Here is a 288,358-nt window from a genome sequence, read left to right as displayed (position 1 = left end):
AGCCTCTTCTGTATCCTAGCACATTTATGTGGCCCTGGCGTGATGCCACCATGTCCTTTTGTCTTCATTACCTCTACAGAAATCCAGCAGATTTCAGATTTCCATACTCTAGCAGGCAGGATCTAGTGTATGGGTAAAAGTGTAGTACTTCAGCTACCTTTTGGCTATGTCCCTACCCCTACACCAAAGTGCTCTACACAGTCCAGCACAGCACCATGCAGGAAATAATAACTTCAATTTGCCAGGCAGACTTAATTCTGAAATTTCCTAACTTTAAAATATTTCACGACCAGAGTGTTCATTTATCTTTTTGGTAAATTCTCAACGTAGCAAGAAATGTTCTAGCCACATATACAATGGCACATGAAAAACTGTAGTACTGAAAAATATTCTGCTCTGCTTTGCAGTATACACTCTACTGGGAGAAAGCAGTAGGTGCTCATTAGCAAGTTCTTATTTATACTTTATACTTTATATATACTTTATATATATATTTATATATACGATATACATTATACTTTATACTATTTGTAATAGTATGTTAAATATGAGAAAAAAAAAACCCCAAACGACAAAATAACTATCTGCCATAAGATTAAAAATGACCTGTTCATGAAAAATAATTAAGGCACTCTCCTACTCTTTGTTTCTGTGAAGTCATCTGATAAAAATGAAAGGAGGTATCACGTATAACAATTTACAAGAGATTCTGTTACACTTGCCATAGAGGCACTCCCCAGACAGTCTGGCACCTTCATAAAATGGTGACAAAAACATCTGATGGCAGCTTTAACATAAAAGGACTATACCACATGAACTGGGGCACAGTGAACAGACACAAGCACACACATAGACCTGTGATCAGATAAAATTCTATCTGGAAAATGCTTTGAGAGTCTCAGTGAAGTCAGTCCAACAATTTGGCCACTCATTGTGCCCAATTTCTGGAACTGGAACTACCTTTTTGCTGTTCCTTTTGAAGCCTTTGTTCCACAGTCCAAATACCTAAGGATTAAAGAGGTCAGGTAAATGGGTAATTTCTCTGCAAATGATAGATGTTTTTCTGACATTTAGGTCTGAGATACACTACCTTTTTCTTTTTCACCAATAATGGCAAATGAAAATGCCATATTCCTTAAAAATTTCGTTGTCACCTTTTTGGCATATATTCATTTTTTCTTTTAAATGACTACTTAAATATTTTTAAAAGTTAATCTTAGTTTCTAGGGGTATATGAAACTATTGGAAGCATTGCAGTAAGTAAGTAGAATTTTCAGATGCTTGCAAGGTATCCTGCATCAAATTTTGATGGCACCAGGTACACAGCAGTCTGATACTTTCCAAGAAATGGGAAATGGGAAAAAAAAATGCTTCTTAAAATTAAGTCAGTTTGGGTTTGCTTTTTTTTTTTTTTTTTTTGGAGGGGGTCTTGGTTATGTTTCCATGATGTAGAGAAAAGGAGAAGACAGCACTGAGTGGGGAAATGTATATATCCTTTAGAGTCTTATAAGGGCTTCTTTCTTACTGTGGATGATGAATGTGGAAGATTTGTAAATATTGTGAATTTTTTTTTTTTTTTCCTCTCCCTTTCTGTAGGATAGCTAAATCTTTAATATATTGAAAGTATCTGCACTTTCCCACATGGAAAGAAGCATTAGGCATTAAGTACAATTACAGCCAAAGAATTCAAAAGCGATGACACAGAGGAACAATTATCATGTTAATGATAATGGCATAGAAAGTTTATCATGTGTCTGTGAGTGGTGGAATTTTAGGACTGACAAACACCAAGTCATCTACATGAGACTAGTCTCTAAGCCAAATAAATTCCTTTGTATGACTTTACTAATATTACTGGAGTTATATCAACAGTGAATGTGATCCCCTTTATTTAGGTGCCTCAGGGTCAAGAGAAGTATCCTTATCACGCAGCAGACAAACATATCATACTTCACTTGCTTTTGAAATTTGCAGTTCACTTTTGTTTGTATTTTAATTCCCTTGCAGTCTTTGGATACAGATTCTCATATCTGAGATCTAGCTTTCCCAGGAACTATACTACATTTTCTCAACCTAATTCATATGGAGCAGTCGAAGTTCAGGCTGAAACGTAGTAGAACAAGCAAGGGAAAATCCAGTAAATATAGTTTTGCAATTACTAGTAAAAGGCCACAGGCTTTTACTAACATTTCAGAGTGTCAGGACATGTTGGGCCTATCTGGGCTTCAACTCTTTTTAGCTTGTTCTAGCTGTGGCAACAACTGTGTAGCGGTAAGATGACTAATGCCTGCACTTGGTTTAGCTTTGGGCAGTTATGTGGTGTAACACCTTGTTAATTACTGGATAAGAATTGTTAGTAGGTAGTCAGCATGGAGCAAGCTGTCTATGAACCTAGAACAAAAACACAGTGCAGGAAAGCAAAGATGCTGGATCATACCAGGGGCCCCAAACTGTAAGCACAAAGCACAGTGGTCATTTACTGATCACTAAAGGAGTACAGCCTTGTAAGCCAGTAGCTGACCACGGACCCAAGTGTAAGGGAGAATAAATATTTCCCTCAACAAAGGGCTTAGGATGTTCATAACTTGCCATAACTCCCATCCTACCCCTTCTTATTGAAGCTGTTGTCTTTGAGACCTACAGAGATATTTAAAGGGCAAATTTACACTGGAGGAAAAGATTAGAAACTAGAAAGCTTGTGCATAGAAATCTTCAGTGCATTATTAGCTGTTAGAGTTAGTAACATTGTAATTGTGCTAATAATAACTGGGAGGCAATTTGGTTAGACTGTTCAGACCTTATTAGACTAGCAATAAATTCTTGGATAAGAAGTGTTCCCTTTTTCCTAACACAAGATTAGTAACAACTTCCAAAATCTAATATACAATAACTATCATAAAAGAACGGTGAATCATATCAAAGGACACAGAGGAAGGCAGAGATAATTCAGTGCACCAATGGTCTTTATTTTGTAGAGCAAAGATGACAGCAAGAATTACAATTTAGGTATTCTTTCACACTATTTCCATCTGGTCCTTTTTCTCCTTTCTCAATTATTGTAGTGCTTTTTCTTTAAGGGTTATTCACCCATTTCCCTAGTTTCAGTTTTAGTCTAAAGAAAATTTCATCAGCTGTTCTCTGGATTATTTTACGTAATGACAGAAGCAACCACAGTGCTGAAGATTATTATGTTTCTACTTTCTCTGCTGAAAACGCATGCTTCTTCACCCGCGTGACTATCTTTAACAATTCTGGCTTGAGAGAAAGCACAGAAACTTAAAAATCTATAGAGACAGTCACACATTTTTATATTTATACTCCCCTTGAGACAAAAGGGGATTGGAGAAGTCAGAGGGATCCATATCAAACTCGGAACTCCTTAAATTCTGTTCCCAATGGCCTTACCAAGACAGCAAGGCACACAGAGCTATCAAGGTGGCATGAGAATGCAAAGAGTTTTAATAAAGGGTTTTATTTTAAGAAGCAATGCTGACAGCAAAAATGTCTGCCAGAGTTTGCCAGTGGTGATGGTTATTGCTGTTGCCTGTTATAGCTACAAGTTGGCTGCTTCTCTGCCCGATCTCACACAGTGAAAATAACAACACTTATTTTTATGCAGTGTGCACTGCAACTACAAAGGGAATATGGACATAAACACTTGTTTGTTAAAACTCTTTGTGGCTACGATGCTCACAGAAAAGTTAGATGATGGTTATTTTAATAATTTGCAAGTATTGTTGTTATCAGGTTGATCAGTATTCATGTAGTACTTTCTTGTGCTCCAGCAATCCGTATTTTATCCATCCATTGTCAGTCATTTTTGGCCAAAAGCTTTTAGAGGAGGGACTGTCTTTTGGTCATTTATTTTCATCTGATCTTGCACAATGAAGGTACTATTATCAATTCAAATAAATGATAACGCATCCACCACCACTGAAATAGCTGTTACCCATCCAAATGGACTGCAAACTCTTAATGTACCTCAACTACATATTAATCTACAATTTGGCAGCCTGAAGAATTCTTAGGGTTTTTCTGCTTACTGAAATAATACATAATTTACTTAACTTCCACTTGGTATTACATGCGAGAAGAAACACATGCTGAAGTTGTTTCTTACGCTTCTTAGCTTAAAGAGACTCCTTTACAGAGCTGCTACATTCTGCTATGCCCACAAATATTAATAAACAGTTATGCCAGTTTTCCTCTTCCCTCATCTCATAGGCTGCACCCCATGGTTCGCAACCACTGTGTCATTGGTGGTTGCTGTCACTGAGGCTGAGACTAGTCATCTCTTGTTGTCCTCTTGCAGAAGCCTTTGCTGATAACATCAGTGGAAATTTCCACTGAATCCAAAAGGACTTCTTATGTGAATAGGGGGCTGAAATAATCATCTAATCTAAGTTTTCCTTAGCTTTACTTTGTATAGTGTATTTTTGTCCTTCCATACAGATGTCACTCACTCAAATAATTTTCTCTTTAGCTGTCAAAATTCAAATGTGTTATATGTTTTAAAGAAAATAACCACAGCACCTTCTTTAATTTCCCTAACTGTGTCACAAGGCTAAAATAACTTCCCAAAGTGTTCTTTTATTTTGGTCAAAATTAGATTTGTCACTGGTCCCAGTAGTTTCCTAATCCAAGCATCATCAAAAGTCAGTCAAGATTTGACCAGTAGAGTTTACATGCTGACACATAAAAATAAAACTAATAAGCACTATAGGTGAAGACTTTTACCAAGGTATTTAAACAGCAGTGAGCTCTGAAAGTGAGAAGCTAACCCCTAAACCAAACTTTTACATGTCTGATTTTCTTCTTTATTTTTTTAATTGTAATACAGATAAATTGCTAATTCCCTGACATCTTTTATGTCATATCCATAACTACAAAATATTCTATTCTAAGTAGATTTTTCAAATGAAAGTGAATGATGGGAACACTTTCATTTTCTTTAAGAGCACTTAAATTTGAATTTAAAGAATCCGTGGAGAGGAAGGGACTGTTTCCTCAAAATGCATCTTCCCAGGCTCTATGCACAAAAACATTTTGTCAGTCACAATTCTGCTCTTTTCAGTATCTACTCTTTAATTGTGGTGAAAACCCCATTACCAATGATAGTTTATTTTGCAATAGCCATGTTACCCCACATCTATTATTGTATTATACTGTCAAATAAGTACATCATGTCACAAACCCACTTTCAAATTGCAGACAAATTGCTATCTTTTGGACAGCATCACAAGCTCTGTGGCCTGCAGAGATTGCAACTGTGGGAGCAGCAGAATATATGGCTGCATTACAGTCTGTTCTGCTTTTTTATTTTTGATTCCATGAGCGCTGATGACATTGCGGCTGAAGTCAAGCAAGCTGTGGATGCCAGCATTGAAGTTTAACCAGTGCTTTGATTCTCTGCCTATTATACATGGCATATAAAACAAACATACAATATTAGCTCTTTCAAGCTTTTCAAAGGATTACAGAAAGCCAAAAAATGATTGCTGAACAGATTCCAAATATACACAACAAAAGTAAATGAAAATAGAGCTGGGATGAGAATGTCTAACAATTTATTCCATTGAGAAAAATGTTAAAATAATGTTAAGAATAAAAAACAAGCATTGCTAAAATAAAGTTTGATATGCCTGTCTGAACTGCTACAAGGTTAGAAATAATAAAAAGAATGCAGTGTAGCCCAGTGTTCTCTGATTTTTTATATTCTTGGTTAAGAACAGAATATTAGGCACCCAATGAGATGCTTTCGAAAGTCTCAATACCGGAGAAGACTTCCTTCTCAATAAGAGGTTCACAGCATCTTGCAGTTGTCCTTCATTTTCTAAATAGATTCAGGTCCATTAGCAGCTCTTGTTTTATACAGCTACACTACCACCACCCCAGCTGCAGTATAGAAATACACTAGCTAAGATTCTTCTAGATAGTTTGGACACAGTATGCAAGCAGATATCACAACAAAGAGATGAGTTCATAGTACTTTAACATAAATATTTGCAATTTTGAGTCAAGAGTCTGTTTTTCACTTCTCTAGGCAGTGTCAGTGCTGAGAGGAGTAATTGATGCCATGATTTGACCCCAGCTGGCAACTAAGGACCACAAAGCTGCTCTCTCACTCCTCCCCACAGCAGGACAGGGCTGGGGAAGAGAATTGGAAGGGTTAAAGTGAGAAAACTCATGGGTTGAGATTTAACAAGTTTAATAATTGACATAAAATAATAATAACAGTAACAACAACAACAACAACAACAACAACAACAATAATAATAAATTACAATAATAGGAAAAAACCAGACAGAAATAAAACCCAAGAAAGAAAAGGGATGCAAACAAAAATAATTGCTCACCACCAACTGACCAATGCCCAGCCAGTCCCCAGACAGCGGCCCTCTGGCCAACCTTCTGCCTAGTTTTATATGCTGAGCATGAGGTCATACGGTATGGGACATCCCTTTGGTCAGTTGGGGTCCCCTCCCAGCTCCTTGTGCACCCCCAGCCTACTCACTGTTGGGGTGGGGTGAGAAGCAGAAAAGGCCTTGGCTCTATGTAAGAACTGCTCAGCAGTAACAAAAACACCCCTGTGTTATCAACACTGTTTCCAGCACAAATCCAAAATGCAGCCCCATACTAGCTACTCTGAACAAAAATAACTCTACCCCAACCAAAACCAGCACAATTGGATACTGCAGTAGTACAAAACAGGAGTTCCATATTTAGCTTTTCCTCTTGTGAGGGCATTAATAACATTTTATTTGGTCTCCTTTAACCTGCCTTTTTATAATTCTGAAACTTAAAGAAACTCAGCATGCTTGAGACTGTCAATTTGCTGTGAAATTTGGTTAAAGTTAGCAACTAGATTTTAAAATCATGAAATGCAATGAACAGAAAGGAAAACACATGAGAAAGTAAAGAACACATCTCTTAGACTTGGCTAGAGCTCCTCAGAATCTGAGGAAGACAGCTAGTTAAAACCAGCAAAGGGAGAAATATGCTGTGATAGCAGATCCTTCAAGCGAAAGCACTTGATCTGTTGAGCTGAACACATTAATTAATAAGATGTCAGACAAAGAGCATTAGTAGGAACAGGACATGTAATTTAACCTACCCTCATGTGTTCTGTGATTTTTAGGAATTTGTCTTTCCGGTGTATCAGCAATGATACATGCTTGTATTTGCATTGTAGAAAAAGATAATGGGGGTTTGGTAAGAATTCTGGATTTCTGAATGACAACCACTCATCTAAAAAGGCTTCTCAAATGCACTGCTTTTGAAATACTTAATTATTTAGACTTAACTTTAATATCCACAAAGGGTTTTGAACATGGATGCTACTTGGCAAGTGAAGCTCTTTATATATGTGATAGAGATGTGGCAAAAAATAGCAATTCCATTTCACACAGGACTTCAGCATTCCAGAAAGCGAGCTTCATGCCAAATCTGAACAAAACCTCTCCAAGGTTCCAGAAAAGAATGCCTATTCAGATTTATTTAAACCTTACTTTAGGAAAACCAAAGCAAACAAAAAAACACCCCCTTCTCCTTCACCACCACTCCCCGCCCCACCCCCCAGCCCCATTTTGACCGTAACTTCATAATCTAGCATAATAGGGGGTGAAAAAGCTGCAAAAAAATAATTTCCATAACAACCCCCTAAACTCTTTCATTCTAAATATGTCAAAAATATATACTTATCTATGTTTGGGTTTTTTTTCAAATCTGGCATACTTTACAAAACTTTTTAACTTTGATGAAATGTTCCATCAACATAGTCACAACCAGTTCTAACAGCATGGAAATTTCCTAAAAAACTACAAGAGAATTTACCCTTCCAAACAAAGAGAGATAACCAAACTTAACCACTTTAATTCAGAATTTTCTTCCTAGGTTTAGGACATTTTCCAAAACAATTCAGATCCTAGAATTTTACTGTTTCTGTCACTGGGGACAGTTGAAGATACTATCGCATGATAACATGAACCTCAGATTATTCTTTTGTTCACCTCAGCAGGTGTACTGATACATTTCTGGTAGACAATCATGACCTGAAAGAAGTAGCACTAAGCTCACTTTCTCTCTTAAACACGTCAACAAGACTACAGCTGAAATGGAAAGAAGATTGAAGGGGTTTTCTTGTTAAGGTAACATGTCTTGGAGTGCATGTAGGAAACAAGGCATGATTCATAAGATGACTTTTTTGTTGCAATGTCTGAGAACAAAACTGTATGTTTAGAATGGAAATACAAGTCTATCTGCAAAGAGGCATATCATCCATATCATCATTTTACATGCTGGTATGGTCTCTGTAGGCTTGTACTGAAATCCTTGGAGTGTCATCGTATCACTTTGGAACCAGTAATGGAACCATCATACTGTCTCTATGGATTTGCTGTGAAAGTATTTCGCTATTTCAGCTTCATATTGTAATGGCTTCATAATGGACTCCCCTTAGAGTGATACTGAAATCATCTTGCCATCATTAGCTCACATCGTAAATGGCACCATAATAGGGTCTCCATTAAAGACTTGCATTAAAATCTTATTAAAATTGTTACTGTGTTATTGTCCCACCAAACTGACTGGGGATGTAGCTTGGAAAAGTACTGGTAATGTTCACTAGTTACTTTTCAAAATGACCTTTAGTATTTTAATACAACATCTTTTGCTTAGGCTTTTTATTGTTTCTGTTATCACTTTAATTTGTATTATTCTCTAGTGTACTTTAAATGCTTTTCCTTGTGTTAAAATAGTAGCGGCTGTTTTTTTTTAAAAAAATATGTGTACTTTTAAAGTCTTCTAACTGGAAGATATTTCTTTTAAGAAGCATCAGTAACAGTATTTAAGATGTATGAAGGAGTTTTTAAGAGTATTGTCATAAAAGCAAAGCTCTATAATTCTTTTTTCTCACTCATGTGACTGAAAAATGTGACAGTTCAAATTCAGTACTGCTGAAAGAGAAGAAAAAAACCGAAATGTTTCAACGAAGACAATTTCCTGAATCCCAAAATACTGAGTTGTTTGGTTTTATATTATGGTAGTTGCAGTCCTACTGTTATGTTCAAGAGACACCAATCTCTCTGAACTTTAGAATATTTGAAGCATCTTCTGAAAAGGGCATCGCAGCCTTGTTTCATTTAATGGTGTAAACAGCTGAGTAGTGGAGGAGAGCAAGAAAGAACTGCCATTATAGATATAGCTAGCTAAAATACAGCTATGGAGAGAGAGAACTTCTGTTACACTACCTACGCTACCGCTACTTAAATATAGATTTACTAAAGGTTGAAGTGAGATGTTTATCCATGTGCTTTGCATACAATGTATGGATAGATGTGCTAGCACTTTCAGGCCTGGGAACAAAGGGTGCAAGATCGGGATCACAGGGGGTTTTTGTAGTCCATGTTCAAGGACATTCAGAACCATGCTGCTGCCAGGCTGGATGGACCGGGGTCAGGGCATTCCCTGAGCTGTGTCATAGGGCTTCACGTGTTTGACAAACCTGGTGTAGCTCCAGCAGTTCTGGTTTTCAGCATTGAAAAGGCCTAATAGCAGTACCCCACTAGTATATTTTTCAAGATGTGCATTCACGGTTAATATTAATCAGAAATGAGGAATGTCCCAGAGGATCCAGCATTAGACCTGCTTGTGAGGATTAGTTGTGGCAAATTACTCAAGGGATAAATAATACATTTAAATTACTTTAGGTCTGACTGGTAGTAGGGAAATCTTAGTTCTGTGTATTAGTGTCTGGAAATACGTAGAATAATCTTCTGACTACTAGAGGTGAAAGGAGGAAGACACTGGAAAAAATCAGAGATGTTAGTAAGAAAGGCAATAAGCACTACATTATTCAAGTTTCAGTAACTATTGTAGGTGGAAATTAATTAATCTAAATTATGACAGAGCTCCTAAGGGATTACATTCATCATAATTAATAATATTACTGTAAATACCAGAAAAAGGGAGAGATATTTGTTGCCTGTTACACAAGCATCACACACAGAAGTGTGTATATATACATATATATACACATGCACATGTATATACGTAGATATTTATGTGTATGCATAAATATATACATGTATGTATATGAAGGAGGAGTCTTACTTTTATTTATATTTAGTTTTCACATTTTTCTAAATGACAACTGTATCTCCAAAAGGAACACGTCTTGTTATACACACACTTCCTCATCCTATCAACCAGTCCAAAAGTGATTCTAGCAAAAGCAAGTGTTACTAACACTTTTAGTTCTGTGTTAGGAAAGGGCATACTGGTAGTGTGAAATGACTGATCTTGAATATGACAGCGTGAGAGAGTTTCTGAAACTTTTTGTCACACAGCCAGACCTGGAGATTTGGGAAGATGGAGAAGAAAAATCTTGCAGCTTGGAAAGAAATGCCTGGAATCTGCACCTCAACAACCTGGAGATTTGAAGGAAGAAAACAGAATTCACATTTGGATGTGTACAGCTATAAACTCTTTGCCATCCCCATCTATCTAGGAACATGAGTTTTACTTCTGCTTGTAACAATGTCTTGAGAGCTGCTGTTAAAACGATTAAAAACTGACAATGTGTTCACCTTAATGACTAAAACTACATATTTAATCTGGTATTTTCTTAGAGCTACTTTCTGAAATGTATTTTTGTAGACAGATTTTTCAACTGCCTTTAAAAAAATTCAGAAAGTCACAATTTTAAATCCTAACAACCACCTCTTTGTAATGTTTTCCTCCCTTCTCCCCACTTTATTCAAGTACTGTATAGCCTAGGCTTTGCGGAACCCCCTCAGCCAGTTCCCATTTTTCCATTTCCTATCTTTTTCTTTTCTTTTCTTTCTTTTTTTTTTTACTGCTTCATGATAACAAGGCTGGTCTGAAGCAAATTGGGTGATTTAAATAATGGTTATTAAACTTATTCCAACAGCGAAAAGTGAATTGCAAGAATTTATCAGATTTGTAATGTGAAATGAAGTATTTCACCTGATCCTTAAACTGAATTAAAACACAAATTATATAATTTTGGCATGCTTATCAGGCAGAATATTAATTCTGGTTTTGGCTTCTGTATTCAGTTTTCATTTGTGTTCTTTACGGAGGACTGGGCTTAACAGATACTTTTCAAGAGAGAGACCCAGTTGTGTGATACTTGGGCACAATGCAAGGAGTCAAAATGATGAGGGTACAAGCTGAGGTTCTCTTGAGGTACTTAGCTCATCAGCTAATAAAGACGTAAAGGAGATTAAAAACTCACTTGTTACTTTTGTAGGCTAATTAACATTTACAAAAAAATTATTCCCAAGGCAGATACAGCAATGATTAATTATCATATTTTGATTAAGTCAATGATATGATGTATTTTCTCATTATCTGTAGTAATATTCAGCCAGGCTTCAACAGTTAGCCCCAGGCTAAGGTCAGAGACCAGTTACTGCAACACGGATAATACTCGTAACCTGTGTTCATTCTCACACATCCAGATTACCATCCTCCAGTTTTGGCTTAAGATATTTTTTTCCACAAGAACTGGTTAATGTTTGTCTTTAGATTTTTATTTTAAGTACTCTGTGCTTCCCTTGCAGTGTACATGGGTTTTTCATTGAGCACTAAGGTTATAACAAGATTATGATTTTTTGTTTTGTTCTTTTTTGTTGTTGATGTTGTTTGTTGTGTTTTTGGTTTTTTTAATGAAAGGAGACATGTAATTTTTGCAATGTCTGTGATCATTTGGACACTCTCTTTGCTATCAGAGATGAAAATTGCGCTGTTACAAAAGATCCTTGGCCTTTCAATTCTTCTTGCTTTAGAGCTCCAGGCTGATCACAACTGCCATTATCTCATCAACCATGAGATTATTTTCAATATTTTAGCTGGTAGGACTAGCAGTGGATTTTCTCAGCCTGTAGAAAGATTTTAATTCAGCTGAATATAGTGGCAGCTGCTACTACTGCCTCCAGCTACAATTGCTTTAGCCCTAAGAAAGTCTTTTTTGCATGTTAAATATGCAACATAAGTGCCAAGCTATCTTCAGCCTTTAACAAGGTTTTGGTTTTTTCCCTGTTTATTTTAGTGCAATATAACTCTCCATACAAAGGAATTTAAGCAAAGCAGAGCTATGAATGGTATCTAGCCAAAATCATGAACTTCCATCATGCAAATGAGAATACCTAATTGAGAGCCAATGGTCAAAATTTCCATAATGATGTAGCCAGATGAAATGTGTTGCAGGTTCCCGCAGGAATCTGAATAGTTTGTCTTGCATTAATGTCTGTTACAGAAAAGCACCTTGCATGAATAAATTTCTTTATAACACTAGGGCTAGAAAGACTTCTTTCTGTATTCTTGGATTTTACTAAGTAAAATCTTTAAAAGTTAGTTGACTTCTCTCCTTGAGATCTACAGCAATCTTGAAATTAATGAAATGTCAACATCATTATACAATAGGAATGACTAAATGGGTTCATCAAAGCTGTTTATGCATTATGTAACATTTTTAAATTGTGTAATTTGGCAATGGGAACAGGGTATTTGTATGACTCTTTAAATTACAGATTATTCCTCAGAGTGAACTATTTTGGATATTGTATCCAACAAAGGTTATCAAAGCGAACTCTAAAAGAGGCGGCTTTAAATTAATATGTTAAAATTGAAAGATTTGTGCTAGTGAGATAACATAATGATTTAGTGAACAGAATAAATGATTATGACCATATCCAATATGAAATCTTTTCCAGATCTACCACCCTTCATTAATTGTAATGAACTGAATCATTTGAAGCTCTGATGTAGACCATTAAGTGATTTTATGGAGCTCCTCCAGGTCAGTGTAGCAGTGAACATTTTATATTATCCCACACTTAAAAGCATGTGCCTGGAATCACACACATAAAAAAAATTTTGAATATCTATCAGATTTCTGTGTTGCAGTAGTTCATTTATATGAACACAAATTTTATACAACACCACCCACCTACCTACTCGTTCAACCACCGCCCAAAGTTATAGAATCGTAGAGTCATAGAAGTGTTTGAGTTGGAAGGGACCTTTAAAGATCATCGAGTTCTAACCTCCCTGCCACAGGCAGGGATATCTTCAACTATATCAGGTTGCTCAGAGCCCTCTCCAACCTGACCCTGAACATCTGCAGTGATAGAGTCTCCACAACTTCTCTGGGCACCCCATTCCAGTGTCTCACCATCCTTATCATAAAAAAAATTTCTTCCTTATGTCCAATCTAAATCTACATTGTTTCAGAATAAAACCATTGTCTTTTTTCCTGTCACTACAGGCCTTGGTAAAAAAAAATATATCTCCATCTTTCTTATAAGCCTCCTTTATATATTGAAAGGCCTCAATAAGTTGTCTCCCGGAGTCTTCTCTTCTGCAGGCTCAGTAACACCAACTGCCTCACTCTTGCTTTATAGGAGAGGTGTTCCGTCCTTCTGATAATTATTGTGGCCCTCCTCTGGACCACAACTACATGTCCATGTCCTTCCTGTACTGAGGGGTCCACAGCTGGACACAGCACTCCAGGTGGGGTCGCACCAGAGTGGAGTAGAGGGGCAGAATCACCTCCCTTGACCTGCTGCCCACGTTGATTTGATGCAGCCCAGCATACAGTTGGCCTTCTGGGCTGCAAGTGCACATTGTTGGCTCATGTCCAATTATTTGTCTACCAGTACCAACCAAGTCCTGCACAGGGCTGACCTCAGTCCCTTCAACCTCCAGTCTATATTGATACTGGTGAGTGTTCTGACCCAGGTTCAGGACCTTGCATCTGGAGTTGCTGAACTTCATGAAGCTGGCATGACAAATATTTCAGTTTCTTTTCTTTCAGAATATCTAATGAGGGTGTTTGCATGAAGGATCACTGAATTCCATTCATGTGCTATCCTCAGCCTATTAAGTTAAAGTTTGGAAATACAGGAAGTAAATTAATATGATTTTCAAAGACGTCTCTTCCACAGCATAGAATACAGATCTTGCTTCCAAAGCCTAGAAATGTTCTATTTATTTTCCCCATGACCACAGTCCAGAGGAGCACGTGTATAACACCACATGATTCCACATGATGGGTTGTTTAGTCTGGAGAAGAGGAGGCTGAGGAGAGATCTTATCCCTCCCTACAACTACCTGAAAGGAGGTTGTAGTGACGTGGGTGTTGGTCTATTCTCCCAAGTTATTAGTGATAGGATGAGAGGAAATGGCTTCAAGCTGCATCAGGGGAGGTTTAGGCTGGCTGTTAGGAAAAATTCCTTTACTGATAGAGTGGTCAGACATTGGAACAGGCTGCCCAGGAGGTGTTCAAAAACCATGTAGATGTGGCACTTCAGGGCATGGTTTATGAGACAGGGTAGTATCAGTTTGATGGTTGCACTTGATAACCTTTTCCAACCTTAATGATTCAATGATTCAATAAACTTATATTTGCAAATAATTTATCCTCTATTCTAGTAACTAGAGAAATAAAGGATTGATAAGAAGTATCAGTCACATTATTTGGAATCATAGAGTTTTCATAATTACAGAAGACAGCAGAACTTTCCCTCTCTAAAATGTATATCAATTTCTCATTACATATTAACAATATTGTATTGAATGTTGTTTATAGACCCATGGTGACTGACCATGGCATCTCTAAGCCAGAAAACACAAAACAAACCAGGAAAAAACTGTCAGAAAGAACTTATAATCAGTAAGTATTTGTGGAGCTAATACAACTATGTGGATAACATAGCCCAGCTGATCCCAATTTACCCTCAGTCAGGTTGCTTCAAGAACTTAAGATGGCTGTGCTTTGCAGGTAAATTTGAAATATGAACAAGAGACAATGTGATACAGAAATAAACAATACCACAATGCCAATACCCTGCCAAAACCATCAAGTATGCTGAATTTTGTTTGGGGCATCTCTGCAAAAGTGTCCCACAGGGGAATTGAAGGAGAACAATGAAGTAGCTTTGCTGATGTTTATGTTGGTGATATTCAGAGAAAATATGTATAGATATGTATTTGATAACCCTGCTGGACTGAAACTGGCAGAATGGGCTAAAGACTGGTCTCTTGTCATTTGTATGAGATGAGTAAACAAGGTAATACTAGGTCATAAAAGACTTTGAAAATGAAGATAAGGAGTTATATTTTACACTGAAAATATTTACGTAGCTTCACTGGCACTAAGACTCTCTAGAGAGGAAAAAATAATTTGTCTCTTCAGCACATTAAGCATGGAAAATTCAGACATCAGAACAGTTAAAAACGTACTCACAGTGGAACATTAGAGGAACTATATAAATGTTCCAGAATTCTCTTTCCCTCCTAAACATGTGGTTAAAAACAAGGGAAAGAAAACCTAATGATAAATACAGAAGGGGTGTTCTATATACCAGGAAAGCAGAAGAATGTTAACTCTGGGAAAAACAAACAAACAAACAAACAACCCCAAAAAAAACCCCACTGGTGTACCTAGTAGGCAACATACATTTCCGTTTAGATGGATAACAATAACGCAAAAGTTGCTTATTTTTGGCTGATGTCTCTTTTGATTATTGCATGGTATTACAATGATTGACCAATAAAGTTTTGTCCATATATGTTGCACTTGAAGTAGATGTTTTTAACATACACAGGCATGGGGAAGAAATATATTTCTATGTATTTATGCTGAAACTGTAGATCTCTAACAATATACTACTTAATATTACCACAGTGATTGCCAAGGTTTTCTCTGTCATTGGCTGCATCACTAATATAGTGTTTACTAATAGCTCTATAGAGGAACAGTATTTCCATAGCAACAAATGAACGATACTAGAGATATTAATCGTTTCTACATTATCTGTGTACAGTTTGCTGTAAAGCAACATTTTCTAGTTTGATAATTGCTAGACTGGAGTGATTGTACATTAGGAGATGATTAGCATAAACACTTAAGAAGATGAAGAATGCCTGTTGTAAAGGAGAGAAAACTGACGAAAAAGTAGTACTATATTGCAAATATTACCATAAGAACCAGCAGGAAGAACTAACTTTAACATCAGTCACTTTGTCTGGTATTAGCCATCTGCTACGGATTCATCCGTGGAAGAAGATCTTTCCTAATGTTAGCAACACGGAGAGATGCATCTCATTCAGCCACCCAGTTTCTCACTGAAAATATCTCTTTCAGTGGAAAAAATTCAGTCTGTCTTGACCACAGAGTCACCAATCATACAATATATAAGTGTAATCCAGGGCTTTAATCAGAGACATTCCAACATAATTGTAAGCAATCTTAATTTTTTGTAAGCAATCCATAATGCTGAAACTAGCAGTGTTGTTAATACATGAAGAGACATTCTTCTAAGGCTATAGTTTGTTTCTCAAGTTATTTCATCAGGAACACGGCACCAAGTATGTTTGTTATCATGCTTTGCTAAATATGGTGGATTTTACTGTAGCGTGATAATGGTAGAAAAATCTAAGTAAAGTTTCAATGCTTTTTTATTATATTTTTACATGTCTGGAAACTAACTATAGTTGTCTACTGTAGAGATTAAATACAAACTACTACAAGTTTGAAAAGAACGACTGCAGCCATTAGTACATAATGCTGCAGAAAGAAGGTAATTTTAAACAATCATGTCATCATTGTTTTAATGTGGAATATGTTAATAATGCAGAAACTTGCTGGCTGTATTTTCTGAAGGTGTGGAACAATGAAGAACTGTAGGGGGAAGGGAAGGGAAGGGAAGGGAAGGGAAGGGAAGGGAAGGGAAGGGAAGGGAAGGGAAGGGAAGGGAAGGGAAGGGAAGGGAAGGGAAGGGAAGGGAAGGGAAGGGAAGGGAAGGGAAGGGAAGGGAAGGGAAGGGAAGGGAAGGGAAGGGAAGGGAAGGGAGGAAACAGCTCCATAAATATTCAGTGTTTACAAATTTTGCAAAATGACATGAGCAATATTAACAAAGGCCCTCTGGGTGCACAGAGTCTCTAGGAGCAGATGCTGCAAATTTGTAAGACAGCTCTCATCTCCTTTATAACGGTGTAAAACCATAGCTACTCTGCCATGATCAAGAATATGCCCTGATTCAAAAGGAAGCAGAATCTGGACCATGTATTTTATTTTTATTCTAAACAGCATTGTGTATTAAAAATAGTATATCAGGGTATAATACAGAAGAACAGAATATTGTTCAAGTGCAGCTGTTAAGTAATCAGAGCCTCATTGTCTGAACTGCGCTTGAAGATTTTGTATGTATGTAGACAAGTGTGACATGTTCAACGTTTAACAGTTTTGCAATAAATATACTGCCTGGGTTTTTAAGTTCATTAAAACCCAGCTCAGGATTAATCTAATTATGTGAATTTAATAATGAGACCGGTTTAAGTCTATAGGAACTTCAATGATTATAATGAGCCCTGCCAGTGACCAGAATAAACCTCATACAGCAAAGTTAGAGCAGTTTTCCAGGTGCAGGTTAACCCTACTAAACCTTTCTGCTCAATAAACCACCCATTTCTTTTACCATTTTTATCTATTGCTTTCTAGCACAGCTTTTATAAGAAAAATGTACAAAATCAACTGCTTTCTTTTAAAATTAATCTACATATTTTTTTATTTATTGTCTTCTGTTTTTGTTTTTCTGGGTTGTTTCTATTCTCCCTTTGCTCTCACTGTGATGTGGTTAAAAGTGCTGCAACTATTCTTATACCTGATACATTCCTCCCATCCACAATTTGCTCCCCATGAGTAACAATTTTCTGGGAGAAATGCATCAGTAGAAGCTCTCTCCTATGTTACCAACATCTTGAGAATCTACAATTTCTAAAGTCCCTGAAACTTTTCCTGCACATTAAGCAGAAAAGGGATAGATCAGGGTTAATACCCTACTAGTATTGATTGCTTTGGTGACAAGATATAAAACAAATTCAGATTCTGTTTATTTTCAATAGATACAGAAAGTTATGCTATAGGTTTTGAAAGGGTCAACTCCGTTAAGTCAATTTCAGGACTAACATACAAAAAGGAAAAAATAGAGGTTAAACATCTGACCAACAATATTTAACATCTCTACCTGATACTACTACCATTTAAGAAAGTTGGTAACTGAGGCTTTGAAAGGTTAAGAAAAGGTCATGAGAATCATACAGTGTTATTTCATTAACTTTTGTTCAAATGGAGATATTGTTCAATGAAAGAAATGTTATGAAGATGTAAGTTTTGTGATTAATCCATTGTTCCTTGCATCTAGTCCTTTGCAGACAGTATTTATATGAAAGATTTGTAGAGTTGTTTTTCTGAACTTTGACATCTGCTTACCATGTGACCCTTTTTCAGGAGCTCATGTGGCCAGAAGTCTGGTATTACCACATACTGCAAACACCTTTATCAAACCAGGTAAAAAGATGTTCCACAGGGAGCTAGTCAATTAAGGACACTCTGTACATTGACTACATTTCTACAGGATTTCTGGTGTTACCGTCAGCCTTACATTTGTCATGATTTAGCCAGCAACTCAGCCCCACACAGTCGCTCGCTCACTCACCCGTGGGATGGGGGGGGAGAATCAGAAAAAACAACAAAAATACAATGGAAAGGAAAACTAGAGGTGCGAAACCCGGGGGGGAGGAAAGGGAAATGAACTGCCGAAACAAACCCCACGCGACGCAGCTGCCCGCCAACCGGACGCCGCACCTCCCCGAGCCACCAACTGCCCCTCCTTAATATACTGGTCATGGTGTCACATGGTATGGAATGAACGTGCCATCGGCCAGTCGGGGTCAGCTGCCCCCACCATGGCCCTGCCCCTTCCAGCCCCCCACCACATGGCAGGGCGCGGACAGCTGGAAAGGTAGCCGACCCCCACAGTGAAAAGAATTAACCCCTTCTCAGCCAAAACAGCACACATTACGAAGTCACATTAAAGTGTTATAGATTTTCCGAGAATAGTCTGATCACTGCTGTAGCTAGCTGAGTGTATTTATGCTTGCTGCATTTTTAGTTGAGTTCCCCTGTCTTTCACAGAACTGCTAAGCTTAGCATTTTCTTGAGCTGTGTCATCTGCTTCTTTCAGGTATGTCTTCAGTTTTCAGTACAAAAGCTGGACACCATTTTAAGAGATACTATAGCAGGTATTAGAAATTATCAGCTCTGTTCAACCTGTAATTAAACCCTTTCAATTACTTACTAGTAACATGCAATTTACTGTAAGAATATATAGGGATACGTGACAATCAAGTAATTTCATTAACTTTTCTTCAAATGACACAAAATGTAACTGTCAATGTGTACATATACTGATTCAAAGCTGCTGTAACAGATAACCATAAATTCATTTATCTTCTTTTCAGAAGGTCCACATCTCATCTTTAGTACATATTTGTGAGGTCATTTCTCCATTTTGTCTTGGTGCAATGTTGCCAATATCAAAACAAGGTGAAACTGTTTTGCAATATTATCCCCTTAATTGATGTCAGTTTCTTCTTATAAGTGTTTCTCCAATTCCCCAATGTTTTAGAAATTCCCAAAGTTATATTACATAATGCTTCTCTTACCTTCATACCTGATGTCATTACAAGATATCATTGACTTTTAGCCTTGCATCAAATCACTTCTTTCCTTTTTTTCTTCTTTTAATCTACTTGTCTTTTAATCTGCTTTAAGGATCCAAGCTTTCTAGTAACAGAGTTATGCAAAGATTTCATTAAAAAATTTGATAACATTTCACAGCAAATGATGCACTAAGGCATTGATTTGCTTTTCTCACTGCTGTATGCTAAATGAAAGGATAACTAGCTGGGACTGTGTTTTCTTTTAACTGTTGTTGGCAGCAGCTGGAGCTGTTCCTATGGTGTTCAGAATCTAACCCCTTCTTCTTCATGGAATTTGGGACTCCCCAGAGGCACCTCATCAAAGGCTTGCTCTTCTATCTTTGTAAATTTTCTTTAAAGCTACTTCTCTGCATTAACACAATTTTAAACTAAATCTTCTAGTATTTAATATAAAACCCAATATCATTAGGAGAAACAGTGTTGCACTTTTGGGGTTTAATGCACATTTGTCAATGTTTAACTTCGCAAGAAAATAAAAAATATTAAAGCAGAAAAAAATCATAATTTAGAAAAATCTGTCTTGTAGTTGCTCATACCAGGTGCCCATGCTCCTTATTTCTTCCCTTTTCACCTTCTTACTACATATCCAAATCAATTTGTCACCAAATTAAGGCATAGGCTGTTGTCCTAATTTGAACTTTCCATCACCCTACACAAAGACTCCAGTCCTAAACTCTAACCCACATACAGTTTATCCCTCTGCTAACTCAAAAAAAGTTATCCTCAGGACTCAAATCAAGACCTTATCCCAAAAGACCTCTGTAACTAGCATGTAATATGGAAGGCAGTTGATCCATACTTTTACAGTGTATTAAGAACAACAAAATTACAACTACTGTAAACAAATTCTGCATTGCCAGAATGGTAGTTCCAATTCAGCAAAATGATGAGTTTTCCATCAAAGGAGGTGGCTTTCATAAAACTCTTATCTTAAAAAATGTACTGGAAGACATCTTTCAAATTGACAGATATATCCTCATTCAAAACTTTCATATGAACTAGTTCCAGCTCAGAAATATGCATCACTTCAAAATCTGATTATATTTCAATTTTTAAAAATATAAACCCCTGGAAATATAAATTTTAAAAAGTTAAAACTACTGAAATGTTCATTTTGAAAAGGCTTCAAAAAGCTTTTTCTCTCATGTTGCTTCTGCACTAAGCATTGAGGGTTTTTTTAATTTTTTTTTGTTATTTGGAACTGAAAAGCTTTCTGAACCATCCATAGCTGTCATTATTACATTTTTCTAAGTACTTACTGTCTATCTGTGCAGAAAACTTCAGAAATCTTTAATTCTTTCTCTGTCACTTTAGAAAAACAATATTTAAATTAATATGAACAGGCATCAAACAGCTGTAGACACACCTGAAGCCTGTATTTCATATGCATTTCCATGGCTTTCCAAAGAAAGTTTTATTTTACTTTACTCAGTGATAGGGTTATAGACCTGTGCCATAAAAACTCAAAATCAGTGGAAGCATTTTGAACTAATTTGGAAAAGTAGGCACAATAACTGACAAGAAGGACTTAACTTTGATAACACTGCCTCTGTAGCTGAGTCATTTAGCAATTGTTTACTGTCTATTGGCAGAAATACATGTTATTACAAGCCTACAGGAGTTTCATTCTATCTACAAATATTGCACAAAACATTATACCATCTTGATCTCCAAGATAAATGAAAAATAGCAGTATCTCTAGTCCATTCCTTTTTCCCCCGCTGTGTCTTTTCTACCCACAGCTCCTTGTTTCCATAGTTGTCCACGGAAAAAGTACTTACATGTTCATCTACAACCTTCACAGATACATTTTCATCTTACAGTATATCAACACCGTGTAGCTCCTTATTTCCACACTGTTATAAAGATTCACATTGCTATAAACATTCACAGCAGAATAAGTGCCATTGCTGACTAAGTCTATTTTGCATTTTACTCGTGCATCTCTGTGAAAACACAAGTAAGTTCTATAATCACTCATTGCTTTGTTAGTGCACAGGATAATCTAAATTCTCTTCTATTCAAGGTCTATTAGAAGTCCTGTTGAGATGACAGTGTTGCATGATGTGTTTTTTCTGCTCCTGAATCTAAATATTTTTATTAGTCTTTAGAGAAATTGCTGCTGGGTTTTATTGCTGTTGTTGTTTCTGTTTTATAGTGACACTGAATCTAAAATGAAAATAGATTTCATTATTTATTCATAGGATTTGATTCACCCTGATTGTTACATTATTTTCAATGTTGACAGTTGTTGGCGAATAGTGTGGAAAGCTAGAGGGCATTTATTTGACCATGAAATGCCATAAATTATAAACTGATGTCTTGTCTTCAGTTTGGGCTTTTCCATCTTCAAAACAAAAAATTAAAGTAAAAAGAATTAAATTAATCTTTCAGTTTTACAACCTCCATGTGAACTTCATGTCTTGCTATGCTACCTGTAGTGTACCAACATTAAATTTTACTAGAATTTGGATAATCCCTGTCAAGATACAAAAATAACAAAAAGAAACTTGATATCAAGACTTACCACTTGATTACAAAAAAAAAAATGTTGCTTCTGTCTGTTTTTTTAATGGTGCAGGGACAGGAAGCTTGGGCAGTAAATGCAGAGAATTAATAAATATATGCAATAAAAATAAAAAAACTTAAAAGTCAGGAAAATAACTGTGTATTAAACTTTACTGCTTAAGCAAAAGGAAGAGTTGATTCCTGTCAGAATCCATTATAAATAAAATGTGTCTTTAAACTACATTTCTATGATTTAAATGGGTAGGAAAACATTATATGTAAGCTTCAGAATATAACTCTTGCACTTTGGTCAAGGAATAAGTTCTTCAGCAATACAACCACACAGTAATATAGTTAAATAGAAGAGCTGCATCAATGATTGGTGGTTTTAAGGATGAATGAAACTGCAGGAAATTTTGAATTGTGTCTCAAAGCCGCTGCCTAGATTCGAACTATCCAGTTTATATCTGTCATGGGGAAAAACTGCTCACATAATTTAAACCAAAGCAGTTTTTTGAATTATTAATAGGACTTACTTAACAGGCAATCAGTAAACTGTACATTCAGGATCCATGTAATATAGCAGAAAAACCACAATGCTAGACAGCTACAAACCATTAATAAACACTTATGAATTTCTAAACACCCTTCTTTAGCTGATCCCATGAGGTGCTGGTCACACACGCATGCACCCATGCATACGTACATGCACAAACCCACACATACACTCTGACATGCAGCCTGTGCCACAAGCAGCCCTCCTTATCAGGAGGTGTGGGTTCCCCGACTTGCAGACCCACAAAAGGCCGTAGCCAGGACCCCAGCATCATATCCTGCACTGCCCCTCTGCCAGCTGGGTACATGTCCTGTCCTGGCAACCACCCTGCAAAGGATGGCAGCATCAAACCACGTCCAGGCTGGGGCTTCTCTGGCTGCTACAGTTGGTCATTTTTAACATGGGCAGTTTTGGCCAAACACCCTCTCACAGGGTTTTGCGTGTTTGTTGCAGACATGCTGTTTATGCTTCTATTTGCAACTTAACAGTGTGATTTTTGCCAGGGTTATGTCATAAAAGCACCTCTGCAATATCTTTCGTGTTTTAGGGGGGTTGTATTCTGAAAATGGCATCCTTTTGTGTTGTAATACAAACCATGTGCCCACCATCAGTGAGCTTCAATATTATGAAATTGCATTGGTAATAAATCATGAAACAGGGGTCTTTCATGTTTCGTTTTACCAGTTAAATGTTCTAGTAAAGCTGTTAGGAAATGCCTTAACTCCCAAATTCTTCATTTGGATGATACACTCAGGCACATCTGAGGCACAAATAACTCCTGGAGGAAAAATTCCCAATACTGATATCATCCTGTGTGGAGGCATGTTTGCGCTAGTTCTGTGTGGGAGTCTCATTAGCGGAGGGCACATATCAAAATATTTCACGCTGTGGTTTGACCCTGTCTTGTCACAGTGTGACTCTGGCTTCAGATGAAGTTGCATAACTCACGGCCAGCTTCCAAAGTGAATGGTGGATTTAACATGCCTGGTAGCCTTCATCTCGCTGAAAGGTAAGTTTAGAAATGCAGATGCCCACAGGTAGGGTCCACCTACAGCTGTTCAAAACCATTTCAGCAGAACACTGTTCGACTCCAAAAATGCAGTTTTGTTGAAATTGGGTTATTCTACAGGAACATTTCAATTTTGAAGAAATTTTCCAGAGGAAAGTGTCAAAATGAATCATTTCATCTTTCTTGTTTCATTCTGATAATGCCAAAACATTTCATTTCAAAAGTATCACCCTGTTTCATTTTGTTTGACACTTAGATTATATGCTAATATTAATTTTAAGACAGTGTGTTTATACAGTACTATATGTATACACATATTGCATACTTTTAAATATGACTGTATCTGAATTGTTGATATTATATCATTTCTATGTTATCAAAACAAAACATTGGGATGTTGTCAACTGGAATTTGTGTGCTGGAGACTAAAAGATTAAAAAAAATAATGAGCGTTAGTTCTGATTTGAAGTGGAAGAATTTCCTAAAAACTGTAAATTGATATTTCCGACCATTGGCACTGAGAAGGCCCTTTTTTCATGCAGTGGATGCTGGCAAAACCCTTGCAGAAAGGTAAACAACAAGGCAGTTATGTCTTATGCACAAAGTTATAACACTTTGGGTCAGTCTGTTTAAAACAATCTGCCCAGTTATCAGTCACTTTTAAGTCATGGGGACAAAGCCCAACGTTTCATCAAATCTCAGAGCTTTGTAGATCCAGAGAAAGGATGAATTCATGGACATCATGTCTGTTTACCTTTCTCATTAGCTTAGCTAATTAGACTCAGATGTTAATATACATTAAATCATCCTTTTTCTTTTGAATGCCTGTGAAGAACACTCAAGAGACAGGATTAGAGTATGAAAGCCTTTATGCACAGAATGTCTGTGGTCACAGCCACAGCAATTCAAGCTCACATATATCAACCATCCAGGGAATCTCACAGTTGCCTGACAGGGATCAGGCAAGAGGATATATTAGGTAATAAAATCTCAGAGGCATATTCAGTCTTTGGCTCCTCTCCATCTGCCAGCAAGAGTGGAAACGACTACCACTTCTACTGTGATATACATCTGCCCACTGGTTTCATAATCAGGCCGGTGAAGAGCCACAACATCTGGAGGATTTCACCAACTATCTGCTTGGAGCCTGTTAGTCCCTCGATACACACCACAGCCGTCAAGATCATAATTAGGCTTTTTGTAGTGTCATGGTTTAACCCCAGCTGGCAATGAAGCACCACACAATTTGGAAACCACCTGATTGATTGTTTAGGTAGTTGCCAGAGTGCTCTGATGTCTCAGACACACAAACCCGATGAAAGTGCTGAGGAAAGTTCACACCACCCTGGGTGTTACTTTCCTCAGTCTGGCTATAGTCACAGAAGAGTGACTTGCACACAGATGTAAGCTGCCACCAATCCCTACCCACTCCTGATAAGCTAAACTCTAGCTAATAATTTCAGAGGCCATAACAAAACACTTCCCCCTTTTTTCCATGGCTTCTAAGCTATTGACTTCAGGTACTGTGGCAACATTCAGCCACTTGTATTTCTTAAGCACTGTATTCTAGTTGGGGATACAAATCAAACACATTCATTGTAAAGTTTGGGCAATCAACTTCGCTTATGTAATAACTAAAAATGTGTCTCCAAATAGCCAAGAGGCAAACTCATGGAGCAGGTTAACCTCAGCATCAATTCACGTCTAATTTCTTTCACTTCCACTCCTAACATTGTTATGAAAGCTATTAAATTAACAGATTCCTGTGACAGTGTTTCATTTCTTATTATAACGAAAAGGCAAGCAGCTAACGTTGCAGAATTTTCATCAGCTAATGCCTTGTAGTAAATCCATTAGAAAGCCATTGGTATCTAATTGTCTAATCAGAGCGAAGACCTGGGACTGACATGGCTGTAACGGGATTAAAGTAGATTGTAGTGCACTGCCTACATACTCTGATCCAGTCTGAAGATAGCAACGACCTTGCAGGTCATTTCAGTTAATTTAACCAGACTCGGAAGAAAAGAAGAAAAAACTGCTTTGATTAAATAGGTAAAAGAGCAGACACTGGTTTGTTTACACCCAAAAGAGATAAAGTGGACAGTACAGCTGGAAAAATGTGCCATTAACTTGAAAGTAATCTAACGTATAAGTGAAGAGCTGTTGGCAGGATCGAAGTTAGTTGCATATGAGGAATAGTAGCATGTGGTGAGATGAAGGAGGCAAAATTCTAGGTGTGCAGAAGGCGCTGACTTATCAAGCATGCACTTCATCAGTCCAGAGTAATATCACTTCGTGGTCTGCAGCTCTGAGGCAAGAAGCAACCTTCTGCCTAATGAATGTCATCCTCTAAATCTATGCAAGGCGACAACTTAAGGGAATGGGCTTGCAAAAGTTGCTTCAGTGACTCTGTGAGGTATTAGATTTCCTTACAGTGGATGCTGTGGAATAATGGGAGCCACTGCTTTGCTGAGAGCATTTCAGGCACCTTGGAACACTGCCTTGAAATCTGTTGTGACAAACATGGAAGGATGCTCTAGCCTTCATTTTAAAAAGATAAATGATTTCTACAGACTTGCTGAAGATTCCCAGGAAATCAATTTGTCTCTTTCCATCAGCAGTCCCTTTTGGAATTTCTCTGTAGCTACTGACATAAGGTAATTGTCAAGGTCACCAAAAAGGGGGAGGGAACGTGTGAGCAAGGGATAAGAGTATGGCAGAAAAATCACAACTAATTTGTATATATTTAATTGTTGTAACTACAGACTCTTGGTTCATCTTCCGAGTGTGGACATATCCAAAGTGATCTGTCAAAGAGGCATTATTATCTTAAGAACTGGGAACAGGCCCAATTTTAAAATAAAGCACTGTGGTATCACATGGTGATTATTCAAAATATTTCAATTTATCTAAGTGAGGCTGCAGTGTTTAAGATAATTACTGAAATGTATTATAGTACTTTCAGAAAAGGAACAGACTACAAATCTGGCTTGCAGTCTGAGCAACATTATCTAGAATTTGCTTTTTTTTTTTTTTGCACGCCAATGGCAGCTGTGCCTTGATCAGCGCTAGTTTGAGAGCCTGCAAAACAATATTTGTAAAAATACTATTTTTCAGAATAGGAAAAAAAAATTAAACACTGGCCTTCACCTACATAGGCCATGTTCAGAACTTTTAGGGAAATGTCACCATTGTTTCCAGCACATATCATACTAACACCCAAACTGAATGTTTCACTGAGTATATTTTTCCCTTTTTCATTTTATACTCATCTTGGAAATTCAGGAAATAAAAAAAAAATAGTTCAATCAGGCCACTTCAATTTGATGGAACACATATCAAAATTTAAAAAGGTTTTAAAACTTGAAAAATCAATATTTTCTGAATTTTTGGCAGGCCATTTTACTTGGATCTATCAGATAGTGCGTTTAACTATTAAGTTAAAGATTCAGTGCAAGACTTATGATTCTTCACTAAAGGGCATGAGTAAAAAGTACTTTTTTAAGAAAATCAAACACTGAATGTAATTATCAGCAATGCTAGCCTATGATGAAAGGAGTAGAGATACATAGTGGTTTAGAAACAAGGAATTGAAGGCAAACAGTGGGACAGAGAGTGAGATATAGACAGAATATTGGCTTTGACTGGCTGTCCCAAACTGGGCGTCACTCCTAGAGCTACTGGGACCTTGTGAGAGTATGTCTGCAGCAGTAATTCCCTCTCTTAAAGGCTGTGGGACCTGTTGGACCTATTCTGATTCCACTTTAGTGTAAGTGACCTCAAGGATTTACTCCTCATACAACTGATAGTCAAAACAAAATTAAATCTAAATGAATATAAACTTGGCCAGGTTGCACCTGCTGGAAATCTGCTTCTGTAGTTTTAAATTTCTTCTTTGTTTACTTCAGCAACTTGATAATCTAAAACAGGCACTCTGGAAAGAAACATGAAAGCTTTAACTGTACATTTATATGTTCATCTCCAGCCTTCAAAAGCTTGAAACTGGAAATCTGTGTGCAAGATTCAGTGCACTTCTTCAGAGTAATTGGTTGTACTAGATCTAAAGAGTCCAGGTGTCACACAGTGTAATTTGTGTCTATGGGTGATATTATTGACTATGCTTATGCTCTACATACAAACTGAAGTGCTCTCTACTGCTTTTAGCATGACATCTCTCTTCATAAGTGGCCTCATTATTTCATTTCTGTGTTAAATATACAGAAGCAATATCCTTAAACGTACTTGTCCAGTAATAGAGATGATTCCCATTCTACTGAAAGCAAAGACTTTTCCACAAATTCTATTATTTTATTTAATAAATAATAAGGAAAAATTTGCTGGGAGTTCAGTAATTTTTAGATTGTAGCATATATTAAGCTGATAAACAACATTGATAAAGCCATCTTTATAACTTTTCAACCCTTCAGAATCAAAAATTTCAAACACCTGTAAACTTTCCTCCCTATAATAACAATTTGACAGTCTAGCAGTGCCTCTGTATTGTTAGAGATATAGCTCTGTACACTGGCAAAGATGCACCTCAAAGTTAATCTGAGTAGGCATCAAAATATATTATGAGTTCTTTATACCTCAGAGGCACCAATAAACTAAAAGCAATCCTCTGGCCCTACAGCTCACTAGCAAAGACCTCCTCACCAAGAAGAGAGTAGTGCTATCCAATGTAGAAAAGCATAAAACAGGACAGCTGGGCTTAGCTTTTATCCCAGTAACAGAAGAACACAGAAAAAGCATTAGCAATTTTTTGCCTCAAAGTCATTTGGGTCACAATAAAAATCCTATTGGCACAAAAGTAATCGGACTGATTTCAGCCTTGAGAAAGAGATCTCTGGAGATGCTGCTTCTAAACGCTGGAGTTAGCAGAGGAAAATACAGGCTGGTAGCACAGCTGAAAATAAATATATGCATTTTATTCAAAGGAGAGGAGAGGAGAGGAGAGGAGAGGAGAGGAGAGGAGAGGAGAGGAGAGGAGAGGAGAGGAGAGGAGAGGAGAGGAGAGGAGAGGAGAGGAGAGGAGAGGGATCTAGTCATTACCTATGCCCATGCTTTCCCAAGCAGATTGACTCTGAAACATTATGACTGCGGGATGAATGCACTGAAAACTTTATCATTATGAAGAAAGATATTTAATCGTTTGTGAGCCATTTAATAATTAAGCAGTTCCTTAGCAAGGATTGTACGATGAAAATAGATATCTTTGATGCAATTACGTTTATTTACAAAAGATATTCTACTACTTCTGGATATGGAAGCAATCTCACAAACAGGCACACCACCCCCCCTCTGTGAAATGCAAAGCATTTTCGTCCTGAAACACCAAGTCCTTTTTCTTGATCTCAGCACAGCAACTTCTGATTGCCTGTGCCAAACCTGGTTCTCTCTTTCAGTTTCTGTGTGCTCCTTACAGCTTTAGAAACTGAACGGAGCAAAAGCACTCCATCCACGCTGTTCAAATTTCAGAGACGGTTCACAAATGCCCTTGTTTTTGTTGGTGAGATGTGCTTGAATTTTCACAGAACCATAGAATCATGGAATAGTTTGGGTTGGAAGGGACCTTTAAAGATCATCTTGTCCAGCCCCCCCTTGCAATGAGCAGGGGCATCTTCAAATAGATCAGGTTGCTCCCATGCAACCTGACACTGAACACTTCCAAAGACGGGGCATCACAGCTTCTCTGGGCAACCTGTTCCAGTGTTTCACCACACTGATTGTAAAAAATTTCTTCCTTATGTCCAATCTAAATCTACCCTTTTTTAGTTTAAAACCGCTACCCCTTCTTCTATTGCAACAGGCCCTACTAAAAAGTTTGTTTCCATCTTTCTTATAATCCCCATTTATATATTGAAAGGCCACAATAATGTTTCCCTGGAGCATTCTGTCTCCACACTGAATAACCCCAACTCTCTCAGCCTTCCTTCATAAGGCAGGTGTACCATCCTTCTGATCATTTTTGTGGCCCTCCTCCGGACCCAATCCAAGAAGCCCATGTCTTTCCTGTGCTGAGGGATCCAGAGCTGGATGCAGTACCTCAAGTGGAGTCTTATGAGAGCAGAGTAGAGGGATAGAATTGCTTCCCTTGACCTGCTGGCCACACTTCTTTTGATGCAGCCCAGGATATGGTTGGATTTCTAGGCCACAAGGGCACATTGCTGGCTCGTGTCCAATTTTTTGTCTACCAGTACCCCCAAGTCCTTCTCTGCAGGACTATCTCAACCTCTTCATCCCCTAGCCTGTGTTGATACATGGGGTTGTCCTCACCCAGGTTCAGAACCTTGCACTTGGCCTTGTTGAACCTCATGAGGTTCACACAGGCTCACTTCTCCAATTTGTCTTGGTCCCTCTGGATGGCATCCTGTCCCTCAGGTGTGTCAACCACACCACTCAGCTTGGTGTCACCTGCAAAATTGCTGAGGGTACAATCAATCCCACTATGTCTTTGCTTAAGATATTAAACCATCCTGGTCCCAGTACAGACCCCTGTGGGACACCACTTGTCATTGATCCCTATCTGGACATTGAGCCATTGATCACTACTCTCTGGATGTGACCATCCAACCAATTCCTCATCCACTGAATAGTACACCCATCAATACCATATGTCTCCAGTTTAGAGAGAAGGATGTTGTGAAGGACCATGTCAAAGGCCTTACAGAAGTCCAGACAGACGTCATCCGTAGCTCTTCCCTTGCCCACTGATGTAGTCACTCCGTCATAGAAGGCCACTAGGTTGGTCAGGCAGGACTTACCCTTGGTGAACCCATGCTGGCTGCCTCATATCACCTCTCTGTCCTCCATGTGCCTTAGAATAGCTTCTAGGTGGATCTGTTCCATGATCTCCCCAGGCACAGAGGTCAGGCTGACAGGCTGGTAGTTCTCAGGCTCCTCATTTCTACCCTTTTTAAACATAGGCACAATGTTTCCCTTTTTCCCGTCACCAGGGACTTCACCTGACTGCCGTGACTTTTTGAATATCAAGGAGACTGGCTTGGCAAATACATCAGCCAATTCCCCCAGGACTCTGGGATGCACCTCATCAGGTCCCATAGACTTGTGTATGTTCAGGTTCCTCAGGTGGTCACGAATCTGAACTTCTCTTACAGTGGGAGGGACTTTGCTCCCCCAGTTCCTGTCCTGAAGTCCATCCACTCAAGAGGTGTGGGAAGAGAGGTTGCCAGTGAAGAATGAGGCAAAGAAGTTGTTGAGTACCTCAGCCTTCTCCTCATCTGTTGTTACCAGTTTGCCAGTCATGTTCATCAGGAGGGGTAAGCTTTCTTTGACCTTCCTTTTCTGGCTGACATACCTATAGAAACTCTTCTTATTATTCTTTGTGTCCCTTACCAATTTCACCTCCAGCCATGCCTTGGCCTTCCTGACCCCTACACAAACAGGGTGCGACCCTATACTCTTCCCAGGACACCTGTCCCTGCTTCCACTGCCTGTGCAGCTCCCTCTTGCTCTTTAGTTTGACCAGCAGGTCTCGACTCAGCCATGCTGGTTTCTTGCTTTCCTTTCCTGGTTTCTTACATCTGGGTATTGAGATCTCTTGCACTCTGTGGAAAGCATCCTTAAAGATCTGCCATCTCTGTTTTGCTCCCCTTGTCCCTGAGGGCAGTTTCCCTGGGCATCCTATTGACTAACTCCTTGAACAGCTGGAATTTTGCATTCCTGAAATTCAGGGTCCTGACTTTGCTCTTTGTGTGACTCATATCCCCCAGGAATGTGAACTCAGGACTGATAACTGCAGCCCAAGCTTCCTCCAATCTTGATGTCACCACTTAGCTCACTTGCGCTGGTGACCATCAGATCCAGTAACACATCCCCTCTGGCAGAGCTGTCTATTACCTGGCTATGTTTTGCACCTACATTTAACATCAGCAGTGGCTGTGACTGTATCCATCAATGTGTTGCGACCTCCACAAAAGCACTCCTTCCCTTCTACCCACTTTTTTCAAAATCCTGACTGAAAAGACATGCTTTGCAGCATGCTGAGGAGGTCAGTATCCGAACAGCTAGACAGCAGTTAAAATACTCTACAGAATAGAATTCATGATTTCACTTGTGGTCACACTTCATATTAACCAGCTGTAAAAACAGAGTCTATAACTGGCTGAGAATAATAGATAATTCAGTAAACAGCTTATAAAATAACAAATTTTATAAGTTGTTTATAATTACTATGAGTTCTTTGATATTCTTAAAGAAACTTGGAAAACTACTATTCATGCCTGGAAGATAACATTGGTTTATTGACTTTGGAACCTTAACAGAACTGGTGATCTTTCTTGCTAAATGTAAATAACAAGACTTTAAAATTAGTTTAGAATTAGCAAAGTATAGTCATTATGAAGTAAACTACAATTAAATATCTCCAAGACAAGCTTGTCAATGGTCTTTGTTATGAAATGAGGGGAAAAATGTAAATATATTCTTAAAAGCCTAATCTTCCAGCAATTTTTCCCCATCAGAAGACTCAGAAGCAAAACAATTCCTCCCACTCACCCCCCAAACCCCTGCTTCTCAAAAAAAATCATATGAAAAACAACTCTTTTTATATCTCATAAAAGAGAAAAAGATCTAAAAAAAACATTAATAGCTGAGAAGATACTTGGAAATTATTCAAGTTAGGATTTTTAAGTAAACAATTATTATTTTCTAACTGAATAGATTCATTTGCATCTTGTGGGGGGGGGAAAAAAAGGACACAAAAAATACTAAAATTCCTATTCCCAATTCCAGCAGGTTTCACAGTAATGCCCTTTGGTCTTGAGAGTTTCTCTCTGTTTTAAGATTATTATTTTTTTTCATGCTTCTTGAAACCATATCACCCTCCTCATCTCATTTTAACAGGATGAGCTAATATACCACACTGAAACAGTGCAGTTTATCATGCTGAGAATAGGGATGTAATTTCTATTTCTTTGGTGTGTTTTCAAATAAAAAACAGTAAGGACAGATTTGCCCAAAGAAAGTTTTTACTCAGTTATACATTCAGAGGTCTGGAAGAACATAAAATTGATAGAGAAGACTCAGTGAGAAGATATTTAATAATAATAAAAAAGAGGTATATTGAATTTTTATAGGGTTTATTTAACTGAAAAAAGGACAGTACATTTATCTGAATAAAAGACCAAGAATTAAGGTCTGTGGGAAACCTGGAAAGTACCATGTGAAACTCTTTCATAAATGTACATGCCAGTGAAACTTGCTTAAGCAGGGGGTTGGACAGGATGATCTCCAGAGGTCCCTTCCAACCCCTATCATTCTGGGATTCTGGGATTCCAGGATTCTCTGTAACCCTGGGACTATTTCAGGATCATTTGTAAACAAATAGGTACCTATCAATAGATACTCCAAATGAAACACCATGTTTTAGTCCTAGATGGAGGGACCATTTGATTAATTTTCCGTCCCACATTTTTAGTGAGTAGCAATCAACAATTGCTGATGGAAGAGCAGGCCGAGACTTTTCCGCTCTAACAAAGCACTTCCAATTCCCTCTGGGAAACAAATAGTGCTAGAAAAGGTGTTATGGTTCAGCCCCAGTTGGCAACTAAACACCATACAGCTGCTCGTTCATTCCCCCACCCCTGTGGGATGGGGGAGAGAATCGGAAGAGCAAAAGAAGAACAAAACTTGTGGGTTGAGACAAGAACAGTTTAATAATTAAAATAAAATAATAATTATGATATTGATTATTATCATAATAAGAAAAATGATGATATAATAAAAAGGAAAAGGGAAAAAAGGTAAAAAACAAAACCACAAATACTACAACCGCTCACTACCTGCTGACCGACGCTGCCTGTCCCTGAGCCGCAATTGCTGCCTCCCTCCCCTGGCCAGCTCCTCCCAGTTAACCTACTGGGCATGACGTTACGTGAGATGGAATATCCCTTTGGCCAGTTTGAATCTGCTCTCTTGGCTGTGCCCCCTCCCCTCCCGGCTTCTTGTGCCCCCGGCAGAGCATGGGAAGCTGGAAAAGTCCTTGACTAGTACAAGCGCTACCCAGCAACAGCCCAAACATCAGTGTGTTATCAACATTGTTTTCATACTAAGTCCAAAGCACAGCACTATGCCAGCTGCAGTGAAGAAAATTAACTCTATCCCAGCTAAAACCATGACAAAAGGAAAAGAAGCAGAAAACTGCCAAATGTTGGAGCAATTTTGTTTCATTTCTGCATTCTGCAAACAAAATAGTAGCATAGCACTTCTTTCCTGCTCTTCTTCCTATTCTCCAGTTTCTTCTCCTGTTCTTGTGCCAGGGATATTGAAGAAGAAACACCTGCAGTATTAGTTTCAAGAGGCCTGGTGGAAAGATCTGTGGAAGCTTTGAGGAAGCAGATTTGAGGATGTTTGGAATAGGGTGATGGGGTTTGATGTGCTCACTGGGATCCAGAACTGATGTGCATAATGCTGAGGCTGGAACTGCAATAATTTTTTCAGGTATGAACCTAGCCCAGGCTTGTTCTTTACAAAGCAATGACTGATCCCATGTAAGACGATTATTTTGGAACTCATTAAAGTACTGGAGCCATAGTTTTAGTGGAAAGACTGTATCTCTGTTAAGAATGACCTTATATTGCTAGATCTTGAGAAGATTTATCATAATCCAGACATTCCTAAAAACATTATGACACTTGCATGATACTTTTGAATTTAGTAGTCGTTTTTCTTGCTTTTTCATGTTACACCTCTGTCTCCAAGAACACCCCTTGTTGCATTTGTCTCCAAATATTCTCAGTTTAATTAATTTTTTGAAATTAACTAATTGTGGAAACATTGTAGGAATTACCACATTTCTGCTGACCAGTTGGAATTAAGAAAGTATTCACTTTTTTCTTCAGGACTAAAAAATTCTTGTATTAGACCTCACAAGAGTCCCCTGTGAGGAAGAGTTCAGAAATGTAATGTTTGACTCTACACTGCATTACTGAAATATCGTAATGATTCCTTTTACCTTTGGTACTTATTCCATGGGAAAATTTACCAGATGAACAGCGCCTCAGAGGTCATGATGTCTACAGCTGAATATTAGCTGTTTCTGGGATTTCTCTCTACAATAACACACTTTTTAACTGAAAACTGTTGGTAGTAGACACATCAAGTATGAATGCGGTCCAGGGAAATCTGCTTATACAGTGAACTCTGCTAGTGATGTTATCGCTTTTCAGTGCCACTGTTGCACTGCAGCTTGAGCTGCATGCTTGAGCTGTGTGCTCAAGGGACTTGAGCAGGATCACAAAGCCAAAAAGACCAAAAAAGCCTTTCTTTTAACAGAGCATTTGTGTGCTAATATACAGAAGGAAATTGCCAAAGCATGAAATATAACCTCTGCACAAGTAGCTACTCCTCACATCTAGCATCTAGTGAGTTCACAGGCTTTATCCTGCTCTCATTGTTTGGCTCAATCATTTATTTTTTCCTTTGCATTCCGTTTGCCTATTTTATTATTTTTCTTAAGCTTTTGTCTTCAAGTCTAGTGTCACTACATGAAGTCAGAGAACAGCAATTCTCAAACTCAACAGTAATCCTTTCTCTCCTGAGGATTCAAAATTTCTACTAATGGAAGTAGAATCATTTCTGGGGGAATATTTTGAACTGTTTAACAAGAGCAAAGAATGAGCTGATATTCATTAACTTCCAGATTTTTCATTTGAAAGCAAAGAATACAAATCACTTAAAGAAGACAGATGTGAGAAAAGTACGACACAAGAAGGTTCTTAAACTCGGAAAATTATTTCTAAAAGACTATGCAAATTATTATTTCCAAAAGAAAAAGAAGAGCCACCTCTTTCGCAGCTTGCTCAAAAGGAATATACTGGATAATACATGTTAAATAAAGTATTATTTATTTGCCTTGATATAGGTTAGATCAGTCAAATGCAGATATTATAAAGTATATAGAATGTAATATTCAGCAAAATAGACAATTCAATACCTCTTTGACCATCCAGGAATGCAAATGCTCAAATAAATGCACAAAAGACAAAAGTTCTTTTGTCTTTTGATTCCATCACCTAGAAAATTTGATGAAGGTACAAGATGTATATTGGAGTGGTTGATTATTTACACAGAATAAGAGAAAACTGGAGAAAGGGAAAACAAGAATTCAGATGGAGTGTTTCTTATAAATCACAGAACTCTTTAAATAAAAGTTTGGAAGACAAGCAAGATTTTAATGTTTTGGTTCAGCAATTTCAGTTAATACATTTAAGACAGCTAGATGCATTTTTGACGGTGTCTTTGATCATACCAGTTTGTTTAAACAGCATTCGTTTATGAGATTTGTTCATTTGTTCATGAAAAACGGCCATTTTACAAGGATCTGTTGGTACAAACGACTCATCAGCCTGCACTCACTATCTGCAGACGACAGAAGCACTCTGCCCCACTATATAAGTTTTTGCTCTGTCACACAATAAAATTGCCTGCTTCTTCTGATTGATTTTTAAATTTAAAATACGAAGAATTTTTGTAAAAGGGCATCACAGACTCACACATGTCAAAAAGGCTGTTTTGAAAAAGCTGGGTAGGAAATGTGTCAAAAGTGAATGAGGTGCAGAAGCCTATGTGGATCCGAAAAAAGATAACGATCTTTGGAGACTTTCACCTTTTTATCCAACAGATCTGAATTCAGCGTAGTTCAATGAAGCACCAAAAATGAATGGTTCTTTACTGGGCTACATAATACAGGTCTATGTGCTTCATCAATGTTGTGTGATATTTTTGTTACCTAATCCACCAACTTAATTTGCAGAGTTGTTGTTGGTTGTCTTAACAATGTCATGTCCATTTCATACTGTGAGGTTCACTTGGAGATGTTCAACAGTTCTCAGCTATTGTCTCCTCACAGCAGAAGTGCTACTTTAATCCTCCTGGAAGGAATTTTGCCCTAAAAGTACAAGCTAAGTAATAGTTGTCCTATCTCTTGTCCTTTCCACCCACCTCGTTCTTCTCTAGTGCTTATCAGAGTTTGTATTACTCCACAGATATAGCTCTTACTCAGTCCTTTTGATAGCAATTCTTATTTCCAGTTCAAATGGTGATGCTTGAACATGAACTGCAATAGCTCATCTCAAGTCTATAAAAAATTTATCAATTGTTCATCAAATTGCAGCCTATATGGAGGCAGCTTTTACCAGCAGCACACAGAAAGCAATATGGCTTCTCTCTCTGTACAAACATTTTTTCTTTCTTCTCCTGAATACTGAAAATGAAACAAAAATTCTCTAGATCATTTTGACACCTCATGAACTGCAATGCAAGATAAGTTGCTTATGAGATTGCCTCTATGTTTGCGTAACAGGAAAAGTATTGAACATGCTTTTTAAATTATGTCAGTAGCAAAATTATCAGTGATGCCTTTCTTGAGACATCATTGCATGAATGCGGTACACCAAATTAAATAGAAAACAGATCACTACTTCGATTTCTGACACTTCTGGTGTTGGACCAGCATGTGCCTTTTCATACTATACCTTAGCTATATGCTCAGATCTCAAAAGACCCAAAGACTAATTATTCCTTTAAGGTCATAAAAATATGGCTACTCCTGACTTTCCACATATTTGAGAATATCCATTTGTCTTGTTGCTCCTCTTCCTGTGACAATTGAGTTGCCAAGCTACAATTAAGTTGCAAACAAGTCTAACAAATGTTCTGAGGTCATGTTGCTCCATTTATCCTTCCGAAGTTCATTCCCAATTGACTGAGACAGCATAGAAAAATTCAGCAGTTTGTTTCTCTTCTTTTACTTTTTCTAGTGCTGAGTTGTTTTATGGGCACTGAAAATTTAGAGAGATGCAGAAGGACAAGAAGCATCAGCCAACCTAAATGTCAGTCAGAGTAAGCATTCAGGGGCTTAAAGCCCCCTGAAAACAAAATCCCAACTTTTGGAGTGTGTTTAGAGTAATAACTATAAAACACTAAACCAACATATTGGCAGCTTCTCTGACCACTATTGTGCACCCATAAAACAATGTTTAACTAATAAAGTTTAAAATTTCTTGAAAGTTCTAAAAAAAAAAAGTTATTGAACACAAAATCATGCAATCACATCCATTCAACTGTTCTGAAGAGAAAAGTTGTTCAGACTTTTATTAGTTTTAATGGGTAAACAGCTTTTTTTTTTTTCCTCCCATGAAATCTGTTCTCACACTAATAAAAGCAAAAACAATGTTTTTCAGTAAACATGGATACGGCTTTTTAAAAATTGCATCTCAATGACTGATAGACAACTCATTCTGCTACTCTGTAGCCGTTACGAACCTTTATAAACACCTCCGAACACACAAACTGAGTATTCTACTGCACATTGATTCTGCAACACAAATTTTTACTTTTTAATGGAAAGCTTTTTATATATTTACTTGGACTAATTCAGTACTTACATTGAGTTAATACAGTAAAGCTTCTTCTGACTACATATTTAGTGGGAACACATTGCCACACACAGCATGAATCCTGAGAGAAATGTACTTATAGAATAAAAGCCTCCTCTACCCCATTTGCTGTACAAAATACATCTACGCACATACAAAATCCTTAAAAAGCAGAGATGTGTGAACACTTATATTTGAAAGAGTTTTTCCATTATAGTAGCTCTATTTGCCCATGAACTTAACCTTTATGGTTCAAAAATTACTCACGTGTTATGATCCGGACAGTTCTAAAAGCTTGCAGAGCTTTGATGTTAGACTTACTTATATTTTTATTTAATTTCTAATAATCTACACAAATTCACATTACAAATAAATAGCATCTTACACCTTTAATTGGGAAAGTCAGGAATTCAGAGTAATGTGTGCCTCCCAGTCCACCAACTGAAATCAACAGCCATGCTCTAGTTTCCAGAAGAAAAAAATTCTTTAGCCGTTGCTAAGTTACGCTGAATACCCATTGAATTACACATGAAACCTATGTTAATTCCAAATACAGTCATTATGAGTGGCAGTATTACAAAGAATACTGAATAGATTCAAAATAATAGAAAACCAAATTAAAGAACTGCCGTCACCTTTTGCTACATTTTCCTCAGCATTGCTGGATTTTTTAAAAGATAGCTTAGCTGTCAGGTGAAAAAAAATATTAAGTAGTCTCATTCGTTCTTTTACAGTACAAACCAATCCTCTGCCTCTTTGGTACAGGGAGCAACTAAAATTTCAAAGTACAAATCAGAGAAAGAAGACAAGGAAGAACAGCTGGGCTATGCTGATATATATACATTAAATTCAGCCACAAAACAGCTATATTTTTCTGTGTTTTTAAAACGTGTTCTAACTTGTCACTGTTTCTTCTGCCACTGTTAGAATTACAGCTTGGACTGAGCCCAAGGAAGTTTTAAAGTAGGGCACCTCTTACCAAGCAGGTGATGGTAATCACTCTTCACTGACATAGTCCTGACACTCCTGTCCGTGGCTCTGTGATTTGGAGCAGCACTGACACTTCTGTGGCAGGCCAGAGCTGCACTCACTACCAGTGCTTTCCTGTGCAGGAGAAATACTGTATTTCAAGAACACAAGGGAAAAAAATCTAAACTACATCCACAATGAAACTATATAAATGTCAGTGAGATTACATGCCGTAGTTGCTCCAGTAGCAGGGGCTGAACTTAATGACCAAGATGATCATATCCAGGCCTTTGCCTTATGCTTTGGTGGCCTGCCTAGCTATACCTGCTTGAACTGCCCATGAGGCCAAGGAAATGACATAGCACATTTATAAATTCCCAAATAGATATTCATAGAAACTTAGCTTAGGACACTCCCACTGGGAGCCAGAAGTGGAAGGTCTTCCTGTGCTTCTCATAAAGGAATGATGGAGGTTGTTATCCACCTCTGTATAGGGCACACCCTCCATAAGTACAAGAGCTTTGGAGATTACATTACTTAAGCTCTAGTTAATAACTGCATCAGTACATATCATGGTCTGTCTTCCTCTTCAGCTAAAATCCTGATGTAGATGAAATGAATATTGCTACTTGCCCTTGTAGGTGATGCCTCGACAATTGTGGTAATTCTACTTGTGCTGCTGGCAGCAAAGCTGTAGTCTTTACAGGGTCTGCCTTCTCTTTGCATAATATTTCAGTAGACCACAGATTCTACTTCCACGGACTACACATAGCTGCATAAGTAAGAGTGCTGTCCAGAGTGTTAACAAGTGTTAGAAAAGACCATTGTCTAATAGTTTCCATAAGATCTGTTGTACTCTACCAGTACAATTACAGCACAAGGTTACCACTGATCACTCATGCTTTAGAACAGGATAGACTAGTTCAGTAGGAAGGGACCTACAATGATCATCCAGTCCAACTGCCTGACAAATCTGGGGCTGACCAAGTTAAAGCATGTTATTAAGGGCATTGTCCAAACACCTTTTAAACACTGACAGTCTTGGGGCATTGACCAGCACTCTAGGAAGCCTCTTCCAGTGTTTGACCACCCTCTCAGTAAAGAAATGCTTCCTGATGTCCAGTCTACACCTTCCCTGGTGCAGCTTGGAACCATTCCCACATGTCCTATCACTGGATTCCAGGGAGAAGAGATCAGCACCTCCCTCTCCACTTCCCCTCCTCAGGGAGCTGTAGAGCTCAATGAGGTCACCCCCCAGCCTCCTTTTCTCCAAACTAGACAAACCCAAAGTCCTCAGCTGCCCCTTGTAGCACATTCCTTCCAGCCCTTTGCTAAAAGTGTTACAGCAGCCCCTCTTCTGAGAAGTGTGAGCCTGATCTTTCTTTCTTATTCTATCAATCACCCAGCTCTGATGTACTATGTCATGATTTACAGTTCTTGGTCCTTAAAAGACTTGCAAAAGAAAATCACTGATTAGACCCCTCTCACTCACAGCAGTGAAGATAAGTCTCTGATTGTGCTTAAGGAGTTTAGAAAACAAAGGTTAAGGCTTAACTATCTGAATATAATATTCAGCTAGACCATTGATAGTACAGCTGATGATAGCACACACTGCAGATGGCAGATGTGCAAATCCAGTCACCCCCAAATTTTTCAAAGCATGCTGTAGTCCATGATCCAAAATGCAAATATCATGTCTGGAAATTGTCATAATTTGACTCACTGCAGCGCTGACAAACATACTGCTTTGTTCAGGTATTTAAAAGCATGACTGTAACAAGCTATCAGCAAATAGCAGTTTCCTCTGTGCTCAAGTAGAGCAGCTGCCAGTTTTTGTCAGAACTCACTGAAGTGCAGCACTGACTGCCACAGGTTCTCCACAATCCTGCCTTGGCTAGTTTGCACAAATGCAACATTTCCACTTGCATGTCCATATTAAGTTAATAAAATATTTCATGACTGATTTTAGCATTATACCATGTATTCACAGATACTTTTCAGACTAATTCCACTGAAAATGTTGCTAAAAGTCAGATACAGTCATGCTCTTTAGGCAAATCTGTTTTCTCATTCTGAAAATCTCTCAAGACCTTGTCTTGGGGCAAGGTATCCTGACCTTATTTTTGCCTTTGAAAGGCAGAACTTTGTTGCTTTGACACTCCTTTTTCTCTTAACCTGTGTCCTGACATATTGGCAGACACTGATAAACAGTATAGCATTTTATACATATTTGCTCCACCTCTTTTGTATCATCTCCTCCTGCAAAAGTGTGCAAGTGAAGATCTGCAATTAAGGTTTATATTTCGCTCCTGCCATTTAGTTTGGAGTTACACTTCTGAGGTTTTAAGACGAAAATCTGAGGGCTTTGTGTTCCAAATGCTGAGGTTTTGTTAAGAAAACTTTAACCTTTTCTGCTGTTCATATGCAGCTAGACCTATAAAAATGCTTCCTACTACTTACTACTTACAACGCTTACTAGTTCTAGCAAAATGTGTCTCTCTATGCTGCTACATTGGCATCTCTTGAACTCTTCCTGCAGTAATGCTTCTCTTATAGATGCATAGGAAGTCTCTATCAGTACTTTGGTTATTATTATATTGTTTTCACTGAATTGCATAATGGGATTTTATTTCGGAAGCAATGGTGTCCTTCAGACTTGGTGCAGATCATTACACTGAAAAATTTATTTCTTGCTTTCCCTTCACTCTTTCAGTACCTGCCTTTCCATTTCTCAGAGAAGTTCTTTGAACTTCATTAACCTCAGCGTGGATTTTAACTGGCCATCATCTCAAATAAACTTCTAGCTCTTTTGGGTGGTGTAAGAACTAGTAAATGTTTTATTGTTTTCACTATTTTGGATAAGATCTAATGCTCCCTTTTTCTAAGGAATGATCAAAGTAATTCATATGCGCTACTCTGATTTGCATTTTGTTGTGATTCAGGTTTGGGTGACATTTCCTGCATTTGTAAACACTGTGATTAAGTTTTTGTTGTGCACTTTTCTTGTGCTGCAATGTACTAAAATGTCATAAAAGTTACTTTGACTTCCATCAGAGCTTCTAGCACATCATTCTTCTAGAATATCTTTGTGCAGTTGAGTACTGTATGCTGAATAGTCTTTTGAAATGCCATCTTTAGAGTGGTGAAAATGGTTACCTCGCTACTTTCTTCTTCCTGACTTATATTTATGCTTTGGGTCTGATGAACTTGTTCATTTGGCAGGAATGTTGCAATGTAACAAAGGAGGGCTGTCAAGTTTTCTTCTTATTATTTTGTTTCAAAGGTCTGTCCTGTCTAATACTTACTTATCTTCTGCAGTCACCAAGATTACGTGGTCAGATGTTCTCCTATTTTCCTAGTAATAAATACCTATTTAGTGCCAGAATTCCTTGTCCTTTTTGGCCCTAACTATTTCTGAAAATTTATATATTACAGGCAACACAGGCACTAGAGGTATATGTAATCTTTCTGGTAGATATCCCATACAACCTAATGCCTTGCCAAAGCATTATTTTATTTATTTTCATTTACTTATTTTTAAAGATACCTTGCATAAAGTCCATGAACAGGTATGGTTTTAGTTTACTGATTTCGTTTCAGGGTTGTTTTTGCTAGATACTTATTATACAGGTATCTATTTATTGACATCTTCCTTGAACATATTATTAATGCTTTATGTGGACTGAATATTCAATGAATGTGCTCAATCATATGCATACAATTACTAGCGGTGGTGTGTTATGGTATGTCTTTTTTGTTAATTCAGTTTCAGGGATTCAATTACTTTGATGTTTTGAAAATTCTGAGTTTTTCCTTTAGACCCATTTTAATCTGGTAACACATAACTTAATCGTTCTGTGTTTCTTAATCTGCCAAGAAGGGCATAACATGAATGCTGCTGAGTTCCTCATCTACAAAGGATCCTACAGTTGATGCCACTCTACACCTTGTACTATTCTGCCGATATGTGCAACACATTCATGCCAGGAGGTTTGTGCTGTGACATATCAAGACCCTCTTCCCTACTTTTGTACTTGGGCAGTAAGATGAACTGATATTCATAACAAGCCTGTCATGTCACTGCCTTTTCTATATTTTTCCTTGGAATAATATGCATAGCATATTACTCTGAACCTTTTGGTCACTTCTATCTTCTGTGCTTGCTTGCTCATACCACTACATGCCCGTCATTATTGCAAGAAATCTCACCTGTTCTTCAGAAGACTTACGTACACTTCTTTTTCAGAAAAAAATTTTGTCCACAGTATTTTTTCTGTAACACCTTTTGAGTTTGATGTCATTAAGATTGCCTCCTTCATTACTTCACACTAATCTGTGAAATCTATACAGCCAGATATCCCCTTATTAAGTGTCATAGCAGGCCCTGGTTCTCTGCACAGAAAACTTTTCTTACTGAGGACTGTATTTCTGCTTCAGTGAGCGTAACTTTAGACATTCATTTCTGCAGAAATTGCTGTCTGTTTGTCCACAAGGAACTAAGCTTAAAATGCTAACTCAATTACTTTCTTCCGCTTTGATTTTTTGCTCTTTAGGGGCTTCTGATTTCCAGTTTCATAAGGGCCATCTTTTGTGGTTTTTCACATTCATTACAAGTTTGGTTGGTTTGCTTTTTCCTGAATCTTCTTCTTTTCTTTTTTCCAGCTTTCTTACAGAAGTATTGACTTCTACAGGATGAGGGAAACTATATATGTTTTTTTCTTAAAATCATTCAAATAAAGTTCCTTGTTAACATCACAGAGGTGCTTCACTCTAGAAGATTTTGTGTTAGAAACATTACATTACATTACATTTTGCGATGCAGTTTGATTTGTTTTGGGACTACCTATATGTCTACACCAAACAGTTTTTTCCAAATGAAGACTATGTTTATGCAAAGCAAAGAGAAATTAGGACACCGATTGATGTGAAATTTTCCAGGTGATTTTCAAAATGAGAGAACATAATAAGGAGATGTGGGAGGAAAGTAGAAGTAAAGGAAAGCAATAATAAAAAAAAAAAAAGAAAAGAAAAGAAGGAATATACTACCATTAAAGAATAAAGCTGTTCATATGTTCTAGGTACTCCTGGTATAACAAAATAAAAGTCCCATAGAGAAGCAATATAATTTGGTGTAATTTACAAGCTGAACCAGGCTACTTTAAAAGCCTAGATTCCTCTGTAACAATTTCCTGCCATTACATTTCCAATCTCCTTTTAAAATGTGACCTTATTCCACTTTTAAAGGCCTAACAAAAAATGACCAATTTAGTGTTACATTTAGCATTTGATGTTTTGTTACCAGATTATTTTACATACATAACAAGGTGGGCTGAGAGCATTAAGACCTGCACTTTACTTATCTCCCAAATTGTGCAGACAAATAGGAGGGAAAAATAAACTAGACATACTAGATTTTTTTACTAAGTCAAGTCCAAAGAAATTGGGCCTTCTCTGTACAACTCTGGGAACTTTTATCCAGTAGAGGTTATAACTTCCATTATGACAAATTATTATTTTTGAAGTCCCACAGAAAATAGCTCATAAATCATAGCATGGGAAAGATTTTACAGCTACAATCTGCCGATGAAGTCTGAGAGCAGTTAGGGGACCCTTCCATTTTCACCATTATTTTCAGAACAATATAAATAAGGCTTCAGGCAGATACAATAACACATGATAGTTCAACATACTTCATATTTAATCTGGGGTTATCGCATTAAAATATTTTATAATATCAGTCCTGCTGTGCAATATAATTTCTTTCAGCAGATGAGGTCCTTGAAGGGAAGTTTGCTTGCTTACCTAGGCCAAATAATTATCTGTCCTCTGTCTTGAATGCCATGTCAGATCACGATCTTTGCTTATTCCTCATATTTTACCAGTGTGATTAATTTTTAATCCACCATGGTCTGAACAAGACTAAAGACCAATACTTTTTCCACTTCATAAGTGACAGAAAGCTATAAGTGCTTCAGACTAGTGCATTTATTGAGTCCATTTGCTTTCTATCATCCTGTAAGAAATACCTTTCTTGTTCACACAGCTGGGCATTTCAGAAACTACTGTATCAATAAATAAGTGGTCACACTTCCCACCCCCCACCCCCAACCAGTCCCTCTGGGCTTGAAGAATTGCATATAACCTCCCTGTAATAACTGAATTTCAAAACATTGCTATTATAAACCATGTTTACTTTTTCTCCTTAGGACACTGACACATGCAATTTCCCCTTCTTGATTGTAGTCATTGTGTTGGGGTGAGAGGCAGAGCACAAGCAAGAGACTGCCCAGTAAAATATCATCCTTCCTCTATCATTCTCACTGTCAAGAATATCTGGGATGAGTGCCTTGGCTTTGTCTTGCAGAATAAATAACAACTTGATTCTTTTTTTTGAGGGCATATTTTCAATTACTTTTCCCAGGTGTTATTAGAGAGAGATTTCCAGCTCTTCTGAGCAAGGCAGAGCCAGAAGAAAGAGAAAACCCCTAGAATTATGAACATGAAACTGTAAGTTATTGAGCAAACAAACACAAGGCATTGCAGCATTATTGCATGAGAGTCAGCCGGAGAATGAAGCTTTCACAGGAATGATTTGTGGAAATGCCAAGTAGTAACACTCTCTACATTCATGACCTTATCCAAATTTTATCACTGGCAGCCACTTCTGTAAATGATTCAAACACCAACTCAGATTCATCAAGTTTTAAATCAGTGTATCAGTGTGAACAAATCAGCATCCCTCTTCTATCACCAGTCTTTGCAGGGTCCTTGCTTAATTTTCTTGATTGTTGCACAGGATTAAAACTATTTTTGTGTCAAGATCAAGGTTTAATAACTGTACATTGACCATCCTTTGAATACCATCAAAAAAGGTGCCTTTTTTTCCAAGGCCAATTGAATGTCTTACTATCCTACTGTACCATGTCCAATTACTCACACAGCAGAGAGCTCTACATGACTCCATCTAGGATTAAAACGTATTAAACAATGTCTAACCATTTCTGCCATTACTTTCCAGTTTGCCAGGTGCAACATAAAAATGCAGACATTGATATAGTGTAAGAAGTGGTGGCCAAACTATGACTTCGCAGCATTGTTCGATGTTTTCTCAGATATTTGTGTTAAACATGACTGTACTGCTGGTTGTCATAAAGGACCTGGGGATGACAGATGTCTCTTTTCTGAAGTGAATTTCCATTCTCTTTTGGTTTTTGTGCCTCTGGCATCAGTTCAGTGCATGATGAACAGTAAGCTGAAAAACAAACATGGGCAAGAAGAGGAACACAAGAAAAATGAGAGAATGAAAATGTGGTAGAACCTAGAAGGGGAAAAAATGGGAAGATAAGAGTGTAATTGAAAGAAAATAATTCAGTGAAATATCAGGAACTAAAAGAAAGGAAAGGGAAAATTGGAAGACTGTGAAGAGCATTTTCTGAGGAAACTGTAAATTGGCTTGCCCTGAATGAATTTTCCAGTGTGCTGAGATGTCTTCACTGGATTCTGCAAGAACTGAAGGCATATCACAGGGATGCTATCACAGCCAAAAGCTCTTCTTTATTTAGACTTCAAGTGTCATGTCCCCATTGGCAGAGACAGCCTAATTTTTTCTAATAATAATAATTTTCTAATAATTGTCATTTTTTTCTGTTGGTGCTGGGTTGCAGAAGTTCTTTGCATCTGTGTCTACATGCCACGTCCTTTATTGAGGTCACTCATTAATTTTAAGTAAAATTAATGAAAAGCCCATGCCTTGAAAGAAAAAATATGAAAGTACTATAAAAGATACAGATACATGTTTTCATGTCTGTATGTACATGTCTGTACTCAAGGATGGCAAAGGTAACTGTTTTCCTCATTCCTTCTTTCATTAGCTGCCTGTAGGTCACTTTCTTTTTGCAAATGTTTCCTTCTCTTCCTTGTCTTCTTCCAAATTCTGGTCATTCTGCCTCTTTAAAATACCTCTTTCAGGTACCTTTACCTCTTTGGATAACATTGAAAATACTTTTGAGTAATATATTTTTTTGCACCAAACAGAGAAAATCTCAAAGTCATGGTACAGTATCAACATGGGCACGCTCCAGCCTGTCTCCTTACAGCCTGGAATTTTGTATTCCAGAACTTTTGAGTTCTACAGCCTCATACTTACTTAACTTATTAATTCTAACCTCATATTTAGGTTCTAAAGAAAGAAAAAAAGGACAAGGTACAAGCATGAAGACACAGTGGAACTGTGACCAGCTAATGAGGTGGCTGGTCTACACAAGAATGGGCTGAAACGTCATTTACATTTCCCTGAGGGTATGAGAATATACATTTATTAGGGAGGGTAAGCTGCCCATTCTGTCTGCAATGAGCAATTTATGCATCTGTAACTAATAGAGAAGTATGAAAAACTCCATACATTTGCATCGCTAAGGTAAAATTCTGTCATCTCAGTGGAACAACTTTTATTCTTTCCATGTGGTAAACAATGAAGTTTCTTGGCCCTTAAGAAAAGGACGTCTTACACCAGAGTCTGCTTCTCAATTAGAATCTTACTTAGAGAAAAACTTTTCAGCAGAATGTATTACAAGAAAAAAAAAAAAAAGCCTAAATGCATATGGTGTTTCTTTCTTTTCCAAGAAATTAGTATCTCAGTGATCAATGCCACTAAACTCGAATTTTGATTGACATTACACACAACATTGCAGATGTAAGTCTACGGACTGAATGCAGACTTTGTTTGGGTTGCATTCAAGTAATCTGATAACATGCTGCTATTTTGTGATTTATCGAAAGTTATGCACAAAATCGTTTACTCCATTAATTCAATATTTATCACAATAAGGTAATTATGAACTTATTAGACATCATTTATTCATGGAAACAGATTTACACAGAATTTTGTTTTCTTTGATGAAGAGCCTACTCAGATATTTATTTTTATTATTATTCATATTCTTCTCTGGAGGTAAATTGTGCTCTGCATTATAATTTAATACTGCATCTGTGAGAATCACATTAAGAGGATCTACACTTTAGACTGAGATAGATTATTACAGGAAAAGCAATGAACCACTTCCTGTAGCAATTCCTTTTATATACAACTCATCAATTTTTTAAGAAAAGTATTGACCTTAAAATTGAGTTATCATCATCATAATTTATCTAGTGTGTTTCATTCTTAAACCATTTTAAACAGCTAGCAAGTTATATATGAATGATAACAAATTATCTGTGGCAGAATGTGTTTAAGTTGCTCAGCATGACCTTCAGTGGAACCACCAATAAAAAAAAAACAACCCAAAGAATTTCAGAAGTGACATTTGCCAGTATTACTTCATAAAATGGACTTTGTTTAGATGAGAATACCTAATTCTAAATCAAATCCTGAGCATAACCAAATAATATTAGTATAATGTATAATTATTCTCTTCATCACGAAAGGAAATATTCTTGACTAGGATAATCTTATTGGGAAAATCAGTTTAACTTCTAAATGAAATAACATGAAGTCTTTGCCTGTGTCTTGGCTATTTCAATAAAAGAAAGAGAAAGGAATATATAAGTGTAATTTCTGGTGAAGGGAACGAAAAAAAGAAAAAGTAAGCCAGTTTTCTAGAAAGGCTGATTTGGAAAGACTTGTGCTTCATTGTTCATCATTATAATTTGGTGAGTTGGTGATTTTTGAGACTAATACAAAGAATATTTCATAGTATATGTGCCATCTTGATGTATTCTTGACTATATGCATCTGCTTCCTTACTACCTGTAAGGGAGGAGCTGCATGAATTAGTGAGCAATATGGAGTTCCCTAATATTGTCCAGAAAGCCTGAGGCAGGTGTGGGGTTTGTTTATTCAGCTAATTTCATTACTTATGAAGCGCTTATTCTGCAGGTTTTCTTCAGGAAACAGAAAGAACTCTCACCCCATGTTGTGTTTCCTGTGCATGTTCAGTGTTTAGGTCTAAAACCCTGAGATAAAGACCAATACAAACAGATACCCTGACAATAATAGATTATTTGAGGGCCAGGAAGAAATCGTTTGTTCGCACTTTGCAGAGGCTAGTGATGTTTCTCTCCTGAAATCAATCTGTGTTCTGTAAATAAATTGTTAATAAACACGCCTGCTTATTGGCATCAGCCAGAGAAACAGATAAAATCCCCAGGCAATTACTCCACTCTTTTAGGAATCATGTTGTTGGCTGATTTGCAGTCAGATACACAGGCTGTCTGTCCTTCGGGGGTTCTCTGTGGGAATGCTTTGTGAACTGCATACATGTCACCCTATCAGAAGAAAAAGGGAAAAAAAGAATAAAAGCACCTCAGCAAGCTGCAAGGATCCAGCTCGCAGAGTGTCAAAGGGAAAGGCTCAAGGTGCCAAACTTTCATGCTCACTTTCCTGAGAGACACAGAATTTGCTGCTACTAAACCAGGTCTGTCGAAAAAGGACAGCTCATGAAAGTGGCATGAGGGAAAAACAAGTCTCTGATGACTCTCCCCAACCAATTGAAGCAAAGCATTTGATTTCACCATTTATATTGACAGCAGTTTACACAACACTTTGTAGATGGGATTTCCTGCTGAACCATTTCTATGCGAGGTTAGCAGATTAGTAGGAGAAAGCTTTTTTATTCCTCCAATGGCTTTGATTATGAAGAGACAAATGTGTGGCGCAATTACATTGCGAAAGCTGGAGTCCAGTTTCCTGGATGTCTTTATAAGGAGTTTTGTAAGAAAGCCAAACTTTCTGCCAGAAGAGTTTTTCCCAGATCTACAAGTTCTTATGGAAGTAATGTAAAAAATGCACTTTATTTTGCTACCATACTGAGAGAATGATTCACTATGAATCATTTATTAAATGAGTTCAGCCTCTTTTTCTGTCTGCAGAATGTCTACAAACATATCACAATTTTCTTGCATATATTTGTCATTCTAAATTACTTGACAGGTCTTTTTTGTGTGTGAATTTGTTTACTCTATAGGTTGCAATGTAGATTCTGAAATTATAATTTACCTATCAATTTGTGACTGGTTATCTAAATCAGGCAGCTTTGTTTTGTTTTCCTAATTGTCAGAATGCTTGCGTTATGTAGGACAAGTCTCTTGGTATGGACACTGCTCCATCTGAGGTTAAGGATGCAGGTCTGTGCATACAATATCATTTATCTGGAATAGAAGCAGAAATCTGCTGTTAAAGCATATAGGTAGAAGTTTAATGTGTTGGGTTTTTTATTTTCTTTAATGAATTTTTTTCTAAAAGATTACATCTTAATTTACCACAGGTAAGAGGAAACCCTCTTACACAAAAATCTGAATACTGACATTTTTTCATTACAAGCTTAGAGTCTTTGTTGTTGCAAAACTCTGTAAAATTACCTACGCAAATAATTTGGTAGCCAGCAAATTCTAAGTGTTGGATGTGTATATTTGGGGGGAAAAAATAAAGGTAAGGGATTTCGACCTAGATGTGAAGCTTCTTCTGGTCATCGTTCAGGCAATTGCTAAGGGAAGGTGTTTCATGTCATCTCTTAGATCAATGAGAAGAGATGGAACCCCCAATACCTTCTGAGACCCTTTTCTTTCTAGCACCATTATTTAGTTATTAATTAGAGAAATAAAAATATTTTAATTCATCTCAGGCAAAGAACAGTATTCCTAGTAAATTGGAATTCTGGATTCTTCATTTAAAACATGGCTTTAAAAGAGTATTTTGTATATAATAATCCTGCATCATCTTACTGGATGTGTCTGGAGCACTTGACATAAATGCATCCCAAATACCCCCTTCCAATCTCTTTGGAACTGTTCATGGAGACTTCTAAGAGCCTTATTCAAAAGCCAGTGAAACTAAAAATCCAGGAATTGAATCCCATTCTTTTTTTACCTTTTTCATACTGATATACCACTACTGATTTTAGTGGAAGAAAATCAAATAAGAACCTCACTGATTTTGTCAGTACAAGCTTTAACTTCACACACATGTGCAAAAGGATGTTCTCATTTACCCCAGAGGGGTGAAAAAACTTGTGGTAAGAGGAAGGGAAGAAAAAAATCTATCACTGTGAGGTATTTATCCATTGTCCTCAGTGAGACTAAGCTACAATGGCCATCACAAGCTGAATGTTCATATATTAAAACTAGGAAAAAGTTAATTTTAAAAGCCAACCTGAAACAAAGAGAAAACACTTCTGTTGAAATACTGAGTGGATTAGCTGTGGACATGAAAGGAATGGGAGCAATTAGTTGTTTTCTAGCCAGGGATTTAAAATTTAAGCACACAATTAGACTGTGGTAGTTTCCAGATCTCATTTGCACCTTCACTTCAGGAGAAGGAGGGCTGGTGGGAAAACAGGCCTAGGAGTATTATCCACAGTGATAATAAGCATAGGTTGCCCCAAGGAGAAAGAAAGGGAAATTAGAAATACAGCATACGTTAGAGCTGGTATATACTGCTGACTGAGAATTAGGCACTGACAGGCAGCATCTCCAGGGGAGCTGTCAGGGGCTCCACTAAGCTTTTCTAGCAGGTGTCACTGTAAGATAGTGGCATCAAATAAGCTGGAGACAGGTCGGAGGAAAAACTGCAAAAGCAGCATAATGGAAGGGATGCATTTGTGTGTGCATGTGTGTCCACGCGTATGTAATATCTTTGTTGTCTCTGATATCTGATTTAGTAACTAACCTTTCTTTCTATGTAACGTCTTATTCTGATCAGGAAATAACTTGAGGCATGTTTCCAAGATCTGTCATTTTTTTAATCCACACTGGAAGATGTAGAATTAAACCAAAGCAACTGCCTGTTCACAGACACTTATATGGTAGATAGAATCATCTTAATGACACAGTGCACGCTGAGGTGTATAAACGTGAAGCTGTGCATATGCACCAGCACGTTCTTTCAAACCAGCCTCGATATATCACTACTACTGAGTCTAAACTAAAGGCAAACCAGTGTGGTACCGTTTCAGTAGCAGCCATGCCTACTGTATATAGCTTCAGGGGACAGGTACGTTCTATTTTTAGGCTCTACTCCTCATTTTCTAATTTTCTTTCATTGCAATATAATTTTATTGTGTAGGTTTTATACTTCTTATTCCTCCATTACCTTGGCCTTTAGACACTATTTCGATTTGTGTTCTGCCTGACTGGATCCACAGTATCAGACGCCTCCTTGTCAGACAGTCAGTAGAGACTCTAGGTTTATTGCCCATAACAAATAAAATTTTCTTCCCTCTTTAAAGCCTATCTGTGACTTGGAGAGCCTACAAGTTCAACAGCACACTGCTGATGGAAGGCTATAATATCAATGAGCAGATGAGACAATTAGACTGTAACCATTTGTTTAAAGGATTTAGGGTCTCTTTACAGCCTCTGTGAGCCATTATTAGTGTTTTATTGCTTTGCTTTGTGATGGAAGGACACATAAGACAAAAGACAATTTTTCAGGGTTTGTGGGGTTTTTTTTGTGGACAATCTGATAGGAAAATCAACACAAACTTATGAGGTACCTGTGCTGTCCCTGTGAAGCAGCCTCTTGCTAGGAAAATATTCTCTAAGGAAGAGTCCTTTCTTGTCTCTCTTGTTTTCTCAGTAGTAAACAATTTTATAATCCAGAAATCTGTGTTGCAATCATTCCTTTAGAAACTGTACTTACAGACCTCCTTTCAGATTTGTTGAGAAGTCACATGGATATAAGATTAAATAGAAGCAATTTTATTATCTTCATTTTGTGGCAATTAAAGGAAAAAAGTTATGCTTTTAATCCTGGGGAAAAGGGTGGTGTTCAAGAGAGAAGGAGGGATGGGGTGGGAGGGCTAAACACCAAGACAAAAATGAAGTAAAGTTTTCAAAGGGCAGAAAATCTAGCACACAGTTTTTTATTACAAGCCGCTAAATCTTGACCTTAGGTCCCAGCCTCTCAAAGAGCTGGAGGTCCCTAGTCAAAGGTGGCAGATATGCAGGTCAGGGACAAAGGTGTTTTGAGTCAGCACTACCCTCTGTTTCCACTGGCATGGTTCAATATCTATGGACAGCAAATGGTTCAGATAGCCAGCTGTGTATTGACACATTACAGAGAATTCACTTTCATTTTATGCCTCCTATAAGGATATTTCCAAATAAAGCGAAAACATTCCATGGGATACACGGGGTTCTTTGGCTCACAGGCTGCTCCAAGAAAATTGTACGTTTGAGGACTTTGAGATGCTCAGAGACTGAAAGAAAGCAGCCTCACAAGCTACAGTACCATTTAATGTTATTTTTCCCTTTAATTTATAGGCATCACAAACTCCAGAGTTCAAAGCTTGTTCAAGCCTTTCAGCTTGAAATGTTAAGAGCTTTACAAAGCAAACATGTTTTCATCCTCAAAGAATGACATTTGAAAAAAAGTGTCTTAAAGGCTAATAGCACATTTAGATTTTTGTTTATATTTCTAGGCCAAGTAGTAGAGTATCTTTTTTTGTAAGACAGTGACAGAATGCCAGTGCTTTAATTTATTTATTTTTGGCTAAGAAGAAATGAAGATAAGAATTTTACAGTAAAATATGCAATCACAGAGTGACAGAAAATGTGACATTGAGAAAAAAAATTCTATAATTGTCTATTATCTTACATTGAAAATTGTTATTTGCTGCTACTTTTAATTACTACAAGTAAACCTATTCAGCTATTTCAAATAGCTGTGTAAGAGCATTATAGTTTGATATCTCAGTAATTAACATAATGCAAATTAGGAGACATAAAATTAAGATACTGTAAATAGCATGATGGGCCCAAAAATACTTATTTTAGGATATGGCAGATAAAACTTGCCTGGTTTGCATTAGCCACTTTTTTTTCCAGAGCTGGATGGCACCATCAAAAGGAAGAAAACAGACAAAAAAAGTCATCTTATACTATTCATTACTAATAATTAAAAAGTCACCAAGAAAGGAAAGTAAAACCAGATTGAAATTAAAGGGAGAAACTAGCCAATTAACATCATTAATAGATTAAAAATATCCTTAAAAGTTAGAATGTTTTGATCAAAATCCTGTTTCCAGTACAATAAGGAAGCATCACCTTGTGGGAATCATGATCCATGTAAAAGATCTATTCTCATCTGCTAAAAGGAGAATCAGACTGGAAAAAGGAGTCAGGTCTCTAAACTGATGAAATATCTGAGCTAAAATAAAAAGGGTGGTCTTAAGAGACCACACCACTGTTCATTCTGTACCAGGTACGTAAGAGCTGGGACAAACTCCAATACATTTTCAACGTCTCCTTAGGCAAACATCCCTGCAGACACCTGCGACCCTTTTAGAAACAGCCTTGCTCAGCAACCTACATAACCAAATTTTGTCCTTGACTGGAACTCAGGGTGACCTCTAGTAAGTCTACTGATTTCAGCATGAGCAGAAGAGATCATAATCTTTTAGTTATGCCAAAAGACAGGAGCAAGACGCTACTTTGGAGGTCTACTTGTAATATATATAGTCAACCATAAAGTAAGTCTCTAAAATGTTTGTAATAATTTCACACCAGCTGTTGACCTGTTTCTGATGCTTTTAGAACAAGGGCGAATTAGTGGAAAAGCAAATGGGTGAGTGTGAACTTAAGTGATGAATTCTCAATAGGTGTAATAACTTACGGAAAAGACAAACAGCAGTGAGTGCTTATTTTCAGTGTTTTCATGGAAACAAACAAAAAAGAAAAAAAAAAAAAAAAAACCAAACACCTCCAAAACTAATGTTGCTAGCAACAGTATCTTACAACAGTGAATATTCTAACCCACGCGTCATGGATTGAAACGGCAAGGTAAACCTGGGATGTGTTTTGCTATGATATTTGTTCTCAAAAGAAGCAGAACCAATGTTTGATGACAGGTGAACGTTATTTAGATGATTTACAGAAAGAAATAGTGCACAGAAAGAGACTAGAGAAACCTGTCCCTGTGGAGATCAGGGATGTCTGATAAGACAGACAGGAGATGGAATCTTTTTTTAAAGCATCCATCCACAGTGAGATTTATGGTATTCTGGGAAAGAGAGGAGTGATGCCATGTAGACTATTTCTCTGCCTCATAGCAGGGTCAGCTATAGCTATGTTATTCCAGAGAGATATTTGGTTAAGCTGTGTAATGGATATTCTGTGTTACTCCTAGGCTTTGTATCTCAGTAATTGGTTGTTTTTGTCTTTTTTTTCTAGTCTGCAACTGGAATGATTCTTGTTGTGCTGTAAGTCTGTATCTTATTATCCTACACATAGTAGACCTGGAAGATAATTTATCACCTTCATCTTTACATAGCTGAATACCTTTTTTTCACCAGTCTATGATCTGCTGTAATGCACAAATCCGCCTCTGGAGACCTGCTGCATAGACCACCGTTCACCACTCTGTACTCCTGCAGCTCACTGTTTTTACTACTTGGTACGTCTTGAATAACAATCTTTTTAGTTAATTTTTGCAAATTCTTAGGGTCATATATAAATCTATTCTTTTCCTCTGGATTGCTTGGTAGCCCACTCACCTTGGTCTCAATAGTAAATTTGCAACTACCACATCTATTACAAATTTTAATTAAAATAGTGACAAGTTCTGCTACCTTCAGAGCGTGACTGGAACATGACATATTGTTGATCATAAAATACTGATAGATAAATGGCTTTGAATTCTATGACTACACAGAACATATAGTGATAACTGCATGTCCACATTCTTTGAATATATTTTTACAACTGCTTCTCTATCTATATTATAAAAGTTCTATCTAAATCACATTTCCTTGTTTATAATACTGTCAGAAAAACAGTGTGAAATCTATGGAAAATAAGAACTTATCACATTTGTTGTTCTTTCACTCCAAAAATTCTCTTAACCTGTGATAGAAAGTAATTAGGGTGGTTTGAAGTGTTCTAATCTCGACAAATGTATATTGTCTTTTACTCTTGTTACACTCTAGCTGTTTACAAATTTATTACCCAGTCAAGATTTTTAGGGTATGGGATCACTTTGCTTTGTTTTTTTTCCATTTGCTTTGTTTTCACAGGAATTAAGATCAGTGTTACTGTTCTGCAAATCCATCGTTCCTTTGTTACCCTCCAACTCTTTTAAAGATGAGCAGGATGGGCCAGATTCTGACAGCCTGCATTTTACTGCAATTCCTACTACTGGTGCTCCATACTGACTGGGTGTATCTCAAGGTCTAGAGGCTTGAAAAGAAACATGAGACAGAAGCATTTGCACATTTACTTGTACATTGATATGTATGATTATGATCTTGTGTTTTCTTTTTTCCAGCCTTCTGGAATGTCTAGATATGAAAGGAATAAATTCCAATGATTTAGAATCGTTATTCCTTTTAACACTTTTTTTTTTTTTTCTTCACAAAGAAGAGCCACTAGGACTACTGACTAAAAACCAGGGCAGATTTCAGGTTTAAAAACAGAAGGCTAAATTTTCAGTTTTGGCTTTTAGATTTGGTGAATGCAATTTTATACTCTCAGACATACAGACTCGTCACTTAAAAAATTAGACTTTTTAGAGCCCTTTTGACATGTAATCAAACTTGTGATTTGTAAGAAAAACAGCTGCAAGAAGACAGTAAACGAACTTCCATTTTTTCTGAAATTCACATAAACGTGGACTTAACATGAAAATATGGTTTTGGCCTAAAAGCTAATATATTAAAGTACATGTCTTTTTCTAGAAAGGCATATCTGGAGTGGGGAAAATAATGGAAATTTCATACAACACAGAATTTAGAAAAATTGACCTTGTTCTTTGGATGATTTTGAGGCATTTAAGCTTCATTTTTTTCCTAAGGGAAACCAGCTTCTTCATAACTATTATAATCATATCTTCCAAATAACCAACAAGACAATTTTGCAGCACTGAAAAGACAAGAGTATTCTGGAAGATAAAAATGGATTGAAGGTCAGATCAAAGAATCTGCAGTACATTTTTGATTTAGTGTCTAAATTGCCAGAATTAAGATCAACCTTCTTTTACATGTTGACATTAGGAGTCAAAGCACAACTTCCAGACTCTTGTCTGGGAATTATAACACTACTGTCCACAACATTTGGATTAAATTGAATAAATAATCTATCTAAAAATAATTGTAAAGATGACAAAATCATTCTTTTACATTCACAGAGCATGCTGGCAGTGAAAAGAAAATTAACTTATATGAAAATCAGACAAACTCCTACTTAGTATAAGCAAGAAATTTAAATTAAAGATCAATTAAATTAGGATATAATCTTATTAAGCATTTATTGTTTGGAGCTTTTAAGTAATAGGAGAGGATAAGTGAAGAACTCATTTGAGGAAAATGCTGTCAGTAATTTAAAGAAAAATCACAGCAGACTCTCTCCTGAAAATCAAAGCAAGAGGGAAAAAAAAAGAAAAAAAAGATAAAACATTTCTAAGTTAAAGTTCAGGGTACGCTGAACTTCAGTCTCACTTCTAAGTGAGATTTAGAATTTATCTTAACTGTCACTGTATTTATATGTTTGGCATTTGAAAAGCAAATAATGCTGTATTCATTAAGTGGGATTAGCTACCTGTCACAATTTTCAACAGCTTTATATTGCTCTGAAAGTTAGCGGGGTGAGAAACACCTATAACGTCAAACTCCAAAATATATTGTCTTATGTTTCATTTCCACGTCATCATCAGATTACACCTCTGGATAACAAAGGATTTTGAATAAAAGACCTACTCTTTCTTTATACCTTTAAAAGGATATTGCAAAAAGACCTTTTAGTTTTGCAGTAATAAAAAGCAACTACCTTGCTGCACACCCGTGTACTGTAGTCTATCTACACTATTAAACTGGCAAGCTTTGACAAGGGTCTAAGAAAAACTGTATATTAAAAGCCATTGTTTACTTTTCTTATCACTTTTATTTTATCAGTATATAAGAATTTCAGAAAATAATATACTAGAGCCACAGCTTGAGATTGATCTTTCTGATATATGTCTAGATTGGATTCAAAATTCACAAGTGGAGCAGGTCAAGTGATCTCTCTGGAGGGTGCTGATGCCATCGAGGCTGCTTCTTGTAATTTCCTATGGGGCTGTCTTCAAGTGAGTTCATATTCAGTCTTTAGTGTTCTTATTTTAGCTTTTTACCAGTTCAAAAAAGGCAGGAAAGAAAAAATCATTCTTAATCAGAGTCACTTTGCCTGTTTTTCCCATAAGACACGTGCAATTTTTTCTTAATTTTTTCTCTTTTGGCTGGAAACACAGCTTTGTGCTTGATAAGAAAACATTTCTTGAGTGTAAGAAAATACAATTTGTGTCGAAAGGTAAAGGATAAGCTTCACTATCAGTGGATTAACAGTCTGGAACTTGCCAAATCTCAGTCTGGAGGAGTCCAGAGAAAGCAGTTCATTGTAGTGATTTCGGTCTGGAGATGAAAGCCTATACACTGCATAAGAAATTCAGGTGTGATCTAAAAACTATAATATTTTGGTCTATTGCATTGGTCTGAAAAGAAATGAACAAAAAAGCCATGATCGTTCATGCTCAAAATGTGTGATGCAGCTGTTCAGATGGGGTTACTGATGGTGATCTGTCTCCATAATGAAACATTTAGTTGAAGTTATCCAGGTCTTTTTTCAGTCAATAATGCTTTTGAGAATACATTTCATCACGGCGTTTTCATTATGGCTTCGGGTAGACCAAAGTAATGAAACAAAGGACTTCTTCATAGCATAGCCTTGATTTATCTTCCTATGCTGCAGGAACTTGAAAGCCGAGTTACGCAGAACTTAGTGTATTGTGTCAGGGGGGTTATGTAAATATTTGCTTAATAGCTATTTGTCATGCATTTTTTGTAAATATTTGTTTGGATTTCAATGTGACTTGGTGTGTACCCTGTCAGCAGTAACAACTTGTTTTGAGAAAATATTTGTGTGAACTTTGCAAACCAAAAGCCTCTTGTGCAGCTGAAATTCACACTTTTTTCTTGGCCAGCCCCATGAATAAGAAATATGGTGTTGCCTGGAACGAGGCTTGTCTTGCATTTCTTTGAGTGTTTCTGAAAAAAGGCTGTGCTAGAAATGTTACAAGCACAAAGGCAGGTAGACTTTTAAAAATAAACATGAGAAAAAACATCAAACTTCAGACAATTTGTTAATTGTCATTATGCAAATTAGAATTACAGATACATTTACTTAAATTACTTAGATTATAAATTGTAGGAAGCTGGAATTCTCTTTTGTCTGATGTTCATAAATCACCTAGCACAATACAGACTCTGCTTTGTCCATCAAACCTTAAATACAGTTGAGTATTACATGGCAGTATAAATATTAAAAACACTCCTGATTCATTTTGGTTTTACACAATAAATTCAAAACACATAGAATCTAGTTTCTTGGGACACTATTTTCTGGCAGTTCCACGTATTCAGGTCTTAAAGGCAGCTGTTTGAGATAACTGAGGAGAGTCAGGGCACCAACAAGACTGAACTGATTTGAGGTAGCCAAGATACATGAATTATCTGAGCTAGATCAGAGAAGTCTCACTATTTCTTTTATGATTTGTAAGAAACTACTGAATAGAGGGAAAAAAAAAGTCAGTTTTCCACAGAGTCAGTCAGGTGAATGGCCATGTATATAAGTTTTTTGTATGTTCAGAATAATAGAATCTATACAATTTGACTTTCTTCACTTTGCAAATTATTTGAGTACAGGTTATGAATTTTACAGATATATTCTCCTATTTACATTTCTTCAGTAAATAGCTTGTGTCAATATATTTTAACTCATGATTTGTTCATGAGCTGATCATTGAAAATATTATTTATACTATATAATTTGTACTCTAAATTACATGGCATTATTTATGTTTCCTGAATAAGTAATTTATAAATAACTATATAAATAAAATGAACTGTATTTTCCTTTATCAGATTAACTGCAAACTTTCCTAGTTGTTCAAATCTATCATCAAAATAATAAGAACAGCCTGTGAATCACATGCTGATCCCCACAATTCCAGTAAAACTAATGGTGCCTTTGTTGTTGATTTTTTATTTAGAAAATATTGAAAATAAACATTTATGTGTTGGAATGTAGGTAAATTACTGAATGGGAGAAATTACAAACAAAATAGTCTGAGGTATTATGAGATCTATTTTTATAGAAGCAATAACGTGGTTCTTGTACTGAGGTATGTGAAAACATTATAGGGGAGAAATATAGGGTAATTTGAATCAAACTTAAGATTTTGAGGGCCGTTATTGTGCTCACAAGAGCAGACATATTTCTCCTCTTGGTTTACTTTGAGAAGGAAGACAGTTTCTTAAAGTGTGAAAAATTCTACAAAATAAGAGAAGTGAAGGGGGCCAAAAATTATGGGGAGGGGGGTTAAAAATCGCATAGCAACAAACCCTCCAAATTACAGTTTTCTTTTCAGTGCTGCCTAACCCACGAGCAGTAACAAGCAGTGCACAAAACAGCAGGGTGCAATCCAAAAGCCACTGGTCCTGGGGATAGCAATGTCCCTGAAACAATGAGAGGAGGTGGCACAGCTGTAACATTTCCCTCAGACTTGCATTTTACAGAGGTATTTAGAGAAGCAGTGGCATCTGGGCCCTCCAGCTCTACTGCACAACACAGTAGGGGTTGGATAAAAAAAAATGGAAGCAATGTACTTGGTTGGAGTCCCACATCTGCCTAGCACTTAAATACCATTGAAAGTGCCAAAAGCCCATTACTTTGGGATTTCTTTAAATAATAAAACCAACAAAACCCCTCACTATGAACAAAAAAATAAAGTTTTCATTTAATTATTTTTCTAACAAAAAGAGACAATGAAACAACAGGGAAGGAAATGCAACCAATTTGTTGCAGGAATGTGCGTTATTGAAATCACCTTGGGTGCAAGGGAAGGCAGCAGCCTGAGCAGGCTACTCTACAACAGGAAGCAAGCTGGGACCCAGCAAGGTCTGCGGGGCAGTGCCCTCAGCGGCAAGGGATGCAGTCCCACAGTGCCCAAAGAAGAGGAGCATAGCAGGTTTGGTGACAGTAGCCAGTAAACTACAACACGTGGCAGATCCAGGACCAGAGCTTAAATGTGGGGTCCAAACCAAAGAGCAGAGGATGCATAGGCAGAGGTCCCAGACAAGCTCCTCGTGGGTTTTTCCCACAGCCTGGTTTTTTTTCACAGACAGATACACCATATATGAGCTCACCATTGACACTGATGGCTACAGGCCCGTCAGGGCATTTAGGGACTGTAGGTGATCTCAGGACTCTGACAAGCACAACCATCCAGAATTTTCCTTAGATGTCATTGTGTATTTTATTATTTGTTTTTGAAATCAAGGTTTGTACTGAGTGCTAAAGGAGCTGGGTAAAATATTTCAATATTTGATTGCCTTTGTGGAATCCCTGCAAGTTCTTTCAAAAGCGATTCTTTTACTACGGTTTGGGGTATTGCTAAATAAACCCAATGTGCTGTCTGCCCACCTGGCCTAGACCTCAGGAAATTAAGTTAACTCCACCAGAAATATGGTGAAAAGGAGAAATTTCCTTGCTGAGACATGGCAGCCAGGCAAGAAGAAAAAATTAAGGGGCAAAACTCTCCCATCTGTTATGATCATGAATATAGGCAGACACTGGGATGAGAGATGGGGAGAGCATTGCCCTCCTCAGACTGTGCATATTTCTTCCCCAAGCCACTGGAGTGAACAACTCCTTCCAAAACATAAGAATCAGCTCTGTCTATGCCTTCCTTTGCTCCCAGCTGCACAGAGATTATTGAATGATGAAGCTGGGTTTTGAAATGATTAGTCTTTCCCCTCACCAGTTAAACGCCTGGTTTTGGGAAAACACCAATGGGTAATTATGTGGTGTCTTATGACAGCCAAATACTTTGCCATGATTCTCTGTCTGTATCAAGTACTGCACTTTTATTCCATTACAAAGAATTATAAACTACTTTGATTAGACCAATAGATGAGGGGGTGGAATCTAACAAGCATGGGTGAGGCAGTAAAACTATCCATGTTTTCTGCACCTCTGAAAGTATTCTTTCTTTTGTGCCAGGAGCTATGAAGATAAAACACCTCTGTTAGCCACTGAATAGTCTGAATTAATAAGAAATACTGTAATCTTTAAGGAATATTAAATGCCCCTTAGAAATGTTTATTAAAATAATATTTGGTGATTGGGAAGCTGATCATGAGAACCAACCAAAACAATTAAAAATTTTTTTAAAAATATAGGGCAAAACAAACCCCAGCACTGAGTAAAGAGATTACAGGATATTTGCATATTTTTCTAGTTACTATCAATCCAAACTGGGGGAAATTGTATTAGAGGTCAGCGTGGTAGAATAACAATACGAAGGTTACTATTTAAGTAATGCATAGAACACTTTAAAAATGATCCAAAGCAACAAAACAGAGGCAAATTAAAATCATTATTGTAGGAGAAAGCAAACATAAAAAGTCAAACTGAAGCAGATATTTCAGCCTAATGTGTCAAGTGGAAGGTCACTGTAATTGGTTTAGAAAGGTTCTACCAATTTTGCTTTCAGGGTATAATTTTTCATTTGATAATGTAAACCAGTGGTATGCTGCAGCCCACTGCTGAACTGCTGAGGGGCAGATCCAACTTACCTCTTGGGTTGCAAGAATTAGTTGCTGCAGCACTTATTCATTCGAAAGCAGGGCACCTAAGAGCCTGGTGATCTAGGCAGTGGTTCCTATAAATAAGCTCAATTCAAAAAACACTGCATTGGGTTGAGCTGGGAAAGGGGTAGCAAAGGTTTTTCACCAAAGTGTTTAAATGTTTTTCTTCTTTGTTTCCCAATACTCAAATCAGAAATTAAATGTTTTCTATTAAGTTAAATTCCCCAAGTTGAGCCTGTCTTATCTGCAGTCATAGTTGGTGAGTGACTTCCCTGTCTTTATTTTGACTCACAAGTTTTCTTGCTCTTGTTCTTCCTGTTTTCTTTCCCATCCCACCATGGGGAGGGAGGAAGTGAGCGACTATGTGAATGCTTGGCTGCTGGCCAGGCCAACCCACCACAAACACAAATCTTTTAACATTCATGAACCACCTATCTCACTGTAAAGGAATGGTCCAGCATTCCAGATAGCGAGCTACAGCTTTTGCCCATTCATATTTTCTTCCCATGAAAGCCAAAGTAGGGAAGGGTTTCAAGGAAGATTATGTTTACGTGCCTTGTTCTGGTTATAGAGGGGAATGTGAGCAAGACATATCGATGCATGAATTAATGGGTTTTGAAGCTTATTGTAGCTATAGGCACCTGCAGAGTGAATGGTGTTTAGTCCTGTGTTTGAAACTTTGAATCTTCCAGAGCAGCTGCCTATTCCTCTCCACGGAATATGTAGGGTACCTAGGATGACTGTTCTGATACCTTGCACACCTCAGCTGCCTAAGCTTAGGCACAAGTAGGTTATGAAGAAGAGCTGACCTACAGGGAAAAAAACAGGGTTGTGATCTATCTAATAATCCAGCCTCATGAGTGTTCCCTGGAGTTGGTAGGAAATCCACTTGGGATCCTTAGTCCAGAAATCCTGAACTCAAGGCAGTTCAGAGGCTTTCCTTGGGTGAGTAGGGTAGGAATAATTTCTGCTTCTGAAAACATGATTGGTCCTTTTCTACACAATAGCCCAGTTACTGCAATATTCTGCTGGACCATGAGATAAACCAGTGCAATTCCTTCTCTTGCTGTCTTGCAAGATGCCCGTTTACTTGGAAAATACCTTGGATAAAGTGTTGGTTACTGTCCTGGAAACCAGGACCACAATGAAGACCTCTCCCACAAGCTGGTGAGTATCCTGATGGTTAGACTGCTGTTTGCTCTCCCTGGTAACTTTACAGAAAGCAACAGTTTTGGTAAGATGAGCAGAAATTTGTTTTTCCCTCTAAAAACTCCTGTCTTTCCCATATGTCTGACCTCTCTTCATGAGCACTGAGCTGTGTCCTTATAACTTACTAGATGAAAAAGATGCTCATTGGGTTTCTGTGCACACCCACAGTAATTAATCCCACAGTGCTCCTTGCAGCTGCAGCATGGTGCTGTGTTGGGATGATGAGACCTCCACTTGGCTCTCCCCTGGAAGCAAGCCCACGCATGCAGGCAGGGGAGATACTTGTAAGGGATCCCTGGTACAGGCAACTGCCACTTGGAGACTATGGGGCATGCTGCAGAATGCACTTACATTGTCATACAGGCACAGCATTTTAGGCTTAAGCACTAGCTACACCTGCATTGCATAACTGAGGTGAAACTGCCAGATATTAACATCATTTGAAGACTATAGGGTCTGAGAGTTTAGAACTCAAATTTGACTGGAATTGCACTTTTTAGCCTCTAAAAAAATTTTAAAAGTGCCCTCATGTATTGTGGGTTTGTTGTTTGTTTGGTTGGTTGGTTTTAATCTGATCTTCTCCTTTGTCCTGCCACTGATGATGTAAACCAGTACTAAGGTTCAGTTTAACAGCTGCTTAACTGTATAGGCAGATGGGACCAAAATAATCAGAGAGATTGAAAATAATAGTCTAATAAGTATTTCAGGCTAAACAGCTGTAGAATATCTGTGTACATACAAGATGCTATGAACTTAGAAGTCACAGTAAAGAATTTGATTCCAAAACCAAATTGAAAGATAATTATGTTCTTTAGTAAACAGTATCAGCTAGGTTTTTCTATCACATTGTTTTGAGGTTTAAGTTAAGAGGTTTTCCTCAGCCTAGAGCACCCATTATACGCAATTGGACTGAAATGAGACTTTATGACTATTTTAATAAAATTCATTTTTTAAAAAATGAAGAAAAATGGGAAACTCTTGAGATGACCTAAATGACATCTAGAATTATGAGAGGGGAATGATAGCAAAGGTAGGACAAAATATTCACAGTATGAATGATTCAGTCATTAGAGACCACAATTTAAATGCAGAGAGATACAGCACACAAAGAGCTCAAGCAGAGAATTTCACTTAGTACAGTTGCCAAGTAAAGCCATCAAAGCAAATAGCTCAAATGAGTTTGAGAGAGAACTCTGCATGTCTGAGCCGGGAGGGAATCAAAGGATATAGTTACTAAACAAGAAAATGGGTGTGAGAGAAACTTAAAGGGAATGGCTTATTGGGTCAGGTGTCCTTTTGTCTCTCTGGCAGTGTCTTGTGTCCTTCTTTCCTAATCTTTCATAAAAGGAGGATTGAAAATAGTCATAAGGAAAAGCCCTACAAAGACTACAATTAAAATGTATTGCAAATGTTTTAATCTGACTGACTTGTGTTTTGATTTGGGGTTTTTACATTAATTAGAGAGACTATAAAGGCTGCAACAACCATTTCATCAAAGACAAAGGCTTAAAGAACAGCCCAAGACTGATAGATTCCTTCCTAATGAACACATCTTCAATACGTGAACTAAGAAAATTTTGAAATCATGGGTCTGAAGAAGGAAATCTACATAGAAGTGAAAGGTGGAACATAAAAACTGTACTTTGGAGAAATTAGTCTAAAGCACATAAATCAGAGAGTAGTCTCTGTTAGAATTCAGTCTACCTGACAAAATACTAAGCATAGGTTGCAATACTAGGTATTGTACACCAATATATATTTTTTAATTTGCATCCCAATTGAAACTAATTTGCATGTTATAATTATCTTTCCAACTGTCTTTTGGGAGATAAAACCAGAGCTATTAACAAAACTTCAATGTATCAGAGTTTCTAGACTAAATAAATTTGCTCTATGATATTGTCTAGCAATCTTTCCTGAAAATGGCAAAAAGCATAAATATGCTTCATTAAACAAAAAGAACTGGAAACATTTGAGGTTTAAAATATTAGTGCTTAAAGCATATTTTGTACCACCAATCATTTTAATGATTTGCTTTCAAAAATAAAACTGCAGTTTTATTTAATAGCTTGATTATATATTTCCTTACAATTTGGGGGCTGATATAAACTACACTGTTTAGTGCTTACCCATAAAGTGCATTAAAAACAACTTATTAATCCTTGGAATGCCTTCACAAAGGATAAGCTGTGTCCATCAGTACTAAAATCAATGTTTCTTATGTAACCAGATGGAAGTGGGGTATTCTGAAATGCTGAGGGTTATAACAGATGTCGCTCCTTGGGCTGAAGCTAACTGGGAACCAGGGTCTATCTTTTAGATCATCAGATCATTTATAATTGTTTACATCACCCACTTTAGCCATATAGACCAGAGGCAAAAGATCAGACATAATTGTATAGTGGGGGCCTACATGATTTGAGATGAATTTCTAACCTGTAAATAGCTTTCTGTGTCTCCTCTGATGAGTTTTAGCCATTGCAGGGATTAGACCACTGGGTCGCATGTTCTCCTTGCTGAACAGCTTCTGAGTTTGTGTGTGGATGCAGAGTATAGGTCTTTCCTGCTTTCACAGTACTGAATTTCAGAATATTGTTCTTTACTATCCCTAACTTGGAAGAGAGAGGTAATGTGAACCCCAGACTAAATATGTAGCCACTCAATTGGGATCAGATGGCATAGTCAGACAGACCCAGGATTCTTTTCCTTCCTTCCTTCCTTCCTTTCTTCCTTCCTTTCTTTTTTTCTTTCTTCCTTTCTTCTGTCCTTTCTTCCTTCCTTTTTCCTTCCTTTCTTTCTTCCTTCCTGCCTTCCTTACTTTCTGCCTTCCTTCCTGCCTGCCTTTCTTTTTTCCTGCCTTCGTGCCTTGCCTCGCCTCGCCTCGCCTCACCTTGTCTCCCCTCACATCCTCTTCCCTTCCCTTCCCTTCCTTTTCTTTTCTTTCCCTTCCCTTTTCCATTTCCTTTTCCTTTCTTTTCTTTTCCTTTCATTTCCTTTCATTTATTTTCCTTTTTCAATTTCTTTATATTCCTTTTTATTTCATTTATGGAATCTGCTTACAGAAGTTTAAAAAAAGCCTTGCAGGAGACTGGGGTGTTGATGTTAACTGTGCTACAGTGAGACAACTTTTAAAGTACATTGATTTTTATTGAATCTATCTAATTTCGTGGTTCAGGCTTACCAGAGATGTTCAGAGAAAGGTAATTTTCATTTATGGGGTTGGGTTTTTTTTTTGCATTTTGCTTTTCCTCAGGACCACAAAATTCTTCATGGAAAACAGGCATTAGGTTTTCCCAACTGAAGCCCCAGTCCACTTGACCGAAAGCCCTCAGTGTTGATATTGGGAGACTGGTCTGTTAAAAAGCAGCACAGGTGATTTGGAAGAAAATCAAGTAAGTCTGACTGACAAGTTAGTAGCTTTCCATAATATCTTTGTCAAAATTACAGTCTACAGACTGGTTTGATTTTTACGGTATGGTATTCCCTAACAGAAAAGTACTTTGAGAAAATACAACCAACTCCAGCATGCAGACACACTGTGGTGAATCTCGCTATGGTAATTTAAGACGGTAACTTATAATCCATGCAGGAGAGAAGAAAAGCATACTTGAAGCACTCCAGTCACAGTCTGGTGTAATCGCTTAAGCTGCCAGCAATGGTAGTTTGTGCTGGTATGCCAGAATGAAGCAGATGAAATGTACTCACAGAGTCCCTTTTGCCAGCTCTGCTACGAGGGTTTAACCTCCAGGAAATGCATGAGGAGGCAGCAGAGCAGTGGTAATATCTTAAGTAGCTCCAGCGATCTGCTTTACTAAGCGTGAGCAAGAGCCTTTAGCTCATGGCCAGGCTGTGTATTTTTGCTGTTGGAAGTAGGCAATTCTGTGTGCAATAGCTGATGAGTGGAGAGCAGAAATATATATTTCTAATTAACTTCTTGGTAAGAGAGTAGAATGAGACCACAGTATTTTGCTTATTTTCATTCTGCATTTGAGATAGGTTTGAAATTCTGCCTCTACATGTACTCTAAACAAGTGATCTAATGATTCCCTGTGCTGCCTAAAAGTCTTCCAATCCACATGATCTGATCTTTTGTAAATATAATTTTATCAAAAGAACGCTTGAGTTTCATATATTTGCATTAAAAAGTGTAGTGTGTTACTTGTTCTTATATCTCAACTGGAAAGAAATACTGGGTAAAATCTAACAAGGCACTTTTCCACAAAGTAAAAGTAAATATAAATTTTTGTCAGCAAATAGATTAATCTTCACAATTTTTTTTTTCAAAATAAGCTCTTTATTTCAAATCCAAAATACAAATGTACATTAATATATTAGAACTTATTTTACATTCTGAGTGGAACACTCAAATTTCTCTCACATCCTCATGAGTTTGCCTGTAAGTTTAAAATACAGGCCTTTCTCTTTTAATCTGTGTTGTCTTATAATTCCCTTCTCCAGTGTCTGTCTCAAAAATATAATGTAAATAAATATTATCACTCAGGTTGCTGAGGGCAATGCTTAGAGATATGCAAGTAGATGTGTTTTGCTAAGTGTCGTTAAGAAGCTTTATGATGTTACACCTTCAGCCCAGGGAGGCTAGTTGAAGTCATATTAAGTTTCTAATACTGACGCCAAAAACTGACAATAACATTAAGGAAAAATACTTTGTCAGTTTACACTGTAAATGTATATGATATCTCTAGATAAAAGGTCAGTTTTCATTTCATTGTTCTTCCAAGCTCGTATTATTCACACTTGATAACACTCTAAAGGTATTTTGAATCCCTGTGGCTGTGATTTTCTTTGACAATGCATTCAAAGCTCAGACAAGCTGATTCAATTAACCAAAGATCTGAGGCTGTCAGTATAGGAAGAAGTTGAATAGTCATTTTATAGAATTAATTGTACATCTGAAGCACACAATGAACCAGCCTGCAATATAAGAATATTCTTTTTTCTTTAATACAATTGTTTTGCTGAGAAGAAAGTCCTGCATAGCTCTGCGAGATTCGGTATATCCAAGAAAATATAGCAACAAGACAGATATTCTATTTAAGTTTGGTCTTTTGTTGTTGTTTTATACCCAACAGTAAGCAACTTTGTTACTTTTTCTATAAAGATCAGTTGTAGAAATTGGAAATCATTCATAACCATAGGGTCTATAAAGTTATACTACAACCTACCTCTCCTGTTTTTGTACTACCACTGCAAAGTGGATGGAAGAACAAAGAGGACAGAAGGAAACAAAAGAGATCAAAGAACAAAGTGAAAAATATACTTTTCCAAACATATTTAAAACATGCTGTCTTTCTTCTCCCCACTATTCTTCAAGATGCGGGGTACTCCATATCCCACTTGAGGATCCATGGAAGAAATATCATAGCCAATATGATGAGAAATACTTCTGAACAACTTAGGAACATGATAGAGCATCTGCAAGCTCCAGATTGTCCAATGTCCATCTGTGCTGTCTTCATCAGCAAGCAGTGTAGCGCATCTGTAGATTGAAACACTGGCACTGAGGACCAAAGACCTACAGATTTGGGAAGGTTGCCTGAGACAAGCTCTAGGCCAGTCTCATGCACTGGACACCCATCAGCAGCCACAGCACATTACATGAGCTCCTGGAGCACAGCTTCCAGTTAAAATGGAAAGGAATACAGCTTGTGTGCTTAAGTATCTCCATGGGATGTGAACCAAACCAACTGGGGGACTTTTTCATGCCTGTAGTGCTGCTCCACATGGAAATGCTAATGTCCCTTAACAGTGCCCAGTACTGTGAAGCAAGCTGACAAACCTTGTGTGATAATGTGCCTGACATTAGGATGGGATAATGGTGTTCACACTCAGTCACATCAAAGTTTCAGTTTACCTAGTGTTATGTCTGTGAAAGTGACCACAGCAATCGTGCTTCCTTGGTACACTCTTCCATAGGTGACAGAGAACCTTGCGTTTCACTGCCTGCAATATAAACCCTGAACTTCCTTACTGAATATTAGCAACTCTTTCAGATCCCCTTACGGTATATGTAAGGTTAGAATTGTTTTTCTACATAGTCAGGTTTTTACATTTATTAAAAGTTAACTTCATCAGCAGTTTTATAACACATATTCTGTTTAGTGTAACAAAATGCTTGACAAACATTTCCAGTGTTCAGTGCCCTGAGGGGTTAGTAGTGATAACCTCAGCCTTTTTCATGCCACCTTAATCTGAAAAGTCAGAACCTGACTTGAGCCTTACTCAAAGAAGATACTGCATAAATATGTTTCCAACAATGTTTCAGTGAACCCTGTGTTAATTATTTCTTATACTTTTCCTAAAAAACCAGTTTGTTAATGTTAGATGTACCATATTTCTAGACATCCCCTAGGTAGGATGGGATGGGACAACGAGAACACTATCTTAACATTCTTTCTCTAGAATATCTTTTTCTTTATAAGTTAAAATCACATTATCTCCTTTCTAGATAAGCACTTCCAGTACTCTTGGCCTTTTGTTCAGAGATCTTTTTTTTTTCACACACAATTTCTGGCACAGAAAGAAAATTACAAGCTCAGCCACTTTTACTGCATTTTGTCTTTGTTATTGCTTCCAGACCGACTCCTTCTGAGTCGGAAATTAGAAGGGCAGATTCACAGCAATAGCTCTACAAATCCAAGACCTTCAGTTCTGACAGTTCTAGGGGCTGAACTTAATGCACATTGAACTATATCATTAAATGTTGTAAATGGACATGTCTCCACTGAAAGCAGAGAGATGTACCTGACACTGTAAGACTGTCTGACTCATATTGATGACATGTCAGATGTCACAGGACTCAGCTACAAAATAGCTTGTCTTGAATATACTTGAAAGAATATGGTAATTTTAACTAAAAATGTAAATTCATTTCAAAATAATTTTGGGAAATGTCAGTTTCCAGTTGGGTGTGAGGTAGTTGTCAACTCTGAATCATAAATTACTATAAAATGGAGACAAACTATCATAGATACATTTTTATTTTATATGGACACTAGCTATATGGAACGTCAAAGTGTGTGGATTGTGGTTTGGTCCTGAGAAAGGATGCAGTGCTAATAATCCAGGGCATCATGACAGCTTAGTTCTCAGGGCTTTCAGAACACTCCCGATGAATCCCTGTGAGTATCAATCACTCCACACCACTGGAAGTTAAGTGCGCAGTAACAAAAGAGGTTGCTGTTCAGACTCCATGAAATGATTAAGTATTCTTGTTTAAATCGCTTTGACTATAAGCCACACATACAGTGGAAAGAGGCTACATTAACTTATCAGCCAATTAATCTGCCAACAAAAAATAATTTGGGCAACTCTCATTCCTAATTTGGGGAGCTTTACTATGTCTCATGTAAAAAACATGACTCTGCAGCAATGTCCTTTGGTGCCATTGGTCTAACATCTTGTAGAGCCTGTGGGAGGGCAACTTAAAGAATTAGCAGATGCTGCTGCCAATATACATCCTAGACATAGAAGAAAGTAGCTGTAGTCACATGTACTTAGCCTCCTTTATAATCATAGAATCATAGAATGTCCTGAGTTGGAAGGGACCCACAAGGATCACCAAGTCCAACTCCTGTCCCTGCAGAGGACAACTCGAAATTCACACCAGATCTCTGAGGGCATTGTCCAAGTGCTTCCTGAACAGTGTCAGGCTTGGTGCCGTGACTGCCTCCCTGGGGAGCCTGTGCCAGTGCTCCACCACCCTCTGGGTGAAGAACCTTTTCCTAATACCCAAACTAAACCATCCCTGGTACATCTTCCTGCCATTCCCTTGGTCCTGTCATCGGTCACCAAAGAGAAGAGATCAGCGCCTGCCCCTCCTTCTCCTCTTGTGAGGAAGCTGCAGACCATGACGAGGTCTCCCCTCAGTCTCCTCTTCTCCAGGCTGAACAAACCAAGTGACTTTATCTGCTCCTCATACGGTTTCTCCTCTAAATCCTTCACCAACTTTGTGGCCCTTCTTTGGACACTCTCTACATCCTTTATATCCTTAATATACTGTGGTGCCCGAAACGGCACACAGTACTCAAGGTGAGGCTGCACCAGCACAGAGCAGAGCGGGACAATCCCCTCCCTTGACTGGCTGCAATGCAGGGCTCGGTGTGGGGGTGTAACTGGGGGGTGTCTCCTGGTGGTAGGCAGGTAAGTAGGTTCACATTGCTAAAAGGGTAAGGAGGATCTGTGGCTCTATGGCTGCTGACAACTAGCTACTAAACAAGGCTGCATTTGTTTGTCTTTTTCCAGTGGCTCCTGTGATCGAATTTTATGTATTTATTTATTTCTGTTGTTTCTTACTGCTTGTCTGCATTACTCTGATGCTGATGTACCTGTGTTGTGTTTATGCTCATGATGTACTAATTTACTTTGTAGTTGACATATGTTTATTTCCATTGGGTGTCTGATATTCTCCCCTGTTTTTCTGCTAACTTGCATTTTTATTTTCTGAGATTTCTTTCTACCTGTACTACATTGTCCTGATAGATTTATCCTGACAATACAATTTTCTTGGGCCTTTAAATAAATAAATTCCAGTATTTCTTTTGATACTATTGTGTTTTATTACGTGCTTTGTGTTTCAGATAATACATCCTGGTTGACTGTAGGGAAAAATCGTTTTGGCCTGTTGTATACACCTTTTAAATTCTTACAGGAGGTGATTGTGTTCCCCTTCTGATGTCATCTGACTGGGTTATTCAGCTCTTTTAATATTTCCTCATAAGTTGGCCTTTCCATTGCCCTAATAATTTGTATTGCTTATATGCCAAATCCTTCTCAGAGCTGAGTGCAGTTTTACTTGCAGTGAAAGGTTTACCTGCCTACTTTTTATATTATGTAGTTTGATTGTTTTAGTCTTTTTCTTTTTTTTCCCCACTGTATTACATTGCACCTTAATCCCCAATCTTCTGTAAATTTGGGGGTTAAGTCCTTCCAAATACTTCCCTCTCCATTAGAAGTCTGTATTCTCATACTTTTTTTCCCTGTAACGTATGAAGTCTTCTTTTTCAGACTGAACTTCCTACCTCTGACCCTTTCTGATTTACCTCTTTGGCCTCCTGGTCGTTTGTAACACTTCACAATAAATAGGGCCTGAATACTTTGATTAATATGCTGTTTACTGGTTCATTCAATTCAGTAGTAAAAAATAAGATGGTTAAGATATTAAGACTATTCTTGACAAAGGGCAAATGTATTTCAATACTAATGTGAAAGACTGAAGCTCAGGAAAATTACTACGTAGCAGGAACTCATTTTAGCTGAGAAAAATAAGTGTCTTGCCAAGAGAGGCTGTGAGCCTTCGTCTCTCTGTATATAGAGTGACAAAACTAACCAAACAAAAAATGCAGGACCTATTGGAAATATAAATCAGAGTTAGAGCGATGTCATACGCTATCACCCTTTTTATCTCACAAAAATGTGAGCTGAAGTAATGAAAGTAATGAACAGTGCGAATATGAAATATTTATAGCAGTTTCTTGGAAGACTTGCAGTAGTGTCAGGATGGTGGTCCAAAGCATCAAGCAGCATTACTTGGCAGCTTAGAGAAACCTAGATGTCCATGCAGCATTACTACTTCTAGATTTCTCAGTAGCTAAATCTCAGTACCCACCATAACAATATCAGAACTAATTTCCTTTTCTTCTTTTATCATCATTTTAAATGTCTCTTTCTCTATCATCTTCCAACCTACAATATCAGTATCACAATAAACCATTCTGTTTTCCACCCGCTATCATCTGAGTATCAGTAAAGTCATCACTTCTGGTCTCCCTTCTCCCTTTCTAAACCAACATTTTTTTTACATCCACTAACATAAATCCAACTTTCCCCCATCTTTTTTTTTTTGGGGGGGGGCAATATTGAATTAGGAAAAAATTCAAAATTCAGGGTTTTTGGTTTTGTTTGCTTTTGGTAACACTATACTAAGGACTTAATACTGGGGAAGGAAAAAGGAGAACAATATGGTGTAGTCCCAGATTCTTCTTGGTTTTGGAATTCTTATTAAAAACTCAGTCACCTTTTTGCCACATTTTGTAACTGCTGACAACTGAAATATAATGCTGTCCTCATGGTTAATAAACCAATAGCAAAGTGTCTTCACGGAACTTAAACCAAGTTGTGCTTGGGAAAACTGGAGAGTGTTCCAGTATTCCTTCAGGTACTGTGCTTGCACCACATACAAATATATGTATCATATTAATCCATACATAGAGAGATATATGGATTTATATATGCTAAATAACATATAATATTACAGATGTATAAATATACACATACACACACATACTTACATCATTTATGGACTCAAATCTTCCCCATCTTGGGGAGAATCTTTTTGTCATTGTGAGCCTTTGGGCAAGTTACTCAATTAATGTAAATTGCTTTGGCTTCATCTCTGATCTGATAACTCCAGAAAAGAGGCAGAGTGGCTGAACAGCACTGGCCAGCAGGTAGTGCGTGACACTGATGTATTCCCCGACTCTTCTACATGTAAAGGATTAACCTCCATGAACAACATCAGAGCCACTGGCATCTGCTGGTTTAAAAACAGGTTAGACGGGCAAAATACCTTTAAACTACATACACATACCAATGACTTCTCAGTGATTTTTTATTTCTTTGAAGTTCAGAGCAGTCTCAAAGTCCATGAAACCAGTCACACCAATTTTAAATGAGTTTTTTTTTTTCTTGGGGCAGGAAAAAAGAAACAAACAAAAAAGAAAAGAAACACCAGAATACAGTTCCCTACTCCTATACTATAGCACTGAAACAAACACATTTTATAAAATGAAAGCCATTCTAAAGAATTCCCTCGAGGAGATAACAGCCACACAAGGCAGCTATTACTTGTACTCACAATTGCATCAATCTTTGATCTTTTTTGTTACGGTATTATTTCTATTCTGGTGCTATAAAAATGTTCCTTGTGGATTTTCCTTAAATAATAAATGTGCCTACCCTAAAACTGCTTGGAAAAAGAGATAGTTGCAGATCAGTGCTGCAAATAAAAGCTAAGGAGCTCTTTTATTTAATTTCATCCAGAAATTACAGTGAGATTACTATCTTGAGAGAGGACCAAAAATTAAGTTTTCACAATTTCCTTTTTCCATGACAATCTGTACCATGCAGAATAGATTTTATGCCATTTGCTGTTCTTACTACAACTTTCATCCTGAGAATTGGGACTGCAATAGCATTTTAATTTCCAAATACATCATGTAAAATATCAGCGGCCTGTACTTTCTGACAGTTCCATTAAGCTGTATTTTATGTTTTGATATATTGATAATTAATTTACCTAAAACTTATTGGACACTCCAAATGAGGGTAAAATTAGAATGCAGAAGGAGAGAAGGGTTTTCCAATTTGGCTTATGTAAAAACTAGGGTAAAAACATTCAGAAGATTAACAAAAAGATGGTCAGCAATAATACAGAAGAGGAAATTCTTACTGTCCACGCTGCTTACAGCCTACTGCCAAGTAGACATAGGAGTGTTTACACCAATCTTCTTTATAAGATGTTACATTCAGCTGAAGACTCAATGTCGTATTAGTTTTAGGAAACAGAAAAACAAAGATCATATGCATGCAAAAAGCATATTTTGATAACTTTCTCGTTTTACATACTTTTCCTAATATTCGTACAGATTGCTCTGTATTTACAAATGTTTTGCAGATCACAAACTATTTTCTGCATTTCTTAATGTATGTGAACTTAATGATACTGGGAGAATTGTATATTAACTTGCCACTTATGTGTTCATTATTCCCTGGATTATGTAATGCACAAAAAAAAAATATGGTTAGGAAAAGGAAAAAGTGATGGTCTTGTGAATTCAGCCTGGGAAATTTCCATGTAGAAGGTAGCATGAGAGAAAGTATGATTGCAAAGGCACCAATATACATCTGATTGTAACATTTTTCCCTCCAATACGTTTAGAAAGTAAATTAAAATAATTACTTTAAATATTCACACTACTACTGGATACATGGGCAACATGGAATGTCATAGAAACTCTGATGCAAGCACTTATGGAGCTGCTTATCACATGGAAGTTCTCAGCAGTATGCAATCTCAAATATGAAATACCTTCAACTATATAAGCAGCAAAAGTCTGGTGTGAACTGAGAGTAAGGTTTCGTATTAATTTTCCTTCATTCCACTTTCCCTGGAAATATCTAGACAAAGAGATGAGAACAGTTAGACAAATTTCACACTCCCATAACTTCTCCAGTGTCACCTGATTCAGTGATGTTATTTGACTACACTGAGAGGAACATCGAATAGCTGAAAGTTGGTTTGTCCTCCATGCAGCAGCGGATGGCTCTATGACGATATGGTTAACAATATCAAGGTGAATAAATGGGAGGAAAAATAACTTTTTAGTGTGAAATATTCTGTTCTCAGGCTTCTTTTCATGGTGTCTGGAAGGATACATTTGTCTTGAAAGATCCATGATATCTCATTTAATATTATATCTATTTCTTTTCCATTAATGGAAGGGAATCAGTCTCTGAAGTCCTTAATATGCCTGTTTTATCACTATGTAGCTGTTCCAGTAGTTGGTTCTTCATTTATGAGTGACAAGTAATCTCTGCCAACATGCAGAGAGAGAATTTGGGCCCATCGAAATCTCCAAATGATGATCCGACTCCATAAAACTAGTGTGATCAGTGTGAGATTCTAACTGTTTTAATGAAGAAGGGAAGTAATTTCTTACAAAGTCCAAATGGCTGCCAAATGGTGGACAGGCAAAACTGCAGTGTTTGGCATTACAGTTATTTTAAACACTGGTGGAACACATCTGGTTTTTTTTCTCTTCCCAGCACTTATCCTGCCTCTCAGTGCACTCAAGTGAATAAATCCCTCTTCTCGAACTGGAGTTTGTTATTAGTTTTGGCTCATAACAACCTCTCTCTTAGCAGTTCACTTTGATCTGTGTAGCTCAAAATCCTTATCTAGTCATTAAAGTAAATAAACCTGAATTCCTCCCATATTCAGAGTGCAAAACTGCAGGATGTTGCTGTAACATTAGGCATAATGGTACAGAATTATTACTGTAATATTTCAGTAATGTACTATAGAGCTGTCATAGCCAGGACAAACCACCTGACCGAGAGGCAGAAAAAGAAAGCAGCAGATCCAAAAAGTTTAACTGTAAATGTTAGAAGGGCTGTGTTTTTACCTTTGAAAGGAGTAAAACTGGAAAAAGTTGGAGCAGCAGACAGAAAGAAAATGTAAAGTGTCTTAATTTTTGCATTGTTTGAAAATTTAATTGACTAAAAGTATATAGGAAAAATAATTAAACTTTAATTACCATATTTTGTGTTTATGAACAGAGATTACAACTTACATATGTCGGATAAAATTTGCAACAGTATGTTTCAAGCACTACATATTTGGTTTTAGAGCAAATCAGCAGAGGACCCAATTTTGCACTTGTGCTTATCAATGCAATCTGGAACCAAGCTTGAGAACCTGCATAAGAAATGCAAATAAAGTCTATAATAAGTTACACCTGCAGAAATGGAAGTTTCATTAAAGCCAGGAGGAAAATCCATCACCTTGAAAGAAAAAAGGTGTGTATATATATAGGCCATAAAAATGTCCCAATTTACCATGTCCTTCCAGACCCTCTGGATACTCAGTGTTTAAATATATCTAAAAGGGCATAAAAATACTTGTGTAAGTTGATGTAACTGCCTCCTAAGAATGGATAACAGTTATATCTCATTTCAAAACTTTACTCTAGAGTTTTTACAGGCTTCTTTTACCAATCTTTTTGCACTACACTGGCTTATGAGCTATCTATACTATTTTTAGCCTCAGAAATTCTACACTGTTGGTATGCAATGCTTATGGTTCACATTTATTTTAGATCTGGATACATCATCTTTCTGAACAAGCCTCCTTACAGGCTGCACATCTAATATACACTTAGGAGGTTTGTTTTTCATTTTCCAAAACCTGCCACAGGAACAGCACTGGATAGTTATATGATAGACAGACATGGAAGATAAAGCCTCAGACACAATGTGAAGCTCTATGTGGGGAGATGTTATCTTCCTGTAAGAGATACCTGTGCAATGAGTCTCTTTTACACTTCAGCAATGCTTCTGTATATCTTACCATGCTAATAAAGTAGCATTGAATACAACTGACATCCCATACAAAGCTGCAAAAGGACAGTGAGAATAAAAACTTCACTGCATACTTAACCTCATAGCTAGCAGCTTGAAAATGCAGTATTTTAAAGCAGCAGGAAACAACACACTTTCCAGTAAAAGGCAGGTGACATTTAAATTCAGAGCAATTTACTCGTAGTCAGAATGAAATTTTCCTTTGTATGAGGACAAGTTCATAGTCATACCCTCTGGCAGATATACTTCTGGTACATTTTCAGTAAAACATTGCAGAGAAACTAGGAGAAATGAACATCCCATCATCCCATACATTGTGTTCTTGCCTGTGTACATATGTATATACACGCACAAGAACTAGAGTGATATAGAACAATACACAAAAAGAAGTACATGATTTTCAGAAGGTTATGAAGGCAACATTTTTTAAGCTTACCATGTGGGAAATTCCACAGGAGAGGCCCAATTCCCAAGAGGACTGAAGAGTTCACCTAAAAGTGCAAAAATTAGTTGGTTCCTAGGAAAGGAAAGTGGTATGTGGTGAGATACTAATGTTTTCTACTCTAACTTATTCTATGATTTGAAACTAGTTTAGAAAGGCTTCTCTTTATTCTCACTTTAATGCCCGACATGCTTTTCTGAGCCTCAAGAGGCTTGAAAAACTGTGATCTGCTTTGACAAAAATAGCAAGCTACTTCTTCAGGGGGGTTTCATTTTTTTATCTCCATTTTAATACATTTTTCAAGATATGGATACAATAGCTTAATAAAAAAGCCAATAATCTTTTTCTATTCAAGTAGTGTCACTCATACCTTTAAAAATGAGGAAAATCCTAATGATTGAGTTGGAATTCATGGATTTATGTAACAAGAGAAAACATGATAGTATTCATATTTCCTTGCAGATACCCATTAAAAATTAAAACAATAGACATTTGTCAAATTATATCAAACATCATGCTTTAAATCTTACCATTGTATTAAATATGACACTCAGACAAAACATTGGAACTTGGTTATTTTGAACATGAATAGCACGGCTCAGAGAACTACATTTCACATGCATGCACTTTTGAGAAGTTGAAATATTTTTTTTCTTTAAATGTCCTGTAAAATGTAACTGTTCCTGGGTCTGTTATCTTGCTGCAGAGATCTGTTGCAAAGCACACTTTGATCTTCTACCAATGTGGAATCTGACCTTAAGCATAAATTTTTTACTGCCAAAAGAAATCTGTCCAGAAAAAAGTAGAGTACCCGCCTACATTAACCCTCAAGCATTGCAATGAATACTGCACCTTCTCTCTTTTCTTTCCTCTGAAAAAGAAAAGTTGTTGTGGTGCTTTATGGTCCTACAATGAGTGGAGTGGAGTGGAGTGGAGTGGAGTGGAGTGGAGTGGAGTGGAGTGGAGCGGAGCGGAGTAGAGTGGAGGGGAGCGGAGTAGAGTGGAAGAGGCCTCTGCAGAAGGAACCATCTTCAACATACCAGCTTGAACACATCCATTGGGTGTCTGAACTTGATGCTCCACCTTACCCTTGTTGTGCTTGTCAAAGAAGCAGAATCAGAGTTTAGACTGGTTTAAGTCTTCATTTACTTTGATCCAGGTTTTGGCCTGTAGCCTGCAATGACTTAATGGCTGTTATTTCATCCATGTGTTCATTGACAAGTCCCCCTCTAAAAGTTCTTATACAGCTACCACATTTCACAAGACTAAAGAGGGAATCCTATAAAGTTTAGCTGTTCTTTTAGTGTCATCTGTAGAGCATGTGGCACAGCAACAGACACTGAACTCAGACTAGAGCCATCAAGCCCTTCATTATAAAATGATCTAACAGGGTAACAGCCTAGGTATATCAGCTTGAAATTCATCATCAGTTGGCTTGATTTCTGAGGTAACTGCCCAATAATCAGCTGACTGTTTACATGTGCTAAATTTTGAAAACATAATTAATATTTTATTATTGTGAAGTAGTTTATCAACATATTGTCTTACAAATTCAAAATCCAGCTTCCATTAGATTAAGAGAAATCAATTAAATATTTTAAGAAAATTCTCATTTTAAAGAGAATATAAAACATTATCAGCTCTTCAATGTGACAGAATAAGAAATATTGCCAACATATGATATCAATTAAAAACAAAAAAGAAATGGAATGAAATGGCATTTCATTATTTTAATCTAATTAAAGAATAGAAATATACTGACTTTCCACATCTGTTTATTGTATTCTCTTCTGGTATACTACTGCTTGTGAGGACTGCATTATTCATGCTCCTATTAAATTATATATAAATATGTTAAATAGAAATAGAAGTTTTACAAAACATTTAATAGATATAAATATTCCAGTAGATTAATAAATTACATATATAATACCATCATGACACAGAAGAGTTTACAATAGTTTTCATAAATTTGCTTATAGCATGCATATGCACATGGTTATAATACCTATGACGATGTATTAATGGAAATTTTTAATGCTCACTGCTTGAAATTTATTACAAGAACAATATAACCAAGGCATTTCACAATGTACATATACATGTGTAATATTACAATGTAGAAGTACTCTTTTTCTATTTATACTCAAAAAGACTCTGATGAATGGAAATAATGTAATTCTTTTCCTGCCAGATTTCATATTATTGTTATGCATAACTGCTCTTCCACCTCTGTAGACCTGATCTGTTCACATTCTTTTTCCCCATTATACAAGAAGTATTATCTCTTGCATTCAGGAAGCATTATGTCAGTTTCTGAAAGAACTGAGAAACTACAGAGACTAAACTGTCAATAAAATATACAAATCATACACATTCTATATTACCTTTGTGTCAAATACAAAACATGCTCTTTTTGCCTTACTATGTGAATGCTATCTTTGTTAAAAAACAAGCCAAACAAAAGAAAAAAATGGCTATACTGAACAGCCTGAACATCCTTAACTCTGAACAGTTCTCTGGCATGTAGTTTCATAACAGTTTAAACCCACATAAACTGGCACTGCTGCTGCCATCATTGGACCCTTGTCTTGTACTCTACTTTGCCAGCATTAATCATCATCTGGTCTTACCATGATTCAGTATAGGCAGTTAAACCAACAGAAAACCACACATTGTTTTTTCTTGCAAAGGTTAGAACAAATGAATCTTCAGACTGGGACTCATTTTTGGCTTTCTCTGTGCAACCTGAAACCCAAAAATAACATGACAGAAATAATTTCCTCTACTGCACACCCTCTTCTATCACCTTTTGGCTTTTAGCCATCTGTACATGTGATCTGGTCTTCACAACCACAAGTTGCTTTGTCTGGAAATACATACAACCCTCTCTAAATACTTCCTGGTGTAAAATGAAGGTGTATGGTCAGCAGTTGAGCTTACTATGCAATTACAACCCCTGTAATTACAATTCTGCACATTATATTTGTGGTAGGACTTGCTCAGGCATAACTAGTGCCACCAGTCCCTTGTTAGATATTCCTTAAGATGCACATGCGGGTTTGGAGGTTATGACACAGACCTGTGAGAGCCATTCCATCCCTCTGAAATAAAATGTGGGATCCTATATAAAGCCTAAACTGGTTGTAGACATCACAGTTTAGCAACTAAATTCTAACACGTGTGTCTTATTGAGTATGGAGTGTACTTGAAAGAATTGATGAGAATTATGACCGACTCTGCCTCCAAAATCATGGTAATTGCAAACCATACAATGACGAAAATATCAGCCATTGAGGAAATACTGTGAATCCAGGAGATTCAGTATTGACAGGTAGGAGAAGCTGAAAAGAATGACCAGCACAACAATACACATACAAAAGAGAAATTCTAGTAATGAACTAACACTGGATGCTCCCATAGTCTCTTCCAGGGATTAGAGAGCATCCAGAACAGGGCTAGATATGTTGGACCACTCAGATTTAGCTGCACTCCTGAGGGAATAAAATTTTCCACTAAATTTGGCAAAAAATTTGGAAGACCAGTAAACCAAAGGAAACAAGTACCAAAGACCAATGTGTACAGATAAGCATATTTGGCTCTAAATATTCAAAGTCACATCATGCAGAGTCAAATTACAAGCTACTGTTAGTGACAGAAATGAGATGTCTGAAGGCAAGAAACCCAAGATAGCAAAGTAAAAGGAAACAGAGGTATTTGGAAAAAGTCTAAGCCATTGCTTGGTTTTACAAAGCACAGTGAACAACAGCATAGAATGAAATTACTATGAAAAGCAAGAGATAGAACTACATCTCACAAAGAAGCAAGGGTGTCAGCACACGGTGGGAACTGAAGATCAATCCTTTGAAGTATTTGATGTTAACTAGGCCATACTGATGGCAGTAAAGGCCACATATTCATGGTAAACTGAATTCTAGAAAGCTGTGGACCTGCCAAGCAATGTGTCAGTAAATGTTCATACCCATTATTCCACATTAGCAGAACTTGTTAAAAGCAATCTACTGACTTTGAACAGAGTAATACAGGTTACTGACGTATGCTAAGGCAAGAGCTGAGAAAAGCTGGTCTGTGTGCACTTAGCTGGAATGGTAAAAACAGTTCCTACTTCTCAGAAAATAATTCTCTTTTTTAAAGAGAACAGGGTTTTAAAAATGTTCAAGAATGAAGTGCTAAAATAGCTATTTAACTGGTGTTGGCTGCACAAGCTTCTACAAGTCTACAAGTCTTATACAGGTAACTGCATCACTGTACATTACAATGATACTGGTGCTTAAATAAAATTAGTACTGCCTGTAGCATTCTTGTGATATTACACAGCATCAGCAACATGCAGCAGTCATGAAATCCACCATTGTCAGAATTAAATTCTTTTTCCTATCCCTCACACCCCAAAACTGAACAAAACATAACTCCATGAGTCACTTTTCCTTTCGCTTACATAAAAGAAAAAGCAAAATCAGGCAAATGTCCATTTTCACATCCTTAATGCCATAATATTTCTTGGAAGCTTTAGTAGATGTCATTCAATGTAGTTCTCTCCATCTCTGACGTCGGAGATGCACATCACTTAAACTCATTTATTACTTCTTCACATCCAGTCAGCTGCCCTAATTTTCTTCCTTCCTACTTAAACTGGCATCTCTAAATCCTTAGTATATCCTTTGAGCCAAGACTGGTTTGGAAAGAATAAAGTCCAATATCCTAGTGAGAGCAAAGCCTGTTGTATTTTTCACTAAAAAGCTTCCCTTTGTGTCCCAAGGATCCCGGGTGATACATGCAAAAGTACATTATCTCTTGTCATTGTTTTATCTCCTAGTATTTCCTTTTTAAAAGCCTTTTATTTAACTCCTTCCATTCAGGCTTGATAAGTTCATACGGAAAAGTGGAGGTCCAAATAATATTTATAAAAATAATAACAATGCAGCCTGCAGGAGTTACTTAAACCAATGATGAAAAGTTTTTCCTCAGAAACAGATTACAAAGAAACAAAAACACCAATATTAGATTAAACACTAGAAAATAGAGGGATTATGGGTAAGAAATGGGACGTCTGCCTGGTTTATGACAGACTGGGTGCAGTGAGGAGGAGTAGCTGTGGGGTCCGGAGCATGCAGAATTTGACAGGTAACACAAAGCCAAAATGCATGACCTGAAACACTGCCACCATCCAACACACTCTGCTATGCTCCAGTTTAATCCTCCAGGACTATTCTCAGAAGAGCTTTTCCTGAGAAAAAATGAGAATTGTATTGAATTTTGACATTTTTTTGTCTTAGAAATTGCAGAGATCATAGAATCATAGAATGTCCTGAGTTGGAAGGGACACACAAGGATCACCAAGTCCAACTCCTGTCCCTGCAGAGGACAACTCGAAACTCACACCAGATCTCTGAGGGCATTGTCCAAGTGCTTCCTGAACAGTGTCAGGCTTGGTGCCGTGACTGCCTCCCTGGGGAGCCTGTGCCAGTTCTCCACCACCCAAAGTAGATTGATTGACACTACCATTTTAATTCCTAGCCATCTTTCCTGTTTTTGTGAAATTAAATTTCAGTCTGTTTAGGCTTAAATAGCCTTATTCTGAAATTGTTGTATATTGAGAACCCATCCACCTTTTCACCCTATGAGTGGGTCTTTTCTGGGTTATGTAGCTATGAATAAAGGCTCATTCTTCTGAAAGCTCTAGAGTCACCCTGGTGTAAAGCAGTATAAACTCAGGGTACCAGAGTCTCAAATTCTTTCTCTGATGGCTGGCTAACTGTGACCATAACAAAGACATAAAGTATGCAGAACCACATTGTTCTGATCTTCATAGGTAGCTTGCAGAGTTAAAAGAAGTGTAACTGAAAAACAAGACATTTTTTGAATAGCTTATACATTCCTTCTCTGAAGCTTTCAGCAAATCTGTCTCACAGCAGAAATTAGTTTTAGATCATGGTATTAGAAGCTGTTTCAAAAAAAATATCTCACCTTAATTTCACTGAGTGATTGTATATGTGAATAATAGGGCACCTTATTAGACTGTTACTCTGCCATAGCTCTGCTCAAGATTTTCTTTCTTTTAAGAAGTCTCAGATATGGACAGTAAGACATACTCTCTCTTTTCCATTTCCTTCAGTTGCATTGGCAACAGAGGCTCTAAGCTGGGTATTGCAAGCCTTGTCTTGGTGATGGAATTAATCACTGACTGTAACTCCTCTGGTGTCAAAGAAATATGTAATATGAGACCATCCTCTCATTCACTGGGGTCTATGGACACCACCTATTTAGTCATATAACTTCTCATATGACATCTTATATGATAAGTCTTTTTACATAGACATGGCAATTGCCATTTGCAAATCCATGTCAAAAGTATATCTTTCCCAAAGGGGAAGTGCAAGTCTGAAGGCATAAGGTAGATTTGGCTTTATTTGCCTGGTCTGTATCAGCAGTTTAGATCAGCTGACAGTCCCAGCCAGGATGTAGGCATGAATGAGGGACTGTTGCTAATAGCAGCAGAGGTAAGCTTTCTTATAAGGAGGCACCAGGCCAGATTTACAGTCCTATTGTGGTAAACTTAATTAGAATTAGAAGTTTAAACATTAAATAGAAAAGTCTCTTTGTACAATAGACTTCTTAAGCAACTATTTCATTGCAGCTCCCTTTTTTCTTTGTCACAGCCCAAAGCACTTTGTCAGCATGGATAGAAAGATGACTGCAGGGATGAGCCCTAACTACATCATTCTTCTGGGGTCCTCATAACCACTCTGAGAAACAGCAGTCTTCAGCACGCCCTGTACTGCAGAGGGGAACTAAACAGGAGGTGTTATATCCGGAGTCTTGTTTTTGCCTGTCACCCACATACTTTCATTAACAATAAGTGGCTGTCCATTCTGTGGGAGAGGTAAATCCTGACTGGCTCTTCCTAGAAAACCTAACAGTAACAAAGGACATGTTAATATTTGGCAGTTTTGAGATGCCAGCTCACTGTGTGGCTTCTTGATTATTGTCTAAACTTCAGACATGGATATACTCTTGACACAAACAACAATGGGCCTATCAGGGATTACAACAAAGCTAAATGGTTTGAAATTTGGATTCCACTGTGGTACTATTACATTAAGTTATATTTGAAGAGTGCTCAGAGAATGCTAGTTTAAGAGAATCAAAATAGAATAAAAAATAATACTATGATTTTTATAATCAATTGTTTTACATGTTAACATTGTGGGGCTTAGTTACTGAAACAGTATTTCACAAAAAAATATTCCACAGTTATGTAGTTTCTTTGTCATATTTTGAAGAAAAATGGAAAAGGTGATGAAATTACCACTAGCTTACAGGTCTGTGACATTGGAGCAAGGGAGAAATTGCAGTGCGTCTGGCTGTCTGAGGTAAGCACATTAGCTGCTGAATGTGTAAATTGCAAAAATAACTTAGAAGCCAAAAGTGAGAACAAATGAGCAAGCAAGTGATCTAATCTCTGTTGGAACACATCACCCATGCGATTTGCAGGGTCCCTTGGAAACAAAGGAGCAGATGAAGCAGGAGGAGCATTTGTGTTATCAGCAATGGAGAAAAATCAATAACAGATACAGTCTGAGTGTCAGCAAAACAAAGGAGCTTTCCATTCCTCTCTGAAAAACTGACACATTTGAAGCAGGGAAAGTCTGGTGCTTCATTGCAACAAGATATTTCCTGAGCTCTGTGCACTGGCCACATTGCATACTTAGTTACTGTCATATGTGGTTTTAAGGTTGATAAAGCTTAACTATAATTCTTACCTTTTGAGGTAACAGCCTCAAAAGAGAGCACCTATTTTGGAGATAAAGTTGTAAATGTAAAACATTGCCATTTGTGGAGCAAATCAGAGAAAGGAGACATGCTTGTCTTGTAGACCCTGAGAAACTATGAAATCCAGAAATAGTCTTATTTAGGACACAAACTGTTCTTCCTCACACCAGAGCAGCTGCTCTCTAAGTGCTGCTGCAATACAAGTTGCAGAGTGTAATTAATTGGATTTCACAGTCTGCTAGAACTGTGGGCAGCCAGCACTTTAAGCTGCAGGAAACCCTGCTCACAGATATGGAGCTCCTGAGTAGCTCCAAGGAATCACAGTATGAGACCCACCTGTCAGGAAACCTCCAGTTTCAGTGAAAGAGGAAATACAGGAGGGCCAGAAATAAACTGCTTTTTAAAAGATTTTGGGCTGGAAAGATGTCTCAGTGTAAGCCAGGTAACCCTCCACATGAGTGTAGTTCTTAGAAAGAACACGAAACTGTCCTTTTTGTTGGTCCTGGATGGGCTGGAGACACTTGCAACTGACTCTTCCATTTTTGTTTTAGGCAGTGGACAACAATCGCATATTTGAACCCTGTACACTGTTGTTTTCTTCTATGTTTGCTCTCTACAAACCTAAAAGAAAATAACAGGCAGAGTGCTAAGCTTTAAAAGATAACATTTACTACAGAGTTATCTGTCAGCGATGTCCAAAATTACTACACTTTTCCATGTAATTGGAACTGGAGATATCTGTGATAATTGATTAGGAAAATATTGACTGTCTGTTTGTTGGTTGTTTTTTTTTTTCTTGTACATGGAAGACAGCGTATTTCCAATTAATGTTGTCTTGTCAAGACTAAAAGGCTCAGATTTAAACCTGAGCATCCAGGAAGCAGTACAACCAAGACATAGAGTTGGTTGTTTGTATAGGAAAGATACTGAAGGAGATGGGGAAGTTACCCTCAGGTAGGTAATACTGAAACAGAAGCTGAGATTAGTTACTGCAAGGCTCTCCAGAGATAAAAAACTCAAACTCAGCGAGTGTTACATTTGCCTTCTCAAGAGTCAAGTGGGTAGCAAGGCTGAGAGATGCAACTACAACTAGTGGTAGGACCCAGGACAGACTGTTACCAGGCCTGAAATAAACCCTCTGTGAAGACTCAGATTCATAAAAGGTGACTACTAATACTGAAGAGGTCAAACAAACTACTATCTTATGGAATGACAAAGAAAATTGGTTACACTTTTAGAGAGCACAGTGTATTAGAATAATAACTTATTGTGCTTCACAACACTGGAACATGACATTTTTTGACCCAACAGTGAAAAAAAGTAGTATCTTCAATCTGCTTTAGTCATAGTATTTTTGTCTATAAAGTCCTCGTCAATCTTATCTTGAAATCTGGGACTGTCTTAACTCTTGTTCTACAGTTTGTATTTTCACTGGACTTGGAAACCGTTGCTATCTATGGGGATACAATTGCTTTCAGTGTTATGTATAAACAGTAGTAAAAGATGATCACTGTACGGTTTGGGATATTTTGCAGAATATACATCTTAATATTGCACACTACATTTGAACTCAGGAAAAAATGTCCTTATGCAGTGGCACCTTGCAGAAATATTAGAGCATTAAAACCCACAATACCCCTTCCTCTGAGGGCTAGAAGACCCATGATTTTTCAACACTTTCTTTCAGCTGGGACCACACTCAAGCCATTCCAGGTGCACTGTAGCTGTTTTAGACCACTGCTAGCTTGTGCTGAGAGAATGAAACCAAAGAGAAAATGTGATTCTCAGCTGCGGAAAAGAAGAGTAGGGGTTAAAATTTTCTCCACTGTTGACCAAGCTGAAAACAGCGCAGTTCGTGATAGCTGTATTTTTTTTTCCCTTGTGACTAGCTTTTTGTGTCAGAACTTGTCCCACTGTTTCTGTGTTCACACAATTTCAAGGAACAGCTACCTGTGATATGGAAAGACAAGCTTGGTGCTTATTTTCTAATTAAACCCCTTTTATCTGGCCCAAAAGTTGCTTTCAGCACCTTTTTGGCAAGAAACTTTAATTACTATGTCAATCATAGGCACAAATCCAAGATATAAAGTAAACTGGATTTAGATTCGAGTAGCTATGGCTCATGCATGCTATTGCTTTTGAGCAATAGGATAAAAATTCTAAGCACCACATACGAAAAAAGAACACCAAGTAGATGCTAGCAAAAAATACAGTCATAAGTAACCTCGTGGATACATCTGTGATCTTTGGTGTAGGTAAACCAGGTTATACCCCAAGGTTATATAGATTGTTTTGTGGATTTTTTTTTCTCTAAATTAGAAGACGGTTTCCAAAGCTCAGTTATCAGATGTACAACTTTGCAAGTGAGAAAGTGGTATAAAAAGAAGGCGTTGTAGTAACACTGAAGAAAATGTGCCCACATTTGTTGCTAATTATGCTAGATTATGGGGCTTTCACAGTGATTGTTATTGAGGTCCCAGAAACACCTGCAAACAGAAAAGAGAGCTCGAACATTTCCTAAGAGATCTTATACTCTGAGTGCACTGACTTCAGGATGACTTCAGTGGATGTACTCATAACTGGTGTAAATCAGTTAAAAGTACCTGAGCTGTAAGGCTGTAGTCAATAACCTTTTTTTTTTCTTTTTCATTTTCCCATCAGTTCATGCCAGGTGCTTAGTGTTAGAGGTCACAGCCATATTAGATCATCTCTTGTTTCCTGCATGCATTTTTTTGTCCTTCATCACAAAGTAAGCATTTGATGAAGCTAATAATGCCGCAAATAATGTACTGCTGATTCTTGAGAAGATAATTAAAAGAATGGTACAATGACTTTTACAGTTCAAGGAATAGATGCACTGATAAAGTTATAAATCATATCACCACTTGGCAAGCAAATGTAAAATGGTGAAATTACATGAACAGGTATTTAATATGTGTGCATTCAGAATATCTGAGAGGCAAACTGAAACATGATTTTATTACAGTTGTGGGAAATAAAAGGTACATTTTGAGAAAAGAAAAAATCGACAGTGACATGAGTGGAAAAAACCACCCATAAACACAAGAACAATGGGAGAGGAAAAGGTAGGATACTCTGAGCTTTTTTTATTTACCTGATTGTTGTCAATGATTTACTCCAACATTTTTTCATTTTTTAAAATTCTTTTCTTTGCTTGTTGTTGTTATACTGGATGCATCATCTCTGAACCCATATGCTTCAAAGTCAATGCAGGCATAATATGGATGCAGGAGGAATGTTATATAGATAACATTTTCAAGTTTAATTACTGGTTAGGCTACAGAGAAAGAGTCCTAGTGGTCCAAGTGAGGTGGGGCTGAGAAGGGGTTCCCAGGGTTGTGAAGTCAGGTCCTGTTGTTGCCTATATCTTCATGCAATGGGTTATAGTTTGGTGAGGGAAATCATTATTACAAAACTATATAAACTCATTTGCTTATATGGATCATATAAATGTAAAGCAAAATGATCTAAAAATCACAGCTGCTTTGAAAAACATGCATCATGAAACAGGTGATAGAATCTTTCCCTCTTTTTTTTTTTTCAGAGAGCACTATTGAAACTTCATAGAAGAGCTTTTTAATGGGTCATCTACCATACATTAGATCAAATGGAAATTTGTATTTCTCATGGTTTTTGAATCCCAAGTATGAAACTCATACTTAACTACCTTGTAGACACATTTAAGACTTAATTATCATACATTTCTGAAGCATTTGTTCATGAATAAGAGGGATACAAAGTAAATGCAAAACAGTTTTAATATAATTTGCTGCTATATTTAACTTACATAATTGGAAGAAGTACACAAAAGAGTAACAATATCAATATTGGTCACACACATGAATACACATATTTAGGAACTAAATCTGGTTCTAATATGAAAATATTAATACAGTATGAGCTTTTACTGAGCCAAACCACATATTCTGTCTTCTGCAGCATACAGTTTTCATTCATGAACACTAGCAGGGACTTGGGGAAGCATCAGAAGGAACAAGGTGAGAACAGTGATCCCCTTCCAGGTACATCCCACTGGCTTATCAGTTGCCTGGTTTAGAATTTCCTGGAGAAAATCATCACATATATTTCTGTGCAGAATTTACTGCAGGTTGAGAAAGTAAGTTTCTAATTGCTATTATAAACTAAAGTACCTTCCTCTTCTTCACTTTCCAGCCACAATGCAGCTGTATGTATTGTTTATGTAGGAATATATCTGGGATCAGAAATGCAGCAGTTTATGGAAGGCAGCTGAAGCTCTGGCATTAGAATTTGGATCAATAAAGCCCTCATTTAAAAAAAAAAAAAAGAAAGAAAAGAGAAAGAAGAAAGAAAGAAAAAGCGTAACCACATATTTTTGACAGCATTGTGCATAATACCAAATGGTGAGGAAAATCTGCTTCAGAGCACATCTTTCACTGATACCCCATTTGTAAATATATTTTATATATCATATAGGTTCTCTGGTAGGTATATGGTGGTTAAGTATTTACGCTCCCTGACATAGAAAGGGTGACTGCAGTTCCTCATCAGTCAGTTATTACCACAGTGAGGTGGGCTTAAAAGGAAAATGCAGATTCTGTTATAGAAGAAATTTGTCCTTCCCCAGAAACAGGCATGCTGTATTCATGAGATGAAGATGAACGAAAGGATTCTTGGGAAAGAAAACACTTTAGATATTATTTCGTAATCACAAACTACCTTGCAGTTGTGAGAAAAAAAGAAGAAAATTAAAAATCTGAACAATATAAGTTCAATTACTTATACTGTTCTGTTAGGATATAATAAATCCTGGAGGAGAGTGCTGGAAGTTATTCTTCTGCAGAGAGTGAAATATCATCATCTTCCTCTGGTGTATATCAAATTTACAAGCTGATGGAGAGCGAATACCAAGACAAGACTGTCCAAAACTATCATTCAATAGAGATTTTCTGAAAATGAATAAAGAGAATTAGAAGAATGCTACTTATCTAAAGAAAGAAATTTAAACGAATGTGTTTAAACAGATTCTTGAAAGTGTGAATTTTAAAAGCAGGCACCTTTCTTGGTACAATCTGATTTCACTGTCATCATACTTCTAAGTGGCTTAAAAGATGTTGCCCTTTCCATAAGGTTGTGAAGTCCCTGAAGGATTATGAAAATCTGAATTCTATTTCTTCTGACCAAATGTTTGAGGAACAGGGGAAGGACAAAAGTCAAAATCCTAGATGTGACATTTATCTCTTGACACTTGTTTTGTGAACGGCTTTGGGAGCTAAATCCAATTCTGAATGTCTTATCTCTCCGTTTTAGGATGAGTTGAACCAACACATTTAAATTTGGAATGGAAATGTTCTTAGATGAATAAAACTTCCCTATCATCATTACTAGCTGGCCAGCGTAAGCTAGAGTGTTATTTTTCAGTTCAAAATTCAGACTGGAGAATAAGATCCTATAGAACAGATTCCCCCTGTATGTAGAAGGTCAGGAATTGTGTCAGGGACAGTGGAAGAATTTTAATAATATTTATAAAAATCAAAAGCAAATAAAAAGTTAAATACTGACAATGATGTTTAATTTTTCCTGATAAAAAGAACTACTTAAACAACAAATAAACAAATGAAGGAATGAACAGTATCAGCCTAAATTCAGATGCTTCGGAAGTAAACTTTGTGAATCTAGGCCATCTCTGAAGTGTAAGGTATTGTATCTGAAAGTCTGAGAACATGCTATGAATATTCCATATGAAAGAGTTGTTGGAATTGTTTGGGGGTTTTATGGCTATATGAATATTTAGTCCATTGGAAACCAGTATGAGTTTGCTGAGTTGGAACACGTATTTCAATCACATATCGCAGATCCTTGCCTTATTGTGCTATTGTCGGAGTGGCTGCTTTGTTCCTGCCTTGCCCTAGCTTTCAGGGCTTAACTAATGTAAGCACCGTGCACAGCCATACAAAATCATTTAAATTATGTATGATTTTCTTCCACAGGTGCTAAATTACTATATTCATTTTTATTTAATTAAACACAGAAACGAAACATCCCCTTTAACACATGCTGCATATTGCCAATTTAGCATTATAGATGATAAAATACTTCTACAGAGCTTTCCTACATCCGTTCCCTGAGATTTTCTCATCTAAATCTCTTGTGGTAGATTGATTCTATGCACGTCTGCTTGATGTGTGAATCTGACACACTTTTAAATCTCTGTTTTCATTATATATGAACTGAGCTTTGATAACCCTGGAGTAATTCTGGGTATATCGAGCTGACTTTACACCCAGAGCATCCCTGGGATGTCCGTAACCTTGAAAGAAACACACCTCAAACCTACTTTCGCACAGAGAACTCATCTCAAGCTGTGGTGTCCATGGCATAAGCTGCCCAAAACAAGAGAACCTGCACGACTCTTTCAGCAGGGACAGCTTTCTTCTTTGTACTGCCTCTGGTGTAGGTGGACAATGCAGTTACCTGGGTCACCTTTGGGTGGTAAATACAATGAGTTGTAGCATGCTGGCCTCCTGCTGTAAAGCGCTCTGAAGTGAGGAACCGATATTGCATCTGTCTTCTTTGTGTCATTTGGAAGTGACCATTTGTAGCCCCTCCAGTAAAGATTATCTGACTCAGTCCTCACAGAAAATACCCTCAGTGATCTGAGGAGAAACCTGTAAGAGATTTTTGCTTTGTGCTGGATTTTATTCCCTGTGGCCTCACAGAGTTTTTATGAGATATGTGGCTTATTTCAGAATATGTATTCAAGGAGTAGGTGAGGGGACTGGTGGTGGGATCAAAAATGGCAGCAGTAACTTCAAAGTGACATATGAGCAGGAGCCACAAACTCTTTCTGTATGGCTACAGTTAGTTTGTATAATCACTTGGGGTGTATGCTTTCCCTTTTAAAGCTTCCCTAAGGACAGCAGGGAAGCTTTGGGAAAAATAGGGAAAATCTAATCTTCATCCCCATATTCCTTTATTCCAAGAATTTCTAAAGGACTTGCCCTTTTGATCCTGCCTGATTCATCTGTCAATTCCTTCAGAGATATTTGGTTGCTAAAATGACATTTACAACACTTATCCAACATGTCCCAAGAAAGCATAAATGGCAGAAGGGAGCTAAGGGTAAAATTTCTGCTCTGTTCCTTCCCTTGTGCTGGAGAGAGCTGCTAGATTCTGAAGTTCTTTGATGATACTCAGATTTGTACGAAGGATTGGCCTCTCATCTATACATCTAAGGAACATTTCTGAATTCTAACCACAACTTCTACATTTCAGCAAATGTTTATCCCCGTGGAATACCTAAAATGTAGAAGATGCAAGACTACTGCCTGCTTTGATTCTGACATTGCTCTGTTATCAATTCCAAGTGTTTCTCTTTGAGTGTTTTGTTTCCTTTGCTTTTAGAAGTGAAATGTGAGAAGTATTTGGGATTATCTTCTGTTTCAGAATGTAAACTCTCACTCAAAACTTTGAGAGAATTGTTGTCAAGCTGTAGCAAACTTACACTCCACAGTCTGATGAAATAATCCTTTCTATAGACACAGCTGACATTTGTACAGGCATGAAACTTACCCTGTCTTGTGCAGCTGAGAACTTACTTTCCCTACAGTACCCTAGCTCTAGGAAAAGGATTCTTCCTGTTCCTGTTCTTCCTGTATCTTCTGTGTGGTTTTGATGGTATGACACTCATCCCTTCATTATGTATTTTATCTACCAAGAATAAGATTTGCATTTTCCTGTATATTTTATTAGAGTACATAGTTACAGGAACAAAAGTACTGCTGTAATATGAACCACAACTGCAATAATAATATTCACACTGGAGTTCATAAAGGACTAGTCATTGAATGTTTAAAGGTAGTAGGGGCCTGCCAGTAAACATATAATCAAGCTTATTAAATATCTTTTAGTCTTAGACCACCAGAAACTGAAATAAAACATGATTCACCACGTTAAAATTATTGTCTAAAAACATAGCTTTTTCAGAGAGTTTCTTAATCAGTCCCCTTATTGTTGTCACCAGAAAATCCACTGCCAGCACAATAATTGTCCCCAGAACAACAGATTAGAACCTTTATTTGAGAATTAGGAAGAGTGTGAGGATTACATGGCGACCTAAAGCATATATATCTATAAAAATAATCCTTTTATGGAAGAACATTATAAAAGAACATTGCCAAAAATACATGGAACTTATTCAGCTTCTGTTAAAAGAAAGAAGTTAAACTAAGCATGAAAGCCCTCTTAAAAAATTTGCTAAGTCCTACTTTAAGTCCTATTATTAGCTATTATATCCAGGATAATAATTTAAATGACTTCCAAGTAATTTTATATCCAAGATGTTTATTTTTTGTTTCCTCTTCTAAGAAGTTGATTTTTTAAATTCATGTGATTGTTTCAGCACTTTGTGTAAGGATTATAGCCATTAATTTAAAAATCTGTTGGTTTTTTTTTTTCTTGTTGATGCAGAATGGTATATTCACTTAACCCCAGACTAAAAATTGCCGTATAGTCAAGGAAATGCCTTATACAGTAAATGTTCACCCATCTCTCTTGAAATAAGCTAAATGTTGTAGCAGAGTGGCTGGCAGTTTCATGGGACTACTAACAGAAAAATATATGTGGGACAGAACAAATTCAGTTGTCTAAGTTAGATTCTCTACGTACTCCTAGTGGCATTTTTACACTCAAAGGCAGAAGAAAGAATAAGTAATATCTCTGTGCTAGCTGTTATCTGTGCCAACATCCTTATCTGAGGCACTTTTCTATCAAGTTTTCCTCCATAACAGGAGCCTTGTTCAGCAACTGCACAGTCTTCAGGTTGTGAGATTGTTGCTTCTGACTTCAGTACTTCCTACAGTGTCAACATTTTTAATCCTTTTCCTCACTTTTCTTAATAAATGTAAATTTTTTTTCAATACATGGTTCAAATAATTATTTATCTTCAGTTTGAAGATATATAAAAGTTAGGTTTGTTTCTTATTTATTTTACAAGCCACTTAGTTTTATTGCCAACCTGGATAGACTCATACTAATAGAATAGACAGGGCGAGGCCACAGGTACAAGCAGTGGCACACGATCATCATACAGGTAAAACATTAGAAAAATCCCCTGAGAAAGTTTTGGTCCATGCCAGCCGTTGTGATCAAATACAATGCCCAGGTAAGGGCTGGAAGTAGCTTATCCAGTTGCTTAATAAAATGCCATTCTGGCTAATAACCTTCTCTAGTGACAGGAATATTTACCAACTCCTTTGTTTTTGCCCAAAAGGCATGAGTAAGGAATTATGGATAGCACACCCTTCTATTCTAACTCCATTTGATGCCTGACAAAAATTCAATTTTAATATCATTCAGGTTGCTACAACTTCTGCCAGAAAACCCGTTCAGAAAAAACTCTCTACCAGTCGTCTTTAGATTTTTCTTCAGTCACTTCTGAATTTCAGTAACAACGTTACATCACATTTGAAAATCTATTCCACTGACTTTGTCATATCTTAAGATAACAAGTCAGATACTGTTTCAAATTAATTTTTAGTGTCCACTTCTGTTTAATGTCTAAAAAATATTTGGAAACATGCTTTGTTATGTAAATCTTTACTTGATATACACCCGGCAAAAAGAAATCTGTCTTGAGAATCATTTCTGACATAGAACTTTTTTTCTGTGTGGTTTTTATTGAAATCATACCCAGACATTGGGGTACACATCATAATAATGTATATTTACAAAACACATTCATCAGATGCACTGAAGTCTTGCCTTTTATAGCAGACTGAATGTGGTCCTGACTCGGAATGCTTCCAGATGTTACTATGGATTCTGAATAGAAGTTCAACCTTCTAGTTTCATTCTCTTGTTTCATTTGTGGAACTGTGTTGAATTTATTCCCAGCTAGCTTTAAATTCATATGTAAAAATTATTTAATTTAATTTCAGTTGTGGGGTTTTTTTTTTCACACTCTTGGTAAAACTTTAGTACAGAAAAAATGAAAGCCAATATTTTTTTGTTTAGAGTGGTTCAAATGAACCCTCTCTGTTCTTTCAGTTCTCAGGTGTTCACTTCACCTGAATTTCACATCACAGCCTGAAACTCAAAAATCTAAAGGACAAAACAAAATCAGAAAAATTCTTTATCCAAATTGGGACTGTAACATATGAAATCTCATGGAATACATAGCCTGAGAAAGACAAGGTTATTAAAATGATAATGTCACTGTGCAATACTAAGCAGATAACTCTGATGTTCTCTGTACAGAGACCTCACCCTGCTTCACCCCATGAAAAAAATATGAGTACAAGAATTTTTAAACTGCTTTTAAGGAATACAACAAAAAATGGTTAAAACTGTTTACATTGAAATGTAAAGAATTAAGCAGAGATTTCACTCCTTTCCTTTTCCATTCACTGATAAATTTTCATAAAAAATCCTTACCTTCTTTAACAGTCTTATACACAGTATTAATGTCAGTAATTACTATCCTCTCTTGGAAAGAAAGAGAAATTTATTGAGAAGGGCTTGAGAAGTTGTTCCTGTTGGAATTCAATCCTATTTCCTGAGAACAAGCACAGAATCCAAGGACAAAAGAAAAAAAAAGGTGGTGGAAAAAAGAAAGAAGAAAAAAAAGGAGAAACAGCTTCGGTTTTGGTTCTTGATTCTTATGTACATGGTTGTTGCTAGGGAAAAATAACAGGCAGCGGATGTGGTTTTATCAGCTATTCGATGATCTGGCAAACTTGTATCAATGTCATAACATTTAAGACATTGCTTTAAACTTCTTTTTTGGTCACAAGCTCGCAGCAGTACTGCAAAAAGTCTGTCTTGGCTGGCAAAGTCAGACTGTTTTCAAACAGAAAGCAGGAAACAGATAGGAAAGGAACCGCTGAATGGAGAAGAAAAAAAGATAAATTAGAATGGATGTAAATTAGAAAAAAAAAAAAAAGTAGTAATTTCAGTCACAATGTCCAGGATAACATTAAGGATTTAACCAAGGCAAGTATAGGTATCATAATTCTTTGGCTCTTTTTATCTTATTTCTAAATATTGGGGTGGGGGAGGTTCATGATATTTGAGGACAACTGTTGTGATGCCAGGAGGCAATGGCAGGAAGAAACTGGCATGTAGCTGGCACAGCGGTACAGCCCACCTCTTCCTGTGCATTAATTCTCTCCAAATCAGTCAAATTTTGTCAAAGGGTTTAAAGAATAGTCCAATCTCCTACATTACTTTATAATTAAAGTCTAAACTTTGGACTGTCTGATTTTCTCTACTGTTTTCTGGTCCCCTCTTTCTTTTATTTATCAGTATTGGCCAGTGTAAATTATCCCTGGAACTATAAACCATTAGATTAATTCAGTGTTTTAGGCACTCCAACATTTTTTGTCTTTCAAAAATAACATAATTGAAAAGACTGAATTTGAATTTTTTATCTTGAGTAATTTAGCATATGGACCCAAGACAGCTGAAATTAGGACAAGTCCTTCACTTTCAAAGTATTTTACACTGAATAAGACACAGATTTTGCTTTGGTTCTAGAAACTGGAAATTGGTCAATTTCTCCTGTATTTTAGGTTTTATTAAGAAGTTTTGTACGTCTGTAGTCACCAAATTCAAAAAGAAGGTGACTGTTCACCACAATAAGGGAATAAATCAAGAATGCATCATTCACTATGACAATACAGTCACTAACAAAGATAGCTATTGCAATACATTTTGTCTTGCTGGTAGAATCCTGTATATTTCCAGTGCAGAAAAATAAATAACAGTAATCCTCCCCAAAACTCAGAGTGTTTTCAGGACCTAAAGGCAAAGTCATTACAGGGGGTATGTAGGTCACTTGGCTTTTTTACCTTTTTTTAAAATAAGCATATGTTACTAGTTAATGGCCATTAAAAACCCATAGTGTCTCATTGCAGGCACTATTCTTTAAATTATTTTCCATCAGTGAAATCACAGAAGCCTAATATGGAAACATTGTTCTTCAAAGAACCTAAGGATAAATGTCAATAATCTCAGGAAGCCACTGAAAAAGCAAGAAATTGAATACTGTCTTTTCTTATCTCATCCCACTCATAAGAGGGGTAAGTTACTGGTAACAGGGTGTCTCCAGTTATAAATAATATTTATTATATCATTATGCTGTATCACAGCTGCTAATAAAACCTGGGATAAAACTGTAAGGTAAAGTCTGCCTCCTGAAATGGTTCATGACCTGAATGAAAATCTGCTTTATAAACACAAGCTGAAAGTGCCAGAAAGGTATAAGTTGCCTGCTGGAGTACTGCTGATTTGGTGGAAAATTGCTTCAAAGAATGAGCTAAAATGAATATGTTCAAAGTCATCTAAGATGCAAATGTAATGCATTGCTCCAGGAACTCTCTACTTGTTTTTCAGCGTGACAGTTCACTGAACTGTACTGAGTGGTAGTCAGAAAATGAACAGATCTATTTTAACTTCAAGCAGATATCAATGGTTGCAACTGGCAAAAAGATGATTCTTAGCAGTTGGAGCTTATGTCCTTCTTCTCTGCTTCAGTAAAGCAGAAATGATTTGGAAAGTAAAAGTAGACCTCATTATATATCACACATGTAAACAGAAGTAATGGGGGGAAGTTTTAATCCAGAAGAAATGCTAAAAAGAATGACTTGCAATAAAACTTTGCTCGTTCATGCTGAAAAAAAAAGAAGAAATACATTTTTAAACACAGAAGTTGTGACTTTAAAACACAGAATATCATTGATCTTCCATTGAAATAACAAGAAAAAATGAAATGCAGACATTTTCTCATTAACAGAAAAATAAAGAAATAGTCACATTATGTTTTTTGTTTTGAAATAGATTCTGGTACATTCACCTATTTTCGACAGTACTTATGAAGCTGGTAGAAACAGTAATTGAATATAGTACTAGTTAATGTATGTAAAGACATCATAATGTATCCCATAAAACACACATCCTAGTGGAAATATATCAATTTCAATAGCTACTCTATATGACCCCAGTTATATTCGAAATAGAACCTCATTTCAATGACACCACTAGGACATACTATCAGTGTTTCTTAAAAATCTCTGTTTGGAATATTGTCAAATCTCAATCTTTTCATTTTATAGAAGCTTGTAAGCAAGTAACGTGTTGTTAGGCCAGTTTTGTTCACAGTTGGAGTCACAAAATAACAAAGGACTGGATTTACAATTATGAAGAGAAAAATCATCAACAAAGATGGCATCATTAGAAAAAATTAGAATACACAATACTTGAAGTTCAACATTGTATTTAATCATGGGTACTTTATAATTAAAAGATTATAATTTTAAAATTATAATTTCAGCATTGAAAAGCTGATCTAACACTCTGTAGAGAGGTAAAATTTTAAGATAGTTTAGGAAATATTTCATGTGAAGATCACATTTTATATAATTTGCCAAATATTTTTATATTTACTCTCTAACTTCTAGAGTATATTCTAGTTCTCAAATTCCCTTGATTCCTATGAATCGAGTTTTACAACAAAGAACAGTTTCTGAGCTTCATCAGTTTTGCTGATCAAAAAAGTCTGGCAAATTACTTAATGTACATGCTTAAAATTCATTAGCTGTTTTTCCTACCATTGACTAAATCCTATTAAAAAAGATGGAAAAGCCACTGTAGGCTTTCATGCATATGGAAATGTACTAAATATCTGTCTTGTCTGAGCTTTGTGGTGTAGTGGGCTGATACCCTGGAACTGAATAAAAGAGATATTTAAAGAAGGTGCAACAGAAGAGTGAAGTCTTGCAGTAAGACTGGGGGAAAAAAGATATAGGAGAGAGGACCGGCTACTTCACCTGGAAGATTTTGCCTGCTTTTTTAGACTTTGTTTTGGAGCATGATGACTTCACTGGACCTTTAGTTTCTGATTATGCATTCCAGGTAGCAACAGTAGCTTAATTGTGCATGCTAGTAACAACACCTGGCCTGAACACTTACTTGTGATATATGTCTTTATAGGTACAGCTGGCATTATATATGGTGTTTCACCTTCAAGTTAATAATGTGTTTCTAAATTCCATTTTAAAAACTTGTGCTAACTTGAAAGAAAGGAGTATAATATTCTCTTACATATCACTTTTTCTGAACAATTTTTTTTTTTGCTTGAAATTATTCAGGCAAGCAAGGTTTTATAGTAGGTATATGAAATACTGTTTGCCATACAAGGGTGGGGGAACTTCTCCCACAGAGACAATTAAATGAGCCAGACAAGGATCTGGCTGTCATCTTTACAGATAGGACAACATATAAACTCTCACATTTAATTGGTGCGAATGTGACAAGAGAAAACTGAACATAAGGTCTCTAGACAGCCAATAAATCTGGCTTGTGTCTTTCTCCCTCAATCAAAGACAGAAACGGGCTATTTTTATATCTTAGGTTCATGTATAATTTTTGTGTCTGTGCAAAAGGTGCAGGAAAGAAAGCTTTTAACTGGACAAAAGTTCTGTAAGCTTGCTTGTATTTCCCTAATGCCTAAAATATTTTCCCAACCCAACATCCTTCTGAATGGATCAAAACTGCTGTGATTTTTTTTGGTTCTTTTTTTTAGTGTCTCCTCTTTTATTTTTTTTAATTCTAGGTCACATAAGACAGAAGTTTATCATTCCATGGACATTTCATTATTCATTTTTTCTCTTGTGTTAGACACTGTACATCTCTAAGATAATATATGGTCTCTAAAGGAGTATAACATACACAGAGCAGAAGGGGAAACAAAGGCACATGCCCAAAGAACAACTGGCCCAAAGTCAAAGAATGGTTGTTATTGACAGAGGAAGAATAAATCCCAGCTGCCCTGTGTTCCAGGCCAGAACCAGAATACTGAATGCATCACCTCTTTATCTGATAAGGCTATGATAAAATTTATGGAAGCTTAGAAGCAGAAGAAATGCTGAATTTTTGTTCGTTTCCGTGGCTTTGTCTCTGCCTTTTACAAACAGCTCATACAAATCACATTCATGACTAAGAAATGGCCACTAGGTCAATTCCTGTTGATACACGGTCTGTCTGCTCCTACAATGCCCCATGAGAGCGTAACATATTCCCTGTGTGTAGAGTAGCCTGTATGGGATATCTTCCATGGACACCACAAGATTTGCTTCCTTCAGCAAGGGTGACGTCTCCAGTAGTCAGCGCAGAGTGGGGCAAGGGATATAAAACTCATGGTCACTAATATCATCATGGGAAATAAAATAAATCATCTGTATAAGTAATACTTTAAGTAATACATAATAGAATACTCTCTATAGCTCTATAATAAAGCTTTCTTCAATAAATTTGGCATTTTGTCTCTCAGCTTAGTACACAACAGCAGAAGCATTTGGGCTAAGAGTCTTTGAAGTATATGATAATGTAGAAATAGAAGCAAACCTTTTCCAGTTCTTCACATCAAACTTGCTTTCCTAGGTTCAGATTTTAGTGTCCTTCCATTCAAATTTCTCATTTCTTCCCCTGGGATGAAGTGCCAATGAAAGGGAATGGAAATGGAAGAAATTAAAAAAAGGACTTACTGTGGTAATAAGAGGAAGATCAGAAAAGTTTCTGTTCAGGGTAATGTAAGAAATGGTTCAAGATACTCTGTACATAAATTTTGCTAGTAAAATGACCTTTGAATGCACGTAGATTTCTGGATAACTATATTTTAAATATTTCAAAATAAATAAAGGTCAATAACTCATAAGGAATAGAAGCAATTTCTGTTAATCTTCAATTAATTATTTAGATATGCAACCTTCCTTTAAAATGTTTCTGACAATCCTTTCTGTGAGCTAAACAGTACATTTGAAAAATGAGCCCTGAACAAACACAGTAATTTTCATAATATTCTTTTATTCTACATGAACTCCTAATTCATGTGATGAATGGGAAGTTTTGTAGTGTTAAAAATCATTATGTGAGGTAATAACTGTGAATACATACTAATATTTTCCCCTTCAATATTCATATCTGCAGCTACCATTCCATAAACTACAAAAACTAGAAGGCAGAACTTAGTTCAAACTAGTAGTTGAGCAAACAGAAATACTGCTTTTCAGAAATCTTTGACTTAACTCTTTCACCACTGAAAAGAATTTCAAGCTAAATACTAGTCATATATTGTAGTAAGGACACCTTAATCTGTTTTTTCTTTATTGTCCAGTTAGCATAGATGTCACTCGACACTATGACTTCTGTAGCCTTGCAATCCTACTTCGGTTACTCAGCTCCTGGATAACCATGCGATAATAGACTGAAAAATTTCTTCTTGCTATGGATGGACTGAGAACTTTAGCCCTTGTATTCTCCTTAGAATAATGCATGCTCTTGTGAATTAGGCAGATGTTCTTAACTTTGATAACATTCTCAGACATAAGGTAGCAACTGCCATTCTCCTGCCAGAGGTGGGAGAATATTAAGAAGGGGGTTGCTGCAGAGTAACTTTATGATATATTCATCATCATGCCTCGGTGCTATGGAACAGAATTCTTATGGAATACTGACACATACTTAAAATTTGGTTATCCTTGAAATGGCAAAAAAAAAATCATTGGAATTTTTACTCACACACTCTTACGCCTTTAAGTTGACACCCTTTTATCACATCTGCAGTCCTCTGAAAGAGTGACATTGCCAGTAAAAAGTAAACACAAGACATACAGAATAAATGACAAACAAAAAATAAACAAAAGTACTCAGATCTTTCTCAGTAGGAGACTGTGCGAAACTAGACATTTGGCCTAAGTTTCCTAGAACAAAAGAAGAAAAGTAAAGGAAAAAAATGTAGTAAAAAGTAGAACAAGGAAGCAAACTAACAAACAGTGCTTCAATCCAGTGCTATCAGAAAGCCTGAGAGACAGAAAGGAATATGCTGATATGATTTATACACTTAATATTTTTCTGTTAATAAGGTATTCTCTGGCAGCATGTGCATTATCAATAAGAAGAAAAGCATCTAAAATCCATATCATCTCCACTTCACAGGGAAAGTAGTTATGACATCTTACACTACAAAGGTACTTCAGCTTTTCAAGAGCTTGTGTTAACATTTACCATCACTGTGAGTCCTCAGCTTGCTTATTTGTGGTTTGCACATGCACTTGATAATAAGTGATGACTCTGCCAGTATAAATTAATAAGTCTTTACAGTATTTTATTGCTTTTAATTCCACACTAAGTTTTTAACTATGATCACATAATCAGAAAATTAGAATATATTCACATTTAGTTACCTTTTTTACTATCTTTATATTGGTTCTTACAACACTTTATTAAATAAAAGTCAGAGTAAGATAAAGTATGGACAGCTGAAAAATCCTAATGGGTGGCTTGGCCTTGATATTCTCCTAAGCTCAGCCTCTACTAAAGCTGCAAGTTTTGCATTAAACGCAGTGAAGAAAGCTTTGCAATACAAGAAATGAAATTGTAATGAAGGGGTCTCATAAGTGAAGTACTGTTTGAGCATGATAAAGCTGAAGAATTCCAAGAGCAAAACCATTTTTTTTTACTTTATTCCATCTTTCAATGCTCCATCAAAAGGTAAGACTGACAATCACTTTGACAATTATATTTAGAAAGTTAAATTTACTTCGACTCAAACTCTAAAAAGAAAAACTTGTTAGAAGCAACAGATACATTATTTATTGTAATAGATTTATTTGGCCACTGTATAATATCATATTCTCAATAAGGACTCTGTGTTACAAGGAAAAAACTGGAGGATGAAAAGGTAGTAATGTACCTTCACAGGACGGTAGGTCATTAAACAGGTCTCTCCTAGAAGCTAGCCTCCCTACACCATTAATATACTATTCCCAGTTTATGTCATTTTGTTCAGAGTTTTGTAAGGTGGATCTCACTGAAACATTAACTTCTTATTCAGTGGGACTCAAATACAGTCACAGAAGATTATTTTGAAGACAGATTAGATCTCAGTACTAGGATTGTCAAAAACCTGAAGAACCAGGTACTCTGGATGTTTGGTGAGATGTAGATTCCAGCTCATGACATGAAATGTAAATTTCAGTCTATATTTTACCTCCAAAACACTATTGGTTTGAATGTCTCAAGTTATGACAACTGTATTCAGAGCACTTCAGAAATACCTGGTCTTTCTCAATATACAGGCATAGCAGTAAAGTGTATTAGAGAGTAAAATGGATATTTCTTCTGCAATGCCAATGATTTTTGTGCAAGCACAGGACTCCAGAAACAAGAAATCAAAGTTTTATTCAAATGTTATGAGTCTGAACAGTTGTCTACCTGTCAAGATGTATGAGCCTTTACATGAGGTTATTTATGCTGGCCCACAGTCATGTAGGTGCCCTATAGAGACAGGAGGAAGCAAATTAGAAATTTTCATAATTTCTTGGTACCTAATTTACCTACAGTGTTATCACTTATCTCTTAAGAATCTAGACCTAAGAATCTGCAATCTGTTTTGAAATGGAGTTGGCATTTTTCAAGAATATCCACAATCTGAGACTTCAAAATACCACAAATTCAGACGAGCTTTCTACAATACCTACATTTTTTTTAATATCCTACCCCTGAGTCATCTGATGGTATACAAAGTGAGAAATGTTTTCCAGTACTGCTGTTTGTACAAAAGACTGAATAATTATATTCCCCCAATAATGCAATTAATATTTTCTGTTTACTCAACCTAGGGGCTGCTCAAATGCTACTCACTTAAGTAACAGACAAGATTTCAGTGACTGAATAGATATGCAAAACAAAATAGTGGGAAGCAAAGATCAGGAAATTGTCATGGTTTCTTTTTTTCCTGGAGAAGCAACAACTTCTTTTAATGTTTTGAAAGGCTGTCAAACTGATATTTTGGTAGCTGATTCATCCACTGACTCCTGGCTTTAACACTTCTTCCACCATCAAAGGGTGAAACTTCCTCATTAACACTACTGTGACAGATCATCATACCAGGTGGTACCACTAAACAATTAAGAACTTGTTCAAAGGCTCTAATTTATCATTTATTTCATTAAAATCTGAAAGTTTCCTTTCAGATTACACAAACCATAGTAATTTCCACTGATGTTCTATTTTGGAAAGGAAAAAATATATGCAACCATTACACAACTGAGAACACTTGCAAATAGGCAGAAATATAAACATAAAGAGGAATTAACAACAGAAAACACAATGTATAATAAATAGAGCATGTAAGTATTTAATGAGTCAAGTCTTGCTATGAATTAGTGACTGTGTTACTGAATAAAACAGATATTTCTTCTGCAGCACAAATACTTTATCTGCAAACAGAAGACATCAAATAAAAGAAACCTAATCTTTATTCAAATCAAGCTGAATTCTGGTCTTACTCTTAAGTGCAAATATTTTACCAAAGCTATAAATTTTCTGCCTTTGAGGTTTATTTTTCCTACAGCTGACAAATAATTGCTACTAAACATAAGATCTATGTGCAGGGTGAGAAGGGACTGCATCTTGATTTTCAGTATCACATATCTCCTCTCGAAGAGGACTTTTAAAGGCTTTTATGAAAACAATGCTTCAAAAAGTGAGAGTGTGAGCATATTCTTACTCTTTGGGCAGTGTTTATAGGGACTGGGAAGTAGAAAAAGCAGGACATTTGGAAATATCCATGTTTCATAGCCAAGTAAGAAAATGAGGGTTATATAGTGGAATTGATTTTGAAGAAATTTAGATTTATCTACAAAGAAGACATCTTAGCTTAAGCACGCTGTCCAAATATGCTCATAATCAAGAGAGAGAAAAGCTCTTGTAAGCATAGTTCATCTCACCCATTCTAGACAACAACCTTTGGGTAAAACAAATTTTTCTCTAGAAATGTCTGCTTTCCCCCCCAACTACAATGAGAGGCTGAATAAAGACTTCAGATGCAGTAATATTTTGCAGTCATGTAGATAGAAGAACCCACCCAAAGTTTTGGGTATGAAGAGGGCGTTTTGAGTATGGAAGAGGGAAGGTAGAAACATGTCAAGAGCAAAAAGACAGAGACAGAGTTATGTTAGCTACTCTGTAGCAGATGTGTGGCACAAACCCGTGGAAGCAACATGCCCAGTCGTCATGTCTAGCTACCAGTAGCTGTACTGCTCTTGGGATGGAGTTACATCCTTCACATGGTGCTGCAACTCCCTGTGTATGTATCACTACTTCTTCAGGGATCTCTAGCATGATAATTTGCATTGAGACACAGGTAGATTTCACAGTGGGAACTAATAAGCATCTGACTCTGGTGCCAAAGTAGGGTTGCTGCAGTAAGACGACTGCCATGAGCTCGTAGGTGTGCTGTTGCATACACTGTGGAGCAGACAGCAGGTGTTCAGCAGAAGGCAGCACATTCTGCCTGGCTCATATATATTTTTCTTGAAGGAAGAAAGACTACAAAGGTAACATGGGTGGATATTTCTACTTCTACATCATCCCGCTCTACTCAGCGCTTGTCAGGCCACACCTGGAGTCCTGTGTACAGTTCTGGTCCCCTCTATACAAAAAGGATGTGGACAGGCTGGAAGGGGTCCAGAGAAGGGCCACCAGGATGATCAGAGGACTGGGAAGCTGCCATAGGAGGATAGGCTGAGAGAACTGGGTTTGTTCAGCCTTGAGAAAAGGAGGCTCAGAGGGGGTCTCATCACCATGTACCAGTACTTAAGGGGCAGCTACAAAGAAGATGGAGACTCCCTTTTTACATGGAGTCACATGGAGAGGACAAGGGGGAATGGACACAAGTTACTCTTGGAGAGATTCCGATTGGACACGAGAGGGAAATTTTTCACAGTGAGGACAGACACCATTGGAATAATCTCCCCAGGGAAGTGGCTGACTTGGCCATGTTGGACACCTTCAAGAGTTGTCTGGACAGGGTACTGGGCCATCTTGTTTAGACTGTGCTCTTCCTAGAAAGGTTGGACTAGATGATCCCTGAGGTCCCTTCCAAGCTGGGATTCTGTGATTCTGTGATCCTCAGTAGAAAAAATGGGCCTGTATACAGTGATGGTTAATATCTGTATCTGTAAAAAATGTACCAATATATGAGCAGATGCTAGAAATTCATAGGAAAATCAGCCTGCAAAGGTAAAAAGGCTCTACATCAGGACCATATGGCAGAGAACTCAGGAAGAACATGATAGTCACCAAAAACTATGTAATTTCTTACTCCTAGAAAGGTTCAAGCTGTTAAGTATCTCCTGGATTCAACACAGAGTGCAGCTTCAATGAACCGTCTGGTTTATACCTCACATATGCAGCTGGTTTCTGGCACTAACTTTTGGACCAAGTAAAGAAAGGTCTGGAACAAGGTCCTTGCCAAGCAAAAACTGAGTTGTTATTTTCTTGAAGGTTAAATCCACTGGCAACATGTGCACAATCCATCTTTCTGTTGGTATTGGTTAAGCAAGTACTAGCTGCACCATAAGACCCCAAGCCAGTATTAGAATGGATTTATCAACAGGGGGTTGTTACAGGATTGTAGCAGCAGGGGAAAAAAATCCTGTGATGACATTTGGCTTACTACTGAATCAGAGAAGAAAAGAAAAAAAAAAAAAAAAAAAAACCACAAACCTCTTTTGAGAAATACCTCTTCAGAGAAAGTTGTCTGGAGGAAAAATTCTTCTGGGAAATGCATCTCAAGACCTCCTTGTCAAAAAAAAATCTTTGGGGGAGAAAGAAATGCAAAGCAAAAATGGTTTTTTACATGAATCTATGTGCAATAGACATACTGAAAAATAATTTAAAGTGAATAGCCCTAAGAATGCATATTCATATTAAACTCAAAAGCTGGCCAAACTAGTGAACTATTGAGTGATATTATGCATCAGAACTTAATCTGTTATGACTGGCTGACTCATGTGAGCTGTACAACCAGCTATATGAGTTTCATTTTTATGTTTTATTTTTCATCTCTTCTCTGCATATTTCCCACTTAAAATTTGTTTTCTGGAAACACTGGTTACAATTTGCTGTTTTCACAATAAAGTACTAATATTTATGCTTGATGAAATATCTTTAGAAATTCAACACTAAATTGTAAGTGAACCAAATCCATGATTTTTATGTAAATAGAGTTTTTGCGAAGACTTACATTTGTGTCAGTGATTAGACTGAAACAATGGTCGTATAGGAAACAGTATATCAGGTTTTCTTTTAAAAAAAATGAAATTTTACTCAGAAAAATATAGTTTTTAAGTTCTGCATTGAGGATTCCTCTACTGAGGATATAGTTTTCACTTTTGGAAATAACTGTTGACAGTCAACAACTGTCTCTTGAACCTCATTTATTTTGAATACCTGATCATATAATACTATATTAATCAAAAAGAAAAGCCATAAACCTAAAAAAACTACCAGTTAAATATCAAGTTGTTAACAAGATGCTGGCAGAATGCCTAATCTGTGTGACAATACTGCAGGCACCAGTGTCAATAAATATATTTGAGTTTCAATGGCAGGTACTCACTCATCACATAGCTATGTCTATGCATGATATAAAACTTTTATGCAATTGCATTTGCAACCCATACAGGCTGTTGCATCTCATTCCACATTACTGCATCTGAAAAATGATCTTCAAATATCACTGATGTAAAAGTTTTTGATAATTCTGTTGTTATGAATAACATTATTGTAAATTTAGGTTGTTTACCAGGTGTATGCAATTTACTATAGTCTAGCAGTGGTACTGAACTTTTTGTTAGGAAGAAACAAATAAAATAAAATCATATGTATTAATTTTCTTCTATTTCAAAGGGGCAGCAGACAATGACAAGTATTATTTACCACTACTATTGTGTCTAGGAGCCTTAGATAAATGGCCTGTTGTGTTAAGCACTATAAAGACACAACAAAACACAGCCTCCATCCCAAGGAATTGATAACATCAATAATACATAATATTAAAAGATTAAATGGGAAACAGAAAGAAGAAATATATGGGATTCATAAAAAACATATTACAATAGACCATCATATTACTGTAGTATGTCTCCTGTTTTTCCCGTACAGCCAAGTTTTCATAGATTGCGTTGTCACTATGCTTTCAAGAAGCAACAAGGAGTCATGGAGACATCAGAAAATGAATAGACAAATAAAGTCTTCTGATGGTCAAATTGCTCATTAAAAATATATTGTGAAGGAATTGTATGACACTTGTATTCAAAAGCCTGCAGAAGAGCAACAATATTGACTTTTATCTGACTCTATCACTGTAAGTAAAATTGCATAATTTCTGCATAGTAGGTTGTGCTTGATATTAATTCCTGTACATAGCTTAGAACTTTTATCTCTAGGCTTTTTCCCCTAAATTAGTTTGAGAAGTAGTGATAATTTTATCATCTTATTCACCTTTTTTTTATTTCTGCAGAAGAGATTATATTTAATTTTTTTAATCTATCAGCCTTCACCCTTGAAAAAATATCTGTATATCTTCACCAAAGTCACCTTGAAAAACAGACACTAGTGGAACTGATCTAAAAATGAAAATTCAGTTTTCAGAAACAACTAAAGATACTAGACTTAGTTTCAATTGTCTTGCAGTGGATACATTTTCAGCCCATAAATTAATTTCATTTCCTCCTCTAATGTCGCACTGTTTTACTGAGAAAAAAGTCATTTACTGAAGGACAGGGCTTTTACAGGAAAAAAGGTGTTCAGTAATGTTTTGATAACTTTTAATCAAGAAATAATTCTTAATAATAATAATAATAATAATAAATCGCTGAAGCTATTATTTTGCAAGGAAAATGTCTAAAAAGAGCCTTTGTTTTTTTGAAAACAAAAAAAAAATAGTTAACCAGAATGTTGACAACAGTTTCAAAAACTTTTAACACTTTTATGCTGGCATAAATATTTTAGGTAAAAAAAGGAAAAAGAGCTTTAAGACTTTTCCACCTTAACAGACATACTTGTATTTGCATGTCTTACTACATGCAAGTAGCAGCATCAGAAAACTGCCCTACATGTACCAAACGTGTCCTATTCACCTCATGGGAATGTAAGTGGCCTTGAGGTGACTCCAGGGACATCAGCGTGTTGGTGGGGAGAGAGAAGATGGAAAGCAATGACTGATAGAAGGCCTGTCCCCATCAGTATGGATGACATAATGCACAGCATCTAGCACATTCTGTCAGCCCTTTTCCTTACATCCTTTCAGAGACATAAGGAGGCCAGCATCAGCTGTCAGGCTGACGTAGGTTACTTCTACAAAGTCAGAGTGTGTGTGTGTTTAATCATGTTAAACTCAGATGGCTCTTTTGGTTTGGTGGTTACACTGCCCCAAACTCCAGGTGGCCTTCATCTGACAGTATAGAAATTGAGAAATGAAAGAAAGCCATGAGGTTTTATTTCTTTCCTTTTCCCTTCCTCCTTAGGATGAGACAAAACAAAGATGCTTCCTTTCTGGTATTCCAGCTAGGATAGATGTCTTTATCTATCGTTATGAAGGATAGCCTTATGTCTTCATCTCCAGATTCTCACCTTACAGATAGAATAATAGAGACTAGTTTTGTAAAGCTCTTAGGTTTATTATTGAATACCTTGTCTAGTGCAAAGACCAATAGCTTGAAGGTCAGCTCTGCTACACCCAGCCTTGAGTTATCCTTGCTCTTGGGATCTGTGAGGAGCTGGGCATCATCAAGTGACATCACAAGATCTCTGCATTAAGAGTAGATTGCCAGAGTCTAAACATCTCCCAGTTGTCTGGCTGTTATTTTCTGCTTAAGAAATCTATGTCAATATACACAAAATAACAACAGTTGTTCTGTAATTTCCATTATGTGGAAGGATATTTTATAGATAAGAAGAGTTTTCTGATTTTTTTTTTTTACTCAAACAAAGACTAGACAAAAAGGACAAAAGGAATCAGTTCTAGACATGGAAGGCATAAATACTTCTAATATTTTCCACGTCAGTTATTTCCTGGCTTTATTTATTCTTTCCACTTATTGTGTATTTTGCAAATGTTTAAAAAATCTTTATATAAGGTTCAAGACCTAGTCCCCTGAAATATTTTGTAGCCCAGGAAACTGTAGGACTTTTGAATACATGCATACACATACATTTAGATAATTTTACAGTATGTTGCACATTTTATCTGGGGCAAGTCCTGCATAAACTAGGAATTTCCTCTGTAATTCCAGTCAAGTAAAGTTCTTAAAAAAGAACATCTAACACACAATAGACCTGCCATAACAACCAGAAAGAGTGTCTCTCAGGTTGAGAGAAAGGTTTATGGATCTGAGAGTGAAAAAAAAGTGTGGAAATTATTGTAATTTGCATTTATGATGTGACTGCCTCCAGTACAGATTAAAATCAGAACCCCTACTAACAGTCACTTTCATAAAGCAGCTTGTGGTATCAAGAAAATGTCTTCTCTTCTGATCCCTACCTATTGAAAGAATACGCAGAGTACACAGAGCTCCGAATTCAGTGTCAATTAGAGAGCAACTCTCTACAGTTTACCCCTGTAGTAGATGTCAGGCAATGAAAGGTTACCAGCTGGCTTTGGAAGAAAAGAGAATAATATGCTAATAGGGAAATGTGTCTGCTGTTTAGTCTTATTCTATATTTAATGAGATTATTGTAACATGGTTGCTATCTCAGGCTCGTAAGAACACGGAATACCTAAGGAATAATTTCTTCCCAGAAGCTTTTCTTTTCATGCAGGAGGAAATGCTGACTCTCCATAAAACACCATGTACCCTCTGTAACAATAACACAACTGCCTCAGAGTTTCAGTGTCATCCTGATAAAAGTCTTTAGAATTTTATATTCTGCAGTGGTGCAATGCCACCTTTATATTGTACTAGAAAAACACCAGCCTGAAATGAGAGAGGAGGAGCCCGAGTAACAAAACTTTGAAGCTTTATAGCTTCAAAGGAATGGTTAAAAATATAAAACAAGACAAATTTTTTGTTTGTTTCTTAAATGTGTAGAAATGAGAGATGACCTTTCTAAATCACACAATTATTATTTAAGTCATTCTTGGATCTGTTCTCTGACTGACTTCAGTTATTTCAGGATCCCTAATGTGCTTGTGCTGTACGACGGCCATGATAAACCCTAGTTAAAGGCTAACAGCTGAAGCACGATAGATGAATATCCTTGGAATTTAAACACTGCTACTTGTAAAATCAGAAATTAAATTCTATTCAAAACAACCACAAGTGGATGATCTTGCATTTTTAAAGCTGCAAAACCCAAAGGCTCAGCTTGCTCTTAGTCCCTTTACTGAGATCATTATCTTTTCTAATGGCCTGAAATTGCTTTTCATATAGTCAGTCTGGTTCAAGCAGTTATAAAATCCTAACTCTGCTAACACTGCACAAAATTGAAAAAGGCTGGTGCATAAAGAAGCATATTTCAATTAAATTCCAAGAGTGAAGCCAGTGTGTTGAAGAGTTTGGAGGCCACTATGGGAAGGTATATACTAGCTTGCAAGAATAAAATCTAGTCAATAATCTGCTTTCAAGTGATAATGTCATGAACAAGAAAGGAAAATAGCTCTTATGTTAGATAATAAACAATATCTATCTTAATACCTACCCTAATAAATAATAACTCCTAAAAGGCTTTGCCTAAAGTTCTGAATATCCCACCTACCTAAATAAATAATCCATTTTTGTTATTATAAATTGCTTAACTGTACAGTTGCATAAAGTCTGCTTTGCAATAATTACATTTTTTTTGTGAACCACAATTTATTACAACCGATTTTAGTAATAGAAACTTCCATATGAAGGTAAGTCATGGATTGTTTATGCCAAAACATAAAGTATTGCTCCACTTGAACACAAAATCAGAATAAAGCATCATGTAACCAGTTTTGTATTATATGCTATCTGCTGATATATGGAAAATTATGAAAACAATAATGTAACCTTCAGTCTTCTTTTTTCTGAAGTTCCAGAAATAGTAAGAAGTTGTAAGCAGAACCTTTGCTTCTTAAAGAAGTTTATACATCCTCACATATCACATTTAGAAAATAAAAAGTCAGCAAATATACCTACTGCCAGCAGTGTGTAAACACTTTACAATTGGACAGTTGCTGAGTAGATACTTTTCATAACTTGAAGGTAGATTGAAATGGTTGCTCTGTGAAATTACTCAGTCATAAAAGTAAACGATTGAAATGACTTGTGGCCTCAAAACTTAGTGAAAGAAGGTAGTTGGAATCATTAAAAGACTTCTTATGATGCTTTGCATGTATTATCTTTTTTGTCAGTACTGTGTTAAAATTTTTCACAAACATTTTTAATGCAAAGCATTACAGCAATTTATTTATTGTTTTGTCTGCTTTCCATGTAATATGTTGGGATATTGTTTTGTTCAGGTTTTCTTGTTCAAGTGCCCAAAAATGAAGTGGTTTGAGTATCATCTAAGAACAGAAATATGCTGATTTTGATTGTATTTGGAAAAGTCCTGAAAGAGCTGCAGTTTAGTTTTGAAATGACCTGTGTACTGGTCTCTCCAGCTGGATTTCAATTTCCGTGACACAAATCAGACAGTAGTTTTCATAAGACATCATCTCTTTTTCAAAGCACAAGTTTTGACACGTTGTGGGAGGCAAAGTGCAACCACAATGACCAGCCTTGAGAACATCAGCCACCAAAAACAGCATTTAAAACAGAAAAAAAGGTAACATATTTTAGTTCAGCAAATTTGTGTGGTTTTGATTGCGTGTATTTAACAAGTTGCAAAGTTTTGCAAGAAAAAGAAACTAAAATGTATCCAGTATATTTTCACTCTTAAATTCAGTGGTGATCAGAATTCGTAGCCATATTGCATGGCATCTTTGTGTGTTTCTGTTCTTGAAGAAATGTCAGCATGATCCAGTTTATTTTCTAATCTTTCAACAGGAGGTTTGACCAACATTTTGAAATTTTGATCAGTTCATCTATCTAATTGCTTGATGAGTCTTCTGCAGTTTGCTTGTTGTGAGTTTCTATAAAAGAGAGAATCCCAATGTGAGTTACATTTTGTTGGTGGTTTATAAATTTAATAGATACCTCCTTTTATAATATAGGCATCTAAAATACACCTAAAATGCATTAGCATAACTTTATTGAGGTTTCCTAGATTTGCTGAAATCAGTGGAGAGATATTCATTTACTCCACCTCTAGTTCCAGTCTGACAGCTTACAGCTACTACTCCCCACCACTTACGGCCTCTGACTTGTAAAAGCAAATGTTCATCTTTCTCCTCAAACCCTCCTAATATTTTTCAATAACAGCATAACCTTTTATTTGGACAAGAAATGTTGTTTCTTTCCCAGATAAGAAATGCAGCTACTTATGTTAGAATCTAGTGAATGAAAAAAAATCCTGATAGTGGATTGCAATACAATAGCATTGCTCAAAATCGGAGCTCCTCCTGGGCTGTAGGACCATTGTATATTTTTGTATGTAAGCAGTTCTGACTTGTTTCCCTTTTGAAATAGAACCCTTGAAAGATACAGCTGCAACTATGAAAATGCATGAGGGGTTTAGAGCCTTTGTGAGATTTCATTCATCTCTCTTTGACAAGACAGCAAGTTGTTTGTGAAAGACCTACATCAGATGCTTATGTTTATGCTATGCACTCCCATGGTAATAGGTTTCCCGTTTTATTTCAAGGTTTAGGTTTTTCTTTCCTTTTACAGTCATCTTGAAGTTTCAGTAGACAGGAAAAGTTCCTGTGAATATTCTATTCACTGAAATTTGAAATACAAAGTATGGACTATTTGGAGCAGTTTGCCTTTTCCCATAGGGGTGGGACAGCAGGACAATTACAGACAGTGAATTATAGTTTCAGTGGTAGAATGAGATGCTGTTGACATGAAAAGGAGAGTCATTCCCTGAAGTTTCCCCCCACAGTCTCACAGTGGGAGTCAGAAAATAATAAAAATTGCAGTTCCTATATAGAGATAAAGTATTAGGTGAATATGCACTCTTCTGCCCTACAATCCAGAGATCCCAACAACCTGGAGTCCCTGGAAGACTTATGAAAAGAGTGCAAGCTAAAACAAAAAAAGAATTTCACTTTTGCTTCTTTATACCTAAAATTCTTGTCAATCCCACTACTTGAGCCGCGTGCTGATCTCCAAGGCCTAGCACAAGAGAGCACAAGTGACACTGACCAAGCATAACAAAACACACAAGACAAGAAAACCAAAGCAATCACAGACACCAGGTAGTTATGAAATCAATAGGCAATTTGGTAAGTCTGGGAAAATACTCAGACAACCTTCCAGAATAAAAGCCAACATTTCAATAAATACATATCTGCATGAAAATAAGTACTGTGTCAGATTGAATTGAGCAAGCTGATAGAGTCATGTTAATTGTCTTCATTGTACACAAAGATTATTGACTAGCATCACCAAGTGAAAAAGTGGAAGAGACAACTGAAAAAAAAACAGCAGGAAACAAAAAGACATAGACACAATAATGACTTTCACTGAAGTCAGAAAGGATAGGAATATAATCCTGCACTTAAAAAGCTGCAAAGAAACCCAGTTAAGTCCTCAGGTAAGTTCAAATAATTTTTCAGTGCTGCCTGGTTTTATGTTCTTAGACATTCCTCTAATTCCTCTGTCCCTTTCTGTAACCCAGAGTTAAGAGCTTCTACAGTTGCCCGTATACTGTGCCTATATATAAAGGGTAAGCTGAGGAAGTCTTTTTGCTTAAAGACATGCAATAAAGTGCCTGGCAGGTTAGTTCTGCCTCTTGAAAAGAAAACCTGACTATGGGCTTTGTTTCCTTATCTGAAAGATACTAGAAAATGTGAATCCATTCTCCAGGAACGCTTAATTCCGTTTGTAAATATGTTGTCAACTGCTCATAGACAGATGTTTTGTTTTCTTTCTGCATCCTACATACAACTGTTTGATGTACTAGAGATCTTGGCCTTGTCATATTAAAGTATGACAGGCTAGTAGCCACCCAGATGATATGAAGGCTGTGGAAGTTTAATTTCTTTCAAGTGCACTGTGAAAGTACCATGAAATCTCCTATTTGAGCCAGCTGTGAAGCTTCCAGAGGTTTCCTCTACAGCAAGTGCTGGGTTAAGATTAAAACTAGGCAAAATGCCTGAAGAGATACTGAATAGGTTTGATACAAATTACACTGTCCTGCTGGTTTGAAAATACACATTACTAGAATCATTAACCATAATCATCCTTAATTACAAGCACTGTAAGCACACATAGAGCAGACCAATAAATGAAGCCATTGTTTGCATGCAATGCCCGTAATTTACAAAGACATGGCTACCTCATCCACAGTTTGATACAAAGCTGCAATCTCCAACAGAATATTCTGAATTATTTTTAACTTCCAAAATTAATGCATCTTTAATGCCTACTTTTCTCCTAATTCTTACTAAGATAGTCAGTCTTGTTACGTCTCATTATCTTAGTTCGTATGAAAAATGCATTTTCAGTTTGGAGAAGACTCAGGGTGCTCTTTATGAATTCCTGTATGCAGCCAGCAGGGCTCACCACTCCAAAAGTTTTCTCTGAGAGAATCTTTCATTAAGTAACATTGTTGACAGGTTTCCACAGTCAAAACAGCAACTGGAAAAGGTACAGACTATGATAATAACAGAATGCAAGATCTTATTAATATACTTGTCATTCTTTTTGGGTCACCTCCTACAGTATTACAGTCTTCCTACCAGTACTGCATGTGTGCAATGCTTACAGCATGTACAGCTCATGTCCAGATGGAGAACAGAGTTAGAGTAGGTTTTAATAATGTATGATCTGTTGTACGGTGCCAGTAAGTAATGTTATATTGGGTGCTATTACAGTAATCTTTAAATTGTCTGCTACTACTTTCTCTAATGAAATGACAGTGTTGAGAACACAATTTGTTATGGTAATGGGAGGTATTAAAAAACCCTCCTGGTTTCATTGGGTTATGTAAATATATCTTTTGTACTTGCATATAATATACATTACTGCAGGTAGGGCTGATAACACTACCTATTATTAGAGCTGCCAGGTATTTTATAACAGAAGGGCTTATTTTCAGTTGCTCATAGCTTTACAAATTTTACATATTTGGGTTAACATTTCTTATGCTTTGTCTGCCACAAGATCAGAGCATTTTTCCCTATTTGGTGAAAATTTTGCTTAAATGCTTTAGTTGCTTCAAGAGGTGGATTAACGATGTTAATTCAGTCTTCTGCCTATCTTAAAGCAAAGGTACTTTCATGTCCCCTCATGCCTTTTTGAAAACAAGACTTGAAGACCTGACTTTGGGGTCAGGTGTGCACATTTTGTTATCCCTGTGGAAAATCATCAAAGGTTAGCCAATTTATAAGGCTTTTAAAATAGCAATTTGAACTGAGTTGGAGAAAATCTAAGATCGCGGCAGGTAGCATACTCCGAGGAACCTACACTGACTATGTCAAATGATGACATTTTCCCAAAACTGAGGTTACAAACTCCTACAGGGCTGTCTTTGACCTTTTCTGAGCTCCAGAATATCTACCTGGCTTTCACGATATGCTGGTGAGCAATGCTTTTTACGCTATCCCAGATGTGCTGAGTTTGGAGAGCATTGACCCAAGCTCTGATATGGATAGTTGCCTAGCTATTGATGTCTGCTCAGTTAGAAGGAAGTGGAGGAAGGTGAAGCAGAGACATCGTGTTGCCTCTGAAAGCCAAAGCCATGTAGTACTGCTGTTTGGAGGGGAGGTCAGCTCTGGTTCTCTCTTTGTCTATGTACATAATCTTCCCGCAGTGAAAGTCTTCCATGGATGCAAACAGGCATGCTATGTAGCATGGCCAGCTCAGTAAGTGAAGTCTCAGTGTGGTGACAACTTTCTAATGAGACACATCATATGTGAGAACAGAGGAGCTCCAGAGCAGGGAGCACAGCATCATGGTCACTCTTGTGCTGATCTGTGGGAAGCAGCTTTTGGATCACAGACGCTTACCAGCCAGCTGCCTAAGGAGGTGCACAGGGGAGAGTCAGCGATGCTCACCGCTCCTGAATTTTGCTCTCAGAATCTTTCACTATGTTAAAAAAAGTTCTCTAAGTCCAGTCTGAACTTGGCATTTGGCCGTGAGGATCCTCTTCAGCAGAAACTTACAGACTGGTAGTGCAGGATTCCTGAGTCTCATGACACATTTGGGAGCTCTCTGAGTTATTCTTTCTGTCTTTAAGAGGAAGTTATGACAATGAGCTGAAACTAGCTCAGCACAATTTGATACAGTTGGGAGCTTTTTAAATAACTCTTTCCAACAAGCTTTGGGAACATATTAAAGGACCTTTGGCCATCAGCATAGCTGTTTCTGAATTTAGCAAGTAGTTACTGTAAACAGGAAATTTAAGCTCCACATTCTTTTTAGCTTTACATCATCACTGAACAGATTTCAACATAATAATTGTGTTATTTATTGCTTGGTCAGAGTTAGGATTAATTTGGCACCACAGAAGGGATAGCCGAGAATATGAGATGCAGTTACAAATTACTTCCAGGGGCTTTTTGAAAGTTAATAGTGCTTAAATTGTATCAGGAATACATCATTTGATTTTGGGTTGTGAGTGGGGCAATAGTATATGGCAGGATTTATCTTCTGAAAAAAAAATTGGAGTTACTGTTGTTCTTGACTCTGCTGGCTAGTTACTGAATAATTTCTGATTTCACTCTAAACCTGCAGAATATTACATCCTGGACATTCAGAATATTCCCAAGGTCACCAGTAAATTTGCCTCAGAGTGGAATTCTTGATCTTTATTCAAATACAGACTAGTTTTATCTAGATTAAAAATATCAGATTTTCTATTAAAATGTGTAAACTCTCCTTTAACTTAACCTTGGTAGCTCACGTTATCTTGCAAATAAATATTAATTCCTCTGGGAATTAAAGAGGAAGACGGAAAGACTGTCAGTACCACAATGTCTGTCTAGGTCCTGAAATAAATCTCTTGTTGTCATAATCTGGTTAGGTTAGCTCTGTAGTTCTGTTAAGATAAGCCTTTTGAAATTTAAGTTCTCCACTAAAAATGGACAAAAATGGTGAGACTAAATTATTCTATTATTTTCAAGGGTATTACACTAACTAAGCAAACATGCAGAATCTAACAGTTTGAGATTCAAAACAACAACAAGAAGATCAATCTGCCAATGCAACAAACCTACTAATGTGTAAGTAAAAGGTACCTAGAATAAACTCTGACTCTTCCTGGGTTACATTAGTAGCTGTGTAGAGTGTACACTAAACTCTCAGCTCTCAGTTCCCCTAAAACTATACCTAAGAGTGGTAGTGCTACTCCCCTACTGCCCAAAAATCAGTATTATTTGGCACTCATATAGAGTATATAGATGTGTGGTTTGGAGGTCTTCAGAATCTACAAAGACCCCAGATGAGATCTTACTTTGAACAATATTGGAAAGATCAGTATGGATTTAAAGATAAAGATGATATTTGTCTTTTAACTAACTGTTTAATGTGGTATAGGGAAAACTGTGTTTGTTTTACTAGGCTCTGCATTACAATATTTGTAATAAGCTTGTTTAAGTTCAATTTACGGATAAAACTTCTCTCATGACACAGTTGGGAGTAGTGTACAAAAAAAGTTACACCATTTTCTGCAAATATTTGCCAAGGACATACAAAAGTACTACTGCCAAGCTTGCATGCTTTTTTATTAATGGCTATCATGCCCCTGCCAGGCATCTCTGGAGCTAAAAACTTTTTGTCATACAGCTCAAAAAAAAAATGCTTGGCTGTAGCTTTGCTGAGAGGGATGGCATCTCTTGGATGGCTCTCTAGGCACCAATGGCTACAGGTGAGGGCACAGAGACACAGTCATGATCAGAAGGGAGTGGGTGGCATAGTTAACAAAAGGGGCTTAGCTGAACGAACTGAAAAACCAAGCGCTTAGCTGTGCTAAGGGGAAAAGAATCTGTTAAGGAAATGGATGCTGGACTGTGCAGATCATGATATCCTTGTGAAATTAAATCCGTAGTCATGAAGAATGAGTTGCAAAAGGCTCAATATATCTAAATCCTTTTCTGAAATGCTGTCCTGTAAACTTCTTGACTTTGCAACACTGACCAGGAAATATTGCATGCAAAGGCATTCCCACAATTTTCTAATGTTTCCTGCTTTCAAAAGCAATGAAAATATTATAAATATATGAGTACTTTTGCTCTGAGATCAGAATGTAGGAGGTGTCTGAAGTTAATTTATTTCAATTTTGTCCAATATTTCAACCTCAAAATTGGAGCCAATTTTCTTATCGATTTCTAGCTTGTCTGTATTTGTTCTACCACATAGAATCTACAAGACCTGATCAGAAGGTATAGTTTTTTATTTCCTAATAAATTAGATATTTTTTTCAAAGTGGCTTTTAAAAAATAGTGATAAAAAAGTTTGTTTGTTTGTTTTTTTAAGAAAGTTTAAACCTGAACTTCAAACTATTCAATTAAATTAAGTCTTCATTTGGAAAATGTTGACATAAGATCCCAATCATTAGTCCAAGGCCACAAAGTTTTCAAGTGTCTTGTTCTTCACCAGTGAATAGAGCTGTGATACAGCTTTAGGATTCTGTGGGTGGTGATTCTCTTCAAATCCATGTCTTAAGTCCCAGATAATTCAGTGAAAGGAAGATTCCCAGGGCTTCTAGGATTTTTATTTTGGAAGAAAAATTCTCAGGTTTTCTTACCTTCCTGGAAATACTTGGGTCATAAACACTGAGATTCAGCATTGTGGGAGTATTTCAGAGTTGTGTCTGCCCATTCAGCAGCCACCAGACAGTTACAATAATGGTTGTGCTTTGTTGGCAGAACCACAGAATCATAGTTCCATGTTCATTACATTCAAGAACAAACATTCCTTTGCCTGGGAGTTTATCTTTTTCTGAAAAAAAAAACATATAACATGGAAAAAAATTATAACTACCAATCAAAAATGTATTTTTATTTCTTATGGAAATATGGTAGATTATGTAAGTAAGGTAACCAATTCTAGTAGAGATAGAAATCAGGTCTTTTCATTTCTGTTATCTTACAAACTGTACAGAAAGGATTTCATTACCTCATGAAAAATAGGTTCAGAATGATTCCTAAAAACAATGGTCAATTTTAGGTTCATTAATTTTCTGAAGGATATTTTTATATCAGAACAAGAGGAAAAATGAAAAATTGTCCAGTGTGTTTTAGAATGTAAACATTTAGACCATGTGATGCTCTCTCCAAGGAAATTATGGAGGCCCTATCGCTCAAGTTCTTTGCAAATAGAATTAAGAAAGAGGAGAATACACTGTAGGGATAAATTGTGCAAAAGGCAGCTGGAAATAATGAAGGCTGCTCCTTTAATACTAATTCTATTACTGGAAAGATAATGCAACAGGAAGAGCAAGTCTTCTTTTAAAGAGGAACTTTTAATGAGGTTGAACATCTGAAAGACATATCCAGATGTACAGATTAAACTGATCGCACAGCTATCAAAAGACAAATATGTGTGGGTAGTACAAATTTCCTCCTGCTCAGAGGCGTGTTAATTCCATTCAGTCTCCATGCACTGTCCCTGCCAAATATTCTCCATTATTTATAGTCATTTTGCTTTTTTCCTAAATTTTTCTTGGATAAACAGTATATATTATTATTATTAGCTATGCATGTGTCGTAAGTCTGTTCTCATAATGTCAATAAAATTGGAACAAGCAGAATGTGTTGTAAAGATAATTAATGGTACTAGAATATGTATGAAAATAGGCGGGAGGAAAAGAGAAACTCTGTTAATGTCCCATAGACCCAGAGCATGCTTACAAGTGCTGGAATCACAACAAAACCTTCAAACAAATCTCATATCTTCTTAGCCACCTCAAAAAGATACAAATCTATGGGAAATCACCTTCACTAGTTCATATGCTCAAGGAAATATTTGTATTCTTTTGTATTTCTCAGCAAATGGCAAGCTTGCATGTAATTTGCCCTGAGGTTAACATCAAGTATTCCCAGAAACAGATTAGAAAGAAGTATCTTTTTTTTTCAATATGGGTATGATCTGGGATTAGCAAAGAAAGGATCAAGAAGTTAGAAACCTCACCGATTTATTTCTTTCTGAACTAAACCTATGAATAACCATGCCAAGGGAATTTTCTTCTCCTCTGAGCTACTGTAACAATCCCTGTTTATTGGCTAAGCCCAGTCTCATCTTCTGATGGTAACACAATGGTATCCTCACTATCTGACATCTAGATAATTATACCATGCTTATTATTGGCTGCTATGAAAAAAACATTCATGAGAGATCAGCCCAGATTTCAGCAAGCTTTTCTGGAGCAAACTACAAAGCATACAGACATAACTAAATATTTCTACAAGCAGCTCCATAATTATGACTGGCAGTGAAGAAGTAATCAAGCAGCAGCACAGTCACATAGAATTAAAAGACACAAATGAGTAGAGAATAGGAGACATGAGCTGACAAAATTCTGTATTTCCTACTACCAAGACCTATTGCATACTGCGGTTATATCTTTCATTAAAATGCCTCTGAACTAATAGGTGGGCTAGCGTAGCGCAATCAGCTGGATTTTTTATCAGTTTGGAGAAAGCAGGAAAGAGCATAAAAGGGGACTTTAAGTTTGAAGTTTAATAACTGGGTTTATTAAACATTCAGCACATCAAACAAAGATGGAGCAGAGTTCAAACTGACACCATAGGCGTAGGAAAGGATCTGAAAAACAAGTTGCACACCCATGATAGGGGTTGAACAACAACTCTAGTTTCTTTCTGATGTCCCTTATAAAGTTGATATACTGGAATTATGGTTGCAGCCCTGTACTGAGCCACAAGATGCAAACTGCCTATTACCTGGTCCTATGTTATCACTCCACATTAGAGAGAGGGCTCTAACCTACAACAAGTGTTGAATGCCTTTTACATAGTTGCTCCATCAACACCTTCTCCATTTTCTTTGTTTTAGTTGTAGTAAACACTTAAGTGGTCTAAATATTTTTGCAGTTTCATCCCCTTATGTGTATGTTTGATACAAAATATGTAATCCCAGAGAGACTGAGCAAGAAAGATTTCTTTTTCTCTAAACAATTATGGCTTCCATCTCTTATTTAAGGCTCTAAAAGTCTTAATCTCATTTTTCCCCAAAGAAATAGTGATTGTAATCCTATGCCCAATCTATTTTTGGGCAGAGTAAAGTTTCTATAAATACATTGATCCTTTTTTTTTTTTTAAAGTCGCATTTGCCACCAGGTAACATGCAGTCATTAAGGAGGCTGTCACCAACTTAGACTTCTCATATTAGTTGAGAGTTTCTTTCCTAGCAGTGGGATGTTCTGTCATTTTGAAAGGATTACCCTGAATTATAATTCAGTGTCAGTGTATCCAAAGCTATAAAACCTTCTAAGCGATGGATCTCTGTAAATCTTCTCTTTTTTTTTTTTTTTTTTTTTCTTTTCCATTCTGTATTGTCCCGTTGTCAGTCAAGACAGTCCAGACTCTTTTGGTACATATGAACCTGACTCTGAAACCCTCTTGCAAAGATCAGACAGAATTTTCTAGTAAATTCACTATGGGACTGTAAAGTTCATTTAGGCTCATAATTTGCTGCTTGAGAAATTATAGTAGAGTGGTTGTATTAGAGTCCATGCTTCTCAAAAGCTACAGTTTATAAGTCAGAGATAATCATTATTTACCTACCTTTGAAGAAAAAAGTAGCTTCAAGATCAAAATAGATAACACTGCCAATGACATTGGGAGTACTCGAAAGTGATGATCAAGGCTTGCATTTGTGTCTGAATGAGTTAGGTCTCGGGACATATTGCTCCCATGGAATAGGATTGCATCTAAGTAAGTTTCCCCTGTATACCTCATGCTTTTTAAATCCCAGATAGATTTACCTTTCTGTGTCTGTGAGATTTATGATGACCCTGTAAATCACAACAGAGTTTCTGCATGCCATGGCTCACAGGTGTCAGTGTTTCAGCTCACTGGTTTGGCAAATCCCAACAGAGGCCTCTGTTACAAAATAAGCAACTGGTAGGAGGGTAACATGTGCCCCATAAGACCAACCACCATATAATCTATATTTGCCTATTGCATGTTTTTTGGATCTTATGACCTTCTCCTCAGTGGATTACACTTTTTTCAAAACTCCCCTGAAAACGACAAAGGACAATTGCTATCAGAAAGTGGCCCTCTTCCCCTTTCCATAACTGTAAAGTTCCCTCTGTCTTCAAATGAGAAGACGACTTGACCTCTCCCTCTTCTGATACAGTGTTATGGTGTTTGGGTCTTCTTTTCTTTCTGGAAGGTGTGGGGGCAGAGAGAGAGGGAGGAAGAAAGAAAGAAAGAAAAGAAAGAAAAGAAAGAAAAGAAAGAAAAGAAGAAAGAAAGAAAGAAAGAAAGAAAGAAAGAAAGAAAGAAAGAAAGAAAGAAAGAAAGAAAGAAAGAAAGAAAGAAAGAAAGAAAGAAAGAAAGAAAGAAAGAAAGAAAGAAAGAAAGAAAGAAAGAAAGAAAGAAAGAAAGAAAGAAAGAAAGAAAGAAAGAAAGAAAGAAAGAAAGGAAGGAAGAAAGAAAGAAAGAAAGAAAGAAAGAAAAGAAAGAAAGAAAGAAAGAAAGAAAAGAAAGAAAGAAAGAAAGAAAGAAAGAAAGAAAGAAAGAAAGAAAGAAAGAAAGAAAGAAAGAAAGAAAGAAAGAAAGAAAGAAAGAAAGAAAGAAAGAAAGAAAGAAAGAAAGAAAGAAAGAAAGAAAGAAAGAAAGAAAGAAAGAAAGAAAGAAAGAAAGAAAGAAAGAAAGAAAGAAAGAAAGAAAAGGAAGGAAGGAAGGAAGGAAGGAAGGAAGGAAGGAAGGAAGGAAGGAAAAATACCTCACCTTTTTTCAATGCATCTGCGTAGCACCAAGACCAGAACTGGTCCCTGGGAGTTTTGTCTAAATTAAATCTTTTTTTTTTTTCAGTCTCCAAACATAAGACTTTACATAAAATAGAAGAAGTCAACAAGATGGAATATTTCTATATTGCACTGAATAATTTTTAGAGTTTAATTTCCAGTGTTCATTTCTTACTACAGGAATTTTCCAGGTTATTCTCTTTACGTCATCCCTTTTAGTTATCTGTGTAGATAGGCAAGTTAATAACTTGTTTATAATTTTTGAGAGATCCTTTTTTCTGTTTGTTCTATTTGCCCAGGTGTAAAATTTATTTTTGCATCTATAATCTATTATTATTAATTTTAAGCCAAAGTATTATTTATTAATTAATTTTGGTTTAAAAGTAAAAAAAAAGTCCAGATCATTATTATTATTTATTTCCTGAAGAAAATTACCAGCAAGGATAACGTTGGGGTTTTTATTTTGATACTTTCCTTCTGAGACAAAAGAGAATTTTATATGAGAAGAACTTACTTGAAGTTGTTGTTTGGGTTCTTTCAGTTGCCCTTAGGTCCTCAGACAATTTCAGGGGAAAATCTCTGACCTGTTTTTTTTATTGCACTTTGTTAAAAGATTTGGATTCTATGCATGCCACATCAGGTTAAGGTGCTTCTTCTATCTACCTATCTTGGTCTAAATAATGTATGCATCTGAGGGGCCTGAAAAGGCACCATTTTTTCAAAAGACTTAAAGAAAAATTTTGAAAAAAGTGATCTTAATAGTTATTAGAAACAAATAAACAAAACCCCTCCAACTTCATCAGTGGGAGAGTTAATTATTTCCAGGACTTGTATTTTAAAGAAAAAATGTCAATTCTGAGAGTGAACACATTTGTGGAAATGAGTGCAAAAAAATATTAAATATGATGGATTTCATGCTTGGAAAAACATTTGAAGATAAAGACTAAATATTTGTGAAACATTCTTGGTTTTACATTTGCTACGTTAAAAAGTTCATAATTTTAAAATTTGTAGTCATCTGTCCTATTACACATTAAAATAATTCTGAGAATGTTAGTAAACAACACTTGAAATTTCAGCTAAATTCTTTGAAGAGAGAGACAATAAAATATTTCAGTCCATCTGAGGGTCTTTTATTTAAAATATATATTTTTTAATATGGTGAGAATATCCATTTCCTGATTTTATTATATTGTTCACTACTACCTCACTAGAAACAAAAATCTGCTCCCTCCTCTGACTTGGAGTGAAAAAATAAAAGAACCAAATCTGCATAATCCTTTTGCTTAACATGTCAGAATGATTGTAAAACAAACAACTGATATGAGGAACCCTTAGAAATGAAGAAATATTATGCTATGCTATGCTGTGCTATGCTTGATTGTTCCATAATAACAGACTCCATCCAGTACCTTCCTGGGGAAGGAGCTACTTTTAAGGCTAATTATAAAACGCGTCCTGTAGTTAAGGTCCTGTACTTAGGACACTAGTCTCAGGCTTGATTTCAAATTCCTTGGCAAGACTTTCCATTTAAGCCATGGAAGCTTGTATTTTTCAGACATAACTTTGATATTCCAGGTCTTTGTCTCTAAAATTGTGAATACAGCACTTCCCCATCTCAAAGAAATATCTAATAATAGAATATTGTTTGACAAATGTAAGTATAATCTATATACTCCTGTAAGTTACATTTCAGCTGCTGACAGCTTCTTTCACAGCACAATGTCTAGCACTCTCTAACGCTGAAGAGTCTGGTTACACGTCCCCTGCATCCCTGCACAGGGAAAGGCAGACAGCTCCTCCTCAGGAAGGCTCATTGCATAGTAGGCACTAATTCATTCACCTACGTTCTCTTTTTCCTCTGAACAACTCCGTTGTTGTACGTGTCAATCCACGTGTAGGAAGCCTTTATGGCTTGAGAGACTGGGTATTTTTGGCAGTTAGATCCCATTATTATTAGATTTAGAAGCAGGGCTTATGCTGTGACTCTTTATTGTTGGTTTCTCTTTTGGGTGTTATTCCTTTTTTATCACAAGAGGACTATGTTCTTTGTTTCCTTTATATTGCTACTTCGATTAATGCCCCCCCAAATCCTATATGGATTAAGAGGAAAGCACCTTGCTGTCATATGGGCCTGCAGTCATAGAAATACACAGCCAAACTTACAAGTTTTTTCATCTTCTTGTACAATGTACATAAACACCTCACCAAATATGTTTTCTAATATTCAGCCTCTTCATTCTCAGTGTAAGAGTGCCAAACAGAGAGCTACTCTTTACTGCTGCACTGTGGTTATAGGACTACACTGAAATGAACACTATTGAGGAATAGTTTAGTATATTAAAAGGTCAAATGTACATTAGTATCAGATTTTATCTTTGCTAAAATATTCTTGAAGTGAGAAATACTTGCTTAACATAAGCAATTCTATGCCTCCTTCAGCTCATTTTGACAGTTGTATCACTGTTGAGCAGATTGCCATTCGATATTACTCTTTGTGAAAGTCTCAAATATATTTTAGTAGGTTCTTTTCTTGAATACACTACATCTCCTTTACATTTAGAGAGGTTCAAAATTTTCTAGAAATGTCAGATACCATAAAACTAAAATGATTCATTCCATCAGACAGATTTCACGGTCTTTGTAAAAATAAATTGTTCCAGGTATTTACTTCTGTTTTTAAATGCAGGATCTGATCTGAATTTCACTTCCATGGACATTAGCTCTAACCCTTTCTAATCTGAGCTTGTTTTGCTGATATTAACATCTGTTGCAGTGTTATTTTTTCATTACTAGCTACCAAGATCAAAATTAGTCAGTTTTAAACATACTCATTGATAATGTGTTAAATATATTTGTAACTATTTTTTTTCTGGTAAATAACCTGAAACTAATAAACAGATTGAGATTGTTTACCAATTCTTCTAAGTACAGATTTACTAAATATAACATGACTGTATGCGTTGTATAACCATTATGAGGCTGAACAAAACATTCAATGCATCACACAATGTTCCCAAGGTGTGGATATTTCAAATAAATATTATGTTTTTACTTATGGGAAATTTTATTTTTTGAGAGATGCAGACACGAATAAATTCTTTAAAATACAATAGTGCCAGTACATTGAAAATGTAAAATGTATTAAATTAAGCAGAAAGGAATAGTCCTCTGGAGAAAGAGACCCACTCAGTTCCAAGCCATACTCATCCTCATGTCTTCTAGAATTTAATTATTGGTCATTCTGAAGCCCTGCCTGACTGAAATGGTGCACATGTTCTAAAGGGCAGTCAGATCTAGGGCCTGGAGAGTAACATCTGAAAATAAACTCCATAACTCTTCCATGGTTGAAAAATTCTTATGCCACACTAGGAAGCAGATGTGATTTCTGAGTGTTATCTAATTTTTTTACTACTATGGGTGTAACTGAATGCAGAAATTAACCTTGCATGTTTTAATACTCATAAAAAATAGTAGAGGTGTTTTGCTTCAATTACAAAATGGATTGACTCTTTGCTTCATGTTGTTAAATGAAACATAACAAATTATTATTATTCATAGGTTGAAAAAGAGGTGTTGGCTTGACATGTGTAAATAGAAACTTCAGTAGAAGTCCAGAGGGGTGTTATTAATTTTCCTGAGCCTGATCAGGAATTCAGCTTAGAGAAAGGAAAGTTTGAGAAGAGATATTGCTACATCATACAGACCAGGGTAGTGTTTAAATCCTTCAGGCAGGATGTACCCACCTTGTATCTCATGTATAAAAGAGGGTGGAGAGGAAACTAATCTTAGAAAACAACACCTCTACAACTTCTTATTCCTCATATCCATTAGTTTACTAAGTTTAATATTAATCTTTACTGATCAGGGGAAATTCTTGTGGGCATCTTAATGAAAATGTCTGGCCAACAAGCACTAATGGTAAGAATGATACACCACAAACTGAGACTTATTTCTAAATAAACGTGTCATGTGAGATGGTTATTGACACTCAGTTTCTTTCTAGCGCCATTCTGCTAGATACTAGCTCCTGCCCAGCTCTGTGAAAGGCCTGGAGAGAGTGCTCCTTAAAACACATCTTTTGAGAAGGGTTAGCTTAAATTACCTTCCTTAGCTAGTGAGCTGTGGTAGGGAGCTGGAAGTATCAACACCCAAAGGTAGTGCACACAGCTGGATCTGGAAAAGGACATCTGGTCATGGTCTACAGCTGTGTCAGGAATAGGACAGAAAAGAACTGAAATTAATGTAATCTTGTTTCAAAACCAAATGCAAGCTCTCTCTCTAAATTCTTTATCTCAAAAAAAAAAAAAAGGCACTGAAGGAAGATTTTAAAGAAGCACTGAAGATAAATAAAAAGTACAGAAACACTTGTCCATTAGAAGGGTTTGAAAATATAGTCACATGAAATTTAAAGAGGTTGTGGAAAAGATGAGATTAGTAAAAGTCCCTCAATTTTGAATTAATTATAAAGAGGTATGCTATTTTCCTCATCTGCTTGTGATTGTCTGTGATATACATTTAAGAGCAAGGAAAATTTCAAATTAAACTGAAGAAGTGGTTATTCAACTGGGATGGACTAATCTGTGAATTGAGGGCAGGGGAGGATTCAACCCAGTTTAAGACACTGAGACTGAATTTATCCATTTATGCAATGGATCTCAGCTGAAGTATTGAGTACTACAGCAGAGTATCCCTTGCTGTTCCAGAAAAACACCTCTGCAGTCATCTCAGATGGCACTAACCTGCCATATGTGGGCAAAGAAAATTTCTCCTTTAGTAGTACAGGCCATGTAGTACAGTCTAGAATACCTGTATTTTGCCTTTTTGCCTATATTTTTCAGTAGAACATCTCTCAAGACTTAATCAGCCTAAATTCAACAGAGTGCAATGAGAATTCAGATACGTAGTTACAGCATCCTACATGACCTTGAAAGTGTGCCTTCATGTTTATGAGATTGACAAAATACAGTAAATTATCTATGTCACAAATTAACTTGGAAAACTCCTGTTAAAATCCCCAAAAGAATTAGACATTTATAAAGAAAATAAAGTATCCACAATTACATCAGAGACAAAAGAAAGTATCTGTAATACCCACAAAATGTCCTGCAGAAAGCTGATTTCTGAAGTCATTGCTTTGGGAAAAAATCTTACCCAATTGCAAGTCTCCGCTGTGCTCCTTGAATTTCCTGTTTTGCAGCACTTGCTGAATGGGGAGTGAGAGATATACTTATGGAAAGATCGTCAATAAATTCCACTTTCTCCAGTGGAAAAATTCCACTGCTGCAAACATGGCATCATCTTCTGAGCTTACCTTGAAAATCTATGAATAATTAGTAACCTGTGGAGATAAAAATAGTCGAATCCCTAACGAGTAGTGTTTCACTGTAGCACATAATAATGTACAGTAGATATTATGTTGCTGTTCCTCAAGGTGTGCATGAGGAAGCAAGGAATTTTTCTTTCCTGCAATAGGGTTCTTTTTCTGTGGGTTTCCCCAGGGTGCTTTATGACTCTGCATGAATCCCACTTATGGTGCAATTGATCCCAGAGGAGGTAATGTAACAAATGCTCTGAAATAAAAAAAAGGTGTACATTTCACATTTAATGCCACAGAGTCATATATTCAGGAGTTAATATAAAATGGTACCCATTTCACTCTCACAGAGTTTCGATTAAATCTTTTATTTTGGTCTGTGCTAATGTTAGGTTGGCAGTAGCTGAATAGTATCAAATTTCTTTTCATCATGCTTTGTCTGTGGAAGTGCGATATGTGTAATTGAAAGCTTGACCATCTTTTCGTTATAGGAAGACTAAGCTCATCCATCAGTGCCAGAAGCAGGAAGTTGGTGTCATACATCAAGCGTCATTTAGCACATGCACATCATTCACAGAAACCAATTATTATAATATTTATTTTAAATGGCACAGGTTGGAACCAAGAAAGTGAGACATCCATCTTTATCAGTTACATACCTTTAATTCCTAACAGTGTTAACTGCAAATTTGGTTGTACAGCCAGACATGCTCTAAATTTTGTACAAGTAATAATTTTTAATTCAATTTAGACATACCACAATTTATCTTCATCGTTCATCTCTTAGAATTCAATAAATTATTGTTTTATGAAACCAGTTAGAAACTCCTTGCTGAGTAACCCATAATAACAGCAACTTGTTGTTAAACAAGAGGTGACTGTGTTAGCTCACCGTCACTGCTAAGGCACAAGTTAAAAAAGAGGTTGGAAAGGTATTAATTTTCCTAATCCCTCTGTACCTCTGTGCAGGCTCCTCGCTGTAATGATAATCCATTTATTGGAAACATGACAGAAAACAGAAAAGCAGCTCTAATACAAGCTAAAATTTGAAGTCATTTTCTGATCAATTAATTTTCTTTTCATACACTCATAATTCCCCCCAACCAACCCTACTCCAGCCATTTCCTTCCACTCACTCTTCTTTCCCTGATCTTGTCCTTCTTTGCTAGTGGAAATCCTGAAATTTAATGTCAGAGAGCCTGCTGCTAGCTTTGGTTTTAATAATTTACCCAAACTGACAACAGATATAATCACTTTTTAAGTGTTATCAAGAACTGTTGCTGTGAAGAAGTTCAGTAAGATGGGGATGGGGAGGAGGGGCTGCTGGTAGAAAGGGAAGGTTGGGTTATTATACATGCACAACATCCACAGTCATACCCCAGGATAAAGTGAAAGATTGTCTCTCCTGCATTTATACACTAAAAGATAGCTAGAAAAGAAGTAGCTATCACTCTACTGAGAAAACCGATAACACACAAATTTAAGAAATGAAAGCCCAAAATTCCCAAACAGTCATAGAAGAATAGACTTGACATAGAATTTAACCTATCTAAAGAAGAGGACAGAATGATAATGAAAGCAAAAGTTGCAAATTTTTATATACTGTGTTCTTGTGAATGTGTTCTTATATTGTGTGGGTGTATGGGACGGGGGGGGGTTGCGTGCATACACACGTATACCTTTGAGTATAACTGATGTTCAGCAGAGGCACTGTGGAGCCTCATACCCCCATGCTGTGTGTGTAAAAGGTGCTCCTAACTGCAGGGAATCTTTCTCAGGTCCCACCACTGGGAGCAAGAGGAATGAGAATTGGCAGAAAGACAACTGCTACCCCCAGAGGTGTCTCACCCTGCAATGTGGAACCCTTTTAGTTGTGTGGAAGGGTGTCAAGCCCAGTGGAAAGAGGGAAGCAGACAAATGTGTGGAAAGGAGTTTCCCTCCCCGGGTCCTTCCCTTGGCAGCAGCTGAAGAGGGCAGGCAAAGCCCAAGGACACAGTACAGCCCTACGCTACTCCTCTCTCAAGCAGTACGTGAAGGCGTAGGCAAGTCTTCAAATATTGCATAACAACATTTGGCAGAGAATATCTATTAGAGGAGGTCCCAGGAAAGCTACGTTAGCAGGGGAATTTATAGCCAAATCTTACGTAAAGCATTAGTTGTGCTGGGTTTGGCAGACTTTTCCAGAAACCCTGAAAAATGCTGAGGACTAACTTTGCCAACGTTTTGAACCCAGGGTTATGATGCTAGAGTGCAGTACTTCCCTATATCTCTGGCAGTAATTTGGAAAGTTGCATTTGACATTTTAACTTACATTCCAATGAGAAAGTTCAATTTTCTGGGGTTTTACAAGCACTGAGGAACATAATACTCTTGGGGGCCATCAAACCCCGCCTTGGATTTTAATATCTATTAAGTGATTATTGTAGAGAATAGGATACTGAGCAGCTGGGGCAGCATTCACCTGTGAACTGGGCCCTTTCCAACTGTGGGGAATAACAGGTTAGATCAGAAAAGGAGTTCTTATAAGAATATCATAATAATAATTTTTTAAAAAAAGAATACAGAAATGGAAGCTATAAACTGGCTGCAATTCAGGACTGCTGAACTCTTGGTGTTTCAGAGTTTATTGACCTTTTGCCCTTTTTATCTAAAACAACCAAGAAAAAGCAAAATAAATATTAAATACTTGTATTTGATGATTTAATTCTACCTGCAGTTAGCTGAAAAATCTTGAGAAAAATAAAACTTTTACAAATAATTAAGAATACTTCCATCTCTATTTGAGTTCTAATAAAATAGGGGTTTTTTCTCACAGTGCAAAGAAATTCAAGTACAGCACAGTGCTATCGTCCATGTTTCATTAATAGGTCATCTGTTCCTCCTCTTTTGAATTATTTTAGTCACCTCTCCCAGGCTACTGACTCTCACTGTGTTATCTTACTTCCATCGAAGTGGAAGGTCATATCTGTGACATCCTGACTCCAGCTGACATTAAAATTGTTCCATAAGCAAGCTGCAAAGTAGTTTTCAAAAGTGGTATTCAAGCATCGTGTGCATGCGTTTGTGTATTTGCACGATCCAAAACAAAACACTCAACTGCCCACACTTCTCATCCGGTGGATGAAGGGAACAAATATGTGATAGATGCTACTCACCTTGATCAAAGCTGTACTGAAATATTTCTGATATTACAACGATGAGTGTCCTCTAACAGCCTACAGAGGATAGATAAATGCTGCTTTAGTTCATGAAAGAAAACAGCACCTTTACATCTCAGGAAACAGCTCAGAATAACAGAACCTCCGCACAGTAAAATAACAAGCTAGCAAATTAGAAAACAGTTAAGCACATATTTTATTCCCTCCTTCATCAAATAATGTAAGGTTTTCTTCTAGAATTCAAGTGAGGAGTGGCTGACCACCTGGCCATGTATATGTTACAAATGAGTAATTAACCACTTGATGGCAAAATACAATGAATAGCACATTTTATCATTTCATAATGCAGTTGATTACCTATAGAACAAACAACAGAAGTGATATTGTACCTGTATAGGATTTGCTCAAAAGGTAAGAGAAAAAAATGTAAGCTTTTTAAGTATTCTTGGTCAAAATGTTACCACTTTTCAAAACCATTCAAAACTCAGTTCTATGAGGCTGATATGCATTCTTCAGAAGATTTTTTTGTCTTGACTAGACCAGAAACATTACTAAAGCTGATTTTAGATAATAAGATTGTGGTATTTTGGGGGCATGTTGGCTGGATGCCAAAATAAGGTCCAAACGACCATTACTGGGTCATAGAGTAATGAGACTGTGTTCTGAACAAGCTCTACATGACAAAGGAAGATCAAATTTGTAATTACAGCTGAAAAAGCTGCAACGAACCTTATGCATGAACAAACATGCACAAATGTATGTGTAAATGATCTTTTCTGAATACAATCCAGTAATTGCAGCCACATGTAAATAGGCACTAACACAATATCGTGTTGAGCATCTGAATACGGTAATATGATTTTTTGCTGGCACATAAATTTTGTCCACTTCAAAATGCATTTTGTAGGTAATAAATTGAGTTTTTTGTTTGGAGTTGTAATTTGAAACCAAATTAGAAAAAAAAAAGTAGTCTGCAGCTGAAGTCAAAATGTCCTTATTATATCTCTTCAGATAACTTAGTTTCGAATAAATTAATGAGTTTGAGAGTATGAATGTATATTTTTCAAACTTCTTTACTTGCTGTAAAAAAAATTTACATTTTACTTTCTTTTCATAAAACTCTGCTTACAAGGGCATTGTACGCATCTTTCCGATATTACACGGATTAAAATAAATAGTAAGTATATGTTTAGAGAACATGATATAGAACACTGCTCATTGCTATGAATATAACTCTCATATAAGGGCTCTTTTCACACCCTAAAAGAGATCTGATAGGAACTGGCTGGAGAGAGTTACTCAGGAGGTCTTGTATTGTCCTAGTCATTTGCACCCATTAATGGGTGCAGCAAGCAGTGTCATTTCTGTCCTGTCTCTGACTTTTCTCTGTCTCTCTTTTTTTTGCTGAAAGTCAAAATACATTGCACTTCTCTAAATATATTCAAAATAACCTTGAAGCTAGCAGTGCTGAAATGAGCGCAATGCTTAACATCTACTGTTTGTGGGAAAGTAAAGGAAAGACCCACAGGAGATTGGGCTGCCCTTTGCAAACTCTGTCCTTCTTGGGCAAGACACTCTTACAGTGCAAGACAGATGTAAAGGCATTTTAAGATGTTTTACATGACTCCTCCATCCACTTAGAATTGGAAGGGCAGGTAACTAGTGCAGGCAGCAGCTGTATCATCTCTGTTAACTTTTTACCTGTGAAAGTGTGTTAGCCTCTGACAGACTCCCCTTAGGCAGAACAAGGCCACTTTTTTACCTCTTGACAAAGGACTTCAGCACAGCACTACAGACCTGGAAACATGAGAGCTTCCCGCAAAAGGTTTTGAGTTAAACTTGTACAGTTTGTTAAAATCAAATTGATTTTTTTAAAGTATTTATATGTTTCTAAAACAATTGTATTCTTACACTAGAAAGTCATCCAACGTGCGATAGTCCATTATATTGCAAGACATTTCTTTCTACACCTGTAATAACATCTCAGGTCAGATGAATCCCCTGGTTTTAAACTTTCATTAGAATACCTTGTAAAGTGTTGTGGGTTTTTTTCCAGACCAGGCTCTCCCCAGTGGCAGGTACTCTAATAACTTGCCATCTTAATGAAGATACCATAATGGAATATAGTAGTAAGGGTAGTAAAGTCATTTTCCACTCATGATTTTATGTTTTTACAGTAACTTTTGCTCTCTAGAGGCAAAAGAGCATAAACATATCAGATAGAAATCTGACCTAACAACTTTAGGTAGCATTTTATGAAACAAAATGTTCCCCAGTTTAAGCTGAAAATAAACCTGTTCCATAGAGGTAGGGTTTAGATCTTAATATGTTTCTTATAAAAAGGACGTTTCCTTTTTGTAAATTAGTAATAACTTTAAACAGCTGCTGGGGCCATGTAGAAACCTGACACTATCTAAACAGGTATTTGAGGAGGGTTGCTGAAACTTTTCTGGCTACTCATCAGCTGTTGTGAAGCGAGCACGTACACGAAGTGTGTTGGGAAGCGATGTTCTTTTGCTTCTGCAACAAAGTGAATTCCCTCAGTGTCTTTCAGCGCGGCACCACCAGGCTGGCAGTTTGCCATCTGGAAAACTGACATTTGCCTCCCCTGGGTCTGCTGAACAGCACTGCTGCAAGATAGCGTTCGTACCAAAAGAAAATGGAAAAGGGAGCAGCAAGCTTGCTGAGCACAAATGAGAGACACGCTGATGTTTTCCTTTTAAATAGCAGGAACTGTTGGCCTTTCAGAGTGTTTTTATTCAGCATCCTTTATCATAAAGGTGCCTTTGCATGAAAAGAACAATGAAGGTATGTGTTACATACTGGCTGTCTCCTGTTCCATCAGTCAGGCAAGAGTTATTTATAGGACTAGTCTAGGTTTTGAACAACTTATAACCTGAATCATGCAACAAATTTTTTTTTATGCGGGAGATAGAAATAAGGACAACATCAGCATTTACATCTGATGGCCTGACATTTCAAAAGGAGTAATTTCAGAAGGCATTCGCTTTGTAATAAAACTAGATTATGATAGGATAGCTGTGGAGCCAAACATCGTGACTTAGGCTAAACTTTGTTTGGGTGAAAATTACTACTTTGCAGAGCACTGAGAGTTCTATTACTTCTTCAGGTCCCAAAATAGAATTAGAAGACATGGGTTGACATAATGAGTTAAGTGCTGGAAATAAAGCTGTCATGATAAAAAAGCTTATGATGCAAACACTGTTTAACTCCATCTCAGCGGTGACAAATTTAGCTCTGGATTAATCAGGCTATTTTCTCGTGCTTTCAAATGTACAACCTGTTCATCATTGCATAGATGCCAAAACTTCTTATACTTTACATTTGCCAGTCATCTAAATGAGATGTAAGTAGTTCATAAGATATTTTCCAGTTACACGAAGGCAGTAAATTTGATCCTTAATTTATTTTCATATTTCAAGTTCTTTGTTGAATTGAACTGGTAAAGCTTCAGTGCTCAGTTTACATTTTTGAAAAGGAAAGTTCTGATAATATCACTTTTGATTAAAATGGGCAAGATTTAAAAGGAGAGGTGTTATATCTTTATTACACCAAAGTACAAACATTTTTTTTAAATATGAAACTTCTGAGTCTTTCATGGGCACACTACTTAATAATTTTCATTTCAAGGATTTCTCTACGATTCACATGAAAAAAAAAGATGGACTTCTCTTTCATAAACGTGTTGTATGTGCACAAATGTCAAGTCAAACCATTACAGCACACTCAGCTAGTGTCCAAAATTGTTGCATAACAGTCTGGGTTTTTTCCTTATGGTGAGGCTGAACTGCCTTTTAGCAAATAAATATAAAGTAAATATTTATTTTAACACAGATCCAGGTAATTGCAGGCCACACCAGTCTGAGTATAAATAATACTGCTTGGTTGCATTCTCTTGCATTGGTAGGCTACTCAGTCTTTTTTCTTGGTTCTACAGATATAGGGCCTTGTCTGATACTCAGTTTATTTTTTACACACACAGAGCAATACAGTCAAAATATTTGTTGCCTTGTTTTCAGTGAGTTTTAATTTTTATTCTGAATCACTGAGCTCATCCCCTCATTTCATGCCAAGCTTATCCATCCATTGAAACCTTAAACTGAACTTTGTTAATGTCCTGTGTTTGGAACTACCCTGCTAAGCTTTCTCAGAAATATTAGATGCTCCTTTTCTTTGTTGTGTTTACAATGTAGACGAATTCAAGCTGGGTTAGGGACTGAAGACAAAGGTATTTTTAATTGGAAATTGTGTAGAGAGCTGGAGCTTTCACCACATTTATCAAGCAGACATTATCAGACATGTTTAACTGGGATTTTCATATCATATGTCTGACAGACTTTTAGGAGATGAAGAATGAACTGGTCCATAGAGTTTTTTATACTGGCCTTCTTGAGGGGATTTGACAGTCTCTAGGTTTGATCAGGGTTAATTAATTTGATAGGTTAAACTGTAAGGACTCTTCTACCTATTATTAAGTGAAAAAAGGCAAACGAGAAGGTCTCCAGTAACATACATTTAAAAGTTCCTTTCCCTCCCTTCCCTTCCCTTCCCTTCCCACCACTTCCATTTCTTCTTCTGTCCTTCACATCTTGGGAAATGAAGTCTAGATTCATATACGAGGATAGGATATTACACATGATAACATCTATATCTGTTCCCCAACATACATCTTTGGTCTGCTTATGAAAATTGAAATTTTATGAGAAGATCAACTGCTGTAAATGTAAAAGAAAAGAAATCAAAATAAAACCAAAACCAGACTTAAAAGAAATGCCAAAATATAATTTTACACACTAAAGTAAAAACTAGAAAGAAAACTGAGAACACTTGTTCAATAACACACCCAAGAGTGACTTTTTGTGCATCTAGGAACTTTATAAAATGTTCAAACTGGCAAGTAGCATAACTGCATGGCATGGGAACACTAGAAACTGGACAGCTTTGGTTGACAGATCAACTAATATTAACACATTAATTTTGGAGTTCACTTTGTCAGTATCAATATTTTCCTTAGACTCCTCTTGCTACCGTTCCTGTCTGCTTTGTGGTATTTTACTAGATAAAAGGCAGGAGAGCAGCACCCCTGCAGAGGCTACTGATGCTGCTCTCTGGATGGTCAGGCAGGGCGTACTAATGAACAGTGCATCTGGTACTCTCTCTGCTGAAGCGTGACCATGTCAGTGTTGTTGAGGCACTGCGTGCCTCATTATACCCTCCGTGCGTGCACACACATGAGTTTCCAGTCCTGCTCTCTTGATTTCAGCTTTTTAGAGCTTGGATGTACTAATCAAATTCCAAATATTGGCCTTTGCTTCAGCAATCACTGCCTCAAAAGAAGGAAAGTGACCAGGCGGAATGATCTTTACCATAGGGATGGAGCATGCTATGGAATCTATAAATGGCACAGCCAGGATGAATAGTATCATTGTACTGGATTTTGCAGACAGTGCCAGTTGCTGCAGTCAAAAGGACATTGGAGTAAAGCAGTTAATAAAAGAGAAGGGAGGAGGGGGGAAGAGTTAGTGTTGAAAATCATGGAACTGAGAACATTGAGGCTTAAATGCTTTTTTCTCAGACAATGAACTGTCTGCATCAAAGTTAGTCCAATAGCATTTAGCTTCATGACTGCTGCCACTGTACCTGGTCACTGGATAAATAATGAATAGTGAGTGCAGACAGAGCTTACAAGGGCTCCATTATTCCCACAGTTTAAACTCTTCATTTAATAGAAAGTACATGAGAGAGGAAGGAAAAATAATTCCAAAGGAGCTAAGAAATAAAGACATATTGACAGGACAGAATAGTTAAAAAAAAAAACCTTACAGAAAAAATTGTTTCTGTTCTAGCTTGGTTTATTACAGAAATAATTAGTACAATAGCATTCTATAGCATTTTTTCATCCAAAGAGCTCAAAGCAACTTATAAACTATTAATTAAAGGTGAAAGTTCCTAAAATATTTTATGTGATCTGTGGGAAATATTCCATTAAGTCCCTTTAAAACTTGAGCCCTTAAATGATGGTGCTGAACCCGAAATTTTTAGCCCAAATGGCAGAGTTTTACAAGGTTATACCACAGATAGTACAGTCATTTCTAATGTAGCTGCAGATAAGCACCCTGTAAACATTAAAAGGGGGAGAAAAGAGAACTCTGATTTTACAGGCTTTGGTTTAGTGGTACTTCCATGTATGATTTTTTTTGCTTAAGAGTTTAGTCCAAAACCACACTAAAAACAGCATTAGGCAAAAAGACTGAATTAATGACTCCTAATTACCAATTCTATTCAGCTCAGATTTCCTACCTTCTCAGTGTTTCATATCGTCTTTCATATCCTCTTTCTTTTCTTCTATGAATATACTTTATGTGTGTGTAACATATGTGTTTGTGTGCAAGGAAGGAAAAATACCATTCTTTGAGATAACTGACAACGCAGCTTGTAGCAAACAAAAGTAACACCTCAGGACTTCATGGTGAGGACCATATGCTCAAATTAAGTTAAATGTGTTGTCTTCTTGGATTGTGGTATTTCCTCATGCCATCATTTCTGCTTTTCCAGTTTTCACAATTTGTCACATCATGGGAAAATCCAGACCATGTACTGTTTTAGGATAGGACAGTGTCTCCTTGTATTTTCATTGTGGTATACCTAAAATCCTTCTGAATGTGTGACTTTGGAGCTCAGATTTCAGTGAAAATCAAGATAGATCCTTCAGGTGTAGAGCGTTAACTTCCTTTCTTTACCATGTGAATGAGGCATGGGAGAATTACTTATGCCTCGTTTTTTAATACCTCCCCAAACTGACTTATTTTCTTAGTTGTTTAGGAAGGAAAACCCACTCCCTCCATTCTTCTAGGAAAGGTCTACCAGATAAAACCAAAAGCAATGCTGAAGCAGAAAATAATTTTGCCCTTTAAAGTTCAAAGTTACTTTGACAAGGGAATTTCACTATTAAAAAAAAAAAAAACCAACAGCAAACAAAAAAAACCCAACCCAGATGCAGCTGGAAGAAATACTGTAAAAGCTTTACAAAGCCTGTAAAGGAAGCAGATAACTTCTCTTGAAAACAAGTACACAACTGTTATAATGCATCCACTGTACCGGTGCACATCTAACTGCGTGCAAGTTCTGCAAGAAGATCCCTCTCTTGCCCTTTCAACAAATGTTATCATTTCCCAAGAAGCGTTATCTCTCCTGCAATCTGCACTTACTCCACACTGACAGCTCTACTGAGCATGTGCAGTGCCATTTCAGATACTGTCCTGTGTCCTTCCCTCTGGATCTATTGACAGATCTGCACTCCTCTATTATCTCAAGTAGCCAACAGCAGGACCTGTCATTGAAGCAGAGAGGCTGTGTATATCTGAGCTACTATCATGCAGCCCCCTTTTTTGTCCAATGACAGTGTCTTGTGATAAATGTTTCAGAAATGACATTTGAGATGACAGGGGAGGAAAACTCTTAAGAGACTACAGCTCCCAGTGTCTCTTGAGACACAGTGCTGTCAATCAAAGAGGAATATTTGCAAAGAGATTAGAATGCAAGTGGTCCAAAATCAATGTATTAGAGGCCACAAAACCCTTCAAATAAAAAAAAAAAAAAGTCACATCAATAAAATACCTGCATAGTTCTGCAAGGCATGTTAGCATTTACCTTATCAGATTTAGAGAACTTCTAAAGCCAGTGCTAAATTTTGGATTGGGAGGAGGGTCTGTGATACCTTAGAGGAAAAAAAGAAGGGAAACCGTACAACACTGGAAGAAGGGAGGGATAGAAGAATTAAGTCATTTATCAAAGAGTTGAATTACAGTATCTGGCTAATAGCATATGCACACAAAACTAAGGTTTGACTGTGCCCGCATGGTATGGGCAGACATGAAGTGTAGCTGTGCTGTCCCACCAGAAAACTGCAACACAAGCCCAGCCTAACTGTTGCTTTGACAGTTTAAGGCTATCTGATAATTTAATTTGTCTTTCCATAAAATAAATGTGACAAAGTCCAATGTGAAATTGCTAGTATGTGTGGCAAGTGGGAAGATACTTTGGACACCTAACAGCTCATTCTTAGATGTTTATTTCTGTTGTTTCTTTTTTCCATCTAGTTACTGGTCATTCTGGAATTAATAAGCTATTTGTGCAATAACTGATTCTTAGCATAGATGAATCATACATCCTTATCACATTTTTGAAAAATGGTATAAACAGGAGGAGTTAACCTGAGGTAGAAGGAACACATTAAGAATTATAATGGGAATGGAAACCAGGGAAAGCTGGAGAGGAGGAAAGGGAAATTCAGCTTCCAAAAACTGCAGTGTGTTATATTTCTATCTGCATATGATACCTCAAATCCCTTGGCAGAAGTTATAGGAGAGAGAAAAGCTATGATAATTGGTGTCAGTCATGGACAAGATTTCTAAGTGAAAAAATAAGGGAAAAAATCTCCTGAAGGGCAGATTAAAAAAAAAAAATTCCCTACCTGGACAAAGAAAAAAGGGCTCCTGACAGCCCCAGTGGAAAGTGAGCACAGGAAGAGGGAGCAACTATACTAAAGAAAGGAATAAAAGAAACTCCCTAGGGCAACACAGAACAAAGTTAAGAAAGGCCAAGTTAACTGAGACATTGCAGTAGCTAATGAGGAACCTGATTGTTAAATAAGCTTTGTTATTTTATCTTTTTTTTAAAACCTGTTCCAAATTTTTCAGCTAAATATTCTGTTTTTACTTTTAACTACTCACACTTTTTTATCAGCTTATCTGATAATAAGACTGAACAACCAATGAAACCCTTTAGGACTCCCCCTTATACCAGCCAATCTGGCCTATTGAGGCAGTACATACCAACCCCAGTGAACCGTGGGGTGAGCAAGAACAGGGTGCACTTATGTCCCAAGGGGCTTCAGTTTGGGGTTTGAGGATTGCACACACCTGGGTTTGGACAGGGACTTTATTGTCTGAGAATATGCACACAGGCTGGGATGTCAGCCAGGCTCTCCCTAGTGAATCATTAACTCTTCGTTAAAGCACACTTCTTCAAATTGTGTCTTATTTTGATTTGAAGGCATTGAGAGATGGAGAATCCATCCATATACAAGCGCTGTCCAAGAACTTGTGGCTTATTGTGTCTTTCCCAATGGATTTAGAAACCTTTTATTACCCTCAGTTTTATTCCAGTAAAATTGCATTGTTATTAAAACACCTCTCAGTATTGCTTTCACCAAGGTGTTGTCCAAAACACTCACTCTGCAAGGTATTTCCCAGCGCTTTCGAGACACCTTTCTTTACAATTCTCCTCTGGGCACTCATGTTTTTCCAGTGGTCCTTCTAGGAAGCGCTGTAGAAACATGGTAGCCTCTAGGCCGGGACAGGCTGCCACAGGAGGGCAGTTGGGCCATCATACAAATCACCTCAGAGACTGGAAGGAGGAAGGGAAGAGGCTGACAGGGAAATGCCTGTCTTCCCTCCCTGCCAGTTTGTCAGGGACTTGGTGTGCAAAGCAAACTGAATTACATCCTAGTCTGTTAAACTGTTGTGTACCCTGTACTTGAAAGTCACCTCTAGTGGAGCTATTCCTCGTTGTTGATAAAGCCTACTTGCTCTGGAGAAACAATAGATCTCTACCTCGTGTCATTATGGAAAATGTCAGGCACAGCCGTGGCCACAGAAGGGAGCAGATTTAAGATCAAGGTCATCTAGAAATGACAGCCGGATCAACAGTGAATTGAGGTTTATATGCCAGCTATATTTATTCCAACAGGGCGGACATTTGTATGGGCATTCTGTATTGCTTTGCTCTTAATGAATATTCTGCATGCAGTCACTACAGAATCAGCTTCTCATATAAGTCTGAAAAATACTGTACTTTACATCCTTTATTCCTCATTTTCCTTTTTGTTTGTATGTATCACAGCCAAGCACAACCTGTGCTTTGGGAAAACAGTATGTTTTCTGTTCTGTTAAAAGTAAAATCATTTCTAAACTATCAACAAGGAAAAATAGGCGAGCAAGAGAGAGCGCACATGAGGAGGGAAGAACTGAAATATGTGGACACCATGAAGAAATATCTGCCTTCTTATAAACAATAAAAGAGAATATTGCCAAGCTTTCTTTATGCAAAATAAATAAATTTTGGATGCAGGGTCAGCCTGATGAATTTCACTCCATAAGAAATACTCTGTAAACAGGTAAGAGCTTGAAAACAGGACTTTGGACGAAAGAGTTCCCTTGTAACCAGGGAGATGAAGTTAACCACACCCGGATTTCCAATTTCGGTGACACCCTCAACCATGTTAAAGTCCCCATTAAAAACCTGTATTGTCAAGGCTTATTTCATTAATCTAGTATATACATTGCGTTAATATTTTTTTCTCTTACTGTGCAAGACTGGTGTAATTCTACCTTTTCTAGTGATTTAGCAAAGCAATTTTGAAATTATTTTGCAACATTGAAATGGTTCTATTTCAGTTTTCTGTTGTACTAGAAGGCAATGTGTCGTTATTACACTGACTTTCAGCAAGGGGGAACAAAGTGGAATTAGGTGCAATACTAATTTATTGTTTTGTAAAAGCTAGAGAATTTTTTTTTCCTGTTCCATATCAGAATAAATCAAACAAAGTTTTCATGACAGATCAGGGGGCAGCGGGGGAACAGTTAAGAAGCCACATGGCATTTGGAAGATTATTCTCTATATGATCCATGACTGTCCTTTGAGAAATTAGGACTTCCTATTAAAAAATATAATAATAATAATAAATTGAGTGTTATATATGCAATTTTGTCTTTGTGACTTAAATTGAGATTAATTCCTATTTTGAGCCTAACAATTTAGTTTGACCCAAGCTGGGTCAAAGCATTTCTGTGTGACTTCTCACATGGAACTTTTTGAATTTTGCCTACAGTTGGATTTTGGGATGCATATAGCTGATTAAGAAGTCCCAGCTTCTTTTATTTTATGAAATGCGACTCATATTGTTGACTGTCCAAAAATCTAAATTTCTAATCTCTGAACCTTTTATTTCAATAAAATAAAATTTGGTCTTCCAGTAGCAGTAGGAAACAACTAGTTTAGATTGAAAAGATTCATTACAAACCCTTTTGCCAGCAACACAGAAAGTAGAACAGGGCAATGACAGTGCATATCACACCAAGAAGACTTGAGAGGCGACAAAGTGTTTTTCAAACTCACATATTCAGTTGACAATTCTTTCAGCAAATGATGCAGCCACCCAGATTTTTGAAGGGGGAAGATGGTGTAGTAAAAAGGGTCAATGAGGGCTGTAACTAACCGCTGAGTCTTATCCAGCAATAAATAAGGAGATAATAATTCTCAGGAGGGAAAACATTCTCATTTGATTAGTGTTGCAAAAAAGTTTCCCCATAAGGTCTACTGAGATCCAGGATCAAATCCTCATTATTTTCCATAGTTTATTTTTGATTCAGGATTTTTGAAATGTCTTCTAAAGCGGACCCCCTCCAGCTACAGCCTTCTTCATGTCTGAAACCAGCTTAGTGATAAAAAATGAAAAATAATGCTTTCTGCAAGGGAACATGGTATAAATAGTTCCATAATGTATGCAAACTATCATATTCTAGGCTTTATTATATTCAGGTTTCCTTTTCTGACCTTAGGGGAAATGTACATGACAGGTGACCCAAAGCTCCCTCTGGGAACTGGGGCATTATTTGTATAGCATAAATGTTTTGACACAGGATTTCTGAAGCCAGTCCCAGTTAGAAATCACATAAGAATTACCTATTTCCTTCCTCCTTCCACTTGCACTGGCTGAAATTTCACCAGGTGGACTTGATGTTGCTTTTCCCTGCCAAGGCTGTGACATGTGGCAGAGTTTGGTTGTCTCATGGGATATGTACAATGTAAAGTTATGCATTAATAAATGTGCTAGCCATATTAGCACTGTACTCACACAACCTATTTGGCTGTACTAAGGACTAGACCTTGCTAATGAGCCTTTCCTTGTCCTAGTACTAATTGTTTCAGAGCTAGCTTGAGAATTCTTGTGTGTTCTGTTGCATCCGTTGTGATTACTCTCACCCCAGCAGAGACCAACCATAATTCAGCAGATAAAACATGTTTGAATCTGGAACATATTTTTCTGAGGTGAAGAGGATAGATGGGATTTCATTCACAAATAAACCCTTTTGAAGATGTTTTATTTCACTAAGAAAACATGGAGCATGCGTGATTGAAGCAAAAGACTAGAGCACAGTTCAGCCATTATCTTTCTTTGATGTTGGAAACACTTTAGCCCTGTTACACAAGTGCCAGTCTTCTGCCTTTAAAATAAACTATCATGTGACTCCACAAGACACAGACTTCAATGGAAAAGCCATAAGGGTACCTTTCCTTTGTCTGTGACTGTGTTCCTCTTCACCTGATCTGCTACAGCTATTTCCAGGTTCACCCTGTAAGCCAGTCTACTCTACAAATAATGATGAGATGAAAGTAATCTGTTTGTTTCTAGGATCATTTTTAAGCTACTTCACTTCAATGATCCCCATTACAGCATTGCCAAAGAGGCAGCTAGCATGTGGGAAGCAGTGAATGAGGACGCAAAGGCAGAGACTGCTGAAGATGACCTGGTCCCCAAAGGCTGTACTCTGTGCAGCAGTAGAAGAAGCTCCTACAGCACCTCCACTTCCTCAGAAGAGCACAGGAACTGAGATAGTGCCCACAGCCTCCCTTCTTCCTTAAGTCAACACATCCTTTAAGTCCCGTAGGATATCTGCCGTGAAGGAATCCACCCCTTGTAAATATCTTCTGAAACTTTCCACCTAACACTTCATAAAGTAGGGACTTTGGAATTATTTTCCTCAGAAAAGGAAAGAACTGATGAAGTACATTTGGTTCAAGGTGAAGAAATTAATGCATCCTACTCATTGTTATACTTGGAATCAGAATGGCTTCTTGCCTTGGCTTCCCTGGTGATTACTATAACTGGCAATATATTAAAAACTTAGCCTGAGTACTTCTATGCTCCCATGCATCCTGACCTTCAGTCAGAACTTCAGACATAATTAAATGCTTCATAAAAACAATTCAAATATTATCTTTAGCTTCAACTTGGGGACCTACCAGTTATTTTGGCAATCCCACAAGGGAAGAATCACTTTCTGAAAGTGACCTTTACCAGGGTGAATTTAAGACTAGCCAAAATAGGGAAATACAGAACAGCTCACGCCGAGATAGACCATACATCAGAAAGAAAAAAAGTCACTGCCATCAAATCCCTCACAACGTTACCACTACACATTGCCTTGTGTATAACCTCCATACACTGTTGTGTAAGACATGAAAGTAAAAAAAAGATCTAGCTGTGGATGTTCCACCATACTCATACTCATTTTCACGCAGTTTCCACAATACAAGTTCATATAGCAGTCAAACTTGATTTAAAAATAAAAAGTTCTGAGGTCATGAACCACAGGAAGCAGTACCTGAAGAAATGTTCTGGCATACAACAGTATTAGAGGACTGTAGATGTTTTTCCAAAACTCTACCTTAGCCATCGGAAATCTCATTTGAAGCGTGCAGTACTTTGTGTGTCTGCCTTTCTCAGAGATCACACAGAGTCAATATACTGTCATATCAAGAGCAGACCAACATGTGTCTTACCCATCAAGCCTGTCAAGTCCTTCACTTAGTTTTATTGCTGCAGCAGTTGAGTCAATGTGTGAAAACAATAAGAGCATGAACTTGTTCATGTATGGCCTAGATGATTATGTTGTGACAATGTTCTATTAACTTATGGCCAAATATTCCTTGAAAATCCTTTCCTCAGTTCCTACAGGTAGTAAACTCCTTTCATTCTTGGTGTATGTTGTTGTCTTTGTAGCACAAAATGAAAACACTTGAATAATAAAATATAAATATTAGTCAGGTCCAATAGGCTCTCTGTAGAGTAAAACTGTTAATTACTTTTTGAACCAGTGTTACAGCCAAGATTCTACTCAGCTTCCCAGCTTGCTTAGCCTTTCCCAGGAAAGGGAAAGAGTGCTGTCTTCAAGGGCTCACCAATACTATATACAGAACAGTGAAGGTTTTTAAAGTCACAAGTGCCTTCAATAAGATGAAAACCCAAGACGAAATGTCTGATTATAGAAAGATATATTTACATATATTTTAATGGCATTTAAAATAATTAAAACAAGAGCACTCATTTATTCAATCAGACTCTAATTCAAGTACATGCATATTTTCTGAAAATAGTTTTAATTTTTTATATTTTTTACCAATAGATGGTGCTAGCAATTTCTACATTTACTGAAATATCTGTGCCCATTTTACTCAGCTCAGACCCACAACAATCTTCTGGAATTGCTAGAGAGAAACAGTCTATCCATGTGCCAATTAAAGTAGGAAATGCCAACTCACCGATACTCAACATTTTACATATTGAAGAGGCTAGCAGAGCAGCAAAAAGCCATCAGTAACTACCCACTGTAGAACATATACAGTATGCAAATGAGAAATCTGCTGTTCTCACTCCTCCAATGTATTTTCAAGATTTCTGGAATAGTCACGCCACATTTTGCAGTCATTAGGGTGCATACTTTTAGCAGAAAGGATGCTGGCATCAGACAAATTAGCTCCTCCATCAGTCTTCTACAGAGCATAATGAAAACTTAATGTCTTAAGCCCAAATCCTGCCAAGATTTCGTGCACATGACTCACTCTACGCACTGGGAATAGTTCTGCCAAAGTCAATCAAGATGTTCACAGCATGTGAAGGCAAGCAAATCTGTGATTGTCCATGAGTTTGGAGGTATATGTAGTGTTTGGAGTGTTTGGAACTGTCCATGGAAGTGGACAGATGTCTCCTGCAGCCATTAGGAGGATGCATCCAGCAAGGAGCATATTTTTATGATATCCCACCTGCCCTAAACAGATCTAGGAAGATCACATTCAAGATCCACTGTTTAATCGTTTCTGTTCTGTGGATCAGTTTGCTTTGTATGTGTTCAGAAAAAGTATATTCAAGGTCACTATAAGTGCAGTTTAAAAAAAGAACAAATTAAGAATAGGTAGAAACAATCTTGTTCTCTGCATTTCCAATTTCCTCTAAAAACTTTGGTATCTCTAAAAAAAACCCCAAGAATATTTCCAGTAGCTCACTGTCATCACCTTTGTTTTCCATATTACTTACAGACATTCTTGAAATATTTTAAAATAATTGAAACACTGCTGCTCTTCAGAGGAAAGTTGTAGGCCTGTGCTCCCCACTTAATTTCCACTTTACAGTGTGAACTGGCTTTACACAACATGGAAGTAAGCTCTCTGGAATAATGGCTTTTCACAAGGAGGTTGCAGCTTACAGACCTTGAGCTCCTGGGGATTTTGGTTACCTGCAATTTCCTTCTATGACCTCCACTGTTTTTGGGAACCATAAAAAGGAACTGCAGACTTCCAAAATTTATATGTATATATAAGTGTGTTATATATTTTAAAAATATCTTATATATTGCTATATATGACTATTACATATAAAATGTACTTATATATTAGATTATAACATATAATATATTGTTATAATACATAATATATTGTTAAAATACATTACTATTGTATGTTATTATATATGTAGATGTGTGTATATGAGTACATATTAATATATATTTGCATGCAAACATAAATAAACATATATGCATATATTGCATATGTTTATAAAAATGTATAGGTATAAGTATATTATATACATTATATATATGCTATTATAAAGCAAAGAATATTATCTTCCCTCTCCACCTACCTTTAAGAGAATGCCACCCTCTGTGAACATGCACCCAGCAGCTCATGTAACTTATCACTGTTATCAATACATGTGTATTTTTTGTTTAAGTTATCAAGACATTATTATGGTTATAGTAAGTGTAAAGGAAACATGAAATATTTTGTTTTTCACATCTATTAAAAGAATCACAGATCTGAAAAGCTCACTCCAGAAAATGCGATCACTTCCACTATACACTTACACAGAGGAAAATACTTCGGGAGATGTAAATGTGTTCTTGCAAACCCAAAAAATAATAAGTATGTCTGAAAAGCTTAAGCCAATAAACATTTTATTCTTCCACTCGCCCCCCCTTTCATTTAGTAAAACAGGTCTTAATGTATGAATCTTCAACAGAAATTTCTGTGTCTGTAAATGAATTGGTAAATGATACCAAAAAATAGACTGCAATGAAACCAGAAAAATGGGTAACAATTCTCTCCAAAAACTCAGTAGTTTATAATTCAAATATAATGGTAATGAATGTCGTACATTAGAAAACACAGAAAGGTGTTCTGGATCTCCCAGGACATAATAATTTATCTTTCTGAACTACATCAAAGGCCCATCCATTCTCCAGGTAGTTTGGGAGGCCCATTTCAACTGTCGTTACTGTTTCCTCAGTAAGAACCATTCCTCATGTAGAGGACCAGTGAGCATAACAATACCTAGATATTTTCAGCTGTATTTCTGTAATGCAGAATTATTACAGAGAAAGCCAAGCCAGCAGCCCAAGCTCTCTGTCTCAGAATCTCCCTTACAGGAGAGCACTGAGAAGGTCTCCAGTCGCTTCTACTCACCATGGATAATGAATGAGGCTCCTAAGCTGCTTTTGAAAGAAGGCTATGAAAAAAGTTCATTCCCCATTCTTGCACTTGTTTAAGAATATCTTAATCTTCTTTCAATGAAGCTATGACTCCTTAATAGAATACAAATATGTATCCCTCAGCTGGAACCTAGCTACCTTTTTTCACTGAACTGCAAACATCAAATTTGCTCTCCCATGAAGTAGCATTGTTGCTGTCACTTGGCAGAGAAACAGAGTACACAATGCATTACTTAAAGTATCCTAGGTTGCATGGTGATTCAGCACTGAATAAAATAGCTACTTAAACACAAAAATTAACACCAGGTCTCTGATTAGCAGTATCAACACTCCCATTCTTCATTATCAAACAAATTCTATAAAGACTATGCCTACTTTCTAAAATAGAAGATATCAAACATTGGTAAAACTGACTAAACACTTACCAAACACTGGATTCTGTCTCTTTAACTGTAGACTACAGTTAATCCATTACTATGAACAATCTTTTTTGTATAGTGGGGACCAGAACTGTACACATTACTCCAGGTGTGGCCTGACAAGCGCTGAGTAGAGCGGCATAATGACTTCTTTATCTCTGTTCATGATGCCTTTTTTTATGCAACCCAGCATCCTGTTGGCCTTCTCGGCCACAGCAACACACTGGTCACTCATGTTGAGCTTCCTGTCCACCAGGACCCCCAGGTCCCTTTCCACAGAGCTGCTCTCCAGCCAGGGGGATCCCAGTCTGTGCTGCACTCCCAGATTATGTTTTCCCAGGTGCAAGACCTTACACTTGTCCTTGTTGAACTTCATAGTATTCTTGCTGGCCCACTCCTCCAGCCTATCCAGATTTTCCTGCAGAGCAGCTCTCCCTTCTGGAGTGTCTACTTCCCCACTCAACTCGGTGTCATCAACAAATTTCATCAGGCTACACTTGATCCAATTATCCAGATCTCTTATGAAGATGTTGAATAACATTGGGCCTAATATCGATCCCTGGGGGACCCCATTTGTGACAGGTTGCCACTTGGAAAAAGAGCTATTTACCACCACCCTTTGGGTACAGCCTGTCAGCCAGTTCCCCACCCATTGCACAGACCACTTGTCTAGGCCATAACGCATTAGTTTCTCTGGCAGGAGGCCGTGAAGAACCGTATGGAAAGCCTTGGAGAAGTCCAGGTAGACAATGGCACCACACATCCCACGTCAACCAGGCAAGTCACTTTGTCATAGAAGGCCACCAGGTTTGTCAAGCACGATCTGCCCTTAGTGAAGCCATGTTGGCTTTTCCCAATCACGAGCTTCATTTGACTTGTGATGGCCCCCAGGAAGATTCATTCTGTAACTTTCCCAGGGACTGAAGTAAGGCTGATGGGCCTATAGTTACCGGGATCCTCCCTCGAGCCCTTCTTGTAGATAGGGGTAACATTTGCCTTCCTTGTAGATTTTGACCTAGTAGGAACAAATCCCTAAAGAGATTCTATGGCTAAGCTTATTTTATTTATTTGATAATAAGCTAAAAGGCAGTTTGTGTGCTGGATTGTGATAGTCCATACTGTTTAGTTCCTATTACTCTTAATACTTGCCTTAGTCATGACCAATTCCAAATACCACATTAAAAAGCAATGCCAAGGACAGCTTGGGGGTTAGAACTGACCTGAGATTATTTCCATTTGTTCCCCCTGTTTTAGGGGGCAAAGAAATATATCCACATACATGCAAGCTATTTGTTCTCAGATCCATTGCACAGATTTGTGACCTGTTTTATTTTATAGATATGTACAGATATAGCCTATAAATTCCTCCACACACAATCTCACAGTTTCCAAGGAGGTATAAATACAGTCTTTAAATGGGTGCCTTTTTTCACTTAAGAACAAACAAACTGCTTATGAAGTTTGGCTTGAATTCTTTGCAAATTGCACCATCAGGAGAGCCTGAAAGCTGTTTAAAACAGGATCAAAAGGATCCACACAGCTCTCATGGTGAACACAAAAGTGGACAAAAGCTAAATACCAATGGATGTGTGCAGATTAGCAAAAACCAGTGATTTAACAAATTCTGACTCACCTTGTCAAAGATATAAGAAAGGATTAGGAAGAAATGTTCCCACTGGACAATTTATACCATACCTGCCTTAGTATCAGCTTCTTCTCCCTTTACTGAAGCACCTGTTAGCGGCTTATGGAAATGATGAGTCTGAAGGATTACCTGGACCACAGGTCTCACCCTGAACAGCCATTTGAAAGATCATACTGCAAGTGAATAATCCACAGCACACATTCTCAAAAGGTAACAGAAAAAGGCATGTTGACAGAAACCTCAAAAGAGAGTGGGCATCTCATTTTAGCTTGCCAACCAACATTGGTCCATGTTGATTGGCAAGATAAATGGACCAATCAACAACAACTTTTCAGTGACATAGTCAGAGAAGTGTTGCAAGTGAGGATAGTAAAACTTTCTCCTGTTGTTTTTTTAAATTAGTGCCAAAAAAACTACTAACTTTATCAGTGTACAGTCAAGCATTCTGCAGCTCCATCTTATACTACCAGTAAGATCATGGCAGGTGTAATCCAACTATTCACCCCTCACGTAAAGAACCTAATGCTAGTATGTGGGCTTAATCAATACTACTATTTGGGCTTGCATGACATTACTAGTTTGTTAAGAGAAAAGAGGGGGTTAAAACAGAATAGTGTTTAGATATCACCACTATGCTCCATGTGGTAGATAACTGCATCTGTAGCACATGTTCTTGAATTGTTCTTTGTGGGAGAGAATTTGGGAAAAATGACAGACTGTATGATCAAGGCCAAATAAAAGTTACTGTTGGGTTTTAGGGATGGATTGATCAGGAAAGGTTACAGACCTCAGCACTTGATAATATTTTGTTAAGTTTCCAGACTTTGAGGGAAGGTTGTGTAATGCCAGTCTACAAATGTTATTAGTCTTTAAAGACGAAGGAAAGTTAATAATTTGTTGTATGCCTGTCTTGCTGGGAATCATATCAGTGGAAGAAACACTTCAACTCTACAGGACACATTTTCATAAAAGGTTTTGTGATTGTCTACTTCTGGTGAAATCTGGTTAAAAAGTTAGTTGACCTCAATAAAAGGATAATTTCACCAAACAAAAAGAACCCAGAACCTAAAAGAAACTTTACACCAATTGCACACTTGTTTGACTGCCTGATTTTAGTGGTCAAAGTATCTTCCAAAATATTTAGTAATTATAGATTCATTTGGGTTGCCGGCTACCTAGTTCAATCCTCTGTTCAGAGTATTTTGAATCAGATCAGGCTGCTCACAGCCTTGTCCAATCACATCCTGAGTAGCTCCAAGGACAGAGGTGTTGGATCTCTTGAACATCAGGCTGAACAAGAAAAATAAATACTTGCAAGCCACACCAAGACACCAAGGATGTGATCTACTTTTTGAAGTTCTGACTGCAATTACTGGCACAATACCTTACCTCTTTCGTAAAAGGCCATAGCAGAGCTAAGTTGGACAATTTCTGTTCCAAGACTCTTATTGTAGATGTAGTCTCCAGGAACTGAGAAGAATCAAGATCTAAGCAACTCCACGTACTGAGAGGGTCATGCTGAGAGGGTGAGATAGGACTGAAGCATAAGTTTTTGTAGCAACTGTGCAAGTGCAAGTAGGCGTCCAAATTTTAGATCAAAGCTAAACCATAATATCTGGTTTTCATGCATATAATCAAAAATCAAGAAGAGTAAGAAAAAGCCTCTGTCTAACAGACTGAAGCATCCTATTTAAGGATCTCTGACTTCCATGTGAAATATATTAAGGGTTATCAAGGCAAAATTCAATTAACTTAAAACCACACAGTAGTATTAGGGGGTGAATAGGAGAAACACAGTACCCAAACTGCTTTGCTATTTATCAGATTTTAAAAGGGTGAACTCTATGAGAAGGCAAAAGATAGCTAGTCAAAAGGCACAGGGAGGCTGGCAGGTTTTTGTCTAGCTTGTTCAAATATGGTGTTCTTTTTCAGCAGAAAAAACACATTCAGACATTCCCACAAAGGAAATTATATTGTATGCCACTTTTTTAATAAGATTAAAAGAGCTACTTTCACCACCAGTCACTGCCATTAATTGGTATGCTGCAAGGGAGCTGACACGTCCCTGGATGGCACATCTATTAAGTGTAGACTGCAATCAGTAAAATAGGTTTTCCAACAAACAACTTGTCAAAACCTTGACACAAGAATTACTTACGCTTGTAGTCAGTCACTCACTTTCTCCCAGTTCAAGTGCTCATCTCCTGCCCCCACACTGAAATATGAACTACAGTGAAAGGTATTTCTCCATTTTTTGCTTGATTAAAGTGTTAATCCATGGATAGAAACAGGTAAGTGAGTGTCCTAATGATGGCACAACAAACTTGGAGTGGAAAAGCAGTGGTGCAGGAACACATCAACTTTCCGGATTTCCAGATGCTGTAATTCCAGGATAGTCTCAGCCTTTCTGTGGTAAGAGATGTGAGCAGAAAATATCTTTCAACTGACAGTTCCACCATCCAAGATTACTAGTCCAGCCTGGATCCCTTTGATCTTCAGTCTTTCTGGAAATAGAAATCATCATGCTACCTAACTGCAAATGCACATGTTTTTCCTGGACAAATCTCTAGTAATGTTCAGCGGCATGGCTGCTATTCACTGTAGATGCAAAATGTTCACTTGAGAAACTCTTTTATTTTTCTTATTTTATATTTAAATCTATGCATTCTTTACCTTAAGTACTGAACTGTAACTCTACTTCTGCATCTGTAGGTCTGAGTGGACAGGAATGATCTTTTAATTCAATTGGGTAAGTTCTTTCTTAGGATGTATGTGACAGCACCACAGGGTCACTTTTTAGACCACCTTGTCACCTGGTTTGAGCCTGACAGATGTTCCTGGGACTATGCATTGTAACATAATATGAAATAGTAATCCACAAGTCTGCTTTTAAGAAGCTCTCTGGAGCACTTTAAGGAGACCTTGTAATAATGAGTATTAGGGGGCAGGAGTCACCTCCCTGGACTTTAACATTTAGCCACTTACATGACTCTTGTAAGTTAAAACGAGAGATTCAGAAGATGATTAATTTTAGGATTTCTCTCTAGCTGGCACCTAAGAAATTAACAGATACCTAAGTGCCACACCCTAAAGGCTAGGGAAAGTGAACAGCAATCCTAGACAACTATCTTCAATACTGTTTGACTCTCACCACTGGGGGGGCGGAGAAGCCAACCCAGAAACCCTAATGAGGTAGATTTAAAAAGCTGACTTCACTGGGAAGGTGAGATTTTCCTAGTAAAGTCTCTAACAGTTTGCAAGGCTTAGGTTCATTTCTAATGCCTTGATTTCATTTTTTCATACTTTTATTTTCACACATAACTAACACAGGCAGCCAGGGAAAGGTTAGGATGATTTTTTCACTGGCAGACCCTTTTTTCAACCTGAAAATCTTTATAAAACTGAAGGAAGGAAATGATAATTGAATCACAGTGATCCTTTATGGAATTCAGTCACAAATAAAACTAAGAACTGTGTTAAACTAGACCTATACTGGCCATGAATGCTTATTTCCACAACTTCGGCACTAGGGACTCTGTATTTTGTTGAAAACTGATAATTCTTCGGTATTCAATTTTACAAAGCATTGAAGTTTTACCAGTTTGCTGATGTTTTCCTGTCTGATGTATGGATGTAAGATACTTAAGACTTCTGTAAGAAATTTGACTTTTTATCATGGTTTTTCCAATGTAAAAATGAACTCTCCATAATATCAATAAAGTGCATGTTAAATAGATTAAGCACTGGCTAACTAACTGTTCTTAAAGCAGTTGTCAAAGGGGAACCTTTTGTAAACAGGAATGTTGCTAACATTGTTTTGCAGTCATTAGTATTAGACCTGACCGTGTTCAATATTCCTCTCAGTGGCCTGGAAATAAATATCAAACTACTGCTTTTCAAATGGAGTACAGATTTGTAGAGCATCAAATAATGGTGGCTAGGTGTTTACTCCAAGCAATTGAAACTGTTGACTACATCAGACCCCGTCATTAAAAGAGCCCTAATGTAGTCAAAGAAACAAGATCACGGAGACTCTGAACTAGAGGCTATATCTCTACCATTTGCAACTGTATCCTAGAAAACTATGACTGTAGAAAAAAATCTAAAGTTCATAACAAGAACTAAGACAATTCAAGATGAGCCACCTGTGGGAAGTTGAGATAAATCAGGCTAATTAAATCCTTGGTGTTGACTGCCAGGTAGAGGCATGGCCAGTTATAAACCTGTTCCTTTTTTAATCTTGTCCCTCTGAGCAGTGACTTGATATTTGAAGTTATTACTGGGGTGTTGAACATTTGCACAGCAGAAACTAGACAAGATGTGAATTAACTGTCGCATACTGCTAAAATCTAAAGTTCTTTCATTAGAAAAAAAACTACCAGTAATATCACGTTCATTGTCTGGCAGCAACATAATAAGTGACAGATATCATAGATCTTGTCTTAGAGAAAAAGCTCCAAAGAAGCACCCCTGAAAACTTTTGCCTTTTAAATAGTTTATTCATATATTCCTACAAAGGCCATACATGGTTATGTACTGTCTTTATTTTGTGGGTAACCTAAGCAATGATAAGTACCTATTACAGCAGCATTGACAGCATTACCATGGTTGTCATGCTTCTGTAAGTTAATCATACAAGTATCAAGATACCTGGAGTCACAGTAACATTGGTATGTTATCTATGCACATTGCAGACTAGCAGGACAATGCTTATTAGCCTGGAAGACACAGGCTAAATGCTTTTTTTTAGATTAAAGGTGAACCATAATATTTATTACCTCTTAAAATTCATTACACTTATGCCAGCCAACAAAGTCCCTATTTCTTACAGGCTGAATTCCTTTTCATTTGCATAGTAAGGGGGAAAAAGGCTTCATAGTCAATTATTGGATTTTAATAGAGAAATGTCTCTCAGTACAGAGGTGATTTTCTATATGTGACATCAGCAAGACTGATACTAGAAGGGTTCCTTCAGCTTTGGTGCCTACAGTTTGAAAAAAAATATGAAAAATCTTAGAAGAACAGCTCTCTTAGAAGAGGTGTAGAAACTGGAGAAAAAAAATGCTTCCAATTAAGAAGATGATTTTTTTTTTTTAATCAAAAGGAAGAACACAATACTGACATTGTGTGTGTCTGTATATACATTGTGTACGTTCTTCATAGGGATAAAAAAAAGTCTAATATTGAAGTCTTTCATTTCAAAGAGAAAAAGGTCACTGCTGGAAGCCTCTGGAAATTAAAGTTAGTCTACTTTAAACAAAACACTTTTTGTTTTTAAACAGCGATAAAGCAATGAAAATACAATACCTAAATACACTCTTTAGGAAAGGTGCAGAGTTTTCATCATTTGATATTTTCTAACACATAACAGATAGCTATACATTAGTTAAATATGAGTAATTTGCACAGAGAGGAAAAAATGGATGAAGCTCTATGGCATGGGTCATGCAGAAGTTGCGTGAAGCTGCACCTGAAATCCATTAAGTTCCTTCAAATTCATGAATTTTAAGCCACATGAGTCAGAGTCATGGGTAGAATAACATAGCCAGGCTTTTAGGAAACAGAGATCCACCTGAGTGCCAAAGGGATATGGGAACTTAATTCCCCTCAGATATACTTGAAAATCCTGTTGATACTATTAAGAGTTTGAACTACTTTGATTTATGGTAGGAAAATGTTGGTGAAATGTTTCTGAAGATTTAAATAGTTGGAGCTCCTGAACTCTATTGCACAGGCCATTAATTCAAATATCTATAACCTCAAAACAGTCAGTTTAGATCAAGAGGTCAGATGAGCATATTGATACAAATTTTGTTCTCACCAAATGTTTGTGCACAGTACACTGGCAGCACACACCTAAACACAAGCAGACAGCCGATGAGAGAGGAAGCATGACTGGATTTTGCAGAAGTGCTGTAGATCAGTGTTATTTACTACTGGGAATATTTTAGACAAAACTACTCAATGGTTAGAAAGGATCCAACTACTCAAAAGACCTTTTCACTGTATGGCGGGCTCCAATGTTTAATTTACACAAGACCTGTAGTTCACTAGAAACAGTCCTCAAATAAAAGCTATTGTCTTTTGAAAAAATATTTATATTAAGATTTCTAAGGCTTAATCCAAAAATAAAAGACTTAGTTTCTTTCCAAAGATCCATGAAAATATTAATATGGTATCATGAATTGTTTCAAATGTCTCCTCCAAAACTGAGTGATCACTGCAATATTGGTACTTCCTTTTCTTGTTTTTTTTTTGTTGGGGAGTTGTGACGGTTTTCTTCATTTGACCTTTGTTGTGGAGGATTCTGCATTCCAAGTGCAGTTAAGCTATCACAGCTACTGGCTTTTCTCTCAGTCAGACAATAATTTTGACCACAGGAGCTGACCCTGGAATATTCCCTAAACAGTTAGCTGAGAAGAATGGGACTGTTCTTCAAACTCCTTTCTGGTTCTTAGCTGGAAAATTTTCTCCTGTTATTAAAAGCAAGATAAATTAGACCATTTTAAGCTCCAAACTGCTGCAGTTGCATTAGAAGTAGGAAGCTGACCTTCAGCTTTGTTGTCACAATGCTACACTGCCTTATACAGTGGAAACATATTCATAGCAACAGCCCTGGACAGACAGTACTTCTTTGATTAACCATGCTTCTCAGTCCCAATCCTATCCCTCCCTCTGCAGCTCTGTCCTTGGAGAAAGTGCTGCTCTGTCCACTTTCCATGCTTTTGGAGTGAGCATTGCTGAACTCCCAACACAACGGCACTGTGCTTGGCTTGTGTGCGTATGTGTACAGCAAACAGGACACAGAGAAAGCAGGAGCACAAACGAGTTAGTTGCAGAAAGCTTTATTTTGTTTTCATTTATGTCTCTTCTACATTGATATTCTTCCTATCATTTAACCCTAGAATTTTCAGCAATATATTTGGAGTTTGTGGAATCATAAACTTTTTGTTTATTTATTCTGTGTTTTCATGGCAGTACAACACTGGGATGCAGGTGGTGCCACAGTGGGGTACTGAGTAACGTAAAGTGCGTGAATAAAAATGATCGAAGATCACTGGGGACCTAAAGTAGATCTCACGGTTGCTCTGGTTAAAAACTAAAACCTGTAGGCATGCACAACATTATGGGATTACAGGTCATGCCCTAAAAGGAAAATCAGGAAATAATTGAATTCAAAGCCAGAGCTTTTATCTATTCCAATTCAGATTGCACTTCCTCATAAAAAGAAAGCACCTTCAAGGAGAAAGGCAAAGCAAGAGGGAAGCATTGTTCTTTTCAATACCAACAAATAGCTACTCTGAAAAAAAATTGTTGCTTGTATAGATACTACTTTTCTACATGGAATATTAGTGATAATCACTTACACTGGCATTTGCTTTTAACTGACAGATCCAGGGTGACTTCATTGTTTTACAGAGGCTTTTTTCCACTTGAATGGTAATGCCACTATATAAATTCTTGATTACATTTTCTTGCTTTTTGACATTGTGTTCTGTATTTGTCATTTGTATACATACATATGTAAACAGCTTCATGGCAAGGTCTATTTGCTGACTCACCTTGAGTGACCCATAATGTATCTGATTGCAGGTTATGGTACTATTTGGAAAAGCATCTGAATTTAATATGGTCACTTGTCCCAGAAATTATTACAGTCTTTAGAGAAAAAGGTAGGAGGGAATATAAGATTTTGGACTTGATGTGAAAATATAGGAAGAAGGCAATCAAAATGATGAATAAGACGCACCAACCGAAAAACAGAATTATTGGTTATAGTAATAGAAGAGGCAAATATTTCCTTTTTTTCCTATAGATAAAAGAACTCTTACGTTACATGCGTACTCCACAGACAGCTTTGAATTCTCAAAGGACAGGAAGTTGTGGAGCATCAGGATGCTGCTTCCATGAAACACCATGGCTGTGGTTCAACACAAGCTTATGTGGTCATTTACACTTGTGTGCAACAGGAGTACAATGCTATGGGATCACAGGTCAGCAGAAGACCAGGTGTCACCAGCCAAGGGTAAGAGCTAAAACAAGTTATAGGCAAGGTTCCTGCTCAAAATGTGTTCTGGGTGGGACACGTCTTCTTTTACAGTCTCAGACACAGAAACTTTCTCAGTTATTCCCAAAGTCCTCTTTCAGCTGCTGACTCCAGACGCGATGACTTCTCAGGCAAATGAGTCCTTGAAATACTCAAAAAAGCCCAGACTGTCATCTGCCCTTTGTGGCTGGTAACAGAATTAGCCAGCATCAATTGTGACTGTAACTACTACCCATGCCTCGGAGCGGGAATTTTCTGTTTTAAAAATACTCTGCTTTACATGTGCTTCTAGAAAATGAAATTACTTCATTAGAAACATTTTTTTCTTCTCAGACTGCCTGCCTCTGTTCAGTATCAGATCTTCTATAAAGTAGATTGAAATGGGAAGAACAACAATGAAGCACTCATGTCTTTCCTTATTTTTGAGTGTAAAATTAAAAATTTTAAATTACACATTCCTGCATTCCAGTAACGTATTGAGTTTCAATTTTGGGGAAAGTCTCATTATGTTATTTCTGGTTTTTTTTACTAGAGCAAGAGTAAAAAATAAAAATACCACCAACCACCCCCCCCCAAAAAAACTCAACGAAAAGACCCACCACCAAGCGTGGTAATACCACCCTGGTTTACTCCTATTTTGAAATAATTATGGGATGTCAGAAACCTACCTGAAAACACAGACTTTACTTCCCCACCTGAATTTGACGCTTTCTCTTACAGAGTTCTGCAAAATGTCATCTACCTCTCATCTTAATATCTTTGCAAAGTTGTTAGCAGAGACAGCATGCAGTCATGCATCAGTAAGAAATGAATGGCATCTATTTCTGCCCTGTTTTTATAGCACTCAGCAAGATTGGTGCCTTCATGAACCAATGTCCTTTGTAACCAAGCCTGAGTCAGTGAGACTAAAAGTTGGCAGGAAAATTGGAAATTTTTTTTCTTTTTCAGTTAATTGGCATTATAATATCTCCTGTCAGAGACATGCTGGCCATGCACAGCTTAAATTCTTTGGGCCACTCTATTGTACTAGTTATAAAAAGCCACAAGTCTGAAAAGCCTTCATTCAAGAAAAGGGCAAATCGACAACAACTTATGATAGGTGGGGAGCTACAGATATCCATTAATCTGTTATATCTGTGCTTGTTCAGTGTATATACCCTGACTGTAAAAATAAATTAATGACACTTGGAATTGTCCTTCTGAGTGTCCAACACACATGAAGGGCTTGGCTTTCTTTAGTTTATGGAGTTGTCTCCTCAGTTCTGAGCACTCTGGCTCAAGTAGCAGATTTACATTATTTTATGTTGTTTGGATATTCTAAAGTTTATATGGTAGAAAAAAAGATCAGAGATAAGAGCCATCTAATAAGATGGGAATGCTGTTTTCTTCTTCCATGCAGCCTCTTATTGGTTACCTTTTATAGCAAACTTCAGGGAACAGAGCTGGAACGTATCTGTATGGAGAAACAGTAGAAGCATTAAGAAATTAAAGGCTGTATCTGTATCTTTAACTGAAGTATAAGAGCATAGCTGCAATGTCTGTCCTACCCTGTTCTTGTGAAGGCATTTATTATTCATGTGGCCAGATATCCTACAGATCAAATCAGCAAAATATCTTTGGGATGCAGTATTGCAGCCTCCTCTCTTGTTTCTTTTAGATTTGGTTTGTTTGCTGTAGATGCTGGTGTTACAAGGTGTCAACATCTCATTATATCCTCTCTGACTTGGTGTGATTATTTTAGTGCCTTCACCACTGTCCTAATAATTGGTCCAGTCTGATTATTTTGGACTACCAACCTGTGAGTTTACATTTGTTATTAAACCAAAAAAATAAGGAGCGAAAGAATAAAATAGCTGTCAAGTAAGAGTCATTTTCTGGGCACCTTACTGATTCCTATTGGTAAATACATAAAGCATTTGCAAACTACAGAAATGCTTCATCAACCTTTTTGAGACACTGACAGAATTACATTAACAGTTTTCATTTTTTTCATATTATTGTATCTTTTCCCTAGTCTATGGCAGATGTATATGTTGTCAGGACTAATGGATGCATTTATGAGCATAATTGGATTCAGCTTTTAGTAACTAGGGAAAAATGTATAGTAAAATACAAAATACAAATATTCCATGATATACTGCTGTGACAATGAGTCTTCTTGTCCAATTAGCATAGGAATGGCATTCCTGTCTATTCTAGCTCATGGGGAAACAGTGACTGTCAGCAAAAGGTAAACTGTGTCTAATCTCAATTTGAAAATAGCCTGCATATATTCTATATGGAAATCAGTAAACTAACCTCTTTGCTTTTGCTAAAAATATGATTCCATATTATTGAACCTTAAATATACCTACATTTTTCATTTTTAATAAAAATATATTTGCCAGAAAAAACACTCTAAGTTTGCATTTTATATACATAAAAGCTTTGGTTTGGGTTTCATATGCCAGTGTGGTATTCATCCTTCCCACCATACAAAGTAATATATAGTGAGTTGGGGTTTGGGTTTGGTTTTATTTTTTTTGCTTTAGTGTCTTCTAAAAATATAAATACAAAATATTATGACTGATAAGCAACTGTTAAGTCTGATGAAAAATCTCAACTTATATAGTTTGACTTCCCTTAACTGAAAAAGAGATAATTCCATCTAATACATGTCCATATCTTTGAACTGAACAATCCTCAGTGGCAAACACTGACAGGGCACCTAGAAATTAGCAAAGGCGTACAGCCACGCTGTGCTCCTGCAGGCAGACTGCACAGTGGGCAGGTATATGAGCTGTTTCCTTCCAGGAGTTCACAGCTTGCAGGACACTTCCCAGAACATGCAACTCAGATAAACAGGAGACCACACTAGGGTTACCTCATTTCATAATCAGAATGAGTACAGGTAGGCAGACTGCAGCTGACGGACTCTGTGAGGGATGACTTGCATGTGACTGATGTTCCCTTCCATCTTTTCAGACATCTGAAGTGTATATCCAGTACTATGAGATGCTTTTTCTCTTGGTAATTGGGAGTGGGAAGGCCACAGGAATATTCATGCTTACTGTTGTTAGATAGGGCTATACGTGGAGATAAGCACATGGGTTTAACTATTTTGCTGAGTTGTACATATCTTCCTTCAGGTCAGAGGGTCTTTTGGTGAGGGAAGAAGTAGCTACTTTTTTTAATCCACCTTAGAAGTGTTGCTTAATACATGCACTTAGGACGGGAGATACTGAAATACTGCACACATGGGTGGACGGGTGATTACTGGTGTTCTGTCAAAAGCAATTCCTAAATGAAGAACAACAACATTCAAGAGTTTAGAAATCAGCCTTCCCTGAGCAGACATGTAGACCAAGCCTCAGAATCACAAAATGACTGCTTGCCCTGTACCCACGTTTCATACCGTTTCCCTAGGCAGCCTTGGATGTAATACAGTAAAAATATTTTTGTCATGAAAAGTATAAGTGAACAAGAATATATTGAGGGTTATAGCTTCCTCTTCTATAATATATTAACCCAATAAGCAGAACTGCCTGACAGCCACAGTAAGTTTGGGGTTTCTGTTTTAGGTTTAGCAGGTTACCCATAAACTGACATGCCAGCCCTAGTTCCTGTCCTCCATTTTGACTCATCTGAGTGGGACAGGAAGGATCCTTACATAAAATTCCCCCAAATCCAGGCTGCAGGCATGCTGTGCACGTAGCAATTTCATGTTTCAGAACCTCCCTTTAGAGCACAAAAATGAGCTGATGAAGCTACAGATCTGATTTCTACATGTCACTGGGAATAGACTGCATTTCAAGGGGGAATGTGTAAGAGGAGTTCCTTAAGAAAACTCTGTGAAGTCACAATATATCAAAACACTTCAAGTATGAAGAACTGCCTTCCAGAAGAAAAGAACATGCTCCATGTCTACATTTTGTAAATGAAGTGTTTAGTATTTGGCTTAAATTACTTCATTTCACTGCTTCTTTTGTATGCTGTAACATATTACAAAGTAAAAAAAAAAAGTAATCTTATTCAAAATAAAATAAGCCTAATAAAAGAACTGTTGACTTCTCTGCTTTTTTCACTGGTAAGTATTTCAGTATTGAAGCCATACTTCGAAATATCAAAATCCTTCCCGAAATGGTTCAGGTGATTGATTGTGATATGCTTAAAACTCTTGCACTCAGGCAGCAATAGCAAAATGAATTTCTCTCTGACTAGAAGAAAGTTTACTCCCATGGCCCTATTGTCAAAGAGCTCTTGCAAAGCACAGACCTATAATTAACGTACAGTTGTAAATTTGCACGCAAATTGTATTGGGTGCCTGTACCCAGGTGCTGGCAGTGCTGGCTGCAGGGGTGGCCTGCATGAGGAGAGGCTGGGGCTGCCCCATGCCAGACACAGCTGGTTCCAGCTGTCTCCAGTGGATCCACTGCAGCCCCTCAGGCAAGGTGATGGTGCCTCTGGGGAAGTGTGTTCAAGAAAGGGCAGAAAATGCTAGAGAGGGAGAGGATCAGGGAAGAAAACAGTGAGAAACAGCAGAGGGGACACCAAGGTCAGAGGAGGAGGTGCTCCATGGCACACACCCGAAGTGACAGTAATACACAGTTCTACACGGATTCTGCAAAGACACGTCACAAGCAGATTTCTTGTATAATCTTACACCAGCACCACTCCCAAAGGCAGTTGCATGGGACACCTCAGCCCAGACCTTGGTCCATCCCCCAGCCCCCCTCTGCTGCCCAAAGGTGACCCCTGAGTTGGAGGCCCTGAGTGCTCCCTTTCCAGCATGGCCTGCAAGAAAATGCTGAAGGGAAACTTCAGCCCCTTGCAAGGAGTTTGTTCTCTCTGACGTTCCTGCTTCCAACTAGTTTAACCTGTTCTTGTAGTTGGGCCTCCTTGCCCTTCATGCCAGCTCCTTCCTTGGTCACGGATTACCACTGTTGAGCAGTTAAATTAGAATTTCCCCTTCAATCCACTAGTCTTCTCTCTCTCCCTTTTGTTCTTCCTGTGGTCTCCCCTTCCCTGTGCCGCCAGAGGGGGTGGGGGTGAGTGAGTGGCCCTACTCATGCTTGGCTGTGAGCTGAGGCCAACCCACCACATGCATGGCAAGTCATTTGTGATTGCCAAGTATGCATTCATGGTTCCAAATTACTTGCTTTCATTGTGGAGACATGGGTTCACTGTTTAGTAATCATAAACTCCCCAGTGCAGGTATTCTGATGCTTGTCCTTTTAGAAGGTGAGAGGTTTCTGAGTACAAAGGGGTGCAGCTCTGACTTTCTCATGTGCATGCTTCAGAAACAGAATGAAACATTTTCCCAAGAGGAATTTCTTACTGCATCTTGTCTTTTCTTTTCAACAAGACGAAGCAAAGACACCACTTACAACGTACAGTAATCTATAATAATAACAGCTGTCAGTGCATTAAAAATGGTTTAAGCAATTGCCTTTAGATGTTCAGATTTATAAGGATAAGAAGATGTTGAGTGTGGGGAGAATTACACAACAGGAGCAAAAGCAAAATGCTCACTTTGACTCCATAAAATCAGGAAACCCTGAAAGAACATTTTGTCTGTAAAGCATTTAGGATCTTGATTAAAGCCATTGTTTACAGCCTAGCAAAGCTACTATTATATCAGCAAGGCCAGTTTCACTCTCAGGCTCATCAACACAATACAGCCAGCAGGGACATTTTAAAAGCGCTCTTCAGTTACACCCTAAAGTAGTTTCAGTATCAATACTTTAAAAATTTGATCAAGAATGTATAAAAATCAAACCCTATATTTCATGCTGATGTGTTCCAGTGCATTACTGTCAGACTTTAACCATGAAAGGAATAGCCTCTCTGTGCAAAGAGAATAGCTAGGAGAAGATTCAGGGAATAATAAAAGAAGGTTCAGAAAACAGTTATGAAATACTGGGTTTATCCAGCAAATATGAATGCAGCTTAGGTCTAGGAAGTACTTGTGATTAGCACTGCTGCTCTTTCCAGCCCATTAAAAATTAGCTTATCTGGCCATTAGAGACAGACTGTGGTTACTCCTTCCTTGAAACCCTTCACCGGCTCTTCAGCAAATCATCGCACAATTTCTTGTCCTTGCTTCAAGGTCCTGTGATGAAATTTAGGTTTCAGCCTACATTTCATATCTGTTTCTGCCACCAGGAATGCCTACTTTGTATGTCAATTAAGCCATCTTCAACAGCCAGTTCTCAGACTACACCCTTTGAACTGAACACCCTTCTAGTACTAGTGTGAATGTCAAATCTCCATACTTTAGGCTGAAGGCTACTTGAAGCACAAGGATGTATTAGTTCTGAGTGACTGGTACTTACATTGCTGGTTATTTAGTTTTTTCCCTACAATTTTAGTGGCAAAACAAAACAAAACAAGCCAAACAGGATAATCAGATTATTTTAGGTAAATATAGATTTTCTCCTTTTTTTCTCTTAATTGAACATGTGAGAAGAAAGTTCAAAACAGAAAAATTGTTAATTGTAGGTTGATTTTACCCATTTTAATTATAAAATTAAACTTCTAACCAAAAGGTAGTTTTTGAACAAAGGATAAGTCTATACCAGGGGTGCCTCTGGATGAGTTTTATGAGAAAGTCCAACCATATCAGTGCAGTGTTCCTTCTTTGGGGTTTATATATCCTGCAAAGCCAATTGATCTGTGTGGATATAGCTTCCAGTGTAATAGCTAACGGTGATATCGCTATTGCAGTGCACTATACACTGTAGCTATACCTAGAGAGTCTGAATATGTTACTTTTAAAAACCTATGAAATTAAATGTTTACATACTTCAGAATTTGTGTCAACTCAATTTTCTTGCAGTTGAAATTTTTCACTAAATCACTAAATAAAGTTTTATTCAGTCCAAAACTCCATTTTAAAATGAATAAACTATCATCAGAATAGATGTGTATGGCTTTTCTATGTGCGTAGAGAGTCCTACCAGTTATCCTTCCTCTTCTTGAAGAACATGCTTTATATTGCTTTTTCATTCTTGATTTTATTTCATGATACCCTGATGTATACACATAAATAATAGGAGAATCAGCAATATCAGCAGTAGATATGTCTCATTCCAATAAGAAAATTTAAAACAGGTAATGGGCAATTTTCTGTATTAGCTCGGTATAATTGGAATCATTTGATTCTATCCAGCAGTGTGCTCTGTGTACAAGATCCTGATGGACTTAAATCAATATATTTTCACTTGGTAGGGTTATTTATCCATCTTTAAAGTGTCACAGTACTGTCAAGGACAGACAAAGATGTGTGAAAAAAATTCGCAGAGAACCACTCTTTTGGAAGCATGTGCTCTGTTAATTGTGATAAAGTTTAAAACAACATAATAAACCAAATATCAGACTTATTAATGGATCAGCATGCAACTGTTGCCAAATATACCATAAAATTAATTACTGTTAGTTGGTAAATGGTGTAGGGTAAAATGACTTGATTTAAAGTGAGAAGAGTGAGAGATGACAGGATACTCTAAAAGCTGAAAGCTTTGTATGTATGTCAAGAGAACAGCAGATGCATTCGTCTGCCACTGAGAAACCTTAGCTACTTGAGGTAAAGGATAGCATTATTAATACCTGCTTCACATTCTAGACAGGACCACTCTAAATGCAATTATCTGAAAATGGTAACAAACATATTTCTGACAGCTGATTAACTGCTTATTAACTGTATCTGTAACTGTCACAGGACGCAGAAAATTAAGTAGAAATCAAGGGGTGACCAATAAAGTAATTCACCTCATTTATTGAAGCATTGTTTGGAAGCCACAAAAAAAGGAGGAATATTTACCACTAAAAATTAGCATTTAGGACTGTCAAGGTTATGATCCATGAATTTTTTTAAAAAATGCTATTTTAAACCCTCTCCTAAATCTCCAACTTCTTGTTCATTTTTCATGCTTATGAGATTAAAAGTATATATGGATGCAATACTGATTTTCTCTAGTTTTGTGTTATTCTTCTTGAGTCTGGACATAACTTCAACCAAAATGCATGCTATTAGTCACTGTCTCATATTTTTCTGTAATAACAGCTTGAAATGTTTTAAGAGTAATGCCACTTTCAAAGTATAAAGGACAAAGTTGTTTATGTAGGGGTCTAATATGATCCCAGTTTATTTAAATCAATATAACTTATTCATTTTGTGTTGGTCTGGTAAATTAAATGTGACCATCACTGAAATTTTCCCTCCTTCTAGTATTTAGAATCATAGAAGCATTAAGGTTGGAAAAGACCTCTAGAATCATCAGCTCCAGCTGTCAACCCAACACCACCCTGTCTCCTAAACCATGCCCTGAAGTGCCACCTCTTCATGTGTTTTGAACACCTCCAGGGATGGTGACTCCACCACCTCTCTGGGCAGCCTGTTCCAATGCCTGACCACTCTTTCAGTGACAAAATTTTTCCTAATAACCAATCTAAACCTCCCCTGACGCAACTTGAGGCCATTTCCTCTTGTAAATTTGTTCATTAGAAGAAAGAAACAAACATTATTTACTGATTAGAACTGAGACAGTAACTGGACAGGTATTCTTTATGAAAAGGTCTTAAATGTAAAAAATGACAGTTCCTCCTACCCACCCGTCCTCCTTATTTAATGATCTTATGGATTACTGAAAGCGTGGAATCACAGGGAAGCTCAGACAGAGGCTAAAGGGCTAATACACTGATAGATTTCTTTTTCCCTTAGTAACCAAAATACCATTGAAAGTTAACCAGCCAAAAGATGTTACTGTGCAATGCCACACTTCAACCAACGAAAAGAGTAAACAAGGAACACTCATTCTGTTCTATCACCAGTTTTTCTGCAAAAATGGCGTTTCATCAATGGAGATAGACGTTGTTCAGAAATGTGTTGTGTATAACAGAGATGGTTAGTTCTCCTAATATTAAAAAATAGAGGTACCGTGTCCTTACACAAAACTGCTCCTGATTTTTCAGAAAATGGAAAGACCCCTATTTTATATCACTGTAGTGTATCAAAGCAAAAGTGTTATTTCTAGCTTTCTAGTTTCTTAAAAAGAGATATTGTGGTGAACATTATGAGAGACATTTTCAAAAGAAATAGTCCCATTTCCTTTCAGTTAAGTTTTTTAAAAACTTCTGTGGCTATATAGACCTATCTGAAAGTATGTCTCCATTTTGTGACACATGCTATGTGTATAAACTATTGACGAGAATTTCACTGAAAAGTAACTGGGAACAGTTATCCTTTTATACCCCTGCAGATTTAATTTAACTTATATGTGCACATGCATGCAAGGTGCAAGCAGGTTTCACACACGATTACATGCTCTGTACTTGAAATAGTCCCATCATTATTAAATCTACATACCTATACAACGTTATTTACTTTTGCTTGATAGGGTTTGGTTTGGTTTGTTTTTTTTTTTCTTCCCCTAAACCCCTAGCATTTCCTGCAGTCCCTCTTGTTCCAGGGATAGTGCCTGTGTGAAGGCAAGCTTCTCTAGCTACTTCACTACTCTAAAGTCATAGATGTCTTATTTAACTCTGTGTCCAGAGAAATCGGTTTCCAAGTGAGACATAATCCTGAATGGGAATTGTGGGCACTGGTAGGAATTACAGTTAGGCAATATAATTTTCTGTAACAATAAACATTTACAGGAATAACCTAGGCCACATCAGACGAAAGAAGTAGTTATCCCAGTTTTGTCTACCTGACAAGGCCAGGTCTCTAGTGATGACTGCAAAGGCATTCCTTAAAATATGCACCATATCTATAGCAGTCAGGGGGTCTGTGTAGAAAAGTACTACTCTTGTGTAGCTGTCACTGATTTTTTCCCTTCATGCATGTGACATTCAGTTTTTTACACTCAGAGTATCTCTAATGTCCTGCGGATGAGAATTCCATAGATAGCTATACCTGAAGAAGTATCTCCTTTTATTTGTTTAGAACTTGACACATACTTGTCTAGTCTGAGGTCCCCTACACCTCGTATGAGAAGAGACAGTAAACAATCTTTCCTTATTTACCTTCTCCCTGACACTCATGACATTCTGCCATATCCACCTTACATCTTTTCTCTTCCAGGCCGGACTACTCTATTTAATCATCCTTCATACAGAAGCCGTGTCATACCTTTGATCATCCTTGTTGCCCTTAGTGCAACTTTTCTTGTTGTAATATCTCTTTTCTTATATGAAGGGACCAGAATGGTTCAAAAATATCTAAGATTTGTGCTCATTTTTATCCCAGGAGGTCAGAAGATTTGAGCTCTATCATCCATTAGAAGGGATTAGATTTCCATCCCCCAGTATACCAAGCCTGTCACTCTACTATGAGATACAACAAGACAAGTTCTCAAATCAGATGCTGTCTAAGCAAAGACTGTATCTGTCATGAAGTAGAACTCTGCAGTTTGCTTTCTAAAATCCCTCAAGTGTTTTAGTGTGTATGTGCATTACTGCCTTGCCCTCTTCAACAGGTTTTAATCACCTGGTTTCTTGGAGCTTGCTTCATCAGGGGTATATTGTTAGAAGTTAATGACCAGTGGTTGAAGCTTCCCATTACCTTAACCAAGGCATTTCCCTCAGGTATGTGGTTTCAGTCCCGAAGGACCAAAATGAGGTACAGAAATCTCATTTCTTCACTTAGGTAACATGTTAGTTTAGTTTTTCCCTTTATAAATATACAGAAAAGTACAAAAATCAGAGTGTCACATCATGAGCATAAAACATTGCCCGTATACTCTGCATTAGCTACCTTAAGAGACTTCCTCGGCAAAATTCATTCAGAATTCACTTTTTGGATAAAATAATGATCTTCCCACAAGGCTAATTCTGTAGGAGGTACATCATGCACATGCAAGCTTCCAGACGAAAAAAATGTTGTGCTTCAGAACACAAAATATTTTCCAAACCATATCTAGCAGGCTGGTCTAGATTTCCATCACTTCTCTCAAGTAAACTAACTACAGAATGAGGCAGACACACTGGCAGGACACCATCCCACACCTTTCCCAGAGCCGGGGCTATAACTGGCTCATTTGCACAATGCCAGTTCTTCTGTACCTATGACTCCACAAGCTTGTCCTGGGATAGCTACAATCCTCCACAAACAAGCTGTGCAGTCGCAATTCAAGAACGTATGCCCACACACAATCTGTACCCTGCTGAGTGGGCAAATAAATAGCAAACATAACAAATAAATAATATAGTGCAAAATTCAATGCAAAATAACTACATAGAAATGTTCACAAGACAGTGATAAAATCATAAATAAGGGGGGAGAAGGCAACGACTCCAGTGATACATTACATCTCTTTTCTGCATTACTATTAACACCCCCTGGAAAATAAATTTGTGTCTGGAGAAAGTACAACTCCAAATTTGATCAGAATAAAAAAAACTGTGGAAGATTCTTCCTCTGTGAATTAGTTTTAAGATTAATATTATTCTGTACCTGAGTGATTTTCTATTTTTTAGATGCAGACTGTTTCTCCTGATTTCACTGCAATTTTGCTATTACTTCTTTTGCACAAGGTAGGAGCCAGCAACAGTAACATTTAGAACATCCTTAAAAAATGTTGACATGGAACCCTTGCTATGATTGTGGTACTGAGCCAATTGTGTACAGCAGAACAAGGCAAGGCTAAGCAGAGGTTCCCTTTCAGCCACAAAGGTCTGGTTGTTCCACCGGAAAAAATAATTAATTTTATATTTTCTTACTTTGGATATTTTTTCCTGAAAAAGTTATTATTATTATTATTTATTATTATTATGAAAATAATAATGATGATTTAAAAGAATATAATTCAATATTTAATTACTTGAATTGCCAATAAATACATTCATGCATAGTTATTTTGCTTTCCATATATTATGCATTCAGAGCAATCTTAAATACCCTAAATGGAGCTTGCAAGGAAACTTAAATTCAACACTAATTCCAGTCTTCGCATGCAATTTATACTCTTTGCCTAGTTTTCTCACCTTTCTTGTTGACAATTAGTGATATGCCCCAGGGATTCTACTGCTACATGCATATGAATTCTGGTAAGGACTAGAGAACTTACAAACTACAAATGTTATATATGTTACTTTATATTAAAAAAACCAAACAAACCTATACATGTAGTATAAGTTATTTTATGAAAGCAGCTTTCTCTTACAATAAACTTAAAATTATAGCAATACACAAGACATTTCAAATCAAATAAGGAGCGTGGGTCAGGAGGTGAGGTATAAATGAATTAAATAGTTCAAAATTTCAAATCTAAATGAAAAACGTATCTTTTCCCTTTCCATTCCTTTTCATTCTCTCACTCTTACAAATGGAAATTAATCTAGACATTTTTCCTATTGTTGGAATTTTTATTGTTAGGGCTTAAAAAACCTGAAACATATTTAACTACTAAGATAACGTGGGACACAAATGCAGAGCTAAAGGGTCTCACTGAAATGGCCTCTTTAGAGTGAAAAAGTTCTGGGAGACAAACTTTGGTTAGAAGTCCTGATTATGGTCTTGTTTATTGCTACTTTACACGTGTACTTCCAGAATTTTCCTGATAGTTGCACCTTAAGCTGGGTTGTAGATGTACATTTATGAAACTAGCAGACAGTATGCAATTTGTTCTTTATGAAAAAATAGTTATTTGCAGAAGCAACATTCTGCCATTTATTATTTTGTTCCCCATTTGAATGGTTTTGCAAAGCTGATGTCCTGAAATTCAAATCCAGAGCTTATTATACATTAAAATAAAAATTCTCCAAGGGTGGTTGTATATCTGAGAAATCACCTATACTCTCAGCACATTTCCTGCACTCCTCTGTTAGACTGTCCATCTTTTCAGATCTGAACTCATCCCCCAGTAGACTCCATTGCTACTTCTCTCCGATCTTAATTTTGATTTGGAGAAGTGGCATGAAGCATATGCTTCCTAGCTGGATCTTCTATGGTGGAAATTTTATCTGTTCATTGCATTCAGTTCCAAGGGACATTAAGGTCCCATGAAGGAAAGGATCATCATGAGAAACTATCTGGCTTCCCTCTCCTTATTTTTTCAGCAGCAGAATCAGAATATTACTTACTTAAAAAGCTTCACCAATGTCATGCTGAAACTAATTTTTTCTCTTTATGGATCTGATCCAGAGAAAGAGTCAGAGATTCATAAAAATATGATTTTCAGAATACAGGACAAAGGAACGCTTCAGCTAAAATGCACATTTCCTGCTATAGGAAAAAACTGTGTCTCTGTGATAAAAATGAACATGCTTTTGAAAGACATATGAAAATAAAAATTTTTGCATTGCATCACACCACAGAAAAATAATAGGGATTGGTAACTTAAGTTAGCTTTACATATATAATACATATAGAAGAATAGTAAGGGGTAAGACCGTAAGCCTAAATAGTAGTTTATTTCATTCTTTTTGTTTGTAGGAAGTTGTAGACAAAAATTTTCAGTAACTTTCCTGTTACAGTTAATCTCATAAAATCAATAAAAATCTTACATAGTAATAAATGGGAATTACCTTGCAAAGTTAGCAGGGCTAGCAGATATAATAGTACTTCATCAGAAATTATTAGTTCATAAATAAATTGTTAACTTTTCCTTTCAAAGCCACAGGACTATTTACATATTCTGAACTAGTATCAGTGCTGCTAGTGCATTTTAAAAATTTTTAAAATGTTTAGAGAAAGCTGTCTGTTAAAAGGAAAAAAAAAACCACACCCCCCCCCCAAAAAAAGCCAAAAGAAAAGAAACCCCCCAAAAAACCCCCACCTTTTTTAGATTTTAAAGAAAAAAATTATCTTTTGTTTCCTCAGTTCATCTTAATTTTAACTCTCAGCCTCCCTTCGACGAACTCTTGTTATCAGTTGGAAGTCCTGAGTATGTAGGGGGACCGAGGCAGGAGACTAAACCAACTCTTTATCTTCAAGGTCTCCATGAACCACTTCAGAGATTAGCTTTGCTGTGCTGTGAAGAGCAGAGTCCGTGCAGGCTGAGTGGGTCCTTTGGAAAGCATGCCCTCCTCCATGACAGCTCCCAGAAGCTAAGCATCTTTGTCAGTAGACCCCAGGGATACCATCCCTGCAAGCTGCCAGAACACTGACTGGAGGATGGAAGATGGTGAATTAGAGCTGGTTTTTTATCTGGTTGCAGCCCAATAGTGGGAAAAAGCAGAAAAGTACATGAAAATATAGCCAGTTCCAGCCAGAGGTTGCAGGTGTTAAGATTTCACAAGATTCTCAAATGTTTAGTTTAAATTATTTAATGAGGTGTTCAGTTAAGCATCTAATGCCTTAGGATACTCATACAAAATGAAAATTCTGATGTTTAGCCATAATTAATAACTAGTACCTGGCTCTTGTATCTAAGAATATCAGTGGTTTCTCAAAGCACTGTGTTATTCAATGGGAGATGAAAAACTAAGTCCTGCTGTAGGGATTAGCATTTCATGGTTATGCAAATGCTAAAAGAATCTTAAGTCAAATGTATTCTGAGAGGACTGATACTGCATTAGACTTCTAACTATATAATAGACACCAGCACAATATATTTAAGAGGTTCATGAGTTTAAGAAAGGCTTTCTGTATTTATGATTTAATTTGAATCCGAACCATCACTATTCCTGCAGTACAGAAACTTTGTATTACTGCGTGGAAGGAGACACCTGGTGCCATTTTTAGCAATTTGGGGTGGCCAAGTAGATTTGGATAAAATGAAATGGTCACTCATACCACTCCTAACTTAAACTTTAGTCTAAAATGTCAGTTTATTAGGGACACTGACATTCCTTCAAATTTCCATCATATTTTTCAAATTTGTCTCCTAGTTTTTGATCAAAAATTGAAATGGTTAATCCTATGAAAAAGTCCTTAAAGTGTTTTTTTTTTTTTAATCTATGGGATGGATATCTGGGAAACACTCTTCTAGTCCTTCTGGGAAGTCCATTCTTTCCCTTTGGGCTCTTCTGAAGCTATTGGTTCAAAGTCAGCCCTTTGGAAAATACAAAAGACATAATGAAGGCTGTTCTTTTAAAGGCCTTATCCCTTATTTTCTGTTTATGAAATAGAAATCCAACATTATAGGAATCTACAGCTCCTAATACTACCACGTGGGAAGTCACTGGGACCATAAAGGAAAATTGAATGAAAGAGATGGATGCCACACTAAGTATCTGATATGGATACTCTGAATGACAGATCAGTTCCAGGTAATATTCATGGACGATTCAGAGATGTTAAACTAGTGGATTATGTCTTCTAAAATGCATTTAAATTAGACATATAAATTAATCACAGTTAAAGAGTGGCTATATTCCCCATCAGCTAGCTGTGACTATTTCTGAGTGGTCCTTTCAGAGGGATTAAAATTCAGTGGGATAATTTGTTTACTCAGAGCCGTGAAGATCAGCTCATACACTTTTACTTGTAACATAAAATGAAAAAACTTAGGATTGAAACTAATTTTGTGGTATGAAGATTATAGCTGTTTTATCACAAACTCTTAGCTTAAAGGACTGCAGAAGAAGAGAAGAAAATGGAAATAATTGTTATGAACCCTCTCTTCTATGCACACCTGCAAATACATGTGGACATCTATAACTGTCCTCCAAAGCCAAGAAAATAATCCTGTTACAGCAAGATTCCAAAAAGAAGGCATTTTAATGAAAAACAGTGTTTGCTAATCCAAATATAAATTCACTACTGTAATAATAAGTAAATTTGATTCCTCAGGTGTCAGATAGGTAGAAGATTTGTAGCATTGTTATGTAGTGTACTGGCCCATTATGTTACATTATTGAACACTACTTCTTATTTCTTTAGTGCACCATCTGTTCATAACACTTTCAATAATTGGCGCCCATGGATAATAAGAGTGTATAAGAGAAAGTAAAGTTTGCTGATAATTTGCAAGGACATTGTTTTAAACAGTAATCTGATATCCAGATAAGAAAGTGTCAACATTTAGCAGTTGTAAATAAGGTAGTGTACTTGGCTGGATACTCTGTGCATGAACTGATTTTCTCTAATGTGACACTTAAACTAGACCACGTGCACTGGAAAAGAGCCAAAATCTAAGTCAAATTGTAAGATGTTGAAATTTATCAGAAATTATGGGATTCAGTGTTACAAACCTAGTAAAAAACAGAGCAAAATTTAAATATTCAGCCATGAAAATACAGTTATTCTTTGACAACTAAACAAAAGATAACAACTTTTAATCGAAGGGAAAGATTGGATCATTGGAACCATGTCCACAGAAAATCACTATTGCTTACAAATGGTAACAAAAATGCAAATATTGTCATTCTGCCATGGTAAAAGTATTTTTATTTTTTTGTAATCTATTGTATTAACATAGAATTTTGTTTTTAGCTTAATTAGTTGTTTTACTTTCCAGAGGCTAGAGGTTTTATATAGTTCAATGGTACTGAAAAAGAAAAGAAAATAAGTAAAGCCTTCATGTGGTTTCAGTCTTATTATCTGAACATTGAATGTCTCATTTTTCTTGACTTCCATCTTATAAATTGAACAAAAATAGCACAATGCTTATCCACGGAGCATGCTGTTGCTGAGTTCATTGTCATTATAAAATAGGTGGCCTAGTTTGTGACTAAGAGACAACAAAAATGACATTTTAAATACACATGCAACTGCTGCTTTTTAACCAGATGACATTATCCCGCAGAAAACTAAATGAATCTGTATGCTTCTAAAGCAACACGGAATAGCATCAAATATATCCAACCACGCATTCTATAAAATATTGGTTTAAGATCTACAGAAAGATAAATCTCTTTGATTCCTTCAAGTTCCAAAATGAGTAACGTGGGGGGAAAAAATAATCAAAACCGAATCAGTCTCAGAGGCATAATGAAACATTCTAATACAATGATCTATCATTTCCAGGAAAGAAGGACAGCTTTTTTTTTTTTTTCTGGGCTTGCCCTCAACTGTAGGAAGAATTCTTAGAAGATCTAAAAGTCACCACTAACCTCACCTACTTTTCTGCATTCACAATGCTCTTTGTGACCTAGTCTTCAAGAGTCAAAACGTATAATACATCATACATACAAAAGAAATAAAACATCCACACCCAAGAGAGGATGAAGGAAATAGTGGTATGTTCCAGCTAGAAGTCATTGCTTAACACGCTACTGGAAGACAATCAGATATCACAGGAGAAAAACATGAATAGAAGTATTATAGAGGTGTCTATATTAACTGAGTAAAAGATACATTGAGATTTTATCTTAAAACCTCACAAGAATCGGTTTTGCAATTTTTTCAGGCCTCAAATTTAGCATGAAACTCTTCAAAGGAAAATTCATATTATCTATGATGCCCCTCAAATTTAAGCTTGATTATCTTTCTGAGCTTTCAGGCCAGCAAGAATGGAGTTTAAATGAGAAAGAAAATACATACACGTACAAGGAGAACTCAGAAAGTCATTATTAGATAGAGAAAGTGCTGATAGATGGAATGTATTTTCAATATAGCTGATGCAGCTAAGTAGTATAAACATATTTAACAAAATTATGAAGGTGGGGAGACTAGTAAGTTAAAGACATTAATCAAGTCTGGGATTGTATGTAGCCAGCTGTCCTCTTCAAAAATAAATATTACTTTTATTAATGTTACTATTAAGTTTTTTTCTTTATGAATAGCCAGTAAGGACAACTAATGGTTTTTTGCTTTTTTTAAATATCAGGTCAAGCACCCTTTGTAAAATCTGATCCATACCCACTTGTTTAGAGACTGGATGAAAGCTTAGGTTCCACAAGAAAATATAGCCGGTTTATGGCAACTGGCAAGGTTTTTGCTGGTGTTTAGTATACTAGGGCATATGTTGGGAGAGAAAAATTCATCAAGCTTGGCTTCTGGGTGAGCTACAGATCAGACTGAAATCGTTTCACGCTTTCATCACTTTGCAGAACTCTGTGATTTTTGGGCGGTGTGTTAGCTGATTCAGCATGCTTTGTGTTCAGATGTGAAAAATGCTTTTACCAAGAGGAATATATCAAACTTAAACGAAGAGATTACAGAAGGAAACCAAATGGCAGTATGTGCTAGTGCTAATAGAATAGGTATTATTCCAGTAAAAATAGTGCTTCTGATTTTAGCATCTTCCAGATCAGATATGTATTTAGTTAAATACCCACCAAAACAAAACAAAAGAAACACAGAAAATTACTTTGTATTTTTCCTGCATTGGATTGTTGTTTTCTATAGTGAGAACTTCAGGGTTTAAATCTGTAAGTGCCTTACATTATGAGGTATTATAGCAGGAATGAAAATGACTCTAATACCATTTGGACAATACTAGCTGTTTTTATCTGCTGTGCCAGCTTTATTTTTGGCAAAATTCCTGCTGTTCCCTGTGTGCAGACCCAGTAGGGGTGGGGATATCAAGACTGGGTTTGTGTGAATGGTCATTGCCACAGTTCTGCCTTTCTATTGAAAAAGAAAAAAAAAAAGAACATAGATCTGAACAGACACTGGGCTGACAAGCCTAAAGACTGAAGTTCTGTGTTTACCCATGGAACGGCTGTATAACAAACAGACAATGGCAGTCCAGGCTTCAGCATGCAGGTCTGTCAGCACCCCTGTCCAGAAAAGATCAGGACTGTGGGTGAGAGGCCAGAACAAATCTTTACAGTCATATATCCTGGTATCCTGGGCTGCATTAAAAGGAGTGTTTTCAGCAGGTCAAAGGAGGTGATCCCTCCCCTCTACTAAGCACTGTGTTGCCATCCAACAAGACCTGGACAGGCTGGAGAGCTGGGCCAAGGGGAACCTGATAAAATTCAACAGGAGCAAGTGCAAGGTCCTGCACCTGGGGAGGAACAACCCCATGCTCCAGTACAGGCTGGGGGCTGAACTACTGGAAAGCAGCTCTGTTGAGAAGGACCTGGGGGTGCTGGTGGAGAACAAGCTGACCATGAGCCAGCACTGTGCCCTTGTGGCCAAGAAGGCCAACAATATCCTGGGCTGCATTAAAAGGAGTGTGGCCAGCAGATCGAGACAGGTATCCTCCCCCTCTACTCTGCCCTAGTGAGATCACATCTGGAGTACTGTGTCCAGTTTTGGGCCCCCCAGTTTAAGAAGGACATGGAAATGCTTGAGGAAGTCCAGCGGAGAGCTACCAAGATGATCAGGGGACGGGAGCGTCTCCCTTATGAGGAAAGGCTGAGAGACTTGGGTTTGTTCAGCCTGGAGAAGAGAAGAGTGAGGGGGCATTTCATCAATACCTATAAATATCTAAAGGGTGGGTGTCAAGATGATGAGACTAGATTCTTTTCTGTGGTGCCCAATGACAGGACAAGGGACAATGGGCACAAGTTGGAACACAGGAAGTTCCACCTCAATATGGGAAAAAATTTCTTTCCTGTGCGGGTGCCAGAGCAGTGGAACAGGCTGCCCAGGGAGACTGTGGAGTCTCCTTTCCTGGAGACATTCAAAACCCACCTGGATGCATTCCTGTGCCACCTGCTCTAGGTGTCCCTGCTCAAGCAGGTAGGTTGGTCAAGATGATCTCCAGATGTCCCTTCCAACCTTACCATTCTGTGATTCTGTGATTCTGAGACCACACCTGGAGTGCTGTGTCCAGGTCTGGGTTCCTCAGTACAAAAGAGGCATGGACACAGTGGAGAGAGTCCCATGAAAGGCATCAAAGATGATTAAGAGACTACAGTATCTCACCTGTGAGGAAAAGATGACAGAGCTAAGACTGTTCAGCCTGGAGAAGAGAAGGCTCAGGGGGGATCTTATCAATGTCTACAAATACCTGAGAGGAGGGTGCAAAGAGGACAGAGCCAGGCTCTTTTCAGTGGTACCTAGTGACAGGACCAGAGGCAGTGGTCACAAACTAAAAAGTAGGAGGCTCCATCTGAATATCAACACTTTTCTACTGTAAGGGTGATTGAGCACTGGAACAGGTTGCCCAAAATGGCTGTGAAATCTCCAGCCTTGCAGATATTCAAAAGCTGTCTGGACACGGTCCTGGCCAACTGGCTGTAGGTGCTCTGCTTGAGCAGGGACGTTGGACGAGATGACCTCCAGAGGTCCCTTCCACCCTCAGCCATTCTCTGTTTCTGTGATATAGCCTTTAGCCACCCTGCCATGATTGCCAACAAAGACACCTCTGGTAATGATTTTTGTGCCTGTACAAAAACTGAATGGAGACTAAATGACAAAATTTCACGTAGAACACTGGACAGATGACAAAATTCAGTCATCAACCAATAGAACTTAGTAAAACAGCCAGAAGCGTACTATATTCTTCTGTGTCCCAAGTCACTCCTCATCTTCAGCAAGGGTGCCAAGCCCTCTGCTGAGACCCCATTGTCCTCTCTGTCCCATGCTCTCAGAACAACAGGCTTTGCCTTTCATAAGATTTAATAATAATCACTGTGGGCCAGACTGTGCGCTCAGGTGGCAAGTAAGCTGATATACCTCCTGAATACTTCTATACACCACCACACTTCAGTGAGAGCCTTTGAAGTCACTTATTCTTCTGTAGGAAAGGAAGTCACCTGCTACCCCTTTATTTCAGAAGTAATATCCTAATTTTCAACTAAGATTGTTTTGTTACCTCCTCCCTCCCATTCTTTGGGGCATCAAGGGAGTAGAAATTACTACACTAGCCAGTCGTACCCAGCATGAAAACATGAAGCTATACAAGAATGCAGAGATAATTTTTTTCTCCCTCCTTCTCAGCGGGACTGCATCTGGCCCTGCTAAATTCCAACCTTCAGTACTTCAACTGCCAGATAATGGATTTTTATATATTTTTAAGGTCTCTGACCCCTTAGAAAAAACACAGAAAATGTTGGGTATGCTTCTTCCTCTGAAATACAATTCTCTGATTTCAGTATATATGACTCATTCGTAATTATTGGAAAGTTGGAGGAAAGGCAAAAAGGTTTGATTTTTGCTGTGGTGTTTTGCTTGTTTGTTTTTAATTTCAGTATTCTTCCTTCCTCACAGGTCTCCATCAGTATTATGTATAACTATGTGACTGGGTGGAAAAATTGTAGCTAAAGTTATGTGAAAAGCCAATTGGGGTGTATATCTTATTTTACTCACTGGGTACAAAACAAAGCTCCACTTGAAAGTTTGGAAATTGGGTATTATCTCTGCCATTCAGCAGTGAACAATAACAGGTTCTTCATATTGCAAGATAAGCACAGAAAAAGCCTGAGAAGCTCTTTATCAGTGAAAAATACTCTAAGAACAATACATGCACATTTGGGTAGAAATAGAGAGTGATTACAATTTGACTAAAGTTAAGGAAAAGGGCTGCTCTCAAATCCCTTAGAAAAAAGAAAAATAAGTCAGATAAACATATTCTACTAGCAAAAACAGTTTAATCGTATATGCTGCCTAATGCTATTTTGTGGTTGCAGTGACCAGTTTGCAAGGAACAGAATTCTTTGATAAATAACTCTAGAGATAAAATACTGCTTCAGTGTGTGGAGCTTGTTAGTCATATTCTGATGTGTCACTGAAGGCTCAGAGAGATAAAGATAAAAAAGAAGGGAAACATGGTTGACCGAACAGGTAGTTGTTCACAGCAGTAATTCTACATATGCACATGTGCAAAATTCTATGCAGACATACATTTACTCAAAGGTATACACACATAGGCAGTTATACTAAATCTATTCTCCATGAGAGAAGTATGATTTTCAGTACAACACAGCACAGAAAATACTGAACAATCTGACTTTGAAACAACAGAAGAAAACAGAAACACAGTCTCCCCACCCCACCCCCCAAGGTATTCTAATTACAATGTATAATATTTCATAAGAATACTGTGCACAGTTAATTAAACATAACACTGAGCAAATGTCCCCACACAGGAAAAAAGCTATTTGAGGACTGCACCTTTTTTTAACTGGTCAAAGTGTGGTCCGTAGAAGAAGCAGGCACAGCTCTGAAATGAGTAGTGAGATAGCAAAAGGAGATAATACCTGAAAGAGTGTTCATTCTGCATGAAGCATACCATTCCACTATTGCTCTAAAGTCACCAACACATGTGCAACCCAGTTATGCTGGTATTAGAAAGAGGGTTACACGTAGGGTGAGGGGTCAAAAAACACATCTCCCTTCAAGCTTCTTATTCTGAGATTTGAGACAGTTATGGATGTGCTAAAAGCTCCTCACTTCGCTCATGAAAGAGGTACCAACACTTCTGATGGGTGGGGAGGCCAGTGATCCAAAACATGGGTGCTAATGACAGCTAAGGAAAAGGAAACATTCTGCTGCTAATTCAGCAGCTTTATGTCCAATTTCAAGTATACAAGTACTTCAAATACTTATTACTTCTGAAACTTTTGAAATCCAAAGTAATTGGTTAATAGCTTGCCAAACCAGAGCTTAAAACCTTGACACTGCATGGGTACATTATGTATGTGTATACACATATTTATATGCTTACCTTCCTTGGGAAAGTGAGTTTTTAAGAATGAATTGAAATGTCTTATTTTATTAAGCCTATTCTGAATATAACTTATTTAAAAAAAGATTTCTCCAACCCACTCACCCAGGAGTCCTAGATTAGGCATCTCATTCTCACATTGCATATCATGAAGCACACTGTGATACATCAAGTCATATATCAAAATTAGAGAGGAATGAATCATAGCAGATTGAAATTTTGGATGGTTCACTTTTCATGCCTGTGGTTTGCAAAATGGAGCTGAGCAGCTCAAAAGACTGCTGTTTTCTCTGGCTTCTTTTGTGCCTAAACATAGCAAAGAGTCAGCAAACACTGGGAGCATCCTAATGCCATTTCTTCCAGTATCCACATGTACACCTTCTTTCTGCTCTTATTCAGTGGTCCAGAGGTTCTTCCAGCACTACTTCTCCCTCCTTCCTTTCCACCAAGCATTATTTTTCCTTCTTCACATAGCTTACACTACTTGCAGCTCTAGTACCAGCACTGCTCTCACCCCCCACAGACATTCCTCGCTGAACCCATTTGGCTGTTTGTCTGCTTGCCTCCTGGAATTGCATGCACATGTCTGAGATCTTCTTAAAGTCTGTCCACAAGCTCCCTATACCACATGCCTGGTCCTCTCAGAAGTCAAGTGCTTAAATATAGCCTTAATCCACAAGTACAGTATTCCCCATTTTAGGGCACAGCTGGAATCCCAAAATAGAAAAATGTGAAATAATGAAAATCTACCAACTATTGTTGAACCTCAGATCTATTTCTGAGTGAAAGTTCTGGCCTGACTTTCGCTTCTACAGGTCAGCTCAACTGCTAATGCAAATACAACAGTCTTAAAAGCACAGTGGTGTGTCACCAAGTGATTCATCATCCTGCAAGTCAGAACTAGAATAATCATTTCATAAGTAGGGAATTACCACCATGTGATATAGGAACATCTGACATTTTAAAAATATACAGGGAAGGATGCTTTTTCAAAGGTTTACCAGTCAATACCCCCAGAGAAGTTGCTTAAACAAAACTGTAGCTTGTTAATCTATGCTAAATACTTGCCCTGAGGCCTTATTCCAATCCCACTGATGCTGATGGAAGCAGAATCCACTGAGGCAGAAACAGCAGGCTGGAGTAGCTAAACTTCAGCTATGCTAAAATTCACAGCCTCTTGCAATCTCTTGCTACTGCAGAAGGAATGAGGCCAATCAAGTCTCATCCCTTGTTCCCTGTTCCTCTTGCTGTCAAATTCTTCCTTTCTCTATGCCCAAATATTTTCTACTTGCTAACATCCGTTGTGTCTCTTACAGTCCCTGCTTTGCAGATCCGGAGGTTATGAACCAAGAAGGTTTGACAAACAAAACACATCAAAAGCATGAGAGGATCTGCCTTCATGCTCAGGACAGTGGTTCAGTCTTATAAAGGATACTAAAATCTCTGTGTGGGTTAACATTACCTTTCCCATGCCATGTCCTCTTAATGCCTTCCACATTAAGCCAGTGCCTGATTTATTTCATGAAGCATTACTCTTTATATCCTTCTTTTATTTTCATCTTATCTAAAGATGTTCTCATTATCCATATAAATGCCTGTTTTTCTTTCTGAACTCCATGTCTCAGTGAAATCTTATGGCAGTGGGTTTGACTGATTAATTATGCATTGTATAAAAAGATACTCCCTTTTATCAGTTTGAATTTATTTCCTTTCAGTTTCATCTACTGTCTCGTTATTCTTGTCTCATGACAAAGGGCAAGTAAGTTTATCTTGTTTTAAAATCCCTTTATATCACTTTCCTTCGATGTGTGCCATTACTATATCCCCTTTACCTATTACAGCAAGGATCTCAATATGTCTTGATCTCTGTTTGCTACTGGCTTTCATTTTTTGTTTTTTAGAGCCCTAAAGGCTTTTCAGTGGACATACAGACCCTGGTTAACTGGATTATCACTGTGTTTCTAATAAAGATGTTCTGCAGATATTTAGAAGCAATCCAGGCACCTCAGGATCAAGGACTACCAGATAAAACCCATTGTTTCGACACTGGCCACTGGTCAGTGTCCAGCACTCTGCATACTAACTTCATTTCTGGAAGCCATGCTCATTCAATATTGATGTTTACGCTGCTGACCAGCTCCAATTAGCTCTTCTCCAAACTATTATTTTTTTCACTCTCTTCTTATCTAGAATTTTTCATGTGGTTCATTTGCTTCACTATTCTTTTGCCCTTTGCTTAAGTGCTTTGCAAGCTCAGAGCAACCATAAGGATTTAAGGTGCTTTAGAGCCTACCTGTCTTCCACCTCACTTGGCACAGCCATACAGCATGGGATAATGCACACTTAGCTGTGCAGTCACCCCTCCTTCATCCTTAGGTTTCATATATCCCTATTCTGCTATGCTTTCATTTTTCCTGGTGAGAAGATGAGTAGGCTAATTACGTGAAATCATAAACCTGATGTGCAGTCATAAAAGGCCTCTCTTGTAACAACAGAAACTCAAAGCTGGTATACAAACCTCCAGGTAGTGATAGCTAACCTTAAACTGTCAATAGAACCAAAAACGTCTGTTTGACACTATTTCACTTGTTTTGGCTAGGCTGTAGTTTGAGCAGAGCTCAGTTAAGACTGCTTAATTGCACAGGAGTGTCTGGTTTAAAACTCATTCTGTACTGCTTCTCACCCATTAATCTCTGCTGTTGCCCAGTGTGGCTACATTTCCAGGTGTCTCATTTCGGTAGAAGTATTTAGCAATGGTCAGAAGGGCTGTGTGGAGAGAATCCCTCTCAACGACAAAAGGGTTTCCTGGATTTTGCCACCACAAAAGGATTGTAGAGAGCAGCCTGCCTTAGTCACCTGGCTATGCAATGGACAGTCCAGCTCTGGGAAAGGTTCTGGCTGAGGAAAACAGAAAGTAAATTTTTAATGTTTTGACCATTTGTATTTGAATATAAATTGCATTTAGTATAATCAGCAAAAAAAAATCTTAAAAATCTAAGTAATGTTTCAGTGTTGACAGGTGCTGTATGAATATTCTTGTACAATTTTAGCTCCATCTTCCTTTTTGCCATAGTGTAAAGACAGTTTATAACTATATTAAAGAACATCATTGTGATACAGAACACTGAAGGAGAAAACTGGTAGCATCTTACTACTGGAGGACAGATCGTTTCCTCCCAGCATTAGCTTTGTGCCTTTTTACCAAAGCTGTTCATCTGATCACATGACTGTGGTGGAGGGGCAGGAAGCATAGGAAAGAACGTGACAAAAAGGAAATCTTGCTCTGTTGAAACCATCTTGCTGTGGTATAATTACAGGATTTCAGGAAGCCCCAGATTAGTAAATGGAAATCTTTGTGATTTGCCTTGGTAATTATTGGAATGAAATTTCAGGAGCTGAGATCATTCCCAAGGGAAAGTGCATCTGTGCACTTCAAATTAGCTGCTTATATGCTTGCTTAGATTCTTTACATGCCTTCCAAACCATGCTGGCATGCTTAAAAGGTATGCTCAGGTTGACAGATTTAGAAAGAGGAAATATTTGGTAGATTACCTTAGCAGAAATTTTCCCACAGTGTTTCATGTAGAGTGTTTCTCCTCCTCCTAGAAAAGATATCCCAAAGGATTCAGCTCTTTCTCCAGGGATATCTGCCTAAATCCCAGGAAATCAAAATTAACAGAGTAAAGGCATCTTATTCAACACCCTCAGCCTCCTCTGAAGCAATGTACATGCAGCAGCCTTGGCTCTGTTTCCAGGCTGGTGTAATTTTGACCCTGTGTATGGGTAGCAGGATGCCACAGTGTAAGGTTTAGTGTCTTGTGACCTCATAGGACTAACAAATGGAGAAGATACTATTGGAAAAGGAGGAGGCTTCAGTTTCTGAAGGCAAATAACTTGTCCTTCCAGCCCTAACCACTTTCAGGTATTAGATTTAGAAGATATGGCTTTTCTACTTTTTTTATTTGAAGCTTTTACAGAATCCCTTAGGCTTCTGAGCTAGGACATCTGACTTTACAATTAGGGGTATTCAAAAGTGTTCCTATAAGCTTGGCACTTTTTGTTTGTTTTAATTCTTAAAATCCTTCCTTATTCCTTTACTTATTTGTAAAGTTACTACAGAGTACTGACGCTCTAGTATTTGTTCAGGTTTTATACCAGTATGAAGCTCTGAAAAATTAAGGTATCATTTACCTTGCTGAAAAGTTACACATATTTTAAACATACTTCTTCAGATCATTTTTAGAGTTGCTATGGTGTTTCCATGTGAAGGTACCAGCTGTTAACCAACACTGACAAAACATACATCTGACTGGGAGGGTTATCCAATTGGCCAGGTACATAGGTATCCAGTACTGTTTGAGATATCTCAGATAATGCCTCTGGCTTCCAACAGCCCCTCCAGAAGGGCATGAGTCTCTTGTAGTCCATATCTGTACCTGTAGTCTATTGCTGTGTCTGCCAAGCCTCTGTAACCCTCTTAGGTTTGCTTATATCATTTCAATGGTGCTGAATTCTTACCCTGAGTTAACTGAGTCCCTTACTGAGCATCACTGGAAGCTGGGTTGTGCACACCTGTGGAGGCTTTTTTAAGATATTATGCCTTCAGAAATCTCCACTAAAATCTGTATACTGCACTGTCCCTTGTTTTCCATATAGGCACAATTAAATATTGGTGTGTTTCTTATTCTACAGGAAGTGTAGGGAACATGAGCATTCCTGGCTGCACTCCTAGTATAACTCAGTCTCAGCCTTGAATTCATAAATAAAAATCCCATGCAAATTAGCTCATTTATTTGCAGTCAAGATGATGCTGGCACTTGTCATAATCATGTATTCTACATTTATTTCTATCTCTCAGCTAGCTTTTTTTTTTAACTATTCATATTTTTGTCTCATGTTATTTATTATCGTATGGTGTAGCTCAGCTTGCCCATTACTGTGGCCAAAGCTGAAACTGCAGCATTCAAATAAATCAGCTTTCTCATCTTCCCTTTTTTACCATTTTTGAAGAAGAAAACAAAAAACCAAAAAGTCTTCTAATCTTCTGTCTATTTAAGAAGAGAGGACTAGTCTCTTTTCGTCAGTTGAAGTGAGATGGATTCTTTTATTTTTCCCTCCGAAATTCCATTAATAAACTGTAATTTAGATGATGGGTAAGGAAGAGCTTTGATATAGGGATAGAGTCAACACACCTGGAGAAGCTCACACAGAAACTTAATTTTCCTTTTGGTTAAAATACACAGTAAAATAATAGTTTTTATATCATAGTACTTTAAAAGGTTGGTTCATTATTATTATCCAGCCATTTTACACAGGATGAAAATCTGAGTGAAATCTCTTGGCCCAATTCCTAGAGAGTCAATGACAAGCCTAGGTTCTCAGGTAAAATTGCCATTTGCTCCTGTAAATTGCAACAATTTGCTCCTGCTGATTGAGATACAAGAAGTGTATTCTCAAAAAGAAGCGATTTCTTACAAGGTGTGTTTCCTTGAAACTTCTTCAGTTTCCAGAAACATAAGCAATATTTGATTGTGCCTAAGACTGAGGGGTACTGCTTTTTTTACTTTCAGCTTAAAAAATTCAGCTCCTAGACCAAACTGAAGTACTGTGTTTGTAGCAGTCAAAGCAGAAACACATTGGTGAGAGGTGATTCATCAAGGCTGTGAAATCTGGTCCCATCTCAGCTAAGATGCTGCCATAAAGAAAAAGGTCATCTGAGCAAAGGAACAGGAAACTGGTCCAGGGACACAAGCTCCATCGTGCTCAACAATAATCCCTCTCTTTAGCCTTGGACACTTGATTTACTATCCCTGCTTCACTTTCCTCATCTCTGAAAAGTTCATGTTTGCAAAGTATTTGGGAGCTAAAAGGGGTAATAGAAAAGTTCTGTATTATCACCATCAGTCTTCTTCTGATACCTAAAGAAGAACAACAGAATTTTCTATAGAAGATGGTTTTGTTTATCCAAAAATGGTAGCCTCAAATGACCTGTGCTTTTCATTAGATAATGAAAAATGCCTGAAGTAAAATGGGAGATAAATGTCCAAAAGAAAAAAAAGACAATATTTAGCATATAAAGGAAAAGTCTGGAGGAAAATAACCACAGAGAACCCCAGCAAAACAGGGAACAAATTTAGAGGCAAATCAGAGGGCTTAGATATTAATCAGTATGTGCTGGATATAAATGCAAGGCCATGCTATCTCTATTTTATGAAGAAAAAAATTGTAGTAAGTATTTTTATGGTTGGACCTAATTACTGTTTTGAAAATAGCTTCCTTGTCACTGAAAGCTAAGGGAATGTGAACATGCTTGTATACCTTTGTTCTTTTATTGAAAGATTTATGTTGCTAACCTTCAAACACTGGGTGATATATGGGTTCAGACCTCACTGACAAATTCCAGGCTCCCTGAACTCTAAAAGTTGGAATGCAGGTATAACAGCACATACAACTCATTTATCAGATTTCTCAGCATGAGGAGAACTTAAATAAAAAACATCAGAAAAGGATATCAAATGGCTGTGACCTATAACCACCTCTGAAAGCTAAGAATGGACTTGATCTGTGTGTGCTTTGTCTGACACGTAGAAACTGCTAACCAGGCAGACAAAAGAACAATGGCATGTAAAGAAAATATTCTAGAGAGATTATATTTCACATATGAAAGACAAGATAATTTATGATAATCACTAGAGGCATTAGGGACACCATTTTCCTGTTTAGGCAAAAATACAACATTCTATTTAGCAGACAAAAGCCACAGACAACTGATGCATTTGGGAAACTCTGATCCTTGTAAATTCGTATTAGAGCAGACTGAGGAAGTAAATGAAGCCAAGCTATCAGCAGTCTTAAAAATCAAATGTGCAAGTAAAGCAGTAAGATCAAGTAAAGGTCAGATTTTATGGCAAAAATCAAGGATTAAATCATGGGAGCTGTCATCATTGATGGTATCATATATTTCCTTTTTAATACAAAGCGTGGTCATGGACTGTGTTTCTGTGGTAACTAGAAAGGTTGACATCAGAATTATGATGTAAATGAATGGATCCTCATATACCTTCTGATTCACAGTCAGTGAAGGATGCGCATAAGGAACTTAGATGTAACTTTTCCAAGAATATCATTAAAAAGAACAAAGAGGAAAGGGTCTATGCACTGACAGAGGGCTCTGCATATTTTTTGACAGGATAGCAATAATGAGAGCAAATCAAGCTGTTCTCTTCATGCTTTCTTTTTCGTTTCTCTCCCTCCATCTTCTCCTTTTACTTCCTGTTCTGCTGTCTTTCAAAGATCTTATTATTAGGCCTAAAATATTATAAATAAAGTTGAATTAGATTACTTGATAAAAGGAATGAAATATTGATCCCAGGTAAAGGGGTCTATTTTTAATGCAAGTTTCTCCATAAACATAAGTGTATCAATAACTGTGTTGAGTGCAAAGCACACTGCTATACAAGTGAGGACAAAATGTCCTTGAAAGTATAAAGTTGGAAATGGCCTAAGGACCAGTACAGAGATAATGCTGGTTATCACTTGGAAACCCCATATTTCTGTGCTTGAATGAACTTGTATTTGCTTGCATCTCTTCTTTCAGGCCAGCTATTATGTGCCAAAAAAATAACTCTGAATAAATGACATTGTGGGGTTCCATATTTGTTCTCTCTCAGTGACTTCCGGATAAAATGCATATGGTTTGCATGTCCAAAGATTATTTGCTGGCTACTAGAGCTATAAATTCAATCTGGGATCAGAAAATTAAGCATTGTTCTTTCTGGGCCCATGTGGAATGTTCGCAACAAAATGCCAAACACATCAAAAGCACAGGTTGTTGTATTTTCAGTTGATCTTGCTTCCATTGCCCTTGTTTTCAAGTAGAACTGCAAAGACATTATTTTCATTGACAGCAAGACTCAAAAGTGGCACAACACTTAAACTAGAAAATGAAAATATATGAGAATAATTCTGAAATCTGTTGTTTTGAAATGCAAGATACTCAGACAGACACCTGCCCTTGTATTTTTACTCTGGAAGATCTAATGAAAGCTAGCCTTTTCACAAAAAAACCCCGAAGTATTTAATTAAAAAAGTTGAATGTTTTCCATTTTAAGATAGTTTTCTTTTCTTCTGTTACTTACCTTTTTATATTGTTTGTAAAAATCTCAGTCCCCCAATTGCTCTGACAAAGATTCTCCAACTGGAGTTTTGATGAAATTTTGATCAGTTGTGGCTATGGCATAGGATCAACCGTGTTCACTATTCTTACTTTGTACTAAATCTGTATATATAATATCTGTTTTGGCAAGCCTGAAAAAATCCATGCATATGTTCTGGTGAAGAAATAAGATATGTTTTAACTACTGTGTTTACATATTCACATGACCCCTTCTGACAATGGAGAGTAAAGTGTGGGACCTGAGGCTATGTCTGCAACAGAAGGCCCAGTCCAGAAGTTTCTTCTTTAAGGCAGCCTTTTGAACCCAGAATAGTTCAGTGAAGCCTTGCAGGGATACAGTAGTTAGTGTATTCAGAAAAAGTTGGAGAGTTCAGGTCTGTGTTTTAAACAAAAATATGTCATAGACGGGACTAGAAGTAAATGCAGAAATAAATGTGAATAAGGTGAGTAAGGATGCACTGGTCTTACTTTTAATCCTTCTTCCAAATGCAACAACACTTTTGTTTTTTAAACTCCATAGATCTTTTTGACTAAAAGAGGAATTTTGCTATTTACATTCATATGAATTTTTAGATTAATTAGCCACTTTTATGCTTTGCTGTTTGTTTTCTTCTACTAGTCCAAGAAGTCAAAATTTAGTATCCTTTACTAATGTTCAGGCAAACCATTTCATATTTGCACATGAAAGAAGCCATTCCAGTTTTGCTTACATGCACTACATGAACACACAAATGGAAGCAAAATCACATAGCTTAGGTGAACAATTACCACCACACAACAGAATTATCATCCAGTATATCCACCATAGACCCTTGGAATAAGAGAAATCCACTGAGGAAATTCAGATAATGACCATGGTGGAGATGATGACAAGGTCTTTTCAGGAATTTCATGAACCAAGACAAAAATATTCTACATTCATCTAGTAAATGATTCATCATGAAGAGTTCATTTTGAAGAGGACACATTCTTCTAACCATTTGAATGTCTTCCAGAAGGAACAATTATCTGCATAACTTGTGAGTGTGTGATGCCTGAAATTCTTGGGAAATGCTGACCCAGTTTTTTCTTTTTTTTTCAAGTGAGATATTGAGATTTTCTACATTATTATTGTTCTTAAATAATATCAAATGCCACCACCAACTATGGCAATTAGCAGTGAGTTGAAGAAAAGAAAATTTGCACAATGGCCAAAGATCCTTGGGACGATGAAGAGACAATCCTAAATAAGTCCCACAATAGGCATGTCACAGAGAAACAACTTGGCTGATATCCTCACCATGCAATATTTGATCTCTATATATCACTGTGGATTAGACAAGAAAAATAGGGAACATTGGTCTACACAGACTTTGAAACTGATTTGTACAATCAGACAACAACCATCATTTTATAAAGATGGTCCTCAAAACCACACTACACCAGACGTCTTTAAGAGGGCAGTCAAAAATATCTTCTCACTGCACTTACACTCATTTTATCTCAGCTACGTTACATATAGAGCTGTGATGAAAAATCACCATCTATTTATATGCAAGTTGAAGAAACATGCTTTAGCCATGTACTCAAAAAGCAGCAGATGCCATCTGCAATTAAAATTATGTAAATCTATTTTACTGAGGAACAACTAAGAAGCATTTCTAGAAGCATTTCTGAGGACTTTTCATAATGAAAGAATGTGTGGACTCTGTGTCATTTATTTTAAGGTTGGTTTTCTGGTCACATTGTCCTGTTATTTCAGTAAAAAATAGAGAAACTATTTATTTGCATTCATTTATTATAGCTGTACTGGTATATCTGTAACAGGCTGATTTAAAAAAAAAGTTTAGGTGTTGGATGACTATGCCAATTAAGCATAATTCAAAGTTACCAACCTCTACTGTATAAAGCAAGAACCAATGAAATAATGATTTTCTAAAGGGGAGATGGGGGAAATTTAAACCCACCACAAAATTTGCTCTTCAAGGAAATTACACTTTCCCAGTACTTGGCTTTAAACGGTGATCCTTGAAGCATGCCCTGAAGGCAAACACATTGACACGGTTTCAGAGGAGGAAGGGAGGATGAGTTTCAAAACTAACAATTCAGCAAGGAAAAAACCCAATTTCAGTTCCTCTTTTGTGCTGAAAAACCTCCCATTTAGATGTGCATGTTGTTTTAGCAAAGTTTTATATCACTTTAATTACTGCTGTAAGGGAGTGCCTACTACCAGGTTGGTGTTACTCAAGTTGGATCCTTCATAGTCCCCAAGACATTAGAAAATATTGAAATTACAAGGAAAAGGAGCCTTCCACTTCTGCATGTTTTGCAAGTAAGCAAGAACAAAAAGAAGGATAGTAATAAAAGTACAAAAAAAGTTGAGAGTAAAGGTTTCCAATAAAACTTTATTTCATTTCCGGTTTTTTAAGAAAAAAAGCATTGCAATTCTTTTTGCATTAGTAGAGTCTGAGAATTACTGTATTAAGCAACAAACTGTTTATTTCTCAAGGAAAGAGGGACTAAGATATATAAATTGTACATATTACAACCAGAACTTGGAAACTGTGAGCAGCTGCTGCATTTCACCAGTTCATCTCACTACCATCTCATCTTCACTACCCGTCTTCCACGCTGATGAGAGGTCAATCACTTGCATGACATGCTGTTTCTGTATGACCATAGGGAGTAGACTGAAGTAGGACACCTTGCAACTGGCAAAGTCTTAAAGTGACAAAGTGGCCTTCAGAAACAAAATTATAACCTCCTCACCACATGCAAATAAGGGAAGGTAATCCTGAATGTCCACACAAGTATCAAATATGCAACACAGGCAGATATGCCAGATCTCCTCTAGCCAGGATCATATAACTTGTTTTATCCAGAATGATTCTGAGCCAGCTGCTTTGCTCTAACTTCTGCCAAACCCTGGTGAAAAAAAGCCTCAAACATTGATTTAGAAAAATTAGAGACATGAGGTAGTAAGGTTTATCTGCACAGGGATAAAAGGGATCTGCACAGTGTAACTTCATCTTGCGCCTGAGTGCAATCCTAGTTTCTTCACTTGTGAAGAAAAATAACATGATGAAGATCATTAGGACCCTTCAAAAACTCTGTTTAAAAAAGAACAGATGCTCAGCACTATAATTTGAGGTCTTCATATGCTAAGTCAGTGAAACCATGTCAGATCAGTCCTTTCGATTTCCTACAGAAAAAACATTCTAGAGGTACCATGAAAAATGTCTTCAACCTCCAAGGAAGGGAACTGTTTATGAAAGTACTTCTCATTGTCAATTCCCAGACAACCCAAATTTTCATGCCAGCTGTCAGAGTTCCAAAAATGAGGTTTCTTAACCTCTTTTAATACAAATATCACAAAATTGTTTTCTGGAGGAATCCACAGAACATGTTGTCATTTTAAAGTAAAATTATGTTATTAAAAAGAAGAAAAAGACAGAGACATTCCGTTAACTTGGTAAATGCACAATTTGAAAGATAAGATGGTAAAATGCAATACTGCCCCTAAATTTGCAAATTATGACATGAAAATTGATTTTAATTTGGAAAAATTTTAAAATACCCTATGTTACCCATGGAAAAGGAACTTGGAGCAAAATTTTTATATGAGGTCAATTGAAAGATTTACAGTCAACAAATGTAATGAAATACTCCTACGCCCAGATTCACTGAGAGTATCCTCATTCACTCCTGAAGAGGGCTTTCCCTGGGATGCTCCCAGAACTCAAGACAATATCTACTATCAAGAATAAAAATGTTTGAAAGTTTCTTCCCAACCCTAGAAACTAAAAAAGAAGTCTGGGTGGAGTAGGAACTTAGAAGCCCCTAAGCTACAAACACAAAATCTGTTCTTAGTATGATGTACCATGCAAGCCTTGGTTTCCAGGTATGGTTCAGAAGATAACTCCTTACAGAAGAACACCTCCATCTGTTTTGACAGGGATTTATTAAGACATGCTTAATATACTTCTTCCTTCCAGCAAATGCACACTCTTTCATCAAAAAGGTAAAAAAAATTTTAAAATCTCATGGAAAATTATATACCAAATCTAGTTCTTTAATTCTATCCCTTTCAAATTGTTACCCAGATTGACAAGGAGGTCAGTGATTCGCCGTGTTGCTACAAAGATTACAGAAGAGTGCATTAAAAGTGCTATAACTGTCAGTGCCTTGATGGCCTCAGATCACATTGTGGTGTTTAAGAGTTTCTATTAGCACTGGGATCAGTATTTCACTACTGGCTTTTCCTCAGCCAAATCTGGCATGGATTGAGATCACATTTCTTCCCAGACCTCAGACAGAATGCAGTATTTGAAAATAAACAGAAACAAATGTATTATTTGTCCCAAAGGACCTTGTTCTGCTTGTGCAGAGACAGGCTGCTCAATCTGAATCCAATCAATTTTTCCACAATATAGCTGACAATTTTCCCTATAATCAAGAATTGCTCCAATCAGTCAGTAAATAGATTCATTCAAGGTTAACCAAACAATATGGCACCCAAGAATTGTTCTGACTGAGATTTTATGGATGTTTTGACAGAGCCAAACGTATGCCAAGTCTTGAAAAGATTAAAAAAAAAATCCTAATGATGCCAGATTCCTGTCTTTGTCACATTAGAAAAAGAAGGTATGAAGCACTACTATGTCAATACTTTAGGGAAAGCAGGCACACAGCATTGCTACCTTTGTCAAAGAGATTCTTTTAAAGCCTACCAGCCAATGGTCAAAGTGACCTATCAGAGGAAAGAAAGGCTTAAAAAAGAAAGAAACAGAGAAGACATTATTTGTAAAAGCTACAACCAATAATATAGGCACACATGCTACAAGACAACCAAAATCGTGGCAATAGTTGCAAAATATAATCCTGCTTGCCAGTGTGTTTATTCCAATTTCTCTGTATTATGAAGTCCTTATGCTTCTGCCTAGTCAAGCATGTTACCATCTAACTTAAACGGACTACACTGATGGAATGTTGTTCTTGTCCCTCAACATCTGACTTTTTACTTTTTCTTTAAAAGTGACATTGTTTGCATTATGTGTTATACTTCTTTATTACCACTGATGCTGTTTCCTCATTAAAGTCTACCAATGTAATCAAAGGAAAATGCAAATCTCCATTTCAAAAGCAGGTATTTTTAAACTTTTAGTTGCTTTGAGAGAGCAACACATTATAACATTCGTTCAAAATGGGTGTGATGGATAAAAAGGTAATAATAGCAGAGTCATAAAAAAGGAGGCTGTATATCTGGAGGTAAAGAAATTTATTCCATTTTGAAATAATTAATCACAAATTACTTGGAGAAGCACCTTACATTATTTATCCAGCAGTTTTTCATATAATGAGAGTGGCTGCTCAAATTATAATGAAATAATATTATAAATCCAATAATTTGAGTGTCTAGGTTGGTGGTAAATAAAAATCAGTAAAAATAAAACCCTGGAACATCTTCATTTCAGTTTGCTCAAAACAGGTTCTTTTCAGATATTCACTTTGCCTTCCAACAAGAAAAATCAGTTATTTACATCAGCTTTCTCTTAATGTTCTACATTTGTGGGACTTTTGGCTGCCTCTTAAGTTTAAGTAATTTGTTATATTTTAAACAATTTTGTCTGAGCTTAAAGCACAGCTGAAGAAATTTTGTGGGGGTCTAGATCAAGGTTCCAGAATTCAAGTCTGATAGCAACTTCCTCAAATCTCTGCAGAATTCCAAAGGTTTTTCTTCCAAAATGACAAATAAGTGTGTATATATACATACGTATGTCTATATATATACACATATTTATATATCTCTGTCTATATTTGTATGCATATATACATGCATACATACATGCAAAGAAATTATTTTTGTTTCAGATTAGTGGAAAAATGTGAATGTGATCTATAAATATGTATTTTGACATAATTATTTTGCTCTAAAACTTTAATTTCTGAAACTGGTGGACAATGAATCAGACTTATTTCATAGAATCATAGAATCACTAAGGTTGGAGAAGACCTCTAGGATCATCAGGTCCAACCGTCAACCCAACACCCCCAAGCCTCCTAAACCATGCCCTGAAGTGCCACGTCTACGCATCTTTTAAATACCTCCAGGGGTGGGGACTCCACCACCTCTCTGAAAACATTTGCTCATGTCTTCGATCAATTCTTGTCCTTAGCAAATATTTCCTGTGGTTCTTTCAATGTTATATTTGTTCATGTGTTTTTCAAGTTGGTAGCATCAGGCTAATCAATCTTCCTCTGGAACTTTTCCTGTGTGCATAAAAAAAAGTGTATTTAGGTGTATGATTGATTATTAATGGCTAATAAAAACAATAAACATTCCAGCCAAAACTCAGAAAAATAATGTTGGAATAAATATTCTGTGCGTGATGTAGATGCCGGTATTCAGTCATTTCAATCATTTTCAAGGAATCCTCCTACCCCACTGTCACCACCAGTAGAATTTGTGAACCTTATAATTATGTCAAAAAATAACCCTTTTCTCTTAGTCATCTTCCTTCTTTTCTTCTGCTTACCATATATCTTTCACCATGCACAAGATATTTTTTGCAGATGCCACCAACATTCCACCTAGAAACCTAACCACCCTTTTTCATATACTTTAATTTTATCTTACTGCTCAGTTAACACCACATTAAGCATATTTTACAGCAAGCCAGACTTCCTACGTTCTAATCAAAAGTAGTATAAACATTTCTCGAAATTGTTAACATGTGATTGGTATGCAACCTCATTTGGTTTTTCAGCTAATTTTACTTCATGATTGTGAGCTGATAGGGAAGAGAATAGATAATAATTTACAAACAAGATGGTGACTAATGCTGTTTAAAACTGAATCAGATCCTGGGTCAGTCCCTGATGTGCGCAGCGTTGACAGTCCTGCATGGCTGCTTCATCATAAGTCAATCATTTTTGCATTCAGTTGAAAATACATGAAACTGACTGCTTCTTTATAAATTATTCCACGTTTCAAGATAAAATGTCATAACATTATTTTAAACCCAGATAGCATGTGGCCACATACTATGTATAGCATTAATTAGCATAATACCAGATAACATGAGGTGATATGCAAATAGAAGAAGAATGCAGTACTGGCATGGCCTAGAACAGCAAACTCTGACATCTGTTTGGCAATACTTTGCACATGTAAATTCTGCAACTCTGTCTGTTTGTGTTTAATGAACTTGTCTGGAAATTCAAAGTACCTAACTGAGAGATTATCTAAAGTAACAGCACAGCAGCAGTCTGTTTTAATTTAGGCTGTCTGCAAGATACTGCTATGAAAATTAACAACTCTTAAGTGTGTTAAATAATCCCTGGCCTTCGTAATAATTGAGCAGGCTGAAAGAAGTCATACAACTTGTATTATCTTGTTGTCAAACACCAGCTGACTTTTTTCCCTTTGTATATTGATTTGGAGAATTAAGCTGCCTCTACTTAAATATGTCAGCCTGGAAGGATTTTAAGGACAGCCAGCACAGTCCTAGGGCTACCAGTTTAAAGGTAACAATATCAAATGGGATTTTATTTCATAGTAACAGGCACAAACTATGTTTGTACCTCCTGAGAATCTCCAAGAGAGGGCAATTGGGGCACAAATTAATTGCTCTTCTGCCTATCTATAAGGGATTGAGTCAAAGGGTGGTGGCTGAGAAATGAAGCCAGGTTCAGTTGTATGAGGTTGCTAGCAATGTTCTGCAGCCCCAAAATGTTCTGTATGTTCTGCCATAAACTGTACCTAGTAATGCCTTCCCCAATCAATTAGCTGCCCAGCACTGACTTCTGAGATCAGCCATTTTACATGCTGGAGTGTCATTCTGTCAGCAAGGCATGTTTGCTTAGCACTTACTTGGCAATATGCTTCCACCTGACATTGGAGGCAATCTCATGCTCAGGACAGATGGGAGAAGAGAGCAAGAGGTGGTGCCCACTGGCCTTGGAGGTATCACAGAAACTTATTATCATCAGGGATGTTATTGCGATGATGCCAAGAACCCCCAGCTGTGGCTAGCATCTTGTGCCAAGCAGAGTTTACATGTGAGTATAAGACAAGGTTCCAAAAGTCTTGCCTTCAGAGTTTTAGAGAAATACTGCTGGGGGAAGTACATGTATCACACACACACGTTCTGAAGCATAAATGCAGAGTAGAAAACGTCAGGGAAGATCTACATTCTGGACAAAAACTCTGAAGCTTTAAACCTCTGGAAGGAATGAGGTGGATGGTGCTCTACCGTTGCCTAGCTCCCCCAGGCTAAAAGAACTGTAGGCTTCCTAAGGCATATATTATCTCATTATTCTGCAATAGTTTTTGATTGATGGGGCAGTCTTATTCTGTGGTGACTTCAGACAAAGGGTCAGGAGGCGATATTGATTTTGGGAGAACTAGAGCCGAGGTGAGGATATGTCCTACTTCTTCGGCACTGAGAAAGACTATTAGCTTGCTTTTGCAAAACTTCAATTTTTAATTCTCTGTTATGGTATCTGGAGACTGGAATAACCATTTATTATAATTTTTTTTTGTTGTTGAACAGAAAATATCCAATAAACGTGTGCATTGTCATGGGATAAGGAGTGGTTGAAGAACTCAATTTCTGGGATATAAATACATATGTGGATGGATAGGTAACTGCAGGCAGGCGAAAGAAATCCATCCTTGTCCAGTCAGTTTCCTGGATTACTTCTGTAGCTATCATCAGGCAGAGACCATTAGAAATTGATGGTGCTGATGACTGAGCTCCAACTGTGGGATCTGACCGTGAGCAGAGAGACAGACAAAACTAAATATTTTATTAATAAAGAATACATATATAATCATTTCAGTTTGTGGATATTTTTTCATGCAAATATAAACACAGGCAAGTTTATGGAGAAATTAATCTATCTAGTATATCAGATAAGGTTCTGCAGTGGTCAGACTCAAGGGAAAAGCAGCATATTTCATATGTGTTGAAAAGATATATTTTCTTCCAAGAGAATATTGTCAACATTTTTCTTATTTTTCTTGACATGAGACTTTCTAAGTAAATGTTATTTTTCACATAATACAACCATTTCTCCTACCAACAATTTCAACAGATAGAAAACATTGAAGTGAACACTATTTTTATTCTTTCTGATTAAATCTTTTTTGGTAGCTATGTGCTGTATGGAGTAAAAGACACTTTTCAGCATTTAAAGATTCAAGCCGAACAATGTTCATTTTATCTGTCTGGTTTTGATTTTGTTCACGGATTTATTGTCAGAGAAAAGTTCTCCTCTTCTGATTGCATAGCCTGAGTCAGATGAATGTTCATAAGTCATTACAGAGGGATTGCATTTTTCAAGGCAAGCGTATAAACGAAAACAAACATACATTGGCTATACTCTCTATAAATTAAAGAACGGCAAAATAATTCTTATCCTTTGGTATACCCATATAGGTGTAGACAAGGAAGAGATTAATGACGTGAACCAAAGACCAAAGCACGAGCTTTGCCTAATTGTTATAAGACCACCATGTTTGATATAATATGCACAGCAGGACATTGTAAAGCTGTATGCCTTGCACATCTGAAGCAGAGTGACCTTATTGTGAGAGACAAGAATTCCTTGTCCAAGTGTCCTGGAACTGTCTGGGACAGAAATTCTTGTCTTGTTCACTTATTGATTAGTAAAAGCCAAACCTAGGAAGAAAACTCTCTTTTACTTCATCTAAAGACAGCAGATTCTGCTCTGTGTAGGAGAACAGTGAATTCATCATATATTGCACATGTCAATTTAAGGCTACTTCATACATAATCCTTGTATTATGTTTTGTGAATAATTTTTAAAGAGTTACTATCTTTTATTTTATCAGACCATGCTCAAAAGTAAATAAAAGTCCTTAGGAGAGTAATAAAATAGTGTATACAAGATGACCAATCTGGCACATATTTTTATGATATTTAAGACCTAAGCAAAGTACTGTTTCCATGTTTATGACTCTGTCCTTGAATTAAATCCAACCTCCATGCTCATTATTTCTCTTCAGCCAGTTTTGCAGTCATAAGAGGAACATTGTCCATATAGGTTGGTTAAGGAAAATAAATTGTAATCATTAAGACAAATCAGAATGAAGCTAGTATTAGGGAAAGCATTCTAATTATGACAATGAAAGTCATGAACAGCTACCCAGGGTGGCTGTAGAATATCCTTCACCAGACATATTATGTATAATTAAGAAAATTATGCAAATGTTACTGGGGTGATCTGGTTATGACTGATTCTGCCTCCTACAGAAAAATGGTCTAGATGACCTCCAGAAGTCTCTTCCAGCCCCACATTTCTACAGTTACAGACCTCAGCTTATTTTTTAACAGAATTCATATTCTCTATTTCATCCTAGTAATGAAGAAGCCTGATCAGATCCTTTTCTTCCATCAGTCACACCACCAACCAAACATCCCTGCATTTTGTATTTATTTACCAAACACTGGTTTTATTTATTTTTATATTTTCCACCCCACTTAGAAAGTATACCATTTTTCAAGTGTGTCCTTGTCCTAAGGGCAATCTGCCTCTTTAACTTTGATTTGACAGGAGTTTGTCATGCCACCATTGCTTTCATATTCCGTGTTTCTCCTGCTTGCATCACACGACTTTATGATCTCCTCAAGACAACCGCCCTTTGAGGTTTGACGTGTTCAAATAAAGCAGACAATATGGGACAGAAAGTAGCATCAATAATAGCAGTGGTCATAAGACAGTTGTAAAAGGTAAAGACAGGCCTTCAAAAGAGTTACAAACCTAAAAGGGCTAGAGCCAGTGATGACTTTGTCTTTCCTGGGCATGTTTCAACAGAATTAAATACTTGGTTTGTGGCTGGTACTTGTTCACACATTAGCAATATTAACATGATGGTTTCTGATTTGTTTCATTCCAAAATCCACAGCAGAAACACCACAATCTGATGGGATTATTGGATGATCATTTCAGCATCCTCACTTGCTCCAGGGAAAGGGACCTAGAAGCAGAGCTGCCCAGAAACTGCCCAAAACAAGAGACAAATTCTTCCTGATCGGAATTAGGAAGATGTTCACTTTACACAAATAAATATGAAGGTGGCATTTATTTGATACCTGATATGCCTAGCAACTCTTGTGTTGAACCTCTTTTTGACTGCCTCTTCTTGGCTTTATTTTTGACTGCCTTCCATATATTCTTAATCTACAGTCTTCCTGTTCTGTGGAGAACAGACATTCTGATTCCTCGATCTTCACTGGTGGGTAAACAATCCTTATAATTACACTGCATCTCCCAGACTATTAGTGTTACGTACACAAGAATAAAAGCTAGGTCATATGACTATAAAAAGAAATATGTATCTATGCCCTCATTCTTCAATCATAGGAATGTCTCTATGAATTTAAAGAAGTTTTCTCTGTGGAGCAGAACCAAATTGAAGACGCTCATGATTGTAAATGTTACTCATAAAGGTCTTCCAAAACCTTTAGTTCGAGCTGCACATTCCAAACCTTTTAATATGACATACATATTCTAGAATAAATTCTGTATTTCTTTATGCCAGTTCATGGAAAAATTATTTTGGTGAAGTTAGTACTGATGGATACTAATTTAATTCAGGAGATAACAAACCTAGATGCCACTTCGTTTCAACCTAAATTGTGTACATAAAAATACTTTTATGTGCATAAAAGTAGCTTCTTGGATTTTTAGAGCTCTGGTATGAAATATATTTAATCTCCCAAAACTGTGAGAAAAATGAAAATACAGTAAAGCAAAATCACGAGATAGTGATTATATTTTTTTTAAAGTACTGATTTTTTTTAAATTATTTGCACAAGTTAATATTACTGCAGCCTTGGTGACTGGAATAGTTTTGTTATTTGAATATTAAAGGATTAACATCAGTAACATTCTTCCCTTGGTAATATTCTTTAAAACGCACGTTGTGCTTATAAATAGCAATCTTCCAACAATAGCAAGACTAGGAATGGATCATTAGCTATATTACAATGTACAAGTCTAGATCTATTCTCCAGGAAAAAGTACTGGAACATTAACCTGGTTGAGCAACCAAACCAATGAAGCATTGGTATTTTTCTAATGATACTGGGATGAGTTCAGACCAAAGAGAAAAGAAAAACAGATTGTCTTCTTTTTTTTTTTTCCCATTGCTATATTAAGCAAATAAATTCAAAGAAAATCTGATTGCAATCACTGACATTTTAGAAATACACTTTTCCTATTAGTAAAGTAACCTGCTGTTGCCAACAGCTATCAGAAGAGGAAGTGTCACAGTTACATAGGTTTCAGACTTGTTATTTATTTCCTGAAGAGTATCATCTAGTGCAATTTCATGTCAGGGATAATATAACTGATATGTTAATAAAGCACTGAAGTTCAGAGATTCATCTGGAATTTCTTTACAGGGATCTATCCTTACATTTTCAGACATTTGGTCTTGTTATTCAAGTTTAAAGCTCACAATGGTGTAAAGTGTTAATCAGTGAATCATAAACACAAAGAAATACATTATAGAAAGACTTGGTTTAATACTTTGTGTCAAAATACTTTTTATGATATGCATTGAGAATTGTTTTTGTTTTACTTTGGTCTCTATCTTTCCCAGTTTTTCAATGGAAAAAATGAACTAAATTTTCTCTCCTTTTCCCCTACACGTTTTCAGTTATCCCCTAAAAAATGAAGTGTGGGGTTTTTTTATAATCTAGTAGGTGTCTTTTCAGAAAACTCACAAAATCTGATTTTATTCTATGATAAATATTCTTGAGCTTCTGCATATTTTTCAGTCTTTTCAATGCCGTCTCTTTTTTGCTCTGAAAATCTTCCTAGACAACTTGGAAAAAAAAAATTGTTGGAGGCTTTTCTTTAGTGATGTGAAAGTAATTAGGATTTTTAAAACAGCTCTAATCATCATATAGGAGCACAAGAGTTCTGACACAGTATTCTTTACAGAAATATCTGAACAATGCTTATGCTCACTGCTTGCCTCACTAAAGACAATAAAAGAACCCTGAGAACATTAAAGAGAAAAAGCTTATGATGAAGAGGCGATGGAAAAAAAGGCAAATGTTGATTCAAACCAATCACTGTGAAATAAAGTGTGTCACTTTATTTTGAATCAATTTAACTCAATTACTTAATAAGACATAGTGGAGGAAGTCAGTCACTCGAGTGATTCAATTGTTTAAAAATATTGGAAACAGTGAGGGGGAAATATGATATATTAGGATTTTTAAAGTGAAGAAGCAATAACAGGAGATAAGAGAGAGGATGCTGGAAAGCCACCTTTCACAGCAGCAGGTGGACAAATGAGGCCCCAACATTATCTTGTGCCTTACTGTCTTTGTGTCTTTCAGTTTTCTCTACAGGAACCATTTGCTTTTATAATGAAAGAGTGATTTAGTTTCAGTTTTTCTTACTTTGCTTTGGCTAGTGTCCTGCATGTGATGGTAGCTTAGTTTACCAGAAAGGCTAAGCAGGGACCCATTCAGCAATGATGGCTAATGGCTCATTGGCATGTGTTAGAAGTCCAGAAATGATGGAGAACAGAACAAGCAGCAGCAGAAATATATTGCAGGAGGGGAAAAAAAGCCATCTCAATTATTTCCCAAAGAAAAGAAACAAATAATTCCCCTAATATTCTCCTAGCTGCATGCCAAAAACATATTTGAAATGTTAAACTATTGTTACAATTTGGGAAGCATGAAAATTGCAAAAGCTGCAAGCTGAAAATGCTACAGATAACAGAGAATCACAATTTAGTGGATTTTCACTCCTTCTACTAATAACTGACAAAGGATGCTTTGATCAAGCAGATTCTGTTGACAGAGACTTTCCACAGCAGACAGAAGCTCTTATCTTCAAGCTATGAAACACAAAAAACGTTCATAAAGATCACTTTGAATGCCATTTTCTCTGTATTATGTAAGTTTAGGGATTACTGAGCACAAAAAAGGTGTGTGATGAAAGATACAAGGCTTGGAAGATATTCCAGTGCACAGTAATTCACTGCAGTTATTACCATTAAATTCCACATTCTGCTGGTAAATATTGTTCCCTATTTAGCAGATGTGTCAATGGTTCTAGCAGTTTTCATAAGCAAAAATTCTGCTCCAGCAAACGGATTAACCTTAAAACAACACAGGCTTTCAGCATTAGCTACAATAGCTCTTTCCTCTCTTAAACCCAAGCTCTGTCTCTCAGATAATACAAGTTATTTAGCATGAGTTTCACTAAATTACTAAGTAGAGAGTGAGGGTCTGTTGCTGGGTAGAAGCACTTTAAGAGTGCAGTGCCTTGTTTGCATTTTCATAACATCCTGGTAAACCAATTAAAACAGCTTTTATTTTAAACATTTGTTATTGCATTCAGTGTTTTTTCCAACACCATAAAATTCTTTAACTAGCCTTTCAATATTGAGTATCCCATTATAATTTTACACTTGGCCTTCCAAAAACATTAAAGAACTTGATGGGGTTATGAATCACAGATTATTTGCCTCTCTGTGGACTAATCTATCAAAAAGATTGAGATCAGATCTTTATCTAAAGGGCTGGTGTTGATTCAAATTCAGTGGCAAATTAAACTGGAAGAGTATGTGATTACCTTACACACATATCCATACCACTCCTACTGCTGAGGTTTAATTACTCCTAAATCATTGCAGTTTTCCGACTAATGTATTAAAGTTAAATCGGTAATCCTACATGAATCTGCAGCATATTGTATGGATACGTCATTCTGAATCAATACTAACCCAGAGGACTCTTCACTGCCTTATACATGATGATACTCACTGAAAATCAGGGTATATCTCATATCTTATCTTTGGGGCTTATGTATCTAAATCAGGATTGCTTCACACATGTTGCCAGTCTTATAACAAACTAGAATTTGTCACTCAACACCTTATGAAATACAGTATAGATACAACAGCTTTCCTAAAGGAGTGGCGCTCCTTATGAAAGCAGGTCCATTTTATTTTGTGCAACCTCAGTCTGTAGCTGGTGCCTGTGACATTTTTCCCACTGCCACAGAGATCATTTCATTTCATCTCTTCTCAGAACTAAACAATCAAAATGATGTTGGTAAGAAAGACAATATCCAGCTTTTTTTTTTTTGGTTCCTTTTTTTTCTTTCTCTCATTGTATTTTGGTCTCTTCATCATTTCAGTTTTGTCAATATTGTCATTCAATGACCATTCTTAAAATTATTACCTGCTTCAGAGTTTTATTTGATTTTCATCTAAGCCACGCCAATAATGTAACTGGCAATTGCTTTCAGTATTCATTTCTCTACCAATTCACAGACAATCAGATTCATTCCCACCTTGAGACTCAGCTATCATCAGTCACCTTAGCCTATCAAAACAGTCAATCTACATAATGGGAAAATATAAAAAACGTGGGGTCAGAAAGGAGCTCTTTCTACTTGAAAGCTACAAGGAATATTCTATTAGCATACCTTGCAGACTTCAGCTGTGTATGTTCACAGTATAGGTCAAAGAAATGTTTGTTGTCCTATCCTTATTTGTCTAAACCACCTGGAAAACAGTTTTAAGTCCTTGAGTGTTTTTCTCTGTATGTTTCTACTAGGTGGTTTGCGGCTGTTTACTTAGAATTAATACATTTTTGTGGATTAGAGAAAATGAGCAATAAATGCTGCTACCTGAGTAGGAGTAATTCTTGTCGTGAAATAGAAATTACCCTTTTTTCTATTGAGACAGGTTGTAGGAGGTCCTGAGAGAAAAACTTATGAAAAACTAGTGAAATTCCCTTTTAACTCTCTGGATCTGATTCCAAATCAGTTGAATTTAAGGAAAATTCTGATCAACTGTCATGGGCTCTAATTTGTGAAAAAGAATTTTTACAATTTTATATTAGTCAATCATAGTTTAACTTTTAAATCAAACTACCATTTCTGGCACTGGCCATGCAGAGATGGGAGTATATTTTGTTCCTTAGAAGGAACAGTCCCTGTCCTTTCTTTGATATTCTTTTGTCTACAGTGTGTCTTTTCAGGTAATGGTGAGAGAATATTAAGCCTCAAAAACTAAAACCAATGAACATTGGGAGGACTTCCAGAAAAAATTATATGACCTTTAATGGATTTCCAGGAAGGAGTCATCAGGTCCTTCCTGCCCGTTGATTCTGAACCTGTCTACAAGAAAAGGTCTCCAGTTTCAGAATTAAGTCACTTCAGCTGAAGATCTGTGAAGTTGGTACAGTCAACAGAAGCTACCCTCTGCTTTCACCTTCCTGAAATGACCCTACTTTTTCACGAGCTTCAGAACTGATTAGCACATTCACTGAAAGAAGAAGACCTTCACATCTTTTTTCATGTAAGCCCATTTCTTCCTTTTTAGCTATAGTCCTTTTATCTTCTTACATTCCTTAAAGTTGATAGTAAAAATACTTCAATCTATAACAGATGTGCACATGTACATTGCATTAGATCCTTTGCAGATATAGAGCATACTCTCAAAAACATCTTTTTTTCTGTTCTCATGTGGTGTACACTTGTGTCTTTTTACAAAAGAATGTGGTTGAGCAGGAAAGAGCGCTTGATATGCATGCATCTTCCTTTCTCCTTGTATTTTTATAGCAGAATTACTTTTGGATACCTGTTTTATCCCCTTATTTATGAATAATTTATACATATATCAAATATATATATTGATTCTCTCTGAACCAAGCGATTCACAAAGACAGCTCAAATATATATTTGCTTTTTGGAGATGGCTAATTTCAACATTTTACAAATGAATTTTCATTACTGGAAAATCTGCTCTACCACTTTCAAATGTGACAGGGAGGGCTGCAGTGCAGAGCATTTTAGAGGCATCAGTAAAACATCTCAAGAAGTAGGGGTCCCTACTGCCAGATCTGACTCCCTGATTCCAGTCCCATTGGTTTCAATGGGAATTTTTCAGAACTTTCATGAACTTCCTATTGGGCAGAAATAAAATAAAATCTCAGAAAGACAACAAGATTCCCACATCAGGTCCCTAAAGATATCGGAGTATCTAGGCTTAAAGAACAATTAAACTGTCATTAGCAGGCATATATTTTAATGATGGCCATTTCCAAGAGGTATAAATCATGGAGGGCTAACTAGATGGGTTACAGAAATGGAAATGATATGACAGACTGCTTAACTGTATGCGTGTACAATTGACATAAATATGTAAACCAAAATTCCCTACTCAGAAATACTTATTTCTTTTGTAAGTAAGCCTGGAGTAATCACTTCACTGTCTGTGTTGTCTGCACACCAACTGGAGAACTGGTTAAAATGTGCCAAATTCAAAACACATCTTACACTTTCAATGAAGATTTTTATGGTAAATTTGGTAGCCCAAAGTGTAAACAGAAGACAAACACAACATAAATTACAAACAGTGAAGATTACTGAACACTCACAAGACCTGTACAGAATTTAGTGAATAGGAACACATTTAAAGCAAGTGTTTCTGATGGATTCTGATGGTTCAGTTTTCAATGGCTTTTCATCTCCCATTGCTACCTGCAATTCCAGTACATTCAATAGTATAATAAAACATTGTCTGACATTTGGTATTTTATTGTTTGTTTCTTCATCAGAGCTTCATTAATTAGACAGTGACATCTCTCATAAAAATATTAGTAAAAACATATAAAAATAGACAAAAGATGAAATAATGTATCCTACTTCTTTTCCAAGCTCCAGGGAGGGATGGTTCTGACTGATTCACACCCAGAATGTGCCTAGAAGTTTTGATTTTGACTGATACGGTCTAGAGGGAATAAAAATTAAACAGGAGACGAATTGGTAAAATTTCTATTCCTTTCCACTGGAAAGTGCACCTGTGTCTATGTAAATCACTGCAGGGTGGAAAACAGCTTCCGTCCCAGAGCTCCTGAGACCTATTTGTTAGCACGGGCCCCTGATCACAGTAGCAAGGCTGCACTCTGAAATGGACTGGAAATCGAGGACAGAATCCTATCTAGATATACAGTTTCAGGAGCAGCATTTTCATGCTTTTAGCCACCTTGGAGTGTGGCACAGCTAGCATGTGACTATTTGTATGAAATCAGGTCTTTCAGCAAAGACTGAATCCTCTGATGCTACCATTCCCCCATCAATAAAATAGTGTCACTGATAGGAATACCTTTTGTACAGCAATACATGGTAGAAGATTAAAAAGAGATATTAGCTTGTTACCAACATACAAAACAACTTCTAGTTTCGACATCACTGTTTGAAACTAGCACTGAACCTGAAAGTCAGATCCTAGTCTCTTGCAGTTGCTCAGACTGCACAGCTGCATACAAGGCAAAGTAGTCTGAATGGAAGGGGTTAAATGACTATTCATACAACTTTGCAGGATTATCTGGGTCAGTTTGACCTGTATGTGCTGCTCTAGCAAATGTGCAGCAGCCCTAATGGGTTTGATGCAGGAGTCACTTGATAAAATTCTGAGGTGTGTGTGGCACAGAAGGTCAAACTTGATGATCACAGCAAACCTAGTTGGTCTTAGACTCTATGAATAGAATTGTTTTAACTATCTGGTGACAAAGCCAGCTTAATCCTTGTTTCGTATCACTGTAGCAATGCAAAGCAGTCAGAACCTATTGGTGAATTTGACCCTTAAATTTACTGCTGTTCTTGTACTCCCACAAGGTTGATAACCATACAGTTTCAGGTACGTCAGCCAGTTAAGCCCAAAACTCATGTTGACATCAACAGGAGTTTTGTGTGAGAACAGCTCTATACTGTCCATGTTATTGATGATACAGCAGTTCTGATCCCTGCAGTGATTTTTTTTCTTTCAGTAACTATAAGGGAACAGCATAAGGGAGCACACAGGGAAGCTCAAACTCTAAATGACTGTTCCCAAAAGAAAAGAAAAGCAACGGCCTGATTCTTTTCCGAATTCAGGCCCCTGGTTAGAACTGACTAGGTCTGTGGAAAAGATGTAGACAGAAAGAGTTAAGTTTAAAATAAAATTAGCAAGCCAGTGATTTCTGTTCTGAATACTGACATCAAGTCTGCATGTTCCATTCCACAAACTTGGATATTTTTATTAGCTAAATTGAAACAAAACCAAAAATAACCCACAAAATTTTTAGTCTTCTGCCTTTAGCCTACATCTTTGTATCATTTTCTACTACATCTTACTCAGTTAACGCCGATACAGACCACATGCCTGGCAACAATCACCTATGTGTTGACACTGCCTTTTGTCAGTATGTGCTTTAGCAAAAAAATGAAATTAGAAAGATTGTTGCATTAATTAGCTAATTCGTTTAACACTTTGAAAATGCAAAGTACAGTAAATGTGCAGAGTACTATTATTTTTTATTTCATCATCAACTACAGCCATTTATTCAACTGCCTATTCAATTACAAAAGCATAACCAGGGAGTGCATGAGGCATAGTTACCTATTTTATGACAACTTACATTTTTTTCTCATGTGATTTGGCTAAAATTAACACTGGGATATCTAATTTATGGCAATCCCCATGAGAAAATGCCTAAACAATATTAAAAAAAGAAATAGAGCAGTTCGTGGTTAAAAATAGATTCAGAAAAGGGCACAGATCTTAAATTGTGCCTGTCCTTTGTGTTTGTAAAGTCTGATCCTGCCTGCACTGATTTTTAATCAGAAACCTCCTGTCTTCACATTGGCTAAATGCAAAATACAAAAATTTCTTGACCTGTATCACATTACTTATCCATATAACATGAAACATAACATTGCCACAACAGTTTTTCCTCTGAAAAGGATGAACGTCAAGGTGAAATCTTGTCTCCTTTACAAGTAAAGGAAATTTTACCTTGGTCTTCCACATAGATTAATGTTTAATCCAGATGTTCATATTAAGCTGTCATAGCCAATGATTGTGTTTGATACTAGTAGTTCCAAGATATACTAATTTAGTTGGAAAACAGAAAATCAGAGAGTTTTCACTGGCCATCCTATTTCCCTACCTGTTCAAGTGTGTCATGTTGAGCTCCACCTAAAGGCAACTCTTTCTTGCTGAGGTTCTACACCTAGGGTGGAAGTATGAACTGAGCTGACTGAATATTTTGATGGTATGTAAGTCTAGATCAGTATTTCTGCTCTTGGTGCTGAATATCTTAAATAGTACTTAGGCAGGTAGAGGAACAGGTGAAAGACAGATGACAAATTCAATGTGATGCACAAATAGCTAAAATAAGCAAGGTACTTGGAGGATATTTACAATTGTTATAAATGGTTTCTGTAGCAAATCAGAAACTCTTTTTTCCCAAACTCTCCATCAGATACTGATGGAGAACAAGAGATAACTCCTCTCCCTTCTTCAGAAATATGATTCTGTTCTGCAAAATACTATAAATAACAAATGAACAAGATCATTTATATATGCTTTTCTTTTTCAAGATACTCAAGAAGTCTTCATTTCAGTATTTGCAAATTTCTGCAAAAAGCTGCTGCACACTCAACCTCTGTGTGCTTTAGTATCTTGCTTAGAATGAAGCCTTCTTACAAAAAGATTGTGTGGTATTTTTTGTTTATTAAAAAAATATGCAGTGTGACAAAAAGATGGAATAGAGTAAGAATTCATCTTTATTTTATGTTTCTCAGCAGGCAGTAAATAAAAACATAATAGTATTTCTGATTTACAACCTCAGGAGAAGTTAAAATGAGCACATTTATTTAAAGAACACCTTTCACATACTGGGGAAGTCTTTGACAGCATCATTTTAATTTTTTTCCTGATAAAAATGAGGACTAACAGTTAATTGTCAACAGCATTCAAGTACCGAGAGCATTTTTCCCTCTTTGTCCATTTCACTTTCTTCTACAGTCTGTTTTCACAACGTGATAATTATGCTGGCTTGTCACTGGTAAAAGGCTATGATTTCATCACAAGAAAAGAAATCAAACAGAGATGAACTGTGAAGAAAAGCGTAGAGAAAACTACAGGTCAGCCATCTCTAATATTTGTAATAACACTAGCAGTTTAAAAAATATATATTTTTCAGCTTTATGTGTAAGGGGCTTTTTATCAGTCAATATTTACAGATCTATTTGTTACAAACCATCTTTTTAACCAGTTACTAAATATGCATTAAATCCCTGCCCTCCTAAATAGACCCAGAAATGCAGTTTGATTTTGCTTTTTCTTCTTGCCTAAACAACCTTCTTGCTGTATCAGCCAGAAAGAGGTCAGACTCTGAAATACTGGCAGTGCCCTTTGTCCTGCAGGTGGAAATACCACACAGTGAAATGGAAAAAGAGAGATGTGAAATGTCCATAATTTTAGCTAAAAAATGTAATAGTCTGAAATCAAGCACTGCTTGTAACAACGGACAGTCTTGCTGTCTGATTGAAGAATCCTTAAATATATTCATGTTAAATGTGTGGAGGGAGAGGAAGGGAAAATAATTACTAAATTATTAAAAAAAGCTAACAGTATTAGAAATCTGTTCTGAAAGCTGGAAGAGGAGGAAGAAAGAAAGAAAAAAAAACCTCTAAAACACAACTGACAGGCTTTGGGATAAGTCTCTCCTGAAAATTATTAGGTGCAAACTAAAGCTTACCAAGGAAAGGAAAGGAAAGCTTTGCTTCTTAATATAGCATTTTTGTAGTTTCCTGAACATGATGCTTACCCGCTATATTTCGTACCTAAGAACCTACAAGCTCTCCAGCTTCCCTTGAGCTCTGGTTCTTCCCTTAAATCCTCTGGTACAGTTTGTGCATGCTGGCCCCTCTGCTGTAGCACCTCTGCTGTAGCACCTCTGCTGTTTTCCTCTAAAGTCCTCAGTAATTTAAGGCAGAACACCAGCTCTGCGGGTGGTCATTATGTATTATATGTGTCTTTAAGGGAATGTGGTGGCAGTGTAAAACAGACAGAGTGACTGTGTAGGGGTTTTGAAAATAATATTACACTGTATTGTCCTTCAGAACTTGCCAAATCCTCAACTTCAAATCCCCTGTTCATACACCCACCAAAAACATACCCTCCATTTTCATGCTCTTTATGTTCCTTCATATTTTATTCTCTTTCCCTTTACAAAAATGTGAATAGATGAGTACTTATATTTATTTATATAAGCAAGAACACCTGTCTTATCAGAAATATTGGAGATTTTTTAATTTTAAATTCAGAAGCACAGCAGTCTGGAAAATACATTAATATTTTTAACTTTCAGTTGAGGAAAGTACACGCTAGCTGCGCTAAAATAAAAAGGACAATAGAAAAGGGCACAAGAGTATCAGCAGCCTAGGAGTATTTTCAGATAATTGCCTGGAAAATATGTGGGTTTCATAAATCATTGATAATGATCAAATGCTTGGATCTCTTCCTGTTACAGGTTCCCAAGCAGATGAGGTCCAGCACACAGAAAGCCCCAGGAGTTGATAATACAGAGTAAATTTACCTAATTCCACATAGTTCTAATAGAATTTCTTTCCACTTTTAGTGTGGCCCAGCTTGTTCCCCCATTTCACTTATTAAAGCTTTCATAAGCAGTCAAATTACTAGCAGTGGCTCTCCCACAACCTTCTCAGCAGGGAGCAGGGCTGATCGTGAGAAAATTTCCAGCCTTGGAATATTGTAGGAGCAGTGTGGACGAATCTGGCAAAAAGAGGTGCCCACAGGGAAAAGAGAAAAAAGTGTGCGTTAGTATTTCTGGGCTACAGGGAGGACAACTGACAGCTGAGGATTAGCTGTAAAATGGAACATCCCAAAAGGCAGCTGCAAAATTATTTTGGAGGGTGTTTGTCTCTCTTTCCCCCACCCAAAGAGCATTCAAAGCTGTATGGTTTGTGTTTTCTCAAAGAGAACCTCTAAGTGACAGCTAATATCAATGAAAATGAAGGCAAATGGTGATGCCATCTACTTTGGCTTGTAATTTAGTGCTCTGAACTCCTTCCCTCTCCCTCTCTCCCAACTTTCTGAAGGTATCTCTTGCTTCCTATGTCTGCTCTATCTATATATCTATATATCTATATATCTATTGTACATATGTTTGGTCCCTTGAATTACACCTTCATTTGACATCCAAAGGAAACAAAGTAAACTCCCCAAGAGTCTGTTAGACCCTCCCACAATCAAGTAAGGAGCTATTCTTATTTCCAAAGACGTCTTCTTTCCTGGGAGCAGGCAGACCCTGTCACTTCGAACTGAAATTAGTATGAGAACTTCCATTTGGGTTTAAAAGAGAAAAAAATATTTGAGTTTTTTTGTTGTTGTTCACTCAGAAAACTAAGCTAAAAATTAAAACTAAGCCCCGATGGTGAATAGTTCTCTTTCTTTTCCTTCTGCCACCCTAATTACTCATATACTGATATGTTTGCAAAAATATGGCTAGAGGAAATGAAAAATACCTGATACACAAGTATTATTTCCTATACAACGATTATGACAGTGGTTTAAAAACACCTGATTTCAATGTACTTGTCCTCAAAATAGACCATAAGGTAGCAAAGCCATCGTACACTCATTTAGTAACCAGTTATTGGATGTCACACTGGGAGCTCACATAAAAACAGGGAATTTATGTTACAATAACAGTCTCAACTCCAACTCGTACAAACTCTGTCATTCTTTTTCATTACCCAAATGGTATGTGAAGCACAGAGAAATGTGCCTAAGCAGCACTGGAGTTCAGAAAAGAGCTGTGTTCTTCCAACTCTAATTCTCTCTAAGCCTTAACCACATAGCTGCTTGTCATTATGGATCGCAGCCTGTTAGCCAAAACAAGGTACAATGTGTACTCTGCTCTGAGCTATCCTTATTTTCTTTGTATTTTCACTTGCTTTAGCAACATCCAACTGAGGATGAACTGTTCACATTTCTGCCACAGTCAAGCCAAAGTTACACTCACTTTGCTCTTCTTTCAGCCCTAAGGGACTAGGAGCTCACAGGTACAAAAACAACAGAACAGCTGAACTGGAAAATCAAGTAGAGTTCGATTGCTTTTAGGAAACCAATTTCTTAAAAAAAAAAAAAATAACAACAGGTATGTTATTTAAAACTGGGCTACTACAGAATCATCCGTTGAAACATTTACATTTTTATTACTAAATAAAGTATTGAAAGTCATGACTGCATGTTCCATTCTATGCAAAAGTATGTATTTATATCAACAACACACCATCATGGGGCCTACATGTTATGGATCTGAAGAGGCATCTAAACATATCTCCCTATTAACCTCCTAATGCATTAGAAGTATAATACACTATCCTTTCTTCACCCATGTCAGCATAATTGACCATTTAAAAAGAGGGCTGCTAATAAAAGAAGACATTTTTGTGTTGGTATTAAGTGATCTTGTGGTAGGAAGCAAGCATCCACATCATAAGAAGCACCTCTGCTTCTGAAGAATTTACAGCCCTAACTGTGAATGGGGAACAAAACAAATGTTGTTTCTGCTTTCCAGATAGGGAATTGAGACACAAGATAATGTATATTCTGCCAGACTTCTTTGTCTTCTGAAATAGGCTTAAGGAAGCCAAATCTCCTGATTTCATCACAGTGTTTATTGTCTGGCCACACGTAACTGGTAATACTTTCCTGAGTTGCAAGTTCTAGAGGAGATACGGTTACTGGTACTTGCATTACAGGCAGCCTGAAATCAACATCAGTTTAGGTTCCACACAAATCTCTTCTGTCTTTGCCACAGGTGATGCCATAAACCCTTTAGGACCTCAGGCTATTTTAGCCTAATGTTGTGATATGTCCACAAGAGTGAAAGGAAAAGGTGAATGGGCTAGGCTGCTGTGGGATGTCGTAAATAGCAAATGCCAAGGTTTTTCCCTCCAGAAGTCATATTATGTGTGACTGAGGGAACTCATGTTCCCCATTATCAGAACAGGAATACTTCTCGTGAGCTTATGACACAGTGATGTCAGTGACTTCGCTTGCCAGATGTTTGCAGTATGTTTAATCCTGTTCACCCTGTTCCCTCACTCCTCTCCAATCCCTACATAGTGCACAAAAGAAAACACATATCAAGGCACCAATCTAGCCTGGACTTTCCCCCAGAAAGCACCAGAACTCAATGTAAGAGCCCTGATGATGTAAATTTAACTGCTGGGTAGGTTTGGACCTGAGGTTAATGCCTGACCAATAGTGTGTACATACACAAACAAGAGCAGATGAAATCTCCAAGAACACATGGAAAGTGTGTGGCAGAACTAAGCTTTTCTATTAAAGATATTTTTTTTTCTTTTTAACATAAATTCGATGTTGTGACTGAACTTGCTGGCTTTCTACAGCCGCACCATCCTGGCTTTCTTCTTTTATGCCATTATTCACAGCAGAATTTGATTTAAAATATCTATAGGAGCTAAGGTTACATCCACAAATATGTGAGAAGTAAATAGCTTTCTAGATTTGAGTCTCTGTTCTCAAAGCCTATTGTCTCCGTTGTGTTTTCTTTCCACACACTATGCATCTCTATGACAAATGGTTATGGCTGTGTTTGATTTGAACATTGCCTGACGAGTGCAAGCTGGGCAGGGGGGGAACAGAAAGGTATAGGGAGCAAATATTCAATTTTAAAAAACTTGTGTCATAAAATACATCATAATTTTCAAGCAAAAAGGACATCTTCGTTTTTTAAATGGGCTTTTAAAAATGATAGGCAATAATGGGAGAATGAGTCCATTATTCATTTATAAGGGAATTAGCATAACAAAGCTGCTTAATGTGAGAGTTCAGAAAGCTCTGATTAATAAATTAATCCTTACATTTTACAATAGGTCCAATTTTTTGTGAATAATTTCTATAAGAAACTGTTTTAACAATCTCAATGTTTTTCTTCAGAAAATTTAACTCTTCATGAGCTACCTAGAGCAGAGACCAAGATTAATTTCACGTTCTGTAGATGGATGCAAATCAATGTACATTTTGAGCACTGATAGTATTGCACAGGAGAAAAGCTGGAGGCAAGAACAGAGGGAGCTCCACTGGTGGTCATGCAGCACATAAGGGTACATCACATGGGTGCTAATAGCTAAGCAGAACAATTTAAATTAATCTGAACATTAATTAATATAAAGGGGGGGAAGAATTATGAGCCTTCAGTTTTGAGGAATAGCCTGAATAGACAAAGATTTATTTTTTTTAATCTCTTTAAATCCCTTTCATAATTGTTCTTTCTATAAGTTGCTTTTTAGTGTGGACACAGCCTCTTAAACTTGCCTGCTCTTTCTTAGATAGACTCTACAGTACAATTAAAAGTCATTGCTTTTCTGAAAAAGATCTATTCCAGATGAAATACTTTCCATATCAAGTCATTGCTCTGCTGTCTTGTGAAGAAAAGTAAGGCATCATTCTCAATCTCCTTTCCTTAAAAAAAAATCCTTTTACTCTGTGTTCTTTTTTAGCTTCAGTGAATCAGGCCTTTTTATCTGAATAACCCATAAAAGGGTTTTATTCAGGTTTATTTTATTAGTAGCATTGTTCCTAAGTAGATGTAAGTAATGCCATTTGATGCATGGCATCATTCCATGTCTATTTCTGTATTAACAATTGTATATAGTAGCCTTTCTTTTTTTACAAGAAGACACTAATGAAACCAGCACTTTCTGATTCCATTCCTCTTTCCCCCCATAATTCACCTCCAATGCTGTTATTTCCCTCCATGCAGGTCTAATGGGAATGGACAAATCTTTCTGATTACTTTTGGAGGGTCAGAAAGGATGCTTATAATAGAAATCTTGTGATAAAATGTTAGTCACAATGAAGCAGAGAATGGTGAGTTCTGCGCAGACACACCACGCACAGTGTAATGCTTGATGTGACTTACTCCAGTTTGCTTTCAAAAGCCTTGGGAAGAGGGTTAATGATGCAGTAACATAACAAGGAAGGCAGAAAAGGGAAAATAATGATGACATTGGCAGCTTCACCTTGAACAATGTGAATGCCACTTTTACTGAGATTATCAAACCACTTAAGAGTGTGGTTTGACTGGGCAATGGGAAAAAAGGGCCTGATAGACACCTACTGACCTCCTCAGTTTAGGAATACAGTCTCTGCATGACAACAGAAAGTCTCAGCCATTGGGTTTGTGTCCTTCCTATTGGATACTACAAATGGAGTTTCCTTCTCAGGTCTACTGCCTAAATGTCAACAGCAGAACAAGTGAAAATGTTTCTTTTGGTTATCAGAACAATGCAGTCTCATTTCCTGTATTACTGATCTTTGCTCCTTCACCAGTGGTCTCTTCTGGTACGTTCAACTTGTCTGTTCTCATCACACCTTTATTCTGTAAATCTAAAAGACAATGCACTGCTTTGTTAAATGGAATAGGACAGCAGGGGGAAAAAGTCATTGTACACAAAAAAAAGTGTCCATCTAGACTGCATAGCAGTTCTTCACAAATTGCTCTTACTTCAAATGCAAGCCAGAAGCAGCAGATCTTTAAAAGGAAAGCATTTGACAGATTACATTCCCTAATAAGTCTCATATTGCAAAACAGAGGGGAAGGCACTTTTAGAAAACTGTTCCTAATTCATGTTTTATTACAAATTAATGATGCGAACAGGAAAACAGAAACCCCATTACTTATCTGCAATAGAATTCTTCCATTAAAGAGCCTTCAGTTTGAAAATTTTTTTGTGATTTCTACCACTCTTTTTTTTATTTAATTTGTGATTTATATCTTTATTATTTTGGTTTAATTTATGGTTTCATGCTGCCTAGAGTGGTTTAGAAAGAGCTGTGAAAACTTGGTGAAATCTATTTGGCAAAGCAAGGCTGTCTTTACAAAAAAATTAGTTAAGTTTGCCAAGCTCATGAGCCTAAGGTCTGTATCATTTAAATCTTTCTCTTATGCCCAGTTAAAAAAAAAAAAAAAAAGAAAAGCCCTTAGAAATTACTTCTTTGGCACTCCGTACAAGCCTCCATTTAATTGTTCTTCCCTTTGGCATTGCTGCTGCTCACAAGGAATTAAAAAAAAGTCCACATTCACAAGTTCCTTCAAGGTCTTATTCATATTCTTCCTCACTTTGTTCCTACTGTCCTGGTCCTTCTCTTCAGCTGTTCTCCACCAGAAGCCACCTTTCTTTTCCAGCCCAGCCCTAGCCACAAAGCAGAGATTTGGTGGCTGTTGTTGCCTTATCAGCTTGGAAGCTCTGTTGCTTCTCATGCTTGCAGGGATAATAATTTTCACTGTGTATAGATGTTTGCTCTATGCACATCTGTGTATCTCTGTTTCTGTATGACTGTGTATTTTCCAGCTTTCACTGTGAAACTACAGGGAACACCAGCAGAAAACCATCAGTTAGCTGGAGTACACTAGCCAACTGTTAACTGTGGATTTATTCAAAAGAGTAGATTCATTATATTGGTAGTTATACTTTTTCTTCACCATTCAAAATTGTAGCATAGAAACATTTCTGTCTCAGTAATGATTTAAGACATACCTATTATCTTTAATTACTCTCTGTGTGTCATTAGACAGAAGACATGTTCTCATCTGTTGACTAAGTGTTTAACATGAAGTGTTTCATCAAAGACTGGACTAGCCAGGGTTCACAGTCATAAAACAAAAGGTAGAGCCTGATAGAATGACATTGATTCCCTGTCCTTTCCAAAGATAGGCAACAAATTAAAAACAATAAAATATAAGTTGAGACACATGACGTTTCATTTCTGGTTAGCTAGGGAGAGTAATACATGAGCCACGGGCAAGCCCATTAATCTCATCTGGCCAGATATTAAACTCCATGTATAAGAGCACCTCATCTAGTTTTTGTTTTCTTTTGCTTTGCTTTGTGGCCTTCCTGTAAAATTCATCATTACAATATAACTGAGAAAATGAAAAAGGAAATTTTAGTGGTGTTGAAAATTATGTCCATAAAGCATGTAAACATTTTGCACACTACGCTGTAAAAAAACAATTTTATGCCAACCTATTAAAAATGTCTTTCTGGAGTCCCGCTTTCTTTTGAACATCACTTTTGTAGTCACACTTGTTTTTAAGCATGAGGACAATACAGAAAAGGGGGCACAAACGTAACCAAGTGCAAACTTTGTAATTCCTACTTTCCAGGTTAGCTAGGGTCCTGTTCAGCCATTGGTGTCAACTAAAGGTGCCTCAGAGCAGCTTCACCTGCAGTTACTCCCTTAGGCATGGAGCATCATTGTCACACTCTTTGCAAAGCAGGGAAGCAAAGAGACACACAGTTCAAAGTCTGCTGGCTGTAACAATGTCCAGTAACCCTTGACTTCAGGCTCAAGTCCCCCAGCCTAGCCCACAGGAGGTGCTGAAAGCAGCATAGTAACTCTATAATTGAGTCATGTCTGTAACCTTCTGGTGACTTAGGACAACAGAGAAAAGGTTTGTGTAGGGTTTCATCAGAAAATTCAGGTCTGCTCTTTGCTCAGTCAGCCATTTAGTTTAGAGCAGTGGTCGAACTGTAGGTATGTGATGCATGACTGTTTTTCTTCTCTTCTAGAGATGTGAGCATGCTTGTGGGAGGAGAGAGGGCTATCAGTTAGCTGGATAAGGTGTCAGTCAGCCAGCCTGCCAGGAGCAAAAGAGAAGAAATGCCAGATATGGATTCACAAAGGCAAAAAAAAAAAAAAAAAAAGTGTCTTTCAGCTTCATGACTTAAAGCTTTAGAATAGATGACCCTGTGGTAAGTGTATACTGATGCAGATATTCATTGTCTGTAGCATAGCATGCAGGAACTAGGAGAAAGGATGTTGTCCTAGTCTTCTGTCAGACTGCATACAACTTAGCCTGAGGCCTTAAAACTTATGGACAGCAGATATCATTTAAGAGCTAACTTGGAAGTTAAGCTTCTGAACTTGCCCAACTTCTGTTAAGAATCAATTGAATACAAAGCCCAAGGCTGTGAGAACAACTAAGTGCACTATTTCTATTTCTTGCTCACCGTCAAGAAGAGTTTAGCCTTATAATCTTATTTAAAGTGTTGCCTATGACTACCCATGTGCTTAACAAGATCATCACACTGTAGATTCCAAGTCAAATAGCATCCAACAAATTTACTGCAGTGCCTGTCTCTCGTGACTAATAGTGTAACCCCTTAAAATTCAAGACATGATGAGGCAAATCAAGAGCACTACCAGAAATAAGAAGAAAACAAGGAATGAGGAATATTCTGTAAAAGCAATATATTCAAATGCAATACCCAAAGCAATCCTTACAAAATAAGCACTGAATCTTCATAACCAGTAAATGAAGAAAATAAAGGCAGCAGAATCCAGTTTTATAAAAACCTAATTAGGATGGACAGTAGGATTGTTTGGCTCACCCCTGGGATTTTTGAGTGCTTCCTGCATTTATAAAACGGCCCACAATGAACATGAAATAGTGAAGAAGAAGGAACGATTTCTTGGGAGAATGATTTTCATGGTTTTTTAATTCTGAAAACTTAAGATGTTCAATGCTAGAACCTAGTAAGACATGTCAGAAAGAAGTTTACTGTATATTTGTTATCTCTGTATGTCCTTGATAGAGGATTTGCTGCTGACAATGCTAAGAAAATGGGTAATGTATTTAGTAGACCCTGGGTATTAACCAGGATTATTACCTTTTTTATGTTCCAGTCTTCTGTATTAATAGACCTTACTCATAATTTTTATTTTTTTAGGTGAATCCTTTTGTAAGTTTTACATCCAGTAAACTTCCAACATCGAATATTTCTTCCAGGAGAAAAATTGGTTACCTTTCCTCATAGTAGGAAAAGTAGCAACCTCATGGTAATTGTGGCAGGTTATCCTGAATGATGGGAAGTGTTAGGCATTTGCCACAATATGTCTAAACATGTTTTGTAGTTATATTTGCATGCATACGTTGTGTGGTATTTTGAAACCTTCAAAAGAGTTTAAAATACAGGATACAAGCTCTGAGTTTGAAATCTACTGCAGAATATCTTTAAGACCTTTCTGGTATTTTTTCCTCAAAACATGTGGAAGGTGCAGGATGTACATAAGCTGGGCGAACTACAAATGTCTCAAAAGTTACAGCCTTAGGTATGTAGCTCCAGAAACACTGGACACATAGGGGTAAGTGAAGAACAGCCAGTTTATAGCAAACTTTAATTAACTAAATGTAAGGATTTCAAAAGCTACTATGTGTAAATAACAATACTATGATTAGATGACTTGAAAATATACTTTAAAAAAAAGTGTAGGTGTTTAAAAAAAAAATCTGGAAGACTTACTCCACCAGGGTTGCCTAACTGAAATTGCAGGAGGCTTAAAATGGTAGCTCCCTTTCCCTTCATCTTAGGAAAGCTAGTGATAGACACTTATGTCAGTGTCAGTATTGCTAACTTCAAGCTTTCAAAGTTCATGAGTCAGCCCAAAAGAAGTTCTATCATTGACCTAAAAATCATTAGGTTAAATAAAGGTGAGTGGCTGATCCATCCTTTTCCATCTCCCCCTCTGTAAACTGTCTTGTTTGTCTTCAGGATCTCTTTTCCTAACTCTGGAGACCAGAAAGCTGTGCATTCTTGAAATGAAAACTAGAAAGTCTCTTGGCACCCCATTAAGCTTCAGCCACAGGAATCAGGATAAACCACTGTATGATGTAGTATGAGGGAATTATGGTGGACTTTGCGAATGCTCCTCCACCTCTTTACTTAATATGTTAGTATCATTTTGGTATTCCTCATATCCACTTTTTCATTAGCATATGCAAGAAGAGTTAGTGAATTCAGTTCAGCCTAAACATCACAGAAATTGTGACTGCAATAATTAGTCAGATGATCCAAGATCTAAAAGCCCAAAAAGTCAACTCCCTTAGCTAACAAAAAGATTTCTAAAGGCCTGGAATGGGACTCATTGGAGAAATATTTGAGAAAAGTTGTCCTATCATTAGTAGTTAAATAAATGTTTATTTTATCCTGATGATTTTAAAAAATAAAAATGAAATTGCAGAGGGAGTATCTGGGGCTGTTATTCTTGCTGCTTTTTGTTATTTGTCTGTGGCCTGTAGTATATCCCTTCATCATGTGGAGTTGGTGGTTAGGAGGTTTCATTCATCATAGAACTGATGATGAATGGGACAGTTAATTTAGTGCCAGCAGACCCAGATAAGGCTAAGGTACCCAGTGCCCACTCTGCCTTGGTTTTTGCCAATGAAGTTTTCCAGGCCTTTGCTCCTGAGAGAGGGGTAGGAGACCTTCCAGCAATGGAAGAGAACTGAGCCATGTGTGCCTTGAGAAATCCCTGTGGGACACTCTGAGGGTGCTGAGAGGTCTAGATAATGACACTATGAGACTGCTCTCAATCATTTTTGAAAGACTGTGGAGATCAGGGAATGTCCCAATGACCAAAGAAAGGCAGATGTTCTACCCATATTCACATAAGGCTGAGAAAATAAACGAAGGACCTTCTGGCCAGTAAACCTCATCTCAGGCCCTGGAGAAATCATCTAGCAAGTCCTCTTGGAAGGCACTTCTGGGCTCGCCAAATAGAGGAAGGTGATTGGGAATTGCTAGCATGGATTTACCAGGATAAACACTGCTTGACAAAGCTGATGACTGTCTTCTATGATGAAATTACTAGATCTGCAAATTAAGGGAAAGCAGTGGATATTAGCTACTTTGGTTTTAGCACAGCTTTAGACACAGTATCTAAGTCAGGATATTATGGTCTAGATGAGCGAACTACCAGACAGCTGGATTGCCAAGCTCAACAGAGAGCGGTTTATTGTTGGTACTAGACTTACAGGCTGTTTACAAGTGGAGCACCTGAGGGGTCTATACTGGGACCTCTCCTGTTGAATGTCTTTATCAGTGACCTGAAGGAGGAGATGGAGTGCACTAGCACCAAGCTTCCAGGTGACACAAAACTGGGGGGTGCAGTTGATGTGCTCCAGGGCAGGGTTGACTTTCAGAGGGACCTAGACAGGCTGGAGGATCTCAGGAAGGACAAATGCCAGGTCATATACCCTGGACAGACTAACCCCCTGCAACATCATGGGCTGGGGACTGACCAGCTGGGGAGAGGATCTGCTGAACAGGATCTGGAGGTGCTGGTGGTCAGTGGGCTAAACAGGAGCCAGCAGTGTGCTCTGACAGCGAGGCAGGCTAGCAGCATCCCGGGCTGTGCTAAACGGAGTATAACAAGGGTATCACTGAAAGTGATTATTTACTTGGCACTTGTTAGACCATAACAGGAATTCTGTATCCAGATTTGAGAACCCCAGTACAAGAAAGACATTGATAAAGTGGAGAAACAAAACAGGTTGTCCGGTGAGGCTGTGGGATCTTCACCTTTGGAGGCCTGTGAGGACTGGACTGGAGAAAATGTTAAGCAACCTGGTGTGATCTCACAGCTGACCCTGCTTTGAGCAGAAGATTGGAATATCTGACTCTTTGAAGTCCCTCACAACCAAAATTACATTTATTTTCTAACCAACATTAAACAAATTTTTTGCAAGTGATTAACTAGGTCAATGGCAACCCATACCAGTGATAGGGACAGGAACTAACGTGCATTGAAGTTCTTTACTGAAACTGTCAGACAGGAATAAAAATTTATGGGAAAAAGCAAATTTTGAATTGTTTCTTTTCTCTTCCTCTGGGCCCACAAATTTTTATCACCTCCAGAAAGTTTCCTGTCCAAAATGTGTGTTGACTTCTTTATTTTTGAGCAATTCTTCTTATCATTAAAACATGTTTCTTTTCCTCTACATTCCTTTTCAGCTCATCTTTACCATGAATGGACATTTCCTGTTATCTTTTTTTTTTTTTTAAATGCAGCTTTCTTGTTTTGTTTTTTTTTAGTCAAATAGTAATCCAAAAATTGGGTGCCGAGGTCTTTGTCTTTAGGAACAGTCTTAAGTAGTATATAAACTACCTAGATATTATTTAAAAATAATATTAGACCATTCTAGTATATCAGATTAGTATATTAAGTAGTATAGTAAATATTAATAAGAAAATAACAATTAGTTGATGTATTTTATATATATTATCATATGCATATATGCACATTATATTACTCTACCTACTACTACTCCCATTAGTAGCTGATATTGACCCAAAACTGATTGTTTGCTTGTTTATGTGAAGAAGGAACCAGTGGCAAAACTACAGACTGAATACATCAAAGAATATTTAAATCTAGTGAACTGTTGAAATCATGATCCCTCAAATTCAAACAATTCATGTCAAAAAGATAATTTTTTGATATTGCACTTTAAAAATCTTTTTGTACTAAACATTTAGCTATTTTATCCAAAATTAAAATAAAAGCTTTACCTGTCTCAAACCAATTTATTTTTAACCACCTTTAAGAATAACTAAAATATTTTGGAGATAGTCAACAAGAAACCCCTTAGTATTTTTTATTTGCTAGTGAACTGAAAGAGCAATTATTTACACATATTTGCTGAAGTAATTATGCTGAGAAACATTTGTTTCAGGCTGTAACTTGTTTTATGTCTTCATTGTTCCAAAAGATTGCAATGTGGGTTTTTTCTGTATTGCAGGGAAGTTTATGATACTGAAAATTGTGTAAATTAGAAGTAAGAGCCGAAGTGTCACCAAAATCCTTTTTTCTTCTTTCTCTTCTGTTACTGTGATAGGTTTGTGTGTGTGTGCATGTTTAAACACAAGTGTTTTCATATTTATTCCTCTGTTAGCATGTTATCTGAGGTATGAGGATACCATTACTTTGAAAAATCGACCGCAGAAGATTATTCTGAACTCAAAGTATACCTTCAGTTACTTGTTCTATTAACAAAAGCAGGAAGTTTCCAGTCTCCAGACTGATGTTTCTGCAGGACAAGAGGAATCCTGTCTGTTGCTGTTAAACAAAAAATAATGCTGAAAGTAATTCAGGCTCAAGGAGCAGGGTGTATAAACAATGGTCCAAGCAGTGAATGTACAAGGTAGGATTTGAGACTCTGATGGACGGGAGGAGAAGCAGTGGTGAAATCTGATATTCTCTTTTTCTGGAAAAAATAAAGTAGCAGAAAAGGAAGTGTACCAAGGTGGATAAAGCAATGGAGTCTAACACCAAGTTCATCCAAGATGTCCAGAAAATTTCTATCAGGACAATTTTCAGGCAGTGTGTCTCTCTCCCAAAGCAACTATTTTTTCCAGTAATTCAAACATAAAGAAATCATCTGTGGGACAAGTTTATACCCTCATACAACAAGTGGACAGTGAGGCCTTTCCACAAACTGCCCTGAAAATATCAGTCAAGGGAGAATAAGGATGATTGCTTAAAAGCAATAGTGCTGATGTGCCATCTGGAAAGGAAATTTTTGAAAAGGAGGAAAAGAGCCATGAAAGCAGTAGAAGTCTTGTTGTCACAATCGTACAAATACAAGCCCAATGCTACCAGAAAGTATGTTGCCTTGTATCTTCCACAAAGCTGATTCCTACTCCCAGAAAGAGCTTCTCTGATGCCTAGGACTCCTTACCTGAATCAAGGGCAAGGGAGTTTGTTCACAAGTGGCAACTAGAGGAACAACATCTACAGCAGCATCAGCAAGAAACTTAACTGCACATTCAAAGAACAAGTTAAATCCTTAACTTTGAAATTCATGAAGTGGCAACTTTGAGATGCAGATCAATCAAAGGCAGAATTGATACAAGTGCAGGTATAGATCCCTCCATCTATTCATTCACTAGATAGTATGTGTATATTGCATTTTGCTGCAATTGTTTCTAAGCCGAAGACCCTTATGATCCATTGGCAGAAGCTACACTGTGTCAGCTGAAATGAAGTCTTCCTCTGCTGGTAGAATCTGCATCACGTTTCTCTTAACAGAAATCTTTCCTTGTGTATCTGACAGGTTATTCTGCAACTATGTTCTTAAAACAAAAAAAAAAATCAAGTTTATTTTCTGAGATAGATGTGCTCTATTTTCTGGAATATCTAAAAGCATTATTAGAATGCTAGTGAGTTCTTTCATATTAGCAGCAACACAAAATACCTTTGCGTAAATTGATCATTCACCAATTTCTTCTGACTTGACTGGAGGGCCAAGTGTGCTTCTTATCACAGGTAGTATTGCTGAAGGAACAGTTAAGAAGAATCCAGACCACCTTTCTAAAAATGAATACAGCAAACACACCCAGATTATATGTTTAACCCTGTAACTCAGAACAGCAGGCAGGCAGGAGAGACTAAATAAGATTAATAGACTGCAGCTTCGGTTAAAATATTGCAGTGTTGGTGGGAGGTGGAGAGGGAGGGGAAGCTGTACTGTAGCAGTCAAACACACTTCCAGTGCTGTGTGTTAGGTATACAGATGTTTCAGATGACAAGGTGGAGAGAGGTGCTCTGTATCAGTGTCCTCTTTTAGGGACACATGGTTTGTGACGGAACTGCTACTGAAAAAATGAACACAGACGAATATGCAAATAAATACTCATCATATTTCTCCTTTCTTATTTCTTCTGTTGCATTACTTTGGAGTCATCACCAACTTCTGTATCTTCATACAGCAAAATAGGAAGCACTGTCAACTTGGCTTGATGTTGCACCACAGGTAGCTGTAAGGAGTATATATTTTGACTCGTGATTCAGTCTTACCTTGCTCCCATAGTGCCAAGATAATATTCTATAAAAATTTAATAAGTTATAAAAAGTAAGTAAAACTTATGAGGCATGATTATGGGATATTTTTTGTAACACTGAGATTTTCTTTCCTTCAGGCCTAGTACATTAAATAAATGGGTATTCATTTGAAAGTGCCAGAGATAACTAACAGGAGATGCTTAAATAAGCATCTTCTCATTTTGCACATGCACAAAGAAATGATGTTTGGTATTTAGTATTTATGAGTCTAGGGAACTCTTACTGTGTTAATGTAGTTGTAGTTCTTATAAATTTGTATCTTTAGCACTTAGAACATTTGTACATTTTGGTGAACATAGTGGTAATGTAATGTGGAAGGAAGTGCAGTCCCATTGCTGGATCCTTGAATGAGTGCTGTGATTCTTGGGGTGCCTTCAGCAAACTAGTCCCTCTTCCTCTCCAGGCTGTAGTTGGTGGTCTCTACTTTTACAGTGGTCCCTGTAAGAAAGGTGCCACACATTAGCTCTGTATTTATTACTGTCCTGAGAATACCCTCAGTGGTCTTATCCACATCTTTAGAGCAGCTGCGGAAAGCAATACGTCCCTTTTATCATACCCTGTCCCTTTTTCATATTAAACACAGCACATGATGGGATAGAATAATTGGGAATTGGGATGTAACTGCTGCCCAAAGGTTAGCGTTTGTGACTTCTTGTTTTACTTCACATCCAGGCATGATCTTGGTGATTCACATGTAGATAGTCATTTCCACTTCACAAGGACTCTCAAAAGCTATAAAATTTCTGCCTGCTACTTGGCTGTCCTGTAAAGAAATATATAAGAAAACCTTTTTCTCATTGAAATACATGAAGGTTGTTCCCCTCCTGTTCTTCAAGTGGTGCATATCACCCTGAAAGAGGAATAAGATGAGGTGAGAATCTAAGTTTGCTTTTTATTTCATGTAAAGTCAATTCCATGGATGTTGTCCTTGCAGTCTCCCAAGAGTGTCCCTAGGGGTTCAGATTCCTCTTTACAGGAGGCTAAATGTTGCCATGGAACTTTGACATTGCTGATAAATGATGCTACATAAGGGCAAAGCATTGATTTATTGTCTTCAGTGTTAGATTGAAATTTGCAAGAATGGACTATCTATGGACTTTTATAGACTGTTATTTGTAGCCATAGTTTTCTGATAGCTGTTTCTGCTAAAAGAGAAAAGCTGATGATGTGAAGGGAAAAGGAAAAGATAATATAACTTGGAAATTCTTAAGTACTGAGGTGCTGGAAAGTGGTGAGACATCGTCAGTCACCTGACCTTCAAGTGAGCAACAGAGGTGTTTAGTGTATAAAATAAAAGCTTTTTGGGAGAGTTCCAGCAGGGAGATGAGTGGGTCAATTTACTGCTTGGCTCCTGTCTGTCTCTGCTACATTTCTGCATTCTCCACAGCTCCTAATAACACTAGCCAGGTCCAACCAGAGGGGAGAGTCCCTCTGTTGTCTGAACTTGCATATCTAATTCAATGCTACCACATTAGATCTGAATTCTGCCTTGGTGATAGACATTTCATAATCACTCAATCAAAAGTGAGATAAAGTCCCACAATGTTCACACAGTTATTTCCACTGAGCCAAAAAGTGGTATTCCTATCAGTTTCTTCGAGGTTATGAGACTCATCAAGAAAGTTTTATATTTTTCCACTTTTCCCTCTCTTTATTTTTCATTCTATATTGGTGCATGAAGAGAGTTAAAAGTACACTTTTTAAAAAAAAAAACAGGTTGTTTATAAGCACCAATTTGAATCTCATCTAATTAATACAACTATTTTTGAAAAAATAAATTGTTTTCAGTTTTAAAATATGAAAGTTGATCAAAACATATTGCAATTGTTTATGAAACTGTACTACTTAGTCAACATTGTACAAACCAAACGTTGTGGTTTACGCAGCTCACGTCAAGTAGTTGCAAGACATTAATTGTGATTTATTTGAAAATGTTGACTTAAATCCTGAAGACATCTAAAATATTTTGGAAAATGAATACAGTCAGGAATTTTACCAGCCATGAGCAATTCAAAAACATAAATACAAATGAAATCCATCAACTCAGTTGTTATCATTCATACACTCCTAATAACAGTCATGATAAGATGAGTTTTGATAAATTATTTCAAGCGTGTTCTTTTTTTGGAAGTGGATCTTCCAATTTTAACTTTTTTTTTCAATACAGTTGTCCTTAGTAATGAGATTTTTCTGAAGGAGCTAGAAACAATTCTGTGCTTTTAAGAGGAATATAAGGAAAAGATTTTTTGAGAATCCATTTCCTAAGAGTGGAACATAAAAAGCATAGACAAGATAAGGATCCTAAACTGACTTCCATTATTTTACAACTAAGTGAATGTACCTTACTTTAAAACAAATAGAAGTACAGAACTAAACATCAGTAATGCCTTTCCTCACAAACCAGTTCCTCGAGTGACCACTAGCCTGCGTCGGTGTACATTCTGAGTTTATAAACACATTTCCCACAGGTGGTCTCTGGTATGATGTCTACTGAGCTGGTTTACAGTGTCAGTAGATGCACCTTGTAGTCATATCTGTTCAGAAAGACATATACTTGTCATCTGGGATGCTGGGAAGTATCCCTAACTCCCCCTAAAACATAGATTTCCTAACAAACTAATTACTGTAGTAAGGATTTCTCAAGCCAGTTATGTTATCAATGTACATGCCGGAGTAAGAATTTTGCTGGAGAAAGAACAGAATAAAGACAAAGGAAGCTGAAGCATGTCGTGAAAAAAAATATTATTTCCTCTACTGATTGCTCTTTTTAATGATGTAGTATCACACTAGGTCTTAGCTAATTCTGCAAAAATATTAGATATTCCTGGTTTCTGTCTGAGATTACATATTCCTAGTTTCACTGTATACTTTCAAAAAAGTTGAATAAACCTGGGTAAAGCACTGCATTTCACTTGCAGCTCTCTGCTAAAGGGTATCTCTTCTTACCTGCTCAGCAATATACAGCTTGTCTAGCCTACAAGGCTTAGCCTAAAAGCTCTACAGTGTGTTTTATGCACATGCCAAGATACTGAGCAAGATTAACAGGTATGGTCTGGTCTCTTGGGAAGATTCCGACTGGACACCAGAGGGAAATTTTTCATAGTGAGGACAGTGACCATTGGAATAATCTCTCCAGGGAAGTGGTTGACTTGACCACGTTGGACACCTTCAAGAGTTGTCTGGACAGGGTGCTGGGCCACCTTGTCTAGACTGTGCTCTTCCCAGAAAGGTTGGACTAGATGATCCCTGAGGTCCCTTCCAACCTGGGATTCTGCGATTCTGCGATACCTTACAACACAAAGGAAGCAGAATATTTGCCTACTCAGAAGTTTTGTTAATGATTTTCTAAATACCTTGCGTAATCAAATCATGGTAGATGTAAACTCAGTTCAAAAGGACGAGCTAGGTATCTGCTACCACCTCATGGGCAATGAAGAGTACAGGCAGAGTGCTTGCATTTCTGCCTGCAAACCTAGGTGGAGATAAAGGCTTCGGTGTTCTACAGAGCATGAAGGTTGATTCTGTCAATCAGGAAGGTGCTGTATCTGTTCTTCTTCAGCATCTCTGATGGGCAACATGTACCAGCCTGCTTTGTTGCAGGACCACAAGGAATCTGATACCTGCTGGGGAATGCTGGTGCCTGTGTTGCACAATGGAAACACACATATGCAGCAGCCGTATGCCAGGGGCTCCAGGGTGCCAGCCTGGACCAGTTGGTGTTATGGCTCTGACTGGACTGCCAGATTCCCAGAAATCACAGAGAAAAGCAGTGAACTGGTAGCAATAATGCAGGCAGAGCAAAGCCCCAGGACTCTTAAGTAGAAGCTATGTTCATATCTAGTTTATAATTTGCCGTGCTTATTTCCATGTGATATCAAAGGCAAGAAGGTGGTATCAAGATAGTTTTAATAGATAATTAAGGAAATAGCCTAAGTGTACCAGAACCTGATACACTGTCAAGAAAATTGCCTTACTACTCATTATTTTTCCATCCTTTGTTTTGTTATCTTCTTCTGTGCAGTGCTGGAACATTTATTTCCACTGAGAAATGCAATTTTACTATAATCAAAATAATGTACTTGTCCATTTTGGTGTTCGATTCAATTGGAAAGACAGTCTAAAACTATTATTTCCTTGATTCATCTGAATAAAGTCAAAAGACATTATTTTAGTGAAGTGGAAATATTCTTTCTGATTTGGGGTTTAATTTGAATATTGTAGGAAAATGTCTGGATTAAGTAAGTATGCTGGATTAAATGTTAAATGCATTACCATTTTTTGCATAAGGAAGTAAAGAGTTGCTTGACAGAAAGACTTGACAGGACCATTCTATTACTTAAGGCACTCAAAATCAAAACATTTCATGAAGACACATTGACGCCACCGAGAATTTTTTACAGAAAAAATTATGATTATGTTGTAATGTTTCATTTTTACATATTTGCATTGAGGCATTTTACATTCTTCCTTTAGAAATCATGCTTCTGATTATTATTATCATTATTTGTATTCTTAATAATACAGTAGTATTTCTTAAACATTCAAAACGAGTGAACATTTTGGTTAGTTACTAGTTTTTTCAGGTTCTGTTCAGAATAAAAAAGACACTTATATTTACATCATTTTTGATACATTTTTACTCTGTTCCATTTTCTGCCTCACTGAATAAAAATAAATGATATTATTAAAATGAAAATAACTCATCATTGCTAAATTAAGTATTTCCATTAAAATAAACATCCCATTTCAGTTTTTAGAAAGTCTTCCTTTTTGCAAGAAGGTTTTTGTGGTTGTTTGGGTTTTTTCCTGTGATCATAAATTTTTCTTTAGTGTCAATGTCCAGATTTGCTGTGAAAAGGGGATTCCATTTTCTGACCAGCATAGTAACTGCTGGTAGAATATGGACAAGTACTTTGCAGGTACATAAAAATAGCATTTTTTTCAGTTGTTACCATTTTATTGTTTTGTCCCAAATTACATGTTGCCATGTCAACATCCTGTCAGGTCCAATGGCAACAACCGGGTGCAGACTAAGACACAACACATGAGGACAAGGTGTAGAAGAAGGGATTAAAATCTGTGCTTTTCTGTTTTAAGGCAGCTACCCACTCACTGTTATTTCTGGTAACAAATGTCAGAAGTGCTTATCGCCCAGCCGGCTCACAGATTGGTGGGTGCTCCTTATTCTCTGTGACTGAAACTAATTTGGGTTCATTGTATGTTTTCAGAGTCCTCCTTTCATCCTGAAGGGACAGTGCAAAAGCTCTGCACGCAGTCGCCGCCTCCTGCTCCCAGAGTGCGGGTTGTGGGAGCCCGGCTGTGCAGGGGAGCAGCCTTTGCCCCCTCCCGTGAGGAAGTCTGCTGGAGCTGCACAAAGCACCTTGTGAGTGATTCAGAAGAAATCTTTCCTGAATAGCTTCAAACATTATTTTCCTTCCTTCATTTTGTATAGAAAGCTTATGCTTCCTCAGATACTCTTCCTACCACTGAAAACTAAAGCAAACTTGCTTTGTACCTTAATACATCTTAACCTCTTAAACCTCTCTTAAAGTCACAAATTTCCTGCATTTTGTGACCTGGCCTGCATTATTTTCCATGGTTTGTCTTACCTCCAAGGTGCATTTAAATAATTGCGTAGTCAATCAGAGCAACCTATTCTAATCTTGTTTCACTATTATTTTGGCCTGTATAATTCATTCAAAGGAAAACAGCTCCCTCATCTCTAGTTTCTAGGAAACCTTTTCTGGTAATTCATATTGACAGCAGTGAGTTGTGACATTTATCGGTGAGGTGAAGCTGACCAGCTGCAGGGCTCCTGACTGATTTACTCAGCCAACAAGCTGCTCATGATTCCAGCCAAGTATTGACTTTTCTTTTCCCTCCTTCCCCTCTAGTTGGAGAGAAAATACAGAGGCATTCTTTATTGCTACATTTTGATTTTTACCAGTCATACTGAAAGTTAAAAAATGGACCATAGACAATATTTTCCCTTTAAAATTTACTTTCTGAATGAAAAAGAATCTCAGATATGTTTCAAGGAAAGAAAATCAGCATTGAGTTTAAACTAGTTGAAATATAAAATAAATTAACAGATTTTATCTAATATTATTGGAATCATTTACTTCAATAGCAATGAGCTTCAGTCTTGTAAACAGCCTGTCTGCAATCAAATGACCTTTCTGATGAAAAAACTCTAACAACTCAAACTTAGCTCATTTTTCATTCTTTAAACCCAGAAGCACAAACTATGCTTCAGGTATTCTTGGGTGTTGTGCATTTTTAAAGCCAAGATACGACTGCAGTCAAGGATAGAGAACTTTCAGTATTTCTCTAGGTTTTCCCCCACTCCAAAGTAAAAAATAGCTTTTAGGTCAGGGATTGGAATTTATTAATTTTTAGCAGAAATAAATAATCCTGAATCCACTTAAACGGTAGTTGTCTCAACCCCACTTTCATGAGGTAAAATGGAAAAGCAATTTTAATTGATGTCTAATTCTTTCTTTACATCTGCAAACTCAAGCATATGTAAAGAAAAATAAAATATTTTATCATGACTATCAACTGAAAGTTTTCATGTAGTTCTGACAAAGGTTTGTGAAATTAATGTATTTTTGTCTGGTAAGGTTAATAACTATTTTCCTGAGGTGTCACATCAACATTTTCCATTTACTATTACAATGTGAGCTCATTTTTTTACTCACACTCTTATAAATCTGAAGTTATTCCAGAAAAGACTGAATACCACTGTACTGCAAACTAATAGTAAGTGTTGATCTCATATCATAAAGTCAAATGCCAATGAATAATTGAGGCCATCCTGCAAAGTCCTAAGATCATAGTTAACATAAGCATAGTCTAGCAGATATAATCCACATCCTGCAGAACCATTAGGCGATGTGTTGATTAGCACAATTGGGCTTCCTAACCCTCTCAGGCTCTCTGGGTTAGAGGCAAAGACATTTCAGCAGAGAGACAAGCACTTCCCAGAAGGACTGCGGATTACAAGCTAAGCAGTTTCTCTCACTTTTTGAGTCTCTTCCTTCTGGACTAACATGCCTGAGCCACAACGAAACTTTAAGGAAACATGAGTATTTCTAGAACTGACATTTTCAAGCACCAGTGAATTACTGAATCATTCATTCTTGGCACTGATACGTTATAGCCATAATTGCTCTGCTTGAGGAGGTGACATTTCCAGAAATGGCAGTTCAGCATGGCAAAGGACACAACACTGCTGTGGAGATAAGTCAAAGGTGACAAGACCATGCAGCTGCCAAAGAACAGGCACTCCTCAGTACATCTGCGCTAGAAGTGACTGAGTTCAAGTGTTGGAGTCTTGATGGACGCTTGAGTCAACCAACGTCACTAAAGCTGTCATCTGATTTCTGTGATATGCATTGCCTGGGATTAACACAAAGGCCATTACTGAAGCCTTTAAACCTGCTGGAAGGCAGCCACAGCTGGAGCTGAGAAGAGCACAAAGGAGAGGTAGGGAAGGCAGGTGAGGGAAAGGGAAGGGCAAGATGGTTTGGCATAAACCAGGCAGAAGTGTGTTTCTGATGGATAGGAAAAATAAATTGTCATCACTGTCACAAGAACTGTGGGATGGAGAAAATGCCCACTGGCACAGGCGTTCTCAATTCATTATGATGGCAATAAGAAAACTATACAATTTACTGAACCTTGAATGTTTGTGCTAAAACTATTAAACTAGTTGTTGCACTAGGGATCACTAAACTCAAAGTAATCACAGAAGTTGATCCATAGATATCAAGCATGTGTAACTGTATGTTGCACATACCACCCTGCTTGTTATATAAGCCTGTATAAAGTAAGACATTTTTTCCTGTGTAAAGGGGTTATATCTTATCGTGTTCATATATATATGATGCAAGTGTGTTTGAAGAATGCATAATATTTCCAGAGATGGACTTGGGGAAAGAGTACATTTTCAACCTGTGCTTAAAGCAGGTCCTTTAACAAGAAAATATATTAAGTTTCCTGTTTGAAGTGTTGTGGTTTCTTCAAACGTAGCTGTGAAAAACACCTTTTGTCATTCCTCCCCAGCGCATTATGTTGTGACAAGGCAGTCACGTTACATAACGTGATGTGACTGATACCAAATGGCATGTGAAAGATTTGATCTCTTTCCCTTTTAGTACGAGGATCCTAAGCTATGAGTGGCTGGACTTTGGAGGGTCTTTTCTTTCTCTTTAAACAGAGGTAACAAAGGAAGGCTTGGTCTGAAAATCCTTCCATAAGAGCTACGCTTAGAAATATCACTAATATTTAGTCTACATCTGTTAGCTGAAAAGTATCTTCACCTTTGAAACATGCACATTTTTAGTGGCTGCCTCTTTCCACTATCTCATCGAGAGCAGCTTTTTGTTCGGGCCTAAAAAATAGGCTTTGAGAAACTTAAGCATGTAATCCTGTATGGCTCATGGCATCACACAATGAGGTGCGTACTGCATTGTCAGTGGCCCACCGGCTTGACCCAGTTGTTTCCCTGTGTTGAAAGCAGCCGGAGACAAGGAAGAAAGAGGGCATTGAGAAGGCACAAGGAAAGAGAGGGTGCAGCAGGGATGTAGGAGGCTGAAAAGCAGGGGTTCCTTCCCTCTCCCATGATGTATTTTTGAAACTGGTGCTGGTTTGGACTCCCTGAGTTCAGTGTGTTGAGAGAGATTAACCTTTTTAGAAATATATTGAGAAATTATTTCATCTGCCATAAACTAGTCCACCACAATTTAATCCAGTGGTGGTGTAATCCAACTGCTCTTAATAGAGTTATCCCAGGGATAACATTGGCCCATCAGAGTAATTGCTGTGGGTTAAGTGGCCTCGGAAACCAGGTTAACTGGAGATTTACTACCTAACAAAGACTGTTTTAAGAAGAAGAGTTTAAAAACAAACAGACTAGTCTTCCAGTTAAAGACTCCCAACCAACCAACCAAACCCCTCTCTCTCCCTGAAAAGGACATCTTCACTGTATTTTACTGATCTGGCTGAAGCTGTTTTCATACTCACAGATCAGTAGAAGCAGGTCAGTGAATGCTCTGTAAGAAAAAGGAAAACAGTGCAAATATAAAAAACAGGCAAAAAAACATTACAGCAGTTTCATATTTATATTAAGTAAATAGATATACAATGTGCATGTGATGAATGAGAATGTACAGTCATAATACTTGCAAAACCCTCCCTGAAATTTAACTGACCAGAATCCAAACAATGACAATGTCTTTGCTTACATGTTAATACTATCAGTGACAGGCATTTTTAGTCACAGATTTCAACATGAACAAATAGCAAGCATAGCTTTTATAAAGCATTCATCAGAGGGAAAGTGAAACAACTCCAAACATTCAACTTAATGTCAAATATGTCAGTATGTCAACCTCATAACAAGATTGTTTCTAAAATGAGATATTGTGAACTGACAAGTTAATAGATATGTAGTTTCATTAATACACTTTCACAACTCTAGAAAGTGAGGTCATTTTTTTTCCTCTCACCAAAACCCATGAGATAGAGTCCAAGAGGATATTTAGCCCCTAAATTACACTGTCATAGGAAGGTTGAGATTATTTTTCTGGATCAGTCCAAAATCTCTTCCAGAGCTTTGTCCTGCTTCTGATAAAACACAAGAGTTTATGATTCACAAGACTGGTAAGTGATATCATGGGCTACATTTCCAAGTGTTTCAGTGAGACAATGGTTATAAATTTAAATTGGCTCTGGGGAAAATATCTTTATAACACGCACTAACAAATTTTCAGATTTTGAACAATGTATTTACATATTGAAGTGTTTCAGCTATTGTTCAGTTGTCATGCCTTCATGTTGCTCCCTCAGCAGTCCTGCCTACGCACATCTCACTCCTATCTCAGCTTACTGGTGATCCAAATAACCATGAATGCAAATGTCTGTTTTGAAGGCAGAGATCATCCAAAGAATGGTAAGCCTCTGTACTGTGTTTTAGTATTCTGCCTGGGAATAACATATCTGGCACTCTGGCACATCCTTTTCCCAACAGTGTTCAGCTTTATGTAAGTCTTACACCTGGACTGAGGTCTAGGAGCCAATATTGGTCCTGTCTCCATAGCACTCAGTCTATTGAGGGTTGACTCACCTTGTCGAGGCTCTGGGGATCCATTAGTCATTCATTGTCCAAGTAATACACAGCACTTGAACAGCAAAATCAAGCTGAGAATTAATGCTAGCCATGACACAGAAGCATTATCTACAGCCTAGGAATATAAAGAGAGAAGGTTTATATAAGTTGTGTTGGTTAAGTATGTAAATGCTGTAAAACCATGCATATTCTGTGTTTGTGTCTGCTCATTCAGGAATGAGAGAACTTTCCCTTTTGGACAATGACAAATGAAAAGCTGTTTCTTGTGAAGAAAAACTGGAAGGTGCCAAAACTGTTTGTAGATTCAAATGTACTGCAGGGTCAAACAGGCTTGAGCTTCCCTAATGTCTTTGGTTGAAGATTAACTAAAGGCCAATTGTGTACCTATTTGGAAGCCGTGTATTTATTTGGAATATTAACTGAGTCTTAAGACATGAAGAATAAAGAGTGCCTTCAAAGATAATAAAGCTTAGCTGTTCAATATTCATATCACTTAACAAAATTAGAATTATATAGCAGGGCCTCAACTGATTGTGAATCGTACAATTTCAGTATCAATAGCATCCTCAAAATGGAGCTCCAAAGCAGGACACTGGAGACGACGATCAAGTTAGAATGCAAATATCACAAAGAGAGACAATTATGTTGCAGTGTTTCCCAGACATTATAATTTGTGAGTTTGATTCAATTAAAATTATTTCAGAGCTTTCTAAGTGCAAAAAAGAGCACTCAAAGCCAGTAAAGCTACGAAAATTGGCCTCACAGATGGCTTGCTTCTTCTATAAGAAAGCAGGAGGTCTACGAAAAACTTCCAAAATGACCTCCTGGTAAGTCAACATTTGCAGAGTTGATGACAAGGTGAAGAGGGCAGTTATACAAATCAGTGCCAGGAGGTGGCTAGGGAAAAGGATCACTCATTTGAACCATTTGTTCTTTCTCAGAGTCTCAACAAATTAGTTCTTCTGCAGAAAATGCTCACATTTTTAAGCTAGGTCTTCTAGGGATAGATTCATCCATGCCTTCCTGCCCAATACATCACATTTTAGACACTGAAGACCAGATTCTGGTCATATGGTTACATAGATAATAAAGCAGAATTATTTCAGTGAAAATCTTTAAAAGTTTCAACTTTAAAAGTTGATTCCATGAGTAAAATCCCCCCAAAGTGTACTTTGAATTCATCTGTGAGGCGGACAACAAACTGAGATCCGTAAAGGTTTTGGGTGAGATATTTTTTTGCAGGGGCAGGGCACGTTCAATTTGTTTTTTCTTTCAAATGAGTTTAGAGTCTGTTTTTCAGGGGGACCAAATACTCTGCTGAAATTTTCTTACAGGTAAACTTCCAGCTAAATGGGCTTTCTATCCTCCATCTCACCCCAGTTTGTTACCCTTCTCTTTGCTTACCCTCCTGTCCATGACAGATCTGCACTTGAATGACAGCCTTAGAGTTGTTGTTGTTGTGCTTTGGGATTTTCCAGGAACTTTATTGGTAACTAAATGCAAAACATAATGGAAAGGTTTATACCACCATTATTTAAATATGCGGGCTTCATAAAGGAAATAGTTCTTACATCTGTAAATGTATATAAATAAATACATATATTTATAGAAATAAATGTTTGTGTATATATATACACGCAACTATATTATATACATGTGTGTGATTGTTAACATTATTATAGAAAAGACATTACATATATGACACTTATCTGCCATGATGTCATTAGAGGGCTGTGTCACTCACTTGCCCAAGCCTCTCTCTAAATGTTGAATCAGGTGCAAGGCAGATTGCCATTTATAGTGTTTAATATGTTTCCTGTAAACGTGCAGGAAATATTTGTTTGAAGTTCTGAAGGAAACAGTATTGATGTTCACAGAGATGCAACAAACTACTTGATGAAAGAAATAATTTTCAAGAAAGAGTCCTTTGGGAGAAAGAGAGCCTGTTTATTTACACGAGGATCAAAGCAACTTTCATATGAATTGATGCTAAATATTTAGTACTTGAGTGACTAGCAAAGAACACTCTAAACTTCTAAAGGAAGGAATAAAAAATGGGAGACAAATCGTGATATATAAATGTATATCGGCTCTCTGTTGGCAAAAACTTTTTTTATTATTTACATTTCAGTAGTGTTTAGGGTCCAACCTGAGGTCAGAGACCCACTGTGTCATACTGCTTACAAACACTTAGTAAAACAGTCTCTTTTCTGACAAGCTTACCTTGTAAATAAGCAAAGGTCAAGAAGAAGAACAAACTGATTCATTTTGTGTGAATTTCCCTTATAACTTCAAAAAATGTACATTAAATATAATTGTCATGAATTGAGCCAAGCACAATTTCAGTGGAAATTACTTACGCATATGTCAGGCAAACAAAATATGAGCAAAAGACCCCATATATTAATTCCTCCTGATGAAAACTCTCCTTAGCTTCCCTACCTATATTCTTGTTTTCTTCTTCATCCAACCCAAATTTAACTACAAAAGTCAAAATATGAGCTGAGTTGTCCTTACACAATAGCACAGTATCACAACAGAGGACATTCAGTGACAGACTGATCAAGCACAAAAACAATATGAAAAGTGAGGGATTTCTCCTCGCCGGCTATAAGTAGAGGCCAGGAGTAGACATCCATCCACCAGAGAAAATAATTTCTGTGTGGGTTCTCGCCAGTCTTGACCTGACCCAAAATAGCTGCCTCCAAATGGTGGACAACTCAGTCTCCCTCCTTAAAGGTAAATCTTCAGATGTGAGAAGGAACTGTACCAAGCCTGATGAATATATCTAACTGCCAGATTTTCTGCAGCTAGGGACATGGTTGGGAAATAGGTCAGTGGCATGTCTTTCTCATAGCTCAATACCCTCCTCCCAGTCTCTAGCTGCAGATCGCTAACCCTGCAAGACCTCCCTCTAGAAATCAGCACAGTGCTAACGCACATTAGTGACTCTGGGACCGTGTTTAATCTGGAGCTAGGCTAAATTCACACTTCCTCAATTCAGAAAAACTTTGTCCTCCTATGTGTAATGTACTACTTTTCACTGTATGGTCCTGAATAGTCCCAATTTCTGTAATACTTTTCCCAACAGCACACTAAGTGTGCCTTTACCACCTGTCACATGTAGTTTGTTCTCTGTCTTGTACTTTATTACTATCCCTATAAAATAGCATATAAAGAGTAGGAAGAGTAGGCCAGTTAGCTGCATGGAGTAAATAAAGAGAAAAATTGAAAACAACCTGTAACAGACATTTATGAGAAAATCTTATTTGCTTTCTATTCCTTCACATGTTCAAAGCGGATTCTTCAAGCTACAGTCACTGGTAAGGTATTTATTACTCTTTTTTTTTAAAAAAGAGGAATGATTTCATTTTAAACTTCAATAGTGAAGATTTTTCTCTCTCTGTGAGGTTTTACAATAAGCATCCTACAATAAGAACTAGACTATCTCAAAGAAACGAAAAAGTACCATTGCTTTAATTTCCTAACATTGGAAAACCAGTAAAAAAACCTAAAAGTACTAAGCCTTGTAAACAATTTCAGACACTGAACTACAGTAAGCTCAGGGGAATTAACTCCCTTTCCTCCTTTGCAGTGTCTAATGGAGATCACATGCTCCTTGGCATTAGTAGCTATAGACTTGTGAAGTGTCTGCATTAATTCTTTGGGGGACCTCAGATGGGTTCATTTGGTTGTCAGGGCAGAGCTGTGGGACACTTGCCCGCTTAAGTGTGAAAAATTCTGAGCGCTAAAGTCCACAGAACCATAGAGTCACAGAATGGTTTGGGTTGGAAGGGGCGTTTAAAGATCATCTAGTGCACCTCCCCTGCCATGGGCAGGGACATGAAGAAGAAATTTCCACATCTTCCCTTGAGAACTCAGACCCACTGATTTTATTGTCAAAAAGATTTCCTTGAAATCAATCCACTTTTCCTCTTTCCAATTTCATCTTATTTTGTCAGATAACATTGCACTTTCTGGTAACTAGTCTAAAGTTTTGCTAAAGTTCAGCTATAGATATTAAAGCTGCTTAGCACCTTTTATATATATTTGTTTTTAATAACAGTTTATTGATGCCAAAATGTTTCACAAAATTGTATAGATTTTTACGTCATTTTTGATGGTAGTATTTTTGAGGTCACAGGTGAAATCCATGGCAACTCTTAAAAAGGCATACATAAGCAGAGAAAAATTAGAAAACTAATCTTTCACCACACAAATATACATTCCTCTTCGGAGAAATATTTGTTGTCCTTGTTTTGAATTCAAATTGCAACAAAACCTTTAACTGCTATAATAAAATCATATTGTTAGTCCTTAGCCAACATTTATGTGTGTATGTTAAGACAATGGAATTGTGTCCTCAGTTTCTTTTTCATCAGAAATACATGCAGGGCAGGACAAATTCTAATGGTTTATCTCTTCTGGGTTTGGTACTGTTCAATATTTTCATTAACGACCTGAAAGAAATAGAGAGCAGGATTATTAAGTTTACAGATACTATTTGCTGGGAGGATCAAAGGACTGTTAGAGGACAAGGACAGAATTCAAGATTATCTTAATAAATAGGAGGTATAGATAAACTACATAAATACAGGATGAGGAATAACTGGCTATAAACAGTTCTGTAAAAATAGGGGCTGTAAGGGGTCACAAAGTGAACATGAGTCAACAGTATCATGCTGATGTGAAAAAGGCAAATGCCTCAGAATATGTACAGCAGGATGTATAAGAAAGAGGATGACTGGAAGGAAACATGAAGTAATCCCTCTACTCTGTTCAATGTTTTATTCAACACTCTGGTCTTAGATGGACTATTGTGTCTAGTCCTGGGCACTACACTTCAATAAACTCATAGATCAATGTAGAGAGTCTGAGGAAAAAAAAAAAAGAGAATGGAAAAAGAAACATCAGAGGTTTAAAAATACGGCCTATGGGGAAAGACTAAAGGAAATGAGTTGTTTAATTCAGAGTAGAGAAGACCAAAGGATGGCATTTGCTTTAAATATCAGTTAAACAAACAAAAGGGAAGAGGTGGTTTCTTGAAGTTCTTTTCTGGTCCTAGGATTTTATGATTCCTGGCCACTGAAGTAAATTGGACTATAGTACTGTGGAGCAGAGACACCAGCCAGAAATACATAATGCCTCCAAGATAAAAAATAGAGGTATCTCTACCTTTGCAGAGCTCTTATTGTAGGAACTTATGGAGAGAAAAGAGTGCAGCCAAGCCAGAAAGATACATTGTCGTTAAGTAGTAGCACAGTCTATGTAATTCACTGGATAAGAACATTTTAAAGTCTACTTGTACTGTACCATCTATAACCAACTTCCACTCCAGAAATATTTCAAGAAAACAAAAACCTGATCCTTACTGTGAATTTATCAAACTTTGAAATTTATAGTGTGCCAAATTCACCATTTTCATCAGTGTCCCACCATGAAGAATCCTTGTAAAGAACAGGATTACCCATTCTATTTACTTGCAAATCATCTGGATTTCCCCATCATTATGAAAATGTTTTGAGATTTTTAATAATCATTTTGCAATCAAGCAAAAAGCTATTAAAGATATAGTTTCTATACAAATATAACTTCAGTAAATGGCTTGTATCAGACCTTATAGGATTTTAAATGCTTTATGTCTCTAAAATTACCACTTTTTCTGTGAGCACAAAATAGGAAACAAAGATTAGATGCTTTAAAAAAATCTTGAGTGACTATGTGTTATATTTCTTAATATATATATCTTTAAAACATCTTTAAATCAGCTCTGTATTACATGGCTTACCTTTGTGAACACCAAAATGGAAAAAGTCAATTAGTGATGAAGTGTCAAAATTTTGTACTGAAAAATGCATGGGTAAACAGCACTGCAAAATGGGGAGCTTACTCAATATAGGCCCTAAATACAGTTAATTTCTGCTTCTGTCTGAGCTTCTGTGAAACCCAAAGGAAAAGATATTAATCTTGTTTCATCTGGGAAGAAGGAGCTGCCTAGTGATACTAACTGGACAAAAAGGAAAACTGCTGAGAACAGAAAGCAGTGACACAGCATTTGAGCTCTGCTTTAGAAACAACATGCAGAGACTGCACCATTCATCAAGCTGCACAGATTCTTCCTTTTCAAACAGTGCTTTTTTCCCCAGCCACCAAAATGGTAAGGAAAATTAGTGAGTCCAAGTCATGCGAGTCTCCTGTGGAACCTGTTGGAGCGGACAGTATTTGCTAACACCTTCAGACAGAAGAGGACAATACAGACACCTCAGAACAGGCAACAGGGAGAGCATAAAATCTAGAAAATCCTGGAAACTGTGGTCTTTTGTCTCCTCACCAGAGCAGCTGAGGAGCTATACTGAACAGAACATATTGCACCCAGCAAAACCCAGGTAATCTTTCCTGTCCCCAACTTCATTCCCAAAGCATGCAGACTTAGGACCTGTGTTCTTCCTATGTGGTGGTGGGACAAGGAAAGGGTAACCTAGGCTATGTGTCACTAACAGGTACAGTTGAAATCAACTTGAAAATGTGTGAAGCTGCCTAAATAAGAAACAATTTCCCCAGCTCAGAAAAATGTTAATAGACACCAGAAACCTTGTGACTTGATAAATAGAACAGGAGACCAGATAGCAATAGCAAGAAAAGAGTTTCCATTTTAGAAAAAAAAAAAAATTCTTATCAGCCACCCACCATGTGCTATAATTTAAAAGATTTTGAGCAAAGAGCATTTCTTTACTGCTAAAAGGTTTAAAATGTTGCAGTATGTAGACCAAAAAGTCTTGATTAGCTGTGGCAGATGAGTCAGCAGAGAAACAGTTCACAATGCAGTGCAGCCCTTACATTTTGACATATATTGTTAAGGGCTCCCCAAAGTCATTCCAAAAAGACAAAGAAAGAAAGAAAGAAAGAAAAAAAAATTAACTAAGGATAAAGGAAAAGGAAGGACTAACATCATGAATTTACCCTTGAAAATATCATAAGGGAAAGAATATGAAAATGGAGAACATGGCATTCTTCATCCTCGTAGGTTTTGTGGAGGTTTAAATTTAGCATACAAAATTTAGTCATTCCTGTTGCAGGGGATTCCTCAAGATATCTGTGTATTAGATTCTCCTGATGCATGTCAGGTAGAAAGTTACTTTTGCAGCCAGGGGAGGTAGTGCCTTAATATTGTGTATTATGGCACAAGCCCTTTTCTATCTTTTTGAGAGAAAGAAAATATTTAAATACAGTAGCAGATGTGCAGTAGTGCTGGATGGCTATACACTGTGCATCTACCTATGGCCTACCATCTATAAACCTAATTTTAAAAACCTAGTTTGATTCAAGAGCTGGGCAAAACACAATCTGGAAAAATGCTGGTTCTGCAACACTGAAGTACCGTTAGCCCTTTCCTTCAGATCATGACGAAGTTGAGGTCCCAGAGCAGAAGTCTGGAAGGGAAGAAAAGAAGATGTAAGATAGAGGTTCTGACAATTCTAGATTCCATGGCATTTCTAGCAAAAATCAAAACAGTGACATTAATACTCCAGGTTTCTACGGGACAGAATTCAATGAGTGTTCCAGACAACTGTATGAGATTACAGTCTGTTTTAGAAGTGAGATAGCTTTCCTTAATCTCTCAAAGTCTGAAGGGTTCTTTTTAAATGCAAGAACCTAGCAATTCTCTTGCATTATTTAGTATGGCTGCATGATGGGGAACACTTTACAGTGTCCAGTTGTAGACACTATTATACTTCCCAGTTCAACAAGCTGTAGAAGGAAACTGGATTGCGAGATCACAAGGAAGGGTTGCAGAACAGAAGCAGCAGCTCAGGTAGAGAAAAAATTAAATTACAAGCCCACCCTGATACCAGGGCTATGAAATCAAGGGCTGGGGTAACATTTCCACTTTCTGTCTGGATAGGGACCCACAGCAGCAGCAACACAGGAAAAAATATATGACAGCAGAGCTTTCACCCTGCCTGATTAGTACCAACAACTTCTGTCTTTCTTTACTGAGTTGTATATGCTTAAATTCTGAAAGATTACCTTCTTTTTCCTTTGTAGCCTGAGCCTGAACTGAACAAATAAGTTATGAATAATTAACACTCAAGCTTATTTAAATTTCAAAGGTAGTGGAAGTCTTCCTCTCTAATTTTCTGGATTGGTACACACTGTTTTGATTCCAAAATGTTTGTTAAATCAGAAGAGGTGGGGTTTTTTCCCTGTACTTTTTGGAATGTGATCAAAGGCTAAGAAGGTATTAGCATGAGGAGATGTTTTCCAGAATCCAGGTTTTCACCACTGTGGGTCAAATCAGGCTTTTTTTCAAATATAGTCATAAGAATTCTATCTTTCAGTTGTTGCTAATATGGCTCAAAAATGACCTAGGAATATAAATAGAAATACTGCTGGATTTAACAGTATACTGTTAAATTCCTACCAGCCATTTCCAACCACACTGTTAAATTTTGTACAGTTCTTTACACACCCTTATTTTCACTAGATGTATATTTTACTATCTTATAATTGCACTACGTCTAAACACAGAACCATAGGGAGACAGGTAGATAAAAAGTGCAGGTGGTGCTAAGAAAAGTCTTTCAGCAGATCTTAAGCCAGACAGTATTCTTGTATGTTTTATATTGCAGCCGTGTGCAGTAACTGTAGACCATCACACTGCACAGATGGAAGTGCAAGTTTGAGGGCTATTGAGCATGTGGATTTTCCCAGTGTGTCACAATTACAGAAACATCTGTGCTAAATAACTTCAAGCTGATCCACAGCAAAAATTGGCAATGTTCAATAACTCTCAATATCCATTATTTCCCCTGTGGTGAGATGGCCTAGTGATTGCAAGTTGGACTATAGCATAAAACATGTAGCTTCATTATTTCAGAGCCTATTTAGAGATTTCTCCCGTGGTATATTACCTACAAAATCCATATGTTTTTCTTTACTTAGCTCTATAGAGCCTGAGTTTCAGAGATGCCACATGCCTGCAGCTATCATTGACTTCAATTAGAGGTGTGGATATGTAGGTTCTCTGAAAATCAAGCCCTATGGGGGTATTTTTAATTGATTTTGATTTGCACAGGGAAGGGAAACAGTCTGGGTGCATGATCATAAGAGACCAGAAGGGAAACAGAGGCAGTTTGCCTGTAGGAACAAAGATTAAAAACTATGATCACATTTAATACGCATATTGTACCATAACAAAATAGAAAACGTTCATTGTTTTCTTTCTTTCTTCTGGTGGAGACAAGGAAGAAAGTCTTCCCCTGAAAAACTATTAAAGAACAGAAAACATTCTCAAATACCCTCAATAATATAATTCCACACCCATTAGTATTTTTAGACCACACTGCGGTTTAAGGAACTTCACCATTCTGCATCTAAGACTGAGTTGGGGCATTGTTCCTCACCCTACATCCTCCTGCAGCACTGGAAGCCAGAGGTTTTTGTGGATGTAAGTGTATTACTCAAATATAGCACATTTCCGATTCTTCATGTGCTGCCTCAGAATCATTTTTCAATCCTTGTTGCCTTTATTTATTTCAGCTAGAAAAGCACTCCAATACAGTCACCAGATTTTGCTCACCCCCTCCCAGTATTAGAAATAGAAAGATTCATATATTTCTCAGCTGCCACACAATGCACAATTTCTGCCTAATGCACATTTTTCCATGCATTGTCCAATGTCACTAGGGACATTCCAAGTGAAGAATACTCTTCTTCAGAAACTGGTCATTCAGTAACATAATAGACTCAGCAGTAGGATTCTTTCCCTTGTATCTAGTTTGGATTTTATTTTCCTCAGTTCCACCCCAATTTCTTCCAAGAATACTATTATTTGACTAAATATTTCCTTAACTTCTTTGATGTTCAGACTCTTGAAATATTAGCAAACTAGTGACATGCATCTTATCTGACATTCAGCCAACTTAAACAGTGCTAGTTCTTTCATCTGTATAAACTAGTCTCCAGTTTTCCATAATTACTGCTACCTGTTTTTAAATTCTCCCTAGTTAAACTCTGACTTTCTATGTACTGAGCTACAGTTACTATAATACTCTACCATCACATCTGAACTACAGAGGAACTATAATCTTCTTGGTTTATGATACGATTCCTCAGAGCAAAGAGCCAAAATCATACTATCTTTTTCTGCAGCTTTATGTCTTTGCCAGCTCTTGCATAATTTTTTGCATTTCAATATTCAGCCACCCTAGGATGGATGCATAGCTAGTTGATGTCTGAATACGGGTCTTCTCTCCTCTTGTTTCAAAGATTTTAAGCTTCTAAGGAGGTGTACTGTACAAAAAAAAATATCCAACAGCCCCTCTTTCAGAGTTTCTCCCTGCCAACTCTAACAACTGCCAAGTTGTCAAATGATGCTGCTATTGTGTCCCCATAGCAACAAGCTTTCTGGCCTGAGTGACAGTATTTCCATATTGTCAACTGGAAAATGTCCCAAATAACTCTAGGAGCACCTGGAGTTTTCTTGCAATGCAAATATCTTTTTCTTTTCCCCTCCCAATTCTTCATAGTTTAAAGTGAAGTTATTTATACTCATTGCAACGGGTGGTACGATGACAGCTGAGCATTTGAAATTTGCTTTAAAATTCTGTGAATCTGTCCTTTCAGTGGATTTTATGTTCCTTTTGAAACAGCTGTGAATTTTAATGCCATCTTTAAAATAAATTTAAAAAATATACCAGTAAGTAACATACTAAGATCTTGATAACTGAACAGAGAAAATGTGTAATACATTATGTGACACATTCTTCATGCTTTTAAGGTTGATGAGAAATATGAGAGATGCAAAAGAACTAATGAAAATGTTTTGCTTGAGGAGGAACACATTTATAACCTACGTATATCTAATATGTTACTCTACTGTACGCTATTTCTAATCTTACAGGGTAACAGTGTTTGGATCATACAGACTGATTATGCGTATATTAAAAGGGGAGATAGGTGAGAAATAAAAGCAAAATAAATCCCACCAGTCACAGTAAATTGACTGAAATTTTCACCACTGAAAATCTGGCATTCATGTCACCCATCTCCAACTGTAACAGTATTTTTCAGTTAGACTATTTAATCTCACTGAATCTTGAAGATGACTTCCAGGCCACCAAAGGTCATAACCAAAAGAATAACCAGGTGCTCTTGAAGCATGTGGAGACTACCTTTATCAACATCATTACAGCATTCACATAATGTCACTCCAATTTAGCATGTGGCTAAAAGAGAACAGAAGCTAGTTTATTGTCCTTTGGACAAGATGTAAGACTACATAGTGATATTTTAGTGAATGGTGAAGTCAGCCCCAGTATCCTTGCCAAATGCAGCTTTTATGCTTAGTTCTATTACCCAGGTTACCAGCACAGATTCAACAAGACACCATTTTTAATTCTGAGCTGGACAGTAATACTGCCGTATCCTTTTATATGGCTGCTATGCTTCATATCAAGCTTTCAGTAATGAGTGACAGCTGACTCTATTAATTACATATTGCTAATTTTGCAGACTTAAGGCTGTTATGGTGCTTAATTAGCAAATGTTCTTTAAGAGGCTTTACTGAATAAGGGATTGAATGTCCAAAATATATCAATGCAAATAACACAAATTCACTAATTATTATTCTGAAAATTAGGACGCCATATATGCAGTTTATCTATAGGCATATGAGAAGGACAGAGCAAAAATATTTAACAATTTGATGTAAGCAATGAATCATTTAGTAAATAATCAGCATATTTTTCATCTGAGAATGATGGAGGAAAGAATTAATAAAGTGTATTTCAAGCAAAGAGATGAACTTGCATGCAAGTATTAATTTAAAAATATAATAATTTTATGGGGCAGTCTTGTAGGCCCTAAATAATAAACTAAAATACATTTAATTCACACATTATGTCCTAGCTGATCCAGCTAGTTATACCTATACTACAGAGCTTACTGTAAGGGCAAAGCTGGATCTGAGGGCTGCAAAAGCACTCGATCAGGGCAATCATTGAGTTCTACAGATGAGATACTTCCTTAAGCATTGTTTCTGTCTGGGTAAGTACAAAATACAATTAGCAGCAAAATACCTGAGGTAGCTAGGTGATAAGCACAAGTTCAGGGCAAAACTTGTCTTCATGACAGCAAAAGGGGCAGTGGTTGTGGGTACAGGACAAGCTGGCAGATTAGACAAGGTCTAGAGACTGAGCACGGGAACACAATGCTGGGAGGCATAACCTGATAGTGACATGGTCTGTTCCCTGTCCTCACAGGCAAGCCTGACCTCACCCTCACACAGGTCCAGAGAAACAGATTGTGAATCACCAAAGATTCACAACACTCTATTCCAATATATAAAATGCCGAGGACCAAAACCTGTAAAACCTATGTTTACCACAGGAAGCACAAAGGAGGAACGAACATCAAATACTCTACAGCATTAAATAAATATTCCATAGCATTCCCTGCAAAGATCTCATGCCTGGGCTTTTTTGTTACTACTCCTCAACTGTTCTTTTCCCTACTTTGTGTTTAAAATGCTATAATTTTTAAATTCATTAAAGTAATTGCATCAAACTGCAGATGGGTTAATGCTGTAAACAATACTGTGATTTCTGACCTGACTCCTCCTATATTCTCTTTTTTCTATACGACTGGGCTCAGATCAGCTCATCCTACTGCCTGCTGAGTGGCTGTTGCATTTAAGCAACACAAAGTTTCCTGTGCTTGAGTGTAGTATAGCAAATGAGTGCACCAGAATCCCACTGAGGCAGCATGTAGCCTGCAGGTGCTAATGGTTCACCAGGAAGACCTTAAAGCCTATTAAATGCCAAAGACTAAAGATCTTTATACCTCTTTCTGCCATTTTGCAATTCATTACAGAATCGAAGTCAGAGAATGAAGGGTTTTATCCTCATGTAGCTCATTAAAAAATGAACAACGGGGTGTCATGTGTTTCTTTGTAATACAATATGATTCATGCCTCATCCTTCATGCAAGCCAATAGTTCCTTGGTTTAGAGCCTGGATAGCTATAAGCAATCAGTACAAAGTAATCCACTACACAAGAATTTATAGGATAAATCCCTTAAGTAAGGGTTCATGGCTATTCAGCCTAACAATCCTATACCTATCTATTTAATCTAGCTAATTTATCTATCTCTATATTTATAAAGCTTCCAGTCACTGGGAGCCAGATGCCACCCGCATAAATGCAATTTATTGACAAATTGGCTTTGTTGCTGTGGCCCTGACAGATACAGTTCCGTGGTTAGGGAAATGTGTCTTTTAAGAAAATTTATCACTGTGTTGATATATTTTCTAAGATTTTTTGTTCTTTCACATTCTGACCCATTATACTCTTTTTATTTGGACTGATGTATTTATCTTTGCAAGTAATATCTTGGGGAGGGTGGGTGCTCAGGAAAGGGTAGTACTGCTGAAGAGTCCCTGATCATTGCCTGAGCAGCAGAGTCTCTCTTATCACACAAGGTACCCCTTCAGATGATACACTTGTTAGAAGTGTTACTTAAGTAATCAAAAGGTTAATTTGGGCAAAATCGGTGTGATTTCACTTCCTCGTTCTCTATTATACATAGTAACTGTGTAAAAGGTTTCCAAATTGTGAATATTTTCTCTGGAACCACACTTTTCATTATTTGCCAGGAATGATTATGCTCATTATGTATCTACGTTGATATAGAGACAGTTGAGAATGACATTTATAGGAATAAAATATCCATGTTTAAGCTCACATAAGAGAGCTGTTGTTTCAAGAGGACAATTCCTGCTGCTGTTCCTAATAGTGAAGGTCCTGCTGTGCTACTTTTGTTTCTGCTATGACGGGACAAGTTCTTGCCTGCAGGCGAGACTGAACTTCCAAAATGATCATGTTATTCTCAGTTACTAGTGAGCAATGTGGAAAGCATGGGGTTTTGATTTGAGGATGCAGGAGAGCTATAAGGATTTAATGTCTGGAATGAATCACGCTGCTAGAGTTCACTCTGCCACTGGGCAGTCATCCTTTCTGTGATCACATATTGTTACAAATCATTGCATGCTGGTATATTAAAGGAATATTTCTGCATTTGTTGTGTCAATGAAAATTTTATAATGGCAGGAGTTTGTCTTGTTTTTATTGTTTCAGTAAACAAAATGCATGTGGAACTGTAGCAAACAAATTCTCGTCCAGACCATAGAGCTGCAAACTTAAGCTGACACATTGTGGTGAAGTATATGTAGTACAAACACCCTCTATTTTTTGCCAGAAACTAGGCCAGCTAACCATGCCCTCCAGAGCAGTGTGATTCCCACACAGTCTAAAGCTGCCTCTTCCATGCCTCTTACCAAAAGCTTCAGAACAGCCAGTCCCTATATTCTATCCCCCAGCTGTGCCTCATTTATTCTAGATTTTGAAGTAGAAAAGAAACTGATTGCTAAATAACCCCATGTAGAAGATAAATGCAGATTTTTACTGTTTTATCTATGGGCGGTAATGCACTTTTCCTAGGAGTAACAGCATCACTCCCAAAGGCACTTAATGGCTGAATCTGTGATATTATGCTATAGAGACTCATATCTTTGTAGATGACTGCCTTTGTTCTGGAGTACCTTTAAGATAACAATGTAAGGACACATTCTTGTTCCTACTTCTGCTGTGAAACAATTACAGTTCAGACCCTTCATTGTCCAATGCATACACTCCAATTTTTTATCAGATGCCTACATTTGTTTAATTTTGCTCAGAAGCTATGGTTATTCAGATATTTTACATTTGACTACTTCTATTTTTGTTTAACTGTTTGATTATTTTTTTTCTCCTGACACATTGTATACTAAAGCATGTGTTCAGTCAACCTGAAAAAATGCAGTCAAAGGTGTAACATGAAGCCCAGGCAAGACAGGTTTTGACTGCCTAAAATAATTTCTAATAAAACCTGAGGGAGAGTTGTGCATGGTGCTCTGTGGTGCACAGAGGTGCCAGGGTCAGTTTGACACCCCCAACAAATCAAGAGTCGGTTAGGGCTCCTGCAACTCATGGTAGAAAATTGCACTTGCCAAGATGGTTATTTTAGGTGGAGCCATTGGGGTACAGCAACACTGTGGAAAACTCTTTGCTGCTGAGGATCCACTGTGCCAGCAGAACCAGCATTTCCTCACATAAGTCCGGATCATGCTATAATTGTCTATATAGTTCTGGTGAGCATCTTTTCCTATTTCCAGTATGATTTAAAAATTATGTCTTAGGACTGAGCATGACTCCCTATTTAAAAGTATTTCTTTAAAATCGATGCCCATATTAGTCAGTACACATGCTACATTTCACTCAGCTCTGTGCCTTTTTTAGCCCTGTGTCACCGTGACCTTGCATAGATAGTTTTGGTGTTCCATGTTTCTTAATAAGCAAATAAAGCTGAAGCAAACCAAAATATGATTGTTTTCATCTGATCTCTTTTCTGGTTCCTGCACCTAACGATGCAACCTCTATTTCTCTCTGTTCTCTGGCTCATTCCTTTCTAAGCACACCTGACACACATAAGGTTTAATAATTTACAGGTAGAAGGCCTAGTTTGCCGGGCTAGGGACATATTCCAATTTCTTTCCACAACTCTAATGAGACAAAACAGTCAGAAGCTTATTGCTACCGCCACATAAAATCAGATTTATGAATGCTTTTTGTCAGAAAGTGGTGCAAGGCAGTTTGAGTGTTTCACTGAATTTCTCCATTCATCTTCCAGAGCAAAGTTTTCCTACCTGCTGATAGAAGAAGCGCTATAACGAGTATTAAATATTTTTTCCTAATTAACGAAATTAGATAAGATTGGCCCAGTCTGAAACACAATGTGCAATTCTACTCAAAACTACTGGCATTATATCCGGTGATTATGATTCCCAGAAGACTGAACTGGTAAAGAGAGATCTTTGTGTGCTATAGCTCATTCCTGGTTGACACATTAAAGGGGGTTGGTTGGATGGTATGGAGCCAGTGATCCTCATGATCTGCCATTGCTAGCAGAGCTCCCAAGAGTTCTCCACAGCTGGCAAAGATTATTCTAAACTGTCTGAAAATGACAGAAGCTCACACTGTGTTTCCCTTCCTTTGCCAGCAAATGAAGAGATGCCCATTGACTTTTGTTTGTTTGCTTTTCTCTCTTTCTGATGTGAATTATTCATTGTTTCTGTTTAAAGAGTCTGGGGTTTTTGACCATTTGAAGACACAGCATCAGCATTATAATTTCAGAAAATATAGCATAAAGGCGAAACCCACTCACGTTATATATGGTGGCAACACATCTAGCTCTAGAAATGGCCATATCTGAGATAGTATATTCTGAACCAGATGGTGCTGTCAGACAGTGCAGAATGACAACTTTTAGATGATGCAGAAAGGGCAGCGTGCCCAAGCAGTGAAGGAACTCTATCTCAACTTGCTACATTTTTTTAACTTCAGTTACAGATGGCACAGCAAGGATCATCTCAGGAGGAAAAGTAAGACTTCCTCATGGATGATTTTAACTTAAAAGAATCTGTCAGAACATTTATAAATTAGGCAGGCAGGCCCTTGTTCTTAGTGACTGCCTATGGCTGCTTCATAGTAGAAAGAATAGGGGATAACAGAAGGAACTGGGAATTTCTAATGAATTTTTTAAAACTGAAAAACTACAGCATAGTATCAATTGCAGTCAAGCAACTTTTCTAATGAAAAATATATATTAAAAAATAAATTTTGTTCACTTTCTTTTTCAAAAACTGGCTCAAATTTTCAGGTCAAAATATCTTTTCAGTTCTAGAATAGAACTTAGGGTAGAAATAGTAAAATATTTCTAAGAAATCAAATTGAAACAGGTTGGAATTGTCAAAACAAAATTGTATCATTGATCCAAACTATCACACATTATTTCACAACCTAGAATTTTTGTTTCATGGACATTTCTTAAAAAATGACTTTTCATCATATTTCATTGTCAGCAATTTCTGCCTGTCTTGAAAATGTTCATAAGTAAACACGGTATTTCTTACCCAGTGCTACTTCAAATACAGGTTTTACAGAGAGTAGACCAGTCATCCAAAATGCAGACTTTCCTTCCAAAATATCTCAGGATTACATTCTGTACTCACCCCACCTAGCACCGTAACAGTACTAGACGACCAGACTTGTATAAAAATGAGGCACAATCTTTGTCTTCTCTTAAACTTAAAACAACTCGTCTCTTAAGTACAGAGGTCACATGCCAAACTATCTTCTTTCATCTATACTAATGAAAATTAGTACAACAGTCCATAAACTGAACACTAAGACCATGTTTTATGCAGCCAAAAAAAAAGTAACTGTTCCTGAGGTATTTATTTAAATTGTAGCAGCTAAATTCAAGGAAGATGAATTGCGTTTCAAAGAATCAACACCTCTGCCTGTAAAATTAACTACTGAATTGATAATGAGAGAAAAAAAATGTTACAAAAATAAAACGCCTACTTTATGTTACTACTCCTCCTGTAGAAATGTACTGGAAACTTGCAAAAAAAAGTGACTTAATTTTGCTGATCTCAGCCCACTGAAACACCAATAAAATTAGCTGAGTGACACATTTCCAATGACAAATATGTGGAACTACTACCTCATAAGGGAAAATACAAACAAGATATTATATTATAAATTTAGGAGTAAAATATGGTCTTTAATAATTTAATGAAGATACGGAGGACAGATAGAGAAAGGAGAACATCTTTGCCCGTTGCAAGCAGCTCAAACTTTTGCCATATTTCTCTTGGTCTGTATGGCACATATGCCTTTTTGAAAGGGATACAAATCCTATTTTGCGTGGAATGATTAGGAGAGATGATCACAAATGGGAATCTTACCAAATGAATGGGTGCGGGGAAAATAAGCATGGCCTAGAGGAATTAAAGTGGAAGCAGCAGTCAAGAATTCCAGAGCAGTCATCTCAGATCAGCCTGGTATCACCTGTCACCTCTGTGTTCCGCAAAATGCAGCAAGGCATTGAAGATACTTCTCTTCCCAGGGGAGCATTTATTAGGATTAACTGTTTCGTGAAAATGGCAATTTTTAAATTATGTAATATATAGAAGTATTCTAGATAATTTCCAAATATTTTATTATTGGAAAAATTTTTAGGCCTAAATTTGCTCAGGCACACAAGGAAAATAATCTTATGGAACTTGTGGTCTCTTCTCCTGAATCATTATACTTCTGCAGAATTAGAATGGATGGGAGTGTTGCTTTCTGCTCCAGAGTGAAAACACATTCATATGCTTTTTTTTGTAAGATTTCTTTTAAAAGCTCATCTACATTCATCTAGCTCTAGCAAAAATATTGCATCCACCATTTTACTTACTTGTTTGTTTTTTCCTCCCTGGCTTTCCAAACATTATAAGCAAAGCCAGCAAAAACAAATTTACATTGGCATAACTACATCTCATAATGGTTCTGCTGGGGTAGTCATGCCAACCTGGGGAAGAGACTTTTCACAATACTAGCAGGCAGTGTTGAGAAAATTAAGCCAAGCCACATTTTTAAATGGGGAATATAAATATCCTGAGTGTGTTTTTTATTCATCTTATCATAATAACAAAACGTATAATTCATCATATGATCAAAAGCAGACATGGCAATGGTATTGAGACAACCATACCTGATGTGTTCCAGATCTGATCTATAATGAAATTTTTTTACATCCAGATGTACTGTACGGAGACAGTTATCCTGCTGAGGGATGAAAGAGTTAACCCATAAATCAGCAAAAGCTTGTGACAGTTGCATCTGTCATAGAATAGTTGGAGACGGTTGCAAAAAGACATCTTAATCAAGTCGGGATCAGTGATTTGTATGCTTATCATTCTAGGCAGTTCTCAAAAGTAGGGATAGGAATCCAGCCTCTGAATTCCTTGCCCTTCATTGTTTCCTCTAAAGTCCAAAAAGATTTTTTAAAAGCAGTTGCTGACTCCTGATACTGTTGTCCCAGCAGATGGATGCAGACAAACTTCACTGCTATGTCCTCTGCTGCTTTATCTGTGAGTTACTGAATATCTAAGAGCTTCTTCAAATCCATTCTGGAGGTTTGGAACCCATCATATGTAACCCCCATGAAGCTAAAGGTAGTGTTAAAGACTGCATCCTGGAAGGAAAGTCTACATTGAGATATATATTTCACACTTGGCATTAGAGCATTGTAGGGAAAGGTACTGTCTTGTAATGAAAAATTGGATTAATTCACAAGTGGAAACTTACTGCCTAGCAGAAAATAGTTTCAAAGTTCCATAAATTATTTCCTTCTAGGCATTTTCTCTTAATAGCTTGGGTTGTTTGTTTTTTTTTTTTTCCCTTGGGTTTTTTTCCCCTTTTGGTAGAAATAGCTTTTGGTTGACATACAATGTGGGAAGTGTTTTCCCTTCAACATTTTGACATCACATCAGTTCCTACCTCCTCAACATCACTGTATCAGGTAAAATCTGAATTGTCAAATATAGAAACAACCCTCTGCCTTTAAGGACTTCTTCCAGGTTCTGATCTTTCTACAAAGACTCAGGTCCATCTTCGATAAAGTTAGCCCTCAGCTACACAACTCTATCAATGCCTTCACGGCATTTTCACCCAGGCAGGGTTGCCCCAGATCTCAACAGATCAAAATTCACCAGCACTCATCGTATACTGATGGAGCTTTATGAAGTTGACTCTCTGAGGGTCACTAAATTTTCCCAGACCAAAGTTTATGTTCACAGTTTACAAGAGTAAGAGTGACATGGCCATGGACAAGTACCAGCAAAGTTATTAGCTCGAGCAGACATGCTGTCCAATCCAATTTTAGGCTCTGCAGACCTGCCCATAACTACAGTTCATGAAAGGTCAGCTCTGTCATTTGTGATCACCACACAAAAAACAGATTAATGTCTCTGTTCTCATTTTGCTGGGTAGTGTGGCTTTATCCACTTGCTTTTTCCCCCGCAGTGCTAGGGCAATCTTCATTAGAATCGCCCAGAAAGCTAGGATAGATAGATAGGTTATATGGGAGTTATGCCTCCTCTCCTGCACGGCACATTCACCTTCTTTATAAGGTCATATTCAGAGGGTGAGGAGAGGAACTGGCCTGAGCCCGGAATCACAAGTGATACATTTCATCATTCCTATTTGGTACAGTCAAAATCTATATCACTTGCGTCAGTCACCAATGAGCAAGAATCGCTCTTATTTTGTGTTATGGTCTGTGATCTTCCTGGGCCTCTTAGGATCTTCTCTTGGCTTCTTGCAGCACCTACTATTGCTAGCTCAAGTCCAAATTTGAATAGGCATCCTTGGGCATACACACCATGTCATATCTAACTTTTGTGTTACAGGGCACTTGGTTTTGCTCAAGAAAATCTTCTTTATTGAACCATCTCTACCGTGAGGCCCTAGTTAGGGTTAGCACTCTAAATGGGTCTTACTAAGGTAGGTGCAAGGACCTGCAGAAACAGAAATTCTCTCTGAGCTCCTTACTCCAAACTATTTTCTCAGACACCTACACATTTTCTAAAAGTGTTTAGCACTGCCTAATTTGTTGTGTCTGACTTCAACCTGTAGGCAGAGAGCAATACACAGGTGTGAGTGTGTTTAATTTTTCTGATATCAGTGTTGACTGTACCTCTGCATCTTTTTCTTTGATTTTATCCCCTAAAGTTCTTCCATTGTTTTATTTCTTCCCTGTATTTTTTATTCCTTTCTGATCCCTTTATTTTATTACAAACATTTTCTTTTCTGATTTGGATTGCCTTGTCAAGATAGATCACCAAATTAAAATATCTCAGGGTGAATAGTTTATTGTACTAAACTGACAGCCTTATCTGTTTGCATCTTATAATTACCATTGTTGTTATGTCTGGACAGGACATAATTTCTTTTATCTTTTGAAACTCTCAGGAACACTTTGGAGAACTACATTGTCAGCGCAGGTTTGTGTAGAAGAACTAGAAGAGAAACATTATTTATGGGCTACTTTGTGGTTTTGACCACAGCCCACAGCAAAAGGTAGTACAAAGCTGCACCATCCTGTGGAGGAAACTGGACACAGTCTAGGCTGGAGACCAAGCTGCCTTGGAATTATAGTTTGTCATGTCCCTTCAAATGTCCTGGTACATTATTATAGTTGTCTCTGGTCTGAGGGGAAATCTGGGACCCCTTTCCACCTGCTTCAGGCTGTTATCCACAGGAAACATCAGCAAAACTACCCATGAGCTTCAGCTAGAACCCTAAGAGCCTTCATGAAGGGAGACGGTAAGTCATTTTAATGTCCAGCTGCCAGGAGGTGAGTCAGTGTGGAAGAAACCTTCATTCTTCCTCATGGCTAGTTGCCTTTAAGAGTTCCCTACAAGCTTTTGGGAGCCTTCAATAGCAGTAAGCCATCAGATCAGCTTAGCAGTGTATAAAGCCGAACTCTGAGCATCTCCTCTCCCAAGAGCCAGGATAATATGACTATATCTGTGACCTAAGGATTTTCACTTGGCTTTTTCATCTTCAAGGCCTTGTCTTATATGCAGCTCTGTGACCTTCATATGATCACAGGCAAAGCTGTCTTTCCCTTGTGACCTGGGGGCTCCTCTGCATCGAGAAGGGCCGGCAGTGTCTGCCCTTTACAAGTAATGCTGTGTTTGCAGAAAACTGAGGCTTAACTTGCGCTGCCATGCTTGCAGAGCCTCTCTGTGAATATAAACACGTAGCCTCTTTCAGACAATGACACGCAGGGATGTGCATCCTGCTTATCGAACTGAAAATCCTTCCTAGTTTATAAAAGACAGAGCAACAAACAGGAACAGTTGAGCCAAAGTCTATATATAATGGATCTAAAAGATATCCTTCTGTCATGCTGAGACTTGATTACAGCCTAAGTGCTGTCAGAAGGGCCATATGTTCCATTCACAGCATGGCTTAGCCCTCTGCGGGCTCAGCGGGAGTGGGCCGCGGCTTGGCAATTTGTCCAAGGCACATCATGAATTGACTAGGATAAAGAGATTAGGGCCCTGATCCTCCGATACCTTCCACCTCGTGCAGTGTCTTGTGTGAGCACAGAGTAGATGTGAATTGGTACTGCTTGGCCTTGATAGTGGTTTAGCACCACTTTGGGGTTATTTTGAAAAGGTGAAAATGTAGAAGCAGCAGATAATCATTGACCTAAATTCCTGCCCTGTATTTCCTTTGTGCTTGTGTGTTTCTTCAATGACTTGACTCTTTCTAACAGCCACATTTGAAACAAAAATGGAGAGGAGAAGGACAAAGGTGAAAGCCTATACTGCGTTCCTTCACAGCATTCAAATCTGCCTTCAAACCCCAGGCACCTGATCCTTGCCTGGTCATTAAAATCAAGAAGTAACAGGAACAAACAAAATAGGATTAATGAAATAACTTAACTCACAATGAAAAATGTGGGCTAGAAAATTAATGCACTCTCCCTCTGCTGATCTCCTAACCTTATTTACTACTCCTTCACCCCACTCTCAGTTCCCTTCTGTAATGGCGTTTTCTTCAATGCCTCAGAAAATGGCTTGTAGGCTTATAAGTCACTGATGCAGCAATATTTCATGCATGACTTCTGGAATGGGGATCATGCCCAGATCCCCACTAATTTTCATGCAAATCAGTGACTCTATTTAGAAAGGTCAGGATTGCCAAATGGTAACAAAAATGCGACAGCAGGCAATCTTAGTGGAGTTAAGGGTTTGCTCATGAATTTTTTTTCATAGAGCCCTGTAGAAAATAACCCTGTCTCTGTCACAAAGAGCACAACATTATGATTTGAAACATGATTTTTATGAGTCAGTTGAGAAGTGGATAGTGTACTAATGTACTTGCATCTAAATGAGGGGGTGAATGAAATGTCAATCTCCCCTTGATTCCTGCTCTCAAAGAAATTGAACATAAGCATGGTCTCCTGAATCACAGGTATGAATCAGTCTCACAGTTTTTTTGTAGCAATTGGCACCACACTCATTTCTTCAAAAGGGCTCTGCAATTAATACAGTCAGGGTAAAAGAAAGAAAGTTCATATGGTATTATAACACTAAGCTCCATCTGTAATAAAGGGCCAACTTAATGCTAGCAGGTATAGCTATATATAGCTATATATAGCTATATATATAAGGGGACATTCAGTCTTTGATTTCTTTTACACTGGACAGAATTTGGTATTACAGTTGTACTAGAGTTTTCTGAATATTTTTTTTCTTGGTTTAGGGAAGGGAAAAACCAAAACAAATTCTGTTTTGCTTTGACCCAAAATGAAATGTGTAACACAGCTATTCAGGTTTTTAACATTAAGAAAATGATGGCAATGTTTTTTTAAAAAAATCATAATTTAAGATATATTTAATGGTTAGCTTTTCAAACACAAAAGCAGTATTTTTTCCATTTTGGCTGAAGTGACCCAGTTTTGTTCCCTGAAGTTGTCATTTTCAATTAATAGGATGCCTAAATGCAGTAGCTGTCCATACAAACTTGCCAGCTTATACGAACAAGAGAAAAAGAGCAGCATCAAGAAAAGCTGCTTTTGTGAAGTGGTTGGAGCGTCTGGAGATGACTGATTATACTCCATGCTCCACATGATCTGAAGAAATTGAGTATTTAACACTCTATTCTGACCAGGCAAAGGCATAGGACGGTTGATAGATTTCTGCCTCCCGGACCCTTACCTTAATCTGTGTGCTTTGCTTTGCTGTCTGAAACCACCTGTTTTAGTCCAGCTTTGCAATTATAAAGTACCTGCAAAGGAAAATTCCAGAAGTCAAGGGAGGCATCTGTAAAGCAGAAGAGGGACCCATATATTCAGAAGAGGTGCTGAGGTTTTTTTGTTTTGCATCATGGGATGGTGAATGTCTGTATCCTGCAAGATCTACTTCAGGGTATGGTTCATTCCACTGAATTTAGTGCTGGCAGGACTGGAACTTCAGCACTTAGCAGAGTGAAAAGCATGGTTACAGTGTGCCATGCCTTGGATGGTTTGCCTTTTTAGCTGCTCAACATCTCTCTGAAGTAGAAATGAAATGGCAAAAAATTTATACCTTCTTCAATGCACATAGTTAGACGAGACTTCCAGTCTTTTTAAGCTCCACAAATCTGTCATCTGCAGCAAGAAATACCAACCTCTGACAATCCATTTGCTAACTATTCACAAACAGAAGGGAAATTCCTCACATACAAGCCTGTGTCCTCTAATTTGTTCACCTCTAGCATTAACTATTTGAACACTCGCCTTCCCACTGACTGTTCTGTCGTGCCCTGTTGCTAGTTCAGCTGCTCCTTTCTGCTCCTCATGGGAGCTATGCAGTATATTTGGAATAAACCCTTTGGCTTCTAATTTCTTCCATTGCTGCCCCCTGCTAGTATTCTTTGCTGATTTTCAAAGGTGATCTGGAAAGAAGCTACTCTGGAGTCTGATTTCATTTTTATTTAGTGTGCAGAAATGACAAGCAATCTACAACCATACCCCTCTGCTTTGGAAAAGAGCCAGGTTCAAAGACCATGGAGCCTTTTATAAAGCCCCATTACCAGAATAGGTTTCAGTCCTACACCACTCAAGCCCATTAGACATGTGCTCAAACACATTCTTTCCTCATCCCCAACACAGTAGGCTACAAGGTGAGACAGATCAGGTTCAGCAGAGAGGTATTACACTGCATTCTCAAATTAGAGTGAAATTGGTTTGGTCAATTCTTTCATTGTGCTCCCATGGAGAAAGCTTGTCCTCAGTAAATGTTTTTTAATCAAGTGCTTCAAGTGAAACTTCAGAAGTACTGGAAGGGGGACTTGAAAAAAAAAGACTCTCTTCTTTGTTAAAGTTTAATAAAGCTATATATTTAAATGGAATTCACAGTCAGGATGGTAGTATCAGAATTTGGGGGACACACACGTGTGTTTATCTTACTAGCTATTAATCTATTACTAAGCTATATATCTATTATGAAGGGCATTGAATATTGCCTTTCATCTGCTCTTTTCCTCTTCCTAAAATAGATCTCACTCAATAACCTTCCTACTTTTGGATAAGGGGTTCAATATGTAGTGGTATCCTTTCTCTTGTCAGACATGAGGTTATTACTGAATAATGATGATAATTAAAAGCGCTCTAACTGATGTGACTAATAAAACAAATTCACATCAATGGTGAAGGACAAATCTCAACACGTTAGGTTCGGTTTGGATAAGCAGCCAAAAGATTGATTATCCAAATATTATCCAAAAGCTGCATGCTAAAATGGGAGCAGCAACAATTCAGATGAAAATCTTATAAGAGCAGCTGCTTCGTGGTAAGCTCTTTCCTGCAGCTGGAAAAAGAACTGCTGTAGTTTATAACTGAAGGCAGTATAACCACTGATCAAAATGGGCTAATATATGATGTCTTCCCAGCACTTCTCAGAAGCATAATCATGGATACTGACACCTTTCTGGACATTGATGAATAGCTTTCAATGAGGTGGGAGATTTCTAGCTTTCCATTTTGACCACTGAATATAAATAAGCTCTGTTCTGGATTTTTATGAGAAATATAAAAATTCATTTATAATAAGCTTATATATATATATCAAAGAATTACGTTATATTTATATGTTCATTAGTAATAAAGACTATAAATTTATACTATTACTTATAAAAAATAGTCATGTATATATTACATATATACATAAATATTTATTATATTTTTGTTACATTCTACTTTCAAATGAATGAAGAAAGGCACTGTTTATTTGAGATACTATCCCACAGTCTATAACTCCCATAACCATATCTCTTGAGTCTATTTTTCCAATACTTCCAATTCCTACCAAACTATTTTTCCGAGCACATTCAGCTTTCAAATATCTCCACAGCTCCAGGTTTTCCTTGCTTATGAACACTGTTCTCTTCAAAAGTAAATGCACTGCCTTCTCATCTCTATCTATGTGCCAGCCCTGTTTGCTTCTTTGTCAACATAAATGCAAGCATTCCTGTCACCTCAGCCATATTAGCCTGTTGTCTCCCTGATAAACTCTTCCCTGTTACACATTTGAGTAAAACTCTCCTTGAGTCCTATCTTCCCAAAAAGATGTTGAAGAAATCAGCCAAATTTCTGAGAACTGAGTGAGGAGACAGATAGGAAAAATTAACACTTGTAAATAAAGAAAATAATAAGGTGGAAATGCTTATCCCTATTTAAGACTGTAGTTATTCAGTCCTGTTGTTCCTCTCCCCTCATTTAGCACTGGCGATGTCCTCCGTGTAGTGGTGTCAGTGCAGCCCTGATGCGAGCCCTGAGGTGTGGCTGCAGGCGTGAAAGCATGAACTTCATCAGCCAATGAGGCAATGAATATTCCCTTCCACAGCTCTACCTACGGTGCATACTGTGCCTAGTTCTTTTTGGTGCCTTCATGTGCTTACTAACAAAAATAAATATTAAATAGCTGAAGGAAACAGTTTTAGAATAACAGACTAAGGTGACTTAATGTAAAATGTATTTGCCTTTTCCACACAAACTCAAACACGCCAATTAATAGGCAAACATCTTATCCTGTGAAAAATTTTCAGGTACAAAAAACTGAATTAAAATAACCAAATAAAGTATTTACCATTAACATCTCACCTTGCTTTGGTCCTTGTTCAAAGGAAACTCCTGGCCATAACTCACAACCTCGTCTGACTGGAAAGCCTGGGATGTGGTCTTTAGATTTTAGACTCAGAGTATATTATTGTGCTCAGGATTAGTAAATTATGTCAGTGTTACGTTATTTCAAACACATAATGAGTAATGGGGACTGGGTATAATCAATTACCTTCCCTTTTTGTCTAAAATTTCCTTGAAGAGGAAAAAACAGAAGAATTTCTTAAAAATTAAAATAAAAATAAAAAAAAAACCTGAAGAAATTCCTTCCATTTCCTTTAAAGAAACCTTTCATGCTGAGTCATTAAAAAAAAACCCACAACCTAAACACAGTCATATAAAAAGCAATTTCCTTAGATAGCAACATTCTTTATTCCCCTTGCTATTATCAAAGATACTAGTGTTTGAATAGCTTTCTCCCTCACAAATCAGCTTTTCCTTTGGCTGAGGGAAGTCATAACCCTGTGTTTATGACATCTCATGCTGTTTCTCCAAAAATAATTGTTGTGCCACCAGTATAGAAGAGATCATGGATCTGATGAACTTTTAATATGTTAAACACTTACCCAGACTCTGAAAGCTGTATTTTCAAATTAGATGCATCCTGGCTTCCAACTGTACACAATCAGAATAAGATACCTGCATGCCCTGGGTGCCCAAATTGGAGTACATGTGTTCATAAGCCCTTGAATTGGACACAAATGAGGTGTCAAATACAAAGGACTTGGATCTGGCAGGTAAAGAAAAGCATTTCTGATGTTTTTAATACCTATCAACTCCATCAAACTTCTGTTGAACTGAACAGGAAGTGAAGATGCAGAAGATCCTAAGATGCCTACAGATGTGTAGTCTCCACCTTAAAGGCGTCTTTCAAAATATCGCTTTTCCTTGTGAGAATGTTGGTTTGGTTTCGTTTTCTTTAGTGTAAGGGTGACCAAGCACTGGAGCAGGTTGCTCAAGGATGTAGTAGAGTCTTCGTCCTTGGAGATATCAAAAACCCACCTGGACACGGTCCTGTGCAACTAGCTTTAGCTGGCCCTGCTTGAGCTTGATGGGTTGGAGCAGATGACCTCTGGAGGTCCCTTCCAGTGCTGTCATTTGAGATTCACAGTTTACAGTCAGAAGCTGCTGTCATTTCCTATTATGTAAACTAAATGAGGCTACCAAGATGAACTACTAGTAAGAACATTTATTTTTAATAAGTAGTAAAATTAGCTAGGTAAATGATGGAATATAACTGTGCATTTTCTTCTGTTGGAAGGTGGACATTATTTTTAAGTTCTCCTTACTGTAATGACGTATTTTTTAAAACATGGAACAGTTTCTATGGTAATTTTCTAATTTTACAAAAGTGAGCAGAATAGAAAAATGTATAGAAAAATGTGATTTAAGTAACATATATTGTTAACAATTTTCAGTGGGAGAAACATCTCCATAACAAAAAAGGAGGAAGTGACAAATTCAGGCAAAACAAGATCTCTTTTTTTTTCCCTAACAGTGTCAAACCTACACTTCTATTCACCTGAAACACTATTTAGCCTTCTGACCAGTCATACTAGTCAGGTGAATCCAGAAGATAAAGGGCAAGAACTCCCCTTCTAAAGAATTCCTTATGGGCTTCAGAGTAATTAAACTTTTGATTAGGGTATGTGTGGCTGAACAGGAAAAACAGTGTATAGATGATGATAGTTTATTAGCCTAGTGACATATTTACCAGTAAATCCAGTTTAGGGAAAAAACATTACTTCCAGCCCTCCAAACAACTCCCCATGTTTTTCATGGCCTGCAGGGCTTGGTAAGGAGGAAGCATTGCCACCTGGGAGCTGTATGGAAGTCCTGTAGTGTAAGATAACACCTCCACATCTCAGAGGAATGCAACAACAACTTTTCCCTCAAAACTCTCCTTACCTTCTGGCACAAAAGTGGTAAAAATTATGGAAGAATTGGAAGGTGGGGAACACATATCTGAATCCCCTGGTGATATGGAGAGTCCTGACTCATCTGTTTAACATTAAGGCTGAATGTCTTTCAGGTGGAGACTGGATGAAAATGCATCCTGTAGTCAAGCCACAATTAGAGACACGTATTTAGTGCCCTTTAGATTTGATTGTCTTGGCCTTTTACACTGCCACATCACTAAACCAAAAACTAAGTATAGGCACACAGATCATGGGTATTTTTCAAATTCCTATGGTGACACTAGACAGATTGTACTCTTTTTTTTTATTATTGTCTCAGTTTGCAGGTTCCTTTGGAGTCTGGTTTCCATTGCTTTAACGTAAAAAAGGAACTGTTTTATCTTACAAATTAAAGACATCAAGGAGGTTAATTTCAAAATTCATTAGAAAACAAATAAGAGTTCCCACTGAATCTGAAAATTGTTATGGCCTTTCATCTCCAGGCAAATTTGCATGGCTATAGAAGCTGCCCGGTTGCACACGAGCATTATTAATTCAAGTGATCCAAAAAGGAATTAAACGTTCAAAACACCTGTGAAACTTAGCAAACGTGTCACAGAGAATACTGTGCACCACATTGTGCAGTACCTTTAGCAATGAGTAACAAACTCCACAGTTTAAAAAGAAGCATACTACTCCTTACTCCCCAAACTGTTTATTTTCCACATCTCGCCCTGTTAACACTCAACTGTTGGAAGTGAGGGGATAAAGATGGGGGCAAAGAAAACTGGGACATTGTCAGAGCATGAAGTGTCCCTGAAGGAGAATGGTGGTTAATTAGGTGACAGGTTTGACACCAAGGATCAAATGGAAGCTACTTTACTTGCTTTGACTTCTCTTGGACAGTTTTGTCCTAAAAATTCTTTAGGAAAGGAATGCAAAGTCTGGTTTCATTGAGGACTTAATTTGATACATTTTTCCTTCAAATACCCCCATCAGCCAACAACTAGATTTTTTTTTCTTGATTGAAGAGTCTTTCTCACTTCTGGAAATAAGCTCAGTATGTAAATTTTAGAGGTAAGAACTGATTAGGTCTAGTGTGATCAATTTCAAATTACTTCAAGAAAATCAACATCAGTATTGAAAGGATAATAATGCTAAAATGACTAAATTTATTGGTGGAAATTCAGACCAAAAAAATAATAAAATTTTCAGATAAAAAATTGCTTGTAATATCACTAGGATATCAGTATTTGAAATTTTAGGAATATTTTTCTGGGGAAAAAAAAAGATTATGTAACATTTAGGAAATTATGCTCCTATACTAGAATCTGGGTAGGTCTATGATCTTTTTCCAACTCTTCCACTAATCTGTTTGACATCTTGCAGTTCCTTGCCTTGTTTTTATTTTTCTTATATGTGAAGTCATGTTTGGATAAGCCTATTTAAACCCATGACTAGTTAACTCACTCAGATGTGAAAACTGCATTAATATAACACAGGAATGAAAGTAAAAAAATTTATAGTCTTTCATCAGTTACATAGATCTTTCCCTGTGGTATCAGTTTTTAATCTATCTCTCTCTTCTCTTTCTGTTTCATAAAAAAGCTCTCTGAAAGGACACCTAGAAACTAAAATGGTATCTTCAAAGAAACTCAGCATTGAACTGCTCAGCTCTCAACAGGGTCAGTGCCAGTTTTACCATTGCTATCCCTCTAGCTCTTTTCTACACAGTATAAATCATGTTTTGCAAAAACACAGCAACATATTTGAGATCTTCTTTGTTGCTTGTCTGTGGAAACTCTCCACTTCTGTAATAATACAGCTTTAAAACAAGAAGGTTAACTTTTGTGTTCCAGATTTTGTATAATGTTGTTTGATTAAAAAACACACAATTAGTCATTTAAGAAGAAAGAAACACATAAAGGTTACACTGAAACAAGCCACCATGTCTACCATCAGATTAAGATGACAGTAAATGAGACCCAGCTGGCATTTGATGCTCCTGTTAGAATTAATTCTGACCATTCACGAGGAATTATTTTAGGAAGCAATGGGATTAACTAAGCAAAAATCAAGACTCAACAATGACTTTCTTTACTAAAATAAATGTTCTTACGAAGCTTATCAGCTTTTTGTTATTCATTTGTACTTATGACTGGTGCTAGTAGCAGATGCTTATGGCAAGAATACAGAAATCATAGGAAAAACAAGGCAGAACACAACTTGCATATCTGTATTTTGGAAATGTTCTTAGCTAAGTTTGACTGACCAATAAAACATAGCTGAGTTAATAGAAGGAGATGAAAGATTACACATAAACCAGCTGCATCTTCCAGCTATTTATATGAACTTTCCAACTGATAAGTATTTTTATGATTTTATTTCTTGTTTAAACATTTTTAGAAACAGGGGACTTGGATCAAATTCTATGTATGTACATACATATTCACGGTGGTCATGGTAGGGAGAAGAAAATCCTTAGCATGCAGTCTATTCATCTAGAACAAAGATGAGAAAAAAAGTACCAGTATACTAGCTTTGAGCATTGAATATACATGTACACACACATATTAAAATGAGGCAAAAAGGTCAGAAACTGGTTGAAAAGGTCAAGCAAAGAATTCTTCTACAAAGAGAAATAGATCAGGAGGAGAAATGGATTTTCTGACAAGGAAATTCTTTCAAGAACACAGGAAAATCCTATGGTTTTTTCTTACTTTGTTTGCAAACCAAAAGTCCTTCCATCTCCCCAAAAAGCCTTTGTTTTGTTTTTGCTGCAGTTAACAACTTTTAGTCTGAATGAACAGAAAATTGAAGAAGAGAAGCAAAGGAAGCAGCTTCACAAATTCCATTCAAAATGTCAGGAGAGGACATAAAAGTAAATGTGAGACTTTCACATATGAAATGTCTTTTTTAAAACTTCCTGGTTTAAAGCATCAACCTGCTGAGGTAAAAGAAAAAAGTAGGCTTTTGGAAAATACCAGTGCAATACCACTGATGAACCAGAAACTCACTCAGCTGGGCTGAGTTGAGGTCTGGTACCAGCTGCATTTTTCCAGTTCTTTATGTTCCTCCTTGTTGTTGCAGGAAAGGGATCTTGCTGCAGGGTAATTGGGCATGAGGAACCAGAGCTCCATCATTGATATGATATAAGTAGACATATTTTAGTCAGCACAGTAATTGCTGTAAGTATTGCCAAGACCAGGGCTATAGATTAAGTAGCTATAGATGGTTCCTTAATGCTCAACCTATACCTTCTACAAGGAGCAGAGCTCAAATGCAATAATCTTGCCCTTTGTGTATGAATGTGTGTAATACGGCCAGGTCAGTGGAACATTTGACTGCCGATACAATGCTTTTTCAACAAAAAGGCTCTTACAAGTGTAAAAACTTAGAACACTTAACTGATTCCTGCCAAATTAAACTACTTTAATGCTAAGGTGGAGCTGACATTGGTAGATGACTCTAAAGCTGATCTTGAAAAACTGCTGAAATCGCTAACCTTTCAAAGCCCTATTTTGCACTGATTTTCAGGACACTTTTATTAATCATTGATACTAGTGTTTTCTAGTGATTAGCAGGTTTCTCTGTGCACAGGTCATTCTGTGCAGCACCTCTGTGTCAGTCACATAACAAAAGACCCCCAGAGCCTGAGATGGTGAGGGCTGTTTGAAAACTACTTAGTAAATGGTTAAGTGCCAGTACTTAGCTGGCACTTAGTACTTAGCTGCTGAAAGTCTAAATATTTAGGGAGAGAAAAAGAAGATAGGATTTGAAAGAAGGGGGAAAGAAAGGAATGACAGAGGAAACGGACTCCATTTATGAATCTATTTATATTCTCTTGTTTTTGGTTACTAATCTGCCAAAATGCTTTTGAAACCTTATATTTCACTACTCTTTTTAGGTCAGACCTGAACTATTTGTTCAATCCAATGAATTCAGAGGCAGCTCCAGGTTAAAAAATCAACAACAACAGCAACAACAAAACCAACCCCTCGTCCCCCCTCCCCCTTAAAAAAGAAAAGACTAGTTAAGATACACTAATCTTCTCCTTTCCCAAACAGTAAATTCAGTCACAGTTGTTTAATTTCTGTACAAGTGTTTTAATCAGTTTGAGAAACTTGCAGATGCAACAGAAAAAATTCACTTATTATTTGCCCACACACATTAAAGCTAAAGAATTAATTGAGATCTCATATGTTTAACATGAAGAAATTAGGTTCTGCACAATCCTCTTGATATCCTTTGATTTTAAGGATATGGAGGAATGCAGCTAGTATTTTGATCTCCAGGGGGGACTCAGGAGCTTTTGTGTTCAGATATAATGTCCCAAATATTTTCCCAACTTTATTTTGTGAGACAAGTAGGGGAAACATCAACCTACACAGCATGGCTTCTGTGATGAAGAATTCCAGAAATATGGAGAAAGAAGTAGTCCTGGTGCTCTCCTGATGGCAGAGGGTGAGAACCTCAGCACACCACAGCACACCCATACAAGTCAGTTCAGCTCAGAATCTCAGATCCCTATGCATCTGAGCCTAGATGCATATCCATCTCCTCAGGATTTAGCTCAGATTTTCTGACATCAGTGATATTTTTGTACTCATTTCTTGCAGTTTCCAAAAAAGATTTTGCTACAATGGACTAGAATTTTTCTGGCTTTTAAGGAGGCCATGTAAGCAATAAAAGGAGGAAGTCCTTATACCCTGCTGACAAATGTACATATATACATAAGCAAAGCATATTGACCACAGTATTTCAAACAGCCAGAGTCCTTTTAGTGCTTCTGGAGGCTAAGTGAAGCCAACAGGGCTGATATTTATAAATTAACATAGTCCTGCTCCTGTAAATCAATAGGTGTCTATGTTAATGTACAATACCTGAAAATCTAATAAATTATTTTATCCGATAAACTGGATTTTTTAACAACCAATAAACATCTGTATGGGTCATTAATAGCAGTACAAAGTAATGCAAATAGAATTGCTGGAGAACTCAACTCTTGGCTGTACCATCCAGAAGAAGAGATGATTCAAGTAACCAAAGAACAAAAATTGGCTGTGTGCTGTTTACAGTGTTACACTATAAGTAAAATAGAACAGGTTCCTAAAGTACCTTCTCTGTTTGGGGTTGTTTGATTTTTTTAATTTCTTAATAAATAAGTAACTCTGATATCATGGAACAGCATCTAGAAGATTAAAGGAACTATGTGATTTGGAAATACCTGTAGAACTCAATTTGGAAATATGAATTTGATCACTGAATACTGCCTTGTCCACATGATAATACTCTCTCCCTTTCTGTTCCCACAGCAAAAAGCCTTGATATTTCCCTGAATAATCCTCACTGAAAGCAAACCAAGAGAACAAGGGAGATAGCTCCACTGATTTGGAATCAAAGGGGCTCAACCATACTTTCTTACAGATTCACAAATCACTTTCATTTCACATATGATCACAATCAAGGCACAGAAAAACTAGTAAAAACTGTATCACATACTATGGTCTTTTGAAACATCCAATTGTTATTAATTTATATTGGCAAAATCATTAATTATTTACTGTGGTTTTTTTTATATGATCTTTTCTTAATGTTGTGAACGGGAAAGGTTTTTGCTTGTTCAGTCAAGTGTTTGCTTCTTCAGATATTTTGTCATTTTTGTTTTCTTAGAATTCAGCTTTGCAACTGATTGTTTCCCTTACTAAAGACCATGGATGTGTGAATTCCATTTTTCTGCCTTCCAAACTGTTCAAACATTGTAGGTTTAAATTTTGACATTACTTGCATTCTGCTTAAAAGCAACTAATAAAAAGAAAACAGATGGACAGACAAGGGGAAAAAAATTTCCTAAATCCTCTGAGTCAGAGGCTGTCTATTTAGAATATGTTTATTCAAAACCTAGCACAATGGCGTTCTGTTCCCATGACTGGGCCTCCTCTGTGTTACTGTGATACTAATAATAAATTGTTATAAGCACAGAAAGTAAAAATTTTTATGCATCCAAATGACAAGGAAACTTTGACCCCATTTTCAAAAGCACCTAAATTGCCTTCAGAGCCTGAATGCCATTCACTTTCTTACCTACAATGGCACTTTTCAAAATGTTACCTAAGATGTAAAAATGGATCAGTAACTGAGCCAAGACTGAGATACTGTAAATAAAGAAGCTGAAAGAAGGAGAAAGGAAAATCCAATTTAAATGCATACTACGTACACATACACACACACACTCACATATACACTTACATACATACATATATATACACACACACAAGCCAATTGAATATACTGCAGTTAAACACCATAGAAATCTCTTTACCTATACTTTTTACATATTTACAAGTTTGCATATATTTTGCATTAGCTCAATCACATTTCCAGTTGGCAAGAAGGCTTACATTACAGGAAAAAACAGTAGTTCTGAGCATCAACTGGCTTTATGAACCTTCTGAACTCATAAACTAGTCTGTGAGCCTTGCAAAATTTCAAACCACAGAAGCAACATGTAGTCCAGAAAAAACAGTTTATCCTAGAATGCTTATTTGCAAGCCTTCCCACTTCCCCTGATGCCTCACTTTTAGTTTCTCCAACCTGACAGCCACATGTGATACGCTACATATACTACTAAGTCTCTGCTGAGCACGTTCAAAGCTGTCATAGAGTAAAACAGGCAAGTCATACACATTATTTAAGGTCATCTCAGATGGCTATGGACACTTGCTAAATTTCTGCCCTGAAATTTAATTCAAGATTAAAAATGTGAGAACAGGGAAAATTACTCAGTCCTTGCTACCAGCATGTAAATATTTGTACTATAGGAAGATATTTAGGTGTACACTATATCTCAAGGCTTTTCCAGTCTTTGTCTGCTTTTATCACAGTCTTGTTTTCTAATGTGAACTTCCCAGAGTTAAAAAATAGAGCTCTGTCAGAATGACCCAAATCTATCTCTGTCTTATCAAAACTCTACCAAGTAATAGTTTGATCAGTCTGAAAATGTTAACAAGCCTTTTAGTGAAAGTGATCACGGGTCATCATGAAACTCCAAACCGTGCAAGTTTTACACTGCCAGACAGTGTCAGGCTTGGATGGGATGATTCAGAGGCTGGCCCAGCTCTTTACTTCCAAGAATTTCCCAAGAATGAGATCAGGCAATTGCTCAGACCCATAAGAGCCCTGCGGTACCCCTCGTTTTCAATACACGGTCAGGAGCAATGGATAAGCTTAGCCAAGTCATGAAGATAGTGATATCACCACTGTCGTAAGGACAGTTCTGAATTCCTTTTCCAACAGACCTTTGTGATTATATTTTCCTGAAATGGGAACTTGGATAAGAATAGACTGCAGAAGTCAAGATCAAGGTAAACATAAATAAAGCTTGTTTACTGGAGACCTTTTATAAAGACTTTGGCAGCTATGAATTTGAGAAGGTTTGCAGCATATTATTTTAATGTATAATGATATTCTTGATTGCCCTCCACTCCTAAGAGGTTTTCCTGCCTTGCAGTGTTTTTCTTTCTTAATGTTATGATCAAGAGAACTGTTTCAACCACTTCTTTCAGGTGGGAAGTTCATCCCAGTTACTGGTGCCACTGTGACCTACAGAACAGATCAGTAAAATGCACCTCCAAAAGCTGATCCCTGAGGCAGAAGCTTTGTCTAGAGGGCATTATCATGGCCAGTCAACTTCATCACACAGACTGCAGGAACAGCATTAGGCCCTAAAATCCACTTTCAGGAGTTGTTCAAGGACCAATAGTCCTTTAAATCTCCCATTTCTGCTGACTCTTAAGTGCCTGAAAATCTACATCCCTCCCTATGGCAGTCAAGTATCTCTCTTGCACACTTGTTAATAGTGACTGCAGAAACTATGATGACTGAAGCCAGATTTTCAAAGCCTTAACTCTTCCTCCTTTAGCTACTTGATGTTCAATAAGCTGGTCATCAAGGAGTAGTGCAGGGCCCAGCCACACACTTAGGCTGCTGCCCACTGACCTTCCTTTCCAGCTGCCAACTACTAAGTAGTTCCATATTCTTTTGACGTAAACTTGAGAGAGTATGATTTAAAAAAAAAAAATAAATGCTAGTAGGACAAGACCGCAAATGTCTTGCAACTGTACTCTTCTATGATGAATGTATCTTCTCATGCGTATGTTATTCCAAATATTTTCCAAGTAGACAAGTGTCTACTTCATACACTGTTTGTATTAATTAACAGCCCTTTTTGTACTGTTAGACTGCACTAGTATTAATACATCATGAATAGGTCATCCCTACCATTCTGTGATTCTATGAAGACCGTTCAGCCCTGTCATTCTTTAAGGCATTGGCAGTAAATCCAGCTGGGTCCTGGCTGACAAGTATGGAAGGTCATATGAAGTGAATATAGGTCATTGCCAGTTACTGGTTGTTCTGAACGAAGTTTCACTGTTAACCTCTTGCATGTTACTTTTAGGATGTATTTAGGGACAACAAGACTTGTCTGCTGTCCTTAATGAATTCAATTTACAATATAGCTATTTCACCATCCCATTCTGTCTTTAATTCAGTCCCAAAAGGCCATGCACTGGAAAGTTATTATTATTTATTTACACCAAGCTACTGCCTAGGCACCTAATTGAGGATCGATTGTACTATGTAGTATACAGACTTATAACAAAGAAAACAGTCCCTGCCTCAGGCAGTTGCAGTCTGTGTGGCAAGTACAGCAGGTAAACACAAGTGAAAAATAGCACAGGGCTGGATGAGTGAAAAATAAAATGCATAAAATTTATCAGAAAACAAATGTCCCAACTTCCTACCTAGGCTTCATATTTGTCTTGTTTTCAGCATCCCACAGTAGTAGTGGATTTTTAAGCTCTTTTGGTATGAAACTTAATAATTTATATTTGCATGCAGATCAATTCCATGAAAAAAAATTATAATAATTTTAGATAGGATTAAAAACCATATGTATATGCATTACACAAAAAGTTAAAAATTAGTGAGAAAGACTATCAGCAATCACAAGGCTTTGCATGTATATAGGAATGCATCTCATCTTGAGCGCATGTAGGTGTTTTTCCTGTACATCTCAGTTCATTGCATGAACACAGCTAATACATATTAATATACTTCGACATCATTATCCTATTTTACACTTGTAAAGATGGAAAAGAGGCTGGAGAAAAATCTGGCTAAATGGGTTGCAAAAAGTAGCCTGGAGAGCACCAGATAGAATGGAAAATGAGTGACAGAGTGAGAGTCTTGAATCACTGTCCATGTATGTATTCACTAGAAAACTCTCCTTAATTTTCATCATAATTATTGTTTATGGTGTATGTTTCATCGACCTGGTTACATTGATTCCAATGAGAAATGTCATTTTATAATTGATGGATGACATTAAGCAAACAAGTACAGACTGACATTCAGGCCTAGCAATCATAGAAGGCCCAGTAGCAAAGTGAGTCAGTCAAAAAAACAGTTGCCCTATTGTAAAATATCCTGGAATTTAAAACAGATTTGTCTCATTTAATTCATTGAGCTGACCCTTCAAATCAGTCTGTGCATATCTGAGGTGAAAACAAGGGCTGTGGTCTATGCACACGCAATGTTTTTGCTGTTCACCAACATCTCCACATGTAGCAACTGTTACCATCCTCTCCCCCTTGTTTTTGCAAGACATGTCATTTAGAAGATCAACACCTACTTTATGTATTTGACTAGATACTCACATTTAACGTCCTATTTTTTACACATGGTGAAATGTATATGGATCAATCCAAAACAGGAATGGGTGTAGAATGAAGGCGTGATGACACCCCTTCTACTCATGCACTCGAGAGAGGCTCAGGCAGAGAAATGGGCTGTTTCCAGGTGTTGTTACTTTTATAGACTGAACTCTGTGAAGAGCCCACATGTACGGAGGGTATCTGAAAGATGACTCAGCCTACACCTGTTCTGCCATATAAAATAAGGCCAGGTCACAGTCCGAAGTATAGTTAACTATGGTACCAAGATCATTGCCTTATTTGATCATTATCACACTCTCTACCACAGTTTTGGCACTCACCAGACAATGCCTGGATGTGGTTTAGGGGGTAGCACCTTTCAGGACCTATTCCTACTAGGCAGCTTGAAAGCTGTCATGCTGTCTTCTGCATGGAGCAGACACAAGTTATATGAACACAAGCCAGACCATACCATTTGCCCTCAAGAGCAAATAATAGTCCCTGAAGCACTTTATACACTGCTTAGACATAACAGGTGAGGGTTTTGAGGTGTAGGACATACCTGCTTGATTTCCCCACCATGAGGAAATATCCATGAAATCTACATCCACATCCCTTCATAGTGACTTCCTTCTAAAGACTCTTCTCCTTATACCGAAGAAAGACTACCCATCACAAGACACTTTTGAAGATTAAGATCTCGAAAAGATCATCACTGACTGCATCATGCAATCTGGACTGAAAATAACTAACTGGGATTTCATTTTGTTTGTGTGGATCACCAAATATGTGGCTATAAGGCTGCTTGGAGCCTTAACTATGAACTCCACAAACAATAGGAAAAAGGGAAGATGCAGAGAATAGGCTGAAGATGCAGAAGCAGAAGTGATTCACAGCAGGGTGGTCACAAGGGTAGTGAAGTTGCATGAGGTGATCAGGAACAGCAATTAGGATTGGGATGGTAGGTCAGGAGAGAAGGCAGGGAATTCTGTTCCCAACAGTTACTGCTTCACAAAGGCTGTAATCATGGTAATAAATTAAAGGGTGCCTGGACATGTCCCTAAGCACTGGAACACATTCCTCTGTAATATCAAGCTTCTAGAAACTCTTCTTGCATATTTTTGATCCAGCCAACTTGCATGATCCTACATTAACACTTTATAACAATTTTCAAGTATATTTTGAGAATTTGCCAGGACAAGGACTATTCCCAATAGGCAATACAGATGAGGTAACCCTGTGTTGAAGGATGAAATACATTGCTATATGGATGTAGGGTACCCTATGCCTGTTGGCATCCTGGAAGAGGATTGTGCGGGGCTGTTTAATATAGCTGTGTGGTCACAGCCTTTCACCTCCAAACTGTCTGTGACACTAGGACCTGATGGAAGGTCTGTTTTCTATCTATACAGAAACCAGTGACTGGCTTTCTAAGAATAAATCTGCATGACCTTGTAACCTAACTCCAAGCAAGATTTAGCCAATGGGCTAAATTCCAAAAGTGAGCTAGTTTTTTGGAAAGAGCTTGTAAGTTTTAAAGGTTTTCATGGGTTCAGCAGTACAGTGGACAAATGCTTGAATGGTAAACACAGTGAGCACTATTAGGCACTCAGGAACCACATCCAGCTCAGTAAATTCTCTCAGCTGAAAATACTTGTATGTTAGTAAATTATTGGATGTAAACATCACATACATACTGCACTTAATCTAAGCATCTGCTGATGGCTACTACTGGCAAGAGAGTGATAGGGTAGAGCCAATATGGTGATGATATTATGTTTTAAGGTATGCCGTGTATCTGTACAAGTATGCATACACACACAGTCATAGACTGACACACACATACCTACACACACATACAGAAACACTTTAAAAAGGTTTTCTAATGTCATAAACGTACAGGTTTTCTGTTGGAAGGTCGACAACTAACTAATAGCTGAAATTTCTAGAGGTTAAAAAATTTTCCACACAAAACTCAAATTAAAACTTGAAACAGAAGGTCATTGACTACAAACTAACAATCTCAGATAACTAAGTCTCTATTCCTGATCTATTCTTGCCCAGAAGAAAGGAGTAAACCAATACATTCATATTATGTGCCTTTTTTATCCATGTCCCCCACTGAGTAAATTATAATTAAGCACACTTGCATATAGTGTCTGAAAAGAAAATGAGCATTTTTTGCTGGTTAATTTGAAGTGTAGGTGTCTGATTAATTTTAATGCAGTTATTTCTTAAGAAACTGGTTTATTAGGAGAGGCTGCAAATGCTGCTCTTCTTCACTAGATGTTGTCTTTTATACATTTTCGGATATTTTTCTTGAAGTTTATTGCTATTTTTTCAGGAAAGGAATAAAGCACTGTTTATCATCAAATCTATGCACTTTTGCGTCTGTACCTCAGAGGTACTTCATGAACTTAACTTTCAAAAAATCTACAAAGTTGAAGCCAGGAAAAAATAGAGAAGCAAAGTATTGATAGTAAATTACATTGAAAATGACATAAATAATTTTTAACTGTCTGCCTATATTTAATATTTTTATGTTTTGACAACAAAGGCTGTGTGCATCTCTTTGTGGAAGGGGCTTTACAGCTCTAATTCTGGGCAGTGGCTGAGGATACTGAGTGGCAAGACACCTTTTCTTTCTTGTGTAGCAAGAGATCAGCCATTCTGCCTTAGATAAAATCTAAATGTCAGTGATCATGACTGATCACGCCCAAATTTTCTGTCATCCCTGCTAACTGTGAAGAGAAGGCTCAGTGTTTGGCACCTGAATTAGCAGATATGGCCAACAACACTTTGTGAGGATGTCAGGCACTCTTTAGTTGATTGTTCTTGTTGCTCCGTAAAGGCTGGGAGCAGGAAGGTAAAGGGAGCTCAAGCAGCCGTGGAATTCACAGATTCCAGCCACAAGTTTTATAACGTGCCAAGATTTTATCCCACCATGATGACTTTGACTTTTTTTTTTTTTTTTGCTTTCCCCCCACCTAAAGAACTAGATATATTCTTTGACTGTTCTTCTAAAAACCCAAGACACTTCTTTGTCTGCTTTTCCAAGGGGAGGGCTCTTTTACACTGTATTCGTCTCCAAGCTGGGACTGCCAATTATAGCTCCACCTGGGCTCAGGAATAAAAGATGTCAGACTGCAGCCTTTGTCCTTTTTTGACTGCTTTATGCTGCTATTACATTGATTGCTCTTTGTTTCCCTGCAAATGGGGTCTTACAATTGCAGTCCACCTCCTTCCTTCCCTCTACCAGACTCCTTACTCCTTGTTCCAAGCTTTCTTTTTCTCCCCTTTTCTTCCTTTTTATTTTTTTCTTTATTTTTTCCATTCTTACTATTAATTTTTGGTAGATGTTGAGTATTGATAAGAATCACTTGCCTAGCTCCAAACCACTTCTGTATTAGATTCTAAACCACACTTAGAGATAAGCAAAGGTAAGTCAGCAGTGAGACTGACATGGATGTTGTCTTTATCCAGGAATAATTCAGCACCCTGCGTCTCATTTACACTTTGTAATTATGACTGCTTTTAATATGATTTTTCTGTTCAGTTTACAGACCTGATGTGGATTTTTCTGAATTAGAAGTGGGTCCGTGCCCCTTTGTGGTCTGTTCACATCTGCCCAGAGAGCAGGGCAGGAAAGCTGCAGCCAACAATGTCAATAAAACCCTATAAAGATTAATAGGGTACCTAAAAAGCAACAAGGACTTTGAGTGATTTCAAGGATTCCAAAGACTCAAGAAATCAATTTCAGTGAAAATGTCCTTGCTAATTTAGTACCTGATAGTATTTGACACCTCTGTATTCCAGTAAGAACACTGAGCAATATAAGGATAAGGTTCCTCTGCATGTCTTTTGCAATCAGGATTGCAAATGAAAATTTATGCTAGCTAAATCCATATGGACAGAAAGATAAAGAATACCCTTCTAATACCTATCTATTCAAAACCAAAGTTAGCTCTATTATTATTTTCACATCTAGTGAAAAGAAATAAATCAGTAATGCAAAATAAATTACAGAGACTGGATAAATAAGAGTGGAATATTGTCGAAACTATTAAATCTTGCATATCGTACCTGAACGGCTGCAGCGTTGCGTTAGCAGAACCATGTGAGGTTGCCGGGGGAAAAAAGCCCACAGCTACTCCTGACATGAGACAATTTGGATGCCAGTAGACCTGATCTTGTCATTGTTTCATTGCACATTAACGAAGACACCAGCTCATGCTAGATGCTGAAAATAGGATAAAAGCAATCCATAAAATAAAATCTCTCCTCTGATGATGTCGTATGTATTAAAATTCTGTTTATAGTGAAGATTTTTATATGTCCTAATTACATACTGGAACAAACTATTGTCAGTTCTGCCATCCTGAAAGAGCCTTAATGATGACATTATAGTTTGAATAGAATTTTTAAGCAGATCTAATGTAAAAAGAGATGTAATTAATCAAATTTTAAGTTTACCTGATCTAAGAAAAGAGGTATGCTATATCTTTCCCTAATACTAGTGCAGTCTTAGTGATGCAAACAAGGTCTAGAATTAGGAACTTTCAAAAACAGAATAGGAAAGAAAACTACAGACATCTTAGAGGGCTGCAGAAAGGACAAAATACTTAATAAGGGACATATTTCTTCTTCCAACACCTATAAAATATCTTATACACCTACTACTTTTTCTTGAAGCTTTTATATTTCATTAGCACTGATAAGATCGTTACCCAGGTCCGTTTTCTACTGTGCCAAATAATGTGCACATATGGGAATAACAGGGAAGCAAGCAGACGAAAAGGGTTAAAGGGAGAGTGATCCAACATACGCTATTGGATGTCAGGTGGTACAAACCAGGTGTGTAATGAGTTTTTGTTAACCAGTAGCAAAATTCACATTGCATTATTTCACTGCAAAGCTGCTGGAGGAAAAAAGGTATCATACCGGTCTTCACTTTTTTCTCCTTCAGCTTAGAAAAGAAAAAAGATGCATTTTACAGAACTTCAGAGAAATCTGATAAACTTTGCATAAACTGTGTGTACACACTGAGTGTAAGTACGCATATTGTCCATACGCAGACACACATAAACATACTGCAGAATATGCATACAGATGTAGGTACAGACACACACCGTTTCATTGTGTATCAAAATGAATCGCTGTGCAAGGAAAGAGAAAACTTTTGACCTTCAAATCATAGCAAACATTGTGATCCTGAGCTGTATGCCTAAGTAAATGTTTTATGTTTGAAGGTTAGTTATGCATAGTTTGAGTTAAAGTTTTAGGATTTATGTGTTTGAATCCTAACTACCGTACTGCTTCTTGGTGTGTCTAGCCTTGTGTGAGTAATGCAGGTTAATCACCGAAGCATTTGGCACTGTGAGGACAAGGCAGAGCAGCGAGCAAACCCCAGCTCCCATCTCTCATCACTGCTGGCTGTGATGTTCACTTGTATGTATTGCCTGGCTTGGCATCACGGCAAGTTTCACCCCCATTTAAGCAAAATCTGTCTAATGAGTGAGCCTCACAGATCTATTTTATATTTGCCAGGTTTGCAGGCCTCATCTGCACTGATAAAAGCTAGTGAAATAGTTGTTAAAGGGAAGAGAAAAAAGAGAAGCAGGGCAGTCAGAATTAATAGTTGCTGTACTACTATGAATGGTGCCAGAAGCTGCCTTCAAAATACAATTTCAAGCTAAAATTCAGATAGGAAACTCTCAAACAAATAAATATAACAAAAGCACAGGTAGGTCGTGCAGCTCCCACTCATTTGTGCTATTCAAATAACCATCACATTGAAATGATGTTATTGCCAGAAAAGAGTTCCAAGAAAAACATCTGCTTCCTATGTGTTGTCTGAGTAACATCCACGGAGCATACCAAAAAAACATATTTGAAGCACAGGTGTTGGACTTAAAATCTCTGTGTTCATTTCTGGATTTGCCACAGTGCTCATGCAGGACTTTGAGCACATTGCTAAATATTGTTAAGCTAGTGTCCCTTCATCAGCTAAATAAGCACACCAAAAGGTGACAGGGTTAAAACAGTTGATCCCACTGAGGGCATCAGGAATCTTTTCCAGATTAGAAGTATCAACCCACCTTCTGCCAGTTAATTTATGGGCATTAATGCTCATGATGTATTTTGCAGTCCTTAGATAAATAGCCAGACGTGGAAAAAGGGCCACTCAAAGACAACGTTTTACTGTGCTTTGTGCTGATGACTCATTATTTTTCTGGGAAAGAAGGTCACTGCCTCTTGAATCATCAACAAAATGGCAGTAAATTCTGATTTCAGACTGTGTGCAGGACATGAGGGGAGGAAGGAGAACAGGGAGAGAGAGAATTCTGCAGAAAATTCCTGAGAACTTTAGCCATCAGATTTTTTTCCACCTTTTTATTGAGCCCAGGCACAAGAAGAACCTATTCTGTCTGTGAAAAAGGCCAAAGACGTAGCCCTTGTACCTTGTCAACTCAAATTTATTGGAAAAGACCTTCTAGAAGCCAAAAACTTCTCCTAGCTTCAGCACTTCTGTCTAGGTGCCCATGTGGTTCCTGTAGCTTCGTGTTACTGCTAGTGCTACATAGGTTTGTCTGAAGTATGTGAGTGTGGAAAGACCAGCTCTCCATGAGGTTAATCATGCTGGGCACTACAGCTCTGCAAATGGGAGAGGCTGTGAAAAGCAACTGACTGAGGCCTGACATCTTAGACATGACTGCATCGTCTGTAGATAAGCTAGGTATAAAAAGGAGGGACTGTGTACTATAGGTGTTATAATAGGTCTTGAAATATTGGCTTTTTCTATTACTCTATTTCCTTTTATTTCTCCATTTTACGGGAATTATTGACCATCAGTAATCACTTCAGAAACTATGAAATACACCAAGAAAAGTAATTACATCAAACCTGAAGTCCTGGTTGTTAAAAAGAATATATTGTGACTGATATTATTGATAAATATAGATATAACATCAAAGTTATTATTCCATAATCATTAAAACAAATACGGTTTAATTGTCCTGGACCAAAATATCAAGTACATTGAGGTGTTGTTATCTATAGGTTGAAATGAGTTCAGAAACCTGTATTTCTTCCCTCTGGAAACCCTCTTAAAACCAAATGTGTATATTTCATCAGTAGCAACAAAGTCACAAAGTCTCTGCCTTGTCAGTACCTTATTTTGTTTTAAAAGATCAATAGTCCACATACTTATTTTTTACCAAAAGCTTTCTCATCTGCCAGTTTCAGGTTCCCTAAACTAAGTTCTTTACATACCCACAGCAAGGATAGGGCTCTCCAAAAACCTAATATCATCTTCTGAGGAAGGCCTTATCGTTAGCACTCCTTGAGTTCATGCTTTGTTTCTGGGCTTCGAGCCTTAGCATTTAAACTAGCCTTTTAAGTCCAGTAGATTCACAACACTGAACCAGACTCTGACCTAGTGATTCCCCCCTCAAGTATTTGCTAAGCAGTGGCCAAGCTTAATACACTCTTTTCTGTGTACTTTTACAGGCAGATGCCTCTGGAATTAGACCAACACACTCATCCAGAAAATAAACTAATTATGAGACAGCAGCTCCAGATTTGTTAGGAAGGGCAGTTACACACACACACCCCAAAAAAAAAAAGTTTAACTTTGTTTTTTGTTTTGTTTTAGGTTTAGAGGGTAAGTTACTAATTTCACTTCACCTCCTGCTCAGCAACTGTGAAAACAAAATATGTCATAAAATGGCATTCTTAGCCTCAACATCATTTAATTGTAAACCGGGCATAAGTGGCACATTCATCATATTTCGAAGGTGCTCACTGCTCTCCCTTACCCCACTCTTTCCCGCCTAACAGCGCTCCTCAGGGTAGAGGCCAGGCCACTGTGAAAGATAAGAGTGGGAAACAAATACTGTGGAGATGGAGCCCTAGGGAAGTGGGATGACAGAGTGCACAGCATGACCATTGGGATGGGAAGGTGGAGTTGCATGTCAAACCCACAGCTTCTTGTCCAGTCTTGTGTAAATCAGGACAGTGCTGGAAACTCTGGCTGATCTAAGTTGTTGTCTCTTTCTCTTTAGTGCTTTCTGACTGGATTTTGCCTGCAAATTTTGTACTGCCCTGAGCTAAGACTTTTAGCAGCAATAGCAACAGATTGAAAGTTTATAACTTTGCACACAAAGTCTGCTAGGTTAAAGGCCAAACTTTTTCAAAATTCAGTCCAAAATGTCTAAATCAATAGATTTGCACAAAAGCTGTCTGTTTTTGCCATGCTGGTAAAGTTCAAATGTGACAATTTCATGAGTTATGCATGAAGGTGTTTTCCACTAGTTTATCTTGCTACAATACAGAAATAGGAATTAGCTTAATTCCTGTCCAGTATAGTAAGTATAAACTGTTCAATTTAAAGCACAACTGGGGGACTCCTGATGAGCGACTGATTAAACCAATAATACCCTTGGCTTATAATCAGAGTGAAAAAGCAGACCAGCTAAAGGGAAGGTATGATTTTGCTTTCTAGGAGGAAAGTAAGTCACTCCAACTTGCTTGCATCATTACCAGGGATTGGACACCACCAAAAAGGCGGGAGAGCAGCGCTCTAGTACCTGGCTGCCAGGCAGTGTCAGATCAGGTCTGTGTGCTTATGAAAGAAACAGAGAAAAACTTTTGTACGTCTGTCTGCCATGATGGTGTCTTCAACACCAACAACATCATGGTTTGCTTCAAATCCAAAAGGGATTTTTATAAGTTTTTAAGAATTTGGGGGTTTTGTATAAAGACTGACTAAGGAGAAGATATTTAATGTACATCTGTGTTGAATAAACAAGGAAAAGGGCCAGTTTGGTAGAACGGAACAGTTTCTTCCATAGTCTAGCAAATGCCTAAAACTAAATATTACATAGATATAGTAGTAAACTAAGAAAACCTGGAGGTAGCACAATATTCCTAAGAAATCCTATGATTTTTCCATTTTATTATGTTTTTTTCCTATGTAGATAAGGGTTCCTATTCATCTCAGCGTGACTTTTCTCTGAGTAAAGATTCTGTTCAAATCAAGGCTTTGAACTGGTGCTGCTCCAGTGGTGTTTCCTATGCAGATCTGACAAAAGTGTAAGGGAATGAGGAGCTAGCATTAGTACAAAACTTGAGTGGGCAGCATATACTCCTGACACCACGCAGCAGGATTTGATTCACAGGAATGCTGCCAAGAATCTGAGTCCTCACTCCTCTCAGATGACCTCAGCTACGATTTCAGGAGTTGTGTGTGTGAGAGTATGTGTGTGTGTGTGTGTTTATGCACAGGCATGAGCCTCTGCTGACTTATTTTCAAATAATCTGTCAGAATCAGAGGGTGGAAAAGTATTTAAAATTACTTTCACCTGAGGAAATAAATGAGGAATGTTTATAGCTGTCCTTTCCTTGGATATCATTTAAAATGCTACCCCTAAATTTCTATTGGGTAACACATTCCTTTTATGAACTGAAACCAAAGTGGGTCATTTGGCTTGTAAAAGACATCATTATTTTGAGCTGTGTGCTAATTAGTTCACTTCCACTGATTATCGTTAATACCTGTGGCTGTATGATTCTCGTAGGCCAATAATATGCACAAAAAAATGAAAGAATGTAGATAAAAAACTTAGAATGACTTAAAAAAGATTAAACACAAGCTGCAAATAAGGAAACATAAGAGACATGAAATGAAAAAACCACATATTAAACATCAAATTTAAATCTGCTTTAAAGAAGGATTAAATGTTCACTGTGGACTGTGAGAGAATCCATTTCTAATGGTGAATTTATATCAGTCCACAGGGAACCCTATCAAGGCACAGCTGACTAATGACTATCATTTTCACTTGATTTCATTAGTATTTAAGTTATAGCATGAAGTACATTCCCTTCGGTGCACTGAAAGTTAGTGATTTACATACATTCACTGTGAAGCTTTTGCTTTGCCTAATATAAAAATGATTTGCTAGTTGAGAGTATATTCTTTCTTATGCCTACCTAAGTCCACCCATTCAAAAATAAATGTTAACTTTTCATATGATTAGTCACAACACATTTTAGAGGCATGTTATAATAAAATTAAAACAATGGTGTCAGCCTGAAATTGTTCTTTTTTTCTGGATATGATGTAATACCCTTTGTTAGGCAGCCTTTAGTTGTTAGTAACCAGATTTGTCCGTACAGTGTGTGCATGCAATATGCCTCTTCCTCTATGGCATCCAAATCCACGGTTACTGCAAAATATCATAGACAAGCTTCAATTTATAGACAACTGATCATGTGTGTCTTTGTAACATCTGTGCAAGAAATTCTGAGCATTTGGTCAAGCTGGGTAGCTTTTTGAAAAGGGCGAGAAGAACACGCTGAAAGTAAATGGCTGCCTCGTTGCCACTTGCTGGCACCTTCCTCCTTGATACTGCATCCAACTGTAAATAAAACCACCCATCCTTACCTCCAGTTTTCCGTCCCTGTTCTCTCCTGTCACTGCCTACTCAGGCAATACAGCTTACAAAACAAGATGCTCCTCATGCACTTCTTCAGGCTTTGGTAGCTTTATTCATACCCCTCTCTTTTCAATGCTGCTCTTTATCCCCAGCTGCATTTCCAAATTCCTCCCACAAAGTGTCTGAGACATAAAACAGGTACAAGCAGCATCACATCTGTATTTTGGAGAGAACGCCATTCACACTAACTTTCTTCAGAATATCCGTTCCTCCTGAGCCTCTGTCTGGACCATGCACAGATACAGCACACAGACACTGTTAAGTAAATAATACTCTCTATTAGTGTTAATAGCAAAGCCCAAACCCACTGCATATATGACACTATTCTCTTTTTTAGGTCTTTTAATACAGGGGTTACAGGAAGGCTTGCAATACTATGCTTAGGTAAGGAGGCATATCTGTAAAACGTCAGATACAGATACAGAACGTCTACGTGCATAAAAACTTTAGGAAACCCTGAACCTGTAGCTATGTTCAGAGGCACAAAGAGATCAAATCAAAAGCAGTGTTTAAAAGAACCTCTTAACTGCATGCTAAGACAGTTCAGCAAACAAACAGAAACCTGCCTCAAAGGTTATGTGGAGGGGGAATGAGCGGGTAACACAATGTGTTTACCATTTATAATCACTTGCTGTAAATCCTGGCCACACAGGAAAGGTCCATGTAAAACACTTCTGATTTGTGATATTGGCATCAATTACCTGTGTCAGCCAGATATGCCCATCAAAACTGGAATGCTATAAATAGGCGCTGAGAGGTGAGCCCACGTGCCAGACATCTGACAGTGTGGACGAGGGACACAGAGGAAGGGTTGCTATTCCTGTGTTGTACCTGGAGTACTGAAGTACAGAAAGCTTAAACAACTTGTTCAAATGGCATAAATGTAAGATAGAAGCAAGCTGCAAACTCATCTCCTGCTTCATAGCCTTTTGCCTCATCCCACCAAATTTTTACATCCTCTTCTTTGTTTTCCTCCTATGTTTTGATTCTGTGTTTTTTTCAATTAGTGGAACTACTCAAGGTTCAATTATTCCAGTAATGGAGCATGCATGAATCAAGAGCATGAGGATGAAAGTTTTACTTGATTTTTTTAGGATGAATGCGTCAAGTTGAAATGGGCCTTTTTCCAGATCAGCTGCTGCTTCTTTCCAATCTATATAACATTCCTCTGCTTCGATACTCTTGACAGAAGATTGCTGCTTCAGCAAAAACCTTTGAAGGTTAAAAAGTTTATTCTAAGAACCTGGTGTGTTTGAGCATGCACCCTCTAACTGGAGATCTAACTCTGAAATGAGGAGCCCCTGGGACTGCTTCTCTCTCTGCCAGAACTTCCAGTTAACCCTTCTAAGCTTCTATAAACTATGCTGCAGATTTATCTTGGTTTAAGGACTGGGTGGATCATAAGTGAAAGATCAAAAACACTTTTTCAACACTAAAAAGACAAAAAGTTAGTGAAAACTTGCAGTATACGGGAAGCATACATACACGTCAGTGAAATCATGCTAGGCGTCCCAAAGACCATGAAGAAAGCATTGTTTTATCCATTTGATGTTGGCTTCTGAGAACACGAGGAGTCCACCAGTTCCTTGTTTACTTAAACACTCAAATCTCATTATAATATTTCAGTAGAAGGTCTTTAATTTCTAAATCCCAGCACACACATGCTCTAGCCTTTACTGTGCTGCGGAGTTCAGCTGAGACAGTAGTTCTATCTCATGCTTCTGTCTCCTAGCAAATGCCCTTTAGCAAATGATACTGCTTTCAAACATTGCATTTCCCTTTGAATTATTTGCAATACCACTGAGTGGTCTGCAGTTTGTTCTCCACCCCAGCAATTCAGTTTCAAAAATAAACTGCAATATTTTAGATTAAAAAGGAAGTCTCTGGACATAAAGACTGCTAATATGTCATGCATGCTAAATCATTTTGAAAATTCTGACCTCAAACAAAATGTATTACTAGTTAAGCACAAAGAAATTCATTATTTTAGCCTACTGCTATTTTGCCAGGCCTTCAAGTTAGATTTAAATGAAC

This window comes from Phalacrocorax aristotelis, chromosome 2 (assembly GCF_949628215.1).
Source record: "Phalacrocorax aristotelis chromosome 2, bGulAri2.1, whole genome shotgun sequence".
Taxonomy (NCBI): Eukaryota; Metazoa; Chordata; class Aves; order Suliformes; family Phalacrocoracidae; genus Phalacrocorax; species Phalacrocorax aristotelis.
This window is presented reverse-complemented; position numbering follows the sequence as displayed.